The sequence below is a fragment of the Rhinatrema bivittatum genome, unplaced genomic scaffold (genome assembly GCF_901001135.1).
Source record: "Rhinatrema bivittatum unplaced genomic scaffold, aRhiBiv1.1, whole genome shotgun sequence".
Taxonomy (NCBI): Eukaryota; Metazoa; Chordata; class Amphibia; order Gymnophiona; family Rhinatrematidae; genus Rhinatrema; species Rhinatrema bivittatum.
Window position 1 is genome coordinate 1 of NW_021820760.1, and position 210,269 is coordinate 210,269.

The 210,269-nt window shown below is 44.2% G+C and overlaps 1 protein-coding gene across 1 annotated transcript; it reads right to left on the minus strand.

Annotated features, from left to right (window-relative positions):
• Positions 1–22,722: 22,722 nt before the first annotated feature.
• On the minus strand, positions 22,723–182,486 carry LOC115082089 (unconventional myosin-XVIIIb-like). The gene is made up of 14 exons (XM_029586356.1): positions 182,468–182,486; positions 180,818–180,930; positions 163,897–163,962; positions 158,299–158,427; positions 157,416–157,562; positions 153,027–153,116; positions 105,618–105,737; positions 97,358–97,466; positions 94,754–94,875; positions 65,802–65,956; positions 61,723–61,846; positions 59,752–59,952; positions 56,908–57,018; positions 22,723–22,866 (listed from the first exon to the last, which is right to left on the minus strand). Exons 2-14 carry the CDS (start codon positions 180,914–180,916, stop codon positions 22,723–22,725), a joined length of 1,617 nt encoding a protein of 538 aa, XP_029442216.1. The 5' UTR covers positions 180,917–180,930; positions 182,468–182,486.
• Positions 182,487–210,269: the final 27,783 nt, after the last annotated feature.

Here is a 210,269-nt window from a genome sequence, read left to right on the forward strand (position 1 = left end):
CGGGCGTAGAAAACGGGTACAGATGCTAGTTCAGTTATATTCCTCTTTCAAGGAATCAAGCGAATTAAGACTACATACATAATAATAATACATAAAATAAAACAGTATCACAACATCCTCATCACTATTACAATATACTTTACATACTTAGCATGCATATAGTAAAACAGATGGCATTAATTAAAAGCTTCTAAAAACAACCACATTTTTACTTTCTAATTGCAGGTAGTAGAGTCTTCATTACGTATTTCAGCAGGTAACGAATTCCAAAGGTAGGACTTAAAAAAAGAAAAAACGCCTTTGTTCTAGTAAATTCTGTGATGCAGAACACAAAGTTCAGCTGCGGTCAGATCTTTTAAGCAATAAATATCTTGATATTTGGCTTTGTGTATTAAACTTAATAACCAGTAACCAGTGTAGTGCCTTCAAATATGGTGGTGAACTTTCCCTTCTCTGTAAGCCAAATAGTTCTTACAGTTGCATTTTGGATAAGCTGCAGAAAATATAGCAAATACTTGGGCAACCTGCATAGAAGGCATTACAATAATCTAGATGAGAATCTCTTTTGGACTGATGGATTCCCCTTCTTTAAATCAAATAAGGCTCACCAAGTACCCAAAAACTGGAGCATTTTCAGGAGTGGACCCCAAGTGACATCCATTTGTCAGCTTTTCACATATTTCTTAAAATCCTGACTTTTTAGGAAGGCCTATGCTTGGGATGTTCCTTAACTGTGGGGTAACTCTGCACTCTCTCTCACTTTTCAGGGCCATTGAATGCGGTCTGTTTTTATGAAAGGTTAGTCATTCAGCTCCAAAAAAATTTCTTTGCACTCCCTTTTGGCTTTTGCTATTTTATGACCAATCCATGTTGATGTGTATAAACTGCTGCATTGCTTTAAATTCATTATTTTTGTGTTCCCTTATATTTAGGTGTATAAATGTATATTCTAAAAACTGCAGCTCACTTTCTTCACCTTTATGGAAAGGATGCACTAAAAGCGGCTGCTGCTAATTGTCATATAACTTCTTTCCCTTCCTACTTGCTATCAGGCCTGCAATTAGATCACTAAGAGAGCAGCTTGTCTTATTAAGTGCTGATTAAGGAACCGCTGCATCAAGGAAACAACATAGTTTTTTCATTAAGGAAATGTTCCAGGAATTTGTGGGCATTTGCGTCCATTCGCACGTGCAACCACCTCTGGGCTGCACACCCATGTCAAGTCTGTGATATTTTTACTCTCCAGTCCACTCCTTACCCTGCCCATAAACAAAAGGGACAGCCCTGAGATCTCAAGTGCACAAGCAATGCATCCACAGCCCTTAGAACGTCCTCTCTTCCCAGACTTGATCTGCTCGTCCTAAGTAAGTATCATGGAGGGGAACGATGTGAATAAAAGGCACACTTGAAACACAAACGAGGGAGGCACCCTTGAACTGCTTCTGGAACCGAAAGGAGCTGCATCTATTAATTAGGGTTTTCCAGTGGCTCCATTATTTATTTTTTTTTCAGGACAGGCTGATCCAGTCCTGGTTTAACTGCATGGACTTGCACTTCTGCTTTTTTCTTACAGAAATCAATAGAAAACGTGCAACTACAAGTCCATGCACACAAGGGGGCAAAATCCAATCAGATCATTTTTGAGAAAAAATCTGCAGCCAGGTGGCAACTCTACCACCAGTGCATCAGTGATATGGCAAAGCTAGGAAAGAGGGGGAACAGCCATATATGTTCTGCAATGCTGCATATGTAGGATTACAGTATCTGTAGCAGAATTGTGCTTTTGTTAATATTTTTTTTTATCACGTGCTGGAATGCCAGATTCATCTGCCTGTATCTTATCTGTGCCACAGCAAATTAATGTACAATATGGAGGCATCAGCGACTGGCATCTCAGAGGCTGATTTTGGCTCTTTCTCCACAGCAAAACTCTCCTCGCTCTCCATCAGCGCCTCATCCCTGCCAAAGCCTATTAACATAAACAAAGCATTTTAACAGCAGAACTCTACATGGTTGTATTGTTTCCATCAATTTAATCCTCACTACTCTGTTCACAATCAGGAAAAGAAAAATTATATCCTAATCTCTCTGCAAAGACCGCCATTAGCTCTGGAATTCTGCTTGACATCATCCCAAGGAGCATGTCCATAAATGTTTAGTAATCTGTTTGGGCTTTTTCATTTCCATTCTAACATCCTGAGCTCCATGCAACGAGGTCCATATTTAGTAAACCGGTGATCGAACAAGTTATTTGACCTGGATATTCAGTGGGATAAATCCTGCAGATATAACTTGCTTAAAGTTATCTGGCTATATGTAGAACTGCACACTGCACTATGGATCTAGACAAAGGCATTGTGATATCCTGAGTTTAGTTCTCTATTCATTTCCAAATCATTCCTAACTTCCATTTGCCTTTTTGATTGCCCCCCACACTGAGACGAAGATTTCAAGGTATTGTGCACTAGGACTCTGAGGTCCTTTTCCTGGATGGTGATTCCTAACACAGAACCTAGCATTGTGTACTTGTAGTTGGGATAATTTTTCTCTAAATGCCTTACTTTGCACTGGTCCATGTTAAATTGCATCTGCCATTTAGAAGCCCAGGCTTCTAGTCTCATGAGGTCTTCTGCAGTTCTTCACAATCCTTTGCCCTTTAAAAGACTCAAAAACAATTTTGTGTCATCTGCAAATTTGGTCACCTCATTCGTCGTCCCTTTCTCCAGATCCATTATAAATATGCTAATAGCATAGGTCCCAATACAGATCCCTAGGACACTCCACTAATGACCTCTCTCTATTTGGAAAACTGACCATTAGTCCTATGCTCTGTTTCCTGTCTTTTATCCATTTACCAATCCACAATAGGACACTGCCTCCAATCCCAATTTTCTGAGGAGTCTCTCATGAGGGGTTTTTATCAAATGCCTTCTGAAAATCCAAATACACTATCAATCTGTTTACCTTTGTTTGTACACCTTCAAACAATATAGTAAATGGCACTCTCTGGTTAAGCATCTTTTTGCTCTAACCCAAATTCCTTTTTGTATTATGTTTTAATTCTTTCTGCCTTTACCTTTCTTCCAGCTTTTAAGCTTCCCAAGTTTTTACTCCTTGTTAAATGTAACTTTGCCTTATTCACCTCTCTTGTTAATTACTTTTATTTATTGCTTCAGTTTACCCTTGTTTTATGTAAACCGATCCGATATGGTTATTACTATGAAGGTCGGTATAAAAAAGTGTTAAATAAAATAAATAAAAATAAATAAATTGGGAAGGCAAGACTTGCCTTTGAAAAACTCATGTTGACTCTCCCCATTAAACCATGCCTATTTATGTGGTCAGTAATGTTAAGAATAGCTTTGATCATCTTGCCTGGCACCAATATCCGGCTCACTGGTCTATAGTTTCTTGGATCACCCCTGAAATTTGCATTTCATTGGCCACCATCCAGTAGGGGTGTGTAAGGGGTGAAAAATTGGTTTCATTTTTCAGTTCATTTTTGGTGGGGGGTTCCCATGAATTTGTATTTGTTAAAAGTTTATTTCTGTTTCTTTGGTTTTAAAAAAAACCATATATATATATATATAATATATATACATGGTGGGGATAGCAGGACTCAGAAGACCCCATTTCTTTTTTTTTTTTCATTTTTGTTTTCTTTAAATATATATATATATATATATATATTATTTAAAAGAAAACAAAAATGAAAAAAAAAAAGAAATGGGTCTTCTGAGTCCTGCTATCCCCACCATGTATATATATATATATCTAATATATATATATATATATATATATGGTTTTTTATATATCTATATATATATATATATATATATATATATATATTGGGCCTTTGGCCTAGGCCGAGGCCCAAGCATCAGGACCCGCCTTCGAACCGGGCTCGGCGTTGTCCTGGGTCCAGGCTTGTGTCTAGGCCTTGCCAGCAGATCACCCCCCAGACTGGATAACTCATTTCTGGGGAGGATCCTAACTCTGGGATGGGAGGGATACATGGTGGGGATAGCAGGACTCAGAAGACCCCATTTCTTTTTTTTTTTTCATTTTTTCATTTTTGTTTTCTTTTCATTTTTTCATTTTTGTTTCTTTTAAATATAAATATATATAAATATAAATAAAATATTTAAATATAAATAAATATAAACAAAAATGAAAAAAAAAAAGAAATGGGGTCTTCTGAGTCCTGCTATCCCCACCATGTATCCCTCCCATCCCAGAGTTAGGATCCTCCCCAGAAATGAGTTATCCAGTCTGGGGGTGATCTGCTGGCAAGGCCTAGACACAAGCCTGGACCCAGGACCAACGCCGAGCCCGGTTCGAAGGCTGGGTCCTGATGCTTGGGCCTCGCCTAGGCCAAAGCCCAGGCCCAGTCAAGAGGCTGAATCCTGATACCTTGGTCTCGGGCTACACCTGGCCCAGAGGCCGAGTCCCAACACATGGGCCACAGCCTAGGCCAGAGCCTAGTCCTTGTAGGAGTCTTAGTTTTTCATTCTTCTTTCTTCAGTTTGTTGATTAGCAAAATGGTGCCTTCTGCTCAGGAGGATGCGCCAGAGTTAATTTACTCCAGTGCATCCTCAGCGATGGTGTCATTTGATGAAAGAAGAACTATGAGGCCTGGGACTTGGCCAAGGCCCAGTCATTGGGACCCAGCTTCTGGGCCTTGGCTTGGCCCCAGGCTCTGACCTGGGCAGTGTTTGGCGCAGGCTTGGGATCTGGCCTATGCACAGGCCAAGGCATTGGGACTCTGCTTCGGGCCGGGTTCTGGTGTCGAGCCTGAGTCTGGGTTCTGGCCTAGGCCAAGGCCAAGGCCCAGGCATCAGAACCTGGCCTTTTTGTCAGCCCCCGGTATTGGGCATGGGCTTGGTCTTTGGTCTAGGCTGAGGCACAGACATCAAGATCTAGTCTCTGGCCTGGGCCTGGCTGCTGTGTTGGATTCTCAACGGATCAGGACAGTGGAGGTCAGGAAATTTCCTGACCCCTGCAAAATTTTGGGGGGGCCCTAGGCCTTTTCTTGGGTCTCGGCCAAGATCCTGGTATTGAGCCCAGATCTAGGCCGCAACCCCAGTGTTTCTTGGGCATAGACCACAGCCCCTATGTTGGCCCCGGGATCAGGCCTAGGCCTAGGCTGAGGCATCAGGTTGCACTCTGTTGTAGGCCTCTGACCCTGCTTTGGCCCTCAGTCCATTCCCTTCACGAGGACCCGACCTCAGACCTAGGCCTGATGGGAGATTTTTTTTTTAACAGAGGAATCAAATAGGATTCATTTAATTCAGGGGCCCCTCATTTTGTTTTTGGGCCCCACAAAAGAAACAAATTTGCCCTCTTCATATTGTTTTTCAAATTCAGATTATCCGAATGCACATCTGTTTTAAATGATAGGTTGCAAATCATCAGAAATAAGTCTGCAATTTCACTTTTCAATTCCTTCAGAATACCATCCAGTCTCAGTGATTTTTTATACTTTAGTCTATCAATCTGAGTTATGTCCTCAGTTTCACAGTGATTACATCTAATTGCTCAGAGTCACCACCATGAAAATTGTTTCTGGGTATGACCTCAACATCCTCCTCTGTAAAAACAGAGGCAAAGAATAAATTTACTTTCTGCTATTTCCTTGTCCCCCCCCCCCCCCGACCACCCCTTTTACCTTTCAATCATCCAGCAGCCCAAATGACTTCCTCACAGGCATTTGATTTGAATGTATTGGAAAAAGTATTTATTCCTTGGTTTTTAACTTTTGGCAAGCTTAGCCTGCTTAAATACTTTTTTTTGCATCTAACTTGCACTACTCTGTTTACAATCAGGAAAATCATTGCTTCAGTGTGCTGCAGCAGTCAAAAAATCAAACAGAATGTTAGGAATTATTAGAAAGGGAATGGTGAATAAAACGGAAAATGTCATAATGCCTCTGTATCGCTCCATGGTGAGACCGCACCTTGAATACTGTGTACAATTCTGGTCACCGCATCTCAAAAAAGATATAATTGCGATGGAGAAGGTACAGAGAAGGGTGATCAAAATGATAAAGGGGTTGAAACAGCTCCCCTATGAGGAAAGGCTGAATAGGTTAGGGCTGTTCAGCTTGGAGAAGAGACTGTTGAGGGGGATATGATAGAGGTGTTTAAAATCATGAGAGGTCTAGAACGGGTAGATGTGACTCGGTTATTTACTCTTTCGGATAATAGAAGGACTGGGGGCACTCCATGAAGTTAGCATGTAGCACATTTAAAACTAACCGGAGAAAGTTCTTTTTCACTCAATGCACAATTAAACTCTGGAATTTGTTGCCAGGGTGTTAGTGTAGCTGGGTTTAAAAAATTTTGGATAAGTTCTTGGAGGAGAAGTCCATTACCTGCTATTAATTGTTGACTTAGAAAATAGCCACTGCTATTACTAGCATCAGTAGCATGGGATGTACTTAGTTTTTGGGGACTTGCTGGGTACTTGTAGCCTGGATTGGCCACTTTTGACGCAGTGTAGTAATTTCTTATGCTCTTATGTTCTTGCCATGCTCCTTATTTTCCTTATGTGGGTCTGCTTTCCATTTTTTGAATGATGCCTTTTTGGCTTTAATTGCCTCTTTCACATCACTATTAAATCATGTCAGTCATTTGGTTTTTCTTTGACCTTTTTCAATGCATGGAATACATTTTGTCTGGGCCTCAAGGATGGTAATTTTAAACACTATTCATACCTCCTGCAAGTTTTTAACCTTCTGGATTGATCTTTTCAGGTTTCTTCTAAAATCTGTCTTCATTTTATCATAGTTCCCTTTTTATAGTTAAATGCTATTGCAGTTTTCCTTAGTATGCACCCTCTGGTGATTATGTCAAATTTAGCACATTATGACACTGTTGCCTAGCAAATCTACCACCTTTATCTCACCAGATCCTGCATTCCACTGAGAGCTAGATCTAATATAGTTCCCCCCCTCCCCTTCTCATCTCTTTCATGTCCAGCAGCTGCATGAAGCAGTTATTGTTGGCATCTAGGAACTCTATATCCCTTGCATGTGCTGATGTGACATTTACCTAATCAATATGTGGTAAATTGAAGTCTCCCATTATTAGGTGTCTATTTTACTAGCCAGTCTAATCTCTGTTACCAATTTTGCAGTCTGATTCCTCATCCTGGCCAGGAAGGTGGTATAAATCCCCACTACTATACTCTTCCCTTTTACCCTTAGAATTTCTGTCTATAAGGATTCCAGAGTGCAGTTTGTCTCCTGTGAATCTTTTATCCTGCTCTATGCCATCCTTAACATATAGTGCCACTCTTCCACCAATTTTATCTGCCCTCTCATGCTAATATAATTTGTACCCTTGTACCAAGTGTCCCATTGGTTATCCTCCTTCCACCAGGACTCTAAGATGCTTATTATGAATACATCTTCCTTTAGCACCAATCATTCTAATTCTCCAGTCTTATTTTTCAGATTTCTGGCATTTGCCTACAGACATTTTAAAGTACTTTTAAATAGTATTTCTCTTTTTATATGTATCCACAACCTGCTTATTATCAGATGATACAGGCAGTTCTGTGTCATTTTTATCAAAGTGCTCTATATTTAAATATATCTGGGGGTTTTTTTAGCTTTTACAGCCACCTCTCTATTGGTACATTCTAACTTACTTGGTTTGCCAGTATCCTTCGAAAATACCTCCTTCCAAATCATGCGCTGCTATCAGCTTTCCCCCTGATCTAGTTTAAAAGTTGCTCTCTCTCTTTTTTAAAAGCTAGCACAAGCAGCTTGGTACCACTCTAGAGCCCATCCTGTTGGAATAGACTCCCCATTCCCCAGAATGTTCCTAGCAAACCTAAAACCCCCTGCACCATTGCCACGTCTATGCATTGAGACTCTGGAGCTCTGCCTACCTTTGGGGGTCTTCCATGTGCAGCAGTGAACAAAGCATTATCGGCTCAATTTCATAAGGGCCACACGCAAGCCGCTCACATTTTCAGAAGGGCCCGGCCAAATGCATAATCCCCATTATGCACCAAAGTGCCGGACTTCTCCATAGGGGCGAGTGGGGGGGGGCTGGGTAGGGGGGCCCAGGGGAGGGTGGTGGCTCAGGACAGTGCCATTAGCTGCTGTCCCAGGGAAGCGCACGCATGTTATAAAATATCCATGTCCATGTGAGTGCGGCAGAAGCCACACGCGCATGGGCGTGCGCATACACATTTTAAAATCTACCCCTATGCAAATAAGTCCTTTTGAAATGGCCTAGGAATAGAAATAGACTTTGAATTGTACTGCTAGACATCCTATTAGTACTGAAATATCCTGGTTATAACCTTTCGCACTGTAATTGACACTAATTGATTGAGCTTAAGGAGGTGCTTCATGGCGTTGGTATTCAGTGTTGTATTTATTAAAAGTGCAAGGAATGAACTGCTGGATGCCCTAAATATATTATATTTAATTAATTAATTTAAAAAGTTTATAATCCCATTCTAAGCCAAGTTCAAGGCGGTAGCAATGCAACAAGCATTAATAAAGCTTAAATGGATGTATTTTCATTACATTTCCATACAGACTCAGTTGAGATCGCATGCAAAGAACAATGACACCTAGTGGACTTTTTAGCTAATTGCAATGTGAGAGCCATCCTTTTATCCAAGCATTTTTACCCAGCTTGACAATGTATTCTCAGTCTTAAAATGTATCAACTGGCATGAAAAGTACTGGAAATAGAGAAATGTCCTCACAGTGAAAACTGGACTGGTATCATGGAGATTGTGTTAAACCAATACTTGTGTGCTTACCTACAATAACTAAATGCTATTTTACTTTTTCAACACTCTCTTTTCCGGTGCTTCCTGATTTTCAGGAACCTCTCTGACTATAGCCACAAGGGTCAGACTTACTTATTGCTATTCAAAAAATCTGCAGCCATGTCTCTATAACAGGAGTGAGCAAACTGGGGAGTAGGCCCACCTGAGGGAAGCTTAAACAATCCTGAAGGAGGGCACACTGGCTGCCCAATCAGAGAAGAAAAAAAAATGTCTATACTGTCAAGTCTCAGTGTAGTGAAAGCACTACAAGCTCAGGAGGGGAGGGAGTTGCTCCTTTGGTGGGCCAGGGAGAGGAGCTGTAGAAGAAGTCGCCACGGGAACAGCCACTGCTGTGTTCCACAACCCAGGAAGAGCTGCCAGCCTCAGGCCTCAGCCCAAGAGGAGTTCCTGTTGCTGCTGTCCCTACCCAGAGAGAGAGAAGAGATCACAGCTGTTGCCCACTGAGGGAAAAGGAGTGGTGGAATAGGGAGGGGACTAGGCAAAGAGGCCAGAGAGAATGAGGAAGTGGAGGGGAGAAAAGGGAGAGAGGAGGAAGGAAAAATAAAGGCAAAAAGTATACAAAAGTTAAATAAGCAAATCTAAGCATGAGGAAATAAAAAATGAGCAAACTAAGAAAAATACCAAAAGAAGAAAAATGAGTGAAAACAGAAAAAAAAGGTTTGGCAGGGTCAGATAAGTTTTGCTTTCCGAGCTCCAGCCCTTACCCTGTGGAGTATGGTTGTGTGTGTGGTTGTGATGGGGTGGGTCTGCTGTGCTTTGGTCTGTATATGTGGTCTGCCTGCCCATGTCTTTTGTGGCCAGGGTGCAGTATATCTGACTCTGTTTGTCTGAGTGCGCTGTGTCTCTGTCCTCTCTCTGTGTGCCTGCCTTCTCTCTGGGGCTGGTATGTCTCTGTACACAAGGACATAAGATATGCTATTCTGGGTCAGACCAGGGTCCATTAAGCCCAGGATCCTGTGTCCAACAGTGGCCAATCCAGGCCATAAGAACCTGGCAAATACCTAAACATTAAATAGATTTCAAGCTACTATTGCTTATTAATTATTAGCAGTTTATTGATTTTTCCTCTAAGAACTCATCCAAACCTCTTTTTAAACCAACTACCAGGACTTTTGGCAAGTCTTGAGGAGGGTCCTCCAAGACTTGCCAAAAGTCCCTGGTGGTCCAGCAGGGTTCCGGGAGCGATCTCCTGCACTCGGGCCGTCGGCTGCCAGTAATCAAAATGGCGCCGATAGCCTTTGCACTTACTATGTCACAGGGGCTACCGGTGCCATTGGTCAGCCCCCGTCACATGGTAGGAGCACAAGATGGTGCCGGCCATCCATTGCTCCTACCATGTGACAGGGGCCGACCAATGGCACCGGTAGCCCCTGTGACATAGTAAGGGCAAAGGCTATCGGCACCATTTTGAATACTGGCAGCTGACAGCGTGAGTGCAGTAGATGGCTCCCGGACCCCCGCTAGACCACCAGAGAGTTTTGGCAAGTCTTGGGGGGGGGGGGGGGGGGGGGGGTTGTAGTTAATTAAATTTTAGCCAGGAAACAAATAAGAATGGAACGCATGAACGGATCGGGCCCCCCTTGCCGAATGCAGTGTATCTGCTCCCCGACAAATACGAATATCGAATGTAACGTATGCAGTCCCTCATGCACATCCCTACCCAGTATCCTGTTTCCAGCAGTGGCCAATCCAAGTCACAAGTACCCGACAGGATCCCAAACAGTAGGTAAATGCTGCTAATGCTCAGTGATAAGTAATGGCTTTTCCCAAGTCTACCTGGTTAATAACATTTATGGACTTCTCCTCCAGAGACTTGTCCAAACCTTTTTTAAAACCCAGCATAATAGATATATTTTTGCTGAGCCAGCACAATTACGTTTATACTTGGACTCCCACTCCTAATCTGCTAAGAGGGTTGGACAAATTAATAAGCAGGTTCACAACACAGTTTCAGCGAATAATGTATGAGGATTATGTATTTTCTTTGAATACCGCTTAAATATTTGGTTCTCCCAGTGTTCCTATAATATATAGAAGAAAATGTTTCCACTGTTAAAGAATGATGATGATGATGATATAATTTCTTTTTTCTTAAACATTGTATTCAATGTATATTGATGAAACTTCAATAAAAATAAAATTTAAAAAAAAAAACCCCAGCTATACTGCCTTTACCACATCTTCCAGCAATGAATTCCATACCTTAATTTTGTGTTGCGTGAAAAAGAATTTTCTTCAATTTGTTTTTAAATGTGCTATTTATTAACTTCATGGAGTATACCCTAGTCTTTGTATTTTTGAAAGAGTAAATAACAGATTCACATTTACCCATTCTATCCCACTCATGATTTTATAGTCCTATAATCATATCCTCTCGGCCATCTCTTTTCCAAGCTGAGCAGCTCTAACCTCTTTAGCCTTTCTTCATAGGGGAACTGTTTCATCGCCCTTATCATTGTAGTCACCTTTCTCTGTACCTTTTCCTGTTCAACTACCTGTATATCACCATGGAGTGATACAGAGGCATGGTTAAAAGACATTCTCCATTTTATTCTCCATTCCTTTCTTAATAATTCCTAACATTCTGTTTGCTCTTTAATTGCTGCCACACACTGAGCTGAGGATTTCAATGTATGTCCACAATAACTCCTAGATCGTTTTTCTCAATGGTAACTCCCTAATATGGAACCTAACGTGTAATTACAGTGTAGGGTTTTTTCCTTATATGTATCACTTAGCGCTTGTCACATTAATTTCTTCTAACCATTTGGATGCCGAGATTTCCAGTCCTCACAAGGTTCTCCTGTAATTTCTTACAATCTGTGTTGTGATTCAACAACCAGAATAATTTTGTCATATGCAAATCTGATCACCTCACTCATCGTTCTCTTTTCCAGACCATTTATAAAAGCAGCAGTCCCAGTACCGATCCCTGAGGCACACCGCTGTTTACCTTTCTACAGTGAGAAAGCTGACCAACTTAATCCTACTCACTGTTTCCTATCTTTAACTAGTTCTCAGTCAACAACAAGATATTGCCTCCTATCCTTTGACTTTTCATTTCTCACCCAAGGTTCAAGCAGCACACAACAACAATAACTTGCATTAACATGTTGTTCTTACTTTATACATTGTCATACCATGTTCTAAGTCCCCCAATTTCTTTGATTATGGCTCTTTCTTCTTTTGGTTCAGCTCTACTCATAGAGAAATCAGATGCAAACTCAAGAAAAAGTGGTCGCAGTGCAAGGACCATTCAATTCCCTAGGGGAAGGCAACCAACCTACCTACTTCCTCCTCCCACCTGTTGCAATGCCAAATGTTTTCCCCGCAAGAATGCTTCATGTTTATTCTTCCCAATGCAATTACCAGTGAATGTGTAGTCATAGCAACAGACATTTCTAAGAATTCCTGTTACATTATTCCTTCATTGAACCATCAGCAAGACCATTATTCATAAATTCTATATCAGTTTGTGATTGTTTGCGCAAATTAGTACCTCACAGTGCAAACCTTTCATCTTTTGTTACCAGAGACCCAAGGCACAATATCTGACTTCATATTGTAATTAAATGATGCATATTATCTTTCAGATATCTCGGCCTGATTTTTTTTCCAAGCAATCGAACTGGCTGCTGTACAGGTCAGTAAAATTCAGCTTCTAAGAAATTTCACACTAGGGGACTATACTATGCTACTGGTAAAGATATAAAATCAGAAATAATAGTCAACACATGTTGGTTCACAGGTGCAGTAATCTCCTGAAGCCAGGGGTCAGATAATATCTATTTATGCCCTGATTTGGATAAAAGCCTATGGCAACGCTTTCCTAGCCAGGTCATTAACTGCCAGTCAACTTTGTTTTAAAGAACACTCCACTGTTGGTCACATCTTTCACTCCACTTGTGTTTTCCATTGTTTTCTATGCTTTCTTGACATTCATCCCATTTAATTACACCCCTATCTTTTCCCCTCAATCTCACTTTCAATACTATTTTCTAGAGATGTGCAGTTGTTTAAAGCAAATAGGCATCCCAAAACAAATGGGACCCCATTTGTTTTCAGAGGTCCATGAAACAAATGGAGGGGGCGGTCCCATGAGTTAAATGAATCATATTTGTCAATTTGTCCCATCTTCCACCTCATTTCTATGGCCCATTGAAGTCTATGCATCATAGAAATCAATGGAGGAACAATTATAAGACAGGATTTCTTACTTAGTATAGCAGCCAGCCAGCCCTTCCCAGTAAGTCATGTGTGTCCTTACTGCCTTATCAGACCCTAGGTAGGACATGTTATGAAAGAGACAAAAGAGACAACATACTGTAATGAAGCTTTTTTCTAATCTAACCTATCACAGATCTCTGGATCCAGTGAAGCAAAGTGTTGCATTCCTTCTGTATAAATTTTTGTGGGAGGACACTTTTTTTTTTTTTAACATCTCACAGTTTTTAGATGTGAACTTTTCTAAACAACTTTTTGGCTGCTGCTCATTTTAGTCTGTGCTCCATCAGTCTCACCCCTAGTACCACCAGAGGAGGCTTGCTGCCATATTCCTACCTGCCATGGACCTAATACCATCACTGGGGGACTTGCTGCCTGATGCCCAGCTGCCATATCAGGAAACTTGTTAGTGCTCTCTTTTGCAGACTTGAGGTGTCCTTCCCATACTAGCTTTCTTCTTGGTTTGATGTACTGGGGTGTTTTATCCCCAGAACAAAAATTTAAAAAAAAAAAAATACAGATTTCTATTACCACAGCACCTGTTCTATAGTTCTTCATTTTCTTCTCCCCCCCCCCCCCCCCATATATATACAGTCCAAGCTTGGTTCTCCCACCGTTTGGTTCATTATACTGAAGTAGTTTGACCACAAAAGCCCTCAGTCTGAAGTAAGAAATACAAGCAGATCAGAAAACATAGGGGAGAGAAACAATTAATATGTTCTGAGTGTGGTAAAAGCATCAGAAAGGCAGAGAGAACTCAGGCAAAACCAGAAAATCACAAAATGGAACAGCCAAAGTTCAGTTATAGAATATAGGAAAAATGTTCTAAATAAAGCAACCCTTATAATGTACCAGAAAACCAAAACCACAACTCATTAGAGAGCCAATTACATGTTCTGAATGTGATTCTTTGGAAAGCCTATTTTACAAGAAAATCTAAATTCTATCCAGCAAATAGCTTTATTATATTCCCTGGTTGAACTTTGTCTATGTCAGAAAATGATACTTATAGTTCATTTTCTTGTACTGAATCTGACACTTGGTGTGATTCAACAGAATTATTCACACATAATCCCTGACAACCTTTGTCTCCAAACTACCTGTGTTAAATTTTTACTATATTTTAAAATTTTTAATTAATGTAATTTAAATTACTAAAAAATTCTAAACAAAAATAATAAATAGATGGAAGCAGTTGTAGGTTTCATATATTCTACATTGCCACCCAGTAATAACTTTAACGTACTTTAATCATTAACTACCAACCTCCTTCCAATTAGGCTGATATAGTCAGTATGTGAATCAAAATGACTTTGAATATTTTTACAGTTTTATCAAGCACTTAAAAAATGTGCACATATCTTTTGCATTATTTAAAATGTATACATTTTTACTTATTTTAAACCTATTCAAGATTTAGCCAGTCCAGAAAAATTTAAATGGAACAAGAGAGAGTTTTAAATACTAAGGAACAGTCGGCATTATAATGCGTTGTGTACCGACAAAAAAAGCTTACTGCCCTCCCAATGAGGCCACGTTTCAGACAACAGCCTTTGTTCAGGGGATGCCACTCCTTATAAAACCATGACACAAGCTGATGTTACCAACGAACCATGCTAATACTTCCAAACAACGTTTTTGCTCTCTTCCACGGATGCCCAACAGAATGACTGGCATCCTCCATCCCACTCTGCCTTGCTGCTACTCAGTCTTGCTGCCATGCCCAGACTTTACACCATGGTGTTCTTTCTGCCACTGTGCTTTGCTATCATACCCCGGCCTTATACCTTGCCAGTCTGAGGGGCTGTTTTGCACCTCAAATTGTTTTGGTATCTTAATGCTACCAGTGCCATTTAGACCCCTTTATCAGTGCCTTGGGTTTATTTCCTGCCACCTTTTCTGCTTCATTCCCCTTCATGTGCCTTAGGATGCTGATACCACTTATTTATTTATTTAAAATGTTATAAACACCTATCTACATTACTAGATGGTTCCACTTTGCCTCTCATGATGCCATCACTGTTTCTTTTGCCCTCTCTTGAGCCTTGGAGTACTTTTCCCACACTAACTTTCTTCTTTGCTCTGAGGATGTCTCAGAGAACTCGTGATTAGGGATGTGAATCGTTTTTTGACGATTAAAATATCGTCCGATATATTTTAAATCGTCAAAAACCGTTAGGGGGCCACGATACATACCATTCCCCCGATTTTCGTCAAAAAATCGAAAAATCGGGGGAAGGGGGAGGGCAGGAAAACCACACACTAAAACCCCCTAAAACCCCCCCCCCACCCTTTAAATTAAATCCCCCCCCCCCCCGAACCCCCCCCCCCCCCAAATGCCTTAAATTACCCTGGGGTCCAGCGGCGGTCCGTAGCTAAATCGGGGGAAGGGGGAGGGCAGGAAAACCGGCACACTAAAACCCCCTAAAACCCACCCCCGACCCTTTAAATTAAATCCCCCACCCTCCCGAACCTCCCCCCAATGCCTTAAATTACCCTGGGTAGAGCGGCGGTCCGAAACGGCCTCCTGCTATTGAATCGTGTTGTCTTCAGCCGGCGCCATTTTGCAAAATGGCCGCCGCAAAATGGCGGCGGCCATAGACCAACACGATTCGACTGCAGGTCGTTCCAGACCCCCGCTGGACTTTTGGCAAGTCTTGTGGGGGTCAGGAGGCCCCCCCAAGCTGGCCAAAAGTTCCTGGGGGTCCAGCGGGGGTCTGGGAGCGATTTCCTTCCGCGAATCGTTTTCCGTACGGAAAATGGCGCCGGCAGGAGATCGACTGCAGGAGGTCGTTCAGCGGGGGTCCCCTGACCCCCACAAGACTTGCCAAAAGTCCAGCGGGGGTCTGGAACGACCTCCTGCAGTCGAATCGTGTTGGTCTATGGCCGCCGCCATTTTGCGGTGGCCATTTTGCAAAATGGCGCCGGCTGAAGACAACACGATTCAATAGCAGGAGGCCGTTTCGGACCGCCGCCGTTCCGGACCGCCGCTGGATCCCCAGGTAATTTAAAGCATTTGGGGGGGGGGGGTTGGGGGGGGGGGGGGGATTTAATTTAAAGGGTCGGGGTGGGTTTTAGGGGGTTTTAGTGTGCCGGCTCACGATTTTAACGATTTCACGATACTTTACCCACCCAAACGGCAACAATACGATTCCCTCCCCCTCCCAGACGAAATCGATTGTTAAGACGATCGAGGACACCGATTCACATCTCTACTCATGATAATCCTTGTTAGAATCCATGGGTTAGTGGGCCCTTGGCCCAAGGTGAGAGTTCGTACTGCTCACAGGGAGGAGCCCCACTGGGTCCTCAAACCGTCGGGAGTGAGGTCTGTAGCAGCAGAAGACACAGCCCAGAGAGTAAGGAGAGAGAGGCTGGGATGTGGGTGCAAGTGCCAGAATAGGAACTCACTGTGGTGGAGTGCAGAGCAGGCCCTGAGGAGCAGGTAATGTGAGGCAGGGTATGGAGGAGTGCCGAGGGGACAGCCCTGAGGGGCGGAGCCACATGGTGAGTCAGCACAGGAGAAATGACGTAGGCTTACCCGAGGAGCGGGGAAGTCCAATGGAGTTTCTGGCAATGCACGTAGGCACTACCACGAGGAGCAGGGAAGTGTGAGCACAGTCTCTGAAGTGAGTCAGGGTGCTGCCCCCGAGGAGTGGGGAGCACAGTGCAGTCACTGAAGTACACAAGACGTTGCCCCGAGGAGCGGGGGAGCGTTGCACAGTCAGTGAAGAACACAAAGTGCTGCCCCGAGGAGCAGGGAAGCGTGGTACAGTCACTGATGTAGAAAGACAATAGCCCGCAGAGTGGGTACACCAATGATGAGTCTCCAAAGAAGCAGTGTAGTTCCAGACGACCCCAAGAATCAGGGAAGCCAGCAGGTAGGGCTTCCGAGGCACAGGGCCTTCCCGAGGAGTGGGATAGCCAGACAGGAGCAAGCGCCCGAGCAGTGGGTACCCGGAGAGTGTCTCATGCTAGGAAGTGCAGATAGAGGTAGGAGCTCTGGTGATTTCTTAGAGAAGTCGGACAGTACCAGAGGTTTTAGTAGTTATATATGGAAGGCATTGTGGATTTTAAGAGACGAGGGCAGTTGAAGGCTGTAGGTAACTGGGCCCAGCCGGCGAAGCATGGGAAAAGGCCTAATGTATCTGGGAGCGAAGGGGGCCAAAGGCAGTTTAAGTTGGATAAACCGGGTGCTGAGCCACACCTTGTCTTCAGGTTTAAATTGAGGAGCTTCTCAATGATGAGCATTGTAGAATTTCTTAGATTTCTGAGCGGCTTTCTGAAGAAGTTGTTTAGTGTTGTCCCAAAGTCGATGTAACTCCTGCGCGGTAGCCTGCGCCGCTGGGGACGGCACTGATAGCGAGAGCGGGTGAGGAGGCAGTGACTGCCGTCTGTAAACCACCTGGAAGGGTGATGACCCAGTGGATGCGTACTGGTGGGAATTTGGCAAATTCCGCCCATGGCAGAAGGTCAGACCAATCGTTCTGCCGTGAATTTACATACGCTCGGAGACACTGTTTTAAAGTCCTGTTTGTTCTCTCCGTCTGACCATTGGCTTGGGGGATGGTAAGCCAGAGATTCAATAAAATGTCGAACTTTTTGCAGAGGGATTTCCAAAATCTGGCGGTGAATTTTACTCCCTGATCTGAGAGGATATGTTTAGGAAGGCCATGGAGATGGAACACATGACGGATGAACAGGTTAGCTAGTTCTGGTGCTGAAGGAAAACCAGGTAGTGCCACAAAGTGAGCCATTTTCAAAAATCGATCCACTGTGACCCAAATAGTATTGTTGCTATCCGAGGGAGGAAGATCCACAATAAAATCTGTGGCTATGTGTGTCCACGGTTCACTTGGCATGGAAAGTGGTTGCAGGAGACCCCAAGGATGCCCTACCAGGGGCTTATGACAAGCGCATGTGGGGCAGGACTCAACATAGGCCTGTGTGTCCTTCTTCATGGTGGGCCACCAGTAGAACCGCTGGAGAGTGGAGAGAGTTCTAGACTGTCCCGGGTGGCCTGCAGTCAAGGAGTCATGAACCCACCGAAGTATCTTCCATTGTAGTTGTCGGGGAACCACCATTTTCCCAGGTGGCACAGTGAACGTAGCTGAAAGGATGACCTTAGCAGGATCAATAATGTGCCGTGGAACATCGGGAACATCCTCTGTGATGAAGGACCTGGAGAGGGCATCAGCACGGCAATTTTTATTGGCTGACTGTTATCATAGCAGGAAATTAAATCGAGTAAAAAATAAAAAGAGCCTAATTTAGACGTTGAGCGCGGTGTAAATACTCAAAGTTTTTGTGGTCAGTATATACTGTAATGTGATGTTGAGCTCCCTCGAGCCAAGGATGCCATTCTCGAAAGTCAGTTTAATCGCCAACAACTCCTTATCCCTGATTGCGTAATATGTTCCGCTGGAGAAAAGCGTTTGGAGAAGAATGAGCATGGGGAGAAGAAAGGTATGGGTGGTCGAATACTGGCTGAGTACTGCTCCCACGTAAACATCAGAGGGCGTCGACTTCGACGATGAAGGGATGTTGGGGGTCTGGGTGGCGAAGACATGGTGCCTGGAGGAAGGCTGTCTTGAGATCTTGGAAGGCGGTCATGGCTTCTGGTAACCATTGAGAAGGATTGGCCCCTTTGCGAGTCATGGCCGTAAGTGGAGCAGTCAGAGTAGAATAATGGTGAATAAACAACCTGTAGTAATTGGTGAAGCCAAGAAATCTCCGCAGGGCCTTGAAGCCTGCAGGGTTGAGGCCAGCCGCGGATACTTTTTGATTTTTGGGATCCATCCAAAAACCTAGGCTGGAAACCACGTAACCAAGGAAAGGAACAGACTCTTGCTCAAAAGAACACTTCTCAAGTTTGGCATACAACTGGTTGTCCCGCAAACGCTGGAGAATATGGCAAACATCCTGGCGGTGACTCTGAAGGTCTTGGCAGAAAACTAAGATGTTGTCCACGACACATTGGTAGAGCATGTCTCTGAAGACCTCGTCCATCATATTCTGAAAAACCGCTGGAACGTTACAAAGGCCGAACGGCATCACAAGATATTCAAAGTGGCCGTCACGTGTGTTAAACACGGTTTTACATTCGTCGCCCTGGTGGATCCGGACCAGATTGTAAGCTCCTCTGAGGTCCAATTTAGTGAAGATTTTAGCCCCCTGAAGCCTGTCAAAGAGCTCTGAAATCAAGGGCAAAGGATAGAGCGGTCCTTCAGGGTGATCTCATTTAGGCCACGATAGGTGATGCAGGGTCAGAGTGAACCGTCTTTTTCCCACGAAGAAAAAGCCCAGTTCAGTGGGAGTTTTGGAAGGCCAGATGAATCCCTTAGCCAAGTTCTCATGAATATATTCCAACATGGCTTGCATTTTGGTCAAGGATAATGGATAGATCCTACCACGAGGAGGTGCAAATTTATTGCACAGTCAAAGGAGCGATGTGAATGTCCACAGCCTTTTTGGAGAATACGTCTGCATTTGAGGAATTCTGCAGAGGAAGGCCCGGAAGAGAGGCTGAAGTGGTCAGGCAAGGCATGGGTGAGACACGTTCCAGACATTTGTCATGGCAGGAGGAGCCCCAGCGAGAGAGTTGTAATGTGGCCCAGTCAAACTGCGGGGTGTGTAGCTGTAACCCGGCAGTCCCAGGACCACAGGATGTATTGCCTTATCCAGAATAAGAAATGAAATGGTCGCTACATGTAGAGACCCAGTACGGAGCTGGATAGGCGCCGGCGTGTGAGTAACCTTGCCTGGTAGAGGTTCTCCACGGATGGAGGAGAGATGTAAGGGCACTGGGGAGCAGATGGTGGGAATTCAGAGATGTTCAGCAAGTTGTTTCAAAATAAAATTCCCACCAGCCCCCGAGTACACCAAAGCCAGTGTGTGAAACTCCTGATTATCCAGCTTGATGGAGATGGGCACGGTTAATGGAGGAGAGGGCGAAGTCAAGCCTAGGAGTAATCCTCCGGCAGAACTTAGGCCTGGGAGTTTCCCAGACAGACAGGGCATGAAGCTATGGCATGTCCAGATTGGCCACAATACAAACAGAGGCCCGATTGCTGATGACAGCATTTTTCCTTTGGAGAAAGCCTACTTCGACCCTTCTGCATAGGCTCTTCCACTTCTTTGGTCTGAGCGGTGTTGGGCTTAGGAGAGGACGTACGTTGAATTCAGGATGAGCTCAGTGCCTCCTGGATGCTCTAGCCTCCTGTGAGCGTTCTCGAAGGTGGCGGTCGATGCGACCAACAAGGTCTATCAAGGGATCCATGGATTCCAGTAGTTCCCGAGCCACCAGCTCAGCTTTGATCCAGGGGCTCAGACCTTTGAGGAAGATAGTACATAGGCAATCCGAGTTCCAGTGAAGCTCAGATGAGAGGGTCCTGAACTCAATGATGTAGTCGGTCAGAGACATGGAGCCTTGTTGGAGATGTAGAAGGGAAGACCCAGATATGGTTCTTCGACCTGAGTTGTCGAAGATGGAGCAAAATAAGTCAAGGAAGCCAGGCAAGTCTCGAAGAACTGGGTCAGCATGCTCCCAGAGGGGTGACGCCCAGGGCCTTACCATCCAGGATGTAAATCGTCTTGGTGATCTTATCTGGGAAGTAAGCTGGTTGTAGGCAAAAGTGCATATTACATTGATTCAGGAAACCCCTGCATATAAGAGGGTCTCCTAAGAAAGGTGGGGGTGCCAGCAAGGGCACGGTAGGTCGGTGGACCAGCGAAGAGGTCCACCGACCTACCATCGAGGCGGCATCCAAATGAGTATTCAGGTTATCTATGGCTGCTGCCAAAGTTTCTAAGAATTTTTGTTATTCAGAAATTTGTTGTGCCAGGCTAGGGATGGCCTGGAGAGCAGAGACCTCTGCGGGGTCCATGGACTTGGCAAACTGTTAGAATCCATGGGTTAGTGGGCTCTTGGCCTGAGGTGAGAGTTGGTACCGCACACGGGGAGGAGCCCCACTGGGTCTCACCATTGGGAAGCGAGGTCTGTAGCAGCAGATGACACATCCCAGAGAGTACGGAGAGAGAGAGGCTGGGATGTGGGTGCAAGTGCCAGAATAGGAACTCACTGTGGTGGAGTGCAGAGCAGGCCCTGAGGAGGAGGGAATGCAAGGCAGGGTATGGAGGAGTGCCGAGGGGACAGCCCCGAGGGGCGAGCCACATGGTGAGTCAGCACAGGAGAAATGACATAGGCTTACCCAAGGAGCGGGGAAGCCCAATGGAGTTTCTGGCAATGCACATAAGCACTACCCCGAGGAGCAGGGAAGGGGGAGCCCAGTTTCTGAAGTGAGTCAGGGCACTGCCCTGAGGAGCGGGGAGCATGGCACAGTCACTGAAGTATACAAGGCGTTGCCTCGAGGAGCGGGGGAGCATGGCACAGTCAGTGAAGAACACAACACGCTGCCCTGAAGAGCGGGGGAGCGTGGAACAGTCACTGAAGAACACAAGGCGCTGCCCCAAGGAGCGGGGAAGCGTGGCACAGTCACTGACGTAGAAAGGCAATGGCCAGCAGAGCGGGGTACACCAACGCTGAGTGTACAATGAAGCAGTGTAGTTCCAGGAGTGACCCCGAGGAGCAGGGAAGCCAGCAGGCAGGGCTTCTGAGGTGCAGGGCCTTCCCGAGCAGCGGGATAGCCAGAGACAGGAGCGAGCCCCTGAGGAGCGGGTGTCTGGAGAGTGTCTCATGCCAGGAAGTGCAGGATACGGGAACCACAGGTCCGAGGAGACAGCAGCAGGAATCAGCAATGAGGGAACTCATTGCCAAGTCGATTATAGCCAGGCCCCGGTGGTGCTTAAGAGTCCAGAGCTAGTAATGACGCCTTAAAGGTGGGCCGAGTAGCGCGTGTGCCTAGGAAGGCCCGGAAGAGACATGGTAGTTGGCAGCGTCCCTGCTACCATGAGGAGTCCCGGGACAGGGCAACATGCATTGAAAGCGGCTGGTCACAGCCGTGAGTTCACCCAAAGAAGAGAGGGCAGCAGCACAAGATGTGAGTAAGAACGGTCGCAGCCGTCTGCGACCGACGGTCATAACACTCCTTTGCCCCTTTACAGGCTGTTCATGCCACTTTTGGTGTCACTTTGTCACACTCTAGGTAGCTTGGAGTTCTGATTATTTCTTCCCACAAGTTCAATGATAATTGATGAGAAAACCTTAATTCTGGAGCCCAAAATAGGCTGAAATGATTCCCCCACTGAATTTAATGGTAAATGAGAAAACAAATCAAATGAATAAACAAATGTATTTTTTTTTATTTTGAAACTAAGGAAATGAATTTAGTTTCTCACAAAATGAATGGATGAAATGTAACAAATTATTTTCTTCTGCATATCCCTACTATTTTCACCACAGGCCATTACTGTATTTTTACCCTATGTAGTGGCTTTGGCAGCATTAGGCCTATGTAGCAAACAGTAACACTTAATTAAAAAGCAATTAGAACTCAAAACCCATTAAAAGACTGGAAATCTGATGGCATATTTCGAATAATGCAGGCAAACATTTCACCCACAACTTCTCCTAGATATATCATCATAAATTCTTGTCGCTTCCTTATTAACCTGCTCGTGTGAGAGGATGGAAGAAACAGTAACTGCTCTCTGTGACTTAGTGTGCATGAAAATATATTTCTTTGTTTGGGTAATTTCCGAAATTATCTTCCAGAAGATGGTTCATTTTTCCACTGAATAGCTGAGAGTCCTTTCTCCTACCTGCTCACAGAGGGTTCCAACGAGCCCTTCCAAGTCCTGCTTTTCATGAAGCACCATCTGTTTTTCTTCATATTCTTGCTCCAACTGCATCTCCAGCTGACGAAGCTAGATACAAATAAATACACCGTTATAAAAGGCTTCTAGTGTTAGAAAGGAAGAGCACTGCTAGTCACAGTACAATACTGGTCAAGGGTTGGCAAATCTGACTCTCAACTGACACAAACAGGCCAGGGTTTCAGCATTTCCACAATGAATATTCATGATATATTTGCATACATTTGATCCAAGAACCCAGCCTCTTTGGGGCACTTAAAGATGAGTTCATCATCACTGCCCTAGTGGTGATGAAAAAGTCAGAATATCCTCCCCCACATACAACCTTTTAACTTAATCTTTCTCACTTATACTCTCTAACAAAAAAAATATACAAAGCCTTAAACCTAAGCCTCTTACTCTTTCCTCCTCAATGCTATAACTTCTGATCATCCAGCCTCTCAGAAATCTTAAATTCGGATAGATTATTATCAAACCTGTCCTGGGGACCCCATAGGCAGCTCGGGATTCCATGAGTCCACTGCTCATTTGAACTTTGGGGAGCAGTTCTGATTTTTTTTATATACAAAATCAGTTCAGCCATTTGGATTGAATGATGAGTTGGTTTTCTTTAATTTGAATTTGAAATAAACCTATAGGATTCACATTACCATTCACCTCAATTTATTTATTATTTATTTACTTATAAGTTTTTATATACTGCAAAATAGGACAATAGTCTGACCGTCTAAGCGGTTTACAGTAAAACATTCATAATTAAAACAAACTAGGCATTCATAGAATACATCACATATACAATAGATTTTAAGCTAGAAGATCGTTTTTGTTATGGGTTGTGTCCTGTGGCTGCCTAGAACTTTAAATGCACATCTTCTGGTCTTCTCCTTTCAGAAAACTTACAGGCACCATGTTTGAAAAGGCACAAGAAATGCCATCCAAGCTGCTCTAAGCTGTTACTGTGAGAATTTCCCTGATGCTGCTTTCTTGAAAAAGACAGCCCCTTATCAGATTTTCATGAGTTTCAGCTAAGGGAACCTGACATTTATACTAACACTCTGGAGAAAAATCTGTTAGGACCTAAAGCGAGCTACTTGCTTACAAGATATGGGCTTCCATTATGATGGTCCACTAATGTACGGCTTGAATGAATGTTTCTGATGGGAATAGATTTTTTGGATTTGTAGTTCATTTTCTTTCCCTGTTGGACCTTTTTTGAGTTCTGTTACAGTTACCCCCATGCAGAGAGTGATCATGGTTTTGTCTGAGGGAGTTTACTGAGCTCAAGACTGTGTATGTGTTGTTGTTGATGAGATAGAGTGGCAAGCAGTGGGTGAAAAACATAAATAACTACCCAGTTCTCTAGTAGACCTCCTGAAGAGGGCCGTGCTTGGAAGCTTGTGAAACCCCAGCCAGGAGAAATTTCTATTTAAGATCAGAGCTGTGAGAACAGAAAGATCTGAAATACGAGTTAATTCAGTGAGAACAGTTTCTGATATACCATGCATCCTGAGTATGTGGAAAGGACTGAAATGGATTGTAACATCTGATGAGGAGAATTGAAATGATCTGAATACCAGGCTCAAAGAAATGTTGATTGTAAAACTGCAGGCCAATGTCTATGGCAATCATGTTGTGCTATGCAAAAGACACAAGGTGGAGTTGAAGAAAACCAATCAGTTCAGACTGGTGTAACTCAATAAAGCAACTAGATAGGAGAGCAGCCTTGGGACCCATCATATAACCGCCACCCCCAGAGAGCATATGCCGCTGAAAGGAGAGTGTCAAAGTACCTGCCACAGAATATCAATGCTCACTGGCTAAAACTGAATCACACCCCTGCAATGCCTTCCATCACTGCCTTATTTATCTGGATAAGTTTTGTGCAGGTACTAAGTTACTCAGAATAAATTTATCCAATCAACAGTGGGAAATATATAAATCTTGGGTATTGTCCAGTTAATTCTAAAAATTGCCTGTCCAAACCCTTTGAATATTGACTTCTGAGTAAACTTTTATCCTTCTAACTTATTAATGCTATTTGGTTTTATTATGTTGAAGTTGTTTGTTTACTGTTATCTAGTTTTTTTTTAAATATTTGATGGTATTTTTTATTACTTTTGTTGAACCTCACTTTGATCACTATGGTGGAAGGACAAGTAATACATTGAAAACAATAATAACCACCCTAAGTAGCAATCTGCAGTGGTACAAATTTTACCTTCTGTTTGATCATGAAGACCAAATAGTACCCATTCTTAAAGAGACATATTTACCATCAGTACTAGGTATTCAAGTTGAATTTTAAGCTACCAAGCTACTACTTAACCACAATCTTCAGAACAGTAACCTTAGACCTTCTTAGTCTCAATGGGGTGTTATTATCTTCACAACCCAAGAAAGAGATCTAGGTGTCATAGTGGATAACACATTGAAATCGTCGGTTCAGTGTGCTGCGGCAGTCAAAAAAGCAAACAGAATGTTGGGAATTATTAGAAAGGGAATGGTGAATAAAACGGAAAATGTCATAATGCCTCTGTATCGCTCCATGGTGAGACCGCACCTTGAATACTGTGTACAATTCTGGTCGCTGCATCTCAAAAAAGATATAATTGCGATGGAGAAGGTACAGAGAAGGACTACCAAAATGATAAGGGGAATGGAACAACTCCCCTATGAGGAAAGACTAAAGAGGTTAGGACTTTTCAGCTTGGAGAAGAGACGACTGAGGGGGGATATGATAGAGGTGTTTAAAATCATGAGAGGTCTAGAACGGGTAGATGTGAATCGGTTATTTACTCTTTCGGATAGTAGAAAGACTAGGGGGCACTCCATGAAGTTAGCATGGGGCACATTTAAAACTAATCAGAGAAAGTTCTTTTTTACTCAACGCACAATTAAACTCTGGAATTTGTTGCCAGAGGATGTGGTTAGTGCAGTTAGTATAGCTGTGGACAAGTTCTTGGAGGAGAAGTCCATTACCTGCTATTAAGTTCACCTAGAGAATAGTCACTGCCATTAGCAATGGTTACATGGAATAGACTTAGTTCTTGGGTACTTGCCAGGTTCTTGTGGCCTGGATTGGCCACTGTTGGAAGCAGGATGCTGGGCTTGATGGACCCTTGGTCTGACCCAGTATGGCATGTTCTTATGATAGAACAGGAACTAATACCTAAGTGCAGTAATGTACTTTTGAACACATGGGGCCAACCAAGGATACTATAACAGCTTCAGCTGCAAAGTTATTTGTCTTTTCAAGTTCTCCACTTTAAATTTATATGAACTTTTAGATGGCTATTTATATAACTCGCATAGGGCTAAGAGCTGTGCTTAGGAACAGATTTTAGCCCAGATTTTCAAAGCAGACTTTTGCACATAGGTACCCTTTGAAAAATTGTAGGCGTCCCAGGTGCGTGCACCAAAATATGTGCACGAAATTACACCTGCTCCCAAGCAAGTGCTACTTTGTGCATGGAGATTTGGAATCATACTTTCAAAAATCAAAAGCATGCACATAAATCCTTTCCCTGCGCAGACTCTGCTCCCTGGAATGCTTGCTTCAACTGCAGGTAAAAGTATGCATGGTTTTGTGCACGCTTTGATACACAGAACCTCCGGATTGATTTTCAAAGCATGATTTATGCGCTTTAAACTTCAGTCTGTAAAGAATGACAAGAAGCAGGTGGCACCTTATGGGCTAACCAATTTATTGAGGCAAGAGCTTATGAGGACAGAGTGTCATCGCAAGCTCATGCCTCAATAAACTGGATAGGCTTATAAACTGGTGCCGCCCGCTTCTGTCAATTTTGCTACACCATATTGACCCGGTTATCCCTCTGAAAATCTGTATAAGGCCTTTGTAGTTTGTGTACAGTATTCATCAGGTTTGGAACGCTGTTTAGGTGCTACATATTCCTGATTCTTTCCCCCTCAGTTAAAGTGTTTGGGAACTGTTCTGCTGTGCAGTACACTTCTCTTGTTTGGATTGCACTTTTATGAAACTTCTTTGAAATTGTATTTTTCATTTAAAAACTTATTCCATATCTTTTGTGGGAAAATGAGGCAGAGAAAAAAATGTTTTTCAAGGTGAAGTAGTTTTGGAACTTTCAATTGCTTTAATAAAATTGACTTTTGGCTGTTAGATGAGAACAGTTAAGAAGAACCCAAACGTAAACGGTCAGGTTAATGTAGTGTAGTGCACTAAAAAATGCAGAGCAAAGCAAGAGAAGCTGCTTACATTGTGAAGAGGAATGGATGTGTATAAACGACCCATGGCAGAAAGAGTGGGGTTGATTTTCATAAGGCTTAACCAGTTAACTTTAGGAGTTAGCTGGTTAAACCTCTGCTTTTACATTTTTTCTTCCACTGACCAGCTAAGCACCAGCTCTGAAGGGAATTCCTGGAGCAGGCTTGTGACTTAGCTGTTTATTACTGATTTCTAATCCAATCAATCCAGCTTAGCTGGACAAGCCAGCAACAAAAATAGCCATCCTAAACCTAGTCAGTCAAATTTTGCATAGCTAGAGTTAGGTAAATTGTGATCCCAAAACCTAACCAAGTAGGTTCAACTGAAAATTTTTCTAATGACACGCAACTAAAATGAACTGGTTATCTCGCCTGCTCAGAGGCTCTTTGAAAATTGAACCCTATGTATGAGTTAGGGATGTGCATTTGGATGACCCAAATGTGAAATCTGATCTGAAGGAATTAATTTTTGGTTTGGTTTGAGTCATCTGAACCAAATGGGCACAATCCCTTGAAAAATCTGCATTCTTTTCAACCTATTTGATTGAGTCCCATTAAATGGCCCTATTTTAAAAGGGCCATGCGCATAAAAAATGGGGCCTTGCATGCACCACTTGCATTCTAGAAGGGGCGGGCCGGAGGTGTGCACTGGCGTGTGCCGGGGTCCCCTGCCGTGTAACTTTATTTTTGCTATGGATGACGTGTAAGTGATAAAACAAAAAAAGCCTAGGCAGATCAGCGGGGTTTGAAAGGTTGAGGCTAGCAGGGGGAAAAGGAAGGCTATTAAACTAGAGGGTTTGGAAGACCTATCCCGTAACTGAGTGAACTGGTAACAAATATGTTTTAGTGGCCATGGTGTTGGCGTGCATCCTTTTTAAAATCCCCTCACTTACGCGGTAGAAGTGGGATTTCCATGCACTTAAAATTGAGCGCACATATGTTGTAAAATAGCCGTGCCCTAGTCATGGGCCGACATGTGTGTACCTATGAGCTGCTTTGAAAGTTTCTGTCCTGTGTGCACAGTCAGCAAGCATGCCATGGGGTCCTCATACTAATTAATTTGCTGCTATACCCCTTGGGCAGGATTTTAAATGCCCTGCACGCGTAAATCCAGCCGGATTTACGCGCGCAGGGCCCTTGCGCGCCGGCGGCCTATTTTGCATAGGCCGCCGGCGCGCGCACAGCCCCGGGATGTGCGTAAGTCCCGGGGCTTCGTAAAAGGGGCGGGGGCGTGTCTGGGGGGCGTGTCCAGGGTCAGGGGCGGTTCGGGGCGGGACCGGGGGCATGGTGCCGGCCCGGGGGTGTGGTTGAGGCCTCCGGACCAGCCCCCGGGTTGGGTGATGGCGCGCCAGCAGCCCGCTGGCGCGTGCAGATTTACATCTCCTTTCAGCAGGCGTAAATCTGCCAACAAAAGGTAGGGGGGGGGGTTTAGATAGGGCCGGGGGGGGGGGGTAGGTAGGGGAAGGGAGGGGAAGGTGCGGGGGGGGGGGGGGAGTGGAAAGAAAGTTCCCTCTGAGGCCGCTCCGATTTCGGAGCGGCCTCGGAGGGAACAGGCAGTGCGCGCTGGGCTCGGCGGCGCAGGTTGCACAAATGTGCACCCCCTTGCGCGTGCCGACCCCGGATTTTATAAGATAAGAACATAAGAACATAAGAAAATGCCATACTGGGTCAGACCAAGGGTCCATCAAGCCCAGCATCCTGTTTCCAACAGTGGCCAATCCAGGCCATAAGAACCTGGCAAGTACCCAAAAACTAAGTCTATTCCATGTAACCATTGCTAATGGCAGTGGCTATTCTCTAAGTGAACTTAATAGCAGGTAATGGACTTCTCCTCCAAGAACTTATCCAATCCTTTTTTAAACACAGCTATACTAACTGCACGAACCACATTCTCTGGCAACAAATTCCAGAGTTTAATTGTGCGTTGAGTAAAAAAGAACTTTCTCCGATTAGTTTTAAATGTGCCCCATGCTAACTTCATGGAGTGTCCCCTAGTCCTTCTACTATCCGAAACAGTAAATAACCGATTCACATCTACCCGTTCTAGACCTCTCATGATTTTAAACACCTCTATCATATCCCCCCTCAGTCGTCTCTTCTCCAAGCTGAAAAGTCCTAACCTCTTTAGTCTTTCCTCATAGGGGAGTTGTTCCATTCCCCTTATCATTTTGGTAGCCCTTCTCTGTACCTTCTCCATCGCAATTATATCTTTTTTGAGATGCGGCGACCAGAATTGTACACAGTATTCAAGGTGCGGTCTCACCATGGAGCGATACAGAGGCATTATGACATTTTCCGTTTTATTCATCATTCCTTTTCTAATAATTCCCAACATTCTGTTTGCTTTTTTGACTGCCGCAGCACACTGAACCGACGATTTCAATGTGTTATCCACTATGACACCTAGATCTCTTTCTTGGGTTGTAGCGCGTATCTTATAAAATCCAGTGTACTTTTGTTCGCGCCTGGTGCGCGAACAAAAGTATGCGTTCGCGCAAATTTATAAAATCTGCCTCCTTATTTTTTGCCTTGTGGTATTCATCACTATGTAGTGCTGCCATTCCCCTCACTCTTTTCGAGTGTTCGTACCATTGTTAATCTCATGCCCCTGTTTTGGTGTCTTGAGGTGTTAATTTCACTATTTATGCTGTTTTGCCCCTCTTTTGGTGCTTTGTGATGTTCTTGCCACTAATTGGCCCACTTTGCCCTTCTCACAGTTGCTTGGGCACCTTCTGTGGTGCTGTGGGGTGTCATGCCAGTCTTGGCGTCATGCAGTACCATTACCTCTGTTACTGATGCCTGCTAGCATGTTTCATATAACTTGGATGAAAAATCCTAAAATTGGAATCAAACATAGGATGAATTACTTCTCTCACTGATTTTAATGGAAACAAATGAAATAAATGATCTTCTGCTCCAAACTGAATGAAAGAGAAAACCAAACTGAAAATCTGAACAATCCAAAAGTTTTTTGCATGAAGGAGAAATAAAAAGGAAAAAGAGCAAGGGAAACAGGGGGAAAAGAATGAGGAACTCCTGACTTATTTGCTAATCCTGGGTTGTATTTCAATGGGATCTCCTCAGTGGGAGCACTGAGAGGAGAGGATCATCTTGCTGGTGGCTGAAGAGAATCGTTAAGTACTATTTGGGGAAAGTTTAGAACTTAAAAGTTTTGGGGAGAAGTAAACTATTGGGAAATATTCTTTAGTGTGTTTGTTTGTCTGTATTAAATAGCTAGTCAGAAGGCAGGCATAAACCAGGAGTTTGTGTGTTTTGTATTAAATAGCTAGTCAGAAGGCAGGCAAAAACCATGAGTTTGTGAAAGATGCAGCTACAAAGATTAAGAGTGTGCAACAGGCATGGACATTGTTAAAAAAAAATACTATCTTAGAAACACAATCCAGATGTAATCCACATATTAAGAAAGTTGGAAGGAAGGTCAAATATTTGCCAGCATGGCTAAAAAGTGAGGTGAAAGAGGCTATTTTAGCCAAAAAATCTTCTTTCACAAATTGGAAGGATCCATCTGAAGAAAATAGGATAAAGCATAAGCATTGGTAAGTTAAATGTAAGACATTGATAAGACAAGCAAAGAGAGAATTTGAAAAGAAGTTGACCATAGAGGCAAAAACTCATAAAATCTTTAAAAAATATATCTGAAGCAGAAAGCCTATGAGGGAGTCGGTTGGACCGTTAGATGATCAAGGGGCTAAAGGGGCACTTAGGGAAGATAAGTCCATCACCGAAAGACTAAACAAATTCTTTGCTTCAGTGTTTACTGAAGAGGATGTTGGGGAGAAAGGGCTTGAACAGGTTAATGTAAATTGGTTATTTACTTTCTCAGATAATAAAAGGACTAGGGGGCACTCCATGAAGTTAGCAAGCAGCACATTAAAAACAAATCGAAGAAAATTCTTTTTCACTCAGCACATAGTTAAGCTCTGGAATTCATTGCCAGAGGATGTGGTTATGGCAGTTAGTGTAACTGGGTTTAAAAAAGGTTTGGATAATTTCCTAGAGGAAAAATTTATAAACTGCTATTAATCAATAAGCAATAGTAGCTTGAGATCTATCTAATGTTTGGGTAATTGCCAGGTACTTGTGACTTGGATTGGCCACTGTCAGAAACAGGATACTGGGCTTGATGGACTCTTGGTCTGACCCAGTATGGCATGTTCTGATGTAAAATGTTATAATGCTAGTCGTCAAATTAATGCACAAGCAGTAGCATTGGGCCCGGTTCGCAATAGGGCACTGCTGCAATCTCAGCTGCATGAAAGCTTCTCTTTAAGGTACAAAGGGGTGGGAGGGGGTGCCCTGGAAAAATGGGAAGCAGGTGCTGGGAGTGGGGAAGGGATGAGCCACAACCCCAGCCCTTTTTTTTTTTTTTTTTTAATTAAGATCATTTGAGGAGTGGGGAGCAGGCTTGGTCCAGTAGGGTTGAGCCTTTGGAGCTCAAGTAAAAGGGAGTCTAGTTTCGGCCTGTAGGCCCACAGATTTTTTTTTTTAATTTTGCATCACTACTTAACCAGCTATATTCTTTTGAATATTGCCAATTATTTGTAAAGTTAGCCGGCTAAGTGTAGAAAAGAATATCCAGTTATATTCAAAGTTATCTGGCTACCCATTAGCTGGATAATTTTAATCAGAGATATTCAGTGGGTCATTTCTCCCACTGAATATCCAGGATAACCTTAGTTGGATGTCCACTACATGGTCTACTGAATATTGATCTCATAGACATTAGCAGGAAGAAATGGAAAGAGGAATACAAAAAGAGAAAAGATTAAAAGTAGTGAGTGAGTGAGTGAGTGAGAAATATGAAATCAAAGTAGCTGCAAATGTAGAAAAAAAAATGTATTTGGACAGCTACTGAAGTGTGGCATGTTAATTAATTTGACGACTAGCATTATGACATTTTCACGCGCAGTTTTCCAGGAGATCCCATTGAAATGCAACACCAGGCTTAGCAGATAGGTCAGGAGCAGAAAATTACTGAGCAACAAATTGGTCTGTAGTTTCACTGTCCCTGTGATATTGCTTGTTCCTGACAGAGCATTTCATCTGTTTGACCTCTATCTGGAAAATGTTTTCCTGCTGCCTTTCCCCTCCCTTGATTTATTTTAGCATAATGAATTACCAGTCTCAAGAAGGAATGCATCTGCTGAAATGTCAGCTACATTTGTAATAACCAATGAAGCATTTAGTCATATGCAAGGAAATATAAAGATTGCATCTTGCCACGTAATGGACAGAAAAAATAATAGATTCATTTAAACTCATCTAGATAGAATTTTTATAATTACAATGGGAAGTTATTACTGCTGCTACTTACCACTCAAGTACAAAATACAGATCTCAGAAAACCAAAAAGCAAACTGAAGGCATGTTATGAATTCTAATTTACTGACAGGGCAATAATATCTGTTGCTTTTATTATATCATAAAATGTGTAAGCACTATAATGCAGAATAGGGATGTGAATCGTTTTAGGACGATTAAAATTATCGTCCGATAATTTTAATATCGTCTTAAACCGTTATGGAACACAATACAATAGAGATTCTAACGATTTATCGTTATAAATCGTTAGAATCGTGAGCCGGCACACTAAAACCCCCTAAAACCCACCCCCGACCCTTTAAATTAAATCCCCCACCCTCCCGAACCCCCCCCCAAATGACTTAAATAACCTGCGGGTCCAGCGGCGGTCCGGAACGGCAGCGGTCCGGAACGGGCTCCTGCTACTGAATCTTGTTGTCTTCGGCCGGCGCCATTTTCCAAAATGGCGCCGAAAAATGGCGGCGGCCATAGACGAACACGATTGGACGGCAGGAGCCCCTTCCGGACCCCCGCTGGACTTTTGGCAAGTCTTGTGGGGGTCAGGAGGCCCCCCCCCAAGCTGGCCAAAAGTTCCTGGAGGTCCAGCGGGGGTCAGGGAGCGATTTCCCGCCGCGAATCGTTTTCGTACGGAAAATGGCGCCGGCAGGAGATCGACTGCAGGAGGTCGTTCAGCGAGGGTTCCGGCGCCTCGCTGAACGACCTCCTGCAGTCGATCTCCTGCCGGCGCCATTTTCCATACGGAAAATGGCGCTGGCCATATGCGTATGGCCGGCGCCATTTTCCGTACGAAAACGATTCGCGGCGGGAAATCGCTCCCTGACCCCCGCTGGACCTCCAGGAACTTTTGGCCAGCTTGGGGGGGGCCTCCTGACCCCCACAAGACTTGCCAAAAGTCCAGCGGGGGTCCGGAAGGAGCTCCTGCCGTCCAATCGTGTTCGTCTATGGCCGCCGCCATTTTTCGGCGCCATTTTGGAAAATGGCGCCGGCCGAAGACAACAAGATTCAGTAGCAGGAGCCCGTTCCGGACCGCTGCCGTTCCGGACCGCCGCTGGACCCGCACGTTATTTAAGTCATTTGGGGGGGGTTCGGGAGGGTGGGGGATTTAATTTAAAGGGTCGGGGGTGGGTTTTAGGGGGTTTTAATGTGCCGGTTTTGCGATTTTACGTTTTTTCAATTTTTTACGATTTTTCACGATTTTTCACGATATTTTACCCCCCCAAACGGCAACAATACGATTCCCTCCCCCTCCCAGCCGAAATCGATCGTTAAGACGATCGAGGACACGATTCACATCTCTAATGCAGAAACCAAATGGTTTCAAGATCTCTGCCCCTCTATAAGTGATGCCGGGATTTGGTCCCTAGTCTCCAAGCTCCACATCTCTATGGTCTCATATTATGAGATATCACCATATGAATACAATGCCTACCTAAAGTGTAGCTATGAGAGGCTGCGCTGTCTGCAGGATACCCTTGGTAGCTCAAATGAAAGAAAGAGTGTCGCAGATCTTGTTGTTGGTCTCGAGATGTACTACAGTCATCTGCATTTTTATTCCAGGGACAACTCTCTAGTTCTTCTATGCCTTTTGCATTTCTATGCTCTCTAAAAGGAAGGAGTGAGTCAGGACTTACCCTTTGGAGTCCTCCCTGGCCTTCAGACAGTGTTTGATATCTGAATTTGTGGTGCCTGTGATGATCGCAACAATAACCCCCCCTCTTACGCCCCCTCCTTAGAGGACCGGGCTTTCCAGGATGATCCAGGTGAAATTGAAGTAGAAGCGATTTGTCTAGGATGTTGCGAGCAGGTTCCCAGGTATTGTCTTCAGGACCACATCCCTCCCAGGATAGCCTATACTCCCATCTACGATGAAAGAAGCGGACGTCTAAGACTTCACGAACCTGTTAGACTGTCTCTGCTGTGGAAGGTATCTCCAGGGGTTCAGGTAGTTTGCAATGAAATTTGGAGAATCACCGGTTTGAGAAGGGAGACGTAGAATACATTATGAATCTTCAATGTAGAGGGCAAGTGTAGGCGATAAGATACTGCACCCACTCTCTCCGCAATTCGGAATGGTCTGAAGAACTTAGGTGCCAGTCGCCGAGAGGGCAGACGAAGATGGATATTTTTGGAACTTAACCAAACTTGTCTTCCTGGCAGGAAGGTTGGAGCTGGACGATGATGACAATCAGCAAATTTCTTTGCAATTGCTGCTGTGTGCTGAAGTTTCTTTTGAATAGTGTTCCAGAGAATATGAAGCTGTTGGGCTGTCATTTGAGCTGCTGGAGATGGGACTGTTACTGGCTGTGGCAAAGGTATCTTGGGTTGTTTTCTAATTACCAGCAGGAATGGGGACTTCCCTGTGGAAGAGTGCATATGGTTGTTGTACGAGAGCTCAGCCCATGGTAATAGAGACACTCAATTATTCTGACTCTCAGTAGCAAAGGTCTGCAGGAAAGCCTTCAATGTACGATTGGTGCGCTCCACTTGTCCGTTGCTTTGTGGGTGAAATGCTGAGGTGAGGTCCAACTGAACCCCGAATTTCTTGCACATCGCTCTCCAATATCTTGCAGTGAATTGTGGACCCCTATCTGACACAATATGTAAAGGCAGACCGAAAGATGTGCTGTGTGAACAGCTGGGCCAGTTCTGGAGCTGAGGGTAATTTGGGTAAGGGCACAAAGTGGGCCATTTTTGAGAAACGGTCCATGGTAACCCAAATAACCATCTTCCCTTCAGAGGAGGGCAGGTCCACCACGAAGTCTGTGGAAAGATGTGTCCATGGTTCCTCAGGGATTGGCAGGGGCTGGAGAAGGCCCCATGGGTGACCTGGAATAGGTTTCTGTTTTGCACAAGTGGGACAGGAATTGACATACTGGTTGACATCTTGCCTCATGCGAGGCCACCAATAGTACCGAGTCAAGAGTTCTAGAGTTTTAGTTCTCCCAGCATGTCCAGCAGTGAGGGAATCATAGCCCCAAGACAGAATCTTCTTCCGAAGCCGAAGTGGCACTACAGTCCTGACTCCCAGGTTGATGGTGGTGCTTGCCACACTAACACTTGCAGGGTCGAGGATATACTGGGGTGGTTTATCCTCCTCCTCCAGCTCTGTGATATGAGATAAAGCATCCGCTGGTACATTTTTGGTCGCTGGTCAATAGCGTAACGAGAAGTTGAAGCGACTGAAGAAGAGGGACCAATGGGCTTGTCTAGGGTTCAAGCGCTGAACCTGGCATAAGAACTCCTTGTTTTTGTGGTCAGTATATACTACAATAGAATGTTGAGCCCCTTCCAGCCACTGTCTCTACTCCTCAAATGCCAATTTGATGGCCAGTAGCTCCTTGTCCCAGATACTGTAGTTTTTCTCTGCCGCAGAGAACCTGCAGGAAAAAATAGGAGCATGGAAGTAATTTCTCTTTACTGGATACTTGGCTGAGAATGGCACCTATGGCAAGATCTGACGCATCCACTTCTACAATGAATAGTTGCAGAGGGTCTGGGTGGTATAAACATGTATCTACTAGAAAGGCCTCCTTCAAGTCCTCGAATGCCTGGCAGTTCTTGGCATCTGCCCCTTTCCTTGTAAGGGCTGTGATGGGGAGGCCACCTTTTGGGAATAATGTGGGATAAATTGCCTGTAGAAGTTAGCGAACCCCAGAAAACGTTGAAGGGCTTTGACGCCCATCGGGCTATTCTCGAATGGCGGATACCTTATCTGGGTCCATCTGTAATCCTGTAGCTGAGACGATATACCCCAAGAAGGGAAACAACTCTTGCTCGAAGAGGCATTTTTCCAATTTTGCAAACAGGCGATTCTCCCTTAGAATTTGTAACACTTGTCTCACATGTTGGAAATGGGTGTTTAGATCTTTGGAGTAGATCAACACGTCATCGAGGTAGACAATAACGGAAGAGTGTAGCATCTCTCGCAGTACCTCATTCATCAAGTGTTGAAAGACTGCGGGGGTGTTGCATAACCCAAAGGGCATTACCAGGTACTCGTAATGTCATCCCGGGTATTGAAGGAAGTCTTTCATTCATCCCCTGGACCGATGCGTACCAGATTGTAGGCTCCACGAAGGTCGAGCTTGGTGAATACCTTAGCCTCCTGTAATCGATCAAGAAGCTCTGGAATCAGAGGTAGCGGATAGCGATTTCGCCGGGTGATAGCATTTAATCTTCTATAATCAATGCAGGGGCGAAGAGATCCGTCCTTCTTTCCTACAAAGAAGAACCCGGCCTCTGCTGGTGACTTGGACGGTCGAATGAATCCACGAGCAAGGTTCTCGGAGATATATTTTGACATGGCTTGTGTCTCTGGAAGGGAGAGCGGATAAACCCGCTCCCTGGGAGGAATGGTGCCCTGTAACAAATCTATAGCACAGTCAAATGGACGATGCTGGGGTAACAATTCCGCCTTCTCTTTAGAGAATACATCTTAAAAGTCTTTATATTGAGAAGGTATTGCTAGAGCAGTGGTAATGCTGGGACGAGACCGGTCAGGCAGGCAAGTGGCGAAGCAACATGGGCTCCAAGCTGCCACTTGGAGAGAATCCCAATGAATGACAGGAGAGTGTTTCTGGAGCCAGGGTAACCCCAGTACAATGGGATGAACCGCTTTTTCAAGTACCAGGAAAGTTATTTGTTCAGTGTGAAGAATTCCCATCTGGAAAGTCAATGGCTTGGTAGTAGTGGTGATACACCCAGGGAGTAGGGTACCCCGGATGGAGGTGATGCGGAGCGCGGAGTAAGGGGCCGCACTGGAACATAAGAACATAAGAAAATGCCATACTGGGTCAGACCAAGGGTCCATCAAGCCAGCATCCTGTTTCAAACAGTGGCCAATCCAGGCCATAAGAACCTGCAGTTGCTGCACCAGTTCAGCCAGGATAAAGTTCCCTCCTGCCCCGGAACCAATAAAGGAAAAGGTTCCTCCTGGGTATTCCAGGTTTACTGGGACTATACATTGAGGAGCAGGATTAACACAGCCTAGGGGACAGCTCCTCTGTGGTGCCTAGGCTTTGGCATTTTCCGAACGCTCTTTACACTGGGCCAGGAAGTGGCCTTTTCCGCTACAATACAGGCAGAGACCTAGTGTTCGTCATCGTCTTCTTTCCTCCGATATTAGGGAGCTGCAACCTAACTGCATCGGTTCTCTTCCTGAGGATCTGAATGAGAGTTTACTGGAGGGTGAGAAGGCATTAGAGGTTTTGAAAAGGCGGGAGCCAATGAGACCTGTCTTTTGGGTGGGTGGAGTTCGAGACCTTTGCTGTAGCCGGCGGTCGATTCTCCCAGCCAGATCAATTAGATTATTCAGATCATCCGGGAGATCTCTGGCTGCCAGCTCGCCTTTTATCCACACCACCAACCCTTCCAGGAATATACCTCTGAAGCTATCCTCTCGCCAGCCCAGGTCTGAAGCCAGAGTCCGGAATTCAATGGCATAATCTGCCAATGAATGAGATCCTTAGCGAATTTGTAATAACTCCGTGGTCACCGTGGAGTGGCGTGCTGGTTCATCGAATATTTGTTTAAAGTTAAGGATAAATTGCTGAAAGTTACCCAGCATGGGGTCATTGCGCTCCCACAATGGTGAAGCCCAGGACAGGGCCTTCCCGTCTAGCAATGAGAGAATATAGGCAACCTTCACAGAGTTGGTCGGGAACTGGTTTGGTAGCAGGGCAAACCGTATATAACACTGGTTTAAGTAGCCATGGCAGTGTTTGGCCTCACCTGAGTAGCATGGTGGCACTGGCAACTGTGTGGGAGCAGTGTGTTCAGGAGCAGGACCCACTAGGTGTATCGGTGGCACCTCTGGTGACTGGGCATCCAGGTGATTGGCTAATTGTTCCACAGTGGCTGCCAGGACATCCAGGCAGTACTGTTGTTGTTGAAGACATTGTGCCATTCCAGGAATGGCCTGTAGTCCAGAAATATCCACCGGGTCCATGGCCTTGCAAACTGATAGGAATTGTGGACCCTTGGGCTGGCCAGCAGAGGAAAAAGGATGGAAGATCTCCGCAGTAGAAGAGTGTCTGGGAGGCGGAGGATGCCGGGAGCCCAGTGGTTGGCTTCACCTTTGGAAGCCCGAGGTTCCCCTGGAAGGAGCCCGTGAGAACCCAAGCTGCTGGGACTTAGGCGAAGTCTACCGGGGACGAGTCCAAACGTCACAGTGAAGAAGGTGCAGGTCAGTGGGACAGTTCGAGGATCAGGGCCGGAGGCAGAGAATGACCAGAAGACGAACCAGATCAGTACCAGGAAGACAGGTCGATGGGTCTGGAACTGAGGCTGGAACCGGAATGGAAGCAGGATCAGGATCAAGGCTGGAACAGGAACGGAAGCTGGATAAAGGCTGGAGCAGGAATGGAACAGCAACTAGATACTCACACCGGAGTGAACCTCGTTGCAAGGCAATCCTCTGGAGCAGGGCCAAGATTTAAATACCCTGCCAGCGTCTGACGTCACTCCGGGGGCCGGCCGAGGTTTCCTGCACCTGCAGCTTTAAGAGCTGCCTCCTTGTGCGTGCGCATCCAATGGGCGGGGCCAGGCTGGAGGACACGACGGCGTCTCCCTCGTGGAGACGCCGCAGCGGGGAAATGCCTGTGCAGGCCTGTATCGGCGTTGGGGAGGCCAGCTGGAAGTCGGGGTCTTCAGCGGAGGTAAGAACCCGGTGGCGGGAGCCGCAACCGGGATCGCAACAACTGCATTGGTTCCCTGTACAGTCGAGAATAATATATAAGGTTCTAACAATAATATACAACATGAATCCAAACAATGATTTGATGGAAATAACATTTAAACCACATATTCCCACACAAGCGCTTAAATCGAGAGAACAAAGGCCTGCTAGAAATCTCGACCATAAAAAATTCTCATCTAACACAGATGAGAGACAGAGCGATATCAATTGCAGGCCCAATGCTATGAGTGTGTAGCAGTAAAGATAACGAAGATCGGATAATAGAAAAATCCCTTTATTAAAATTTTCTCGATTCTGGCCGAGTTTTGCTCTTTAGTCGAGAGCTGCCTCAGGGGCAATAAATGTTAGCGGTGTTTTGAGGATACAAAATTGAATGAAGCGACCTTCACATTTGGTGCTACATGGCATACATCGGTATATAAAAGTTAAAAAACATAAATAACTACATGTTTCAAAGTAGAGATTCATGATCAGACAGGTTGTATATAATTGTGGATGCACAAATACTGTGGCCTCAGCCCTGCAGGCGCACAATAAGTCCTGCTAACATTTATTGCCCCTGAGGCAGCTCTCGACTAAAGAGCGAAACTCAGCCAGAGTCGGGTAAATTTTAATAAAGGGCTTTTTCTATTATCCAATCTTCGTTATCTTTACTGCTACACAGCCAACTGGATCAGCTTTCGATTTTTCTGGGTCCAATGCTATGAGTGCCAGAGAATCTTCGAATAATAACCGACATTAAGAAATTTAAGAAAGAACTGAAAACTTGGCTATTTGATAATGCCTAATCTCTGACTGGTATAACCAATTCCCCCTCACTCTGTGATAATCAACTGTCTTGCACATTACCCTATACTCTTATCCCCCCCTCTATAATTATTACTAATGCATCCTATATGTGTGTCTTTGAAGTTCACACTTAGATTTGGAATGTTTATCTTGGACGTTTCCCTGCCTTTGTAACTCATCGTTTGTGAGTGCTAAACCTGTACACCGTTATGATCTAATAATTCTCACATGGAATGACAGTATATAAAATACTCAAAAATAAAATAATGTCTACTTTTTGCTCTCAGGAAACTGGCAAACTCATGCAGAGCCTTTAGATCTTTATACTTTCCTTGAGTCTTCCAATTATGAAATTTCAGAAAGAGCTACATTATTAGTAACCTCTGAATATGATCTCAGTTTTATTAAGAAGAATTCATTTAAAAATGTTATTGTACAGTTTATGGGTTCAGGTGTCAGGATTTTTCCTGATTTGCCCCAACTAACTCGAGAGAAGAAAAGGCTTTCTGGCCCAGGCTTTAGGCATTACCTTCTTACTAAGATACCCTTGCAAATGTTTAGTTAAATGTCAAGATGACAGCTTTCTTTTTTTTTTTTTCTGTGCCTTAACAATTGCAAGTTTTTATTAATGCCAGGAAAGCTATTTTGTCTTCAAGTCCTCAATGGCATTAGTTAATTAGGAATCAGAAAGAGTGTCTGCAGGGCTTCATGCTAGTGCAGTTTCTTATTTTCTAGTTTTTCTTTGTTTTCTCCTCTAATTTCTGCTCCCTTTATTTTCTCTCTTATATTAGTGGACTAATGATGTAAATTCTTTTTAAAATCAGGCCCTTTATTTTTGTATTTCAAAAGGCCATTGGATGGTATTGAACTATGGCACTTAATTTTGGCCATTCAAAAAAATGTAAAAACAAAACAAAACTTGGTGCAAGGAACAAAGTTCTGGATATATTGCAGGCTGGGGCAATTTATGGACAGAAAAGGACTCAGTGTGGCAAGAAAAAAGATACTAAGGGATAAATTCAAATCCTATACCTTAAGGCATTTAAACTAAATGACGGTGGTGGTGGTGGTAGGAGGACATTGGAATGTCACTCCCCCCCCCCCCCCAACAACAAAAACAAATAGAAAAACAAAGGAAAAGGGTGAAGGAAACACAAGTCAGCTGAATAAGGCAAAAAAACAAGTCCAAGAAAAGCAGTAAACAGAACGAGACAAACTGGAAAGCTATGAGCACAAATGCTCGTAGTCTGGGCAATAAAATCCCAGACCTACAAGACCTAATGGTGGAGACGGACTTGGTCATTGTTGCTGTTACGGAGACATGGATCAAGGAATCTCATGATTGGGAAACAGCCATACCAGGCTATAACTTGTTAAGGAAGGACAGAGAGGACAGAAAAGGGGGAGGAGTGTTTCTTTATGTCAAAAACAATATCCAGACAAGTGAACTGCAAGGAATAGGGGGGTAGAGAAGAAGCATTATGGGCTGTCCTAAAAAAAAGAAGATGGTGCATCCATTTTTACTGGAGTGGTTTACAGGCCTTCGACTCAGATGGAAGAATTAGACAGAGAGCTGATTGAAGACATCCAAAAGGTTGGAAGGAAGGGAGATTGTTGATTGTTGGAGATTTTATCTGCTGGACATAGTCTTGGAGGATCCCTTCTGTGGCTTCTAACAGAAGTAGAGAGATAGTGGATGCCTACAAGGGGCCCTATTCAAATGGTAATGGAACCCATGAGGGAAGGAGCTATTCTCAACTTAGTGCTCACAAACAGGGATAGCATCTCAAATGACCTGGTGGGGGCCCACCTTAGCACCAGTGGTCATGAAACGGTATGGTTTCATATTGCAATTAGGAGATGAAGAAGTCACATGAAGACCCGAGTTTTGAACTTCAAAAATACTGACTTTGCTGAAATGGAAAACTGGGAGAAAATGGGAGAGGTAGAACAACTGAGGGCCAAACTAAAAGGAGCAATTACAAAGGCCACTAATCTAAGTTAGAAAAGTAAACAAAAACAAGAGAAATAAGAAAGCTATCTGGTTCTCAAAGGAGATAGCTGATAAAATACAAATAAAAAGAACAGCATTCCAGAAATATAAAGGATTCCAAAAAGAGGAACACAGGGAAGAATATCTGGTCAAACTGAGAGAGATGAAGAAAGTAATCAGGAAAGCAAAAATCTGGCGGAAGAAAGGATTGCCAAAGAGGTAAAGAGAGGTGAGAACTTTTTTCAGATATATCAAAGAAAGGAGAAAGGTCCAAAGTGGTATAGTGAAACTGAAAAGTGAAAAGGATCAATGTGTGGAAAGACTAAGAAAAGGCGGAAATATTAAACAAATACTTCAGTTTGGTGTTCACTAAGGAAGAGCCTGGAGAAGGACCGTCGCTGGTTAACAAGGCTGTGAATGGGGATGGATTTGATGAAACCCCGTTTACGGAAGAGAATGTATGGGAAGGGCTTGGAAGACTGAAAGTGGATAAAGCCATGAGGCCTGATGAGATTCATCCGAGGATACTGAGGGAGCTTAGAGATGTGTTAGGGGGTCCACTGAGTGACCTGTTAAATAGATCCCTGTAAATGGAAGTGGTGCCGAATGACTGGAGAAGAACAGTGGTGGTCCCACTTCACAAGAGTGGGAGCAGAGAGGAGCTGGAAATTATAGGCTGGTTAGCCTCACCTCGGTGGTGGGAAAATTAATGGAGCTCTACTAAAAGAAAGGATACCTACCTACAATCTGGTGGCTTGCTCGATCTGCAACTGCACGGATTCACCAGGAGGAAGGCCCTGACAGACGAATCTGATTGATTTTCTTTGATTGCTTGACTAGAGAATTGGATCGGGGAAGAGCGCTCAATATGATTTACTTGGATTTTAGTAAAACCTTTGATACAGTCCTGCATAAAAGACTCATGAAAAAAATGAGAAGCTTGGGAGTGCGCGCCAAGGTGGTGGCATGGATTACAAACTGGTTGATGGATAGAAGACAGAGTGTGATGGTAAATGTAACCTATTCTGAAGACAGAACAGTGTTAAATGGAGTGCTGCAGGGATCGATGTTGGGACCGGTTCTGTTCAACATCTTTGTGAGCGACATTGCGGAAGGGATAGAAGTTAAAGTTTGTCTATTTGTGGATGATGCTAAGATCCCCAACAGAGTGGATACACCAGAAGGAGTGGAGAGAATGAGACGTGACTTAAGGAAGCTTGAAAAGTGGTCAAAGATTTGGCAACTAGGATTTAATGCCAAGAAGTGTAGAATCATGCATCTGGGATGCGGTAATCTGAAGGGAACTGTATGTGATGGGGGGTGAAGCGCTACTGAGCACGGAACAGGAGAGAAACCTTGGGGTGAAAGTGTCTAGCAATCTAAAGATGGCAAAGCAATGTGACAAGGCGATAGTTAAAGCTAGAAGAATGTTGGGCTGCATTGAGAGAGGAATATCTAGTAAGAAAAAGGAAGTGACAATCCCCTTGTACAGGTCCTTGGTGAGGCTGTTGCACCCCTGCTTGTAGACCCCATCCCGTGAGCAGGCCCTCTACCTTACCTCGCCGTGACGCTGCCCTCCACAGCAGAGGAGCTGCTGCTGCCCCTGCCTTGATTTTTGCGGCCCTAGTATTTCCCTAAGACACTTCATCTTCGCAGCTGGGAGGTCGCCGACATTGCCCATCTTCACGGCCTAATGCCCCGCCGGAACGCCCTCTCCTTCGCGGCAGGGGAAGCTGCTGCCGCCGTCTTCAGTCTTTATAGCCTAGCCGCCACCACCACTGCCTTCTCGGGCGGGAGGAGTCACCGTCGTCTTCCTCGTCGCGGCCTAATGCCACCTTCAGGACGTCCTCTTCCACGGCCCAGAAGCCACCGCCAGGGATCCTCTTCGTGGCCTGTGCCACCATCAGGACGCCTCTCTGCTCCTGCTGCTGCTCCAGCAGCAGGGAGCAACCACTGCTGATGCCATCGTGCGGCCTGCCTCTGCCTGCTTCTTCATCTTTGCGGCAGGGACGCCGCTGTCCTCAGTGCTGCCTGGGTCCTTCTCAAGGCGCACAGTCGTGCCTCTTTAACTTCTTTAAAGGGCCAACGGCAGAAAAAGCCAGCGGCCCTACCGGAAGCCGTTAACATCCTGTTTCCTGCATCAGCCCTATGTAAGGGCTCAGTTTTGTTCCTTGGGGCCTTTGTATCTGATCCCATGGTCATCCATGCTCTTCTTCGTCAGTCAATGTCCTCCATGGTCTTGTGTCTTGATGGCTCTTCGTTCCATGTCTTTGACATTCCTGGTCTCGTTCCTCGTCGGAGCTCCTTCGTTGCTTTTTCCTTGTTCCAGATGATCCTGATGTTCAGAAGTCCTGATGTTCCAGAGGTTCCGTTGTTCTGTTTCCTGAAGTCCTGATGTTCCTGAAGTCTTCCAAGTTCCGAGTCTTCCCAGCTCCTTGATTCCTCCAGATAACCACCATGAGGGTAAATCCATATTGATCCAGTTCCTGTCTCCGGTCATTGGAGCCTCATTTTGGTTGGATCCCCTTCTGGTGCTTGTCCCACTCCCGCATAGGTGGGACAGGGTGGTCCATGACCAGCTCATGGGGGGCTGTGTAGGGCACCCTGTGGGACAGTGCCTGCCTGTACCTTCCAAGTAACCTGAATTCTTGTCCAATTCTTCCGAGTAACCTGAGTCTTTGTCTGAGTTGGTTCCATATTAGGTGCTACAACCCAAGAAAGAGATCTAGGTGTCATAGTGGATAACACATTGAATATCGTCGGTTCAGTGTGCTGCGGCAGTCAAAAAAGCAAACAGAATGTTGGGAATTATTAGAAAAGGAATGATGAATAAAACAGAAAATGTCATAATGCCTCTGTATCGCTCCATGGTGAGACCGCACCTTGAATACTGTGTACAATTCTGGTTGCCGCATCTCAAAAAAGATATAATTGCGATGGAGAAGGTACAGAGAAGGGCTACCAAAATGATAAGGGGAATGGAACAACTCCCCTATGAGGAAAGACTAAAGAGGTTAGGACTTTTCAGCTTGGAGAAGAGACGACTGAGGGGGGATATGATAGAGGTGTTTAAAATCATGAGAGGTCTAGAACGGGTAGATGTGAATCGGTTATTTACTCTTTCGGATAGTAGAAGGACTAGGGGACACTCCATGAAGTTAGCATGGGGCACATTTAAAACTAATCGGAGAAAGTTCTTTTTTACTCAACGCACAATTAAACTCTGGAATTTGTTGCCAGAGAATGTGGTTCGTGCAGTTAGTATAGCTGTGTTTAAAAAAGGATTGGATAAGTTCTTGGAGGAGAAGTCCATTACCTGCTATTAAGTTCACTTAGAGAATAGCCACTGCCATTAGCAATGGTTACATGGAATAGACTTAGTTTTTGGGTACTTGCCAGGTTCTTATGGCCTGGATTGGCCACTGTTGGAAACAGGATGCTGGGCTTGATGGACCCATTTTCTTATGTTCTTATGTTCTTAGTCTTCCAAGTTCCATGATTCTGAGTCTTCCAAGTTCCTGTCTTGGCTTGTTCCTGCCCTCAGCCTCCTTCTGGCCTCATGCACTCGTTGTTCCCAAGCAGCAGGTCCAGAAGGGCTACTGAGTGGTCAGAGGGCTACTCCTGAGACCAGCATTGCGTTGCTGGGTCTCATTGGTGCATGTAGGTCCAGCGGAAGGCTGACCTTGCCTTGTTCCTGTTCCGAAGTTCATTGCCTTAGTTCCAGTCCTGCCTTGTTCCTGTTCCACCCATGCTTGCATGCCCTCACCTTCCACGGTGTGCCTTGGGGGTCCTCCCTGAGTCATGCCGTGGTTCAGGGGCTCACGCTCTCCTATGAGCTAGCGACCGTGCCTCCATGCTCTCAACACCAGCCGTAGGCCATGCCCGCAACAGGATACGAAGGCCATGAGGTCGGTGAGAGTATGCCTGTGACAGGCTCATGTTCCTGGACATTTTTTGAATCTTGTTCCTTGCCAGAATTTTTGCTCCTACTTTTCTGGACTTTTGTCTAATTAAAAATTTTTTTTTGCTGTTTGCTTCATTTTTTGTTATGTCTGGATTTTCACGACCCGCAGGAGGCGCCTACATCCAGATTTTCCTCAAGCCATTCCAGTCTTGGAACTCTTTTCGACCAGCAGGAGGCACCTGCACTTGTTCCAGAGACCATCTCCGTTCATCCCACAGAGATGTGGTGTTCCATCCTGTGTTCCATATGACCTGCAGGAGGCACCTGCACCCAGGTTTCCACATCATCATTCCCGAGTTCGGCTTCTTCACCAAGCATCATCAAGCTCCTGGGAGTGTATGCTTACTTGAAGTAAATTACAGCAACTCCAGGTTCTTGAGTTTGAATGACCTGCACCCTAGGCCTGGCTCTGTCCTGTCAGTTCCAATTCAGTCCATGCCTTCCTCTGCTCTGCACAAGTGGGAATTCCAGCTTCTAATTCCATCCCAGAGTTCCTGAGATATTATCTTGTTGGGTCACTTCGCCTTAATTTCACTATGGCAAGTTGTCTCAAATCCACAGCTTGTAAACCATCATCCTTCTGGTGTTCGTCACACAGCTTCTGAGCTGCTACAATCTGGATTGGGAAATCCTGGCTTGTAGTTCATCCGCCCATCTGATGCTGTCTCCGCTGCCAGACAAGGTCCGTGATTGCCACCTTCAGGCCTGTCTGGAAAGCCCGCACTGTTCTTCTGCTTTCTTTCCATCAGGAAGGACCCCTTGTTCCATCTTAGGATGGCTCTTCAGTCTTCAGCTGTTTCTACCCTTATAGGCTGTTGTCGCAAAGACCTCTGCTACCACCTGCTCTCACTATCCGCCTATGAAGGAATAAGCATCCAATAGACTCTGCTGGAACCCATCACTGTCTCCAAGCCTTGCCTTCTGGAGCTTACCACCTATCAAGCCATTCTGGAGATCCCTTTCTAGGAAACAGCTTCCTGTGTAAAGTTGAGGATCTGCACTTATCACATGCAGATTATACCTGAGATGCAATTTCCTTCTAGACCTTATTAAGGGATTTCTCTCACCTATCTGGCCTTACAAGAGTCTGGGTTCAGTAACCCTGCACATCTCTCCATTCCCCAACTGTTACTCCATGTACCATCTGTCTTCAAGGAGTATAAATTTGCCCCAAGACCAGCTTTCCATCTTTTGAGCAATGTTTGTTGGACTGTCTAGCTCCACCTGGCGCTCCTCGTACCAATGTTCATCTAAACAAGTAGTATCTGCAAGTTTGCATTCTCCTGGTATACCATCTTGCATCCAAGATCCCAACTGGGATGCCTTAAACCTACTTTCTACCTATTGCTCTCAAGACGAAGATGTTGTGGAGGTGTTCCTCACTTGATTTAATAAAAACCTGAACTGGACCATCCCTTAAGATGCTATTACTATCTCTGTACCTCCAATTCAACCTGGGTCATGTCTTCTTTGAGTTTCATTGTATGTTTGCCATGTCTTCAGTATGTTGCTTCGCCTCATCGCTTCAGCTCCTTCCAAGCTTTGAAGATCTTGTGTTGGACCCCCAAGTTCCCCAGCTGGTATACGTGATATGCCTTCTTGTCTTCAGCCATAGAGAAGAGGCTGAAGAGGGGGCTTTGAGGTGGGGGTACTGTTGCGTCCCTGCTCCCAGACCCCATCCTGTGAGCAGGGCCTCCACCTTACCTCGATGCAATGCTGCCCTCCACAGCAGAGGAGCTGCCGCCACCCCTGCCTTGATTTTCACAGCCCTAGCACCACCTCGGGATACTTCATCTCTGTGGCCGGGAGGCCACCGCCAACATTGCCCATCTTCACGGCCTAGTGCCACCACCGGGATGCCCTCTCCTTCACGGCAGGGGAAGCTGCTGCCGCCATCTTCAGTCTTTGCATAGCCGCCGCCGCTACATTCTTGGGTGGGAAGAGTCGCCGTTGTCTTCCTCGTCATGGCCTAGTGCTGCTATCAGGACGTCCTCTTCCGCGGCCCGGAAGCCACCGCCAGGGATCCTCTTCACGGCCTGTGCCACTATCAGGATGCCTCTCTGCTCTTGCCGCTGCTCCAGCAGCAGGAAGCCACCACTGCTGACGCCATCCTGCGGCCCAGAGGCCGCCCCTGATGCCTCTGCCTGCTTCTTCATCTTTGCGGCAGGGACGCCACTGTCCTCCATGCTGCTTCACTCCCCAGGTCCTTCTCTAGGTGCGCAGCCGCGCTTCTTCAACTAATTTAAAGTGCCAGTGGCGGGAAAAGCCCAAGGCCCCACCGGAAGCTTTCAGCATCCAAGTCCCGAGGACCCGGGACCCTATGGGCTCCTCCCGGGGGGTCCCTGGTTCCTGGGTGAACCCCTCCAGCTTGTGGCTCCGCCCCCCGGCCTACCCTGTCTCCCTAGGTAGGCCGGCCCAAGGGTCCACTATCTCTCCAGCAGTGTCCAACTGCAACACTCTGTACTTAAAAATTTCTTTGCTGAATTGACCCCATGGTTGGAAATGGCGGAAGGGAGACTCTCACGCTTTGAAGACGACTCGACTGAAATGTCGGTTGGGAATGTAAGAAGATAAATTAGAGGATCCCGGTGAAATAACATTCGACTGATAGGCCTCCCCAAATCTGTAGAAGATAGAAACCTGGCAGGTTTTCTTGAAAAATGGCTGCCAGACATTCTGGCGATCCCGGGCTTACTTGGTGCTTGCAAAATTACAAGAGCATACAGGTTGGGAGGCAGACGTGAAGATGTAACGAGACCAAGAATTGTTATTGCTAAAATTTTGAATTGGGCTCACAAACAGCAAACTATCCAAACTTACCACAAAATCTGTGACTTAAAATATCAGGAAGTTCAAATTATATTTTTCAAGATTATTTGACAAAAATATATCTCAGTCGTAAAGAATTTAACCCGCTTTGCGCAGCCCTGGCTAAGAAGCATGTGAAATTCACCCTGCAATTTCCTGCTAATATGGCATCTTGGCAAAATGCATCTTTTTGATGAATTGCAGAAGGCAAAAGATTTTGTCGCCTCATAATTTCATCGATCTTCCAAAATGAAAGGATTTTTGTCATTTGCTGGTACTTCATTTCATCTAGCTAATTTACTGTTGTTTTTTTCTTTTTCTGTGCGTGTTATTGTTCTTACTGGTATGGAAATAAAGGTTTTTTTTGTACGAAAGTTCCACCTACATCAGAGGCGAGTTTACCCTGCTGGACAATGGGCCCCAGCAGGGTCGGCCTGTAAGGCCACAACAGTGTAGATACATCAGATTTCTGCAGCAGATGACCCTGTTGTACAGTTCGGCAGGGGAGAGTCTACAACAGAATAGATGTGAGCATTCCTTTTGGGCACTTGCTGGCTGGCCCTTAACCCGACAGTGTATCAATGGAATGACAGCCATTGCTGTAGGACTACCAGGTGGAGTCATACTGGAGATGACTCCCCTCGGCCCAGGCATGATTATGGAGTTAGCTTTTGGTAGAGAGACATTTTGGCCTCCCATCCATCATTTTAGGGTCTCAACGTCTTGCTATATTTTTGGGAGGAGTCGCACTAGATGTGATTCAGGGAGTGCAGAGAACATTTATTTACCATTTAAGTTTTTCTTTATTGCAATCCAGAAGGAATGTTATCAATGTTTATTCAAGGATGCTCACTAAAAGGGAAATTTGTAGTAATAAGCTCTTCTTATTTGCAGTTAGGGTTCACTTTCTGGTTCTCTTTATAGGTGACATTATGGTTCCAGTTCTTACACAAATATTGGGTATGGTTTCAGTGTTGATTACGAGTACTTTTTATTTTGTTTTTTTTTCTCTCTCTTGTGGTATTGTGTGAAAATGTGTTTGGGAGATGGTAGCTGTCCACATAATAGACATACCTCATGATCGTCAAGGCATTCTGTTGGAGCAGGACGACAGTTATAGGGAATGTGGAGGAAAGAGGGAGGATGGGAAATTGGAGTCTGCAGAATTTAGCAGATTTGGGGCAAAGAGAATACATTGCTTCTAAAAATGTGGGGTTGGTTTTGTTCGAGTTAGAACCATTAAGGGTCGGGTTAGGACTGTTCAGCTTGGAGAAGAGACAGCCGAGGGGGAATATGATAGAGGTATTTAAAATCATGAGAGGTCTAGAAAGGGTAAATATGAATCAGTTATTTACTCTATCAGATAATAGAAGGACTAGGGGGCATTCCATGAAGTTAGCATGTAGCACATTTAAAACTAATCAGAGAAAATTTTTTTTTACTCAACACACAATTAAACTCTGGAATTTGTTGCCAGGGGATGTGGTTAGTGCAGTGGGTGTAGCTGGGTTTAAAAAAGGTTTGGATAAATTCTTGGAGGAGAAGTCCTTTACCTGCTAATAATCAAGTTGACTTAGAAAATAGCTACTGCTATTACTAGCATCAGTAGCATGGGATATACTTAGTTTTTGGGTACTTGCCCAGTACTTATAGCCTGGATTGGCCACTGTTGGAAACAGGATGTGGGGCTTGATGGACCCTTGGGTCTGACCCAGTATGGCATGTTCTTATGGGTGTAGGACATGGACTACTATGGGCGACACTGTGGGTCAAGGCTGGATGGCCCATAGGGACTGGGATAAAACATTTTTATTCTCTTCTCCGTATTCTCTGAGGACTGGGTGACTCTGTTAGATTGATATCGTTGAATGTTAATGGCCTTGGTACACCTATTAAAAGAGCAAAAATATTTCAGGAACTAAAAAGACACAGAGCAGATATTGCTTGTATCCAAGAAACTCATTTATCAGAATTAGGGTGTCATTCATCAAATCGCATTAGGGCATTATCACAGGCTTTAGGCCGATAACACTCACGATAATGCCATAACGCATGCGATAAATATCGCATCGCAAAATGTGTATGCAAATTTGAAGAATTTATTCACGTGGGGAGGGGTTTGGGCAGAGTAAATAGAAATGAGGGCAGCTTAATGTTGCATGCAATAACGTAATGCATGCTAGCGCAGTAATGCCAGAAATAACTACATCTATTTATTGGCATTATGCCTGTAATAGCTGTACATTACTGCTGAACTAGGATTTATGATAAAAATCAAGAGAGATAGAGAGAGCCTCCCTGGAGATCCACTGATTTGTGAACTTTTTATACCACTGTAAGAGGGGGTATTATGAACTCGGGATGAGGTTTGAGGGTGAGTTGTATTTTGGGGGGCAGTTTAACATGTATAGTCATATGTATGAACAGCACAGGAACCATCAGTGAAGATTTAATGTGATTTGGAGGGATGAAAGTTGAAAGAAGAATAGGTATGTACCATGTTCTTTCTACCTACCTTGATTGCAGCTAGGTAGATAGTGCATCAAACTAGGTAGAGAGAAATGGAACAAATGTACTCGTCTCTCACATTTCATCATTCCAAATCACATTAAATCTTCACTGATGATGCTGATGTACATATGACTGTGCATGTAAAATAGCTCCCTAGAACCCACACCACCCCACAAACTTCACTCCTAGTTACTAGTGCCCCCACTTACAGTGGTATAAATAGTTAACTATTTTATGAGCCTCTACAGAGGCTCTCTCTCTCCCTCTCTCCCTCCTCCTCCTTCTCCCCACCCCCCATAGCAGCACATCCCCAGTCCCCAATATGTGTGATAAATTTAAATGCATGTTGCAGTAAAATAGCTATGCAATGCAGTACCTGGAAAGTTACCCTAACCACACCCCCATTATTTTATCACAGGTGCTAGTCTCACAAAGTTTATAGCAAAATGATGAATCTAGGCCTTAGAGAATAAAAAGCTAAAGCATGACTGGGTAGGATCGTGTTATTATTCAGAAGTATCAGACAAGAAAGCTGGGGTGGCCATTCTTTTTCACAAGAATATTATTTTCCAGATTCTCAAGGAAATTTGGGATCCAGAGGGAAGATTTTTGATCCTTGTAGGGAAACTTAAGGTCAGGGAGGTAACTATTTGCAATTTATATGGCCCCAATGAATATAAACTTTTTTTTTTTTGGAGAAAATTGTACAGTTTCTACTTATATATGAGAAGTTGGCTTCTCCTTGCAGGGGACTTTGTGTGCATGACCCCTTGTTGGACAATTTTCTATCCCAGGGTCTTTGAGTCGATACTAAGGGCATCACATATATATGCCATAGTTTAAGAGTATTAGACTTTTGGAGAGTTTAAAATCCAGAAATGAAAGATTTCACCCATGTCTCACAAGCGCACACATCTCTTTCAAGAATTGATTACGTTTTAAGCTCCCAGGAATTATTTCCTAGGATAAGTCTGGCAAAGATAGGTACCGCAAGCCTCTGATCATGAACCTATCTGGATTGAATTCCATCTGGTAGATCCAGAAGGCAGTGCAGCTCTTTTGAAATTCCTGGCTTTTCTCCGAGATGATAAAAAATTTCAACTATTCCTCCAGACAAAATGGAAAGATTTTGCCTTACAGAATGCCACTCATGCTGCTACTCCTGGCCTTTTTTGGGAGTCCAGCAAGGCAGTGCTTAGGGGAGAGATAATTGCTTTTTTGAAAGGGAGGAATGCTTGGTCGAATAAAATAATACTTCATTTAGAAGCAAAGCTGAAGTTGGCTAAATACAAAATAATAATGCGTTTGTCCAAATCCACTGAGTATCTTAATATTTTAGAGAGTTTAAATGCTTGTCTCCATCAAAGAGTACAAAGAATGTTGCAAAATTCTGAACATAATCTTTTTCAATTCAGTAACAAAGCTGGGAAACTTCTGCCAAATGCAGTCAGAGTATGGAACGAGAAAACTTACATAGAGAGGGTTAAAACCCCTCAAGATACTTAGGCCATTAACCGATCTGACATATGTGAAACCCTCTGTCTGTTTTATGAGTCCCTTATGAGGATTGGGTGGGAAGAACAATGAAGAGATGTTTTTTCATAACCTTCGCTTACCTACTATTATGGAGACATAATTGGAATTTCTCAACAGACCTATACAGACCTTTGAGATCCTGAATGTGATAGCTTTCTGGGCAGACTAGATGGACCATTTTGGTCTTTTTCTGCTGTCATTACTATGTTACTATATGTATATTATAAGTAAACCCAACAAAGATCCGGGCCCAGACAACTTTTCTAATGATTACTACAACATTTTAAAGGACTATATTACCAGGTCCCTGCAAAATTTCTTTGCAGCTGCTCTGAAGCAAGAGCAGTTCCCTAGGGATTTTAACAGTGCCCACATTACTATTTTAGCTAAGCCAGGTAAGGACCCAGCCTTACCAGCATCATATAGGCCTATCGCCCTATTACATTGTGACTTGAAGATCTTCGCAAAAATCTTGGCTGACTAAGCTTAGTGATGCCTACAATTATTTCCTCCCACCAAGTAGGGTTTGTTAAGGGTAGAACAGCGGGAATGCATATTATTAAATTAATTACAGCCATGACCTATTGCAGGAACAGGGGAATACCAGCAATAGCGGTCAGCTTCGACTCTGAAAAAGCTTTTGACCAGGTTTCATGGCCGAATATATTTTCCGCCATATATATTTTTTATATCCCAGGGGATATAAAATATCTCTCTTCTCTATAAAAATCCGATGTCACATATCTTAGAAAATGGAGGAAAATCTGCTCCCTTCCTAATAAATATAGGTGTAAGGCAAGGGTGTTCACTCTCTCCACTCTTATATCTGATTTCTATCGATCCCCTCCTCTGTAAAATTGCTGAGGACAATTCAGAATTATTTGGAAGTGGGAACCACATCCTTCAAAATAGTCACCTTTGCTGATGATGTATTAATTTTCTTACTCACTCAATGACCACTGTGACTAAAATCTTGGTTCACCAAACTAGTTTCAGGAAATTTGCAGGTTTGAAGATTAACCAAGATAAATTGGAAACTTTAGATGTTTCGGGAAATTTACAGCAGTTGTGGGTAGGAACCTTTCCTCTTCTCTGGGTTCACTCAGAAATGAAATACTTGGGAGTCAGGAACCCTGAAGACGTTCATTCTCTCTACAAGGTGAATGTGTCAATGCTAATCCGGCGTACACAGGGAAATGTGAAGCAATAGATACAACTGCCCCTTAACACTTTCTGGTAGGATCCACTTGCTGAAAATGATAGAGATACCCAAATGGTTGTGCCTAATGCAGATGCTGCCCATCTGGTTATCGCGGAAGGATCTAAAGGAAATAGGTCTTTCAGAACTTTTCTTTGGCACGGGAAAAAGGCAAGGCTTCCACTAAACTTTTTACAACTACCATTGTTACGCAGTGGGTTGAATTGTCCTAATTTACAGCATTATAACCTAGCCTGTATGTTAAGGCTTATCAATGATTGGCTTATGTGGACAAGTGCAAGATGTTGCATATAGGGAAAAATAACCCTTGCTGTAGTTACACGATGTTAGGTTCCATATTAGGAGCTACCACCCAGGAAAAAAGATCTAGGCATCATAGTGGATAATACTTTAAAATTGTCGGCTCAGTGTACTGCAGCAGTCAAAAAAGCAAACAGAATGTTAGGAATTATTAGGAAGGGAATGGTTAATAGAACGGAAAAATGTCATAATGCCTCTATATCGCTCCATGGTGAGACCGCACCTTGAATACGTAATAACAATTCTGGTCGCCGCATCTCAAAAAAGATATAGTTGCAATGGAGAAGGTACAGAGAAGGGCAACCAAAATGATAAAGGGGATGGAACAGCTCCCCTATGAGGAAAGGCTGAAGAGGTTAGGGCTGTTCAGCTTGGAGAAGAGACAACTGAGGGGGGATATGATAGAGGTCTTTAAGATCATGAGAGGTCTTGAACAAGTAGATGTGACTCGGTTATTTTCACTTTCGAATAATAGAAGGACTAGGGGGCATTCCATGAAGTTAGCAAGTAGCACATTTAAGACTAATCGGAGAAAATTCTTTTTCACTCAACGCACAATAAAGCTCTGGAATTTGTTGCCAGAGGATGTGGTTAGTGCAGTTAGTGTAGCTGGGTTCAAAAAAGGTTTGGAGAAGTCCATTAACGGCTATTAATCAAGTTTACTTGGGGAATAGCCACTGCTATTAATTGCATCAGTAGCATGGGATCTTCTTGGTGTTTGGGTAATTGCCAGGTTCTTGTGGCCTGGTTTGTTGGAAACAGGATGCTGGGCTTGATGGACCCTTGGTCTGACCCAGCATGGCAATTTCTTATGTTCTTATGGGTACTACCTATTTTCCCTGAATGAATACTTACAGGTATGGTTTGGTAAGCAATCATTTCCTTCCAATTTACAGTTGGAGTTGAGAGATGCCTCGAATGACCTTAAGACCTATATGCTGGTGAGTTTGTGTAGACAAGCTTGGTCCTTTTTCTGTAAATTTTCTGGTCAACAAGGGACCTTGTCTGCTCATTTGCCTATATGTGGGAATCCCCATTTTTCCCCTGGGGAAGAGCATGGTGTGTTTAAAGAATGGGGAAAAAAGGAGTAGTATATATCTAACAAATTTTTATGGATAATGCCAACACTTTACATAGTTTCTAGGATCTACAACTTAAATATCAGCTGTCCCATAAAGATTATTTTGCTTATTTGCAATTCAGACACTATATCCTGAACTTGCTTACTAAAAATCCATGCTTAGGGACAGGAGGTAAACTAGATTTGGTTTTACTAGGAGATAATTTGTGGAAATCCTGATTTAGATGATCAGCAAGACTTCCAAAATATTAATTCATTGTCTCGATGGGCCAGAAGTCAAACTAACATAAAGTTATTATTATTTCAAACATATCTCAGAGATCACAGAAAACGTGGTATTAAGGGAGACACAATTCAAATTTATTTGGCAGGTTTACATATCACAGACTAGAGAATTCAAGGCTAAGATTTGTCAATCTCCTAGTTGCGCGAAATGCGGAGCAAAGTGCAATGATTGTGTTCATGGTTTCTGGCAATGTCCAAAAATGTATTCCTTTTGGAGGGCTATGGCCAAAAGATGCTCCACGATAGTGGGTTCTCCACTACCTATCTGACTGTTTGACATTTATAACACTTAATCTCCCCAGCACTTACCATACAACAGAAATTATTTTTAGACAAGGCAGGGGTAATAGTAAAGAAGACAAAGCTGGTTGAATCGGGCAAGACAACCCATTGGGAAAAGTGGATGACAAAGTTACTTGCAAGTGTCTTACAACAAAATCGCTTTCCAAGTCCAAATGAGAAGCCATGCTCAAGCTCTGGCAATCATTTATAGATGCACTACCCATAGTGATTCAAAATGTAATCCTAAACTTATAAGCTGATTTTCAACTGTTTTAAGCTACACTCCCCTAGAAAGAACATCACGGTTTTCTCTGACAGACTCCAATAGTTATTGGTATATTTTATTAGTTATTGGTTTAATTTCTATCTACAGATATTTGACTAGATGCTGTTATCTTCATTATTATCCTTTGAAAAGCATTTCTAAGGGCAGGGTAGTTGGGAAGGGGAGCAGGGGCAGGATTGCTGGGGTTTTCTTATACCATGTATTGCTGTACTCAGTTACAACTCAAATGATCTCTCTTTTTCTTCGCTAGTTCACTGATTGTTTACGGAAAATTTTAATGTTTTGAATTCCCTGACAAAATATCAATAAACAGATTTGAAAAAACAAAATGATTTATGGCAGTATTTAGGATCGTGATTAAAAAAATAGGATTTGGAATAAAAGAAGTGTGTGATTTTCCCTGAGCATGATTGCCCTTTGTACCTTTCTTCAGAGTGCATGCCATCAGTTAAAGGTTTTTATAATTATTTGAAAGAATTGCTTGCATGACAATCAGCAGAATTTGTAACAGGTTTTACACAAGAGTGAGGATATTTTTAGGGTTATTCTGTACGTTCATGAGTCACAATTTAGATTATCTTCACTTTCAGTGAAACGTGTTCTCCACTCTCATGATGCCTTGATAAGGCCGATGGCATTGGCTGGATAGGATGATTATTAGTGCCCTTCAGTTCAATAAATATAATAGAATGGTAGGATCACAGCTTGTCGCAGCAAAAGAAAGGACCAAGAAAACCTCTTGATTTGCTAACCTACCCTCTTTTGGCAAGACTGCTGAACGTCCTCCAGCTCCTCCTCCTTGTCCTCCAGCTCCTTCAGGTGAATCTGCTTCATCCCCTCGATTTCCATCTCAAATCGCAAGCGCATCTGTGAGAAAACGTCCACAGCCCAACAAGATGACACAATCAATTAGGGAAGCATGCTGTTTCAATTCCTTTTTGCCTTTGACACAACAAAATATTAACCAGACAGAAGGGACAACACTTCCAAGGCTAAAAATCAAGATAGATTACCGTGCAGCTTCTCTACTCAGGGAAAAAAGCAGAAGCATAGTTAATACATTTAAACATATTTAGGCCTTGAGCACCACAAAAAAAGATTAAAGTCCTATTAAAGCTATTTTAGTGCTGATATTAAATTTGCATTAGTCCATTAATGGCTCCAGTTCTATGAAACTATCTCTGCGACTGCTCTTGGTTATTATTTGAATACGAGATAATACAGCCATCTGACCATTAATATTCAGCCTAGTGTGATACAGTGCTAAATACCATTAGTGATGGGTAATGTTCTGTGGATTGATGCATGGGCCACAAGGTGTTTTGCTATGATTACAGATAAAGGAGAGGCTGGACATTTGGGAGGCTCTAGTTGCCTATTGTGTATGGCAGTGGTCTGCAAAACTAAAATAAATTCTGCAATATTTATTGCATAAAATTCTAATGAAATGCTCCTCAGTGACGGGAAGTATTGCGTTTGTCTTCTCTCAAACAACATTATTCGTGGAGAAACTGCCAGTAAAATGTGGAGGTCCATATTAGATGCTATCAAAGGTGCATGTTTAATATTTTAAAAATGCATAGCAACCAGAAATAAGAAGGGATGCAAATAATAGCCAAATGGCAAGGTGTCACGGGGAAATATCAGGAGCTGCAAAAAGTCACTGTAATTTTTGCTTATTGAGAGAAATCATTTGGTGGTCCTTCATATTATTAGAAGTATCAGTACTAATGTATTAATAATTATTCTACCCAAGCATCATTAATCAATGAACTAAACCCCAGTATTCAAGTTTAATTGAGCTATTAGAATTATAAGTGCATGGCCAGTCCAGTGGCTTGGCAACAGCGCCAAGCAATGATGTGCAAAAGACCAGGTTTGATTCCTGGTCCCAGGTTCTACTTCCTGGGCCAGTCATGGCTGGGAGTTCTGTAGAAAAGGACACTCAGTCATTGCACAACAGTGACACCTACTGGCCAGACTGAGTATGCACATGGACTGGGTTCCAGAAGGATTCTCGATCTGTGATCCCCATTTTTGGGCAAAGACCTTCACTGCACTATGTAAAGGGGATTAAATATAGGGGGGAAAACCCCGTAGTTGTGAATAAAGGCTCAGTCTACCATAATCCAATAAAGATTGATTCTTATTAATCAGGAAAGGCAAAGGAGAAGGAGCAAAAAAAAAAAATAAATAAAGAATTATGAGGACACTTTGGATCTAGTTGGTTAACTCCATAGTTAGTTAGATTCCCTGGGTGAAAACCAGTAAAAGTATAAGCAAATGGCTAAACACACGCTCATACTTTCACACCACCACATACATTAGCCACATAAAAAGAAATGTTCCTGGGGGTGCGATTGGGTTGGAGGAGTAAATTACATGCATAGAATTGACTTTCAAATCTATATGTGTATCTTTGCCCCCATTTCTGTACCCGCAGAAACACAAAGTATGTGAAAATTCATTGTAAGGTGCATGAGTATAAATGTACCCACACACTCTGATACAAGGCAGTTTAGTGGAAATCGGCTCTCGTCAGTGCAAATAATGCAGAAGTATGATGAGTCATGTCCATAGTATGCATCACCTGACAATAAAGGCACCGCAAAACTTGTACTTAAGACCCTCACACAATGGCGGGCACTGGCACTACCGAATCATTCTGCCTGATATTGTGCCATTTCTATTGCATCACCGAGAGATGCCATAATGCAGCACTTCTGCCCAAGACCTGCCACAGTGAAATATGGTACATCACGATGAACAGCCCTAAATCCTCCACCAGGGTCAATGGTCCTAACAACTCTTCTAGTAAAACAAAATGGCCAAGTTCTCTGACATACAAACTCTAAGACTTTACTTATATACACATTCATGACACAGGAAAGATATGTCTATTTCTGGCTGCATTTTGTGATTCTGCATCTAGAACTGCCTGTTTTTTCTTTTTTTGAACTTTTAGAGATATATCTTTTTCATGCATATTGACCTATATTAGAAAGGTGTGCCATTTGGCTTCTACTTTGTTGTTCCATGTTGGGGTAGTTGAGCTCCAATATTCAGCGACACCAATCTGCTCGGGTTTTAGCCCTAATGAATATGCCAAAGACAGATTTGTATACAATTGCGGTATGCATACAAATCTATCTCATGCATATTCATTAGAGATATCCTGTAAACCTGAGCAGACTGAGGTTGCCTACCTCTTGTGTATTTCCAAAAAAAATCACAAGATGTCAATCACTAAAAATGTATGCCACTGCACTGTTGTCCCCAGAGTCTAAACTTTTCTGCATTAATAACCTTGGGACCATGTGATTTTTCTTTCTGCCTGATCATCCTTCAAATTTAATTTCTTTCATTAATCCTCACAAAGCAATTGGCTTAATGCATTCTGCTTCCTGTACCACTACTTCACAGCCTGAACTCTGTTCCGACTCCTCATGTTCCTTTCAATTCAGTGCTAGTACCACTGGGGCTTCAGAAAGTCATATGTATGTAATTTATTTTTTAATTATGTGACTTAATTAAAGCAGCTGTCAGATTATATCAGCACATTGCAGTCTATCTATGGAGATGCTAAGCTGTGCAAATTACCTGTTCAAGTTGCTGAATGGAATTGTCTTGTTCCTTCAGCAGCTGACTTTGTTCTGTAGTGCTGGCCTCCAGCTCCCACACCCTCTTCCTCAGGGAAGCCACAGAATTCTTATCAAAGGTGTCCGTGGCGGAGAGATCCTTCACTTGAGTCGCTAGTACTTCTATCCTCTTATTCATATTCACAGCTTCTAGTTCTTTTTGCTATAAATAGGAAAAGTTCATTATAGGATAGGTCTGGGTTTGGAGTTCTTTTGTATGTGAGCTGGAGAAGAGGGGAGGGGAGTTAAACCCTTATAGAACTAGGAGAAATAAAAATCAACAAAAACACTGGTGAAACCTTTTTATTGGACTAACATTTCTGACGCTAGCTCTCATGAGACAGCTGGATAACTTGGTTCAGTCTGGTCAGGTCACAGAGCTGTCCTCAAGTTAGCCGGCTATAATTAGTTGGCTAACTTTAAGGTAGCTGGCTATATTCAGTTTATCCGGCTAACTTTGCTATCCAGACTGTGTCTGTTAACCGACTATCTCTGAATATAAGAATTAGTAGGTTAACTTAGCCGGCTAACTCAATTCCTCCCAATTACACCCTCGGAACACCCCTAACTTATCCAGCTAAAATCTATCCACCTAATTTAATAGTTGGCTAGAATTTAGCTGGCTATGTGCCCAAATATTCATTTAGCAGGCTAACTTCTGAGTATGGACCTCATGGATTTGAAGGTGATATTAAATGCTTTCAAAATTCTCACATGCATCTTTTATCTTCAAAAAGTGAATATAACTTTTTTTTTTTTTTCATTAGCGTTAGATAAACCTATAATAAACCACTGAGGGCCTGATTTTTCAATGCTTTTCTGTTCTTACAGGCAAAGAATGGGAGAAAAATGTTAATAAATCAGATCCTGTAGTTTATTAGAGAAAACAATGGTGTTGATTTTTAATCAAAACAGCTTGAATTGCCTTGTTTTCCATTCTGGCAAAGATCTTGCCTGGTTATAAAGTAAATATAAATATTTCGTATCATAAATACAGTAAGTTGATGTTTAAAAAAAAAAAGTTTATCTGCTTTTTGCATTGAAATCTGGGAAGCCCTTTCCTTTGTTTCTCAGAGAAGGGCCCTTATCTGCCTTTTGCTAGAAGTGACAGGTAGCCAGCTTGAACAGTCACTTGAAGGAAATGCCAGACAACAAACTTGCGGTCCATGACAAGCATCTCACCCAAGCCTAGCAGCTGTCACTGAGAAAAGAGTGCACTGCACTGTGATTAATAATCACGATGACACAAGACATTTGCAAGAACCGATAGTTACTTGCACATTCTTCATGCACAAAATGCCACAAGACAGAGGCTGAAAACAAGTAAGTAGCCAACATCCCCGGGATTGTTTTGCAAGCTGATAGCTCTTATACCGGGCCAAAGCAAGAATAAGTCAGAGATGGCAGAGCACATTAGCTTTCAAGAACACATAGGTCCTTTCTTTGGATGTGACTTGCACGGATGTGGAGCTCAGTTAACTACTGCACCTCCGTGTCCGCAAAGAATTCACTCTTCCTCCTTAGCACCAAAATGGCTACTAGAATTCTGCTCAACAATAGCCACTGAAGCTATTTTTCTGGAGGCATGAGGCAAACTCCTCAAGCTTCAACACGTTATCAAGACAGGTCTGAACACAAATTTAGAGGCCAGTTGGGACATAGGCTACATATAGTAGTGGGTTCCATGGCAGTATGAACAGTGACGTATCTCTTATTTCTTACTCAGCTGTGCTGCACTGAGACGCTCTTTGCTACCATAAAATAATTTAACATGGGGCTTCAAAAGCCCTCTTGCTGTAAGCGCAGAGGATGCGAAAGCAATAGCATTGGACATATTTAGCAAAAACGGCAGTTTTCTGTGTTTTTGCTCTGTCTCTTTTCTCTTTTCGGTATCATTCATAAATGTGGCTACTCTTATTCGGATTTCTTTTACCTCCAGTTTGTGCTGATGTTTTGCAAGCTCCCATCCGCAGGTTGTGTTTTCCTGGGTCACTTTTTCACGAAGACTCTTTTCAAAGGCACATTCCCCCAAGGCTTGAGCTAACTGCATATCAAACCTGCCACACAGAACATTCGCATTACACCTCTTCAAAACACAGGCTGCTAATGGGATCAGTGCTGCAGATAAATGTTATTTGAGGATCGGAGGTGACCAGTAAAGCAGCCTCTGGCAAATCTATTCACTTGGCTGAGCTCTTTTAAAAACGCTTTTGTCTGTGCGTGCTAGGGGGACGGTTTTTAATGATCCTCCCAATAAAAAGCGATAAAATATCTGGATGCCCAGGGAGTGCCAGGAGGATTTTGATACTTATCTAAAATCAAAGAGCCAGATTCATAAAAATAAAGTAATTTCAATTGTGTATTGAAATGTGTATTGCCTGCATTCAGCCCTTCATCTAAAGCAGTTTGTCACTTTTCACCCAACAAACGACGACCATAAAATTACAGTTATTAAATTGAACTAGTTTAGTGTGAAAAAATTGCATGCAGTAGGGCGAAACCTGCATTTAATGCTAAAGAATTCCTTTGGTAAGAAAGTCAATTTTAACAAACATGAGATCTTGACCTTGTCTGGAGGGAGCTATTCTTATAAAACATATCAGCTTAGATTTTTTTTTTTTTTGGGCAAGGGGTAGGGTCAGACTTGGAGGGAGGGACACATTCAGCTGCTGCACATTACTATGGATAAGGCAGTTCAGAATAGTTATCATTTGAACTGATATCCATCAATAGTTGTTGCCCTACTGCAAGGCTATTTAATTCTATTTCCTGAGGGCCTGGACTGATCTGCTTTCCCAGGTACATAAAATGCAAATCAACCCGGTCCTTAAACCGGAGGCATGCCAGTATAATCTCATGAATATTCATAGTGGCTAACGAGGCTTGCATTGTGCTTCCTAGAAGGCATGGGGGTAACCTGCATAGAGTAGCAGTAACAGCCCTAACGGCAGTGGTCCAGCTTTGGGAGGATGAGTCAAGGACATGAGGAATGGGGGGGGGGGGGGGGGGGGTATTGGGCTCCATATGGGAATTTTAGTTCATACACACCAAAGGTGGACAAAATGCTACTGGGCAGACTGAATAGGTCCTTTCCTATGCTACTGTGATGCCAGTCAGGTCATTATGTGCCATCGTGCTGTAACGCTGGCTGTCATTATTGGAGAGATGTCCTGACTATTGCTTAGAAGCACCCAGTGATTGTTTTGCACCCACAGTTGCGTTACGGTCACATGGTTTCTAGCCCATACTCAGGGAGGGCCATTTTCAAAACCATTTATGTTTGCGAATAGCGATTTTTGTGCATCTCAAAATTGCCATCCCACATTCAGAGAAGACATTCCCAACTCTGAGGGACGGGGAGTCATGTTTGGGTCTTGAGGGGGGGAAGGGAGGAAGAGGAAAATACATACATAGATTGCCTTTTGAAATGTATGCACATCACTATTGATGAAAAATAACCCACGGAAAAAAAACGGGTGTAAAATGTCTGCAGGCATTTTGTAGCCATAGAAAATTTCAAAGCAAAAGAATACGCACACTTTCACTTTGAACACTGGGGCAATATTTGCACATTAAAGGTACCAAAATGCATGGTTTCAAAATTGCTCCCTTTATTCTAGTTCTGCCACCTTAAGGTCATACTGTGGTGCTGTTTGGAAATAATATTCAAAAGCATTGCCACATATAAAATCTATTTTTATGCATCTGAATTGGCTTTTTGGAAATTAACCCTGGCAGTTGTAGTATAAAGAATAAGATATGCGTGGAAGCCTTTTTGCATGGACCTTTCTGCAAACTGGCACTCCTGGAGGCAGAGCTGGGGCTGGGAAATCATTTGTGTGTGCATTGAAATGTCCATGGGGACATTTACATCCACTGTCAAGCAGATTTCAATGTGCGCTTCGGTGCTATGCTAAGGTCCGGATTTGCTCAGAAATGTGGATTTCAACCCTGCATGTGCTATTATACAATTACCCTCAACCATGTTTAAAAGTTGATAACTCAGCAGACATTTAGAAATGACTCTAGATTAGAATCTAGCAGTGAATCACTGGGAAGCAGAGCTGAATTTATTATTTTTTTTTTTTTTAACAACTCTAGTAACAAGAAAGCCATGAATTGAAAGCTGTGATAATGGGTTACAGCGACCAATATTTAGTTTCAGTTGCCTAGAAGTACTGTAGCAAGCCAGTAAATATTGTAGCTAATAAAATGTCCCAGCTTTGTAAATGAACATTCCTAGCAACTCTACAAATACTGTTTGTTTAATTAGTCCTTCTGTTGTTTTTTTAAACTAAGTCATACCCCACGTTCAAATGATGAAGACCAATGTATTCGTAGTCAGAATGAATCCACATAAATCTGGGAAATAAAGTTAGTGATGTACTTTGGCACAACAGGAATTAACCGAATAGCATCTTCCACACCCAGCTTTGGTATAAATCATATGGAGCTCTTAAATTGCATGCAACCTTTCTTCAATCCTCAAGTTCAACATCAACCCCCGACATGACTGCTGCTGACCCTTTAGATACAGATCTATCCAGGCCTAGATTTGACAATAGGCACACTAGACCTGTGCCCCCAGGAGGCAATAATCTGAGGCAGCAAGCTAACTGAAGAATTGCTGCTTTCCTGCTGTGCTGAATCTCAATTCTCTGCTTTCTTATCAAGCTGTAGGGAACCACAGGGGAGGAGAGGAGGAAGTGAGCAGACAGCATTGTGGGGAGGTTAAGAGGGGTCTGAGCGAGAGTTTGTAGGGCCTGGGAATTGAGAGGGCATCGGCTGCAGCGTATGTGTCTGGGAGTGAAAGAGAAGGAAATGCAGGGAAGGGAAGTAGTGCGGGCTTGAGAGAAAGGAGAGATTGGGAAGGAGGCTGGAGATGGAAGGCAAGGGGGAACCGAGCAGAGCACAGTAGGGATCTTTCCCAACTCCTGGTTCCCTCCCTAGAATTCAAATCTTTCTTCCTATGATTTCTGATTCTATCCCCCAGATCCTGAAACCTCCCATCCATCCTACCTCACCCTTCTCCCAGACCCACTGTCAAATTCAATGGGAATTTCATGTAGTGATGCAGTGCCTTGGTTCTATCCCTAGGCTGACATATCATTCCTTTTTTACTTCGCCTTCATAAAATTGAGGTTTAAGAGCAGCCCATTTTCCAGAGTACCCAGGTCATAGTGAGTGAATGGTGGTGGAGACTTCAGGTGCCTTTAGTGTACATAATACAATTCAGATCACTAAACAGCTGTAGATTCTCATGGATTACCATGGCCAGCACCATGTCAAGCATTGGGAACTTGTTAGTGCAAATCAATTACAGAAATCCACCTCTTTCTCAGAAACCTGTGCTATGAAGTCAGAATGTATTTCAGTAATGCAAGAGTTAATGTGAAGGAAATGTCTGCATTATGTAATACAAGTGATTAATGCACATTAACATCTTTGATAATATATCTAAACTAGCTTGCATTAGTGGTAATCAGATGCAAAAGTAGGCTAAAAAGCTTATTACAATGCAGCAATGTGTGTTAAAATGCGCAAAATGTATTGTAGATGCATTAATGCAAAAACTGCATTTCAGGGTGGCCTAGTTAGGTTTTTGGATTCCTACCATATTAACACATGCTTTTATGCATGTATTTTGTTCTGTGTTAACCTGTGCCTCATTTGCATCTCATTAACATCAGCTGTAATATGCATGTTAAACACCTCGTTAGCACATGTTAATAGCTGATGATAATGCATTTTTTTTCACAGTGGCCCATACATTAGCAAGAAAGATGAAAGAAGTGCTAAATTTTAGTAGAAAAATATAAATGTTTTTACATCTTCTCACTGTATCACTGGCATTGGTGATCTGCATCTTCTGTTAAGATGCACAGGTCGTTTAGTTATCAGTATGCAAACTGTATTGAAAACCCATTTGTAGTTTCAGAGGACAAGTCTGTTTACACAGCCTTCTCCATGGCCACGAGAAGCAGTGGCTAAGTCCCAGTGTCCCAGGCTTACTTTCTCTGTTTCTTCTCCAGTTCATGGTTGCGGCTTTGCTGACTTTCCATTAGGACCCGTGTGTCCTCCAGGTCGGAGGTCAGGTGTTTACACTTCCTTTTCATCTGCTGAGCCGTCCGCTTGACACCTTCATAAGCGTTTTGCACCTCGGAGAGCTGTGCACCCAAAAAAAAAAATCACATAATACATTCATTTCCAGGTCACAGTTTAGGGTCATTAATTCATAAAGGTTATCACTCAGAGGACAGAAGTCCAAAGCAACTTTGAGTGATTCTTCAGCCTTGTTGCTGTATTTGGTGCAAATGTGCCAATTGTTAGGACAGACACATTCCCTGAAAATCTCTCTAGAACGATAGAATATGAATATGACTAAAGGTGTGCAGCATTTGGTGATCTCTGCTGGGTCTCTCAATAGGCAGATATCAACTCAACTAAAATTGCTGCTAAACATTGCATATCTGACCCCTTGTTAGTAAACAGCACTGATCTGGTAGGCTAGTATTGAACTGGTAAAACATATTTTCTATTAAACAGTGATACTAATACCAATGTTATTGCTTTTCTTGTGGTTATTTGCAGATATTTTTTTTATTTGCTGTCATTTATTTGAGGGAGGGGTATTTGTTGCTTTTTGCTAATTATGATGATGATGGTGACGATAATGAAGATTTTGTGAGTGGGATGATGTGTTGAGAGGTGGGGTTGCTTGTTGCCCTACTACCAGATGTGGATACTTCACATATGGTTCTTCTTATTTCTTGAATCCTGGCACTTTTCATTTGTATGTTGATGCAGCTAGTCATCCAGCCAAATGCCAGTATATTAGAACTACAGCTATAGGTACAGGAAGGTTGCTGGATGTACTGTGTTTTAGCTATCGTTCCACCGACCAAGTGTACTAAGTATTTTTCCCATATACTCAGGGACGGTAACATTTAAACAGGCAATCAGGCACACGTGTGTGCAAGTTTGTCGACCCATGTCCAGAAACGTGTCCATTTTATAACATACATGTTAGAAAATATCCTGTACACACGTACATGTATGTGCAATTTTAAATGGACATGTGCAAATCCCGCATCTACCACATAATGGGGGAATTTTACAAGGGACTCACACCGATGTTATTTGCTATTTTCCCAGTCCATTCCCAGTTCACCCACTTTAGGGATAGGGCTTGCAACTCCCCCTAATTTAGTAGCCTCCCTTCCCACCTATTTGCCCCGACCCTTAAAACCCCACTGATTTTCCTTAATTTTTTTGTTTTAAAAGTTACACGCCATCCATAATAGAAGTAAATGTATGTGGCAGGGGACCCTGGTGTACGCAAGTATGCATAAGTATTTACGCGCACATTTCCTGGCCAGGCCCCGACACGCCTCGCCCTGCCCAGACCACGCCCATGCTCCACCCCTTTTGGAAACTTTTTACTTGTGCGCAGCAGGAATACGTGCGTCCTCAGGAGGCTTTTAAAATTCACTTGGCGCACCGGCCCAACTTGTGCGCATATCTCCTGGCTTTTAAAATTTACCTTAAAGAGAGACAATTTTAGAAGCAACTAATATATTTTCATGGACCTTTTGTAACTGTGGATCTTCAAGCCAGCTTTTCAAAGAGAAACTACCCAGATAGTTTCTCTCTGAAAATTAGTTTTGGTGAGTTCCATAAGTACATGGACTCTGCCCAAACGTAGAGCAGGAGCAGGGCTTTGCGCCTGCTTTTACCTTTGGGCAGAGTCTATGTGAAGCTTTGAAAATCAAATCCTGGCACATATTGTCCCCTGACTTCCTTCCTCGCTCTCCCAACCTATAGGATCACCCCCTTTTCCCACGGTTATATCTGGCGACCTTGTGAAACTCTGCAGCTAGAGTTTCTGCTGGGGAGGAAAGGGAGAGGGGAATTCTCAGCTGCAAGGATTTGCCTGGGTAACACCCTTTAAAAATCATTCACAAAATGGAAGGCAACCTTTTCTATAATCTGGCCCCTGAGCCTCTTTTCTTAGCCTATGTAGCCCACTGGGATCCCTGCTAGAGTGTCGCCCTGTAGCAAGGTTATGCATTTAGATATGGAGAGTGGAACAAACTATCTGTTACAAAGCACCCCCATGTGATTTGCTGCAATACCTGTTTCCTATGTCTACGTAAGAGACCCCCTAGAGGAGTTGTGGATTTTTGTGTTACACGTCTAAAGGAGAAATCCTAGACCCAATTCAGTGAGGGATGGATTTCTGGAGATTTAAGAGACTTTCTAACTGTTTTTATTTTTTGAGGTTAAAGAAGATTATTTTGGATCATCAGTTGAAAGGAAGTTTTTTCCATCCTTCCTATCATCTTGTTTTGCTTGGGAACTTATTTCCCAGATGAGGATACTCAACCAATATCCAGAGGAAGCAACGGAGAGAAGTGGCACCCACAAGGTGCTTACAGGGATGGTAACTTTAATTCAGTCGCATGGGCTTACAAGAACATGCGTAGGCTGGCTTGCGCCCATGGACGTGGCCATTTTCTAACATGCGCGCGTATATGCATGCATCTTATAAAATCAGCTGGATGCACGTAAATGTGCGCGCCATTTTATACGGATGCGCTCATGTGCTGCTTCTATAGCATAAGTGGAGGAGATTTTAATATAAACCGCACAGACGCAATTATCAGTTAATCCAGCTCATTCCCACTTTACCCAGTTACAGGATAGGACTTCCTAAGCTCCCTAGCTAACTAACCTCTCTTTTACCCTACCTCCCCCAAACCTTAAAACCTAGCCTAGTTTTTTTTTGTTTTATAACTTAGCACACACCATCTATAGCAGAACCAATGTAACGCGGGAGGGGACCCCGGGCTTGCTTGTGTGCGTAAATACTTAATGAGCTGGTTTCCATTTATTTATTTATTATTTTTATATACCGACATTCGATCTCAATTGAGATATCACACCGGTTTACATTCAGGTACTGTAGGTATTTCCCTGTCCCCAGAGGGCTTACAATCTAAGTTTTGTACCTGGAATGCCCGGAATGCCCCCTGCCCCGCCCATATCACGCTCATGCCCTGCCTCTTTTTTGGACTTTATCTTTTGCGCACTTCCCGGGAGATAAACGCGTTCACGGACGCTTCTTAAAATATGCACATCTCCCTGATTTGCCACGCTTAGGGGTTCTAAAATCTACCCCTCAATCTATTCCTGCCCGCTATGTGCCAGAAAGGAGGTTACCTAACTGCTACAAAAGAGGAAACAGAAGAGTGGAAATAAAGAAAAAGATCCAGCAGAGAAGCAGAACTGCATCAGGTACTGTTTACAAGGAACTCTAAACTGGAGGGGAGTATCTGTTGTAATGAGACCCTAGATTTTAAAATGAGAGGCCCCAGCAACAAGGGAGGAGGGACCACACAGGTATTTATTTCAGCATTGTCGATTTACCAGAGAAGACGTACATTCCGTCTATGTCAGATCTCTTTAGTTGCACAAATGCTTCAGAAAAGGCTTTGTGCTGGAAGCCCAGTCAAATGTCCCTCTGGTTCTTTTAATTGCACTTGGTGACTGACATAGTAACAGGTGAATTTTCAAAGGAGTTACACAGTAGCAATTTTTGAAAGCCATTTACGTGTATAAAGTGCACTTATGAGGTAAATCCTATGGGCAATTCAACAGCAAATATTGTAGCAATTTTCAAAAGCCCACTTACACGGGTAAAGTGCATTTACACGCATAAACCCCATTTTTAAGCATGAAAATGCTTTTGAAAATCAGGTCCTTTCTATTTAAAATACACCTAGTGGGCATGTGTGTGCTCCCAATGTTAAGTGGTTACATACACAAGCAAATGTTATTCACATATCTTCCTTAGCAATTTGTCAGCTTTAACACGTGCAGCTAAGCAGATTTTATAACAGGCGCACGTGAAGGAAATAGCCAGTTTGACCACTTAGTCCACCAATTTGCCCAGTCCATCTCTAGGTCATCCAGACCTCTCTGGGTCTTTAGCCAGCACTCCCCCCAGTTTACCCAGACCCCCTCACCCAGTTGTTATAGGCCTAAAATTTATTTTCTTCAGATTTACACCTCATCAAGAGCAGAAGTAAATAAGTGCGGGTAATAGCCGAACGCACGCTTTGGGTCTAGGATTTAAAATCTGTATTTACACATGCAAATGTTGGCCCCGCCCCCTGACACGCCCCTGGCATGCCCTAACTCTGTCCCTTTTTGCCATGCGTTGGATTCCTCAAGCTCACGTATGCGCATATACACACGTAGTTGGGCTGTTGTAAAATACAAGTTGCTCGGGCTTGGCTCGGATAGTCGTGTCTATGGGCCTTTTAACTGTTTGCCTTGGGCCCTGGAGGATATCCTCCTCTCCCACTGCCCCGCCCCTCCCTCAGTGAAGAATCCACTGTACGGGGCTTGAAGAGAGTGCATTCTGACTGTGTGTGTGACTTGGCCCTGATATATTTTGAGACTATGACAAGTCAGAGAAAAAAATAAAAAGAAAATCATATGATGTGGAGTATAATGTTCAGCAGATCAGCATGTGTAATGTTCAGCCAGAATATAAAGTTGTCATTAAAGATTATATGGGCACCTTGAGAAAATAATAAAGGAAGTTCATTGTTCAGACTGTGTGGCCAAGTCTTCCTGGGATGGGCCCTAACTATATCAAAAATAATCTGAACATAACCATCTATAATGTGACACATTCTCTTATACAACATGTGGTACTCTTCTCTTGTGCTTACTAGTGGCATCAACTGCCTGGTATTAATGTGTACACCATACATGCTATTACAAGAAGAAAATACTTTTTTCCCCAGGACTAGGTCACTAACGATGCTGACTTTCTTCTTTCTAGAAAAGCCCCTCAACCCTAGGTATATCCACATAACTCGCTTTAAATGCTAGCTTCTCTCTGAGTAAATCCTTTATTTTTGTTGTCAGCTTTCCTTATTGACAGCAGCTCTGAAATGTCAGAAGAAATTAATCTGAGCATGTTCAGAAGGTTAAAAGGCCAACATTTTGTTTTCATTTCTTTTATTTTGTTTTAAAAATGAATTAAAATGAAACAGGAAACTTTGTTAAAATTTCCATTTCATTTCAAATGAGTGCGCATTCCTAACAAGCTCTGTCAGGTCAAAAACAGGATCTCGAGCTCCGGAATGAATACAAGCCAGTGATAATCAGGCCAGCCCTAGATTTATCAGGTTTGTGTCGCCAATGCCTCTCATTTGTGGCTGTGTCACTTTTGACTCTGATTCTCCAAATACCCCAGATTGAGCTGGGTTCCAATATAATTCATATCAATTTGCACATGCCTGGTTTTGGGACTCCATAGACGTCAACCCTTTGGATCCAAAGGATTTGGATATTTATTAAAAATTCATGCTCGTTTGAAAGAGATACTGCAATTATATTGGAAAATAAAAATAACAAAAGGAAGTTTGCTTATTAAACAGGAAAACTATTTACATATAATGATTCTATTATGTCCTGGACTACCAGTAAACCACTATAGTCAAAATGAGAAAGTACTGTCATTAAAAAGTTGCTTTAAATAAGCAAAATGTTGAGTTAATGAAGCCTGTAATTATAGAATAAGTATATGACACCAAATGGGATGCTTTCTTTTATCCATTCCCCAGGAATGGTTGAATTTTTATTACTATTTAATGTGCCAAAGAAATGTGTTTTTCCTAGGGGAAGCTGACCTAACTTCATTGCCTTTTGTTAGAACTACACTAGCCACTTCTAAAACCTTTCTTTGCTTTGTTATTGGAAATGAAAGAGTAACCTCCCTGAAGTTCCCCCAGTCTCATGAAACATCTGTCCTTGAGGCGCACAGTAATGATGCACTGAATTAAATGTACAAAAGATTATGCTATTGTTTGGTATTTTTAACATTATTTCAGCAGCAGTATGGCGATGTATGCATAATACTCCTGGATGCTCCTGCAGTTGAGGGACTTGGAATCCAACCACAAACACAATGAACAAGCAACATAAAGAACAAACTCACTCAGATTTACAGTTCAGCGATGCCTGAACTTTCTTATTTATCTGCATGAGTTCTCTCCCGGAATAGACCTATTTTATTATTAGATCATTCTGTGCCAAACCCTACCTTTGAACCTCAATCTGGAAGATAACCAAACAAAAATGAATGGTGAATCCCATTCGTTAAGAGGTTCCTGAGTTATGATCGAATGATCGCAAACTCTGAAGCAACCCAACTTTGGTTGTTGCACAGTAAGAGAGCCATTTCCAAAACAATTTCTTACGCCCGTCGGTTGCAGACAGCTGCGACCTCTGTTGCTCTTTTGCAGCTTTGACTCCATGGGGAAGACTTATTTTTATTTATTTATTTAACGCTTTTTTTTATACCGGTATTAGTGGACACATCATACCGGTTTACATTAGAACTGCAGGTGGAAAATACATCAAACAGGTACTGGGTATGGGAAAACAGAGTATAGAGAGACGAGAGGCCGAAAACTGGCATAAGTAAGCAACATAAAATGTAAATAACAGGAGAACAACGTGAGAAACTTTATACATAATTTATGGTCAAGTGCTGATGCAGCATAGGGTCAACGGTGCAGGAGGGTCTAGTCTGGGTAAGCCTGCTTGAAGAGCCAAGTCTTTAGCTTATTTTTGAATTTAATGGTGCATGGCTCAAGTCGGAGGTATGCGGATAGTTAGTTCCAGAGGGTGGGGCCAGCAACAGAGAGGGCTCAATCCTTAGTGGATGTGAGGTGTGCCTTCTTGAGGGAAGGCACATTTATTTATTTAACATCTCTTTTATACCGATATCCGTTTGCACATCGCATCGGTTCACAATAAACAAAAACTTTTGGGCGGTGCCCTTACATGTAACAGATAACTTAGTGAACTAGGAAAAATACAATTAACTTTTGGGAGGAGCCCTTACATATAACAAACATCAATGGGTAGATGCAAAGCAATAGAACTGTAACTATAACTATATACATGAGAGTGCACAGTACAAAATCAGCGGACATAAGGCGTTCATAACAAAATGACATTGTAAAATTCACAGGGGGGTTTTATGTAATAGGGGGTGACATGTGGTAGGCTTGTTGAAAGAGCCAGGTTTTAAGTTTCTTTTTGAAAGTGGGGGTATATGTCTCCATGCGAATATCATGGGGCAGGGAGTTCCATATGGTGGGGCCGGCAAGAGCAAAGGCTCTGTTTATAGTAGAGGAGAGTTTAAAAGATTTGATAGATTGGGCACGAAGTGTTCCTTGGAGGGCTGGGCGGGTAGGTCTCTTGGAGGTGCGAGGTAGGAGGGGGGGGATTAAGCCAGTTGAGGTTGGAATTTAATAGACTCTTGTGTATGATAGATAGAGTTTTATATAGAATTCGTGACTGTATAGGGAGCCAGTGTAGTTCGATAAGTGTGGGAGTGATGTGATCTCTTTTCTTTGTGTTTGACAGTATCCGAGTGGCGGCATTTTGTAGGAGTTGTAATGGCTTAGTGTGTGTTGCGGGAATGCCAAGGAAGAGTGCATTGCAATAGTCAATTTTTGATAAAATAATAGACTGGAGTACTGTGTGGAAATCAGTGAAGTGTAGTAGGGGTCTGAGTTTCTTTATCGTTTGTAGCTTAAAATAGCAATCCTTTATGATGGATTTAATGAATGGTTTAAAAGAAAGGTGATTATCAATAATGACTCCTAAATTACGAGTGTGTGATGGGAAGTTGGTAGACGAGTAAACAAGTGGGATGTCTGGGAGCGGTTGCCTATTAGATATGATTAATAGCTCAGTCTTGTTGGAGTTTAGAGCTAGGTGCATGTCCTTTAGGAGTTGGTTGATGGAGGAAAGACAGGATTCCCAGTTTTGTAAAGCAGTTTGGATAGAGTCAGAGAAAGGGAAGATGAGTTGCACATCGTCAGCATAAATAAAATGCTTGATGTGCAGGTTAGTGAGAAGCGTGGTAAGGGGAATCATGTATATATTAAATAGCGTCGAGGGTGCCTTTGTGGGTTGAGGCCTCCGCCCGCTATCACCAGCCTACCCACTGTTCCCAGGCCTCCCTGGACGCCACGGATGCTGCCGACCGCCTTCTTGCCCTCAGAATCCCCTAGGCGCGCACACACAGGCCAGTATTAAGCACATCATGGTGGGAACTAGGGATGTGCAGAGCAAAATTTTATGTTCATATTTTTTATGTCCGAAAGGGGGTCCCACTTGCGGCTAATATGGACATAAAAAAAATCCAATGAGTTGGGTATATGTACATATGTGCAAAAAAAAAATTTAAACCCCCTCACCCTCCTTAATCCCCCCCCCAGACTTACCACAACTCCCTGGTGATCGAGCGAGGAGTGAGGACGTCATTTCTGCAATCCTTGGCGAGAAGCATGTGACGTCGGTGGCACGTCGAGTGACGCGGCGTCACGTGATTCCCGGCTCGTTCGCGCCGGACGGCTCGTTCGGCCCAAAAAGAACTTTTGGCCAGCTTGGGGGGCCTCCTGACCCCCCCAAGCTGGCCAAAAGTTCTTTTTGGGCCGAACGAGCCGTCCGGCGCGAACGAGCCGGGAATCACGTGACGCCGACGTCACGTGATTCCCGGCAAGTTCGCGCCGGACGGCTCGTTCGGCCCAAAAAGAACTTTTGGCCAGCTTGGGGGGGGCCTCCTGACCCCCTCAAGCTGGCCAAAAGTTCTTTTTGGGCCGAACGAGCCGTCCGGCGCGAACTTGCCGGGAATCACGTGACGTCGCGTCTGAGTGACGCGGCGCCACGTGATTCCCGGCTCGTTCGCGCCGGACGGCTCGTTCGGCCCAAAAAGAACTTTTGGCCAGCTTGGGGGGGCCCCCCCAAGCTGGCCAAAAGTTCTTTTTGGGCCGAACGAGCCGTCCGGCGCGAACGAGCCGGGAATCACGTGACGCCGGCGTCACTCGACGTGCCGCCGATGTCACATGCTTCTCGCCAAGGATTGCAGAAATGGCGTCCTCACTCCTCGCTCCATCACCAGGGAGTTGTGGTAAGTCGGGGGGGGGATTAAGGAGGGTGAGGGGGTTTATATTTTTATTTTGGCTCAACAATCGCGATTTCCCACATATCGAACATATCTATGTTCGATATGTGGGAAATCCGATCGTTTATGTCGAATCAATTTTTTAAGTAAAAAAAAAATATGAGTTGCGTTTTACTAATGCGGTCAATCCGAATGCACACCCCTAGTGGGAACCTCGGGGGTGTCCCCTCCAGATGATGTCAGTCTTCCAGGATATTTTAACCAGCTGGCCCTGCCTACCAACAACTTGGCAATGAGTTCCCTCTTTGCTGAACCCGCTTCACTTGCTACGGACCTCCCATTCCAGTTCCTGCTCCTTTGGCGTGAGACGCTATGGGTACCCACTCCTCGGGAGCCCTTCCTCGTCTCTGGCTATCCGCTCTGAAGTTGCCTTGGACTATCTTTTACTTCGTTTCCCGGGACTTCCCCTGGAACCTCTACTACTGTGAGTACCTCTGCTCTAAAGACCACTACCGTGACATCTCTAGTGAGGAGCCTCATTGGTGTACCCCACGCTGCAGACCACTACCATGACATCTCTAGTGAAGAACTCCCTGAGGCATTGGATTCTCTCATTGACCTCGTCAGTCGCATTGATCGCTATCTGTGTGAGTGATCACATGAGGCTAGGGGATCCAAGAGGATGTCTTCAGGTGTTCCATGCATTTGCCCAAAACCATCCACCCAGACCGCTCCTATACCAAGCACTGAGGAAGAGGAACCGATACAAATGGGTCACAGCCATCTATCCGCAAAAGAGAAGCACCATCGGCAAAGATCAGGTCTTTGCCTGTATTGTGGCCAACTGGGTCATGCGGTACCCTCCTGTCCACTCTGTCCGGGAAACTCCCAGGCTTAGGATCTGCCAGAGGACTCCTCTTAGGCCAGACCGCACCCTCTCCCCCACTGACACTGCCAGTCTCAATCAACTCGGGTGCTCTGGAATTTCACACCCTGGCACTGGTGGACTCCGGGGCCAGTGGAAATTTTATACTCCGACAACTCGTGGAACACCTTCAGATCCCCACTGTCCAGACTCCTGCGCAATTGCTACTTTCTTCAATTCATGGCGAACCATTACCAGGTGAAGTCACCTTCTCCACGGTCCCCATCCAACTACGTACCAGGTCACTGCACACAGAGACCATTTCTTTCTTGATCCTGGATAAGGCTATACACCCTGTGGTTCTCAGACTGCCATGGTTACAACTGCACACACCACAATTCGATTGGGGCACTCTACAATTGTCCCACTAGGGCAACTCTTGCATGGAAAGTGCTTGGAGGTCATTCCCCGATGCCTTGCCTAGCTACAACAACATCTATTCGGGTCTTCCGCTGCAGTACTCCTCCTTTAAAGACATGTTTTCCAAGAAAGCCGCAGACACTTTATCGCCTCACTGTTCATTTGATTATGCTATAAACTTATTACCCAACACAGAGCCTCCCCGAGGAAGAGTATACCCACTTTCTCTGACTGAGACAAAGGCAATGTCTGAATATATACAAAAGAATTTGGTGAAAGGCTTCATTCGGCCTTCTAAGTCTCCCGCTGGAGCCGGGTTCTTTTTTGTGGGAAAAAAGGACAACTCCCTCCGGCCGTGCATAGATTACCATGGCTTAAATGAGATTACCCAGAAGGATTGCTACCCTCTGCTAATAATCTCTGAACTTTTTGACAGGTTCCAAGGAGCCAAGATTTTTACCAAATTGGACCTCAGAGGAGCCTATAATTTGGTTAGGATACACTGGGGCAACGAATGGAAAACCTCATTTAACAACCGTGACGGCCATTTTGAATATTTGGTAATGCCGTTTGCCCTCTGCAACGCTCTGGCAGTATTTCAGAATATGATGAATGAAATGTTCAGAGATATGCTCTACAGTTGTGTTGTGGTTTATCTGGTCGACATCCTGGTATTTTCGCAAGACCTTCACAGCCACCACGTGGACATCGCCAACATTCTACAACGCTTAAGGGATAACCAGTTATATGCCAAGCTGGAGAAATGCTCCTTTCATCAGGAATCTGTCCTTTTCTGAGCTATGTGGTCTCAAGCCAGGGGTTCCAGATGGATCCACAAAAGACCAACCAAGGCACTTCGAAGATTCCTTGGTTTTACTAACTACTACAGGTCATTCATCCACCATTATTCAATGCTGACTGCCCACTCACAGCTATGACTTGAAAGGGAGCCAGTCCCTCCCAGTGGTCATCTGAAGCCGTGGCCACCTTTCAAGAACTCAAGGAGGCGTTCCTACAACAATCATGTTTATGTCACCCAGATCCCCTGACAACCCTTCATCATTGAAGTGGACGCTTCGGACGTTGAGGTTGGTGAAGTCCTCAGCCAGCATTCAGCCAATCAAACCTTGCACCCATGCTCATTCTTTTCCCAACACTTCTTCCCAGCGGAGCGTAATTATGGAATCGGGGACACGGAATTACTGGCAATTAAACTGGCCTTCGAGGAATGGCGTCCCTGGCTCGAGGGAGTGCAATACCAAATCACGGTATACACTGACCACAAGAACCTCGAGTACTTACACCATGCTCAATGCCTGAATCACAGGCAGACCCGCTGGTCTTTTTTTTTTTTTACCCGGTTCAATTTCCTCTTGAGATACCGGCCAGCCAACAAGAACACCCGAGCTGATGCACTCTCCCACGAGAGTTCTCCTCTCTGCCACGCACACGGTGCCATCCGGGAAGACGGTGGTTCCCCGACCACTCAGAAGGAAAATCCTCCACTGGGCACATGATTCCTTGCTCGGAGAAGCTAGAACTCTTTCCACTCTTCAGAGATTCTACTGGTGGCTCACCATGAAAAAAGATGCTCAAGCATGTGTAGAATCATGCCCCACTTGCGCCCGGCACAAGCCACCGGCAGGCCACCCTTGGGGGCTCCTTCAACCTCTTCCTGCACCTAGTGAGCCGTGGACACATATAACCATGGATTTCATTGTGGATTTACCCCATCCAGTGGCAACAACACCATTTGGGTCACCGTGGACCGCTTTTCGAAGATGGCTCACTTCGTGGCGTTACTTGGTCTACCTTCGGCCCCAGCGAAATTGTTCATTCGTCATGTTTTTTGTCTCCATGGAATCCCAAGACACATATTCTCTAGAGACTATCAGGAAATTTTTTTTGTGCGGTCCGATCAGGTTGTTTTTTTTATCGGCTGCGCCCAAGCCGATAAACAAAAAACCCACACCGACCCTTTAAAACACATCCTTTAGCTTCCCCCCCCCCCCCAAAACTTTTTAAAAGTACCTGGTGGTCCAGTGGTGGTCCCGGGAGTGATCTCCCGCTCTCGGGCCGTCGGCTGCCACTAATCAAAATGCCGCCGATGGCCCTTTGCCCTTACCATGTGGCAGGGTATCCGTGCCATTGGCCGGCCCCTGTCACATGTAGGAGTAATGGACAGCCAGCGCCATGTGACAGGGGCCGGCCAATGGCACGGATACCCTGTCACATGGCTCCCGGGACCCCCACTGGACCACCAGGTACTTTTAAAAAGTTTGGGGGGGGGTCAGGAGGGTGGGGGAAGCTAAAGGATGTGTTTTAAAGGGTCGGGGTGGGTTTAGGGGTTGTTTTTGTGTGCCATTTTTCCTGGCCTCTCCCAGAACGATAAGAGAACCCTACAAACAATTTCGTGGGGTTTTCCTATCAGTTTCAGGGAGCCCCTGATTTCAGACGAATTTGAAAATAATGTACGATATTTTCAATCGTCAGAAAAACGATTCACATCCCTAATAGTCTCTGATCGAGGGGTTCAATTTATGGCAAAATTCTGGAGGACATTATGTAAGAAATTCAACATATCCTTGGACCTCACATCGGCCTACCATCCGCAGGCCAATGGACAGACAGAGGACGAACCGTACTCTAAAGCAGTTTCTCCAGGCATATGTGAACTCTCGGCAGAATGACTGGTCCGACTTACTACCCTGGGCCGAGTTTGCCTTAAACTCCCACCAGTCTGTTTCTACTGGATCTTCGCCCTTCCAAATAGTATACAGACACCAGCCTCTGCCTCCTCTTCCAGTACCCCTGTCTGTGTTGTCTCCGGCAGCACAGGCCTCTGCACAAGAATTACACCAACTTTGGGAACACACCAAACAACTTCTACAGCAGGCTGGTCAAAAGGCAAATACGTTCTATGATGCCCATCATCGAGCAGCTTCTCAGTTTAACCCCGGAGATAGTGGCTCAGCACCCGCTTTATTCGTTTGAAACTACCCTCAGCTCGCTTTGCTCCCAGATACATCGGGCCTTTCCCCGTACTTCGCCGGCTGGGCCCGGTCACTTATAGCCTTCATCTACCCATATCACTTAAGATCCACAACGCCTTCCACATCTCGCTATTAAAGCTGTTCATCCTGTATCAATTCTCTAAGAAACCGCCTGAAGCTCAACCTCTGGCTGCTGAAGAGGATATAACGTATCAGGTTGAGGACATCTTGGACATGAGGAAGCGCGAAAGGCATTGGGAGTGTCCGATCTCGCAGGAAGGATTTGGCCCCAAAGAGAACAGCTGGGAGCCTGCAGTCAATATGCTCGATAAAGAACTGATCAAACAGTTCCATACTTCTCACCTAAGAGAACCAAAAACCCCAGGGAGGGGCCCTAAGAAGGGGGGGGGGTACTGTTACACCCATTGGTCGCAGATGGCTCCGACCTCTGTTGCTCACCTCCTTTTTTGCAGCTTTGACTCTGTGGGGAAGACTTGTGGCCTCCGCCAGCTATCACTGGCCTGCCCACCGTTCCCAGGCCTCCCTGGATGCCACGGACGCTGCCGACGCCATCTTGCCCTTGGAATCCCCTAGGCGTGCGTGCACAGGTCAATATTAAGCACATCATGGCGGGAGCCTTCGGGGCGTCCCCTCTGGATGACGTCAGTCTTCCAGGATATTTTAACCAGCTGGCCCTGCCTACCGACAACTTGGCAATGAGTTCCCTCATTGCTGAATCTGCTTCACTTGCTACAGACTTCCCGTTCCAGTTCCTGCTCCTTTGGAATGAGAAGCTCTGGGTACCTGCTCCTTAGGGGCCCTTCCTCGTCTCTCGCTATCCGCTCCACAGAGGGCCTATTGCCTTGGACTATCTTTTAGGGATGCGAATCATTTTTCTGATGATTGAAAATATCGTACGATATCTTTAAAAATGGCACGGGCCATCCATTGCTCCTACCATGTGACAGGGGCCGGCCAATGGCACTGATACCCTGTCACATGGTTAGGGCAAAGGGCCATCGGCGCCATTTTTATTAGTGGCAGCCGAAGGCCCAAGAGCGGGAGATTGCTCCTGGGACCCCCACTGGACCATCAAGTAATTTTCAAACGTTTTTGGGGGGGTTGGGAGGGTGGGGGAAGCTAAGGGAGCTGTTTTAAAGGGTCTGGCTGGGTTTTTTTGTTTATCGGCTCGGGCGCAGCCGTTTAAAAAAAAAAACCAATCGGGCCGCACGAAAAGAAATTCACGATGTGAATTGGAACTGATTCCGGTTCCAATTCACATCTCTACTATCTTTTACTTCATTTCTCGGGACTTCCCCTGCAAGCTCTATTACTGTGAGTACCTCTGCTCTATGGACCACTACTATACCATCCTTGGGTGGAACCCTCATCGGTGTACCCCGCGCTGTGGACCACTACATGACATCTCTACAGTGGAGCCTCACCGGTGTACCCTGCTCTGAGGACCATTGCCATATCTTCTACGCACAGACTCTGTGACTTTCTTCTACGCTCCCCACTTCACGGGCAGTGCCTCTCTATTCTCTAATAAAGACTGTGTCTGATGTCTGCTGAGACCTCGCCTCCTGACGGTGAGGTTCACAGGGCTCCTCCCTGTGGGCGGTACCATCTCTCACCTCGGCCCAGGGCCCACATACCTACTAATCCTAACACAATTGAGCTGGGTAAATACGAATTTCTAGGGACAAACTGACCTGAACGAAATGCGCTCTTCACAAATGTGGCTGAGTGCATGCTCAGCGCATGTATTTATACCTGAATGAAAAGAGGGGCATTCTTTTGGATACATTATCATTGAGAGGATGCGCACATGACATTTTCGAAGGGAAGATAAGGCCATTGCAGAAAGACTAATGATGGGGAGATCCCAGTTCCAGAGATAGTTTTCAAGGGTGATGAGTCAGATGAATTGAACAAAATCACTGTGAACCTGGTAGATGTAGTAGGTCAGATTGACAAACTAAAAAGTAGCAAATCACCTGGACTGGATGGTATGCATTCTAGGGTACTGATGGAACTAAAAAATGAAATTTCTGATCTATTAATTAAAATTTGTAACCTATCATTAAAATCATCCTTTGTACCTGAAGACTGGAGGGTGGCCAATGAAACCGCAATATTTAAAAAGGGCTCCAGGGGAGATCTTGGAAACTATAGACCACTAAGCCTGACTTCAGTGCCGGGAAAAATAGTGGAAACTATTCTAAAGATCAAAATCATAGAGCATATAGAAAGACATGGTTTAATGGAATACAGTCAACATGAATTTACTCAAGGGAAGTTTTGACTAACAAATCTGCTTCATTTTTTTGAAGGGGTTAATAAACATGTAGATAAAGGTGAACCGGTAGATGTAGTTATTTGGATTTTCAGAAGGCGTTTGACAGTCCCTCATGAGAGGCCTCTAAGAAAACTAAAACGTCATAGGATAGGAGGTGATGTCCTTTCATGGATTACAAACTAGTTAAAAGACAGGAAACAGAGAGTAGGATTAATGGTCAATTTTCTCAGTGTAAAGGGGTAAAATGTGGAGTGCCTCAGGGATCTGTACTTGGACTAGTGCTTTTCAATATGGGCCAGATTTTGAAAAGGTTACGCGCACCGGGCCTATTTTAAAAAGGCCCGGCGGCGCACGTAAAGCCCCGGGTCATGTGTAAGTCCTGGGGCTTTACAAAAGGGGAGGTCTGTGGGCAGGGCAGGATGGTCCGGGGGCATAGAGGGCGCGTAGAGGGGGGCGGGGCCAGAGGCCTCCGACACAGCGGCCATTGCCGCTGTGTAGGAGGATCGTGTGTCGACAGGCTGCCGGCAGGCTCAAAAGGTAAAATAAAAATTTTGGGGGGAGTGTTAGAGTAGAGCTAGGGGGAGGAAACATTAGGGGAAGGGATGGGAAGGTCAGGTTAGGGGGAAGGGAACGGGGGAAGGCAGTGCGGCTCGGAACGCGCAAGGTGCACAATTGTGCACCCCCTTGCACGCACCGACCCTTGCGTGCACAAGTTATAAAATTGGGTGTACGGGTGCACGCGCTGGGTAGCGCGAGCACATGTACGCCCACGCACAACCTTTTAAAATTTACCCCTATATTTATAAATGATCTGGAAAGGAATACGATGAGTGAGGTTATCAAATTTGTGGATGACACAAAATTATTCAGAGTAGTTAAATCATTATTTGAGTAGGATTGAAAGCGCTCCAAAGCATTCTTTGAATTTACATCTTTTCTCTCAATATTTCCTTTCTGTAAATTAGAGATGTGATATGTATTTTGCCTGTAGTTGTTTTCTATTGATGGTTTGGTTACTTGGAATCTCTATACTTTTGATATATGATTGTAATATATCTGAAATGGCAAAATAAAAAAAAAAAAAGAGTAGTTAAATCACAAGCGGATTGTGATACATTATAGGACCTTGTGAGACTGGAAGATTGGGCATCCAAGTGGCAGATGAAATTTAATGTGGACAAGTGCAAGGTGTTGCATATAGGGAAAAATAACCTTTGTTGTAGTTACACGATATTAGGTTCCATATTAGGTGCTACCACCCAAGAAAGAGATCTAGGCGTCAGAGTGGATAACACATTGAAATCGTCAGTTCAGTGTGCTGTAGCAGTCAAAAAAGCAAACAGAATGTTAGGAATTATTAGGAAGGGAATGGTTAATAAAACGGAAAATGTCATAATGCCTCTGTATCGCTCCATGGTGAGACCACACCTTGAACACTGTGTACAATTCTGGTCACCGCATCTCAAAAAATATATAGTTGCGATGGAGAAGGTACAGAGAAGGGCGACCAAAATGATAAAGGGGATGGAACAGCTCCTCTATGAGGAAAGGCTGAAGAGGTTAGGGCTGTTCAGCTTGGAGAAGAGACGGCTGAGGGGGATAAGATAGAGGTCTTTAAAATCATGAGAGGTCTTGAACGAGTAGATGTGACTCGGTTATTTACACTTTCGGATAATAGAAGGACTAGAGGGCACTCCATGAAGTTAGCAAGTAGCCCATTTAAGACCAATCGGAGAAAAATCTTTTTCGCTCAATGCACAATTAAGCTCTGGAATTTGTTGCCAGAGGACGTGATTAGTGCAGTTAGTGTAGCTGGGTTCAAAAAAATTTTGGATAAGTTCTTGGAGGAGAAGTCCATTAACGGCTATTAATCAAGTTTACTTAGGGAATAGCCACTGCTATTAATTGCATCAGTAGCATTGGATCTTCTTAGTGTTTGGGTAATTGCCAGGCTCTTGTGGCCTGGTTTGGCCTCTGTTGGAAACAGGATGCTGGGCTTGATGGACCCTTGGTCTGACCCAGCTTGGCAATTTCTTATATTCTTATGAAAGTACGCCTGCTATTTCCGTCCCTGTTCCCTTCAGCCACCCACAGAAAAGAGCAGGTGCAGACTACCTGGCTGTTTTAAACACAAGTATTGTATGTGAATTTTCAAAGGGAAAAGACCCACGAGGTTTCCCTTTGAAAATTCAGGGGAAGTCCATATTCTAAAATCACCTGCATAGTTTGACACCATGTGGACTGTTCAAAAATTGCCTCCTGTGTCTCATTCATTAAAGATGAGCTTTTGTTTTATTTTTTTTAAAGAAAGAATATAAACCACAGTGAGGTACCTCCATCTAGAATGACACAGGCATGAGTACTACAGAATTTAGAAACCTTATCACTTAAATTACTGAGCAGAATATTAAAGCCAGTGTGCTATATTTGATATGGTAGTCTTGTGCTATTTTTTTTGTTTCTGTTATTTTAATCTCATTGGGACAACGGAACTCCACATTAACAAATGTAGTTGCCCTCATAAACTTTCTAAAGTGAAGCTAAGAAATACCTGTGTTCCAAGGAGAGACAATAAACACCTCGCTCACACCGACTCTCAGTGATGAAACCCAATAGATATATTTGAAGGTCCGTACGTAGAAACAATGTGCAAAAAAATGTAAGGCTGATTAGGCCTCATTATTCTTTAGAACAGTGGTTCTCAACCCTGTCCTGGGGACCCCCCCAGCCAGTCGAGTTTTCATGATATCCACAATGAATATGCATGAGAGAAAATTTGCATCCACTGCCTCCATAACATGCAAATTTTCTCTCATGCATATTCATTGTGGATATCATGAAAACCCGACTGGCTGGGGGGGTCCCCAGGACAGGGTTGAGAACCACTGCTTTAGAATGTCGAAATGGAAAGTTCCAGGGGTGTACACTAAAGCAAGGGCTTTCACCCCGGTCCTCGGGACACACCTAGCCAGTCAGGTTTTCAGGATATCCACAACGAATATGCATAAGATAGATCTGCATACAATGGAGGCAGTCCACTCAAATCAATCTCATGCATATTCGTTGTGGATATCCTGAAAACCTGGCTGGCTAGGTGTGTCCCGAGGACTGGGTTGGGAACCCCCGCATTAAAGTGTTGAGTGATAGTGAGGGTCCATCCCTCCACAGGGTGGGTCAGTGGCAACATCTGGATAGGGGACTATGACTCGCTGAGAGAAGGGGAAAGGACTGTAGCCTTTTCTTTCATTAGGAGAGGTATCTCACTTGAAGCAGTTCGAAGGATTCCAGGAGGAGTTTGCAGTGCTCTGGAAGGAATTTTTCCTTAAGTCTCCCAGGGAGGACAGCTTGTATCGGAGCCTGAAGGCATCATGTACTGCCAGACTTCCCAAATGGGAAGGGATGATTCTCTAGTTTCTGAGGGGCCTGAAGGGACAACTTTCCCCACTGGTAGCTAGAGGAAAACCCAGTTTCCTACTAATTGACTCAAGAAGCACCAGCATTTGTATTTTTGTTTTGCTGGAGACTATGAATTTCTGAATTCTGTCTTTTACCTATTTTTGTAGTGCTAAACCTATGTTTTGTTCTTTGGAGCTGCAGCCAGGTTTAGATCAACCTTTACAGCATCTGAAAGTGGCTCCTAGCCTGTCTGGGAGAGCTTGGAGAAAAGGGGTTACAAGAATAAATCTTTTTGGGCCATATATCTATGTGAGTGACATAGCGGACGGGATAGAAGGTAAGGTTTGTCTGTTTGCGGATGACACTAAGATCTGCAACAGAGAGGACATGCCGAAAGGAGTGGAGAGAATGAGATGGGATTTAAAGAAGCTGGAAGAGTAGTTGAAGATATGGCAGCTGAGATTCAATGCCAAGAAGTGCAGAGTCATGCATATGGGGTGTGGAAATCCGGAAGAACTGTATTCGATGGGGGGGTGAAGGGCTGATGTGCACGGAGCAGGAGAGAGACCTTGGGGTGATAGTTGTCTACGATCTGAAGTTGGCTAAACAAGTGTGACAAGGCAAATAGTTAAAGCCAGAAGAATGCTGGGCTGCATAGAGAGAGGAATATCGAGTAAGAAAAGGGAAGTGATGATCCCCTTGTACAAGTCCTTGGTGAGGCCTCACCTGGAGTACTGCACTCAGTTCTGGAGACCGTATATCCGAAGAGACAGAGACAGGATGGAGGCGGTCCAGAGAAGGGCGACCAAAAAGGTGGATGGTCTTCATCGAATGACTTATGAGGAGAGATTGAAGAATCTAAATATGTACACCCTGGAGGAAAGGAGGAGCAGAGGTGATATGATACAGACTTTCAGATACTTGAAAGGGTTTAATGATCCAAAGATAACAACAAACCTTTTCCGTTGGAAAACAATCAGCAGAACCAGGGGTCACGATTTAAATCTCCAGGGAGGAAGACTCAGAACCAATGTCAGGAAGTATTTCTTCACGGAGATGGTGGTGGATGCCTGGAATGACCTTCCGGAGGAAGTGGTGAAGACCAAAACTGTAAAGGACTTCAAAGGGGTGTGGGATAAACACTGTGGATCCATAAAGTCTAGAGGATGTGAATGAAGAATGGGTGGCTCACGGGAAAGACGGCTATTACCTGTTACGGCTATGGCTGCTGTGCAACCGCCTCACCACCAGGGGTCCCTCTAGAGCTGGATCTCCTGACAGGCCCAGTCCATCTCCCTTCTCCTCTCTATGTTCTGGGCTGTCCCTTATAACCCTGCCTGACAGTTCCCTCAGTGCTTCGGCATCGAGCTCGCCTGGGCTCCCTGCTCTAGCCTTCCTTGCTTGCTGTGCATTTGGTCCCTGGACCTTGCCTTGCCTTGCGCGGCCTTCGGGCCTTATTCCTTGCCTTGCCTTGCGCGGCCTTCGGGCCTTATTCCTTGCCTTGTCTTGCCTTGCCCTGCTTACGGTGTGTGGCCTACGGGCCTTCGGTGTGTGTGTGTGGCCTATGGGCCTTCTCTGCCTTGCCCTGCTTACGGTGTGTGGCCTACGGGCCTTCTGTGTGTGTGTGGCCTATGGGCCTTCTGACCTGCCTTGCCCTGCTTACTGTGTATGGCCTACGGGCCTTCTGTGTGTGTGTGGCCTACGGGCCTTCTGACCTGTCTTGCCCTGCTTACTGTGTGTGGCCTACGGGCCTCTGTGTGTGTATGGCCTACGGGCCTTCTGTGTGTGTGTGGCCTACGGGCCTTCTGACCTGTCTTGCCCTGCTTACTGTGTGTGGCCTACGGGCCTCTGTGTGTGTGTGGCCTACGGGCCTTCTGACCTGCCTTGCCCTGCTTACTGTGTGTGGCCTACGGGCCTTCTGTGTGTGTGTGGCCTACGGGCCTTCTGACCTGCCTTGCCCTGCTTGCTGTGTGTGTGGCCTACGGGCCTTCTGTGTGTGTGTGGCCTACGGGCCTTCTGACCTGCCTTGCTCTACCGCCTGCCCTGACCCAGCCTGGACCCAGACACTGCTACTTGCCGCCTGCCCTGACCCAGCCTGGACCCAGACATTGCTACTTGCCGCCTGCCCTGACCCAGCCTGGACCCAGACATTGCTACTTGCCGCCTGCCCTGACCCAGCCTGGACCCAGACACTGCTACTTGCCGCCTGCCCTGACCCAGCCTGAACCCAGACACTGTTTCTAGCCATTCCTGTCTCTCTCCACCTGGAGCCACCCTCCTGGGTGGTGTTCACGACTCCTGACTGGAGCCCATTCGTAACAATTACCTGGTGATAATACCCTTATTCAATAAAATACACACGGTTAATGCGACTCCAACATTGGTCTAAGCTTCAGTGGCAATGAGGAAATGTGGAAAAAAGGATTTGCATTCACAAAAAAGCGGGGAGTAGCTTGCTTGTTACGGTGGTTACTACCCCAAACCAAATAAGCCTGATACTTCACTTTCAATGCATATCCAGCATAGCTCTCTGCTTCAATGGCAGGGGAGAAAGTCTGACACTTCACGCATATCCAGCATAGCTCTCTGCTTCAATGGCAGGGGAGCAAGACTGATACTTCACTTTCAATGCAGAGCCAGCAAGGCTCTGCTTCAACGGCAGGGGGGGAATGAAGAAAGGTGGATCTATATTCAGGCAACAACCAGCAAGGACTGAATTACATAGTCTGGATAAACAGATAAGCATGGGTGTAGCTTGCTTATTGCGGTGGTTAATACCCCTAACTAATTAAGCTATTTCACTTAGATGCAGTTCCTACACTGTTCTCTACATTAATGGCGGGGATGGAAGGGAAATAGAATAAAAAAGGTTACTAAGAGCCAAGAGAAACAGGTAAGTATGTGAGAGAGAAAAAAAATGTGAAAGCTTGCTGGGCAGACTGGATGGGCCATTTGGTCTTCTGCTGTCATTTCTATGTATGTTTCTATGTATAAGCAAATATCTGACAAGTTGACCTATAATTTTTAATTTCTGTGGATTTTTTTATCCAGCATCAGAAAATAAATGCCCCATGCTGAGTTTCTACAAGTCAGAATTTATGCAAATTTTCTTGGAAACACCCACCCCCTCTCCAAATAAGTTGTGTCACAGCTCTTAAATCTTCCTGCAACACAGTGTACAAAAGCTACAAAAAGGCATTATTTTCAGGCTTGTTGTTCTGGATGACAAGCAATATTTAAGTATGATAAACAGTCATTTTTTATCAGGCTTCTCTTTCACACTTCCTGGTTTTGATTAGTATGAATAATTATTCATTACTCAGATATGCCTCTAAACATTTTGTGCTTAGCATGATTATTCTGCACATTGATATTTGAAAAAAAACAAAAAACATGATTTATGCAAAAACACCTACTTGGAAACATTGCATGAAGGCAATGCTAATGGCATAATTTTTTATTTCCTCTACTCTGGTCTGCCTGCATTAATAAGGGCATACATTTCTGCCAGCTCTAGACCTGGTGTCCCATGCTGCCAGCAACACTGTGCTAAGATGTGAATTGCGAAATGCAAAGATATCTGAGACAATTGCATGCTCTTTCACTTAAAGCATTTTAATTGATATTATGCCTAGCAATAGCAATGTTCGGTCAAAATATACTAATGTCTTTAGCATCTCTTTTTGCTTTGGTGGGCTGCAAGGTCAACCTTTATATTTCTAACATTAGTATTAAAGAGTCCATCTGCCTTTGCAAAACAACAATTGTAATCTTATGTGAAGTCTCCTACATAATCACCTTCTTTGGTTATTGATTAATTCCTGTTCAAGTTTCTCTCTGCATGTACCACGCATTAATTTTTTTAGAAAATGAGCAGAATCTTCCCATCTCACTATTTAGAGTCAATTGCCATTAACAAGGGTTAATGGCAATTGAATAATGGATAAAATAAATTATAAGATTTATGGCTCTGTGTTTCCTTTTTTTATTATTTGACATTTTTTCTTCCATCGTAGGAAAAAACTGAAAGAAAACTGTGATCTAAATATGAATCTATCATGAAATGTTTTTAACATGTTCTGATACTGACGCCATAAAAAGATTATAAATACATTTTTCAAATAAAAGAAATAATTCCGTATTTAATTCCTGAGTAAGTTCCCATCATCTCTTAAAATAATTGCTTCTAACAAAAATATTATATGGGTCTGGGAACTGTGCACATTAAGTAAATAGTCATGAATGCTATTAATTCATCTTTCTGCTAAACCTGAAGCAAACACCATTACTTATCAGGTTTGAGGTCTCCATGCAGTAGAGGGAACAGTACAATGACAATAAGGATGTGCACTACTGCTTAAAATGTGTTATCGCCCAGAGGTTAATAGAATTCAATAAACTTGTACGTTTCAGGAATATCCTTATTTAATGCTGTCTCCTTAATAATGCAGACATTACTGTATTTTTATGAGAAAAAATAATATAGCAAATTTAAGGTGGTTTCATATACAGCTTAAGTTGTATAAAGTCAGTCTTCTGGCTTTTCTATGACAGTATCCACAGAAAAGCCAGAAGACTGACCTTATTCAATGCACATGATTGGTAACTTTCAGACTGGCATGCGGGCACACTTTGGCACATGTATATCAGTGGGCATCCAAATATGCAGCCATTTTATAACTTGTGCCTGTATATGCGCTCATGTTATAAAACAACCTGGCCGTGAACACATGTGCACCCAATTTTAAGTAGTCACGCACCTATACGCCAAAATCCAGCTTCTTCCATGTAAGTTGGGGAATTCTAAAAGGCGCACGTGTTCACGTCATTGTCAGTTTCACCAGTTCATCCAGCAGTTCGCCCAGTTAATAGCTAGGTCTTCCAAAACCCCCTGGTTGAATAGCTCATACTCTCCCCATTTACCCAGAGCCTTAAAATCACTCAGCTATGGCTAGTTTTTTATTTTTTTAAACCTACACTTTTAAATTTACATGGCAGGGGATCTGGACGTGCGCCAGGCGTGTAAGTATTTATGTGCCCATCTCTTAATCAAGCCCTGAAATGCTCATGTCCCACTTAGACCATGTCCATGCCTTGTCCCTTTTAGAAAACCTTTGATATATATACGTGCTGTGGGAAATATGCAAACATTTGGATGGCTTTTATAATTCGGCGGGCACACGTGAGCCCGATACGTGCTCATATCTCCCAATTTTGGTGCATGCCGGGCTTTTAAAATCTAACTCAAAGTGAGTCAGAATATTATGGGACAATATTGGTTTAAGATAAGTATTTTATTTTAGTGTAAGAAAAAGGATACTAAAATAATATTATTGGATTGTCCTTTGACTTGGGTACTTTTCAAATTCCTCCCTCAAATCAAATACGGGATTTAGGTTTACAGCTAGATGAAAACCTTACTATGAAAAGCACATCAATAAATCAGTTAATATAGGTTATGCCAAGTTGCGCATATTACATCGTTTGAAACCTTTATTAACTTTCGAGGACTTCTGTACTGCATTGCAAACTCTTATTTTCTCCCACCTAGACTACTGCAACTCTCTATTACTTGGTCTTCCTGCATGCTTCTTAAAACCATTACAATTATTACAAAATGCCTCAGCTAGACTTTTATTAGGAACTAGGAAATCTGATTACTTTACACCCTCGCTGATTTCACTGCACTGGCTGCCAGTACAATCCCCAATCTATTACAAAGTATTAACGTTAATATTCAAAATCTTTCATTCTAGTAATACTGGTCTGATTGGCGTGACATTACAACCATACACACCTCAGCGAACACTAAGATCTCAAAATAAAGGACTATTGACTGTTCCTACACCACAGAGTACACATCTGACTCAAGTAAGAGATTGTGTGTTTTTTCTGTAGTGGGTCCAAAGCTTTCTAATTCTCTACCTGAGGTATTACATTTGATACCAGATAGAAAGAGATTTAAATGTGAGCTAAAAACATGGCTATTCCAAAATGCATATAATCTAACTTAAAAACATCAGAATGTAGAGAATGTAAGAGAACATATCATGAAAGGCGAGAGATATTAATCTGAAGCTTTATGTAATGAGAATGTAAGAATGATTAATTCCTGTTCAAGTTTCTAATGTACTGATTATTATGTGATAGTTATATTATTTTCATGTACTACTTGCCTTATGTCTTATATATTTAGTAAGCAGTTTTAATATGTATTGGAACATTTCATTTGATATATGTTAATTTCTGTTTATGAAAGTTACCTCTGTAAACCGTCAATAATTGTTGATTTATAGTTATGAATGTTAGTTCTGTAAACTGTTGTGATTTTGATATGGAATGGCGATATATAAAATGTCTAAATAAATAAACAAATAAACTAAAATATTAAGACAACAGGGAGAAGTGCTGGTATATGGTTAAAATTGGTGATAAACAGCTTATTCTAGCTGGCACAATGGCACACTGCCACACTCACTTCTAAGCATTGGTGTTTAGCAGCCCAAATCATCACCATATATGAAATCAGCTTGTCTGCTATATTCTTTGTTCATATAAAAATAATGCTTGCATTAATAAGCTCACTGAGGATCCTTACGTTTGCCACGGATCCTCAGTGGAAATCCCATGCCCTTTTGGAGTCCATCACCAGGCATTCTAGGCATCCACCACTGTTTCCTGACGATGCTCCTGAAGCTATCACTCAGGAGCTTGATATCATGACCCCTGGTTCTATAGCCTCCTTTTCATTGGACAAGGTTTGTTTCTAGTGCATTTGTAATACCTATCAGCTATTTAAAATTCTGTATTATATCCGCTGTCTCTCCTCTCTTCCAAAGTATGTAGGTTCCCAAGTCTCATCTGATATGTTTTGTGGTGTAGACTCTGCATCATTTTGGTTGCCCTTCTTTTGATTGCTCCTATCCTATCTTTTTTTGGGATACAACTTCCAGAACTATACAGTGACCTATATGGGGGCATCATCACCTCATATTTCCATACAACTCAGCATCCCTCTGGCCCTAGTCACCACCTTGTCATACTGCTTTCCTGTTTTCAGTTCAGATACTATTACCCCCACGTCCCTCACCCAATACCCATCACATACTGATCCTTTGGATTTCTCACCCCAGCTGCATGATACTGTGCATTTTGGCATTGAATCTTAACTACTAAGCATTTGGCCATTCCTCAAGTTTTTTTGCTCTCATTCGTTTTACTCCTTCAGTGTCCACTCTTGCAGATCTTACTCTCAACCACAAAAGGGTAAACGTTTCCTTCTATCCTTACAAAGATATTGAACAGAACCAGCCCCAGAAATGAAACCTGCGTCACTCCACTCCATTTACCACTACTCTCAGCTGTTTATCAGTCAACCAATTTCTAATCCAGTCCTACCAGCTTGGGAGTTGCTCCCAGGCTGTTCATTTTATTTCTGAATCTCCTATGCAGATACTTATTGAGCTTGGATCTGCTCAATCCTGTTTCTGGGTTTAATGCCTCTCTTAGACAGAAGTTGGCCTCCCTGACTCCCAGGCCCCTGATGTATTTGTATCTCCAAAGCACACCTTTTTCCTTCTCCCTTCATGGATTCTTTTGGATTCCTGTATCACTGGAAGTGAGCAGTGGGCAGCTCCATGCTTCTCTTTCTCCGTCCACAGTGATAGGCACCTGACACACACTTCTCACTGTGTAGATCTTTGCTCACCATGAACTTGGATCAAGGTTTTCTTTTCCCCGTAAGAAAACAGGACCAAGGTAAGAGGTTTATTCTGTTAGAATGGGGATATTTTCCATCCCACTACTGGATTACTCATAGTTCAGTATCAGAAGCACCACCACTGTGTGGCCCTCCACACTCACTACAAACTATGAAGCAATAGGGACAGAAGAAGATTTTATCTTTTCCAATTTCCACACACTCTATAAGAAATATGAGAGACTGGAATTCCCCCAGCTCCTTCTTTCTAAGCAGAATGATCTTGGCCTGCTCCAATTCATCCCAGGACTGAACCACTGAAGTCATTCCTAAAAGGGAGTGTCATAACACATGTTTTAAACCAACTCATAACTCCATTCTTAGGGGCGGATTTTAAAACCCCTTCGCGCGCCTATTTTGCATAGGCCACCAGCGCGCGTAAAGCCCCGGGACGCACGTAAGTCCCGGGGCTTTCGAAACGGGGAGGGAGGGGGCGTGTCCGGGGGCATTCCCGAAACGACGCGGCGTTTCGAGGGCGGGCCCGGGGGCGTGGCGCCGGCCCGGGGGCGTGGTCGAGGCCTCCGGACCACGCCCCCGGGACCGGAGGACGGAGCGGGGCCTGCCGGCGACGTGCACAAAGTTACGCCTGCTTTCAGCAGGCGTAACTTTGCCGACAAAGGTAAGGGGGGGTTTAGATAGGGCCGGGGGGGGGGGTTAGGTAGGGGAAGGAGGGGAAGGTGGGGGGAGGGAACAGGCAGGCCGCGCTGGGCTCGGCGTGCGCAGGTTGCACAAATGTGCACCCCCTTGCGCGCGCCGACCCTGGATTTTATAAGATACGCGCGGCTATGCGCGTATCTTATAAAATCTGGTGTACTTTTGTTCGCGCCACTGGCGCGAACAAAAGTACCCGCGCGCATAGTGTTTGAAAATCCGCCCCTTAGTGTGTTCTTCCCTGGAAGGAGCATAGACCTACTAAAGGGACCATATGCCCCTTTACATAATTAATAAAGAGTTACAACCTTATTGAAACACATCTATTGGAATGTGTCCCCAATTAGCATACAAGAGGAAAAACAGGAAAGAAAGCCAGGACTATGAGGGCAAGCAAACTATTGCCTGATGTAGGAGAGTGGGACTATACTTGGTTCTTGGATCTCCAGCTTTTAAAGTAAGGGCTAATATACAAGGGGTAGATATTATAACAAATGTGCGCGCTTCTCAGCGCACACACATGGATGCACCATTTTTATAATATATGCGCACCGGCACACACGTGTTACAAAAACAGGTGGCTGCGTGCACATGCACGCCGGATTTTATAATTTGCACGCGCATGTGTGGGCGGCGCATGCAGAGGGGGGGGGAAATTTTGTAAGAGGATGCACGGCGACGCAATCGGGCCTCCCAGAGTTCCCTGCAATTAAGGAACGGACTGGAAAGGAACTTCCCTACCCCCCTGCCTAATCTTCCTTCCCTTTCCACTCTCCACTCCAACCCCTAATTCCTAACTAGCTACCCCTTATTTTTTTTTTTTACTTACTGCTCCTTGGGAGCAGAAGCAATGTGCCAGCCAGCGCACGCTTCCCTAGGACAGCATACAATGGTGCTGTCCTGGCCCTCCCCCCCACCCCCGGCTTGCCCCTCCCCGCCCCGTCCCGCCCCTTTGACGAGGCCCGGCACTTGTGCGCATACCGGGATTTGCGAACGTGGCCGGGCCTTTTTGAAAATTTGCGCGGGGCACACAAGGCTCGGCCACGTGCGTAAACCCCGGGATTTATGTGCACAGTCCTTTTAAAATCCATCCATAAGCTTTTTCTTAGACTAAGTTAATAGTTTTTGATTAAGTTTGAGAGCTATGCCGCATCAGATCAGTAAAGCAGCAGCAGCGTTTCATGTCCTACAATATTTAAACCCAGTGAAACTGCACTGTCTCTTCCCTGACCTGATGAAGGGAGTGTCCAGCCAAAAATGTATTACATTAGTCCCAGAAAACGGGGGATCTTCTGTTACTTGTTGCTGACTTTTATTTTTAGTTATTTAAGTGGACTAATACAGGAACTATACCACTTATTCCAGTATTTGAAATAATTGTCAGATGGCAAAGCCCTAAAACAAATGCCATACAATCAAACCAGAAATTGCAATACTTTAATTATAGAATAAACTAATTGACTTGAATTAGTTCAATCAGTCACAGTCAAGGAATTAGGAAACTCAAAATATCAATTCTCTACCTAGTGTATCCATCAGATTAGAGAAGAGTTTGAACTGTTGATGTTCCCTCTTACCTTTTGTTCCAGTTCTTTTCTATACTTTTGTTCAGTCTCCAGTCGTTCTTCAAACTGTGCAAGTCGCTTCCGGAGAAAATCTATTTCAGTCTGAGCACAGTCAAAGCGTATCTGCCATTCATCTGCGGCACAATAAACAGCACAGGTGCCACCATGAGTAAATAAACAGTGGCACAGTTCATGGATAAGTTACCGAAAAATGATGTCTTCAAAATCGGACCAGAATTATCAATTCGTTTTTAGATCAGGAGAAAGATTGTATTTAATATAAAGCCATAGTTAAATGGATTCCCAAAGTGGTGGGCCTGATGCATGTGGTTAGCATCTGTGTCTGGGTTGCCTTAGAGAGAACACTTTTTAGAAGAGAATTTTGCGGGCCAAAAGCATTTTCCCTGCGTAAATCAGCAGCGTGGAGACTGCCCGCGCCGTACGTCTGTAAACGTGTGTGCACAGCTCCACCACCCTCATGGTTTTATCTGCACTGTGGTATAGGCATTCCCATTGCGGGGTTAGGTCGGAAGACAAAACTACTTGCATATTTCTGGATTTTCAATGCCATGAATTTAGCTTCGGTCAGAAAAAAGTATCCGCAGGAAAAGCAAATGTAAAACTCCGCGAGTACTTTTTTTCCCCCCTTGGGCAATTTTCAAATGGAAAGCACACACATAAGTTCACGTGGAAATCTGGCGTAAAGATTTGGTTAACGGTCTCACCTGGGAGAAAAAATGTCATTCAAACTGGGGAACAAGATTGACAAAGCCGTGTTAGATTCTCGAACAAGTCAGAAGACACAGCATAACCCTAATTTAAATGAACAAAACCAAATGATTTAGTTGACAATTGGGGGGGTCGCTTCTGGCGTTTGGATCCCAGAGATCTTGTAAAATGAAGAGGGCGAGGGGTGCAAGGAAAACTGGAGGGCTGCTTCTTTTTTTTTAAAGGTTAAGGCAGGGTTTTAATCAGTGGGGTAGGGCATTGTAGGAACTAAATTAGACAAAAGAAAAACACATGACTTGCTTTTATTTTGTTTCCTATATGAAAAGAACAAAATAAAATGGAAAAATGTTGTTGACATTTCCTTTTTCTTTTTAAACAAAAGCAGATCCCTAATAAAGGTGCTGTGCCTTCTATTTTTGTTAAGTGTTAAATAATAATTAAAATCCATTCAGTCATAGAAAAAGGAGACCTTGAAAAGACGACCACCAAGGGACTCAACAGAGCCAAGAGACAAGCTAGGTTCTTTGAAGAAGTATTGCTCTGTTATATCAATTTGGTGAGAATGGAAACAGTTTCAGAATCACAGATGAACTTAGTTCAGCCATCTTCCAATGCATCACAAACCAGAGGGATAGTATCAGATATATTTCAGTGAACACCCAGGGGGCAATTTTCAAAAGGATTTCTGCCAGTAAAACACACTTTTATGCACAGATAGTGTCTGTTCAGAAAATTACGCGACTGGTACACGTGTAAATTGCAATGCATACCACTGAATGGGCCTACTTTTACGTGCCATAGTAGAAAGGTGTTCTTGGGGGGGGGACGGGGACTGAGACAGAGTTAGTACTTACACACATAGGGCCTGATTTTAAAAAGCTTTTACTCCAGTAAAACTGTGTTTTATTCAAGTAAATGCACTTTACTCGAGTAAGTGGGCTTTTGAAAATTGCTATAATATTGCCATTGAATTGTCCATAGGATTTATTCTCATAAGTGCACTTTACTCGAGGTAAATGGCTTCTTCAAAATATCTACAAAACTATGGTACATTTAGGTGCGTAACTCCTTTTGCAAATTGCTTCCATAATTTTTTGATTTTCAAATGTACACTCATTTGTGTAAACCAATACAAGTTATGCCCTGCAAATTGCAGCTGCAACTGTGTGAGTTCTATTTTGTGCTTGGTGAAGGGTACTTGCCAAAGCATTTTCAAACAAACTTATGCATGAAAATGTAGAAAAAATCTTTGTGTAAATGTTAAATGCAGCTTTACCCCTAGCCACACAACTATAAAATAACCCTCCCTAAAATGATACTGCAAATTCTGTTAGCACAATAACAGGTTATCATTGATTGTCAGACTCTTTGTTTCTTCACTTATTTACTGGAGCATTTACACTGCTTGTTGCAATCTACTTTAGTCAAAGTGATTTAGTTTCACAACTTGTTATGCCAGTAGTAAAGCAATTGACAAGCCTAGTGCTAACACTGGTAGAGATACAAGACAACACCATGTCCTCTAATTCCATATGCCTTCCATAATTTATTTATTTTATTTATTTAAAACTTTTTATATTCCGGCATTAGTAAGCATACATCATACCGGTTCACATTGTAACTGAAAGGCTGAAATTACAATTAACAGGGAGGGGAACAGGGAGGAATATACATAGAGCAGAAGGCAATGAAATAGAAGCATTAAAAACTGTAACAGGCTATTTACAGGTGCCCTGATAATCTTTTATCAGGGCACAGTAAATACTGCATGGTGCAAAGATAAACTTGTAAACTAGATAGGAATTCCATCTTATACTTTTTTTTTTTTTAGCAGGGTTGACTTTGAAGAAGACATCAAGGAACGAGATGTTAATGTTCTGTTTTTACCTCCTCCCGAGCCACCTGCCCCAAGTTCTTGCTGGTGAATTTGCTGCTGAGCTTCTTCCATTTGCTTTTCAACTGACTCCAAATTCTTCTGCAGTTGGTCATATTTATTCTGAAACAAAACCTGATTGTGTCAGCTGCAAAAATGATATGGCTTCATGATATGCAAAGGAATAGGAAAATTGGTTTTTACTTGTTAATTTTCATTCCTGGAATATCACTAATCAGTCCAGATAAGTAGGTTTTGCATCCCTACCAGCAGCTGGAGGAAGAGAACAAAAGCTTTGAGTCACTGCTACATAACCGAGAGTGCCACCTACAATCTCTCAATATTGACCTGTACCCAAGTCATCATAGAACCAAAAACTGTCAAAACTTTCCTCCTCCCAGGTAGACAAACCCTGGGTTGGAGTCCCCAGGACTGGAGCCCTTGCATCCAACAAGGAACTGAAAACCCTTCAAATATTAGCATCAACTATATACACATATCAAAATCTGTAGAAAATACCAACAGAACAATCTTTTGGAAGCAAGGGGATGGGCCTCTGGAATGATCTGTGGTATTCCAGGTATGAAAATTAGCAGGTAAGAACCAATTTTCCTTTCCTGTTCATACTCAGATCAGTCCAGACAAGTGGATGTACCCAAGCTTCCCTATACTGGGTGGGATCCTGAAAGACTCACTTACAGCACACTTTCGCCAAAGGTGGCATCTTCCAGGACACAAAATCCAACCGGTAATTCCTGGTGAAAGTGTGATGTGAAGACCATGTCGCAGCTCCACAGATCTCCTGAGGTGACATCAACTGACACTCTGCCCAGGAGGCTGCTTGTGCCCTCATAAAATGCACTTGTAACCCCTCTGGAACCTTTCAACCTTTACAAAGATAGGCCAAAATACGTCTCCTTTAACCAATGAGCAATCATGGCCTTAGATGCCTTACTTCTTTTTTTTTGCCCCACTGAATAAGACAAAAAGATGATCTGACCAACAAAAACTGTTAGTGACCTTAATATATTGCAACAGAATCCAAAGAACATCCAATAAGTGAAGTTCCCTCGCATGCAGCAGCCCAAAGACAAATTTGGAAATACAGGCAGCTCCACCATCTGGTTCAGATGGAACGAGGAAACCACCTTCAATAAGAAAGAAGGCACCGTATGCAGAGACACGTCGTCCGAAATCTGCAAGAAAGAATCTCTACGGGACAAAGTCTGGAGCTCTGAAATCCACCAGGCCAAACAGATGGCCATCAGAAAAACCACCTTCAAAGTAAGATCCTTCACAACGCCCCCCTTCCCCCCCCCCCCCCCCCCCACACACACACAAAGGGTCAGAGGGCTACAGAAAACTTGCAGAACCAGATTAAGGTTCCACTCAGACACAACCTACGCACTGGTGGAGATTAGTGTTTGGCTCCCTTTAGAAAACGAACGATGTCCGGATGAGAGGCCAAAGGCATCCCTGAAACTTCCCCCTAAAACATCCCAGTGAACTGAACCCAAAGTGAATTGTAGGTCAAGCCCTTCTTCAAACCTGCTGCAAAAGGCTAAGATGCGAGGAATGTCTGCCCATAAAAGGCTCCAGACCCTCCCTCAAGCACCAGGACTCAAAAACTCTCCATACCCTAACATAAGCTAGGAAAGTAGAAGGCCGTTTAGCCTGAAGTAAGGTGGTAATCACCGACTCCAAGTACCCTTTGAAATGTAATTTCCCCCTCTCAAAAGCCAAGCTGTGAGACAAAAATGAGCCATCTGATCTGAGAAGATGGGTCCTTGTCGAAGCAACTGAAGATGAGCCAACCTGATGGAACCATCTATTGCAAGATGCACGAGATCCACAACCATGGATGACATGGCCAATCCGGCGCCACCAGAACAATTCTCCCTGGGTGACATCGTATGCAATGCGACCTATGAGAGGCCATGGAGGAAACACATACAGCAGGATCCCCACTGGCCAAGGAAGAATCAAATCATCTGTCCTCTCAGATCCAACCTCCCATCTGCGACTAAAGAACCACAGTGCTTTGGGATTGCCTCTCGGCACCATCAGATCCAGCAGGGGACTGCCCCACCTGGCATAAATAAGGTCTAATGCTTCCAGGGACAACTCCCATTCCCCAGGGTCCAACTGTTGCTGCTGAGAAAATCTGCTTGAAGATTGTCCACTCCAGTGACATGCACCACTGCTATTCCATCCAGATAGTGCTCCGCCCATACAAAGAGCTCCTGGGCTTCCAGCACCACAGTGTGACTTTTCATCCCACCCTGATGATTGATGTACACCACTGTTATCACATTGTCTGAGAAAATTTTCACCATTCTTCCTCAAATCCATGGCAGAAAACACAACGCCTTGCAAACTGCCCTTGTTTCCAAACACTTAATAGACCAGGACGCCTTCTTTGGCGACCAGAGACCTTGAGAAATCTGCCCCTGACAGACAGCTCTGCAGCTCTTGAGGCTGGCATTTGTGGTCACTACCACCCAATCTGGAGTCTCCAGATCCACTCCCTTTTCCAAGTTGTGGCGAGATAGCCACCATAAGAAATTGGATCTGGAATCCCCTGGCAGCGATAAAGGCAAGAAGAAACTCCTCCAACAATGGATTCCAACAGGACAAAAGAGCCCTCTAGAGGGTATATATGTGTGCAAAGGCCCATGGCATCAAATCTAGCGTGGAAGCCATAGAACCCAGAACCTGCAAATAGTCCCAGGCCTGGGGCACTGAAAGTCATAACAAGTCACTTAAGCCACTCCTTCTGAGGTGAAAAACACCCTGCCAGTATGGGTATCAAACTGCATTCCCAGATACTCCAATGACTGGAATGGCATTATATGACTCTTGGCCAGGTTAATTACCCAGCCCAGAGACCATAACAGTTCCATGACCCGTCGAATCAACAAACTGCATTCAACACTACTACTCTGACTTTGCCCTTAAGAGCCAGGCATCCAGATAAGGGTGAACCAAAATGCCTTCTTGTCTCAGAGCTGCTGCCACCACCACCATCACCTCTGTGAACGTGTGCAGCGCTGTCACCAGCCCAAACAGGAGAGCCTGAAACTTGAAATGCTGCCATAGCACCATGAACCGCAGAAACATCTGATGCTTCACTCATATGGGGATATGATAGGCCTTCGTCAAATCCAGCGACGCCAGAAACTCTCCCCTGCAGACCACTACTATTACTGTCCACAACATCTCCATATGAAAATGCAGAACTCGCAGTATCAAATTGACCTTTTGGAGATCTAGAATGGGCCAAAAGATACCCTCTTTTTTGGGAGCTATGAAGTAAATTGAATATCTCCCCAGTTCCTGCTCCCTTGGTGGTACTGGCACAATCGTGTCTCACCTTTGTAACCATTGCAACATAACCCAAACTGCTTCTCGCTTGCTTCGGGATGCATGGTGGGACATCATGAAGGCCTCTTGGATTGGACAAGAAAATTCTAACGCATAACCGTCTCTTATCTGATATGATTTTGGTCCACTCATAAAAGCGGGTCAATCTTTCCCCTACCACTTCCATGGATGAGTGGATCAGCCTGGCATCATTGCAAAGACTTTCGACCTCTGGTCCCCTGACCGGAAGCATTCCTGGGGGGTCTACAGGAGCCCCAAAAGGACTGCTGCTTCCCTGAGCCGTGTTTCTGACCCAAAGCTGAAAAATTCTTGCTGGTCCAAAATCTCTGCATATCCCGAAAGCAACCTATTCCCCTTAGATTCCCCCAATTGCTTCATCAGCTGTTCCAGATCGTCTCCAAACAACAGCTTCTCCTTAAAAGGAAGGTTGCACAGCTATAATTGGACCACAATCCATGGACAATTATACCACAGGAGCCTCCATGCTGCCACACGGAAACCATGCTCCTGGCAGACGTCCAAACCAAATCATACAGGGAATCTACCACATAGGCCACCCTGGCTTCCAATTGTGCCACTTACTGGGCATTGCCTGCCAGGTGAGCCTCCTTCTGAGCCATTTGCATCTAATGCAAGCAGGCCCTCTGCATCAAGCAACCGCAAATTACAGCTCAAAGACTCAAGGCTGACACCTCAAACAACCGTTTCAACTGGATATCTAGTTTGTTGACCTGTGCATCTTTCAGCGCAGCCATGCCCACCACTGAGATGGTTGCCTTCTTGGTCACTGCAGAGACCGAAGCATCCACATTAGGAAGTTTTAAAAGCTCCAAGGTCTCCTCCATCAGGAGATATAACTTCGCCATTGCCCTGTCACCTTTAAGGTCTGCTTTGGGAGCATCTCACTCCCGGACCACCAACTTCTTCACCTTTATGGGCAATGGAAAAGCCTTTGGCAGTCCACAAAATCCATCCAGAACCAGGTCCAACCCTTTATTATTGGACTCCTCTTGGGTGACCTTAATACCTAACTCTTCAAGGTCCTGCGGAATAAGAGGCTGCAGCTCATCTTTCTGAAATAGCCGGACAACCCTCAGGTCATCTCCTTCCTTGGCCTGCATCTCCTCCAGGTCTGGAAAATCCTTGACCACATCTGGATCACCACCTGCTGGATCCATGGGATCATTTCCAGTATCATCCCTAGCATCCGGATACTCTTCCTCCTGCAGGTCTTCCGAATCTTCCAAATCCCTTTTTCAGACTCTGCTTCTGTTAAAACTGGTGTCCAACAGGGATCAACTCTTTCGTCCACTGTGTTCAATATCTGTCTTGTCCCTATATATAAAATCTTGGCTACGCTCACAGACTGCTACAAGCTGTATGCTGATGACATTCAGTTCATCCTACAAATGTGCTCAACATGGCAGGAAACTCTTGAAGATCTCAATAACTGTTTTTCCACCCTAAAAAGATGATTAAATCATAATAAACTTGCTTTGAATATTCCAAAACAGAATTCATTGTCATTCACAGTCCGCATATCTCCCTAACAGATCTGTCTGTTACAACTGATGATTCAGTTTACACCATCAAAAACCAGATAAGAAGTCTTGACGTTGTTTTGGATAACACCTTATCTTTTCACCCCCAGATCAAACACGTCATTTCTCAGGAATTCTATAGACTCCGAGTATTCTCAGGCCTCAAAAAAATTCTTCATTCCCCAGATTTCTGCACAGTTTTGCAAGCTTCCATCTTCCCAATTATCGACTATTGTAATAGTCTTTATTTGGGAATTCCTTCTTCCTCTCTTCATTCCCTACAGCTATTTTTAAACTCAGTTGCTAGACTCATTTCTGGCCTAAGGAGGTGTGATCATATTACTCCAACTCTATCAGAGTTGCATTGGCTACCAATTAGAGGATAAAGTACAAAGTAGGAATGCTAGTCTTTAAGCAGCTGAATGATCACTCTTGCAGTTGGGCCAACATGATTTTAAAATTTTATCAACCACCTAGAATCTTGCGCTCATCCCAAAGGGGGCTATTGGATATTTTATCTCCCCATTTCACTTGACTCCATACTACCCGCGAGAGTGCTTTCTCAGTTGCTGGACCAATATTTTGGAATTCACTTCCCACTGATCTCAGACAAAGTGACTCACTTAAAAATTTTAGAAAATAAATTAAGACCTTTCTTTTTAAGTTGGCATATTATTAAGTTTAGTTTTAAATTGGCTCATTTTAAGTTAACTTTTTTCCTTTTAATTTTGAAATGTATTTTATTTGTTTTATTACCGAGTTATATTATTTTGTTGTTGTTTATTTGGTTTTATTTGATTTCAGTTTTGCTATGTGCTGTTTTGGTTTTGTTTTTATAATCATTTAATGTATGTTTTATTTTACTTTATGATTGTGTGTGTAAAGATGTTCATTACCGAGGCCTTTTGTCAGGCCGATTCAATAAACTCCATGGGAGAGCCGGCGCTCCAAGGTGAGTGCCCGCTCTCCCGACGTGTGCCCATGCACCTGGTATTGTCTGAAATTGCCGCCTGCCTGGCCGCACATTTTACTTTCTGTATTTTGGGTGACTAATAGGCTCATCGACATGCATTTGCATGTGATGAGCGCTATTAGTTCAGGGGAGTTGGCCGCGCATTTTCCTCGCGCTATTACCCCTTACAGTATAAGGGGGTAATAATAACACGTCAAAAACGTGCAGCCAAATGGGGGCTAAATGGTGCGCTCGGCGAAGCGCATCATTCTGTATCGGCCTGTGTGTTAGGTGATTCAGAATTCAAATAAATGTAAATGAGGTCCCCCCTCGCCTTCTGCCAAAGAACATGCAAGTTCCAGGCGATGGAGAAGTCCTCTGGCTCCACCTGATGGAGCCCACAACTCTCTTACAAGGAGGTTGTGGCTTTTGGGCCAGGGGCCACTTCCCACCTGCTCCCTTTTTGGCCAAAAAAGGCCTAATGAAGGAGTAGAACAAACTCCTTAGAGAAACCCTCCATATCCATGGCTTCTTCCATTGCATCTTCTTCAGGCTCCCCCATACTACCATGCTCCTCTGATGTGATCTTGGAGGGCAGCGGAGGTGGATCGAGTCCCTGGGCCACCTGGATGCTCTTTGCTTCTTGCTGCATTCAGCAGATATGGATGCTGTCCCCTCAACTCCACCAGGAGCCTGTGCAACAGGCCCAGCTGATCTAGTGGCTCTCCATGTGGTAGCAGCCACAGCAGAGGATCCCTCCCCTCCTGAGACACAGGCAAAACACAGCGTGGCCATGTTGAGATGGTTGCGTCCTCACCTTTCAGGCCCTACAGGTTCCTGCACGTTCCGCAGTCTGTGCCACACTCGTGCACATGTGGCACAATCTCCTGGACCGCCGCACGCCAAGGGGTAGATTTTAATAAGTGTACACACATGTTATAAAATCGGCAGTCCACGCGCACATGCATGCCGGATTTTGTAATCCATGCATGCATGTACGCGTGGCGTGCGAAAGGGGGGGGAGCAGTTTTGCTAAATTTGCACTGTGACGCATCTCGGCCTTCCCTAGTTCCCTACCCCCTACCCTAACCTCCCTTCCCCTTCCCTTCCCCTCTCCTCCCCCAACCCGTAAATCCAATTTTTCTTTTTATTACCTTTGTTGAGCAACTTAATTCAGCTCCGAGATGAAAGTTGTGCACACCGGCAGCCGGGACAGCGAACAATGGCGCTGTCCTGGCCCGCCCTCCCCTGAACACCCCCCCTGGCCCGCCCCTTGGAAGAGGCCTGGCTCTTGTATTCGTAACAGGGGTTACGCAAGCGGCTGGGCCCCTTCTAAAATGTGCACAGCGAGCGCAAGGTCCCGGTCACGCACGTAACCCCCCGGATTTTATGCGCGGGTTTTTTTTTTTTTTTTTAAATCAACCCACAAGAAGACCTGCACGGAAATGTGAGTCACTCACCCCAAGCTGCCCCGGACCTCAGGTGCTAATGAGGTTACTGCAATTCCTCTCCCCTCAGCACTAACTGCTCCTGCTGGCAAAAACGCCACCCGACAGACCCTTCACTAGCACCTGCCTTAATCTTCTTTTTTTTTTTTTTTTAAGGCACGGCGCTAAAATAAACAAAAAAGCACCCAATACAGAAAATTATAATACTCTCCTCTTCCTGTCTTTGGCCTGTGGTGAGGGGAGAAGATCTTGGAGGGAAAGAGGGAGCCAGATCCCCTGGCTTTCAGTTCCTCCAGATGCTGCGGGGCTGAGACAGGCCAGAGATTACCAACCGCCCACTCGCATGGCTCAACCTGAGGGATGGCCCACAAAGATGCTTAATACTTGAGGTATTAAGCACGCCAATGAAATTTTCTCTCTCTCAGACTATTTTTTTTTTTTTATCTCTCTCAGACTGCAAGTTTGCACCTCTATCATCTAGAAAGAAATACTGAAGGACTGCAAGTGGCACTCTCAGTTATGTAGCAGTGCCTCAAAGATTTTGTTCTATGTCTCCCATCTGCTGGTAGGGATGCAAAACCCACTTGTCTGGACTGATCTGGGTATGAACAGGAACTGTGGTTTGTATCAGACAGAACTGCACAAAATCACAACATAAGTAGGATTTTGTCATGGTGCATAAACTGAATTGAAAGGTCCCTATTATGATACATGTTTTCATTTGCCTTTTATATATCCAGTTTTCCTGTTTTTGTGAGACCTATTCTATAGGTATAGTGAGAACTGCATTATGAAATCATGACATTATGCTTTCTCATGTTTTTTGGACATGTACCATCCCCAATACCATTGATGTCACTTTTCCAGCAGTTCAACAGTGATAATGGTCTCACATTGTTAGCACTGAACCAATCTTTCCATGCTGTGTTTCTTCCAGCTGAAAGTTTACCTGCAGTTCTTTTATCTCTCGTGTTGTCCGGAGCCGCTCTGCCCGTTCGCTCTCCAAGACTTGGCAGGCCACATCACCTTTAAATCTCTCATCGGATAACTCTGTGGTCAAGTCTGTGATCTAAAAATAATTTCAACACTGAGTGAGCCCCAAATTAGCCAATTTGCTAATCAACTGTTGGTGCAGCAAAGACCTTTCTAAAAGGGAAGCCTAAAGCAAAGTCAAGGCGGTAAATAAAACGCTCAAAACCGCAGCTTCATCCTACATGTTGTAAATTAATGGCAGGCATTCTTCAGAAAACTCTTTCCCTATTCTCCTCATACTTACCTTTCCAGATATCAGCAATGTTGCTGCTTCATCATGAAACACAGCTGCTCCTAGTGATACTGGGGAAGGAAAAAGAACTTGCCTTGTTTTGAACCCACCAAATTTATGTTACAGGCTGTTAAAGTGATTTGCCATCAGTACTTTAAGATGTAGGGCTGATGCAAGACAGTGCATTCAGCCGAGCGCACTGTATAACCTGCAATCAGACGCGGGTTAAATAAACACTAATCCACCCCCTAATGCAATAGGGGGATTAGCGCCTATTTAACGCGCGTCCGATGCGGAGTGAATGAGATAGCGCTCATCACATGCAAATGCAAAGGCTATTACTCATTCAGTCCAGATGCAAAAAAATAAATGTGCGTCTCAGACACACATTTAGCGCTCAGCTATTAACGCCTGCCTGGAGCAGGCGTTAATAGCTGAGCGCATTGAAAAAAAGTACAGAAAAGCAGAAAAAACTGCTTTTCTGTACTTCTTTAAAAGAAAAAGAAAAAAAATAACCTCAGCTGGCTGCATTGAAGACCGACGCCGATATGCTCGGCATCGGTTTTCATATCCGGCAGACCGCCAGTAACCGTGAGGTCGTGTCCTCCATGTGTGCTTCTGAAGTGTTAAATTGCAAACCACCCTGTGACCCTTTTTCCATGAAATGCATTGTATAAACTGCATAATTCATAAGAAATAAAAGGCAAAATGAACCAAACTTTTTCCCAAGGATACAAAGAAGAAGAACCCCCTTGGTACATCTGTCCACAAACATCTGCAATGCTTCCTCACGCCACAGTGAAGAGAAATGCAAGTGTTTCTATGATCTTATTAGATGCATTATACAAAAATCATAAAAATAATAAATACATAATGTGTGTTAATGATACCATACCTAGGAACATCAGTTTTTTCTGGTAGTTTGTTGTGTAGTGTAGCAGTTTTGTAGCAATATTGCTCTTGGAGATAACTATAAGTTGCAATATCTTTGTTATTGAACCCATATAAATAAATATCATCCAAAGATGATGTACATAAGCTTCTGAGACCATGTATTTCAGACATCAGCTGAAGAAAGCAGAAGATTTAAGAAAACATTTAATATGTGGTTTTGTTCAGTGGTGTAGCCAGAACTAATCTTTTGGGTGGGCACAAGGTTAAGGTGGGTGGGCTGTGGGCATGCAGGTCTGAGACCTACTAGTTGTATTCTTATTGATAAATAATGCCATATACTGCACCCTAGAATGGCTTTCTAAGTAGTTTGCAACAGCCATTATGCATCATGCATGAAACTTTAAAACATTTTACCTCAATTATTTCAAGCACTTCATGTAAAAGCAAAGAAAACAAACAGATCCAGTAAATCATGTAATAAAACAAAAATCAATGTATTATTTCATGAATCCTCTTTGCAGAAAGCCAGAAATCTTCATAACTACAATAAAATATCATTAATCATCAAAACAAATGCAGAGCAGAGCTAGGACAATTCACATTACAATTTATTTATTTATTTAAAAACTTTTCTATACCGTTGCTAAGTTAAATACCATCGCAACGGTTTACATGTAGGCACATATTTAATGTCGATAAAAGTGTACTATAGTACATTCTAACGGGTGCCATTAAAGGTTCGGTTACAATATATCAATATACATAGTCATTTACGGGCGGATTTTAAAAAGCCCTGCTCGCCCTTGCGCGCGCAGAGCCCTGGGACACGCGTAGGTCCCGGGGTTTTCTGAAGGGGGCGTGTCGGGGGCGTGTCAGGGGCGGGGCCGAATTATGCGGCATTTTGGGGGCGGGGCGCGGCGTTTCGGGGTGGGCCCGGGGCGTGGTTTTTGGCCCGGGGCGTTCCGGGGGCGTTGCCGCGCCCTCCGGAACCACCCCCGAGTCGGGTCTCGGCTCGCCAGCAGCCCGCTGGCACGCGTGGATTTACGTCTCCCTCCGGGAGGTGTAAATCCATGGATAAAGGTAGGGGGGGGTTAGGTAGGGGAAGGGAGGGGAAGGTGAGGGGAGGGCGAAAGAAAAGTTCCCTCCGAGGCCGCTCCGATTTCGGAGCGGCCTCGGAGGGAACGGAGGCAGGCTGCGCGGCTCGGCGCGCGCCAGGCTGCCCAAATCGGCAGCCTTGCGTGCGCCAATCCAGGATTTTATAAGATACGCGCGTATCTTATAAAATCCAGCATACTTTTGTTTGCGCCTGGTGCGCCAACAAAAGTACTGCGAACACGCTTTTTTGAAAAATCTACCCCTTAGCGAAGTAGATCATGACCAGATGTACCAAGGTACTTACTCGGGTAGTTTTATTACACATAGAATTATATTTATGCTTATTGTTGGTGTAGAGTTCATAGACTAATCTACTGTAAAGTCGTAAGTACTGTGTGCCGGTACCTTTCTGTCTTTTCCTGACTAGTTTCGCTCTTTTCGCCCGTCTCTTTGTAAAATGCTTGTCTAAAAAGCCATGTTTTTACACTTTTCTTGAATGCCTTGAGATCACTTTGTAGTCTGATCTCTGGAGGCATTGTGTTCCAGATTATGGGTCCTGCTAGAGATAGAGCTCTTTCTCTCACTTGGGTCAGTCTTGCTGTTTTAACTGATGGAATGGCTAGGAGGGCTTTATTTGCTGATCGGAGGTTCCTGTGTGGAGTGTGTACCCGTAATGCTGTGTTCATTCACTCCTGGTATTAGGGATAGGGCACTGCGTGCAGGAAGATCACAACACCCCTGGTATCAGGGATAGGGCACTGCGTGCAGGAAGATCACAACACTCCCGGTATCAGGGTTAGGGCACTGTGTGCAGAAGATCACAACACTCCCGGTATCAGGGATAGGGCACTGTGTGCAGGAAGATCACAACACTCTCCGGTATCAGGGATATGGCACTGAGTGCAGGCTGTATAATTCGGGGAAGATTTCGTGTATTCGTGGGGAATCGCGATACGTTTCGCTTCCCCACGAATACTACGAATAGTGTAATATACGTTGCGGATCGCCAATACGGCGAAAACGAATGCACACCCCTATCCGAAGCTCACCCCTCCAGATATGCACACACACCCAATTCATCCCTAATTCCCCTCACACTAGCCCCATGCAGACACATCACTCACACACCCCACCCCACATAGAGGGGAGGGGGATTCTGTGCAGATTGCAAGGGGGAATAGATCCATCCATCAACACACACACACATACGCCCTCACCTTCCCACAACACACACACACACATGGGGGAGGAGGGGAAAATGGGGAGTGCAGTGGGGGATAGCGAGAAAGTGCACATTCACTCACGTACTCGCATAGGGGAGGAAAGATGGAAAATGGGGTGGGGTGTCCCCTGCAACACACACACACTTTCTCCACTTGCCTCCTGATACCCCTTACACATCCACAACACTTATGCACCATTCCCAGACAGGTGGGAAGGAGAGGAATAGGGGGAGAATGTGGAGAGGCAGGCGGAAAAGTATCCCCTGCAGCACACACCACTTGTACTCTCACACCAACCCAACTACATATATCAACTAGACGCCCCATCCATTACCATGTATCCTACCCCCACCTGCACCCTCCCCCCACCACCATCACCAGCTGCAGCCCTCCACCTTCACACAACCTCTGCAAGCTTTCTGACTTACACCCTTCCCCTTCTGCATGCTCCCTCATTCTTCCTCCACCCCCAACAGAGCAGTACAAGACACGGATAATGTACACAGCCAGCTGATGGAGCCATAAAACTTGCTCTTTGACCTTGCCAGGCAATTGTCACGTTTTATTTTTGGGGGGTTCCCTTAATATCTACGCGCACTCAGTCAAGGGTGGGGGGAAGCACGATGGGATGGAGAATTCTATATTTCTTTGCCCTGCCTTCCATTCATTATAACCACTTGTACTCCTCAGCTTGCATTTTTCACCTAGGCACAAAATCTAGAGCAGAGAGCCCACTGGCAGAGTTGGTGAGCGAAGCAAGCAGGGATGCAGCCCTTAATATATATATAATATATATATATATATATATATATATATATATATCCAATGCAACTACTTCCTTATTCCTATTTAATGCACTCGCTTCTTATATAGTTTTCACTTTAAATCTACTTTATATTTATTTATCATATCTATATGTATCCATTATGTATGTATTCAATGTCTTGTTATTTTATGTAATCTGCCTTGGGCTTACCTTTAAGAAAAAACAGAATATCAAATGCTTATAAATAAAATAAGAGTGAATAAACGAATGTTGCCATACAATATCTTGTGATGTATCACACGATTCCCTTGCAGCAACGTTCTCTTAGTTTAGGTCTCTAATGCACCATGGGAATTTTTTCCCTTTGCATCAAGATCAATCCAGTGGCCTTTCAACATCAATTATTTGCACAATTCTCTAAAATGTCATGGCCCTCGTCACTGAATTTCCTAAAAGTTCTGATGCCACAGAATTCTCTCTAAAAAGTTTGTTGGCCCTAACCATGACCAGTATAGAGGCCTGATCAATTTACCTAGCACATGGCAAGAATAAAACTGAGAAAGCGCAAGGTATTCTTTAACTAGAGCTCATGTTGCCATTCTGAGAGAAAGCTCTGTCTCTTTACTATGCATTACAATGAAAAATAAAGAGAGAAAAAAACATTAACAAAATCAATTGCCTTTGTAGTACACAACTAAATTGAGTCTGGCATGTCTTTTGTGTTTAATACAAGTAACAGCCCTGTCAAGCAATTCATCCATTAATGACACGATTATGCGACAGGATCCCCAAGAACAATGCAACTGTCACAACTTCCCCCAAAAACAGTCTGTTACTAAGAGATAGGAGAGATCTGCACATAATCATTCAAAAAGCAAAAACACAAATGATATTTTGACTATTAGGAAGAGAAAAGTTAGCAATAGAGAAATTACTGAACTGGCTTGCTCAGGTATTCCAAAAACTCCCAGGTGTGGTAAAGGGTTACAGAAGCACCTTCAGAGCCCAACTGCTTATTCCTCTAGTACAGATTTAGGGTCCTATTGAAAAATGACTTTTCTGCCACTTTTGTGCTTCCAGGCTCGTATTCAGTGTGTTCGTTTGGCTAAGTTTGGCACCTTAGCTGGACAAATGTCAGGATCTGAAAATCCCACTTGTCTGACAGCCCTGACATTGTCGGACACCTTTTTTAGCCAGCTGAAACCTTATCTAGACATGTCAGGGTGGTCCAGGGGCATTCTGGGATGGAGCAGCATTTTCTGGCTAAGGGCCTGATTTACTGAGCCTTATTCTGCTAGACACAGAATGGGAGGAAAGCCTTAGGGGTTGATTTTAAAAGCTGATCCAGGCTGTTGGCACTAACATTCACAAAGGAGAGCATTTAAACTAGAACATGAAGGAAAGCGGACAGCTGCTCAGGAGTGCATAGTTAAGAGTGAGGTATCTCTTATAGATACTGTCAAAGCAGGAACGTTTGAATATCCCGATACAGAGGTTGTGGTGAGGGCTGAAGCAGCTCAGGTGGCTTTAAATACAGAGCAGACAAATACAAATGATTCCAAATTACCTATATCTATCAACTGCTAATAATACTCAGGATGTCAATGGAAATAAAAAGAATACTTTGTCTGTATGCAAATACAAGAAGTCTAAAAAAAGATTGTATGCCACTAAATGAAAGCATAGTCATAATAGGTACCTCAGAGACCTGGTGGAAAGAGGATAACCAACGGGGCACTGTAATTCTAGGTACAATTCATGTCAACCGATCATATTGTTGGAGGGGTGGCACTAAATTTTAAGGATGGTATAGAACCAAGCTCTACAGGAAACAAACTGGAATCTTTTGGCTAGAAATTCCTTGTGTGATGGGAGAGAGAATTCGGTGCGGATCTTCTATCAACCACCACCCCCCATATTTGGCAAATGTTGTCCTCAGGACAGGCTAGCAGGGACTATCGGGACTTCAGGCATGAGCTGGTGAAATTGGCCACATGATATCTGCTGTGTTCCCTGCACTCTAAAAGAAGGGGCCCAGAGGAGCCTCCATATCAGTTCATCCCATTGGCAGCAGAGGAGAGGCTGCAGGCTGTAAGCGGCCGAAAAAAGAGAAGTCGTGCTGCAACAATTCAAAAATCATTAAAAACACATTTCTTCCAATTGGCATTCAATACTTCTCCACCAAACAACTCAACATCACTCCCACAACTTAGTTAATCGCCTCAATTCCCCATATCTTTATTTTTTATTTTTTCCTTCTACTTCAAATCCCCCCCCCCCTAACCGCTACCCTCTTGATTTTAACTTGAATTAGGCCCAGCTCCATTAATAGTCATTTTTGTTAAATATTTTTATTTTTACCTATAAGGTATATATCAGTTTTATGTATTTTTATAGTATTTTTTTAGTTTCTTTCATTTATTTATTCTTACTTTTATTTTAATTGTAAACCGTTTTGACAAGATACCCTGTTTTGAAAAGCGGGTATATAAATACTTTTAAATAAATAAATAAATAAGCTGCTGCCAGAGCCCAGGCTGGTGGCAGCTAAAGAAGAGAAGCCACGGGTCACCACCGGTGGCAGCCAAAGAAAAAAAAAGGAGGCTGCAGGCCACCGCCAGAGCTCAGGCCAGCAGCGGGCAAAGAAAGGAGATTGCAGGCTGCTGATGGAGCCCAGGCCGCTGGTGGCCGAGGAAGATAAAAGGCTGCAGGCTACCACCAGAGCCCAGGCTGGCAGTGGTCAAAACAAGAGAAAAGAGACCACGGGCTGCCACTGGATCCCAGGCCGGTGGCAGCAGCGTAGAAAGAAAAAGAGGCAGCGGGCTACTGCTGAAACCCAGGCCAGCGGTATCCAAAGAAAGGGAAAAGAAGCTGCGGGCCATCACTAGAGCCCAAGCCGAAGGCGGTGGAGAAAGGAAAAGCAGCAGAATGCCACTGGAGCCCAGGCCGGCAGCGGCCGAAGAGTGAGTAAAGGCACAATGTATGTGTGTGTGTGTGTGCGTGTGTGTGTGTGTGTGTGTGTGTGTGTGTGAGAGAGACAGGCAGCCCGCTTGGTGTGTGTGTATGTGTGTGTGTGTGTAAGGCACAAGGCAGCCTGCTTGTATGTATGTGTAAGAGGCAGGCTGCTAGTGTGTATGTGTGTGTGTGTAAGAGAGAAGGAGCCTGTGTATGTGTGAATGAGAATGGGAAGAAGGAGAAACTTTGTGCACCCCAATCTCTCCAGCTAATGCATGACAATCTTAGGATGATTGGAAATCAAATATTCCCAGGTATGGAAAGTAGGGGCTTTTTAAAAATCTTTACTATGTTAAATTATTGGGTGTGTTTTGATGTGTCTCCCAAAACATTTTTTAAACACAGTAAAATTAAAAAAAAAAAGTATGTTTCTAGTAATTATTGGATATTCCTAGGAATCTGCTATTTTTAAGTATTTGTTCTTTTGTTTAGTATGGTTTAACTATTTTTACATTTCTTGGTTTTATTGTTTGATGTTTTATAAAGAACAGTTACGTTTCTGTTTTGTTGAGGTTTCCAGTTCAGTTTTATGTATATGTTTCTATTTACACTTTTACGGTCGATTTATTCTGTATTTGTCTGTGTTCTAGAGATGTGAATTGTGTCCTCGATCGTCTTAACGATCGATTTCGGCTGGGAGGGGGAGGGAATCGTACTGTTGCCGTTTGGGTGTGTAAACTATCGTGAAAATCGTTAAAATCGTGAGCCGACACACTAAAACCCCCTAAAACCCACCCCCGACCCTTTAAATTAAATCCCCCACCCTCCCGAACCCCCCCCAAATGCTTTAAATTACCTGGGGATCCAGCGGTGGTCCAGAACGGCTGGCGGTCCGGAACGGCCCCCTCAATTGAATCCTGTTGTCTTCAGCCGGCGCCATTTTGCAAAATGGTCCGCCGCAAAATGGCGGCGGCCATAGACAAAAACGATTCAACTGCAGGAGGTCGTTCCGGACCCCCGCTGGACTTTTGGCAAGTCTTGTGGGGGTCAGGAGGCCCCCCCAAGCCGGCCAAAAGTTTCTGGGAGTCCAGCGGGGTTCAGGAAGCGATTTCTTGCCGCGAATCGTTTTCCGTACGGAAAATGGCGCCGGCAGGAGATCGACTGCAGGAGGTCGTTCAGCGGGGGTTCCGGACCGCCGCTGAACGACTACCTCCTGCAGTCGATCTCCTGCCGGCGCCATTTTCCGTACGGAAAATGATTCGCAGCAAGAAATCGCTTCCTGAACCCCGCTGGACTCCCAGGAACTTTTGGCCAGCTTGGGGGGGCCTCCTGACCCCCACAAGACTTGCCAAAAGTCCAGCGGGGGTCCAGAACGACCCTCCTGCGTCGAATCGTTTTTGTCTATGGCCGCCGCCATTTTGCGGTGGCCATTTTGCAAAATGGCGCCGGCTGAAGACAACAGGATTCAATTGAGGGGGCCGTTCCGGACCGCCGCCATTCTGGACCACCGCTGGATCCCCAGGTAATTTAAAGCATTTGGGGGGGGTTCGGGAGGGTGGGGGATTTAATTTAAAGGGTCGGGGGGGGGTTTTTGGGGGGTTTTAGTGTGCCGGTTTTCCTGCCCTCCCCCTTCCCCCGATTTACGATTTTTTAACGATAAATCGGGGGAATTGGTATTGTATCGTGGCCCTAACGATTTTTGACGATTTAAAATATATCGGACGATATTTTAAATCGTCAAAAAACGATTCACATCCCTACTGTGTTCTGTCTGTGTCAGACCGAGGTGAGGTGTTCTGTTTGGGTATAGTATCTGTATAGGGAGATATATATATATATATATATATATATTTATATATTTATATATATATATATATATATCAGCTTGGCCTGTTGTCTTTTCCTAAGAAGAGGTGTACTGATGTTTGGAGGGCTTTGTGTTGCCTTTTCATGAGCAGGGTTGTTAGTGATTGAGTGTTGGCATTTAGTATTGTTTTGGTATGGGAGTTTAAGTATATTGTAATTTAGTTTACTCATGGCTTTCTGGGGTCCAAGCCCAAACCTGACACATATTACAATAGCCCTAATACTATATGAGTTGCAATCTTTTTTACTATTTTTCAGGGCACCACAGCAGTGCATGTAAAAGTAGTATACCCATTTGTGTATGCTACCCTTCCCCTAGCCTCCACCACTCTCTCCTCCTTTCCTGACGTCACAGTGGAGGAAACTGCTCATCTCTCTTCCTCCAAACTCACTGCTTGTTCCTCTGACCCTGTCCCCATCCAATTCTTCAACTCCAAGTCCGCTGCAGTCATCCCTTCCATCCGTCACATCCTCAATCTATTGCTCTACATTGATGCTGTCCCTGGTGCCTTCATACATGCTGTAATCATACCATTCCTTAAAAAAACTCACTAGATCCTACCTGTCCTGCCAACTTTGCCTTCAAACTACTTGAACGTGTTGTTCACAGCCGAATTACATCTCAAGCCATTCTCGATACATTCCAGACTAGTTTCCACCCTCTACATTCAGCTGAAACAGCCCTTGCCACTGTTTCCAATGACCTATTTCTGGCTGAAGGGGGACAGTAAGCAAATCCATGGTTCTTGTGCTAAACCTTCAAAAGGGAAACTTTGATAAAATGAGAAAAATAGTTATAAAAAAACTGAAAGGAGCAGCTACAAAGGCAAAAAGTGTGCAAGAGGTGTGGTCATTGTTAAAAAATACCATTCTAGAAGCACAGTCCACATGTATTCCACACATTAAAAAAGGTGGAAAGAAGGCAAAATGATCACCAGCATGGTTAAAAGGGAAGGTGAAAGAAGCTATTTTAGCCAAAAGATCTTCATTCAAAAATTGGAAGAAGGATCCAACAGAAGAAAATAGGATAATGCATAAGCGTTGGCAAGTTAAATGTAAGACATTGATAAGACAGGCTAGGAGAGAATTTGAAAAGAAGTTGGCTGTAGAGGCAAAAATTCACAGTAAAAACATTTTTAAATATATCCGAAGCAGAAAGCCTGTGAGGGAGTCAGTTGGACCGTTAGATGATCGAGGGGTTAAAGGGGCAATTATAGAAGATAAGGCCATCGCAGAACCTCTTCGGTGTTTACTGAAGAGGATGTTGGGGAGGTACCTGTAATGGAGAAGGTTTTCATGGGTAATGATTCAGATGGACTGAATCAAATCACGGTGAACCTAGAAGATGTGGTAGGCCTGATTGACAAACTGAAGAGTAGTAAATCACCCGGACCGGATGATATACACCCCAGAGTTCTGAAGGAACTAAAAAATGAAATTTCAGACCTATTAGTAAAAATTTGTAATCTATCATTAAAATCATCCATTGTACCTGAAGACTGGAGGGTGGCTAATGTAACCCCAATATTTAAAAAGGGCTTCAGGGGCAATCCAGGAAATTACAGACCAGTTAGCCTGACTTCAGTGCCAGGAAAAATAGTGGAAAGTGTTCTAAATTTCAAAATCACAGAACATATAGAAAGACATGGTTTAATGGAACAAAGTCAGCATGGCTTTACTCAGGGCAAGTCTTGCCTCACAAATCTGCTTCACTTTTTTGAAGGAATTAATAAATATGTAGATAAAGGTGAACCGGTAGATGTAATATATGGATTTTCAGAAGGCGTTTGACAAAGTTCCTCATGAGAGGCTTCTAGGAAAAGTAAAAAGTCATGGGATAGGTGGCGATGTCCTTTCATGGATTACAAACTGGCTAAAAGACAGGAAGAGAATAGGATTAAATGGACAATTTTCTCAGTGGAAGGGAGTGGACAGTGGAGTGCCTCTGGGATCTGTATTGGGACCCTTACTTTTCAATATATTTATAAATGATCTGGAAAGAAATACGACGAGTGAGATAATCAAATTTGCAGATGACACAAAATTGTTCAGAGTAGTTAAATCACAAGCAGATTATGATAAATTGCAGGAAGACCTTGTGAGACTGGAAAATTGGGCATCCAAATGGCAGATGAAATTTAATGTGGATAAGTGCAAGGTGATGCATATAGGGAAAAATAATCCATGCTATAATTACACAATGTTGGGTTCCATATTAGGTGCTACAACCCAAGAAAGAGATCTAGGCGTCATAGTGGATAACACATTGAAATCGTCGGTTCAGTGTGCTGCAGCAGTCAAAAAAGCAAACAGAATGTTGGGAATTATTAGGAAGAGAATGGTGAATAAAACGGAAAATGTCATAATGCCTCTGTATCGCTCCATGGTGAGACTGCACCTTGAATACTGTGTACAATTCTGGTCGCCGCATCTCAAAAAAGATATAGGAATGGGAATAGGGAAATATCTACAGTACCTGAATGTAATCCACTTTGAAGTGCTACAAAAAGCAGAATATAAAATGGTGTGCTTCAGGACTCTGTCCTTCTCACTAAATACTAATCCGCTTGGTTCTCTGATTTCCTCATGGCTTTCAAAACCATTTTTATGCTGATGACTCCCTTATTTACTTTTCTACATCAGAAATTTCACCAGAAATCCAGTCCTGGATCTCAGCCTGCTTGTCCGAAATTGCTGCCTGGATGTCCTGCTGCCACCTTAAACTCAACATAGCTTTGTTTAAATATATTTATTAAAGAATTTCAGGAAACAGGTATAAAACATAGAACCACGTGACAGAAACAGGATTAGACACATCGGTGTACACTTCCCAATGTCCGTATACCAAGCATGTACCATTTAAACTCAACATAGCTAAGCTCCTTATCTTTCCCTCTAAGCCCCCCCTCCCCTCTTCCTCCTTTCTGTTTCTGCGGATAACATGGTTAGCCTCCTGGTCCCATCAGCCCATAATCTAGAAGTCGTCTTTGACTCCTCTCTCTCTTCTCTACACATATCTGATACTCTCTAAAATGTGCCTTTTCTTTCTCTATAACATCTCCTAAATCCATCCCTTCCTTTCTGAGCACTCTAGTAGAACACTTATTGTTGCGTTCGTACCTGCTTTTGCCCTCACTCCACCCTCTCTACCTGTGTGGCGACTCCCTCCGTGCCGATGGACGGCTTGATGCCGCGGCGGCTCCATGCCGCTTCTCCCCGGCATCCCCGGGCAGGCTCGATGCTGCGGATCCGCCATGTTCCTGATGACGTAGGGCGCGCGCGCGCTCCGAAGTAAGTACCAGCAAGGGCGCGAACCTCAGGGGCGTCCCCCTGTATTGACGTCATCTGCTTCCAACATAAAAGGTATTTTCTTTTGCTAACAGATTAGGTTAGCAAGGACTCCGATTGGACTAGCTTCGGTTGTCCAAGACTAGAGATGTGAATCGTGTGATCGATCGTCTTAACGATCGATTTCGGCTGGGAGGGGGAGGGAATAGGATCGTTGCAGTTTGGGTTTTTTAAATATCGTGTAAATCGTGTAAATCGAAAACCGGCACACTAAAACATCCCTAAAACCCACCCCGACCCTTTAAAATAAATCGCCCACATTCCCCAACCCCCCCAAAATGCCTTAAATTACCTGGGGTCCAGTGGGGGGGGGGAGGGGAAGGGGGAGGGCAGGAAAACCGGCACACTAAAACAACCCTAAAACCCACCCCGACCCTTTAAAATAAATCCCCCACCCTCCCGAACCCCCCCAAAATGCCTTAAATTACCTGGGGTCCAGAGGAAGGGTCCCGGTGTGATTTTTTACTCTTTTACTCTCGGACCTCTGTGCGCCGGCCGTACGGCAACATTTTGCGCAAAATGGCGCCGGCCGTACGGCAACACGATTCGACTGCAGGAGGTCGTTCCGGAACCCCGCTGGACTTTTGGCAAGTCTTGTGGGGGTCAGGAGGCCCCCCCAAGCTTGCCAAAAGTCCCTGGGGGTCCAGCGGGGGTCCGGGAGCGATCTCCTACGCTCCTGACGTCGGGGGACAAAAAACAAAATGGCGCCGGCGCTACCTTTGACCTGTCATATGACAGGTCAAACATAGAGCCGTCGCCATTTCTACAACACACGGGGGTCCGAGAGTAAAAGATCACACCGGGACCCTTCCTCTGGACCCCAGGTAATTTAAGGCATTTTGGGGGGGTTCGGGAGGGTGGGGGATTTATTTTAAAGGGTCGGGGTGGGTTTTAGGGTTGTTTTAGTGTGCCAGTTTTCCCGCCCTCCCCCTTCCCCCGATTTACGATTTTTTGACGATAAATCGGGGGAATTGATATTGTATCGCGGCTCTAACGATTTTTGACGATTTAAAATATATCGGACGATATTTTAAATCGTCAAAAAACGATTCACATCCCTATCCAAGACTACTTTGCACTCGAAGGATTGTTTGCGGGATTCCTCCGGACCCACTTTGCTCTTGCAACATTGCCTCTCCGGACCTACCAGGGATACCCGCTCCTCGGGGGCCTCATTCTCTTTCTCTATTTCAGATTACAGAAAGGAACCAGTACTCGCTCCTCGAGGACCCAAGTTCCTAAACCCTCTGAAGACTCTCCATTGCCTGGAGGCGACTGCAAGAGATGGACATTGTGAGTTATTATTTCAGACTACAGATAGGAACCGGTACTCGCTCCTCGAGGGCCTATGTTCTTGAACACTCTGAAGATTCTCCTTGCCCAGAAGCCATCACAGGTACAGACATTGTGAGTTACTATTTCAGATGGTATATAGGAACCGGCACTTGCTCCTCGAGGGCCTATGTTCCTGAACACTCTGAAGATTCTCTATTAATTAAGAAGCAACTCCAGATACAGATTATTGTGAGTGACCACCGCTCTCTCAGAGCTGTCCCTGGAACCAGGTACTCACTCCTCGAGGGCCTAACCCTTTCCAGCTACTGAGCTATCTCAAGACCTTATGTGAGTTATCATCTAGTACTGACTATGTATAACTGCATATCCTGTCTATGCACTATCTACAGTCTCTTTGCAGCTCAGCAACCTTGGAATCGCAGTTCCAGTATCTGAGGGACTTCAGCCCTGCCGGGCATACCAGCTCACTACTGCCTCCTCTGGTGGTTATACTACTTATCTAATAAAAGAACTATCTGTGTCTGTCTCCATACTCCAGCCTAGCCGGTGGTCCCTCTCTGGACTTCCTCCTGGGGGTGCTGTCATCTGCCATCTGCCCAAGGACTCACCTAATTACCTTCTGTCCAGCTGAGCACCATTTCCAGTACTCCGCTGGTACAGATTACCAACTCTGCAGTCTACATCATAACATATTGCCATTCCTTAGCAGACCCATAGGAGGCAGTTCACTACAGATTGCTACTCCTCCCCTTTGGGGAGAGGATTCTATCAGACAGCTATTCTCATCTGCTAGCTCCTTCCATCCGCATAGCATATCCCACAACAGATTGCTACTCCTTTGCAGATTTACTACAGATTGCCAACCCGCTAGCAGAAGTACATTAGATTGCTATCTCCTCCCCTTACAGGAGTATCCAGCAGCAGATCCTATCAGATTGCTAACTCCTCCCCTCTGGAGGAGCAGACTAATAGATTGGTAACACTTATCCACTCTCTCATCTCCTTTCACTTAGACTATTGCAACCTGCTCCTCACAGGTCTCCCAGCAAGCCATCTCTCCACTGCAGTCTGACCTAAATTCAGTTGCGTGACTTATCTTTCACCAAAATCACTATGCTCACATAACCTGAAGTCACTGCATTGGCTCCCTATCCATTCCTGCATACAATTCAAGCTCCTCTTACACACCTACAAGTGCCTTCACTCTGCAGCACTTCACTACTTCTTCTCTCTTACCTCTCTCTACACCCCTCCTTGTGCACTCTGCTCATCAGTCAGGTCACTCCTATCTGTGCCCTTCTTCTCTACTGCTAATTCTCACACAAATATGGGGCTCATGTATGCTCATTTTAAAGGTACCATCCTTATGCATGAAAAAATATAACTTGCTTATGTAAAAAACCTTGATTTACACAGGGACGTTGATATATTTTAAAACATGCATGTGTAATTGACATCACCAGTTTGCCGATACCCTCCACCAGTTTGCCCAGTCTTTTTCCAGGTCATTGAAACAATCCTAGTTCTTCACCCTGAACTTTCCTCAGACCACCCACCCAACCAATAGCAGACCACAGACGAGCCTGATATCAATTGTGCAAGATAATTAGCAGATGCAACATTGTGCTGATAAGTTGATTAACATATTCATGTAAATCTCTTCCAAAATAGCAGTTTACACCCCGGACTGCACTTATTTTACACGTGTAAACATACATAAAACTGAAAATACACACAGTTTGATGTTTATAAAATAGCATGCATGCGAATGCAAACTACGTACATGCATATATATCAATTTTATGTGCGTAACTCCTTTGAAAATTCACCGAATATATATATAGGTTAATTATATTGCTATGCTTGTGGCTCTAACAGCATACATTGTTGCCTAACATTTGACCATTCATTGCTTTAATATATGAAGAGTTACCTTTATTTCGAGAAATCAGGCATGGAACACGCACGCACAAAATGTCCTGAAAGGATGAAGATGTGTACTGAAATCATGCCCTATGAAAACCTGATTTTTTGTAGAGAGCTGGGAGTTCCTGATTTATCTGGGTCTTGGAAAAAAATATTTGAACATATTGCCAAGCTGGTCATCATGCGATGACCAGCTTTAGATTGTAGCATTTCAAGTAGGATAATGCCGTGATTCAGTTTTGTACAATCTTGCACCGGGGGTCATTAGGGCCATGTGATTCCATGATCATCTATTGCAAACAAATATACAGCAGTCTGTCCCATTTTCATGTTTTATGCAGTTTTGGTTGTGGAAATGATGTATTACAGGAATGTTACGGCTAATGTCCTCTCTCCTGTGAATTATGGCACTAAGCTTTCTGATATGCTAAGAAAATGATTGTATTCACTGAGAAATTTGTCTTTGAAGTCAGTTTCCAAGAACCCTACTAAGAATGAATTATGATAACTTTAAAAGGTATCAAGACAACACAGAGTTTAATAGACTTTGCACCCATTAATCAAATGCATGATGCAAATATCCCCAGCTTTTGTTGCTGGTTGCTTGTTACCACTCATACTTATGAGCTTGGAATTTGCTATTTTTTTTTATGTTTTATCAAAAGAACATCCAAAGTAGAAACAATATTACAAGAAATAACTGTGATGATGGAAGTAGAAAACTAGCAATGAAACACCTAGATTACCTCAATAATAAAACAAAAGGTTATCCATAATAGCTCTAAGGCAGAATAAAGGATTCTATAGCCATGTGATAATGGCTCTCATGCATTAGCCTTCCTGTCTGAAGGTCATACAAGATACTTCAGTAAGACATTAGCTTTACAGGATAAAAGCCTGAAAGAGCAGATGAGTGGTTAGAACATTGGGCTGTCTTGCAGAAGGCTTGCACGATGATTTCAAGACTCCTTTCTGCCACTAACTCTGTGTGCGACCTTGGGTAAGGTCACTTTCCCTACTCCTCTGACACCCAATTGAAAACAACTTGTCGGGATAGTAAATTTTTAAAAGTATGAGAGAAATGTTGAGAACCATGGGTAGTATTCATGTCCACAGACCCACACATTTTCAAAGGGAATTTGGGGTATTTTACACGGAATATTGTTGGAGAAAATGGCAGCATTAAAACCGGGTTGCTAACATGGTGATAATAGCCTGATTTTAACACCGCTTACTACATTGGCCCCTTGGACATATATAATGATGTAATGTATAATAATGTAACAAAGATAGGAATAACTATTAAGGATGTGTAGGTAGGCACTACATTTTGTTTTGGCTTTTTTTGTTTCGGGGGGAGGGGAGAGGGGACAGGGTTCATTTAAATTTGGTTCATTAAATGTTTTGGGGTTTTTTCGGTTTGTTTCACTTGTCAAACTAAACAAATCATGAAACAAAGAAACAAAAAGGGACTTGGGCAACTCTGGCTAGAATTCTTTAGCCATAAAACTGTCCCAGGCCAGGCCCAGCACCAAGGCCCTCATAACTGCACATTGTGCAGTACATAGAAATTGGCTGCTCTCCAGCTAGGTCTGGATACTGGGCATAAAACATTTTTTTTGTTTGCAATTAGAAAAACTGAGTGTGTGGGCTGCTAAACATAGAGCATGAAAGTAAATTTCAGAATGGGTAGGTCATGTTAGATCACTTATGTTGTGCGCCCGACCCACAGAGGTCTGCGGGCCAATCCCCCACCTACCCAGGGACGCCTCACAGCGGCAGCGGTGTCCTTGAGGCCTGTTCAGGCCTGGCTGGCTTTTCCATGCGGCGTTCCCTCTGTGAGGGAGACGCCGCCGACGTCCGTTGCTGGCTCCGCCCCTCTAGGTGCGCACACGCTGGGGCATGGAGTTTAAAGGGATCAGCACGGGAAACTGGAGATCCGCCCCCGAAGGACGTCAGACACCGGCAGGGATTTAAACCCTGCGGCCTGTCTGATTCTTTGCCTTGCAAAGAGGTTCTCTCTGCTTCAGAGTTGCTAATTGCTGTTCTTCTGTTCCTGGCTTCTGACTTCGGATCCTGTTCCTGGCTTCTGACTTCGGATCCTGTTCCTGGCTTCTGACTTCGGCTCGTCCCCTGGCTTCCGGCTTCAGCTTCTGTTCCCGACTTCTGACTTCAGCTTGCTTCTCGGTATCCTGTTCTGCTCCGTCCAGGAGACCCCGCCTAAGTCCAAGCAGCTCAGGTCCTCACAGGCTCCTCCTGGGGGGACCTCAGGCTTCCAGTGGTGAAGCTCCAGTTGGTCTCCTGGCTCCAGCTTCTGTCCTCCTCAGGATTCTGGGATTCCTTTTCAGAAACTCACCCACAGGAGACCTCACGTAAGTCCAAGCGGATCGGGTCCTCACGGGCTCCTCCTGGGGAGACCTCGGGCTTCCAGTGGTGAAGCTCTAGTTGGTGTCCTGGCTCCAGCTTCTGTCCTCCTCAGGATTCTGGGATTCCTCTTCAGAAACTCGCCCACAGGAGACCATCCTTAAGTCCAAGTGGCCCAGATCCTCAAGGGCCCCTCCGGGGGGAATCTTGGGCTTCCAGTGGTGAAGATTCAACTGGTCTTCTGCCCTGTGCCACCTCCCGGCTTTGACCTCCACTGTGGGCCCACCCACAGTGTACCATCACCTGTCCTAGCCGGCTCAAGGGTTCACGAAATCCAACAGTTTCCAAGCCCAGGGACCCGGCAGACCTGGCTGGCCTTCAGGCCATTCCCTGAATTGCCCAGCATCTGCAGCAGCAGCAACACTGCCTAGATGTCCTGACGGCGACAGTAGAGAGGCTGGCCAACCATCTGGAAGCTACACCTGTGGCAGTACCTCCTGCACTGGTTTCCTTGCCCAGTTCCGGACCTGCGACATCCACACAACTGCCAGTGCCGCCCAGGTACTCAGGGGAAGAGAAGTAGTGTTGCGGATTCCTCAACCAGTGCTACATACATTTCACCCTGCTGCCTTCTCAGTTTCTGACTGACCTGGTGAAAACCAGCTATATTGTGTCCTTGCTAGACGGGAAGTCCCTAACCTGGGCCTCCCCATTATGGAAACGTAAAGATCCCATTCTTGTAAACCTGGAACAGTTCCTCTCCACCTTCTGACACATTTTTGATGAGCCTGCCCGCAGACCCACAGCAGTTGCCGAGTTACTCCAATTGCGCCAAGGCACCCATTCCCTTGCAGAGTACGCGGTCGAATTTCGCATGCTGGCCGCTGAACTAGACTGGAGGGATGACAGTCTTCATGGCATATTACTGGAAGGAATGTCCTCATGTCTCAAGGACGAGTTAGTGGCAAGGGACCTTCTGGATGACCTAGACAGCATGATCGACCTGGCAGGAAGGGTCGACTGCCGAATCCAACATCGGTTCCATAAGGGAGGTCCGGTCATAGATCCGGTAACTCGGGGTCTACATTTCCTCGACCTGTGCCCCCCCTCCTCTGCTTCTACCAGTGCCCAAGGGGCAGAACCCATTCAATTGGGGCGTGGCCCGATTTCGCAAGAGGAAAGAAGACATCGCCGCACTCAGGGCCTGTGCCTATACTATGGCAACAAGGGGCACTTCCTAGCCCAGTGTGAAGAGCTGCTGGGAAACACCAGAACCTAGGTCTAATCAGGGAGCTGACCCTAGGTATTACAAGTTCCACCTCCCCATGTACCGTACCGGTTACCCTAGTTTACCCCGGAGGTATCTTTGATACGCTAGCTTTGGTTGACTCCGGAGCAGGAGGGAATTTCATCCTCGCTGATCTTGTTCGGCAGTTACAGCTTGCAGTCCAACCCCAACTTCCTCCACTCTGAGTGTCTTCGACCCATGGCACTCCCCTCCTGGGGAGTATCTCCACCTGCACCAAACCCTTAATTCTACGTACCAGTCTCCTACACTCTGAAGAGATCTCATTTCTCGTACTGGAGAAATCCATTCACCCCATCATTTTGGGTTTACCCTGGCTTCAGAAGCACTCCCCCGTTATCCTCTGGGATACTCTCCAGATCGCTTCTTGGGGCCCATCTTGTTTCACCTCCTGCCTGGTGACGATTCCCCGACCCAGTGTGCCACTTCTGACCACGCCCGTGGCACTTCTGCCGCAATATCTGGATTACTTGGATGTCTTCTCGAAGGAGAAGGCCAAGCTTCTCCCTGAACATCAGCCCTTTGATTGTGCCATAAACCTGGTTCCTGGCACTACACCTCCCTAGGGGTGGTTTTACCCCTTGTCGCTCCCTGAAACCTGAGCCATGTCTTCTTACATCCAGGAGAATTTAGAGAGGGGCTTCATTCGGCCCTCTAATTTCCCCGCCGGAGCTGGGTTCTTCTTTGTTGCAAAGAAGGACGGGTCACTCCAAACCTGTATAGACTACAGTGGCCTTAACGCCATCACACGATGTGATAGATATCCTTTGCCTCTGATTCCTGAACTGCTAGACCGGCTGCAAGGAGCTAAGCTCTTCACCAAGCTGGACCTCCGGGGCACTTACAACCTGGTAAAGATATGTCCAGGCGACGAGTGGAAGATTGCGTTCAATACAAGAGACAGGCATTATGAGTACCTGGTCATGCCATTTGGCCTATGCAATGCCCCTGTGGTTTTCCAAAACCTAATGAACGAGGTGTTAAGGGATATGTTGCATACCTCAGTCATAGTATATCTTGACGATGTACTGATTTATTCTAAGGACCTGTCCACGCACTGCATACACGTGTGACAAGTGCTACAGAAGCTTAGCAACAATCGTCTCTTCACCAAGATAGAGAAGTGTGAGTTCAAACAAGAATCATTGCCCTTTCTCGGATATATTGTCTCTTTCACGGGCTTCCACATGGACCCAGATAAAGTAGCGGCCATCAAGGATTGGCCACAACCAGTAGGGGTTAAGGCACTAAAACGCTTCCTTGGCTTCGCCAACTTTTACTGCCAGTTCATACCCCATTACTCCCAGATGGTGGCTCCGCTTACTGCCCTTACCAGGAAGGGAGCTGATGCTAAGAACTGGTCCCCAGCGGCGCTAAGTGCCTTCCAGGAGCTGAAGAGAGCCTTTCCTCAAGATGTCTGTCTCCATCACCCAGATCCTCAGCGTCCAACCTCGCGGTAGGGGCTGCCCTGAGCCTCAGCATCCAACCTCGCGGTAGGGGCTGCCCTGAGCCAAATGTCCACAATGGGCAAATCCTTGCCATATTCCTACTTCTCTCAGAAGCTCTCACCCACTGAGAAGAATTACAGTATAGGGGATAAGGAGCTATTGGCCATTAAACTAGCATTTGAAGAATGGCGCCAGTGGCTGGAAGGGGCCCAACACCCCATGATTGTCTATACCAACCACAAGAACCTGGAATTCCTGTGCCGAGCCCAATGCCTCAACCCTTGACAAGCTCGATGGTCCCTATTTTTTAGCCGGTTCAACTTCCTTCTGCGATACTGGCCAGCTTCCAAGAACATCCGGGCGGATGCTCTCTCTCTCGCACTACAGAAACGGAGGATAACCCTAAGCCACCTCAATATATTCTCGACCCAGCCAAAGTCCTTCTTGCAGCTTCAGAGGTGGTTCCTACGGGCAAGACAGTGGTACCTGCTCATCTGCAGAAGAAAGTCTTGTGGGCTCATGACTCCTTGACCACAGGTCATTCAGGAGTCGCTCGAACCTTGGACCTGTTGACCGAATACTACTGGTGGCCTCAGGTCAAAAAAGATGTCCATCTTTACGTCAGTTACTGTCCTACCTGTGCTTGTCAGAAACCTCTGCCTGGTCATCCATAGGGGCTTCTCCAACCATTACCCATTCCCACTGAGCCAAGGACCCATTTATCTACCAACTTCATAGTGGATTTACCACCCTCGGAGAAGACTGTAATATGGGTCACATCGATAGATTTTCGAAAATGCCCCACTTCATGCCCCTCACTAAGTTACCAACAGCGCCTGAACTCGCAAGTCTTTTCACTCAGCACATCTTTCACTTACACGTACTCCCCCTTCATATTGCCTCAGACAGAGGTCCGCAGTTCACAGCCAAATACTGGGGAGCACTCTGCAAGAAATTTGGGGTCCAGCTGGACTTTACAATGGCTTTTCACCCCCAAGGCAATGGCCAAGCGGAGCGCACAAACCGGACCTTAAAAGCCTTCCTCCAAGCCTTTGTGGGAGACCAACAAGATGACTGGGTGGCTTTATTGCTGTGGGCAGAATTCTCCTACAACCACCATAGGCATTCTGCTACCAACATGTCCCCCTTCCAGGTAGTCTACGGGAGACGACTCAGGCCTCCTTTGCCCCTGTCTTTGCTGGTGCCATCTCCAGTCGTGCAACTCACAGCTCAACAATTACAGATTCTTTGGGGTTCCACTCGTGAAAGACTGTGACACGCTGCAGTTACTGCAAAGAAGTACGCCGACTGCCTTTGATGCCCAGCTCCTATGTTTTTCCCGGGGGACAAGGTATGGCTGAGTACCAAGCATCTTCACCTGTGAATTCCTTCTATGTGCCTGGTGCCAAGATACATTGGTCCATTTGCAGTGATAGAACGGGTGGCCGCTGTCTCCTACCATCTTCGTCTTCCATCCACATTAAGGATTCATAACGTCTTCCACGTATCCTTGCTCAAGCCCTTGGTCTTGTCAGTTTTCCACGACAAGTCCCCTGAACCCACCAGCTCTGTGGCTCAAGAAGTCACCACCTACAGGTGAACGAGGTGTTAGATGTACGATTCCATCATCGACGATGGGAATATCTTCTCTCCTGGGAGGGCTATGGCCCTGAAAAGAATTTTTGGGAGGCTGCCTCCAATATTTTGATAAATCTCTCCTCCACCAGTTTCACCTACACAACCCTGCTAAGCCGAAGCCCCCAGGAAGGGGGCATAGAAGAGGGGGTACTCTTGTGTGCCCGACCTGCGGAGGTCCACGGGCTGATCCCCCACCTACCCGGGATGCCTCGCAGCGGCAGTGGCGTCCTTGAGGCCTGTTCAGGTCTGGCTGGCTTCTGCGCGTGGTGTTCCCTCTGCAAGAGAGACGCCACCAACATCCGTTGCTGGCTCTGCCCCTCTAGGCATGCACACATGCTGGGGCACGGAGTTTAAAGGGACCAGCCCGGAAAACTGGAGCTCCACCCCGAAAGGACGTCAGACGCTGGCAGTGATTTAAACCCTGCGGCCTGTCTGATTCTTTGCCTTGCAACGAGGTTCTCTCTGCTTCAGAGTTGCTATTTGCTATTCTTCTGTTCCTGGCTTCTGATTTCGGATCGTTCCCTGGCTTCTGACTTCAGCTTCTGTTCCTGGCTTCTGACTTCGGATTGTCCCCTGGCTTCTGACTTTGGCTTCTGTTCCTGCTTCTGACTTCGGCTCCGGCTTCTGTTATGGACTTCGGACTTCAGCTTGCTTCTCGGTATCCTGTTCTTCTCCATCCAGGAGACCCCGCCTAAGTCCAAGCGGCTCAGGTCCTCACAGGCTCCTCCTGAGGGGACCTCGGGCTTCCAGTGGTGAAGCTCCAGTTGGTCTCCTGGCTCCAGCTTCTGTCCTCCTCAGGATTCTGGGATTCCTCTTCAGAAACTCACCCACAGGAGACCTCACGTAAGTCCAAGCGGCTCGGGTCCTCACGGGCTCCTCCTGGGGGGACCTCAGGCTTCCAGTGGTGAAATTCCAGTTGGTCTCCTGGCTCCAGCTTCTGTCCTCCTCAGGATTCTGGGATTCCTCTTCAGAAACTCACCCACAGCAGACCGCCCTTAAGTCCAAGTGACCCAGATCTTCAAGGGCCCCTCCCGGGGGGGGGATCTTGGGCTTCCAGTGGTGAAGATTCGACCGTTCTCCTGCCCTGTGCCATCTCCTGGCTTCGACCTCCACTGTGGGCCCACCCACAGTGCGCCATCTCCTGTCCTAGCCAGCGCAAGGGTTCACAAAATTCAACAACTTATTCCATCCCCACATAGGGACATTTTGGAATTGAATGTTAATAAAACATTCACCTTAATAAATCATTCATAGACAGTTAAAGGACTATTACCTTTACAGTACCTGTTATAAACATAGCATGATTATAAGTTTCTCCTCTTCAAAGCTCATTTTTTATAGTTGTTAAGTAAAGGAAGGATACAAATTATTAAAAAAAGGTTATTGGGAAAATAAAGGATGGTTCACTTCACTTTACCTCTTTGGCAATCAAGCAGGACTGCCAAAGAGATAAAGTGAGGTGACAGTGAGGTGACAAAACATTTTTCAAATATATCAGAGAAAGAAGGAAGGCCAAAGCAGTATAGTGAAACTGAAAGTTGAGGAGGACCAATGTGTGGAGAGAAATGAGGAAATGGCAGAAATATTAAATATTTCAGTTCAGTGATCACTAAAGATGATCTTGGAGAAGAGCCACTGCTGGTTGACAAGACTGAAGATGGAAATGGGGTAGATGAAAAGAGAATGCATGGGAAAAGTAAACCGAAAGTGAACAAGGCCATGGGATGGATGAGGTACATCCCAGGATACTAAGGAAGCTCAGAGGTGAGCTGGCGGGACCGCTGAAGGACCTGGTCAAAGATCCCTGGATACGGGAGTGGTGCCATGAGATTGGAGAAGTGTGGTTGGGGTCCCTCTTCACAAGGGTGGTAGCAGAGAAGAGGCTGGAAACTGCAGGCCGGTTAGCCTCACCTTGGTGATGGGAAAATTAATGGAGACTCTGCTGAAGGAAAGAACAGTAAACTATCTACAGTCAGGACGATTGCTGGATCCAACGCAGCATGGATTCACCAGGGAAAGGTCCTGTCAGACCAATCATGTTGATTTATTTATTTATTGGATGACCAGAGAATTGGATCAAGGAAGAGCACGCAATGTGATCTACGTGGATTTCAGCAAAGCTTTTGATATGGTCCAGTATAGGAGGCTTCTGAATAAAATGAGAATCTTGGGAGTGAGTGCCAAGGTAGTGGCATGAATTACAAACTGGTTACTAATAGGAGACAGCATGTAATGGCAAATGGAACCTACTCTGAAGACAGAACCTTGTAAAGTGGAGTGCCACAGGGATCAGTTTTGGGACCAATTCTGTCTTTGTGAGTGACGTTGTGGAAGGGTTAGAAGGTAAAGGTTGTCTATTTGTGGATGATACTAAGATCTGCAACAGAGTGGACATGCCTGAAGGAGTAGAGAGATTTAAGAAAGCTTGGTAGAAGATTTGGCAGCTGGGAATCCATGCAGAGTCATGCATCTGGGGCGTGGTAATCCGAAAGAGCTCTATATGATGGAGTGTGAAACACTGATGTGCCCGGACTGAGAGAGAAATCTTGGGGTAATAGTATCTGGTGATCTGAAGACAGCAAAGCAATGTGACAAAGTGATAGCTAAAGCCAGAAGGATGCTGGGCTGCATAGAGAGAGGAAAAACCAGCAGGAAAAAGGAGGTGGTGATGCCCTTGTACAGGTCCTCGGTGAGGCCTCACCTGGAGTACTGTGTTCAGTTCTGGAGACCGTATCTCAAAAAGGATAGAGACAAGATGGAGGTGGTCCAGAGAAGGGCGACTTATAAGGAGAGAGACTGAAGGATCTGAATATGTACACCCTGGAGGAGAGGAGGTGCAGGGGAGATATGATACAGACCTTCAGATACCTGAAAGTTTTTAATGATACACAAACTTTTATACCATTTCTGTCAGAAAGGAAACAGTAGAACAAGGGGGTCACAAAATGAAATTCCAGGGAGAACAACTCAGAACCAACATCAGGAAATATTTCTTTACAGAGAGGGTGATGGATACTTGGAATGCCCTTCCGGAGGAGGTGGAGAAGAAGAAAACAATCAAAGAATTCAAATGGGCATGGGACAAATGCTGTGGATCTCTAAAGGCTAGAGGACGGAAATGAAGAAGAAGGTGCATGGGGGTAACCTGCACAGAGCGGCAGTTACTACCCTTAACAGAAGGTATGGGGATTACCCCCCTCAATCAATAGCTGGTGTTATATCTGCAACATCGCTCCCCACTTTGATGATGATGGGGGGGGGGGGGGTGAGGGGAAGGGGAACTGGATACAAACAGCAACCAACATGGGCCCTGACTTTTATGCTCTGGGGTACTGACACACAGACATAAGGGAAAAAGCACAGGATGGCTTATATGGCCAAGTCCCAAAGCAAAGAAATCAAGCAGCATTGTCTGAATAATCAAGAAGGCTCCTCACCCAGTAAAAATGTTGCTAGCAGTAATTTATGGGTTTGACAGTTGCTTGGTTTTGATTGATTGTAAATATTACTACACTTATCACAAGGCTTGGAAGTAACTGCATGAAGTGGTAGTTACAACCCCTGAGAGATACATGGTGTATACTGCACGGAGTGGCAGAAATTACCAAAAGAAGCTTGCTGGGCAGACTGGATGAGCCATCTGGTCCTTTTCTGCCATCATTACTAAATTACTATGTTTTTACCCTTTCAAATAATATTAAAACAAGGGAGCAGCGACTAATAGCCAGCAGATTCAAAACAAATTGTAGAAAGTACTTTCTCACTCAGCGCACAATCAAGCTGCCAGAGGCTGTGGTCAAGGTGACGAGCATAGCAGGACTTAAAAGAAGTGTGGACAAGTTCCTGGAGGAATGGTCCACAACTCATTATTACCAGGTAAACTAAAGAAAGCTCTTGCTATCCCTGAGAGTGAGTAACAGGAATTAGAGCTATTTTATGGGATCTGCCAGGTACTTGTAACATGGATTGACCACTGTCTGAGACAGGATTCTGGCCTCGATAGACCTTGGTCTGACCCAGCATGGCATTTCTTATGCCCTTACAGGTTTACTAATCGCCGTAACATAAACATATTGTTAGACATAGCCCAGTAACACAGTAGATGACAGCAGATAAGGCCTAATTGTCTTCCTCTCTGGTTCTTTACCACTTTTAGCAGTTGAGCATATACATTTTGATACTTAAGCAAACAGCAGCACCAGCTCTCTCCCAATCTTTTACCTGACCTCTCAGTACCCTCTACCTCTGTCCCATGCAGTTTTTCATTCCTTTACAGATGGTCTGCTCCATGCCTTATCTTCTTTCCTCTGTGATTCAGATGTTACACATTAGAGAGGATACTTAAGACCTGTTTTTCTGCAAAATCTAGGAAGAAGATGTCTGTTCTGAAGTAATAAAGAAGTCCTCTATTCATTAAAAATGCCATTGTGGCTCAGAAAAAACAATTGTAAGTGAAAGAAACTATTGACCTTTAATGGAATTTGCGGTGCACTACATCAGAAGCAGAGATGAGCTTTACACTCAATGTGGATGGACAGCATTACACTCAAATCTGACAACCAGAGAATGATAAGAAAGAAATATGACAGCACAGGACCATTTAAGTTCTATTTATGTCAAGGGCATGGCCTCAAATAGCAGAAACGACCCCCGCGATTCAGATTAAGAAGTGCCATGCTCCTTTGACATTTTAGGTTATTTTTTCCTGTGGAAAGTCTTGTTTGCAGAGTGCAATGATGCAACCTCACATATATCCTGGTGCCCAGTCTGAATGCACAATGAAAAATCTCTCTGGTTACTAACAAAGACCTTGTACTGCATCACTCCTGTGAGCTCGAAAACTAATCAGGTTCCCATTCTTCTTTCAATTTCTCCCAACCCAATTAGGTCTCATTGGTTTCTCTCTCTTCCCTGGCTGTTTCAGACTTAGCACTGTTATCGTTCCTCTGCTAATTTCTGTTTTTTTTCTTTGTTCGCCCTATTTGCCTCAAAATTAGCGTGTCTCATCCAATGTCTAGATGTAAAAAAAGGTACAGACCAATCTGTCTGAGAGAATAAAGAAAGATGCAGCTTGTGATTCTGTGCCAGGGGCTCTCATCCTGTCACAGCGTGGCTGGACTGCAAGAGGTGGATATATCTGTCATTCATGCAAACAGCAAGCAGCAAATTAAAGGGGTTCAGAGCTAACATTTCACATGTGGGCTTAGTATGTTGTAGGTTTTTGTTTTTTATTTTAAAGTGTTTATAAATAGCATAAAAACCCATCATACATCCTGAAGGAAGACTTAAAAGTGTCCATGTGGTAAGCGACAGAAGATGTAGTAGCATCCATTCATTATCACAAGTAAAAAAAAGAAAAAAAAATGGATGTACACTTAACTGTAGTCATAATAACAGCAAAGTTGAAAATATTTTAAAAACATTTTTTTTGCTGGCATTTCACATTTTAAAATAGTGAGCCCCTTTTGAAGGGCTCCGGATGCCTAGTAATGGAAATCCAAGGCTTTCATGTAGAAAGAGGCTGACAGTTAGGGATCCACTTGTGCTTGGGAGAAGCAAGAGAGGAATCCCAAAATGCACTTTCCACTAGCGATTTAAGCAAAGTTTCCACTTCTCAGTCCCAACTCCTGTCTTTCAGCTCTGAGCCAGAGGATATTTGCAGAGCAGTCTTTTAAAGGGGTACTCATGGAAAAAGAACATGTTTTGTGTTATTTTGTTTTGATTCAAACTTATGTCCTTTATATTGTTTTAGTTTCCATTCTATGTGATTTTTTTCATTCATTTTGGGTTTAAAATGTGCAGTTCTTTTACAACACCTGCACTTGGGAAATTAGATTCAGATGATATCCAGTGCTAGGCCCGAATTTTATGGTCCAGGATATTGATATGCAGTCAGGGATAAAGCACAGGACTGCTTCTACGGCCAAGACCAAAAGCAAAGCACGTTCAAGCAGCATTGCCTGAATTATCACCCTGGAAAAACAATTTTGTAATGGGTTTGATAGTTGCTTGATTTAGATTGTAAATATTGCTATCCTTAACATAAGGCTTGGGGATAACCTGCACAGAGCAGCAGTTATTACCTTTTGCTGGGCAGACTAGATGAACCATCTGGTCTTTTTCTGCCTTCATTACTATGTTACTATGTTAATTTGGTTTAGCGCACTGCTTAATCAATTGAGAAAATGCTAAACCAGCATAACAAGCACACAACAAAAGGTTGTTAGTCCTTTGTCTTGTTTCAGATGGGAAACAAAACTAAATCAAAGAGAAAATGTTGCTGGTGTTTCCATGTCATTTGAAAATGACAGCAAATTCATAGTCCAAGAGTGGAGGCCAGAAAGCAGGATGTGTTATTTGCATGCATGTGCACACAGGTATTGCTGGTACGTCCACTGGAATCTGTGAGTGCTTTTATTTATTTATAAGGGTTTCATATTCTGCCTTTCCCTAAACATAGGCCCAAGGCAGATTACACTTATATTGCTCTGTTTGGATTATTTATTGTTTTAATTTTTAAGCTGATGCAATTTGCTTTTTCTATTTTATGTTTTTTGCTCTTATTGTTTTATTACTAAACTGTATTGTATTTATTATTTTACTTTCCTCTGTGCTCTCAAAATTATGTAAATCATTGTGATAGTCCTTGAACGACGGTCTATAAAATAAATAGATAGATAGATAAATAAATAAATAATTAACCATAATAAGGCACTGAGTAAATAAGTAATGGATATATCCAGATTGCAAAGAAGCAGATAAGAAGTGGGGTACATTAGGGAGGAGAAATCAAGTAGGTACATTGGGTATAAATTGCATATATTTGATTAAGAGGCAAGTTAAAGATGTAGCAAGGAAGTGAGCAAACTTTATGGGATGCCTAGTCAGGGAGACTGGTGGGCAGGTACTGCTGTGGAGTCTAAGGGAAGACCTACCTAAACAGTCAAGCTTTGACTCTCTTTTTTCCAGAAGGTAAGACAGGTGAGGCACTAGATGGATCTTGTCCTATATTTTGAGGGCAGAGCAGTTGAACTGCCACGTGGTCTTTTCCCCCCACACTTGTGCCAAGTTGTGAGCCATTTCCTTTAATTATGTGTAAATCACATTTTAGGCACTCACATGGGCAGCCTAAAAGAAATGAGTTGCAGAAGGATTTGCATGGCTTAAGTGAATCAGCCCCTAGATCTCAGATTTACGATGCTATGGAGAAATGTATCTGTCAGTCCATCAGGATGTCTTCAAGTTATCAGTGCAGCAACATTAAGGCAATCTACACTGTTTAGTCTTGTCTTGTAGGTAAATAAGACAGGTGCATCTTTCTTCCCTATGGCAGAGCAATTGTGCGTTCTTTGTTTCTTTTTGACAACCCACAGTCATGGACAGGCTTATGTTTCATTGCTTCAGGGAAACGTCTCAAGTGCGCAATGTTTGAGAAGCAGCAGGTACTTCATTATCAAACTTTCCACTGCAATCTTTGTATTCAGATTGTTCTGAACTTCGAGGTGTTGAAGAGGCTGGGTAGATTTATTCTCTCTCCCACTTTTAAATGAGTGATGACAGCACAGGCACTGTTAATAAAAAACCTGAGGGCAAGAATTTACAGGTTCCGGCTCTCTGTGGTAAAAAATAAACAAAAATCCCCACTTTTCAATAAGTTCTCTTTCCAACTTCTCATACCTCAGGAAAATCTCTTTATATCCTGAGCAGCCTTAGAATATTTTTGTAATAAGGCCTGTATGTTTTATGTTTGTCACGCTGCCAAAGCTTGCTCATGGAAGGTAAGATCATGAAAAACTGCAAGAATTCCTCAGATGATTCTCTCAAAGCCATTTGAGCCTTTGAATGATGTATACTAGTAAATGTCATATAGGGAGATACAAAATATTTGGCACAATCTCCCCCTCCCCCATCCCCACCCCTCAACACCCATATATGTCATTGCGTCTAAGGAGAAATTGACTTTCCTGCTAATTTCCTTTCTATCTTGTGCTGCTACACCAGTCCAGCCCTGCCTCCTACCAGCAGATGGAGACAGACAACACTGTGTTCCTCTGTGACATCACAGCCAGGAATACAGTGGTGGTGGTGGTGCTAGCAGCAGAAATCCAGTATCCTTTTGACGAAGCTTCATATCAGACCCCTTCCATGTAAGAAGCATCAAATTTAAATAGAAAAAGCCTGAGAAGAAATTTCCCTGCCCCCTACAAAGAAGGAAAGGAAAAACCAGTAACAATACTGGGAAAGAAGAGAAACCTCAAAACTGGCCTACAAGTGAATCTTAACCAGAACAGCTGTGCTTCCTGGAGGGGTCCTGGACTGGTGTAGCAGGACTAATGGAAAGGGAATTAGCAGGTAAGAAAATTTCTCCTTCCATCTCATCCTGCTACACCAGTTCAGCCCTGACTAGTGGGAAGTACCAAAGCTTCAATTACTCAGCGAGAAGGAAGCGAGGGCTGCCTACAAAAGCCCCGCCCCGTAAGCTGATTCCTCCCGCACAAGTATGTCCATGTGACAGTGCTTCACAAAGGTATTCTGCAGGGCCGGTGCTCGCCTTTTTGCTGCCCTGTGCGAACAATTATTGTGCTCCCCCCCCCCCCCCCCCAAACACACACACACACATTTTCATTTAGTCTCTGTCTTTGGCCCAACAAAAACAGCCAAGCTCCTTCCAGCAACCTAAACTTTAAAAACTGTCACCTCCCACCTCCGGGTCTTCACCCCCTCCCTCAGAAACCATGGCCAGTGCAAGAGTATTAGGTGCCCTAGGCAAACCTTATACCCTTGCATCCCACCCCCCCACCCTCTCCACCACACACACAGTTAAAAATATGCATTCATAATAATAGATTTTACATGAAAAAGAATATTCAAAGTATAGCCTTCTGAGATAAAAAAAAATGATTAACATGTATATTACATTTACATGCACTGCTATGGTGCCAACCAGAAAACCCTACAAAAAAAAAGACACTTAGAATCCATATGGCATTAGGACTACTGTAACACGTGTTGGGTGTAAGCTTGACCCTCAGAAAGCTATGAGTAAATTACAATATAATAAGCCTTCCATACCAAAACAGCACTAACTGCCAGCACTTAAAAAGTAAAAACCCTATTAATGAGAAGGCAGCAATGCAAATATTATACCAGGCCCTAAAACACCAATACACCTCCTATTAGGAAAACAGAACAAACCAAGCTGTTATTTATTTATTTATTTATTTTATTTAACAGTTTTATATACCGCAGTTCAGGTAACAATGTTACTAATCACTTAGGTTCACATTTCAACAATTACAATGACAATATAACGAATAGATTATAATGTCTTACATAGAACAGGGGGGATGAACTTGGAGAAAATTAACAAAGAACTGGGAGAGTACAACTTATATACAAATAGTTTAGAAGACCCATATGTGAAGTCAATAGAGCTGTCTTGGAAATAGAAATGTTATAGATCCTCTCCTTGCTCACACATGCAGAACACAGGCAGACCCTTACCAAATACAGAAAAAAGAAACCATAAATTATAAATAGAAACATGCAGGCAAAACTGAATTGGAAACCACAAGTCAGACTCTGTATGCAGTGCAACAATGGAAAAACAGAACCATCGCCAATCCTCAGCCATTAAATAATACAATTAAGAAATATAATAAAAATATAAATCATAATAGTATAAACATACTAATAAAAATAATTTTTCAAAACATTTGTTTTACATTGCCCAAATACCGATAAAATATTTCAAAACAGAAGACACATCAAATAATATCTAAAAATTAAAACTAATAACTAATAAGGATAAGGATTCATGCTCTCCATACCTGGGAATTTTTTATTTCTAGTCAACCTGGCATTGTCGTAGATTAATAGGAGAGGGATGTACAAGCTTTCTCTTCCCTCTCTCATAGATATAAATATTTATCTATACATACACACACACACAAACATATGTTCTCTCTCTCATGCACATGCTCCCTTTCACATACACACATGTTCTCGCTTACATACACACACACACACAAGGTCTTTCTCATACCCACATGCTCAGACACATACATATGCTCTCACACATGCTCCCTCTCTCACATACACATGCTTAGACACACACATGATCCCTCTCACAGATACATGCTCAGACACACACACACACACCTACCTCTCTCACACACACACATGCTCAGACACACACACAAAGAGAAGTGGCAGGCCTGGACTCCCACCCATTCAGAGAACACCTTATGATTGGATACCACAACCTTTCCTGATATAAACTGCAGAATTTATTGCTCAAAAAGAACCATTTAGACCTCTTACTCCATCAACTCTAGAGCATGGTCTCTTCACTGTTTTCAATGTTCCCTTTCACAAACACATGCTCAGACACACACACACACACACACACACACACATGCTCCCTGTCACACACAGCTCCCTTTCACACACACATATTCAGACACATGCAAACACATGCTCAGACTTGCACACAGGTTCCCTCCTGCTCATGCACACACATATTGGCTCCCTCTCTCTCTCCCACACACACACACCATGGACTCTCCTAGCAGCCATGGGTCCTGGTGAAAAAAAGTAGAAGAATCCAGAGAAAATTCCCCCTGGGTCCTGAGGCCAAAGCAGATGCACTCTCCTGGTCAGTGCCTCCCCCTGCTGTTATCACTGGCACCAAAATAGGAAGAGAATCAAACTCCCCACTGACCCCTGCTGCTTCAGAGACCACCAGGCCTGAACATGTGGCCACGTTCAAAATGGCTGCCGCCTCTGAAGCCCACACAGCTGACCAAGTGGCAGGGCCTATCAGAGTCGGTGCACCAAAAAACCTATCAGGCAACGAAAGGGAAGAGGCCATCCCTTGAATAAGAGCCAGATTCTTTCTCCATCCAGCGGCATGCTAAGCACACGGTTCCTTTCTCTCCCACTGCCTGGAGAGCCCCACAGGCTTTGCGGTGATGGCACCCATGGCATGGCTTCTTGATCGAGTCAGCTACGTTGCTCGGGCCAGCTGGCGGAACACTGATTGCCGTGAGAGAGTCCCTGCCACAACTGTTCTGACCTTTCCCCTACATGGTCACAGCAACGTTGGTCACACTCCCTCCAGACAGCCGGTACTACCGCTGTCCCTGCACAGATGCTCCTGGCTAAAAACTCCCTCAGGTACTTTACAGTTTGTTTTTTTGCTTCAATGGCCCAGCGAGTTATGGGGGTGTGGGAGAGGTAGCTCAGCGAGGGGAATAAAACACACTCATCAAAAGCCTGAGAGCAGGAAAAACTCTTCTCAGCAGCAGAAGACAGAGATCAACCTTTCTGTTATCTTTTTTTTTTTATTTATGGTCCGTGGCCATGCTCAACCAAACACCCCTCAAGGGTTGGGAGCAGAGGAAGGCCTCGCACTTCTATCTGTGACTTGGCCCAGAGTTCTGATCTCGGATCCACCGCTGGGTTGCTGCTGCCGCACCATTCCAGTCCTATCATCTGCTGGAGGCAGAAAATACTGGATTCCTGCTGCAAACCTCCTAAGTAGAGGCTGTGATGTCCCAGAGGAAAACAGTGTTGTCTGCCTCCATCTGCTGGTAGGGAGAAATATCCCATTTGTCAGGGCTGGACTGGTGTAGTAGGACGAGAATGGAAATTGATATTTGGAGTGTATGTGCCATGCAGATGCCATTATAGACTCTTCACTCTGCCCACAGATAGACCTACAAACCCCACATGTGCCTTTTATTTGTCTCTGGGAGCCCTCCCACTTCAATTAATTTTGCTCCTGATGTAAATCCAGACCAGAGAACCACCACTAGCACACAGCTGCTGTTACCTAGGGAAGCAATTTTTGACACACAAAATCTATTTTTGCATAGAGTAAATTAGGGCTATTAGAGTCTGCAAACCCTTTTTAACTCTATTGTTATAACAATTCTAAATGTTTAATTATTTGCCCTATTATGCAATCTTGACTAAAGTTTTCCAAGCAAAATGCTGCTTTGAAAGGAGAACAGTGCTATTTTCCCCATAGGGGATCACAAGAATAGCCATTTCAAAACTAATTTGGCTTTTCCTAATGTTTATTTTATCCTAAGCTACTAAACAGGTCAGACAACCATTAATTTTAGCAGGTTATATTTAAGAAAATATTCAGCTGACCCCTAACTGACTAGATTTTCACCTAAATCTAGACTCTCAAAATTTGTCAGGCTAGTTTCAGTTTGGCTTAGTTTTCCCCAGCTAAACTCAAGAGGTTTAGTGCTCAAAATCACTCTTCTTAAAAGTAATAATTTAAAAAAGCAGCCATGGGACTATTTACATTTTTAAAATGTCCCCAGTGCAGCCTGACTCCTACCCTTCCTCCTGCTGCTTCATTTTGAAATAAATATAGCTTGGAAATAAGTGCTCCTGAGGTGATCCAGGAAACTATAGACCGGTGAGTCTGACTTCAGTGCCGGGGAAAATCATGGAACCTGTTATTTATGGAAATAAAAATGTAAATGTTCGTTTGTTCAAAATCTTAAATCTCCGAAAGTTCTTCAACGATTGCTTTGAAATTTTGACACAACGTTGCATTCGATTTTGCGAGTGTTTTTATATACTTATATTATAAAGATGTCACACCTGTGACAGGTAAAAACATGCTTTTTGGGAAAAACAGCGCCATCTGTTGGACGTAAAAGCAACATACGCTATCTCTGACCGACGGACAGCAAATGCACAGTAGAGAGCAGCTCTACCGCGCATGTGCGGACTATACTCTGCGCTACGTGCTGGGTGTCACAGAGGGGAGGAGAAAAGGGCAGATGAGTCGCCACTCTGAGAAACAACTCAGCCCGTTCCTCCGCCACTGGGGAAAGAAGGAGGCAGTAGGTACTGCCGGGCAGTTACACACAGGAGGAGGAAAGGGTAAAAGAGTCGCCGAGCCAGTCTGTCCACCTCCGGGGAAGGGGGGAGGGAGTTGGGACGGCCGGAGCAGAGCTAATGCGCATTGTGAAATTAAACCAGACTGAGCCACGGCAACGCGTGGCCGGGTACAGCTAGTAAAGAATAAAATCACAGAACATATAGATAGACATGGTTTGATGGGACCCAGCCAGCATGGATTTACCCAAGGGAGGTCTTGCTTCACAAATCTGCTTCATTTTTTTGAAGGGGTGAATAAACATGTGGATAAAAGTGAACCAGTAGATGTAGTGTATTTGGATATTCAGAAGGTGTTCGACAAAGTCCCTCATGAGAGGCCTCTAGGAAAACTAAAAAGTCATAGGATAGGAGGTGATGTCCTTTTGTGGATTGCAAGTTGGTTAAAAGACAGGAAACAGAGAGTAGGATTAAATGGTCAGTTTTCATAGTGGAAAAAGGTAAACAGTGGAGTGTTTCAGGGATCTGTACTTGGACCGGTGCTTTTCAATATATTTATAAATGATCTGGAAAGGGGTACAACAAGTGGGGTGATCAGATTTGCGGATGACACAAAATTATGCAGATGCAGAGAATTAAATCTCAAGCGGATTGTGATAAATTGCAGAAGGACCTTACAAGACTGGAAGATTGGGCTTCCAAATGGCAGATGAAATGTAACATGCAAAGCGATGCATATAGGGAAAAATAACCCTTGCTGTAGTTACACAATGTTAGGTTCTATTTTAGGAGTTACCACCCAGGAAAGAGATCTAGGCGTCATAGTGGATAATACATTGAAATTGTCGGTTCAGTATGCTGCAGCAATCAAAAAAAGCAAACAATGTTAGGAATTATTAGGAGGGGAATGGTGAATAAAACAGAAAATGTCATAATGCCTCTGTATCACTCCATGGTGAGACCGCACCTTGAATACTGTGTGCAATTCTGGTCAATGCATCTATTAAAGGATTTAGCTGCACTGGAGAAAGTGCAGAAAAAGGTGACCAAAATGATAAGGGGCATGGAACAGCTGCTCTATAAGGAAAGGCTAAAATGTTAGGGCTGTTCAGTTTGGAGAAGAGACGACTGAGGAGGGATATGATTGAAGTCTAGAAAATCATGAAAGGACTTGAACAGGTTAATGTAAATCAGTTATTTACTCTCTCGGATAATAGAAGGACCAGGGGGCACTCCATGAAGTTAGCAAGTAGCTCATTTAAAATAAATCAAAGAAAATTCTTTTTCACTCAGCGCATAGGTAAGCTCTGGAATTCAATGCTAGACGATGTGATTACAGCAGTTAGTAACACTGGGTTTTAAAAAGTTTTGGATAAGTTCCAAGAGGAAAAATCCATAAACTGCTATTAATTAATAAGCAATGGTAGCTTATGATTTATTTAATGTTTTGGTACTTGCCAGTTATTTGTGACTTGGATTGGCCACTGTTGGAAACAGGATACTGGGCTTGATTGACCCTTGGTCTGACCCAGTATGGTCTGACCCAGTATTCTTACTGATACAATGCAATGCAATAATTCCTCGAGCTGCCTACTGTTACAATGTAATAATATACGTTTTCGAGTTTCTCACCATTACAATGTAATAATAATAAGACTGTTACAACATTATATAAGTTTTTGAGTTTTATGGTTACAATGTAATAATAATAATAATAATAAGATTTTTTAGTTTTATGGTTACAATTTATTTTTTATTTATTTATTATCTTTTATATACCGGTGTTAGTAGGGACATCACACCGGTTCACATTTGAACTAAAGCTTAGAAAGTACATCATAACAGGTAATAGGAAACTGGGAAAGGGATAACATAAGTGCAGCATGGAAAGTTAGGTTAACAAAGCAGCCAACATAAGATGAACATAGAAATCCTAATATGTAATAATAATAAGACACCGTCATCTTATTATTCTCCTTGTTAGCATGTAAACTGATGTGATATACCCCAATGAATGTCGGTATAAAAAAGCAAATAAATATGTAAATATCTTATGTTCTTATTTTCTTATGGAATCTTCATATCTGTTGTTTAGAAAATACAGTGAAACATTCATTTTCTCAGGGATTTAAGGGGATTCCAAAAGTTGTATCTTAGTGAAGCTAAATTATAATTATTGCTGTTGAGTCGGAGTCTGCGAGGTCCATATTCAGTAGTATATTTAGCTAGAAAATTCAGATTTGGGCAGTTATCTGGCTAAATTCTAATCAGATAAGTTAGCCATCTAGAATTTAGCTAGATAAGTTGGGGACATTCTGGGCCATAACTGAGACATTGAATTAGCTAGCTAAGATATCCAGCTAATTCTGTTATTCAGTTAGTCAGATAACTTAGGCCTGGATTCTCTAATACTGCCGGGCTCTTTGAATCACTTCTGCGGTGTGATCGCTGCCGGCTTTCGCACCCAATAGCGCCATCATAAAAGGTGGTACTATTGGGTGCAAAATTGGCAGCGAAAAGGGTTCTTACCTTTTCGCTGTCCGCAATGTCTTCGTGGCGTCTGCCCCGGTACCGCCCCGACTCCTCCTGTTCCGGTCTTGATGCCGCCCCGACTTCACCCCCCATTTAGTGATCGCACATGAAAATGGACTTTTGGCATGCGAAAAGTCCCTTTTTACGTGCAATCGCTTTGGAAAATGACCCCCTTAGCAGGCTAAGTCTGGTTTGGCCAAAGAAATGTCCTAAAGCTAGCCAGATATATTCAATAGTGGGGCTGCATTATTGAATATATTTCCAAAGTTTATGCGGCTAACTTTGCTATCTGGACAGTGACTGAATTTGGACTTCCTATATCTATTTCAGAAGTTTTGGGTTTTTTAACATAAAAATAATGATATTAAGGGACAACTCTCTTCTTAAGTACATGTGTAGTTGGGTTCTTTGATGAAAATATTTGTTGGGTAGGTTTAGAGGTGAAGAAGTTCTTCTGTGTAATGTAATAAGAGAAGTATCCTTCTTGTTATGCATTTGTAGGTGATAATTGGCCGCCTTTCTTACCAAAGGTGTGAAAAGAGTTACAGTGAGGTCCATCAGTCCACAGGTGCAGGTACTGAACCCTGAAAACCCTGGCCCGCATTGCAGGTTTTCTGCCAAAGTGTGCAATGTGTTAAAAACTTTGTATTATCTGCCTTCAAACAAGCTGAGACATCTGCCCAGCACCTGCGTAACGCCTTTAGACGTATGGGAGTTTTGCACAAAAAATGAAAGATTTCTAATTCATCCTTGATTCTTATGGCGACCGGTCACATAGGTAGTTTTGAACCTATTCAAGGCAGTCTGGTAACTGAACTGTGGGCAAATGTTTTTTGCGTTCTTGCCCCTAGTTCAAGCCAACATCAGCTGGAGGCTTCTTTTGCCCAAGTTCAAAGGACATCAAGAGAGCGACTGCATATCAGGCAAAGTAGAATAAGGCAAATTCATATTGAAATGAAGTTGGTATTATGGGACCTGCAGATTTGTTTTCAAAGGCAAATCCTGTACGAGTGGATGTCAGTTCAGGGCTTTCAAAATGAAAGCCTCACACTGACATTGTCTCTTCCTAACCTCCCGCTGCCCCAGCTCTCTCGCTTTCTGGATATGCATAAAAGTACGTCTGCTGTGAACGGAGTGGGAGTGATGGGGCGGGGAGCACTTTTCAGCAGTGACGTTCCTGCAGATGAACAGCTGTTTAACCTTGGGGAAAGCTCTGAAAATTGCCTTCATACTGTAGGGGTGCTCCTAGGCGGCAATTTTTTTTTTTTTTTTTTTTTATTAGGGGGCAATTTTTAAAGCCATTTTAAGCAGGTAAAACAATGCTTTAGCCACAGAAATGGCCTTTAACAACATTGCCCATCCTAAGCATGGGTAAAGTATAAGCATAGGACCTGTGTACACGTTTACCCGCAGAGGTATTTCCAGGGTGGGGTTAGGGGAGGGATTTGTACTTCTGTGTATACTTTTGCACTTTGCAAAATATGCTTGCATTTTTCTTTGAAAAACCTATGCGCAGGTGTAACTGTGTGAGGGTGGCATATTCTGTAGGTAAATGACTTTAAATCTATACTGGCTGTTACAAAATGGCCCCCATAATTTATTTTGTGATGGGGGAGGGTCATTCTAAAAACCCATTTAAAGAGGCATCTTTGATTTTCCTGAGCTATTCAGGGAATTTCTGCTCTGCATTTTCAGTATAGGATTTGAATATGTTTTATAAACAGAGGTCAACAAATACTGTTTTGCAGGAATTTTTTCTAAGTTTCAAAAATGTTATTGAAATTAGCCCTAAATGATCAGGATTGAGGGAAGGTTCCAAAGGACTTACCTCACTATTTTTGGCTGTGCATATAAATCTTGATAGTCATATAGTATGGATCTAGGCTTGACTTGGCACTCTCACTCCTATCCATATATCGGATGGAGGGACTTTGATGGTCTTGAAAGTTCGTACACTAACAGATCTCTTTTTACTAAGGTCATTAGTATAAGAGTTAAGGTTTTTTCGCAGGTCCAGGATAGCCACTAGACTTCTGCATATTCATACATCCTGGAATAAAAATGTTCCTTTGCTTACAGCTTCTGTAAATAACAGTAATCAAATTCCATCACAGACCTTGAATCGGCAGCAATTGTAGTGTCAGCTACCAGAGACAAACCAAAAGACCTCATTTTGTTTTTCATTTTACTACCTTTTCTTTAGGTATTTCCAGATCTTGCAGCTTTTTTGTCAAATTTAGAGACTGCTGGGAGCTTCTGGGGGTCCCCTCTGATGTGAACATCTGCTTGGGGGGATTGCTATGCAGCACCAAGCTGTCTTTAAATCACGCTATCCAGGAAACCATTTGTCACGCAAACAGTATCTAAATCTGGAAAGCTCAGATTTATAGCTTTCAAACCAGATATCTGCTTGCATGACAAAGAAGCCCTGAGGAGCCCAGCAAATGCTAAAACAAACAGCACAGGCTGTTCCTCCATGCAGCTGCCAGAGATGGACTGGCTGCCTCTCTCTGCTAGGATAGGAGCTTGTAAACACAAACGCTGGCTCGAAGACCAGACTTACTACCTCATTTCACTGAGAGGTTACTTAAAATTAAATTCATACATGGTATAATTTTATTTTTTCATGCATCGTTAGCATTGCCACTAAATTCCATTTTCCATGTAATGATAATCCCCTTCATAAATTAGCAATAGCACAAGAGAACTTGGCCAGTTCAAAATGTTTGGAATTTTTGCAGATAAAAATGTAAATATTTTCTAAGTGGAAAAACTCTAGAAGATATATATATATATATATATATATATATATATATTAGTACTTCTTGGATGCTGAAAGCACTTACATTTTGGTCTCATGCCTTGCAACGCACTCGAGACATGTATATACATCTTTGTAATTGCATGTCTTTGAGTGTCATCATTCCCTATTAATGCTGCAGCCTTGTGTAGTACTGTACACATTGCAATGTATTTATCTCTCAGGCTTACTTCTTGCACTCATCCATTTCGTAGCTGATTCCCCCCTCCTTCCCCTCCCTCCACCCTAGCATACACACATTCTCACACCTATGGTTGTCTGGTCCTGACTACATAGGATACTAGGGATTAGCAGAAGCTCATAAAATGTAGATAGTTTACTATGTTACTATATACATATAAATGACAGCAGATAAAGAACAAAAGGCCCATCTAACAGCAATTTTATGTGCATTCACCTAAAGTAGATCAAATACTTGTAAATATAAAGCAAAATAGTTATAAATCACATTGTAGACAAAAATGAGATCCAAGATGGGGATAGTGCATTAAATATTGAAAGCAGGATCCAGGCAGATGTTAATCGAGAGATGATTCTGCAGTACAGGAGCTATGTACAGGTGGAATAAGCAAACAAGGAGCTGAGAGACTGAGCAGAATGAAGGAGGGAGACTGAGTCCCCAGCAGGAAATGAGAAAGAGGAGGGAGAAGAATCAGGAAAGATTTTGCAAACAAAAGCTTGGAATCACCACATGCAACCTGCCCAGGAAATCTAACAAACGCAGTACTTTTGAGAGGGGGAGAGTAACACATGCAAGTCCTGGTGGGAAAAAAGAGTGGCCAGTATACTGGAGCCTGAGCTGACCTTTAAACCCTACCCTGACCACTTATCATAAAGGTACAGATGAAATCCAAAGCCCACTTCTGACTGCAGGCCATAACCCCTCATCTCTACTTCCTCCTGCAGCCCTGCGCTCTCTTGCCTACAGGTGACAAAGTGAAGGCATGAGCACCTGACTGATAATTTTACAGATAATTACTGTACTGCAGCTGCAGACGTTCTGCTAACTGCTCATTGTTCACTGATACCATTTCAACAAACTCAGCAACCTCCGTTATCCAGGGAGGCCTGCAAGATTACAGACTTCTCACTGTAATGAGAATAAGTTACCTTGCCTGATGTAATTTTCCATTCTTATTACCAGTTCTGTCACCAGAATGGATTAAATGTGCACCCAGATGTTTGCAGAATTGTAATACCTTACAGTGCACCTCTGTGAAATACAGTAGGCTTCCTCATTATCCAACACTTTGGTTGCCTAAATCATTCTTCCTCCCGCCCTCTCTCCCCCCCACCACCACCACCCCTTACGGCATTTTAATTAAAGCAGCAGGCGGGGGAGAAGTGGAAATAGTCAAAGTATGGCTGTATTGTTGAACTGCTACCGGAGAGCTACAGAATATGAAGCATTCTAGATACTCTTCTCCATGAAGAGCATAGCAAGGCCATAAAATAGTGCCGTGTTCAGTTAATCCTCTGCCATGAACCACAACCTGGAATGAGACCCGCAGACAATCCCATCTTATCTTGCAGTGCTCTACCTGGAATTCCAACTAGAGGGAATGCCTTTTATAAGAATATTTCTGGTTTTTCACAAGAATTCTGGCACTCTTTGCAGTTCAGATATTTCAGAACATGCGGCCACCTGAGGAGTGGAGAGGCAATCACTAACCAGTGCTTGGACATTGTGAAGCAGATGCTCAGTGACATATTGTCTGGCTACATTCATAGTGATATATCACAATAGAAATCAGTTCCAAAAGTAAATCTCCAACTACTAATCTCCAACTACAACTTGGTTATCCATTCTATTGTTTTACATATGTAAATTAATAACCTATCCTTTCTCTTCCTTCTCATCCAAGTTCTTATCACCCTGTTATATGTAACTGCCTTTTCAGCACCTTTGTTGTAGTTATGTTTACTATGCACCCCTGTTTTATGTGAACCAGCATGATGTGACTGCTGTCTCGAATGCCGGTATATAAAAATTTGAAATAAATAAAATAAATAAAATCACAAATGTTTTAACAACATCATAAATTGCTAATGAAAAACAAATCTCAAATACTCGAACACAGCATCAGATATGTAAATGTGCACAAGATGCAATCTACTGTTTCAAATGGCGTAAGAAACAGCACCAAACGTTTTCATTCATCTGCTGGTTCCAAACACTAATAATTCAAAAACCTATCCATAGCAAAAAAGCTAACACCTTCACACCCTCTATACTTACTTAGCTTACAAACTGGCTGATTTGCCACACGGATGTGTCAGAGTAGCTGAGTATGGAAACAGTCTCCCATCTGGACAAGGATCCATGTTTTGGCGTGTAAAACGCCTGCCTCAGGGATGAATTACCTCATGAACCAACACTCTGTCCTGATATTTGATTAAGGTTCCTGCTCTTCTTTGGTTTACATTCATAGTTAGCCAGACAAATGATGGGATTTGACAATCCTGCCATACTAACCATCCCCAAGATAGTCAGATATCTTTTTATCTGGCCAAAAAGTTATCCAGCTAACGTAGGGTGTGGGAAAGTGAGTTGTCCTAATGTTAGCCGAATAAACTTCTCCGGCTAACTTTAAGCTAGCCGGGGATATTCAGCAGCACATCCGCTAACTTGGTTAGCCAGACTGAGGCTGAATATGGACCTCTCATTATAGAAGAGCATCAACATAAAATAATCCCCCGAACATTCACAGCTTACATAAGCATCGTTTCATTGAATCCCCAATAGTTACAATTCAAAACACATATCCCCCTCCCCTCATGTACACACCCACACACACACACACACACACACACACACATATATAAAATTAAATAGGCAGCTATCAAATCGACCACAATGGCAAACATCCTGACTGCCTCGCTCAGCTCCACACACCACGATTCACCAGTCGACCCTTATAAATGCTTGACAAGAAAAGGCTGGTTCTGACTTCTTTTTGAAAGTAAGAGTGTTCTTTTAGTAGCTGTATCTCCCACAGGACACTATGCCACAGTGAAGAAACCATAATGAAAATGATCTATTTCTTGTTCTTTGTAAGTGAATTTCCGTCCAAGGTGATTCAGTCTCTTATTAGCTGATCTTAAACAATAGTCAAGCATATATGCCACAGATATTATGGCCATAGTCAATTCTTAGGTTTTAAATATTAAGACTAAGATCTTACAATTGATGCCGAATGTCACTGGGATCTGATGAAGACGCGTTAGTAATGTGGTCACATGATCTCTATTAATACTCAGCTCTTAGAGGATTCTTGGTTGCTGTGTTCTGGATTATTTGCAACCTCATGGATGCCTGAGGCAGGCCCTCAAACATGGCATTTGCAATAATCTAGCCTTCAACATTTTAAAGCCTAAATCACTATTAGATGGAATAAGCAAAAAAATATAGCCATCACTATTACTATTATATTTCTGAAGTTAAATACTTTGAGGCACAGAGTGGCAAAATGTCATCCTGAAAAAGTTAGGAATCAGTATTCACCTGATCAATAAGTAGAGTGGCCAGGTGTCCTTCTTTTTGCTGTATAGTTCAGTCCTCCTTCCCTTGCCCCCCCCCCCCCCCCATCCACCCAGCAAAATAAAAAAAAATCTCATTTCAGCAGACAGAGGCCAGCAGTCAGAAAGGCTGTGCGAGACACTGGCAGCCAACGGGAGAGCACTGTAGACCATGAAGGTGAAAGCAAGCTTAGTCACAGAAAGGGAAGGGCGTGAGTCAGGAGAAACTTCTCTGCTGGAGACTCTAATAGACAACTTACAAGCAGCCATGTCCATGTGCATGCAACCATGCCCGGAGGAGAGGGACAATGCGCCCACCATGCAAAAAGACAGCAAGTGCATGGGAGAGTCAGTCAGATGGAGGAGAAGGGAGGAAGGTGGCTGCTGTAGGTGGGGGCAAAACTGGCATCCACCTCGAGAAGTTTATGTGATGCTGCTGCAGTGCTTCTTCAGGCGTGGTGATGGAAGCACTTGCTGATTGAGTACATAAGCAACAGCACAACAGCAGAAGAGTGTATGTGTGTGTGTGTGTGTGTGTGTGTGTGTGTGTGTATGAGAGAGAGAGTATATGTGTGTGCAAAGTGACTGTATGTCAGAGAGAGAATGAGTGTGAGATGACCTCTGGATAGGAGACTAAATAGGCATCCAAATTACTTGATCAGAGTCTTCTTCAATATGATGAGTTGTATTTCTATTTAAATTATAGCAATAACATATATTGCCACTCCGAACTGGCCACCTTATCATTACGGAAAGGCATTGGTTTTCAAATGACATAAAAAATACAACAGAACACTCTTGTCATTTGAAAATGAATCAAAAACAAAAACCCAATGAAATTAATTGGATTTTTAGCTTTCATAATGCAGCCCTGGACCCCTGCTCAGTCTCCCCCCATCACCTCTGCCAAACCCATCTTACCAGCATCGCAGAACTAAAATAATTAATTCCCCCCTACCAGGACCTTTACCCTATCAACACCCCCACAACCCCATGATGCAGATTACACCCTCTGAGGAGTTCCAGTAGTCCAAAAAGGGAAGGTCACAAGTACCTGGCAGGATCCCAAGGGGTAAATAAGATTCCAAGCTGCTTATCCCAAGAATAAGCAGTGGATTTCTGCAACTTTACCTTAATAATGGACTTTTGGCAAGTCTTGTGGGGGTCAGGAGGGTCCCCCAAGACTTTCCAAAAGCCCCTGGTGGTCTGAGAGTGATCTCCTGCACGCGGGCTGTCAGCTGCCAGTAATCAAAATGGCGCCAATAGCCTTTTCCCTTACTATGTCACAGGGGCTACCAGTGCTATTGGTCAGCCCCTGTCACGGTAGGAGCACAAGATGGCACCGGCCATCCATTGCTCCTACCATGTGACAGGGGCTGACCAATGGCACCGGTAGCCCCTGTGACATAGTAGGTCAGAGGCTATTGGCGCCATTTTGAATACCGGCAGCCCAGGGTGTGAGTGCAGGAGATGGCTCCCGGACCCCCGCTGGACCATCAGGGAGTTTTGGTAAGTCTTGGGGGGGGGGGGGGTCAGGAGGGTGGTGGGGGTTGTTTAAATTGGCTCCTTTAGATGGCCGAATAATTCAGCGAAGATTTGTTGTATTCGTGGGGAATCGCGATACGTTTCGCTTCCCCACGAATACAACAAATATGTCCCTATACGATGTGGATTGCCAATTCGTAGGGAACGAATGCACACCCCTACTAATTCTGCTATATCTTTCTTGAGATGTGGAGCAATACAGAGACATTATGATATTCTCTGTTTTATTCTCCATTCCTTTCCTAATAATCCTTAGTATTCTATTTGCTTTCTTGGCTGCTGCTGCTGCACAATGAGCAGAAGATTATCAGCGATGACACCTAGATCCTTTTCCTGAATGGAGACTCCTAATGTGAAACCCTGCACAATTTGGGTTACTCTTCCCTAATGGCCTAATTCTAAAAGGCCTACGCGTGCCTACACCGGGAGATATGTGTATGGCTGGGCCATGTGCATCTCCTAGTATGTGCTGAAGAACAGCTTTAGGGAAAAAGGGGGAGGGGTGTCTGGGTGGGGCGTGGGTGGGCCTGGGCAGCGCCATTAGGCACTGTCCCGCTGAAGCGCATGCCGGCAGCCAGCTCGCCCGCACAATTTACTGCTGCTCCGGACAGCAGGTAAGTTTTAAAACAAAAGAAATCGGTTAGTTAGCGGGGTTTAAGGGAAAGGGGAAAAGGGAGGCAGGTTAGCTAGGATGTTTAAGAAATTCCCTCCCGGAGCAGACTGGGAGGGAACTGGGGAAAGGACCTATCGCGTCGCTGCGAGCATAGTGTAAAATCCCCCCCCCCCCCCCCCCCAACGCATGCGAGTCGGCACTCGTGTGCATATGCGCGCACCGATAAAAGAAATTCAGCTCTACTCTCTGTTTTCTATCTTTTAACCAGTTGGCAATCCACAATAGGACACTGCCCTCTATCCCTCGACCTTTTTATTTCCTAAGAAGTCTCGCATGAGGGACTTTGTCACATGCTTTCTGGAAATCCATATACACTACATCAGCTGGCTCACCTTTATCCATATGTTTATTTAAGCCCTCAGTGCACTTTCTTATATTCTGCATTCATTACCAAAAAAAAAAGTTTGAAGCAGATCACAACAGTGCAAGACAATCATATGCAATAAAACTTTTAAACTGAATAAAACATAAAACAAAAGCATTTAAATGCGTCTTCAAAAAAAATAGGCTTTCAACTGTTTCCTAAAATGTTTATAATCATTAATCAAATGCAAATCTTAAGGAATAGAATTCCATAGGCTGAGGACTATTTTGAGAGAAGCATTATACCTGGTTTCATAAAGAACATGGTATGCTAAAATTGAAGGTTTAGTCAGGCAAAAGACAAGGTAGATAGTATTTTAATGAATTTAATTAAAGGAAGATGAAAAGATTTTAGGAAAGTAATCTGAGAAAAAATAGTAATATGTTAAGAAGTATTAGAACAATGCTGCTGTTTCTGGTGGTCATAAAACATGCTGGCATCTTTTTGCCAGGGGGACAAAAATAATGTCGAGATTGGCCCCCGAATTATGTACAGCAGCAGAAATTGGGTTGCCTGACAAACTCAGGGGTTTCCTTTCTTGTATACACACTGATTAGTACAGTGAAGTGCCAGTACGGATATACGTACACATGCTTACAGTCAACACTGTCATCTGAAATTCAAGCATGAACCCTGCTCGTCACCTACCTTGCTTTCTAGGAGCTCCGCGTTCTTCCTAAATTCGTTACGTGACCTTTCCGACTTCTCCAATTTCATTCTCAGTGCCAAGATTTCTTCCTAAGAAACCACAAAACCATTGTCTTAAAATTCAGAGCTCTGCAGGTTTAATACTTCAAGTATAGTAGCCGCACATCACGTCATTATTAATAAGCAAAACTGTCAGTCCAATCAAGGAGAAATGTACTACATTCATGATCCCTGTTATAGAATCATCTAAGGTACCCATCGGCTTCATCGGCATGGGAGAAAGACTGATACATCACGCATTTCCAGCATAGCTCTCTGCTTCAACGGCAGGGGAAAAAAAAAACAAAAACAAAAACAAAAAACTGATGCTTCACGCATATCCTGCATAGCTTCAACGACAGGGGTGAAGAAAAAAAGGATTCGTAATCACAAAGCGAGGAGTAGCTGGCTTGTTACGGCGGTTACTACCCCAAACCAAATGTGCCTGATACTTCACTTTCAATGCATATCCAGCATGGCTCTCTGCTTCAACGGCAGGGGAGAAGAAAAAAAACCCAACAAGGGCTGTACAACATAGTCTAGGTAAAACAAATAAGCATGGGTATAGCTTGCTTATCGCGGCGGTTACTGCCCCTACTACCCCTAACTAATCAAGCTAGATATTTCACTTGGATGCAGCTCCATCACTGCTCTCTACATTAATGGTGGGGGTGGAAGGGGAATAGAACAAGGAGCTAAGAGAAACAGATAAGAATGAGAGAAAAAATGTGTGAGGCTTGCTGGGCAGACTGGATGGGCCATTCGGTCTTCTTCTGCCGTCATTTCTATGTTTCTATGTTTCTATAATAGGATGGAGAAAATGGATGTGCTGTAAATAATCAAGCTATAGTTCCTTATTGAGCTTTTTTTTCTTTTGCTTATGATTTTACATCAGGAACTGTTTTTCTATAACAGCAACTGCTCTCTCTCTCCATATGTTCCACCAGCAAAACATTCAGAACTTGTGTCTACTATTCCAGAACACTATATCATTTTTAATCTTTTTTTATTTTATTTTATTTGTGTGCTATATGTTTAGGGATTAATTTTACAACTGCAAGCATTAGTGCAAAGTCTGAGGGATGTTCAAAGGAAACGGATGTGCATGCTTTCGCTTTGCAAATTATCCTGGGGAAAACTACCCGCACACATTTACATCTGCTAATTTGTATGAATGTTTTGTTTTTTTTCAAGAAAAAAATGTACACGTACTTTTTGAAAATTCAAAAGCATGTGAGTAATTTCAAATCCTAAATCCCAATCCCAATACCCCCCCAACAAGAATGCGTCTTCACACTGCAGATAAAAGTTCCATGCATTGAAGCCATATGTATGTACTTGTTATGTCTGCAGACCCTTGGGCTGGGGTGAGATTGGCTCTTCCTGCAGGGACGAGCCTTGCAGGTGGACCCAGGCAAAGCAGAGTTCAGTCAAGAGCTTCATATTTAGCAGCCCATGTTCCCCTCAGGTTCAGCCCTTGGGTGCCGGGGCTGGAAAGCAGTCTCTGCTGCTTCCAATACGAGGAAGGAGATGGTTTTAGAGTGTAAAGCTCTGGTGCGCAGGTCGATGGCCTGGGTAATCAACAAAACCTCTCCAGGCAATGGTTCTCCATGGATTGAAGATAATAGCAATGGCTTAGCTATTGGTGAGGTAAGAATCCATAGATGTTCTACTAAGCGTTTTAAGATGAAATTTCCTCTGGCACCAGAGTCTATAAGGGCAAGGGTCTGAAACTCCAGGCTTCTGCAGAGGAGTGAGACTGGTAGAGACAATGGAGGAGTTGGAGCAGTGAGGCCTAGGAGGATTCCTCCTGCAGATCCTAGGCCAGTCAGTTTCCCAGACAGATGGGACAGGTTTGGACGGCGTGGCCTGATTGGCCACAGTACCTGCATAACCCCATGCGTTTGCGGAATCGTCTTTCCTTAGAAGTTAAATGACTTCTTCCTAATTGCATAGGCTCATCTTCTTCTGAGGGTGCAGACGGTAGACGAGGCAATTGGCACAGGGATAATTCCAGTGTTGCCCAGTTAAACTGTGGCATATGATCTTGTAGCCAGGGCAGTCCAAGTACCACTGGATGCATGGCCTTTTCCAATACAAGGAAGGAGATGGTTTCAGAGTGTAAAGCTCCGGTGCGCAGGTCGATGGCCTGGGTAATCAACAAAACCTCTCCAGGCAATGGTTAGCTCCTGGGACGGGCTTCCGAGGACTCTTAGCCTCTTGAGTTTGGTCTCGAATCTGGTGGTCTATTCTCCCAGCCAGTTCCATGAGAGATTCAAGGGTATCAGGCAGGTTGCGATCCACCAGTTCATCATTTAAGCGAGAATTGAGACCCTCCATGAAGATAGCATGTAACCATCCTGTGTCTCAGTGTAGTTCAGATGCTAAAATCTTGAATTCGATCGTATAGTCTGCTAGCGGCTTATTACCTTGCTGGAGATTGAGCAGAGCAGATCCAGCAATGGTGTGGCGAGCCGGGTCATCGAAGACAGACTTGAAACGTTTCAGAAATCCTGATAGGTCATTCAGGATAGGATCTTCACGTTCCCATAATGGTGAAACCCAAGCCAAGGCTCTTCCTTCAAGTAGAGATAGGATATAGGTGGTCTTTGAAGCTTCTGTGGGAAAGAGGGTAGGTTGCAAAGAAAAATGCATATTGCACTGGTTAACAAATCCTCTACACATCCTTGCTTCACCTGTGAAATGGGTAGGCATGGATAGCAGTACGGTGGTTTTGACAGTCACCACCGGAGACAGCAATTCTTTCACTGGAGTTGCCGAAGTATTCAGTTGTGCATGTAACTGATTGAAGGCAGCAGCCAGGCTTTCCAGAGACTTTTGTTGCTCAGTGATCCGCTGGGCTAGGCAAGGAATGGCTTGCAAGGCTGCGAGCTGAGCAGAGTCCATGGAGTTAGCAATCTGTTGTGTTTGTGGCATATTGTGGACTCTTGGTCGAAGTGGCAATAACTCCTCCCACAGGGAGGGGCCACGTGGGGAACCACAGCGATTGGCTAGACTCTAGTAAGCAGACACTGAGGAAAGAAAGCTTTATTATACTGCTGTTGAAGAGTTGAATCTTGCCCAAGGAACGGACAGTACTGTAGTCCAGCAATGACACAGTAAGCTCAGACAGTCTCTGTAGTCAATGGTCTCACCCAGATGTAGCAAAGGTGCGGTAGTGTTCCACAGCACGGGATAGGCCATGCACCTGAAGTGTGGGATGAAGAGGGCTGGAGCATAGAGATACTCACAGAGTAGCAGTGCTGATAATTTCCTTTGGTAGTTGAATGAAGAGAGGGACCTGAGGTCCGAGATGCAGGATACCCTGAGTAGAGTAGGCCCTCGAGGAGTGAGTACCTAGGAGCTTTGAAGGTTCCTGAAAGAAAGCAGACAGGACCCCTGAGGAGCAAGTGTCCTTAAGGTTAGGCAGATTAACCCTGGAGGGCTAGTAGAAGCGAGAGGCCCCCGAGGAACAGGTACCCAGAGCTACTGTAGGAGCAAGATACCCCGGAGGGTAGTGAGGAATCCAAGCGAGCAGCTTAGAAGCGGTCAGAGTAGCAAAACCGAAGTCCTTGCTAACTCGTTCAATTGGAGCGGAGCGGATGTTTAAATACCCGGAGGTACTGACGACATGCGGTGGGGCTGCACCCGAGGTTCCCGCCATGACGTATTAAAAAATGTAGACAGCATGCGCGCGCGTGCCCTAGGAGGCCTCAGGAAGAAGCATGGTGGCTCGGGGACGCTGAGGGTTTCGGCAAACAGCAGTGGAGGCAGCCATTCTTCCAATGGAGGAGGAAAAGGGTAAAAGAGAGGTGAGGCAGAGCGGTCGCAGCCGTCTGCGACTGACAAACGCAACAAAGGCTTCGTGTGTACCCGCTAATTTTCAAAGCGGACTTACAAGCATAAACCTGCTTTGAAATTTATGGTAGAAGTCAGCGTATACTTTGTTTACACAGACTTCAGCCCTAAGTGCTATGTTATAAAAAAAAAAAATCACGCTCCCTGTGCATAAATTTTCTTGGCCAAACTCCGTACACCAAATAGCAGGTGTAATTGTGTGGGTGTATTTTTGCAGGATACTCTTCAAAGTGTATTTATGCACCTGAGTCCATTTTGAAAAACTGGTGTAACTTATGTGCATGTTTAGCAATTATGCTTGTTGTTACAAAATTACCCCCATAGCAGTTTAAGTTTTGCTCACTTTTCCTCTGCTCCACCTTGCCAGGCATCCCTGAGGCACTCTTCCATCTTTACAGAGTTACTTCCCTTCTAAATCATCTGTTTTGGGTTGCAATGTATTGATTATTTCTAATCCTTTCCTATCTACAATAACTTTATAAAAATACACACCTCCTTAACTCGTAACTTGTGTACATCGATGTTGTTAACACTGAGTGATGGACGAATACAACACATAAGCTGCCACCATGGCCAGTCTTTAACCTCCTGGAACCTCCTTAGGTTCTTCTGGATGCATCGAAGGGCAATTTGCTGAATCTGAAATGTGAATTCGTCAAGTTAGCTAATCTAATATATCTTTCATGCCCATCCCCCCCAAAAAAATTAAGCTTAGTGTCCCCATATTGCAAATTAACCTTTAACTTCATCTTCCTAATGACTTACAGAGTAAAATGTCATTGTTTCCCTAAGACATAGATTTTACATAGATTTAGAAAAATACAATCAATAACATCTTTTAGGAATTAAGCAGAATACAAATGTACTGGGAATATTCACCAACAACTAAATTAACCACTTTTGTCCCAAGAAAAAAACTATTTCATCAGGCCAATTACAGTGGAGACACAGGTGCAAATCACTGCATTCTCCTTATTTAGGAGTCTGTGTACCAAACCAATGTTAAACCCATGTGCATCGTTCAATGATTTTAATGTGGGGGTTAAGGTGGGGCTTAATGTTCTAAGCCAATGAGATACAAACACGGTACAGACCATTTTATGCTGCTGCGTTGGGCAGCTCAGTTTTCTTTGCACTGTCCCAAAGTGAAAGGATTGATTGCACCCCTCCCCATCTTCCCCTCACCAAGGTTTGTAGACCCCCTTCTCAAGTCACCCCCCCCTTTAAAGGAACCCCCATGCTGAGTATTACTACATAGGCCCCCTATGTGACTACATTGAGTACATTCCATTCTGGGACACTGTAAGCTTCCTTTGGAAATTTCCATGCACTATCAGGATGGCACTGAGTTACATCAAAACAGAAAGTCGCTTACTTTTACTTTTTTGAGTATCTGACGGCAAAGAAAACCTTTGCAGGATGCTTGAAAGAGAATTATATTCTGGGATATCAGTTTTTCCCGCTGCTTTTCCAGTCTGGAGAGAACGCCAGACTTCATGAAAACCTGAGAATAAAAAAACCGAAGACCCTGATAATACTGTAATTACCTATCCCAGTCATCAATACAGACAAAAATCATTTTGAAAGGAATTGGTTAGGGAAATTTTAGTTTCTTTAAAAGATCTAGTTTTAAATAATTGCATTGTTAGTTTTAAACAACAAAGGAGCTGTGTGCCTCTAAGGACTGCTAGCATTCATGCTAAATAGTTTAATCACTAATGATTTAGTACAGGTGAGAGCCTATTCTAAATTGGACATTGATGTGTGTGCTAAAACTTGGTACACACAATCATGCAAAATATACTATTAGGGTGATAATAAGCTACTTAACTATTATTACCCTAGTCACAAACAATTGCTGAATTTACTCAGGCTGCTGGGCCACGGTAAATTTAGCATAATTTCTGAAGGCCTCACCCAAAAAAGACCCTAGCCCCCAGAGCCCCTAACGCCAAAACAATATGGGGTTGATTTTAAAAGGTGCGTGCGGGCGTAGATTTGTTCTCGCAGCCTGGCGTGAATAAATCTACGCCCGATTTTATAACATGCGCGCGCTGCACAAGTGGGTGCAAAATTGTGCAACTTGCGCGTGCCGAGCTGCGCAGCCTTTCTCCGTTCCGCCCCCCTGGACCTTCCCCTCCCTTCCCCTCCCTTCCCCTATCTAACCCACCACCCAGCCCTATCTAAAACCCTTCTAACCTTTATCATAGAAGTTACGCCTGCCTCCGGGCAAGCTTAACTAGTGCTAGTGCAGCCCAAAAGAATTGGGCTGCACTATCACTGTGGTATGATGCACAGTGCTGGCAGGAAATGCCCTGCTGGCAAAAAATCCCAGCCCTGCAGGATGGGGGAGTGAGTAGAAGGGATGGTGGAGAAAGCTGCAGGAAGCCCTATTTTTGGATGTTGGGGAGATGGTTCCAGAGGCCCTGTCTAAGGGGACGGGATTAGGGGCCGACACACATTCTTATGGATGTTAGAAGTGGCGTGATCACGAAGCCAGGGAGGTGGAAGCTGGCCAGATGGGGAAAAGGTACAGGTATTGTTGGATTGTTGGATATCCAGGGAAGAATACCAGAGGCACTATTTTTGGATATCAGGGCATGCAATGAAAGCGCATACATTATCTATTTTAAAAACATATACGCGTATATTTTATGCACAAAAAAAATATAACAGACATGTAAAACCCTGATTTATATGTGGAAGTAGGTATATTTAAAATATGTGTGCATACTTAAGATCACCAGTTTGCTGATACCTCTAGCAGTTCATCCAGTCCTTCTCCAGTTCAGTCAGACCCTCCTAGTACTTCACTCTGACCTCCCCCCAAAAATAGCCGACCACAGACAAGTCCGATATCAATTGTGCTAGTTAATCAGCATGTGTAAAATTGCTCAACTTATTGTCTAATTTATTCCTGTAAATCTCTTATAAAATAGTTACATCTGTGTGTCCCTCTTGGCCCACCCTAGAATACCCCCAAACCACCCATTTTTTGTGCAGGTAAATGGACAAGCAAAATTGAAAATACACATGTACTTTAGATGTTTTTAAAATAACAAGTACTTAAATGCATATATATATATAAAGAGAGGGAGAGAAAGAGACATAATGCAAGTATATTATTCAGAAATCATGTCACTGTGTTTGATGAATGTGTCACCTGTCATGTTTGGGAGTAAATTACAAAACAAAATCAATAAATACATAATTGAGTTAATTTTCAAAGGAATTATGTGCGTAAAATGAGCATAATTATAAAATATTAAGCAAAGTTTAATATTTAATTTTTTATTTTGCATTTTCAGATATATCACAATATTAAATTAAAAGAAAATAAGAGATCATACATCATATCCATTCAGAAATGTCTTACAAACAAACAAATTACCATAATCGAAATCTAGATCTCTAATCTTAAGGTAAATGGGAGCCAGGAACTTAAATTAGGAAAAAGGAGCTCATAACACTTTAATCATATGACAAGTCCATCCCCTTTATTTCCCCCCCCCCCCCCCCATACGCCTCATAGCTTCCCATCAAGAAATCCCCTTAATTGTTGTGGCTCAAAGAATACATATTTTTCATTATGATATTTTACCAGACATCTGCAAGGATATCTAAGTGTCATGCTGGCCCCTCTTTCTATTACTTCTGTTCTCATCAAAATAAATTTTTCCTCCGTTCTTGTGTCGAACGGACAATGTCTGGATATATCCAGATCTGTTGTCGTGGAAATATACCATTCTGTTTCTAAAGAAACTTTTCAAAACTAAATTTCTATCATATTCTAGAGCAAAAGATATTAAATAAGTCAATCCACCATTATGTATAGTATACCTATGATAGTTAAATTTCCCAGTAAATGTTTACAGTTCTTAATACCTCTCTAAATATTCTATAGTTCACTACTACTTCTTCCAAACTTTGTAATCCCACAAGATGGCGCGGGCCATCCAGTGCTCCTACCATGTGACAGGGTTCGGCCAATGGCACGGATACCCTGTCACATGGTAAGGGCAAAGGGCCATCGGCGCCATTTTGATTAGTGGCAGCCGACGGCCCGGGAGCGGGAGATGGCTCCAGGGACCCCCACTGGACCACCAGGTACCTGTAAAATGTTTTTGGGGGGGTTGGGAGGGTGGGGGAAGCTAAGGTATTAGTTTTAAAGGGTCGGGGTGGGTTTTTTGTTTATCGGCTCGGGCGCAGCCGATAAACAAAACCGCGATCAAGCCCGATGAAAAAAAAAAACACATGTGAATCGGAACCGGAATCCGAACTGATTCCGGTTCCGATTCACATCTCTAGTAAGTTGTTCCTGATTTTCCGGACTCTGGTATGGCAGAGGTTTTCTTGATGTAAAAAAGGCTTTTGTAATTACAGGCATAGTCTCCTGTGGAATTTTAAGACATTTTTTCATATAGATCTTAAACAAATCTATCGGCAACATTTTTTTCAACTCCAGGAAATTCACCACCCGAAGGTTCAACAGGTGAAGTGAATTTTCAATGTTCTCAAACTTTTTCTCAGATACTATATTTGATTTAATTAAATGTATTTGCATTTTATCCATCAATGCTATCTTTTCTTGTGCTTTCTCCAACTTTTCCTGTTGTTGCAACACAGTCTTTTCCACATTTAAACCTCTTTTATTTGTCTCTAGAAATTCTTGGGTCAATGTTTATATTGCAGCTTCAATAGACACTAAAGCTGACCAGGCAGTATCTAATGTCACAATCGGGGGTTTATTCAAGAAAAAAATTGTACCTGAGATTAATTTTTCCACTAGTTGAGGTGTATCGGGTTCGTCGATATTTGTTACTGGGGGAGCCATAGGGGGCCTGAGCGTCGATGTGGTTCCTCCCAACAGGATACTCACATCCCCCTCGTCCGCTTTATCCTCGCTTGCTTCGTGCAGACCTAGGGGCGCCAACTCCCTCTTGCTCATGCTCGAGAACTGCGCTAGTTCTTCATTTTCAACTCCCGCCTGGACTCGCGGCGGGGAAGGCGTCACTTGGGCCCCCAGGCTCAATGAGATCATTTCGGAAATTTTCAAAAGCATACATTTTGGTTCAAAGTGGGTACTTTAACCCGCAGGCTTTGCACTAATTTCCAAAGGGAAGGTACGAGCGTACTCTCTCTCTTTGAATGATGAGTACTTTTAGGTGCTTTCAAGGTGGTCCATTTTTTAAAGTCCTTTTCCCATGTAAATTGTAGTTTACCTGCATTAAGAGCTTTTGAAAATTGTCCTATTTGTTTTTACAGGATTGCTCTGGAGGGGTGGTCATGATGGTTAATTTTATTTATCAAAATGTCAGAGCGGGGAGTGGCCTATGGGCCTGAAAGTTAATAGAGGAGGGGGGGGGGGGGGTCCAAGGCTGAAGGTTCGCCTAGGGTACCTAATACCCTTGCACCAGCCCTGCTGCTATGGGTAAAAAAATGCTAAAAATGTTACATTTTTCATTAATTGATGCATATTATAAAGCAGGTGCTTATATTTTAATAATATAGTAGTGTCTATTAAAATAAGATATTAATATTAATGTGTCTACTAATATGTCTTTACCGCTATGGTTTTCAGCACTAGCTCATTACAGAATGCCACAGATGTACTCAGCAACAATACAATGAAAATTAGTATCATTAAAGTAGTGACATGATTGCCTCATTACCAGTTTGATTGCTTCATTAATGACTGTGTTAACTTCCCAATCCAATGAGTTTTTAGAAGCTGTTGTAAAATCAATGTTCATAGTGATGACAGAACAAGTTTCTCTGTAATAAGAGGTGACTGGTGCCAGCATTCAATTGATTTAAGCAGGCGGGTGTACCAAATGAATGCAGGAATGGAGGACTGAGCTCCCTCGGAAGGGTTTCACGCTCGCCGCCTCACCATGTTCCAGTGATCGTGCACAGCGCTCTCTTACTTAACACAGTATCTGCCGCTGCATGGGCTACTGAGAGTGGCAGCATTCCAGGCCGGGACTGGCCATGGGTGGCTCCGTGGAGAGTAATGGACCCCCCCTCATGGGAATCTGCAGCATTATTCTTCTTCTTCTTTTCTGTATTGGCATCGCAGAGAAAAGAAAAAAATGATAATCGAGGAAATCAACAGGGGGTGTTGGATGGATCCACTCAGCTTAGCAGGCGCATGGCTGCCTAGCCCTTCACGACTACACTAACAGTGCCAGATTTTCGTTGATTTCCAACCAAGGACATTAATAGTTCATATTTTTATTTAAAAAAAAAAAAAAAACTAACAGAAAAAAAAATCCCAAAGGCAGCTTTTTAAAGGTCTGCACTGTTTTCATTTGAGTTTTACAGAGACAAGCAATAAGACCAAAGAATAAAATTGGGAGATGACTGCATTGATTACATGGCAAAAACAAATAAATAAATTAGAAAAAAAAAAAGCCCCTGCCAGCACTTAATTTCACCAAGCAACCTTACTCCATACCCTACATTGCAACACCATCACCTCAACAGAGCCAGTTGTTGCGAGACAGAATACGGCAAGCTGGGACTCCTCTTCCTTATGGAGACAGATAACAACTTCAGAAAAGGCGCAGGTTGTACAAGGCTTGCATTTAAGTATTTACACTCTGCATGAGTTTACGTAGTCAGAGAGGAAAGTAGGGCACTGGTGCCTCTGACACCACTGACCCAGAACCCTTTTGTTAATGCATGTTAAAGGGCCTTAGAAGTCTACATGGACGCAGCCAGTCTCATAAGGAAGGGAATCATTGCAGTGCATTCTGTTTCCTGACACACAATACTGATTATCCTGTTAACATCTTCCTGGGTTTAGAGCCCTTGGCTTTGCACTGGAACCACAGTTCCTCCTAATAAGGCATTAGCTGTCAGGAATAAAGTCCCTAATGGTCATTATTACTTGCATTCATTAATTCTTCAGTGGAGGGGTGGGGTTGAGGGGAAGTAACAGGAAAGTCACTGAGAGTGCATCGTACAGTACCTGACGGTGTCCCACCACGATGCTTTTCTTATTCAGGTCAAGGAAGTGTAGCAGCTCTTCTGTGGCCTGTGGAGAGAGAATCCCTTGCAGCATTATAAAATGGGCGGGATTGCTCACTTATCACATGCATTTCAGGAATGTAAATAGCGTGCACTTCAGGGAGTTACTTAGTGGCCATTCTTCCAGAGTAGCGCCCAGGGCTGGGGAATGAAATGTGTGAGAGGTAGGGTCTAGGTAGTGCTTCTATAACTGAGGATGAATCTCTTCCACCTCCCTGCAGCAGCTGGGAAATCCATTTCACCAGACTATTTTCCTTCTAAGACTTCTATTTTATTATCCCAGAAATCAACATTACATTTTACAAAAAAAAAAAGTTTGGGGTTTTTTTCTGGGCCATTGTTAAAGTCTGTAGTAAGCAAGTTCCTTCTGTTTTCTCCAATTTGTCACTCCTTATCTCTGTATTGAGGATGAAATGGTAACGGCAGTCAAGCCATACTGAGTGCATCGCTTAAAGTAGGAAGGCTGTCCTGATAACATTGAAAAGGCATTTTTTTACCATTTCAGTTCAGCCTGGTCAACTCCAAAAGTTCTGACCGATGTGACGTGAGACCGAGAGCCCTATACAATGCAACGTCCAGGAATCTTACTCTGGCTCTCACATATTGCACATCATGAACTTTAATTGAAATCTACATATGATAATGAAATATAATTGATACATCAAGATTCTCATTAGAATTACTTTGAATATTTATGTTTGAATTAAAACTACTTTGAATATTTTTGAAATCTTTATTGATGGGGATAGAGCTGCATAATATAAACCCACTGGTCACTTAACATATACATATTAGAGAAGGATTTTAAAAAATGAAATACAGCACCACAGATAGTGAAAATGTTTACAGAGATGGTAACTTTCAAACTGCTGTGCACGTGCACATTTTCAGGCATACGTCGGCCGCACCTGGGGACACAGCCATGTCATAACATACACGAGCATGTGCATGCGTGTTATTAAGCAACCTGGCTGCACGCACATGTGCCCCAAATTGTAAGTGAGCTTGCTCATGTGCACGCAAATGCCGCTTCTACTGCATAAATCAGGGGATTTTAAAAGGGGCGTGCGCTGACACTATTCTAGTTTTACCAGTTGTCCCCAGTTTGCCCAGTTAAGAGAGAGGTCCTCCAAACCGCCCTAGTTTAATAGCTTTCACTCCCACCCCCCCCCCACCCCCAGGGCCCGTGCAAGGCGAACCTTCTGCCTTGTGCTGTGTGAGTGAGTGTGTGAGAATGGGAGCCTGAGTTTAGGTATGTGTATTGTAAAATTGGAGCCTGAGTTTGTGTGTGTATATGAATATGGGAGTCTGAGGTTGTGTGTGTGTGTGTATGAGAATGGGAGCCAGAGGTTGGCTGAGTGTGGGTGTGAGATGGGAGCCTGGGTATGGGTTTAAGAATGTGAGCACGAGTGTGGGTGTTTGGCTCCAGCCCCGACCTCAATCACTCAGACAGGCCCCCCTCTCTTACACACACTTAGGTTCCTTGTCTCATTCACACGCGCACTCTTACACAGGCTCCCTCCCTCTCTCTCACTAACACCATTGCTCTCTCATACACACCCAATCCCTCTCCCTCTCACACAAACAGAGGTGCCGCTTGTTGCCCGCCGAGTCTCTGCTGCTCGCAGCCCACCGAGTTTACCCCTCTTGGCAGTGAGTGGCATGGGCTCTGCTCGTGGCTCCGTACTGTTGTGCTTTGCTGCCCCCGATGGCTGGCGCTCTAGGCAACCTCCTAGTCTGCTTCTTGGGACGTGCCAGCCCTGCAGTTAAGCTCCAACTCTTTTTTCTTTCTTTTTTCACTTACACGTCATCCATAGCAGAAGTAAAGTTACGCGGCAGGGAGCCTCGATGCACACCGGGTCACCTCAGTATTTACACTTATATCTTAGGTTCATGCCCCCAAATGCCCCTTTTCACAAACGTTTGAGAGGTGCCTGCTGCAGGAGATACGCGTGCATCTTGGTGGCTTGTAAAATCCATTCGGCGCGCGCAAGCCTGACTTCTTCCCACATCCCCTAATTCAAGCTTGCCTTGGGCGTTCAAAATTCAGGTAACAGTTGCAGTTCCTCCATATTCTGTTGGTCACATCATGGCCAGTACCATTTCCAGCTGCAGTCATATTTTTCAAGGCCATTTTAAAGTGCATAAAATAATGGTCACCAGAAATCTTTCTGGGGCTCAGCTTTCCAAAAAAAAAGTGAGTCTTGCAGCAGATGTTAACTGCGTGATTAATATCTTTTAGTTAGATCACACTAACATCCCTGGTCACAAAGGTGCATTACTGTTTTAGTGGAAAGCAGATATTACTGGTGAATAGATCTCATTCAGGCCTATCCTGTAAAGTACGGCCGTGTTTACCCTGCTCCTAAGCCGACAAGCGACGAAACTGAGCGGCGCAACTAAAAAAAAAAGAAAAGCAATTTTTTTTTTTTTTTCAAAATTGACAATTTTGGTTTTTTTCCAAAAGCGACTTACTTTTGGGATCTGTCAAGATCCCAAAAGTAAGTCGCTTTTGGACGCAAGCAAAACTTACTTTTTACAGCCATCTGCAGGAACACGACCTGGCTCCGTAGCTCCTCCCGAAGACAAAGATGGCCGCCTGCACGGGGAAAGCGTACAATTGGCCGCTGAAGACGTGACGTCACGATGTCACGTCTTCAGCGGCCAATTGTACGCTTTCCCCGTGCAGGCGGCCATCTTTGTCTTCGGGAGGAGCTACGGAGCCAGGTCGTGTTCCTGCAGATGGCTGTAAAAAGTAAGTTTTGCTTGCGTCCAAAAGCGACTTACTTTTGGGATCTTGACAGATCCCAAAAGTAAGTCGCTTTTGGGAAAAAAACCAAAATTGTCAATTTTGAAAAAAAAAAAAAAATTGCTTTTCTTTTTTTTTTAGTTGCGCCGCTCAGTTTCGTCGCTTGTCGGGTCCGGGTTTGGGGTTGGGGGTCCGGGTCGGGTTCGGGCTTCGCCGGGTCGGGTTCGGGCTTTGCCGCTCAGTTTCGCCGCTGTCATCTCTTCTCCCCTCTCCCGGAGCAGGGAGAACAGACTGACAGCGGTCCGGTTGGGGGTCCGGGTCGGGTTCGGGCTGGGGGAAAGCTTCGCCGCTGTCTCTTCTCCCCTCCTCCCGGAGCAAGGCTGCTTTTCGCGCCCTGCTTCGGGAGGAAGGGAGGGGGGACTGGCAGTCCCGACTTCTGGTATCTGTCATTTCCATTTGAAATGACAGATACCAGCGTGGCGTGAAGCCTTAGGCCCGCGCACCCAGGATCCTGTATAGGCGCTCTATCCAGTGTCCTGGGTTGCGCGGGCCTAAGGCTTTTCGGACGCGGCTTACATTTGCATATAATTAGGCTTCAGGATCGAGCGGTAGGTGAGCTGCACTGTGCGGGCGGTAACCGCGGGTGCCGTAGGCACTAACGCAGCTCTTCCTACCGCTCGGTACTGGATAGGCCTGATTATTGGGAATAAGGGTTGAAGAGGACCCCACTGTGAATAAGGGCATAATAAGAGTGCACCCCAGTGACCCAACAGGCTTAGTGAATGCTTAAAGCTGGTGACAATAATCTCTGATGGAGCCGAGGCATCCTGTATCTTTCAACAGTGCCACCACACGTATGTATGTGAAGCCACAAGTTTTCCAGCAGAGAGAACGAGAACTACTGAATTTAGAAATAGGGGGGAATCAATAGGTAGGATGAAGCAATCTATACATCAGCTCCCTTCTTTTATAGCAGAGAAAAACATTATGAGCTGAGCAACAAAAATGCTGCCAAACGTCCGCTCCCAGATCAATTTGAAGTTTCGTATTTCTTTCTTTGGTAGATTAAGCAAGGGGCATTAGTTCACCCTGGTGCAATCATGATTTGGTACAACAAGGAAATTATTTTGAGATTGGGCTGCAACTGAAAGAGCACCAACTCTAAATCATCAGGGTGTTTGGGAGGAACATTCAGTATCAATGTGACATATCAAGGGCTTACACAGCTCTGGGTATAAATGAAATGCATGACCAGGTAATGAGAATTCAGTGGATAACTCCTGAAAACTCCTAACCTTGGATCCCTGCCATAACTGCACCACCAATTTTAGATTCCTTTTCATTATCAGAAAAATGCATCGGGGAGAGCGTGACCAGAAATAAAGGATTATCATTAAGCCAGGCAACGGAAACACTTGCTAACTGTTTGAAACCAGTTAATATTTGGATGGGGGACAAATAATTTTGCTCTCAGTGTGAAGATGACTCAGGCTGTATGGGTTGAGCCGCTCATCTACTCCTGACCTTGCCACTGCGCTGCACGTAGAGAACATGTTTCTTCCCCTGAGATTTGAAAAATGCAAGTTGGAGCACTGGCTTGTACGGCTTTCTGTGAACAGTTATCTAGCCCCTGATTCCCTGCCAGGTTTAGAATATCGTACTTCTGTCTTTCTAGGCCCTACTGGCTCACATTCTTCAATTTATCTAAAATGTGACGACATGCGTTGTTACCCACCACAAAATATCAGGAGCACATTTCCCCTGCAGGGCTGAACTTCACTGGCTTACCCCTTTCATGGAGAATTCACTTTAAAGTTCTTTCCCTGGTTTTCAGTACCATCCATGGAAAGGGCCCTGAGGTCGGTCCTAAGAGAATATAATCTCTCAGTTCCTACCCCCCCCCCCCCCAAAGAGCACTGCATTCAGCCAGGAACAATTCTTTGTGTTCAGTAAAAGTCATCTGGCCTTCTGAAATCCATTCAAGAGCTTACACAGGAACTTGTACCACACCGAGTCAGACCTAAAGGTCCATTGAGCCCAGCATCCTGTCTCCAACCGTGGCCAATTCAGGCCACAGGTACTCAGCAGCATGGGTGTAGTGTCCATAGTGCACACGGTGCTGCCACAGGCACCACCAACTTTCAAAAGGAGTGTGCTGTGCACCATCCCTGTAGATCAGGGGTCGGGAACCCATGGCTCGCGAGCCAGATATGGCTCTTTTGAGGGCTGCATCTGGCTCGCAGACAAGTGTCGCCATACTTCGCGGTTCCCCGCTGACCCAGCTGCTCCCCGGTCCTCCGCCGCCCGGGCTTAAAATGCTGTCAGCCCGGGCGGAACGCGGCAGGACAGCTGGAGTCAGCGGCACCGGCGTGCTCTCTTCTCCCCCCCCCCCCCCCCCTGCGGCCCGGAAGAGGAAGTGGAGAGCATCGGGTGCCTGCGCGGGAAGAAGAGACCACACTAGCGTGGTCTCTTCTTCCGCGCAGGCACCCGATGCTCACCACTTCCTCTTCCGGGCCGCGGGGGGGAGGAGAAGAGAGCACGCCGACTGGAGTCATCCGGGTGCCTGCGCGGGAGTCATCGGGTGTCAGCTGGGTGCCAGCGCTGGAGTCATCGGGTGCCTGCGCGGGTCTTCCCGCGCAGGCACCCGATGCTCTCCACTTCCTCTTCCGGGCCGCGGGAAGAAGAGAGCACGACCCGCGCAGGCACGCTAGTGTCCGGGAAGAAGACTGCAGCGCGGCTCGGAGGAAAATGAAAATCTTCAACCGCGGCCGATGGGACTCCGCCTTTGCCTCCACGAGGGCTGAAAATGAAGGAGGTTAGTGTTGGGAGGTGGCTGCTGCTGCCGCGAGTTCCCGGGGGGGGGGGGGGGGAAGGGGGAGAGAGAGAGTGAATGAATGAGCGAGCAAGCATGTGTGTTTGAGATCCTGTGTGTGTGAGTGAGAGATTGCATGTATGTGAATGATTGAGAGCCTGTATATGTGAAAGAGAGTATGTCTGTGATTGAGATCCTGCCTGTGAGAGAGAGAGCATGAATGTAAGTTTACCATTGGGAACCTGTATGTGTAAGTTTGTAATTGAAAACCTGTTTGTTTGAAAGAGTATGTGTGTATGATTGAGATCCTTTGTGTGTGAGAGAGATCATGTGTATGTATGATTAAGAGCCTGTGTGTATAAGTAAGAGAGAGATCATGTGTGTCTGACAGCTGGTTTAGGTGATGGAGCATGTGAGTATGTGATTGAGAGCCTGTGTTTAAATGAGAGAGAGAGAGACCATGTGTGTCTGTGTGATTGAGAGCTGATTTAGGTGAGGGAGCATGTGAGTATGTGATTGAGAGCCTGTGTTTAAATGAGAGAGAGAGACCATGTGTGTATGTGTGTGATTGAGAGCTGATTTAGGTGAGGGAGTATGTGATTGAGAGCCTGTGTGTAAATGAGAGAAAGAGAGGACATGTTTGTAAGCATGTGAATGAGAGTCTGTGTGTGAGAGAAAAAGACAGCATGTATTTATGTGATTGAAAGCCTGTGTGTGTGTAAGCGTGAAAAGATAGACAGCATGTGTGTAAATGTGTAATTAAGAGCCTATATAAGTGAGAGAGAAAAAACATTTGTATATGTGAGTGACTGAGAGCATGTGTGTATAGGTGTGTCATTGAGAGCCAGTGTGAGAGAGAGCGCTGGTATGTGACTGAGAGAGGAGAAAGTTCCAAGCAAACCACCCCACCTCCTGCTAATTCAGAACAATCTCAGGACACCTGGATATCAAACGTTCCCAGGTATGCAGAGCAAAAAAATTTTTGTATCCTTATTATTTTTCATTACTGGATCTTTGTGTCTGCTATTTTGAAATATTTTGTTGGTATCTGGAAATGTTTTATATGAGTTTTTAATTATTGGATATTCCACTCATCAGCTGTTTCGAAATATGTTCTTTTTGTTAGTACAGTTTTACTGCTGATGATTTTATATTTCTTGATTTGTTTTATAAGGATGGGTGATGTTTCTTTTTTCCTTTGTTGCACTGCATACAGAGACTCTGGCTTGTTGCAGTTTCCAATTCAGTTTTTGTCTGCATGCTTCTTGTTATGCGTTTTGGTCTCTTTATTCTATGTTAGGTGAGGGACAGCACGTGATTCAGGTGAGGTTTTCTGCTGGCATGTAGTTTCTGTGTAGGACTCTATAGCAGCCTGACTTGGTCCGTTTTCCTAATAGGAGATGTATTGGTGTCTTAAGGCCTGGTGTAATATTTTCAGAGACTTATTGTACTTTAAAAGTGTGATCTTACATAAAATGCACACATTTACTTGTATTTAGTTTTAAACATATTGTATGGCTCTCATGGAATTACATTTTAAAATATGTGGCGTTTATGGCTCTCTCAGCCAAAAAGGTTCCTGACCCCTGCTGTAGATGCAAAGAGAATCCGCGCTGCAAGGCTGCCACAGGAGCCCATCTTCCTAGTGGTGAAGGGGGTACCCAAAGTTAATAAAAATGAAACAACTGTGCAGGAGAATGCCCAGAGCAGGAGGAGGAAGGCCTACCCCTTGCTCCCACGACCCTCTCTCTTATTCTTCGTGGCATGCAGGCTCCTCACAGTACCGCAGCCTTCCTCCTCCGGGCATTTTCTTGCACAATCGCTGCTGCACCTTGCCCTTTCCTAAGGTCCACTTCAGTTTCAGTTGTTAATCCGGGGCGTCTCTCGTGGCAGTGCTTGGTAGCCATGTAGGGAGCTATCACTTGCTTTGGTGTCTCTGCTTTCACTGCCTCCGGTTCAGCTGTTTCAGGCCCCTTCATCCTTGGAATCCTCCTCAGTTCACTCAAAGCTTCAGGTAAGTTTTATTTTTAAATTATTAACTTTGGATACCCCCTTTACACCTGTAATGCAAGGGTGCCACGGGAGCCCATCCCTGTGGCAGCAGAAGGGGTTTGGGGGTGAGGCTCGGTGTGTGTGTGAGAATGGGAGCCTGAGTTTAGGTATGTGTGTATTGTAAAATTGGAGCCTGAGTTTGTGTGTGTATATGAATATGGGAGTCTGAGGTTGTGTGTGTGTGTGTGTGTGTGTGTGTATGAGAATGGGAGCCAGAGGTTGGCTGAGTGTGGGTGTGAGATGGGAGCCTGGGTATGGGTTTAAGAATGTGAACATGAGTGTGGGTGTTTGTGTATGAGAATGGGAGCCTGAGTGTTTTGTGTGTGTGAGAATGGGAATCTGGGTGTGTGTGGGTGTGTGTGCGTGTGTGTAAGAATGGGGACTGGGTATTTGTATGTGAGAATGGGAGACTGTGTGTGTGTGGTGGTGGTGGGGGGGGGGGGTAAGAATTGGAGGCTGAGTGTGGGTATTTGTGTTTGAGAATGGGGGCCTGGGAGTGTGAGTGAGAGAGTGAACTTGTGTGTGTGGTAGCTTGTATGTGTAAGGGAGTCTGTTGGAGAAGGCATGAGCCTGTGTGTGTGTGTGTGTATATGTGTGTGTGTGGTATGTGTGTGTGAGGGAAGACGGGGACAGAAGAGAGAAAAAACAGAAAGAAAAGAGTGAGCCTGGAGAAGGAATTAGGAAAAGACTGACAAGGAAAAAGTGGAAAAAAGAGATGGGACCAACTGATTAGAAAAATAAAAAGATCAGACAACAAAGGTAAAAAAAAAAATTATTTTGAGTATTTAGTGATTGGAATAAGCCATCTTTGGGAATGTGCATTTCTTATATTTTTGTATTTTGCTCTTTAGAGTTCCACCTCATCCCATACTCAAGTCTTCTCACCCCCCTGAATCCCTCACTCCGCTACTTCCTCCCACCCCACCTTCCCCCCTCCCTTCCCTCATCCCCCCCACCTCTATTCCTAAATTACCTACCCAACAAGTCCCTTATCCCAATTTTATTTTATCAACAACACATTCATGTACATATGTTATTTTCTATAACCTTTTGTCATATCCTATAACCTTTTGTTCCATGTACCACTGTTATAATATGTTATAATTGTTTTTTGTAAAATAGGGCGGACTACGCCCTATTCCCTTGGTTATCTGGAAACCGATGTGATATCTCGATTGAATGTCGGTATATAAAAGAAATAAATAAATAAATAAATAAACACTGTTCAGAGTCTGGTTTCTCAGGCTTTCTATTTTGGTTTTGATTACATGTTTCTATTTCTAATTTGTAGTCTCTTATTCTGTATTAGGTAAGGGTCAGTCTGTGTTCTACCTGTGTGTGACTGAGGTGCAGTATTTCTGCTAGCATGTAGTTTCTCTTTAAGGATTTGTAGCAATCCAGCTTGTTCTGTTACCCCAGTAGGTGGTGTAGTAAGGTTCTAGGGCCTGGTGTAGTATTTCCATTGCTGCTTTTTCATAAGGTTGCTGTTATTTGAGTCCTGAGAGTCAGTGCTGTGATTGTATGGTATGGCAAGGTTCTAGGTGTATTTTATTTTTTTTTGGCTGGGGTTTGTGTTACGTCACAAAATGTTTATCAGTGGAGGGAGTCTTTTTGCTGAAGTGACCCCTGAATTTGAATTTTTTTTTTTTTTTTTTGCTTGTTGGGTTGTAATGTGCTAAATATAGCAAGTATAATTCTGTGTGCAAAGTTTTTTATTTAGTCATATGGCAACAGCACATTTTCTGAACTTCACATCCTTTGAATCTTGGCCCCCTGGACTTTCAAAGAATGCAGCATGGTGGCCAAGAGGGGTCCAGGATATGAGAGAGAGAAAATCTTTGAGACTTTCATAGTAGTCAACTATTCATATCACTATAGGAGGTCCAGCTAGTAACAGGAGGTGAAGATTTGGTGGTGATCTAGGGTTTTGGGGCCAGTTTTACATGCATAGAGTGACATACGAATAGCAGACCCGCGGCCCAGCCCCCTCACCTTTCTCAGACGAATCCAGTGCCTGGTTCCTCATCCCTGGCGGCAGTGGGCCGCCAGCTCCATCCTCGGGCCACCCCCGGGGCCTCAGTATCAGCTACAGACTCCTGTGCTCCCTGTCGGGCCTTTCTACGTGGCCCGCGTAGAGACACCACCGTCCAGCGCCTCACTGTTCCTTATGAAGGACTTGCGGCGGGAACCTGGCCGCGGCCCCAGATAATGATGTTTCCTGAGCTCCGGTATTTAAGGCCGGGCTCGACTCCCTATGATTGCCTTTGCAACAGGTCTCCATGCTGGTCATGTTCGCGTTGCTTCCTGGTGATTCTCCTGCATTCCTGGTTCCTGATCCTCGCTAGTTCCTGTTCCAGTTCTCCTTCGTTCCTGTGTTCCTGATTCCTAACCTTCCCTCGGTTTGCTTACTTGGACACGACCTCTGCATTGCCTGACCACACCATTGACTCTCTCCAAGCCCGGACCTCTGCATTGCCTGACTATGCCGTTGATCCTCTCCAAGCCCGGACCTCTGCATTGCCTGACTATGCCGTTGATCCTCTCCAAGCCCGGACCTCTGCATTGCCTGACCATGCTATTGACTCTCTCCAAGCCCGGACCTCTGCATTGCCTGACTACGCTGTTGACTCTCTCCAAGCCCGGACCTCTGCATTGCCTGACTACGCCTTTGACTCTCTCCTCGTCCAGACCTCAGTCTTGCCTTGCCACTGCTTCCTGATTGCTGCCTGTCCTGACTCTAGCTTGCTCTACGATGCCTCTTGTCTATATCCTGGACTTGGCCTATTCAGGCTTCGGCCTGTTCTTGCTCTGGTGCCCCCTGTCTGACTTTGATTCTATTGTCGCCCAGGTTTCCGGGACTCCGCCTCATCCAGTACAGATTTCTTCATTCCACTGTTGCTGCCTCTGGGCTGACCCCTCAGTCCTTTCATCGACGATGGCATACGGAGGCCCATCTAAGTCCAGCCGGCCCCGGTACCCAAAGGCTCAACCCGCGGGGAACGAGGGCTGGTATTAGTGAAGCACCAGTCGTCCTTCAGCCCACTCCACTTACCGATGGTGGGGATCCATAGGATCCCTCCTATGGGTAGCATCAACCCCACCTCGGCCCAAGGGTCCACCTCCGGTGCAACACAGCACAGTAGACCTCGGTGAAGAATTGACATGATTTGGAATGAGGATAGTCAGACTAAGATAAGATTACTTCAATGTTCTCTCGCCCTAGCATGATAGTACCCTGGTAGAGAGTCATTCAAGCTAGGGCGAGAGAACATTGTAGATAACTCATGTTTGTGTGACTTTCCTCACTCCAGTTCACGTCAAATCTTCACCGAAGTCTACTGTGCTGTTCGTACCTCTCACTCTGCATGTAAAATTAGCCCCACACCCTAGACCACCACCAAATCCTCACCTCGTTACAAGCTGGCCCTCTTATAGCAATATAAAAATAGTTGACTACGTTTGCCATCCCAGAGGCTCAGACTTTCTCTCTCTCTCTCTCTCTCCATGCTTGAAACCAAATTTGTGATAATGCTCCTCATTTTCATTAATCCCACCCCTTTAAATAAATGAATAAAATTTGCAATCACGCATCGTGATAACTATCACATGCGTTATGACACTAACACTAACACCGGTTAACATTTTGATAAATAACCCTCTTAGTATGTTCAGATTTGAGCAACTATTACATTTTGCATAATAGATGTTCAGGTACAATCAAGTCCTCTTGATCTAAGGTTTATGGTTTGTAAATGTTATATTTGTTTTAAAAGGATCATTTTCAAAAGGATTTATATACAGAAAGCCCAGTTTCTGTGCATGAAGCCCCATTTGAAAATCAATCTCCCCTTTGTGCACCCCTTCGTGCAACCCTTGGTGCTACCTTTTTTCGGTTTTTTTCTTTTTAACTTATATGTTTCTTCCACTTTTGTTTACCTTTCTCTTTTTTCATAGTTGTTATCCCTTGTTAACAATTTTCATTGTTATTAATGTTAAATGTATTTGACAAAGGTAACCTTTTTTCCTGCATCTCCTGTTTTAATGTAAACCGGTATGATTTGTATATTATACAAGAATGTCGGTATATAAAAAGAATAAATAAATAAATAAATGTATACACACAATTCCCCACATGCTTATACGTGCACAGTGAGCAGGTGTTCCAGAGGGGGTGGGTTGGGATGGGAAAAGGATTTACACACAGGGCTTTCATTTTATTAAATGTAGGCTTGTGAATCCACACACACAAAGTTATACCTGCTCTCAAGCAGCTGTAACATATGCATGTATGGTGCAGGGGTGGGGATGAGGGCGTACTACACATGCCTGCGAATTTTCAGAGTGGATTTATGCATATAAATGAGCTTTAAAAATTCTGGGTAAAGTCTGCAGGTTAAAAAGTACCTTCAGACCTCGGCCTATACGGGCTGTTTGAAAATGACCCTTTAAATGCACAATTGTAATTTTGATATTTTTAGTTTGTTACCTGCCAGGTACAAGCACTTTTTTGGACTTACAGACTAGAAATTTGCAAACTAAGGCCTGGATTCTCTAAGGTCACAGACCTTAGAGAATCCAGCGATAACGCGGGGCGGGGGGGCATAGCGGGGGTGGGCCTGCGATAGCCGGCAGCGATCGCACCTCCACGGTACGATCGCTGCCAGCTTTCACGCAGAATAACTACACCATAAAAGGTTGTAGTTATTCGGTGCGAAACTGGTGGCGATAAGGAATCTTACCTTTCACCGCCAGTGATGTGTCTGCAGCGTCGGCCCCGGTACCCACCCTGACTCCTCTTTCTTCGAGGGCCGACTCTGCCCCAAGCTAGCTATTGCACGCGGAAAGGAACTTTTCGCCTGCAATAGCGTTAGAGAATGACCCCCTAAATGAACAGTGAGATGGGCGAGACTGAGGGCAGTTTGTATGAAAATCTGCAAACTGAAACTTGTTTGGACAAGTTCCTGGAGGAAAAGTCCACAAAATATATTAGTCAGGTAGACTAAAGAAAGCTATCACTGGATTCTTCCTACAGAGAGTGAACTTCTTATGGTAGGTGTACTATTGGGAGGTGAATTTAGTAGAGCTGTTAAGTGGTAATTATAAACTTACTAATATTCAAGGGAGATCCGAGATAGTAAGAATTGAGATTCCGCCAGTCTCTGAGAATAGTCAGCCTAGACAACCAGCAATATAATTTCATATAATATTTGGAAGGACCCCGCCTTTGCATGATTTTGCAGGTATACCAAGTGGAACCTGATTTACACTGGAAGGTGAATGTCTCTCAAAGGCGTTTACTAATTCTTTGATATTTCTGCACCAAAAATGGATGGTGTACGTAAAGTGAAAAAAGCCTTTCAGCTAGATCTTGCAGGCAAAATGCTCCAGGTTTGAAAACTACACATAGGAGTAAATTTTGAAAGTCATTAGGTATCTAAAGCAGTCCCATTTAATAACTGATTAGGGATGAGCACCTTAACTTAGGAACCTCTTTTCACTAGACATCTGAAGTTTGGTGCTTAAAAGGTAAGTGGATATGGGGGCAGAGTTAGGGCAGGGAAAATATTAGGCGCTTGGCATTGATTTCCAGTGCTATGCACTTGGGTGCCAAAATTTAGATAAATGAATTGAAGGTCTTAAATTAGGTGCCTCAATTTTAGATGCCTAAATTTAGAAGAATTTTCAGTTCAAAAACTAGTCGCCTATGTAAAAACATTAATAACAATATTGACCTTTTCTGTCAAGCCTGTCTTATCAAATCCTGAGGTCCTGACTGAATTTGCACATGTTGTCTGACAGCTTGCAAAATGCTGCATGCTTTGATGTATAATTCATGTCCTATTTGGTTTCACAGCTACTGAATATTTAGCAGCTATTTCAAAAGAATTAAGTTGGATTTTCTTGTTGTTGATATTAAAATTGTTATTCTGCAGTCAATGAAATCCATGCATAAACCAAAAATCTATTTTTATATGTTTTTGCCTTTACATTTTTTAGAAATACCAGATGACATAGGCAATAAACAAGGATGATGACAACCTACAGAGAATTTAAATAAATATTGCTTACATTTTTCATAGATTTTAATAGAAATATTATGGATTTTATTTTGTTCAGTTTAGATGCTGGTACTTAGGGACATGCTATCATTTGAAAATGAGGTGGAAAAACATTTGCTGTTTCATTTTGTGTCATTTCAGATTGGAAGTACATTTAAAAAAATGTAATGTTGTTTTGTTTCATAGAAGGGCTCCCTATAAAGGAGTTTGGCCTGGCAGCTATGCAGTCCAGTATAGAATAGTGGAATGTACCAACTTTGACATAGCCCCCCCCCCCCCCACACACACACACTCTCTAGAGGCTGCTGACTGGTTTATACCTGCTTGCATATACTCAAGAGGACCCTTAGTGGCTGTGTGGATTTTTTAGTTTGCATTTGAGAGAAAAGAATCTTTTCTTTCAGTTTGCCTTAATTTTGCATAGTAAAGGCCCAAAGCCTTGGCTGAGGAATCTTAGAAATAGAAATTACAGAGATTAATTTCCAACTCACACTCAATGGTAGCTAAATTGTCTAAGATTTTTGAGTGGTTTATGCTAAGAAATGTTTGTTGGGAGGAAGATTTTATCTACCCTTCCGACCCATGAGAGCAGAGAGTGCAGAGTAATTTACTTTATCAAGTCATCTTTCTGTCCCTCAGTCTCAGGTTTCCTTTGCACATTCAGCATTAGGAAAAAAATCACAATTATAGGGCCAGATTTTCAAAGGGTTACACACACTGGGCCTATTTTAAAAAGGCCCGGCGACGCACGTAAAGCCCTGGGCACGCATGTTATAAACTCGGGCGTACATGTGCGCATGCACATGTAGGCCGCGCACGCTTCTTTTAAAATTCACCCCATAATGTTTAGCTTCTTTATTGGCATTCTGATGAGGACTGTGCAATTAATGCCCAGGGCCTTGGAGATTGATCCTTCCCCCCATGTAGAGTAGTATTGATAGAGACTTAGCTCCAGTATTTAGTGTAAGTCCTGTGATTCCCTGAATATTTATTTATTTATTTATAGTTTTTTTATACCGATTTTCCTGCATAAAATGCATATCAAACCGGTTTACAATGAAACAGAATAAGCAGGAAGTAAAATTCCTTAGTCTAATACATTTAAACGTCAATAATGAAATAATTTTAAACAAAGCAAAAAGCTAAATAACATTAATAAAAGTTAAATTATTAACATAAACATAAATATAATTATATTAGAAGGACCACAAAGGTTAGCACAAAGGGGAAAAATGCCTGGTGGAATCGCGCCGTTAATCGGGTCGCCGCTGGCTGGTCGATCTGACGTCGGGGGGGGGGGGGGGGGGGGGCGGGTCTTCACATCACTGATTTTCTCTTTTAACATCTCAGTTCATTTTTACTATTTTTTTGTGTCTTTTTCTCACAAGATGAATATCACCCAAGTCACATGCTAAATTCATTTAGATTGCTCTAATATTAAAAAAAAAAACCAAAGAAAAAAGTGAAAAGAAAATGTTTTCCCTGTACTGATAATGAATATTATTTCAAAGTCTCATACTCCCTGTCCTAAATTCCTGGCTTGTTTTCCAGGATACTGAAATTCAGAAAAATGTATCTACAGGTTTCAAAACATCTGCACTGGTTTTTTCTCGGGAAAACTGCTAGGACTTTTTTACTTCAGTAGTTTTCTGCATTTTGTTTTGGGAGGGGGTTTTTTATAATGTGTTTTTTTTTTTCAGTTCAGGAAACAACCAAACAATGATTTAAACAAATTGAAAAAATGAAATCCTCCCACCACTGAAATGAAAAAAATGAACTGAACATTTTTGGGTTGCACATCTCTGTGAGCCGCAGATTCCCATAATTAACATATTCTATTTACTAAACTGAAAATAAAATGCTTCTTTCTCCCTTGTTATCTGGACAAGTTTCAAATCACTTTGGTTCTCCTCCTTTTCCAGGGTCTCCTGTCCATTTTTCATTTATTCTCCTGTGTTCTTCATTTCCTCTCTACACTCTGACTGTGATCTTTCCCCTTTCATCTCATTTTTCTCTATGCTCACTATAATTCATAGCTAGATTTTATCATCTCCCAGTCCCAACCCTACATCTCCCCAACTCTCCCCTCTATTGTCCCTTCTCAGTCCCATCATCCCCCATCATTGGTTTACTCCTTTATCATCTTCAGCTCTCAGGACCCCTTGTCCTTTCCCACAGTCCTTTCTTGAAGCCCCTCTTTTCTCTCAAATCATCCTCTACCTTCCCTCCCTCACCTCTCTCACCTTCCATCCTCCCTCCCCTCTTCCTTTCCTCAATTTATAATCCCTCCCTCAATATCCATCCTTCTACCTGCCTCTCCTCCCTCACCTTCAATCCTTTTAACCTCTTTCACCTTTCTCCTTCCTCTTCCTTTCATCTTTCAATCCCCTCACTTTCCATCCTCTGCTCTTCTTCTTCATCTTTCTTCCCTCCTCACCTTACAACCCTCCCTCATCTCACATTACACATTGCCCCACCTTACAACCTCTTCTTTACATTTCAGCCCTACCTTCCATCTTTTCCTTCTCTTCCTCTACCCCTCCATCTCATATTCCATCTTTCCCTTCCTTTACTCCCCCAACTAAGCTTATTCTCACCATCCACAATTCCGTTCCTCTCCCCCTTCCTCTTCACCTCTCCCTCCCAACTACCCTCCCCTGCAGCAGTCAGACAGGAGAGAGAAAGGGAGCCAGCAGTGGAATTTTCTAGCCTTCTCTTCTCTCTCTCGCTCAGAACAGCTTTTGAACTATGCAGGAAGGAGCTGAGCCCGTGGCAGGAGAAAGAAATTATAAGCCACGGATTCTACTCTCTTGCCAGTTGCACTTTGGAGGGGGCGAGGGAGCACAATCACTAATCTTCAACCCTGCGGGCTATTAGAGGAAAAAAGGCTGCAGGAACGGCAAATGTTTTTCTGACCTACAAAGCCATGAAGAAATTGACAGGAGCAGCTGTAATTACAGGGTCATCTCTGGAGTGCAGGCAATGGTAGGAGCAACCTGTCATCTTCGGTTCCTTGGGCAGCTGCAGCTCTAGCTCCTCAGGCCAGAAGGCAGTACAATAGAGGCAGCTATTTTGCAGCTATATTGGGAGAGAGTTGTGGCATCTCCTAGTAGATGGTGCTTATTGCTGAGGTCACATTGGCCATAGGCTAGCTACAGCTCTTTATCTGTTAGTATTAGAGAGAATGTACCTTTTTCTCATTTGTTGTTGTTGTATAAGCTGGTGTAGGCTTCTTTGTAATTGGCATAGCTAGGATCTGGAACCGGTGACGGAACTCAGTAAACCCCATACGATCTGTGTAACCTATGGAAGCAATGAAATGCAGACTTCAGTAGGTGCAGTACAATTCAGTTCATCTTTAAGAATAAAGAGATTCCCTTGAAGTTACACTGTATAAAGCTATTATAGCAATCAGAGCTGTTATGGGTTTTTCCCAGACTGACAAACCATGTATTTTAGGGGTATTTTATTCAGAATATATACATTTGTTTATATAAAATAATGGTGTAAAACTATGGTTCTGAAACCAGTCCTTGGTTAATGCAGGGAGATCTGGGGAAATTAATCAGCTTTAGAAGACCTGTATAAGCAGTATTAGCATAAAAGTTTAAATATCTGAGAAGGATTCCCATCTAATGCTTAGCCACATAGATCTGTAGCATATCGAAATAGGGAATGGCCAGGTAATATTCTGCCTTCCTGAGCCAATGAGATAAAGTATCTCCCAACTAGGCCTCAATACCATATACAGCAATATAATATCTATTTTATTCCATTTTTGTGACAAGGATATAAGCAAAAGATACTAACATTACAAAAATAATATTTTCTTAAAGAATATTGACAATGCATATACTTATGAGCAAATAAGGAAAAGAAAAAGGCCAATAGAGGCAGTGCAGTTGTAAAGACAGAATGTGGTCTCTATTCAAGTTAATATCAGTCTGTCCCAGTATTAGCAATAGCTTATTGTTTGGCTTGACTAACAATAAAGCACCTTGAAAGAATGCTTTGTATTTTATTGAAAAGGCAGACCTGTTACTATGGGGAAGAAATGGCTTTTTTGCTTCTTATGGTCTTTTGTTTCACAGTCTGTAGGGCACAAAGTTTAAATGCCAAGCCAAATAGCATGCTAATTACAAACACATTAAACATTTTTGCTGGATCGCAATGAAAAAGCTCAGCTGGTGCGAGTCACATGTTAACAAGAGTCAGTCAGAGGTATGATTGGATGTCTGGAATTATATCATTATCAAATTATTATTACTGTTATCTTGTGTTTTTAAGTGTTTAGGAAACAGAAGATTTTAATAAAGTTTGAATTAAAAGATGAGCAGAAGTTGGGGAATATTGGGAGGTGATTCAAGTCTGTAAATTGTTAAAACCCAATAAAGATATTTAAAAAAAATAGATGAACAGAAAATAGACAAATCAGTTCTACAGTTCATTCCCAATAGCCTGCTTTTACTCTGTATTTTTATTATGACAGGTAATTAACGTTTTTTATATCCTTACTGATGCATCAGTTTCTTAGTTGCTTACTCTGTATGTGATTTTCCTGTCAGTCAGTTATGTACATAATGGTTCGTGTATTAGTAGCATGCTTTGAAGTAGCTTTTGTTTTATTAAGTGCTTGATTTACTAAGCTTTTATTTCTATAGACAGAGAATGGAGGAAAGCCTTAGTAAATCAGACACAAATAAGCTGTCAAGAGATTTCAGAGAAGCAATTAAAGAGGTTCAGTCTGATTTTTGACTTAAAGATCTGAATCACCAATAGTCTCCAGTGCAATTGAAAAGAAATCAAGCCAAAAATCCTTTTAAAGTGTTTGATATCCTACCTATCCTACATAAACGCAAGGGCATCTAGTAACTGTGCCCCAAACAGCTGTATCTCAGCATGGGGATGTCCAAGGCAGTTTGAATGCTTTCTCCTTCTTCTCCCTCCACTCTGCTGGAATGGGGAGGGGTCTTCCTGTCTGTGTCATCTGCTCCTGATGTTGGGACAAAACAATGGGACAAGTGTACATGGGATCGTTTGATCAGATTCATCAGAGCATCCTAGGGTAGAAAAAAAAAAGAGCATAACCTTTCATAACACAACACAAAACTGGAGGCTTGTCCTGGTACAAATCATGCATATTTCCATTCCATTTTTTCACATTCTTTATCCTCATAGCAGCTGTGACTTGAATATTTGAGGCAGGCTGCCATTACAGCTCCATCAGGATATGTTCACCCATTTACGTTTTAATTTTAATCCTAAATTCATGTTGGAAGAAGGGGAATTGTTTTTCAGTATTAGAATGCTCCTGGATGGAAGCTGAAGATACAAGGCCAGTCAAAAGTGCTCCCAAATATTCAGCAAGTTATCCAGTCTCCCAAGTCTACGGAACCAGTGTCTCAATGATCAAGACCATACATTCACCCCAATAATTCAGCCTATGATGTACAAACTTTATCCTCATAGCCATACCATATCCAGAAACTCATTTGTAGCACATGTGAAATGTAAACTAATAAACGCTATGATGCACTTCACTAATCCACAATAATTGCTCCCATAGGAAATGCTAACATTTGATTATATTCTAATAATGTATGAACAAACCCAATCTTTATATTTTGTCACAGGGTTTTAGTTATAAATGGACGTGATAAAAAAATAAAAGACCCTTACCATGGTTTTAGGGAGATTAAGTAAAGTTTAGTTTGTGATCCAACTGACCTGGATTTGTGCTGTTTGTGGTGATGGGGGTCACTTGGCAATAGTGATCATAACATGATCAAATTTGAACTAATGACTGGAAGAGGGACAATATGTAAATCTACAGCTCTAACACTAAATTTCAAAGGGGAAACTTTGATAAAATGAGGGAAATAGAAAAATCTGAAAGGTTGCAGCAGCAAAAGTTAAAAGTGTATGACAGGAATTGACATTGTTTAAAATACAATCTTAGAATTGCAGTCCAGATGTATTCCACGCATTGAGAAAGGTGGAAAGAAGGCAAAATGATTACCAGCTTGGTTAAAAGTGAGGTGAAAGAGGTTATTTTAGCCAAAAAAAATCCTTCAAAAATTGGAAGACGGATCTATCTGAAGAAAATAGGAAAACCATAAGCATTGTCAAGTTAATTTTAAAACATTGATAAGGCAGGCTAGAGGAGATAATTTGAAATGAAGTTGGTTGTAGAGGCAAATCTCATAATAAAAATGTTTTAAAATATATCTGAAGCAAGAAACCTGTGAGGGAGTCAGTTGGACCATTAGATGACCGAGGGGTTAAAGGGGCTCTTAGGGAAGATAAGGCCATTGCAGAAAGTCTAAATGAATTCTCTGCTTCTGTGTTTACTAATGAGGATGTGGAGAGATACCGGTTCAGAGATTTATTTTATTTATTTTATTTATTTAAAAATGTTTATATACTGCCTTTACAATTCAAAAGAATTAATCAAAACGGTTTACAACCAAACATACATAATAAATAAACTTAAAAATATGACAAATTAAACTAACATTAAAATAATAGCACAATAAACATTCATGTCCTACGACTTTACACAGTAAAATTGAATTGACTGTAGAGTATTATTTCTTATGGATATTGTCTGTTTGAAGGTAGATAGTGACAATGTGGGAGATAATATGGATATTGTCTGTTTGAAGGTAGATAGTGACAATATGGGAGATAAGTGAATGTTAATTTTATGAGTTAGAGAATAAAACTATAGGCTTTCTGAAATAAGTAGGTTTTTAGTGATTTTTTTAAACTGTTGTATAGAAGAAGTAAGGCGGAGGAAGGAATCTGGAGTGAGTTCCATCCAGGAGCCTGCTACTGGATGGAACTCACTGCTATAGAAGAAGTAAGGCGGAGGAAATCTGGGAGTGAGTTCCATCCAGGAGCCTGCTACTGAAAAAGCCCTTTTTCTAGTTAATTCATGTTTTTTAAAGATGGTTTTAAGGGTTGATGTCAGATGAACTAAACCAAATCACTGTGAACCTGGAAGATGTAGTAGGCCAGATTGACAAACTAAAGCGTAGCAAATCACTGGATGGGATAATATGCACCCCAGGGTTCTGAAGGAACTAAAAAATGAAATTTCAGATCTATTAGTTAAAATTTGTAACCTATCATTAAAATCATCCATGTATGTGAAGAATGGAGGGTGGCTATTGTAACCAATATTTAAAAAGGGCTCCAGAGGTGATCCGGGAAACTATAGACCAGTTAGCCCTGACTTCAGTGCCGGAGGAAAATAGTGGAAGCTATTCTAAAGATCAACATCACAGAGCATATAGAAAGACATGGTTTAATGGAACAGTCCGCATGGATTTACCAAAGGCAACTTTTTGCCTCACAAATCTGCTTCATGTTTTTGAAGGGGTTAATAAACATGTGGATAAAGGTGAACCGGTAGATGCAGTGTATTTGGATTTTCAGAAGACGTTTGACAAAGTCCCTCATGAGAGGCTCTAAGAAAACTAAAAATCATGGGGATAGGCGGCAATGTCCTTTCATGGATTATAAACTGGTTAAAAGACAGGGAATAGAGAGTGGGATTATATGGTCAATTTTCTTAGTAGAAAAGGGTAAACAGTGGAGTGCCTCAGGGATCTGTACTTGGACAAGTGCTTTCAATAAATTTATAAATGATCTGGACAGGAATATGACAAGTGAGGTAATCAAATTTGCAGATGATGCAAAATTATTTAGAGTAGTTAAATCACAAATGGATTGTGATAAATTGCAGGAGGATCTTGCAAGACTGGAAAATTGGGCATCCAAATGGCAGATGAAATTTAATGTGGATAAGTGCAAGGTGATACATGTAGGGAAAAATAACCCATGCTGTAGTTACATGATGTTAGGTTCCATATTAGGAGTTACCATCCAGGAAAGAGATCTAGGCATCATAGTGGATAATACATTGAAATCATCAGTTTAGTGTGCTGCAGCAGTCAAAAAAAGCAAACAGAATGTTGGGAATTATTAGAAAGGGAATGGTGAATAAAACGGAAAATGTCATTATGCCTCTGTATCACTCCATGTTGAGACCGCACCTTGAATACTGTGTACAATTCTGGTCGCCGCATCTCAAAAAAGATATAGTTGCAATAGAGAAGGTACAGAGAAGGGGGACCAAAATAATAAAGGGGATGGAACAGCAACCCTATGAGGAAAGGCTGAAAAGATTAGGGCTGTTTAGCTTTGAGAAGAGACGGCTGAGCGGGGATATGATAGAGATCTTTAAAATCAAGAGAGGTCTAGAACGGATAAATGTGAATCGGTTTATTTACTCTTTTGGATAATAGAAGGACTAGGGGGCACTCAAGTATCACATTCAAAACTATCAGAGAAAATTATTTTTCTCTCAACGCAGAATTAAGCTCTGGAATTTGTTGCCAGAGGATGTGGTTAGTGCAGTTAGTGTAGCTGGGTTTTAAAAAGGTTTGGATAAGTTCTTGGAAGAAAAAGTCCATTAACTGCAATTAATCAAGTTGTCTTAGAGAATAGCCACTGCTATTACTGGCATTAGTGGGTTGGGAGCTACTTAGTTTTTGGGTAATTGCCAGGTATTTGTAGCCTGGATTGGCCACTGTTGGAAACAGGTTACTTGGTTTGATGGACCCTTGGTCTGACCCAGTATGGCAATTTCTTATGTTCTTAACATTACATTTAAAAAAAAATGCCACTTTGGTCATATTAGGGTAGCTCTAACCATGTTGCGGCCTGGGAGCCGCGGTTCGAGAGTGGACCCTTGAGCCAAACCACCCTGGGTAGAGTAGCTCGGGAAGTGGAGCCACAAGCACAGGCCTTCGCCCGGGAACCAGGAACCCCCCAGGAGGAGCCCGTAGGGTCCTGGAGCCTTGGGACTTGGGAGTGCAGCTAAGCTCTTCACCCGGGAACCAGGACCCCCCCGGAGGAGCCCATAGGGTCCCAGTCCCTTGGGACTTCTGCACAGTGATAGTCTCTCTAGGAAGGCCCAGGCAAGAATGAGCACAGAGTCCAGTAGCAAGAGCCAATAGGCCAGGGAGCACAGAGCAAGCGGAAGCAGGATCAGAGTCAGTAATGTCTTGACTGGAACTTGCAGGATGCAAGATGGGAGCCAGCCGCGGGTAGGCCAGAGCCCGGCAGGAAGTAGAAGGTATCAGGACCCAAGACAGTCTGGCAGTAGTTCCAGTCCAGGCCTGCAGGAGGCTCTGTCCGGAGGACAGGAGCGTGGCAGCTGCGGCAGAGACGCCGTGGACTGAGGCAGGCGGCAGGCAGCGGTCGAGTCAGGATGAGCAGAGGTCGGTGGCTGGCAGCAGGCAGAAGCAGAGTCAGGAACGAGCAGAGGTCGGTGGCTGGCTGCAGGCAGAAGCAGAGTCAGGAACGAGCAGAGGTCGGTGGCTGGCGGCAGGCAGAAGCAGAGTCAGGAACGAGCAGAGGTCGGTGGCTGGCGGCAGGCAGAAGCAGAGTCAGGAACGAGCAGAGTTCGGTAGCTGAAGCAGAACAACGGAAGTGCAACTAAGAACTACACACTGTAGTGACCCTCGTTGCAAGGCCATGAGAGGACTGAGGGGACGCCGGTTATATCGGGCTTGGGGCGTGGCGTGACTAGCTCAGGCGGGGTCAGGCTTCCGGTGAGCGTACGTCCATAACACGCGTCCCCAGCGGGGCGGCAGCGAGACAGCCCAGCAATGGCGGACGTCCTGAATGCTCAGCAGAGCCACGGAGGCGGTGTTCCCAGCCTCGGAGCTGAGCCCTGAACACAGCTAGCAAGGGGGAAGCGGTGGAGACCGCAACAGTACCCCCCCCCCTCCTTTATGGCCCCTCTTGAGAGGACCGGGTTTTTCAGGATGATCTTGGGATGAAACTGATGCAGGAGATCCTTATCCAAGATATTCCGGCTGGGTTTCCCAGGTGTTATCCTCGTCACCACATCCTTCCCATGCTAGCAGTACTCCCATCGGCGATTATGAAATCGAATGTCCAAGACGTCCCGTACCTGGTACGTTGGGTCCTCATCAACGGTGGTGGTAACAGGATCCGGAGGTGCAGGGTGATACCGGGAAAGAACCACTGGTTTGAGTAAGGAGGCATGGAAGACGTTGTGTACCTTAAATGAAGAGGGTAACCGAAGTCGGTAGGATACCAGCCCCATTCGCTCAGCCACTCGGAAGGGACCGCAGAACTTCGGTGCGAATCGTCGTGAAGGTAGACGGAGGTGCAAGTTTCGGGTGCTGAGCCAGACTTTGTCTCCTGGCTGGAATACCGGTGCGGGTCGACGATGGCGATCGGCCGTCCGTTTGGCCCTGGCATTGGCCTGTAGGATCTGTTTTCGGGTTGCATGCCACAAGGCTGGAATTGCTGGGCTGTAACCTGAGCAGCAGGAGAGGCACTGGGAGCCTCTAGCGGAAGTGGTGGTCGTAGGGGTTTCCCATATACGAGATGGAATGGAAGATTTGCCCGTGGCAAGCATGAACCTTGGTTGTTATAGGCGAATTCAGCCCAGGGGAGAAGTTCGGCCCAGTTATCCTGTCTTTCATTAATGAAGGCCCTTAGATAAGCCTTAAGTGTCCGGTTCATTCTTTCAGTCTGTCCATTGCTTTGTGGATGGAATGCCGTAGAAAAGCTAAGGCTTTACTTGGAAACACTTGCAGAGGGCCTTCCAGTAGCAAGCCACAATGCGAACCTCTGTCGGAAACTATGTCCCTGTTGGAAGGCCATGGAGCCTGAACACATGTTGGGTGAACAGGAGGGCCAATTCTGGTGCAGTGGGAAGCTTGGGTAGTGGAACCATAGTGGACCATCTTGGAAAAACGGTCAAACCGTGACCCATTACGACCGTTGTGTCCTTGAGAGGGAGGCAGGTCCACGATTAAAGTCCGTGGCTATATGGGTCCATGGCTCGGGTCGGGACTGGAAGCGGGGTTGTAACAGGCCAAAAGGAGAACCAGGGCTGGGTTTCTGGCGATGCGCAGGTGGGGCAGGAAGCCACATAAGAGGCGGACATCACGCCGACTGGTAGGCACCAGTAGAAACCGGTTCATCAGTTTCCCAACGTCCTGTCACGTCCGGCATGCCCTCCAACCAAGGAGTCATGGGCCCATCGTAGTGCTGTCAACCGGTCCCAGCGAGAGAGCGCCATGCGGTCCTGCGAGACGGGTAGTCAGAGCAGAGAGCCGATCTTGGAGGGATCCATTATGAACTGCGGAGAGTCAACCTCCTCTTCGGCAAAGGCTGGCCCGAGACAGGGCGTCAGCCCGGATGGTTCTTAGCCGCCGGCCGATATTGCACGATGAAATCAAATCGACTGAAGAACAGGGCCCATCGTGCCTGACGGGGGTTCAGTCGTTGAGGCCTGAGTCAGAAAACTCCCAAGTTTTTATGAACCTGTCAGTAAACGGTGGTTGTATGTAAGGAGCCCTCGAGCACTGCCGCCATTCCTCGAGGGCGAGCTTGATTGCCAGCAGCTCCTTATCCCCTATGGAATAATTGATCTCTGCGGGTGAGAACTTCCGGTGAGTATACGAGCATCGGGACGAGTTGCCCAGAGTCGGAGTGCTGGCTGAGAACAGCTCCTACCGGCAGATGCTGGACGCATTTCGATCCTCCACGATGATAGGCCGCGCCGGATCTGGGGTGGCGGAGACAGACCTCTGAGAGAAAGGCTTCCTTGAGATCAGAGAAGGCTTTGATGGCCGTCTCAGGCCAATGCTTGACATCACGCCCCTTTCCGGGTCAAGGCGGGTAAGGGGGAGCCACACGGTGAGAGTATCTGGGAATAAAATGTCTGTAAAAGTTCGCAAACCCCAGGAAGCGCTGGAGGGCTTTAAGACCTGAGGGTTGAGGCCATTTGGTAATGGCGGCTACCTTCTCCGGTCCATGCGAAAACCGGTAGCAGATATAATATATCCCAAGAAGGGTAGAGAGTCCGCCTCAACACACACTTCTCCAGCTTGCGTATAGGTGATTCTCTCGAAGTGCCTGAAGGACCTGACAGACATGTTGACGGTGGGAGTTCAAATCTTTAGAGAAAATAAGGACGTCGTCCAAATAGACAATCACATGGGAGTGAAGCATCTCTCGGAGGACCTCATTCATGAGGTGCTGGAAGACGGCGGGGGCATTACAAAGTCCAAAGGGCATTACGAGATATTCGTAATGCCCATCACGTGTGTTGAACACCGTCTTCCATTCGTCTCCGGTCGGATGCGTACGAGGTTATAAGCCCCTCTCAGGTCCAGCTTGGTAAAGATGCGGGCACCTTGAAGACGGTCCAATAGTTCAGGGATGAGTGGCAGCGGGTAGCGGTTCCGCTTAGTAATAGCGTTGAGACCATGGTAGTCAATGCATGGTCGTAGTGACCCATCCTTCTTGCCCACAAAAGAACCCGCTCCTGCCGGGGAGCGGGACGGACGAATGAATCCTTTGGCTAGGTTCTCCGAGATGTATTGTGACATCGCTTTGGTCTCTGGGAGAGAGAGGGGATACACCCGGCCGCGAGGCGGCGTAGAGCCAGGAACCAGATCAATGGGACAGTCGAAGGGCCTATGTTCCGGAAGAATCTCTGCCATCTCTTTAGAAAAGACGTCCTGATATCCTTGATAGGCTTTGGGCACAAGGGGCGTGGAGCAGAGATGCAGAGTGCTGGGAGGATGAGGAAGTTTCAAGCACCGGTCAAAGCAGGCAGGACCCCAACTAACCAACTGGAAGTCATCCCATTTGAGTGTTGGCGAAGCCAGGGCAGTCCCAACACTAAGGGATGCACGGCTCTCTCCAGGACGAGTAGAGAAATCTCCTCAGTGTGGAATAGCCCCGTCTGTAGGGTTACGGGCTTCGTAGAGCAGGAGATATGTCCAGGTAACAAAGTCCCTCGTATCGAGGAAATGCGTAAGGGGGGATTCTTACGCTCGGTGGGCAAACCCAATTGGTTCACCAGGTCTGCCACAATGAAGTTCCCCTCGGCCCCTGAATCAATAAAGGCCCGATCTGGACCTCCCCACCGGGGTACTTGAGGGTTACTGGCAGAGTGCAAAGAGGAGCGGATCCGTAGCGCCTAGGTGTAGCTCCTCGGTATAACCTAGGCACGACCGTTTCCCGGACGCTCGGTGCAAGATGACAGGTAGTGTCCTTTACCACCGCAGTATAGGCAGAGGCCTAACGAGCGTCGACGGCTCCTTTCGTCTGGAGTAAGTGGTGACCTGCCCAGCTGCATGGGCTCGGGGGTTGAGTTAACTGCAGGAGAACGCCTCTGCTGAGAAGGCCTGCAGGAGACACATGACTGACTCCTGCTACTAGACCGAGTCTCTCTATCACGCTGTTGGAGCCGGCGGTCGACCTTGCCTGCAATATCCATTAGGTCGTTTAACTCCTTAGGAATCTCTCGCCCCGCCAGTTCATCTTTAATCCGGCCAGCCAGACCCTCAAGAAAAATTCCTTTTAAACAGTCATCTTGCCAATCCAGCTCCATAGCCAAAGTCCTGAAGTGGATGATGTACTCAGCCACAGGGCGTGTGCCCTGTCGAAGATGCAGAAGCTTGGAGGCGGTTGTAGACCGCCGCGCAGGGTCATCGAACGCCAGGCGGAACTGGAGGAGGAACTCCTGGAGGTCCTGTAGCAGGGGTCTGAGCTTCCCACAAAGGTGATGCCCATTCTAGGGCCCTGCCATCCAGTAGAGAAAAAATGTATGCCACTTTACTTGCTTCTGTGGGAAACTGGTGGGGTAACAAGGTGAACCGTACTTGGCATTGGTTCAGGAACCCGCGGCAGGTCTTACTGTCTCCCGCATACCTGCTGGGAGCTGGCAACTGGGTATTGGGTGCGGCGCCAGATACAGGTGACCTTTGGCGAGTAGAAGCAACTAGGCGGGGGACAGTTGATCCACGGTGGCAGCAAGTGTGTCAATGCAGAGTTGCTGCTGTTGCAGGCGTACAAGAGCCTCCTGGGATATCACCTCAACCGGGGAATGACAGGAGTTAGACGGTGACTCTAAATGTTCAATTAGCCCCTGCATGGATTCTAACACCAGGTCTACGTCCCGTACCTGTTGTCGCATGGAGAGGTGCATCTGCTGTGCCATGTCGGGTAAGGCGGTGGTCATGGATGACTCCACCGAGTCCATGGCCTTGCAATCTGTTGCGGCCTGGGAGCCGCAGTTCGAGAGTGGATCCTTGAGCCGAACCACCCTGGGTAGAGTAGCTCGGGAGGCGGAGCCACCAGCACAGGTCTTCGCCCGGGAACCAGGAGCCCCCCAGGAGGAGCCTGTAGGGTACTGGAGCCTTGGGACTTAGAAGTGCAGCTAAGCTCTTCACCCGGGAACCAGGACCCCCCAGGAGGAGCCCGTAGGGTCCCAGTCCCTTGGGACTTCTGCACAGTGATAGTCTCTCTAGGAAGACCCGGGCAAGGGTGAGCACAGAGTCCAGTAGCAAGAGCCAATAGGCCAGGGAGCACAGAGCAAGCGGAAGCAGGATCAGAGTCAGTAATGTCTTGACTGGAACTTGCAGGATGCAAGATGGGAGCCAGCCGCGGGTAGGCCAGAGCCCGGCAGGAAGTAGAAGGTATCAGGACCCAAGACAGTCTGGCAGGAGTTCCAGTCCAGGCCTGCAGGAAGCTCTGTCCAGAGGACAGGAGCGTGGCAGCTGCGGCAGAGACGCCGTGGACTGCGGCAGGCGGCAGGCAGCGGTCGAGTCAGGAACGAGCAGAGGTCGGTGGCTGGCGGCAGGCAGAAGCAGAGTCAGGAACGAGCAGAGGTCGGTGGCTGGCGGCAGGCAGAAGCAGAATCAGGAACGAGCAGAGGTCGGTGGCTGGCGGCAGGCAGAAGCAGTCAGGAACGAGCAGAGGTCGGTGGCTGGCGGCAGGCAGAAGCAGAGTCAGGAACGAGCAGAGGTCGGTAGCTGAAGCAGAACAACGGAAGTGCAACTAAGAACTACACACTGTAGCGACCCTCGTTGCAAGGCCATGAGAGGACTGAGGGACGCCGGTTATATCGGGCTCGGGGCGTGGCGTGGCCAGCTCAGGCGGGGTCAGGCTTCCGGTGAGCGTACATCCGTAACGCGCGTCCCCGCACGCGTGCGGGGCGGCAGCGAGACGGCCCAGCAATGGCGGACGCCCTGAATGCTCAGCAGAGCCGCGGAGGCAGCGTTCCCGGCCTCGGAGGTGAGCCCTGAACACAGCTAGCAAGGGGGAAGCGGTGGAGACCGCAACAAACCATTCAGATTCATTTTGAAGTGCTCATAAAGGATGCATAAATTGTCTGTTTTAATTAATTAAGGAAAAGAACACAATGGTTTGTATATTTGTGTATTGGAAGAATAGTCTATTAGGTTTCAATTGATTAAATGCCCTTACGCCTGATTTTATAACAGAAAGATATGTTCCCCTTATGCAGCAAAGTATCAGCATACTCTTCCCTTCTTTGTTTTTCTTTACTATTAACTTGGGTCCAGTTCTCCCATTGCCTTCCTCCCTAAAGTGTTATCCATTTCCTTCTCAACCTTCTTTCTGACCTTGCAGTAAAACTTTGTCTAGTCTTCATGAATCCAGTGCTCTCAACCAATCCAACAGCAAGCAAAAAAGACATAGCTTGTGCTTCACTTCTGGGACCCAGATCCTGGAGCCGACCTCTCTACAGAAGAGCCCATTAGGGATTCCTGACTGAGGTTATCATCAAGAAATACAGAATGCTACCTCAAGGCTGACAGAATTTGTAAGGGCAAGAAACAGTTAAGGAATCAAGCAAGGGATATGTTCTGGCTTTATTTTTCTATAACTTTTGACTCATTAGACTCAATAATTAAGCATATGCATTTGTTTACAAATGAAATGAAAAATGCAACAAAACACCCTCATTTCATTTTGTTTGATAACAAAGCACACACTCCCCAAAATTTGGTGATTTTTTTTTTAGTAGACATTTGTTTTGGAAACTCAACAAAACCTCCCTCCAATAAATTAAAATTAAACCCGTCCTCCAGCATCCCTCATAAGCCTCCCATCCTCTCCCCTGAGGTACCTTACTGGGGTCTGCTAACTCACAAAGTAGAAAGAGGCAGTAGAAAGAGGCAGGAGCAATTCCCAGTTGCTCCTGCCCCCTCCCCCCCCCCCAGACCCAGTTAGAAATTTTCACAGAGCCAAAATGGCAACAACCTCAGGGCTGACCCGCACATTTTCCTATCAAGACTCAGCGGGGTAGGTGCAACTGAGGATTGCTCCTGCCCCTTTCTACTTGACAAGTTGGCAGAAGTAAGGTACCTCTGAGAGGGAAGATTATGTGGAAGGCCCATGGAGGTAAATGAAATGAACCAAAAAAAATGTTAAACAAATTGAAAAAAGCTCTGAAATGAAAAAATATGTCCCTGCATGTCACTCTTCATTATGCTTACTGAGATTTATGGCTATCGATAATTTGAAATGTAAGAACTTAGCTCCAGCCAAGAATGAAAACAAGCTCTCCATACCCCCAGTGAATAAAAGAAAATTTATAAGAAACAATGAAATCAAGATAGTGATGGTATGAGTAAATTAATAAATCAGTCTGAAAATTAGTTTTATTCAAAAGTAAACATTACAAAATGGCTTAGAACCAATTCACTCAGGTTTTCAGGACATCTCTAATGAATATGCAAGAGATATATTTGAATATAATTGAAGCAAAGTTGATGCAAATCTATTTCATGCATATCCATTAGGGATATGCTGAAAAACACAAGCAGATTGGTGTAGATGGGGACTGAAGGTTGCCTAAACCTGGCTTAGAGTCAATATGAGAAAAAATTATTTATTTATTTAGTTATTTTAAAATAATTATTTCCCACACCCTCCACAGATCAGGTCAGGTTCCAAATAAATACATAAAAACATGTCAATTAAGGTTAAAAAGACAGTTAAACAATAATTATACAAATATAGGATTCCTTCTAATCTTATGGTTACTTGGATTAACAGGAATGAAGATGAGTCTAGGTAATTGGTATGAAAGCTATTTTGAAGAAATGAGTTTTCAAAGCTTTCTTAAACTGTTTCAGATCTTTTATGTGATGTGTGAAGGTAATGAATTCCAAATAATGGGGCCTGCTATTGAGAATGCCCTTCCTTGTGTTACTGCAAGATGGACTAGACGAGCTGGAGGAATGTCAAGCAATGACTGAAAGCAAGTGTAAGGTTCTAGAAGGTGTATATATCTTGAGTATGGAGCAGATTCAAGGTGAAGTGGCATTATTGAGAAGGTTGTAGATAAGGATATCGAGTTTATAGTGGATAAGTTGTTGAATTGGAAGCCAATATAATTTTTGAAGACTGGGTGCAATATGGTTATAGTAACTGGTTCCTGCCACATTCTGAACCAGTTGTAATGGCTCAATTAAGTATTGAGGGAGATCAGTGTAAAGGGAGTTACAATAGTCGGTAGAATGAATCAGTGATTGAAGAACCGTTCAAAAGTCAGTTGGTTTGAGAAGGCATTTTAAATTGTGGAGGACCCTCAGTTTAGCAGATGAAGAGGATTAGCATTACAAGCAGGTTTGCAGCTCTTGTCCATGGTGACAACTATCTTAGTACTATGCATTAGAGGTCAATAGCTCCAGTCTTCAAGGGCCACCAACTGGTTGGGATTCCAGGATATCCCTACTGAATATTCATGACAAAGATTTGTATGCACACTACCTCATGCATATTCATTAGGGGTGTTCTGAAAACCTGACTAGTTAGTCATCCTTGAGGACGAGTTGCCCACTTTTGTTTTCCATAGCATTCCATTGCTTAGACTTAACTGAGGAGTACGAAACTTCTGTTCTTGAGTGCTACAAGTCAGTCATGTTATCAGGATATCCACATTGAATATGCTTGAGGTGCATTTGCATGCAATACAGGCAGCGTATGCAAATGCATCTCCTGCCTATTCATTGTTGATATCTTGAAAACCCAACTGCCTTATGGCGCTCGAAGACTGGAGTTGCCTACCCCTGAATTAAAATGCTCTCTTTTCATTCACCAATCTCCCGCCACTTATGTCACAGGGATTGCAAAGAGTAGCCATTATTCACATCATCAAAATAGCTTTGTGACTCACCATTTGAAGTATGATTTGGGCACACACTGAATTTCTTTTCACAGCAGCGAAACTGCTAGTGAAAGTCTTTCTCACGCAGCCTACTCGCTGCAAAGCTTGCTGGGAGTTTCCCTCCAGACCTGCCACTGAGCGACAGATCAGTGGAATTTTGGATCGTATCAGGAACAGGTTCTTGACATCACTCCTAAGGTATTAAAAGAGGAGACGTAAGATCACAATGTCTTCAAAACATACAACTATCTTGTTTGTGCCTAAATTACTACTTGTTCCAGAATAAATGGAGAGAGAAAAGGGTATGATTAATAGCTCATTGCTCATGGAATTTAAGTTAACAAGAGCCACAAACCAGTGGAATTTAAGTTTTCAAGAGCCACAAACCAGTTTAGTATGCATGAGATAGACTTGCACTGACTGCTTCCATTGTTTGCAAATAAATCTCATGCATCTTCATTGTGGTTAAGCTGAAAATCAGACCTGTTTGTGGCTTTTGAGAACTGGAGTTTGCCACCACTCAATTATCAGGTTAGTTGTGTTACTGTATAGGTTAAAGGAACAATTATGGCTACACTGCATGGTAATTTTCTAAAAGAGATGCTCTGTAAGGAGGAAGTACATAAAAGTTGAATGCATTCATTTTTGCTGCATAGGTTGAAGGACAATTCCATGTTTATATCTTAATGAATTCACCATGACATCCAGATCAATTTAGTTAATTTTAATGCAGCAGTGCCTTCTGTAAATCTATGTTATGCCACATTATATTTCTCTGTTGCCTTCCATGGACACGGCCCAAACCCTCCCCCTTGAAAAAATGAGTGCCTTTCCTTACCCTTTGGAGAATTTATTTTAGATTTCTTTCATCTTAATTTTGCTTATTACTATGCAAGTTCATATTCAAAGCTCAGGACATAGCCAGACAAACCCTGAGTTTTCCATTTCCCGCCTCCTTGCACTGGATACATTTATCAGCTAATTCATTAGCCAACTAAAATCTACCCAGATAAAAAAGAGGCAATGTGGAGATTTCAGAGGCAGGGTTTAAGATGGTTAAGTTTAGACGGCTAAATCTTTTTTTTTTTAATTCTTTATTTCTCATTTTCAAGTATACAAACATGTTAAATTAGTTTGCATTCATGGTTTGGTATCTAACTTAAAGTAAATAAAATAAATCTTTTCCAAGACATACTAAAGGAAAATCATTAATGCCAATACCATTTAAACATATCAAACACAAGTGAGAGTGAGTTGCATAATGATATAAGAAAACAATTGGGAGAATTACTCATAATGTTTTACAATAAGGGCTTTCCACATAGAAACATAGAAATGACGGCAGAAGAGACCAAATGGCCCATCCAGTCTGCCCAGCAAGCCACGCACTTTATCCATTTTTTTTTCCCTTTTTCTCTCCCCCACCTGTTACTATTGGCTTCCAGCACTCTTCGGCCCTAATTCCCCTCCACCCCACCACCAATGTAGAGAGCAGCACCGTATCTGCATCCAAGTGAATTCCTTTCTAAAATTACTGACTAGGCACTGGGGATGAAGATGGAAGTTTCCTTTGTTCTAAAAAGATCCTTTAACTGTTCGGGTATAAAGAAAATATATATATCCTCTTGTTTTTTTTATCAGACACTTACAAGGAAAACGCAATGTAAATGAAAAACCCATGGAAATTACTTCTTGATGAAAAGCCAGAAAGGCTTTCCGCCTTAATTGTGTAGATATCGCCAGGTCTGGGAATATTTTCACTGGTTTGTCCAAGTAATTAACTGGATATTTGTTGAAGTATTTCTTCATTATTTGATTAATATCATTGATAGAAGAGAAATTTACCAATAAGGTACCCCATTCGATAACTTGAGCGCTAGAACTCTCAAGAAAATTAGTGAAATCACCTTGAAACATTAAATCTGATCTATTATTCATATTCCTAGGTTTAGGTAGGAAATAGCAATTCATTACCATTGAAAAATCTTCCGATACAATGCCAAGAGTTTCAGACAAAAATGTTTTTAATGTAATTAGAGGTATTTCCCCAATTACTCTGGGGAGATTTAGAAATCTTAAATTGTAAATTTGGCATTATTCTCGAGAGATTCTATTCTTCTAGTAAGAATTTCCCTATCTTTAACAACAGCTGCATTCATTTCCTGATTTTTTTTCTGACCATCTTCAAGCCCCTTTATTCTATCGGCAGATTCCTTAATTTGTTTCTGAATATGAAATACTTCCTGTTGATTCCCAGCACTTAACACATCTACTTTCTCTTCCAACCCCTTTATATTAGATAACATTCCAGCCATCATATCCTACAAAATGTCTAGTGTTACCACTGCAGGACGAGTGAGAGGTCCTGGTATTGTACCATGGGCTAGTTGGTCAACATTCCCATCTAAGGGATTTAATAACTCCAGTTTCTTCTCACCACTTCCTGGAGTTAAACCAATGGTACTTAGAGCTCCTTCCCCTACTAGTCCATTATTGCGGGATAGAAGTATTCCCATTTCAGGGCTAGTATTGATGACCCCTACTGAAACTTCCTCAGGGCTTCTCTCACACAGTCTCTGTGCAGGTGGTACTCCGGTGTTCGGACTTAGGGAGGCCTCATCTGCTGGCTCAGACTGTCCTCCCTGACAACCTAGCACATCAGATTCCTTGGTTTCCACATTCTTTAAAGCAGGGGAGAGCATAAAACGGCTGATCTCCTGCTGTATCGGTGAAGGCAATGGGAGTGAGGGAAAACCCCTCACTTTCCCTTTTCGTTTCGGAGGCATATTTATACCTACAATTTAATTGCAACTTAAACAGTATAGACAACCGCATATGCTCAGTCTATGTTGCCATTTCCACACATGCAACAGAATAACACACAGGAGAGACTGAGAGAAAATTTTTTCTTTAAAACGTACCTTTAAGAAATCCATCCAATTGGAATGTTGTTCCTGACGAATCCAGGCGAAGCCACCAGCTAAGCCGCCCGCCCCTTAAGCGCGCGCGGCTTTAGCAGCATGCCGGCGTCTGCTGCGCACCGCAAAGTGTACCGCTTAAGTGGGGCTCTTCTGGGTTCCGCCTCCAGATCCACCCTTTGACGTCACAATGTTGCATTTCTTCTCAGCTGGAGATTACCATTGGGAAAGCAATCTCTCACCCCTGGGACTCGTATAGGTGGTCCAATGCAGAGAATGATCTCAATTCTTGCTCCCTACGCTCTCCTAGACGGCTAAATCTGGTTGTGATGGAAGGCAGGTCTGAAGTTGTCCGGGTTAACATACCCGGCTAACTTTAAACCCAGCCAGGTATATTCAACGAGATGACAGCCACTAAGACATTCATCTTACAGGAGGAGGAGGAGGTAAGAGCCTCTCTTCCTCTTGCTGGGATAGAGGGATGCTTTTGGGGTTGGGGGATGGGGAATGCTCCATTTTATTAAGAAGGGGAAGGAACTGCTCCCCACAAAATTCAAGTGAAGGAGTAGCCTAGTGGTTAGAGTAGCAGGCTGCAAGCCAGGGTTCAAATCCCACTGCTGCTTCTTGTGACCATAGGCAAATCACTTCACCTTCCATTGCCTCAGGTATAAATTTAGGATCTCATTTACTAAGCATTTCCCCCCATAGACACAGAATAAGAGAAAAGTCTTAGTAAATCAGGCTCTTAGATTGCAAATCAGCTTAGATACAGAAACCTACGGTTTCTGTATCTAAGCTGCCTTAAAGCGTCGGAAAGTGAGTGGTAAAGTTTCCTGGATAACTTCATCCAGTTAACTTTAGCCAACAAAGCTATAGCTAGCCTATGACAGTAGGTGCCACTGCCAGAAGGGGCGTGACAATGCTGCTTCTGAGGCCCAAAGGGAGGGAAACAACAGGAAGGGAGGGGCTGGATTAGGGAGCAGAATCGCTCTTTTATGGTCTGATCTGTTTGTCTGCTCCAAGTTCTCTTCCTCCCCTCCTGTTCCCTGTAAAATAAGGAGAGAGGGACTGGATGAGAGAGCAGATTGGCTCTTTTCTTCTCTGCTCTGTCTGCTCCAGCCTCCGCCTCACCCCTCCTCTATCCTGCAAGCTGCCTTGGAGAGTGGCAGGCTGAAGCTGAAAGCAGAGAGTTGTTCTCTGCTGAATAGGATTTTTTGCTCAAGCTCTGATTATCTAACCCTAGGAAAGAGGGAGAGAGAGAGGATAGTGCTGGGATCAATCCTGGAGGGGAGGAAGATGTGTGTTGGGGGAAGTGGAAGAAAGAAAGTTGATAAGTTGATGAACGCAGCCCTCCCCCAGTCCAAACCAAATCTTAGGGTGATCACAACTCTAGTTTCCAGGTATTGCATTTACAGAGAGGTGACTGGGTGGGGAAAGGCGTTGGAGGGAGTGTTTGCATCCTGGCCTGGCAGTGTCATTGCAAGTAGTGTAAGTGCTGATCTCAATCTCATTCATAAAAACAGATTGGGTTAGAAAACTAACCAACTATGAAGGAGAGTCATGCAGCTGACAAGACATACAGAACTTATGACAAACAGAGAAATCTAATGAGAAACTAAGTAGTGAAATGTGTGGCAAATGGGCCAGCCAGGTGTGTGGGAGAGGAGCCTGTTGTGCAAAGGACATTTGGTAACAGGAGCCGCATGCACGCAGTAAAGTTGTTGCTTCTGTGTCCTGGATGTTAATGCTTTTATGGTACGGCAGATTTGCTATAATTGCTTTGAATGTGGTTTGGCAGGGCTTTGTGGAGCATCATAATGTGCCTGGTAATAAAAGGAGATTGCTTTGCTGATAATGACATCTAGAACCTAATTAGTTTAATATACTAGCAAATCAAATAGCTCAATAGAAGAAAATAGGCATATCATTATGGCTTAAAGGCACACACTCCCTTTTCAACCCCCTACTGCTTAACAAGGTAGATATTACTAATCAATTCGGTGGAGATTGAGTCAGTTCTGATAGAGGTTAAAGATCCATCCATACAGATCTAAAAGTCATAGTTTTATCTACTTATAGGTTATAAATAATAATAGCATTATGTTTTAAAAAATAAATTACAGTCTCCCAACTTATGGTGTTATGTGCCAAATTGCCTGGATATGGCTCTGTAAATAACCAAATCAATTTAGCCAAAGATAAGTTCCACTGAATATTCAACAAAAGTTAATCCAGGTAACTTTATAATGTCCCCTGCCATTGAGCATACCCATTTAATAGGGACACTGTTTGGTAGGGGTGTGCATTCGTTTTCGACGTATTGGCAATCCGCAACGTATGTCCCTATTCATTGTATTCATGGGGAAGCAAAACGTATTGCGACTCCCCATGAATATAACGTATCATCATACGTTTGGCAGTGCACGCTTTTCTTCACCGCCATTTGCAATCTGAGGACGCCATTTGGGTGTATCCAGAGCCAAAAACCAGCCCTTTCCTGTAAGTCATCAGTGACCTCACAGCCCTGTCAGAGTGCATCAGACAGGCTGGTACGGATATCAGAATGCAATGAATCAGCGATAAGATTTTGTGAAATGCACTGAATGCAGCCAATCGCGCTGTCATTCAGTAGTCGGTGACAATTTTCCTGATGACCCAGCACTATATATACTTAAGCACGTGGCATGCCATGCACTTTCTTGCAGGGGTGGTGTGGGGAGGTGGTCTCTGCGGAAGGTGGGTGCATTCAGAGCTAGTCTGAGTTCAGAAATCTGTATTGAATTGCTAGCTAGGCTAGTTACTCAAGAGAAAAAGATATTTATTCTTTATTTGGCTGCAGTGCCTGTGCCAGCTAGCTCTATTTGTTTTTTAAGCAGTTTTTAGGTGATCTGAGACGGTCTCTCTGTGCCAGGGAGAGAAGCTGCCAGCAGTGCCATTTTGTTTAATTCACCCTCTGGGCTAGGCTGCAAGCAAGCACCATTTGGGTGTTGTAGGTGGGAGAGATATATTAAATTTTTAGCTAGTTTGCTAGAACTTCCATTGGAAAATATATTCATTGATGTTCCTGTTGTGCCAACAATTCAAGCTTTTTAAAACTGAATTTGTTTAATTGAACTCACTCAGTCTCTCTGTGCACTGGGCATCAGTGCCAGTGGGCTGGCAGTTTAGCAGACTCAAGTTTATTATTGGGACAGTCTGTGCAGTAAAATCCCTAGTCTGCCCCTTTTGTGCTTACAAACAAGCTGTGTGTGTGCACACCACACACATTACATTAGTGCATAGGAAGGCACTGTGACAGTGGGCACTGGATAGTTTAGCAGACTCAAGTTTATTATTGGGACAGTCTGTGCAGTGAAATCCCCAGTCTGCCTCTTTTGTACTTATAAGCAAGCTCTGTGTGTGCACACCACACACATTACATTAGTGCATAGCAAGGCACTGTGTCAGTGGGCACTGGGTAGTTCAGAAGACTCAAGTTTATTATTGGGACAGTCTGTGAAGTGAAAGCCCCAGTCTCCCTCTTTTGTAGTTACAAGCAAGCTGTGTGTGTGCACACCACACAGATTATATTAGTGCATGTCAAGGCACTGTAACAGTAGGCAGTAGGCAGTGACATTAAATCCATAATGTCAGGGAAAGCTAGATGTGGTCGAGTGATTGGGAATGGCAGAGGAGGCACTTCAAAAGGCACTAGAGCCAGTCCCCCATTAAAGTTAAAAAGGGACCTGTTGCAATCTAAAATCTTTGGAGGGGCAGGCAGTTCCAGCCGGAAAAAAACGAAATCTACACATGATACATTGCCACCACCTGTTTCTGACCCTGTAGTTTTGGAGGTGAGGGAAGGGGAGGCTGAGTCATGCCAGACAAAATGTCAACACCCAAAAGCAGCAGTGGGACAGAAGTCTCGACTAAGCGTTGACAATGTAGCACAGGCACTGTTTGCTTCTGATTCAGATGAACAATCATCTTGTGTGAGATTCTCATCAGAAACGGAAGAAGTAATAGCTGATGAAGTTTTAGGAGGATTCGTTAGTCCTGTCTTAGCCTCCACTGCAGTGCAGCTGGGGAGAGATGAAACTGATGAGGAGGAAGAACAGTCAGCACAGGCACAGAGGGTGACTGAGGCCCCTGGCATTGCTTCTCAGGGTACCCCCACTACTTCAGCTCCAGTGCCAGCATCCACCCCCAAGGCTATAGAGAAGGGAGGATCACAAAAGACATCTGTGATCTGCAGCCACTTTAAAGTGATGGAGGACCCACGTTTTGCTCGGTGTAATTACTGTGGCAGGGCTATTAGCAGAGGCAAGCAAATGGGACATCTAATTTTGGCATGACGCTTCATATGAAGAGGCAACACCTAACAAGAGTTCTGCCATCTGGGGATGGTAGCAGTACCTGTCAGGGGACCCCTTCCAAGCAGCGTAAAGTGGTTGAAAAGCAGCAGAGTTAGCCCACGCCCTCATCCCCTTCTAGAGGTCAGGTGGCAGGCCAGCAACCCCCTGACATATGGCAGAAGCGACAACCCACCATGGAGGAAATGGGGTGGAGTGCGGTAACGCTATCTCGGGGTAGGAGGCAGGCAGCCTCAAAAGTTGTAACCAGGAGCATTGGGGAAATGATTGCCCTTGATAACCAGCCCTTGCAGTTAGTGGAGAATGTGGGTTTCAAGTGTTTTCTGAAGGTCGTAGTTCCAAATTACAAAGTCCCCTCCAGAACCACATTTAGCAGAAATGTCCTCCCCAGCCTGTACAAGCAGTGTCGCAGTCGGATCCAAGCGCTGCTAGCTAAGGCAGAGGGGAGTGTGCATTTCACCTGCGATATCTGGACCACAATGAATGCTGCACACTCTTACCTCTCACTGACAGCACACTGATGGGACCTGGCTGAGGCAGGGGTGCATAGCAAGGCAGCTCTATTACTGAACAAGTATCAGGGTAGAGGTGGGCTTTAATGCACACCCACCTGACGGACCAGGCCCATACCACAGCCAATATCCTAACATGCATCAGACAGATGTTGGAGGGCTGGCAACTACACCAGCGAGACAGGAATCCTCATGCAGGGTTCTTTGTCACAATGGTGCAAACATGGTTAAGGCAATAAACGACGTGCACTTTAAGAATATCTGATGTTTTGCACGCACTCTGCACCTGGTTCTGAAGTCAGCTCTGGGGTTGGATTCCAATGACCAAGAGAATGAAGACCTGCATAGGTTAATACAGAAGTGCAAGAATATAGCAGTGCACTTCCACAGAAGTGTGAAGGCAGGGCAGGTTCTCCAACAAAAGCAGACTGATTTGGAGATGCCTCACAAGCGTCTCATTCAAGACATTGCCACCCGGTGGAATTCCACTTTTATGATGCTTGAGAGGTTAGTGGAGCTGCAGACACCACTTCATGCATTTTCAGGTACAATGGACATAGGTGTGCAGAATCCCCTAGGGCATCATGATTGGTTAGTCATGAGTCAGCTGGTAAAAATCCTGCAGCCCTTCAAGGATATCACGGAGGAGCTGAGTTCCAGACGTGCCACCTTGGCTGACATCATACCTATAGTTAATTTCCTAGATGAAAATTTGGAGGCCTTTAAACAGGAAGAGGGAATGACAGTTGAGGTGCTGCATTGTCTGGATATTTTGCAGCAGCAGGTGAAAGAGAGATTAAGGCCTTTAACAGAACAGAACACATACATGCTCGCCAAAGTCTGTGATCCCCATGTGAAAGGGAAACTCGTCCTACAAGGGTTTGACTTCGAATGCTGTGCCTGTCCGTCCAGGCCTTATGTCCCTAGTACGATTGTCTTATTGGTGAAGGACCTGCTGTTATCAAAAGTCCGTGAACAGGAGCGCCATACGCAGAGACAGATTAGGCGTGAAGCAGAGGTGGAAAAAGCGGGCACTTCAGAGAGTTGTGGTAGCCCAAGCTGGAGCAGCACTCTGTCAGTGACAGCTAGTACCTCCTCTTCCCCCACTTCAGAACGCCAAAGGCATGTTGCCCATAAAGATTCATCTGTTGAGCTATGGGCTAGAGAGAAAGCAGCTGGCATGAGTGACTCTCAGCCCACCCAAGCAAAGGACACACCAGCACAGCAGTCAGTGACACAGTATCTCTCAGAGCCGAAGGAGAACATGCAGACAGATCCGCTGGCATATTGGGCACACAAGTCCACTGTCTGGCCATACCTAGCCAAAGTGGCTCAAAAGCAGACTGATTTGGAGATGCCTCACAAGCTGTCATGTCCACCAACCAGTGTACCCAGTGAAAGTGTCTTTTCAATGACAGGGGATATGAGCCCTCACCACTCAAGGCTGGCACCAGAGTTGATGGAAATGCTAGTGTTTTTGAAAGTAGCCCCATTAGGCACCCAAGAAGGAATTATAATTTGTGTCCATGCGGCACCTAACCGGCTGCAACTACCATCGTTCCTGCCCAGCACCAATTCCCAGACGACCAGCCCAAAATTATTCTGGTGAAGTACCCAAGCCTGCTGTATGTATGAGCCATTAACGATATAGCTACGTAATTTATACCATCTCTCTGCTAAAGCTATACACTACCCTACCCTCCTAACCCCCCCTATCCCCATTCCCCCTCCGTACTCAGCTTAACATTTGAATTGGCCTCTCCAAGACCATTACCGCTAGTCTTGCTACTCACTACTACTTTAGCCTGCTTTGTCATTTGCATATTCCTACCGCATTGTTGTTTTGCAAACATACTGATACCCTACCTTTTTATATGTACCTGTATTTTGCTCCTCGTTGTTTTGCCATATTTTTGCCATCACTCCTGTACTCCCCTAACCCTGTTACTAGCTTTACACCACCGTGCAACAATGCCTCCTTTCCTTGGACATTGTACCGTAACATATCAAACAGAAATCCACCCATACAACCACCTTTTATCCACGCAGCAAACCACACACCACAAAACCCTCAAAAAAACAGAAGACTCATCCCCATACACACTATCACTCGCACTCAAGCCATTAGCCTATCTCTTATGTCCATCATCCTATTTAATGCACAATCTCTTCAAAAGAAAACCCATCTTCTACAAGACATTCTCACAGATCTAATCCTGAAATATGCGCTATCACTGAAACCTGGTTCAAACAACAGGACACCCCCCTTATCAACCAATTACCCGTAGATATCTATGATATTTTCTCAATCCCAAGGAAAAGAAGAGAGGAGGCGGTTACTCCTAGCTGTAAAAAAAGACCTCCAGCTCTTGGCCCATAAATGTGACATACCACATCAATATGAAATTGGCTTCTTCAAGTCAAAATCACTCCAACTATGTCTCATCTATACCCCCCCCCTGGTCTACTCGAGAAAGATTCATCACCCCTTATCGAATTCTTCGCAAATGCACTATCACCTGACCTTCCCACGATCCTCCTAGGAGATTTCAATTTGCACGTGGATACCTCACCACAGTCACCCGCCTGTGAAGCTTTCCTGTCCTCACTCGAAGCTATGGGCTTCCAACAGATAGTAAACTCCCCCACACAAAGCTGGCCACACCCTTGACTTGATCTTCATCAACTCCTCCATCAGTGTGAACAGTCCACCATTGTGTACACCAGTACCATGGTCTGATCACTCCCTGATCAAGACCTTTCTTTCACTTCCTCAAAGCTCTTTGTCTGCGCCCCGTCAACCCATATCCTTCAAATTTCACAAACCCTGTGATGTAGAAACCATCACTCTTGCATGCTCAGACATAGACAAACACATTGACCTTTCATCCCCAGATAATGCATTCTCCTCCTGGGTGAACTGTACGCTCAGCATTGCCAATAATCATTGCCCCCTAGTAACAAAGACTATCAATCCCAATCGCAAAAATAGAAAACCTTGGTACACACCTCTCCTCAGAAATCTCAAAACCCTACTCAGAGCCTCCGAAAGGTCCTGGCGCAAACACCAATCCCCTGCCACCAAAACCCTCTACTATCAACGCATGCATGAATATAGAAATTCCATCCTGCATTCCAAACGGGATTACTACGCCAAAAAAATAAATGGTCTGCAATACAACCCCAAGGCCCTTTTCACCATGGTTGCTGACCTGACCTCTCCCATACACACACAACAACTAGCTAACTCCTCTACAAATCGTTGCAACGAACTAGCTCTATTTTTAAAAACAAGGTATCTTCCATCAGCACAGTTTTCGCACAATAACCTCAATATCTGTCTTCCCAATATCAACTCTCCAGTCTCCCTTTCATTGTTTGAGTCCGCTTCCTCCCTAGAAGTGGAGAACATACTAAAGAAAATGAAACCATCACTCACCCCTCTGAAACCATCCCCTCTAAACTCCTACTATCCATACACAATGTGATCGCCAAACCCCTCTCAAATATTCTCAACTGTTCACTAGAGCATGGCACCGTCCCAGACTTTCTGAAACAAGCAATTGTGAAACCTCTACTTAAAAAATCCAACCTTGACCCCAACACTCTTTCTAATTACAGACCGGTGTCCAATCTACCCCTCCTAGCTAAAGTTCTTGAAAAGCTAGTGAACTCACGTCTATCCGATCACCTTGAACAGAACAACATCCTCCCTTCCACCCAATATGGTTTCAGGAAACACTTAAGCACTGAAGTTCTGCTCCTCACCCTACACGATACCCTTATCAAAGGAATCGACTCAGGATCCTCCTATCTCATCGCATTACTTGACATCTCAGCTGCGTTTGACACAGTCAATCACGATGTCCTACTCAACATTCTCAGAAATATTGGGATCACAGGCAAGGCCATTGATTGGATTCAATCTTATCTCCAGAATCGCTCTTTCACTGTCTCAATGGACAATAATGAATCTGAGCCCATCAGTCTTCCCCAAGGTGTACCCCAAGGTTCCTCACTCTCATCTACGCTTTTTAATATATACATGCTTCCCCTGACCACGCTTCTCACTAACCTGCATATCAAACATTTTATTTATGCTGACGACGTTCAGCTCATTTTCCCATTCTCTGACTCCATCCAAACTGCTTTACATAGCTGGGAATCCTGTCTTTCCTCAATCAACCAACTCCTAAAGGACATGCACCTTGCTCTCAACTCTAACAAGACTGAGCTTTTAATCATATCGAATAGACAACCACTCCCTGACATCCCTCTTGCTTACTCAGCTACCAACTTCCCTTCACACACTCGCAACTTAGGAGCTATTATTGATAATCACCTCTCATTCAAACCATTCATCAAATCCATAATAAAGGATTGCTATTTTAAACTTCAAACAATAAAGAAACTCAGACCCTACTACACTTCAACGATTTCCGCACAGTCCTCCAGGCTATTATTTTATCGAAGCTCGACTACTGTAATGCACTCTTACTCGGCATTCCTGCATCACACACCAAGCCCCTTCAACTCCTACAAAATGCCTCCACTCGGATATTGTCAAACACAAAAAAAAGAGACCACATCACCCCCACACTTATTCAACTACACTGGCTCCCTATACAGTCACGAATTCTTTACAAAACACTCTCGATCATACATAAGAGTCTAGTAAATTCTAACCTGAACTGGATTAACCCCCCCATCTCACCCCGTTCATCCAATAGACCCACCCGCCCAGCACTCCAAGGAACACTCCATGCCCATTCTATCAAATCTTTTAAACTCTCCTCTACTATTAACAGAGCCTTCTCTCTTGCCGCACCCACCTTATGGAACTCACTGCCCCATGATATTCGAATAGAGACTTATACCCCCATTTTCAAAAAGAAACTTAAAACCTGGCTCTTTCGGCAAGCCTACTCCATTTCACCCCCTATTACATAAACCCCCATGTGAATTGTTAGATTGATATCCTGGTATGAACGCCTTTATGTCTGCTGATTCTGTACTGTGCACTTTCATGTATATAGTTCTAGTTATAATTATTATAATCAGCATCTCCCCATTGATGCTTGTTATATCTAAGGGCTCCTCCCGAAGATTATCTATATGTTACTGAGTTCACCATGTTTATTGTTATATGTAAGGGCAATGCCCAAAGTTTTATGTTCACTGTAACCGATACGATGTGCAAATGGATATCGGTATATAAGAAATGTTAAATAAATAAATAATAAATAAATAAATAAATAAGTAAACCTGCCTTTGCTTGGGTTTCCAAATTTTCCCTGTGAATGGCAAGATGAATAAAAGCAACTGAAAGCCTTGCAGCAGCTCTAACTGCCTCCTGTGCTCCAAATAATATAAGCATTGCAGCACATGTACATGACCTGAAACACTGTGCCTGTATATCCACTGTCCAGGCCGTACGTCCCTACAAGGGTCTGATCTGAAACACTGTGCCTGTCCATCCACTGTCCAGACCGTACGACCCTACAAGGGCCTTACCTCTAATGCTGTGCCTGTCCATCCACTGTCCAGGCTGTACGTCCCTACAAGGGCCTGACCTGAAATGCTGTGCCTGTCCGTCCACTGTCCAGGCCATACGTCCCTACAAGGGCCTTATCTCTAACACTGTGCCTGTCCGTCCACTGTCCAGGCCATACGTCCCTACTTGGGCCTGATCTCTAACGTTGTGCCTGTCCGTCCACTGTCCAGGCCTTATGTCCCTACAAGGGTTTGACCTCGATTGCTGTGCCTGTCCGCCAGGCCTTACGTCCTGGCGTCAAGCCCATCTAGATGGGCTTGACCCCTGTCCTCGACTGCTGTGCCTGTTCATCCAGGCCTTATCTCCCTAGATGGGCTTGATCTCTGCCCTCGAATGCTGTGCCTGTTCATCCAGGCCTTATGTCCCTAGGTGGTATTGACCTCTGTCCTCGACTGCTGTGCCTGTTTGTCCAGGACTTATGTCCCTACAAGGGTTTGACCTCGATTGCTGTGCCTGTTCACCCAGGCCTTATGTCCCTACAAGGGTTTGACCTCGATTGCTTTGCCTGTTCGTCCAGGCCTTATGTCCCTACAAGGGTTTGACCCCGATTGCTTTGCCTGTTCATCCAGGCCTTATGTCCCTACAAATGTTTGACCTCGATTGCTGTGCCTGTCCGCCAGGCCTTACGTCCCTAGGTGGGCTTGACCTTTGTCCTCGACTGCTGTGCCTGTCCATCCAGGCCTTATGTCCCTACAATGTTTGACCTCTATTGCTTTGCCTGTTTGTCCAGGCCTTATGTCCCTAGGTGGGCTTGACCTCTGTCCTTGACTGCTGTGCCTGTCCATCCAGGCCTTATGTCCCTATAAGGGTTTGACCTCGATTGTTTTGCCTGTTCGTCCAGGCCTTATGTCCCTAAGTGGGCTTGACCTCTCTCCTAGACTGCTGTGCCTGTTCGTCCAGGCCTTATGTCCCTACAAGGATTTGACCTAGATTGCTTTGCCTGTTCATCTAGGCCTAATGTCCCTAGTTGGGCTTGACCTCTGTTCTCGACTGCTGTGCCTGTTTGTCCAGGCCTTATGTCCCTACAAGGGTTTGACCTTGATTGCTTTGCCTGTTCATCTAGGCCTAATGTCCCTAGGTGGGCTTGACCTCTGTCCTCGAATGCTGTGCCTGTCTGTCCAGGCCTTATGTCCCTACAAGGGTTTGACCTTGATTGCTTTGCCTGTTCATCCAGGCCTTATGTCCCTAGGTGGGCTTGACCTCTGTCCTCGAATGCTGTGCCTGTCCGTCCAGGCCTTATGTCTCTAGGTGAGATTGCCCTCG

Bases quoted from the DNA above. Each gene is read 5' to 3' on its own strand.
- LOC115082089 (XM_029586356.1), bottom strand. From the start codon at position 180,916: ATGGGGTTTACTGAGTTCCGTCACCGGTTCCAGATCCTAGCTATGCCA. The intron at 163,963-180,817 runs GTACATTCTCTC...CTCTCTCCACAG, and splicing joins CAACAACAAATGAGAAAAAG to GCCACAGAAGAGCTGCTACA. The intron at 59,953-61,722 runs GTAAAAGAAATC...TCCTATTTATAG, and splicing joins AACATCAGCACAAACTGGAG to CAAAAAGAACTAGAAGCTGT.